The sequence below is a fragment of the Manis pentadactyla genome, chromosome X (assembly GCF_030020395.1).
Source record: "Manis pentadactyla isolate mManPen7 chromosome X, mManPen7.hap1, whole genome shotgun sequence".
Taxonomy (NCBI): Eukaryota; Metazoa; Chordata; class Mammalia; order Pholidota; family Manidae; genus Manis; species Manis pentadactyla.
In genome coordinates, this window is record NC_080038.1 from 48,945,714 (window position 1) to 49,234,071 (window position 288,358).

General features: G+C 40.9%; 2 protein-coding genes, 1 long non-coding RNA gene, 1 other non-coding gene and 1 pseudogene across 9 annotated transcripts; all 5 read right to left on the reverse strand.

The window, feature by feature from the left end:
- Positions 1–8,823: 8,823 nt before the first annotated feature.
- On the reverse strand, positions 8,824–98,276 carry LOC130681907 (uncharacterized). Its single transcript, XR_008995185.1, has 3 exons — positions 97,956–98,276; positions 9,668–9,847; positions 8,824–9,161 (listed from the first exon to the last, which is right to left on the reverse strand). It is a non-coding gene; the product is annotated as an uncharacterized LOC130681907 (long non-coding RNA).
- A 1,289-nt stretch (positions 98,277–99,565) lies between these two features.
- On the reverse strand, positions 99,566–101,466 carry LOC118934911 (translation machinery-associated protein 16-like; annotated as a pseudogene).
- Positions 101,467–101,833: 367 nt separating this feature from the next.
- ITIH6 (inter-alpha-trypsin inhibitor heavy chain family member 6) lies at positions 101,834–128,886 on the reverse strand. Its single transcript, XM_057495352.1, is given in 18 exon segments — positions 101,834–102,394; positions 103,212–103,289; positions 103,292–103,342; positions 103,345–103,587; positions 104,557–104,670; positions 104,857–104,892; positions 112,865–112,957; positions 114,806–114,919; positions 114,922–115,327; positions 115,329–115,468; positions 115,471–116,503; positions 116,505–116,682; positions 116,684–116,867; positions 117,600–117,771; positions 122,656–122,765; positions 126,799–126,934; positions 126,937–126,977; positions 128,850–128,886. Coding segments are annotated over 18 exon segments (3,378 nt in total). The 3' UTR covers positions 101,834–102,182.
- Positions 128,887–137,332: 8,446 nt separating this feature from the next.
- On the reverse strand, positions 137,333–145,546 carry MAGED2 (MAGE family member D2). 6 transcript variants are annotated; one of them, XM_036930849.2, is made up of 13 exons: positions 145,427–145,542; positions 143,865–143,938; positions 143,029–143,520; positions 142,098–142,406; positions 141,915–141,978; positions 141,583–141,662; positions 140,964–141,058; positions 140,199–140,278; positions 140,063–140,105; positions 139,682–139,744; positions 138,463–138,577; positions 137,651–138,069; positions 137,333–137,463 (listed from the first exon to the last, which is right to left on the reverse strand). In XM_036930849.2, exons 2-12 carry the CDS (start codon positions 143,907–143,909, stop codon positions 137,659–137,661), a joined length of 1,797 nt encoding a protein of 598 aa, XP_036786744.1. In that variant the 5' UTR covers positions 143,910–143,938; positions 145,427–145,542; the 3' UTR covers positions 137,333–137,463; positions 137,651–137,658. The 6 variants fall into 6 exon arrangements, with proteins under 6 accessions (XP_036786744.1, XP_036786746.1, XP_036786747.1 ...); XM_036930851.2 differs by lacking the exon at positions 145,427–145,542 and adding an exon at positions 144,808–144,905; XM_036930852.2 differs by lacking the exon at positions 145,427–145,542 and adding an exon at positions 144,730–144,874.
- On the reverse strand, positions 138,753–138,882 carry LOC118934927 (small nucleolar RNA SNORA11). The gene has a single exon (XR_005033637.2). It is a non-coding gene; the product is annotated as a small nucleolar RNA SNORA11 (small nucleolar RNA).
- Positions 145,547–288,358: the final 142,812 nt, after the last annotated feature.

Consider the following 288,358-nt stretch of genomic DNA (forward strand, 5'->3'; position numbering starts at 1 on the left):
GTATTACCACACTTCATGGCTGGAGCAATTGAGCAACTCCTGTTTGATTCCACTGGGAGAAGAATCTTGAAAACTTGTGCCTGGTTTCCTTCAGACTTTGCCTCATTTGCATTTTTCCCTTTGTTGATTTTTTATATGCTTTTGCTGTAACAAATTTCATCCATGATTGTGACAAATGGTAAGTCTCATGAGCCCTCCTAGTGAGTCACTGAACTTGGAGAAGGTCTTGGGGACTCTGAACATAATGACACATATAGAAACAAATGGTGATTGAAGTCATCAGTAGTAATGAGATTACTAAGAAAGGAATGAGGCTAGGAGAAAAACTAGAACCTTGAGGAACCACAGCTTGTAGTGGCTAATTTGAGGAAGATGATCTCATGAAGGTAAAAGGGAACAGGCAGCAGGATCAGAAAAACTTGATGATTTTTGTATCACAGAAACCAAAAGCAGAGAAGGTTGTAAGCACTATGGGGAGTGGCCAATAGTGTCAAGTGATGCTGAAGTATCAAGTAATATGAAGACTGAGAAGAGTTTCTTGGATTCAACAACACATAAGTCATTATGTGTTTTGGCAGAGTGATGGATGGAGGCTGGTTGGGATTGGGTAGCTGTATAATGAATAGGAAATGAATGTTCACTAATTATTTTGGTGTCTTCATGATGGCTTTTGGTCTTAGAAAAGCTTAAGAAGATTACTTCTTTTTTAAATTGAAGTATAATTGACATACAACATTATATTAATTTCATATGTACAGCTTAATTTGATATTTGTATATATTGCAAAATGATCACCACAATAAGTCTAGTTAATATCCATCACTATAAATAGTTACAGAAATTTTTTCTTATGATAAGAACTTTAAAGATCTAATTTCTTAGCAACTTTCAAATATGCAATATGATATTATTAACTATAATCACAATGATGTCTATTAAATCCCCATGACTTATTTATTTTATAACTGGAAGTTTGTACTATTCGACCTCCTTGACCCATTTTGCCCACCCTTCCATCCACTGCCTCTGGCAACCACCAATCAGTTCTCTGTATCTATATATTTTTTTTGTTTGGGGGGAGATTCTACATGTAAGTGAGATCATACAGTATTTATCTTTCTCTGTCTGACTTATTTCACTTAAAATAAGACTACTTTTTAAAATTAATACTTAATTATTAAAGTTTCAAATCCACAAACTTAGTTCTCCCTTAAGCTTTTAAATTCAGTCTACACATCTTATTATATGATATATATGTTTAGCAAATTTTAGCAATTAATTATTATGGACCCTTTGACTAATATTTGGTCCCACTTACAAATGTAACTAAACTCCTTAGCCCCATTGCACAAATGAAACTGAGGATCACAGAGGTTCAGTTACATGTTCATGGTCACAAGGTCCTAGATCTGTCTGATTCCTCAGTCCCATGCTTTCCATCAAACAAAGCTCTTTCATAATAACATTGTGCATTTAATTTCAGAGGCTCCCACCTTCTTTTCTCATGGCTTTACTTGCCCTTGTATTCTTACAGTCTGTGAAATACTATATAGACTATGATCAAGAGATGGTTTCTAGGGAAAGATTACTAGAAGTCTTTTAGTATTTTCTCCTCCACAGGGGGACTCTGTAGATGAAAAGTACAGGACTATGAAGTAGGCCTTTAACTTCCTCTTTCTCAGGTAAGAGCAGTTTCTGGGGAGCTAGACTGTTTTAGGAATAGATCCCACTTTAAGGATATCAATAGTAAGGTTAAGCCTTCATGCTGTAAAAGATCCCATCTTCCTTGAATGTCACTTTCCAAGCCACCTGTCTTTGCAGATTCATAAATGGTCAGAAAGCAGGACACCAGTTCCATTGGTTTTAGCACATATCTGAGATCTGACCCAATGCTCTGACTGAGCATTTCACAGGGATGCTCTACCCTGCTGAGTGCCTGGATTGTCTTGCTGTGAACCATGTTGGGAGGGGGTGGCTGTGTGATCAGGAATGACATCTAAAATCAGCATCTATAAAAAGAAGTGAAATGTAGTCATGATGAATGGGAAAAGGGCTGCTCTGGATGCAGACAGACCTGAGTGTGTATTCTAAGGTATATCACTTACTAGATGAATTACCAAACCACCATCAGCCATGTCTGCATCTGCACAAAGGAGTTTGACCTTTTGGGGTCTTTATGGAGTGATAAATGTAAAGGTTCTGTTATGGAAAATACTGGAAAAACCTGGACTGGATCACTGATAGAAGAACTAAGTGGCACTCAGAAGTCTTGGAGTGTTGAGGGTTTATTTTACACTGGTGGGCTCAGAGGGGAGTAGTCTCCCAAGGTCTGAGCCCCAAACAAAGGCAAAGGGAGCAATATATATCTTTCTGCTTCTCTATCTATAATATCCCTAAGTGCACAGCAAACAAGCAAGCAGGGGGGAGTTAAGTTTAGGGATTAAGTGCCTAGCAGAGCGGGGAGTGAAGGGGTTGGAGAAGTTAAGGGAATTTCTGTTGTCTTTGCTAAGAAGAGCAGCAGAAGGGAGCCACCTGGACTAGACTGCTGTCCTTGTAAGTTATTCCCTATCACTCCCCCTCTGATGCCCCTTTAAACACTTTTTTTTAGGAGGCATCATCTCCTTGGTTTATGATAGGGTCATAAGGGCTCTGCATATACATGAGCTGTACGGAGGAAATATGTTCCCTGATAAAGTTAATGAGCCAGTTGAAGATGCAGGGTCCCACTAATAGTTCAAGGAGCAACAGAACTCCTGGCCCAGCAAGGCCAGTTAAAAGAGTTGTTAGCCATGGATTCTATTTTAACATTTGCAGCTTGGAAGACGCAAATGTCAGAGGGGGTTTGCGCAATAGGAGGGGATGGGCACCTTTTTCAAGGGCCAATTAAAATTAGAAAGGAGTGGGAGGGGCACGTGACCCCCACCCCCTGCCCCAGTCCTCCTTGATGCACTTCTTTAGCACAGCTCTCTACCAACTTTGTGCAGTGGGAGCTGAGGACACTCAAGGGACTGAAGGCAGACCCCGTAGTAATACTAAACTGCTTAATCTGTGATACGGAAAAACTTGAGAGGTCAATATTTTGCAGTAAACTGGCTCTTTAGTTAGTGCCTTTAGGGACTGCTTGACCTTTTCATCCCTGTCCCTTCCTGCTTGGCTCTGGACTCCCCCCCCCATCAGACATTACAATGTGGGTGAGGTAGGTCCAGCAGACAGTGTATCTCTTTCTTCCCCTAATTGCACAGTTTGAGTCTCATTTATTTATTGTTTTAGTCCAGTGCCTTTCCCCATGTTTAAGGTAAAGAGTGGCGCTGTTCTTATATAACATTTAGCAGGCATGTAGAAGTAGGCAATGAACCTGGTCCCCCATTTGTCTGACTATGCAACCACACCGAGGTTCCCCAGGAGTGAGGGGGAGGAAGGGAAGGGAAAGAAGGTATAAAAATAACATTACAGAGGTAGTGGGGAGATGCAGGCTGAGGCTTGAGTATAGTTTAGGAGAAACAGGTAAGCACAGCAAAATAACCTACAATTACCCAATAGACAATAAAAAGGGCAACTTTTTGAGGAATAGTCCAGTTCGGTGGGGGGCAACAGCAGAGAGTTCGATGCCCAGGTTGAAAGATACAATTCCAGCGAGGGCCAGGATCCACGGCCTGCAGGCGTTCATTAGCCAGAGGGTAATCGTTGGATGAGGAGGCAAAGAAGATTCTGGAGGTCTGGCTGTGCCCTCCACTGATGTATTTTTTCATCTGGATTATGGGCCTTTTTCACTCTGGAATGATGGACCCACGGAGTGATGCCTGTAACTTTGAGGGCAGTAGGAGTGGTTAGAACAACAATGTGGGGGCCAGTCCACTGAGGTTTGAGGGGGTCCCTTTTTAAATCTTTGACCCAGACTGAGTCCCCAGCCTGGAAGGAATGTACTGGGGTCCCTAAGGAGATCAGGGCTCTTTCTTTGGTATATTGCTGCAGCTTATTTAGGGTGGCTGCAAAGGCTTGGAGCTGTTCTCTTACTCCCTTATTTCCTATCTGGTGTAGGTTCCCTGGGAGGCTTCCTAGACATGGGGGAGGGTGTCCATACACTAATTCAAAAGGGGAAAAGCCTTGAGTCCCAGGTGTGCAGTGAGCACGCAGGAGAGCTAGGGGCAGTAGGTCCAGCCATGGGAGGCCAGTTTCTTGGCAAAACCTAGCTAGGGTTCCCTTGAGGGGAATTAATTAATTTGCTTTTAGGTGGTGCAATTAATTTGCTTTACTTTCCCTGAACTTTGTGGCCTGTAAGCAGTGTGGAGTTTTCAGGTAATGTTACTGCATCTGCTACAAAGGCAGGTCCATTGTCACTGTGAATTGTAGATGGTAGGCTAAACTGGGGAATAATTTTTCTCAGGAGGACTTTGGCTACCTCCCGGCTTTGTTCTTTCCTGGTTGGGAAGGCTTTGACTCACCCAGCGTATGTACAGTCTATTACTAGGAGGTATCTGAGCCCTCTGCTTGGCTGGACATCTGTGAAATCTATCTTAAGGTCTTCAAAGGGGGCAACTTCCGCTCTTTGGACACTGGGGGGGGGTCGTGGTGCAGATAGAATATTATTTCTGGCACAAGTCATGCACTGCTCACTTACTGCTTGGCATATTGCTGGCAACTGGCTGATGTTGTATTGCCTTTTTTTTTTTAAGTTAGGGTGGCTCCTTCGGCTATGGCTCAGTCTTTTTCTTTTTTAGTGTGCTTGGGTGGAGGGGCCTCCACTGGGGGTGTTAGGGCCATAGTGAGGGAAGGAGCTTTATCTGTTTTTTTATTGGCCACTGCTTTAATTGCTTTATCTGCTAGCTGGTTCTCCTGTGTTATAGGGTTGTTTTCCTTTTGATGTTCTTTGCAATGCAGAATTCCTACTTTTTTATGTATGAAGAGATTGAAGGGCCTTTTTATATTTGGCAGGCCTAGGCCTGGTGCCTGTTCTGAAGCAACTTTTATTTCCAGGAAGGTGGCTCTTGCCTCTTTTGTCCAGACAGGGGCTTTCAGTCTGGCCCCCCCAGGAGGCTGTAGAGGGGTCTTGCCATTGCTGAGAATCCAGGAATCCAGATTCTGCAGAACCTGGCCATCTCCAGGAATTCTTGTATGCCCTTATTTGTCTGGGGCTGGGGTAAGGAGTTAATGACCTTTTTCCTCTCTGGCCCTAGTGCCCTTTCTCCCTGGGTGAGCAGGAAGCCCAAGTACCAGACTTGCTACTGGTAGACTTGTGCTTTTTCCTATGAAGTTTGGTATCCTGAGTCTGACAGGAGTTGCAGGAGGGCCTTTGTGTCTTTTGCACAATTTTTCTGGGTGTCGCTGGCAAGGAGGAGGTCATCTACATACCACAGGAGGGCGCAGCGCATGGCTTCTCTCAGAAAGCTGGCAAGGTCTGCAGCCAATGCTTCTCCAAAGAGAGTGGGTGAGTTCTTGAACTCTTGTGGAAGCCACGTCCATGTTAACTGCATCTGCCGCCCCGTATCCAGTTCAGTCCATTCAAAGACAAACAAGAGCTGGCTTTGGGGGGCCATCCAGAGGCAGAAAAGGCATCTTTTAAGTCTAGGCAAGTGAAACATTTGTCAGACCCTGGGATCTGGCTGAGGAGGGTGTATGGGTTTGGGACCACTGGGTGTAAAGAAACAGCCACTTTGTTAATGGCTCGCAGGTCTTGAACAGGCCGGTACCCTCCTCCTGGCCTTTTGACTGGTAGAAGCGGGGTGTTCCAGGGCGACTGACACTCGATTAGAATGCCTGCCTCTCTCAGTCTGATCAGGTGTTCCTGGATGCCTGCTCTCGCCTCTTGTGAGAGTGATACTGCTGCTGTCTTTGTGGCTCCGAGAATAGTTGCAGTCTTTCACTGAAGGGGGCTACAGGGAGGGTGACCACAGAGTGTTCTGCCCCTGTGTCAACCATAAAAGTCATGTTTTGGCCCCCCACTTTCATTCTGACCATGGGCTCATAGGGGCCAAGAGTGAGAGAGCCTGGTCCTTGTCAATCTGAGTCTGTTCCTGCCAGGCCAGTGAGCCTTTCCTTGTGGGGGTACTCATGGTAGCGACTGGGCTTCAGGGCTTTGCCTCGGTTGGGGCATTCATTCTTCTAATGCCCCTTCTCTTTACCATAAGCACACTGGTCCCTGGCTGGGGGTGTCCTAGGCCTCCCCCCTCTTGGTGGCCAGCTTTTCTCTGCCTTTTGGTCATCTCTCTTTGTTTTAGGGTGGCAGCCAGGAGGCTGGCCTTTTTCTTCATTTCTCTTTCAGCCTCTCTGTCAGCCTGAACTTCTCTGTTTAGATATACTTTGTTGGCAGTTTTAATTGGCTGAATGATATTCATCCAGGCAAAGCCTTCAAGTTTTTGGAGCTTTCCTCTGATGTCTGGGGCCGCTTGGGCCACAAATGAGGTGTTGACCATTTATTGGCTCTCTGGTCACTCAGGATTGAAGGGGGTGTAGATGCGATAAGCTGCACACAGTCTTTCATAATAGTCCCCAGGAGACTCTCCTGGTTGTTGAGCGACTGAAGAAACTTTGGTCATGTTCATAGGCTTTTTGGACCAGGCTTTGATCTCCTGGAGGAGGGCATCCTGATATCAGCAGATCTGGTGTTGTCCCTCAGGGGTGGTGAAATCCCATTTGGGGTGCTCCTCAGGGACAGCAATTTCAGCCCATGCACCCTGACCAAGGACCCCGGCTGCCTCCTCTCTTCTGTTGTGAACAGGGTGCAGAGAAGCTGTTGACAGTTTTTTTAGGTCGACTGATGGATTTGCAAGAGGGATTCCATGAGATCAACCAGGGCTTGTGGCTTTTCTGACAGGGTGTCAGTTGTGGAGAAGGGTTGATAGTAAAACATGGACTGGCTGGGCTGGATGGTCCCATATTGATTATGTCTTTCAGGCTCCTGTATCTCTTGCACTGGCATCGGAAGGGCGCCTGCTCCCGGCCAAGTGTACAGTCTGGCTGCTGGTCCAGGGGAGAGTGGATTCACTGGTTCTGGAGTTGGCAGGGAGGCTGATGGTGGCGGAGTATTAGGGACCGGGGGCTGGGTGCTGACGGCCTTGGAGGCATATAAGGTGGAGGTGATATTAACTCTTCCTCTAGGTCACCAGCAAGAATCCGTGGAAGCTCAGGCTTCTGTTGATTCTTTGTAGGCTTCTTTGTTGAGGCGACTAAGACCCTACCCTGTCCCTGCCTGTTGCAAGTGAATTGCACCCAAGGGAGAAGGGTCTGGGCTATTCCTAACCATTAATATAGGAGAACTGGTCAGGATGACCTGGATCTCCAGTGATGACCTGCCAGACCTGGCAGACTGTTGGGACATCTAGGGCCCCTTCCAGAGGCCATCCTGCACTAAAGGTGGGCTATTCAGATTCACACAGGGTTTTTAACCTGCTGGGAGTTAATTTTACTCCTTAGTCTTTTGAAAATCCCTTCCTCAAATTTTTGATCATGGTGTCAAGAACTGTGTGTTTGCTGTGTCCTGACCCCTGAAGTGTCTGTGTAACAGTGCTACAACAACAGACAAGGAAGGGGTGCCTCCTCTAGAGAGGAGACCAATCAGATGCCCATCTGTTTGCGCTCCTCTCTGAGACTTTGATCAGCCTGGACTAAGGGGCACCCGTATAAGCCCTGGACCAGGTCAGCTGAACCTGAGTCACCGTTATGTCATGGCAGCCAACTGCAAATGCAGATGAGGGCCCACTCAGATTCTGTAGCACAGGCCGTGGAATCACAGACTCAGTGCAGACTGAATGGCTTCAGCTGCCCTTCACACTCACTCACACACTCAGTCCAGAGTTTAAACATTCCCCCTTGGGAATGTCTACCTATGAGACTTCTAATAAGTCTCTGGGAGGTGATCAGGCTCCCCTTCCACCCCAACAGGTGAGAATTGGCTGGGTCAGGGGCCCTAGGGCCTTACCGGATTCAGCGTTGGAACCAGGTCCTCACCTGCCAAGCCTCCTTGAGTCCAGCGGGAACAGTGGAGCAGGGCCGGTCCAGGGTGACCGGGTGGGAGACTGCTGTAAGATCAGGCAGGGAGTGCCTTCTCGCCTTCTCGGTTGTGATCTCCTGTTCCATCACCACCCCGCTGTTGCCCCAAACTGGTGGCAACAAAGGGCCAGCGCAGTTGGGTTTCCTGGTCACGGAACCAAATGTTACAGAAAATATTGGAAAAACCTGGACTGGATTACTGATGGAAGAACCAAGCAGCACTCGGAAGTCTTGGAGTGTTGAGGGTTTATTTTATACCGGTGGGCTCAGGGGGTAGTAATCTCCCAAGGTCTGAGCCCCAATCAAAGGCAAGGGGAGCAATATATATCTTTCTACCTCTGTATCTGTAACATTTCCTTTGTGCACAGCAAATGAGCAAGCAAGGGGGAGTAAGTGCCTGGCAGAGCAGGGAGTGAAGGGGAGGAGGAAGTTAAGGGAGTTTCTGTTGTCTTTGCTAAGAAGAGCAGAAAAAGGGAGCCACCTGGACTAGACTGCTGTCCTTGTAAGTTTTTCTCTATCAGTTCCAGTACCAATTCAATCACGGCTACAATTCGGACTATCTTTATTTACTTGTCAAGCTGTGAGCTGCTCAAGGGCAGGGAACCTGTCTGCATCATCTGCATACATCCAGAACACTACCCAGAGCACAGTAGGTGTCAATAAATGATTGCAAAGCTGAATCAGGCATGACTCTTCAAATGAAAACTGAGGGGTTCAGCTTGGTGGTTCTTTGCAATTCTGACATCCTTTATTTCTGCAAAAACTGATTTTGGCTATGTTGGTATCAAACTCCTTTATGCAGAAAGTTAAATTTGCTGTATTGTGATTATTGCCATGTTTTAAATATGTGCCTTTGAGCTGCATGTGAGTAGGGCTGGGACAGTTATGGATCTTTACTCTCTACCAAGTTGGATGATAAAGACACAGAATTGTTTCACACACAATAAATTTAGTACCATAGTAATATGATTACTTATAATAACAACATTTAATCATTTATAACAACACTGCTTGCATAAAAATACTTATAGTCTTGGCAGAATATTACATAATATTTGCTAAGTCCTTTCACAAAGAGTCCTTTATTTAAGATGTTTGGCTTACAAGAGTTCAGCCCTTCAGGTAGTAAGAAAGCTCTCTCTGTTAGGCCAGGAATTTCAGTAGAGTAGGGCACTCTATGGAGAGAAAAACACACATTTATTAGTGCAGGTAAAATCTGATGGAGATTAATTTCTTGATTTTGGTTACTGCTTGGGCTCACACCATATCACTACCCACAGAGATTTTTGAAAAATCACCAATTCAGACAGTAGAAGTTTGAAATAATCCTTTCCCATGACAAGACCCTTCTTCTTACCCTTCAGTCCTTGAGCCAGTTCTTAGTAATACAAACCTGGCCCTGAAGTGCTCCCCACATACATTAGGGCAGCCATTTCTCATTATCAGGAGCCCCTCACTTCTGCTTTGCTCATTTCTCTGTTTATCCCAGTCACACCTAGAGATACACACTCCTTACTGAGGCCTACCACACACCAAGGACCTTACTCAACCCAGTACATGTGAGGACAACCCTCATACTGACCCTGTTTGGTGCACACCAGGCCGCACCAGGCATAACTTGCGATTCCCAATTTATTTAAGCAGATGCCCTTATATATTCCCCCAAGGTCTTTCTCATTACCTTTAAACTTCTTGTCAGCTATTCTCTGGCCCAGATACTTCTGTCCCACACAGGTTGAATGGACACAAATCGAGTTACCACATTGGGATACTTTCCATTCTTCAAAGCCAGCTGGGAATCTGCTATGTCCAGGTTAGTATCCTTCCCAGCATATAGGCAGTTACATAATAATACCTGGAACTGTTAGGCAGAAAGACAGAAATGAGCGGGATGAAAAGGAAAAAGGACCCTCAAAGATGACTCAGGGAGTTGATCAGATGAAGCCACAGGTTCCAAGAGTGACTCAGGAAATGTCCAGGGTCTCCCCAGATAAGAAACATCAGAAGCACAGGCACAGCACAGCCCCTGTCCTCATTTCACCAATCAGAGAAAAACCTAGAGAGCTAACAGCTGTCAATCAAGGATCTCTCTGCCCTGCCAAAATCACATAAAAGAAGCCTCAGAATGAGAATCCAGGCCTGCCTGTCTTATTTTAGGCAGGCCTGCTCTGTTACTCTATGCAGTGTATTAAAACTTACTTTGCTTTCTTGACATTGGTCTCTCATCTCACTGTATCTGACTTCCCTGCAACATAGAGCCGAGTCCTTTCCTTCCTAACAGAACAACAGAAGTGGGAGTCCTTCTAGTCTATACAGGCAGTTTTATATTCAGCTTTACCTATACAAGTGATCTTGTCCATTAAAACTAGTTAATACAGGGACCTTCACTTTAAGTAAGCCTCAAGCCAGACAGAGAGGTTTCTCACTTTGATATCCTCAGTATCATTTCCATTATGGACCTTCTCCTCTACAGACCTGTACCCTGCTGATTACCACCCATATCAGGGACCTTCTTGTCCTGATAGGCTTATCTAAGTAGGCCTACCCACACCTGCATCTCTGTTGTGCCCATTCTGTTAGTGTAGTGTTCTCTGTAGACTGCCTTCTGCTCAGTCCCTTCCACAACTGGCTTCTTCCCTCTTCTACATGTTCCATCCTCCTCAGTTCCTTCTTATTACAGGAATTCCAATTTACATTATTTTTCTGCAGCTTCATTCAACAACAGCCTTGAAATCTAATCTTGTCAGTATGTGTAGATCAATATTATTCTGTTTAATTCTTACATAGTACAGTATTCCATCATGTGAAAACGTTTTCCTATTTTGGTATCCATTCTTGTACTCAACAAATATATACTGAGCATTTACTATGTGTCAAACTGTCCTCTGAGTGCTAGGGTGATGCCAGAATTCTTGTTCACAAAGCTGAAGAATGAGCTTCACAAACAATCAAGGTAGGAGAGCAAGGTACAGGCTTTTATTTAGAGATAAAGTGAAGGGACAGAGCTCCTGGCTCACGTCAGGAGGGGACAAGAGAGTCCTTGGTAGGCTCATTGTCTAGGGGTTTAATGAGTGGTTGAGGATTTTCAGGAATGCGGATAAAGGGTTAGGGGTGCAGAATTGTTGAGTGGTCCCAGAATGCTCATTTTTGCTGAGTAATAGAAGAAATTTCCTGTTCTGATTCTTTCTCAAGATAGCAGATTCCCTCTGGGAGTATGTCAATTAAGACTGCCTACCCTGCTCCCAAGGTGGGCTGGGTTGTTGCCTGTTTGCTGAAGTGTGCTAAGAATCTTACTTCTTAACTTCTTGGGCTGTTTATAGTTGGGCTTATTTACTAAATTATTCTTTTTCCTAGGTTGCAGATTACTTGGTTAGGATTAGAGAAGGAAATACAGCACATAGGTATGGTTAAATAAGCAGGGCCTTTTAGCAGGCTAAGGTAAATTTTACAGTGTCATGATCTAAATTGATACAGTGAAGACACAGGTTATGCTGAGACACTTGTCTGCAGAACACTCAAACATTCCAGGCCAAGTTGCTCCTGACCTTTTGAGCTTTAACTGATCTCACTGAAGATGTTTATATTCCTAGTCCCCTATCTTTACCCTAGAGAATTAGTGTGACTCTGACTTTGCATTATGATTAACACAGAGTTCCAATAGGGACTTCTTTGCACATTGCTACATTGTTCTGATGGTAATTATCTTGCTCTGCTTTTTCTCCTGAGGCCCTCACCCTACTCTGCCTAAACCCAGGGTCCCTGTCTCAGGGGAATTAGCAATTGAAAAAAATTCCTGCTTTCAGGGTTGTTGCAAATAGCAAAATGTCATTCTTTTTTTGGCTGAATAATCAAGCTGATACTCTGCTGTGGAAAGCCAATAATGAACAGATGAATGTGCATTTCAGTGCAACAGATATCCTCTTTCATTCCTCCAGCCACATAACTCTCATTTTGTTCTCTTCTTCACAGTTGACCTTGAAGAACAGGTTGTGTTTTCCCATGGCCTTTTCTACCAGCCATTCCATACCCCACTCAAGCTTCTGACTCAGATATCTCACTAAAACAACACTGGGCACCAACAATGACATCCTTCATAAAATTCCCTTATGATATTTATCATTCCACATTTTAGTTAAATTCTCTGCAATCTCTTGCACTTTATTAAATTCTCCACGCTCTTTCTTTTTCCCTTTTCTGGCTACCACTCTTCAGTTTTCCTAAATTATCATCTACATCCTTAAGAATTATATTATATATCTTCAGTCCAAATCTTTTCCTCCAGCTCCAAACCCACATATGCAAATGCCTGCTACATATTTTTGCTTGAATGTCCCACAGATATCTTTAATTTAGTAGGAGTAAAACAACTCATCATTTAAACCCTGCTTCTCTTTGCCTCTGTTCCATATACTCCCTTGCCTGAGCACAAAGCCATTTCCTTCTCAGATCTCCCAACCGTTTTGTTTTTTCCTTGAGAACTAGTTTTCTCATCACTTCATTCAGGCCTCTCCACATATCTCTGCTCAAACTCTTTTCAATTCAAATAGGCTTCCTACTGCCTTAAGGTTGAGACTTCTACATTAGTACAGGAGGCCCATTTAGACACTTATTCACTTTCATTATACCAAGATAGTCATTGAATGGGATCTTTAAAGCTACATTTATGCCAAAGCTTTCCAAACGTGTGTGTGTGTTCTAGAGTTTCAATTGTTAGATCTGGGACACATTTTCCTTATGAGTAAGGTTGCTAGGTGAAGAAAATAAAAATACAGGCTAACGAAAAAGTTGGTGGCATGAGAGGAGAGACAGAGGCTTCCTCCTAAAATGGTATACAATTAGAAAATGTAGTTGGTGCAATTAATCCTGAGAGAGTAACAGGAAAAAGGATGGTGCCAGACTGCACACACCTGGGGAAAAGAGTAGACCTCACTGAATGGGGTAATGTACCAGAGCTGTGACTCAGTGGGACCTGAGCCCTTCCCCCACCCCAGCTCACGGCGGGAGGAAGAGAAACTGAGCAGGTAGGGAGTGGAAGGCTTGGGACTGCTGAATACCTAGCTCTGGAGATCTGCGCTGGGAGCACAGGCCTACATTTCATGGTGCTTTCATCATACTCTTCTGATTACAGGGATGGAAAGCAGGGACAGGTGGAGTTCCTGGGGAGACTGGTATTCCAGCTGCTTGTGGAAAGCAGGGATCCATATTCGGCTGCTCTGGGACAAAAGCTTATACCTGGGTGCTTGGTCCACTAGTTCAGGCAGTGGAGACAGGAATAGCAGCCAGGAAGGAGGGATCAGCTCTTTCCTCCCCCAAGGCACCAATACTGCTCCCCTGCGACCCCTAACAATGCTACAGGGGCTGAGCAGCTCCAGAATATGGATTATGAACACTAGAGGGCACCATATACAAATATGAAATGCCAAAGAAACCTGGTCCAGAGTAAAATTATTAATACAACTCCCAAGAAAGATTTAAATGATATGGATGTCGTGACTATTCCTGAAAGGGAGTTAAAAATAACAATCATCAACATGCTAATGGAGGTACAGGAAGACATCCAAGAACTCAGGAATGAATTCAAGTCGGAGATCCAATCATCGAAGAGCATGATGCAGGGTATCAAAAGCAGGTTGGATATGGTAGAAGAGAAGATAAATGAAATAGAAACCAGAGGAGAGGAATACAAAGAAGCTGAGGCACAGAGAGAAAAAAGGCTCTCTAAGAATGAAAGAATATTGAGAGAACTGTTTGACCAATCCAAAAGGAACAATATTCGAATTATAGGGATACCAGAAGAAGAAGAGAGAGAGAAAGGGATAGAAAGTGTCTTTGAGGAGGTAGTTGCTGAAAACTTCCCCAATCTGGGGAAGGACATAGTCTCTCAGGCCATGGAGATCCACCGATCTCCCAACACAAGGGAACCAAGGAAGACAACACCAAGACACATAGTAATTAAAATGAAAAAGATCAAGGATAAGGACAGACTGTTACAAGCAGCCAGAGGCAGAAATAAGATCATATACAAAGGAAAGCCCATCAGGCTAACATCAGACTTCTCAGCAGAAACCTTACAGACCAGAAGGGAGTGGCATGATGTGTTTAATGCCATGAAGCAGAAGGACCTGGAACCAAGATTACTTTATCTGGCAAGACCATCATTTAAATTTGAAGGATGGATTAAACAAATTCCAGATAAGCAAAAGCTGAGAGAAATTACCTCCCACAAACCATCTCTACAGTCTATTTTGGAGGGACTGCTATAGATGGAAGTGTTCCTAAGGCTGAATAGCTGTCACCAGAGGAAATAAAACCACAGTAAAGAAAGTAGAACAGCTAGTTACTAAGCAAGTGGAAAATTAAACTATCCCCAAAGTCAATCAAGGGATAGACAAAAAGTACAGAATATGATATCTAATATATAAAGAATGGAGGAGGAAGAAAAAGGAGGAGAAACAGAAAAGAACCTTTAGATTGTGTTTATAACAGCATACTAAGTGAGTTAAGTTAGACTCTTAGATAGTAAGGAAATTAACCTTGAACCTTTGGTAACCACGAATCTAAAGGCTGCAATGGCAATAAGTACATACCTATCGATAATCACCATAAATGTAAATGGGCTGAATGCACCAATCAAAAGGCAGAGTCATGGAATAGATAAAAAAAAACAAGACCCATCTATATGCTGCTTACAAGAGACTCACCTCAAACCCAAAGACATGCACAGAATAAAAGTCAAGGGATGGAAAAAGATATTTCATGTGAGCAACAGGGAGAAAAAAGCAGGTGTTGCAGTACTAGTATCAGACAAAATAAACTCCAAAACAAAGAAAGTAACAAGAGAGGCGGAGCCAACATGGCGGCGTGAGTAGGACAGTGGGAATCTCCTCCCAAAAACATATATACTTTTGAAAATACAACAAACACAACTAGCCCTAAAAGAGAGACCAGAAGACGCAGGACAGTGGCCAGACTGCAGCTACACCAGCGAGAACCCAGCGACTGGTGAAAGGGGTAAGATACAAGCCCCGGCCCGGCGGGACCCGAGCGCCCCTCCCCCCAGCTCCCGGCGGGAGAAGAATAGGCAGAGCGGGAGGGAGACGGAGCCCAGGACTGCCGAACACCCAGCCCCAGCCATCCGGGCCAGAGCGCAGACACAGTACATGCCCAGGGGGCCCTGGATACTGGGGGAACAGGGAGTAAGAACTCTGAGTGGGTGCTGAAGCTGATGCCCCTGTGACAAAGAAAAGCGGGGGCTTTTTGAAAGTCTTAAAGGGACAGGGACTTAACAGCTTGACGGAAACAACCCAGGTCACAGTACAGCAGCTGGAAATTACAGGGAAAACCGGGTGCACTAACCCCCTGGGCAACAGCTCTGAGACCCCGCACGGAGGCAAACAGTCAAGCAGCACCCCCATCCATCACCCCACCGGGCGCTGCGAAAGCAGAGAAGCAGCCTGAGACAAATTCCGCCCACAGAAAGGGAAATTTCTCCCTTCCGGCCAGGCAAGACACAAAGACCCACTCTACACGCAATTACCCAACACAAGCCACTAGGGGTCGCAGTTGCCCCAGTAAAGAAAGGCCAGTAGTAAGTGAAAATTTTGGCCCTCCCAGCTGACAGTCAATAGCACCTGTCAACATGAAAAGGCAAAAAAATATGATCCAGACAAGACTAACCCAGACAGCTTCAGCATCAGCTACATCTTCCCCTGAGAAGGAATCTGGGGAGATAGATTTAGCCAGTCTACCTGAAAAAGAATTCAAAACAAAAGTCATAACCATGCTGATGGACTTGCAGAGAAATATGCAAGAACTAAGGAAGGAGAATTCAGAAATAAAACAAGCTCTGGAAGGACTTCAAAACAGAATGGACGAGATGCAAGAGACCATTAATGGACTAGAAAACAGAGAACAGGAACGCAGAGAAGCTGATGCAGAGAGAGATAAAAGGATCTCCAGGAATGAAAGAATTTTAAGAGAGCTGAGTGATCAATATAAAAGGAATAATATAAGAATCATAGGCATTCCAGAAGAAGTAGAGAGAGAAAAGGGGATAGAAAATGTCTTTGAAGAAATAATTGCTGAAAATTTCCCCAAACTAGGGGAAGAAATGGCCTCTCAGACCACAGAGGTACACAGAACTCCCATGACAAGGGATCCAAGGAGGACAACACCAAGACACATAATAATTAAAATGGCAAAGATCAAAGACAAGGACAAAGTATTACAAGCAGCCAGAGAGAAAAAAAAGGTTACCTACAAAGGAAAACCCATCAGTCTATCATCAGACTTCTCAACAGAAACCCTACAGGCCAGAAGAGAATGGCATGATATACTTAATGCAATGAAACAGAAGGGCCTCGAACCAAGACTACTGTATCCAGCACGAATATCATTTAAATATGAAGGAGGGATTAAACAATTCCCAGACAAGCAAAAGTTGAGGGAATTTGCCTCCCACAAACCACCTCTACAGGGCATCCTACAGGGACTGCTCTAGATGGGAGCACTCCTAAAAAGAGCACACAACAAAACACCCAACATATGAAGAAGGGAGGAGGAGGAATAAGAAGGGAGAGAAATAAAGAATCATCAGATTGTGTTTATAATAGCTCAACAAGCGAGTTAAGTTAGACAGTAAGACAGTAAAGAAGCTAACCCTAAACCTTTGGTAACCACAAACTTAAAGCCTGCAATGGCAATAAATTCATACCTTTCAATAATCACCCTAAATGTAAATGGACTGAATGCACCAATCAAAAGACACAGAGTAATAGAATGGATAAAAAAGCAAGATCCATCCATATGCTGCTTACAAGAGACTCACCTCAAACCCAAAGACGCGCACAGACTTAAAGTCAAGGGATGGAAAAAGATATTTCAAGCAAACAACAGAGAGAAGAAAGCAGGTGTTGCAATTCTGGTATCAGACAAAACAGACTTCAAAATAAAGAAAGTAACAAAAGACAAAGAAGGACATTACATAATGATAAAGGGCTCAGTCCATCAAGAGGATATAACCATTATAAATATATATGCACCCAACACAGGAGCACCAACATACCTGAAACAAATATTAACAGAACTAAAGGAGGAAATAGAATGAAATGCATTCATTCTAGGAGACTTCAACACACCACTCACTCCAAAGGACAGATCCACCAGACAGAAAATAAGTAAGGACACAGAGGCACTGAACAACACACTAGAACAGATGGACCTAATAGACATCTACAGAACTCTACATCCAAAAGCAACAGGATACACGTTCTTCTCAAGTGCACATGGAACATTCTCCAGAATAGACCACATACTAGGACACAAAAAGAGCCTCAGTAAATTCCAAAAGATTGAAATCCTACCAACCAACTTTTCAGACCACAAAGGCATTAAACTAGAAATAAACTGTTCAAAGAAAGCAAAAAGGCTCACAAACACATGGAGGCTAAACAACACGCTCCTAAATAATCAATGGATCAATGACCAAATCAAAATGGAGATCCAGCAATATATGGAAACAAATGACAACAACAACACTAAGCCCCAACTTCTGTGGGACGCAGCAAAAGCAGTCTTAAGAGGAAAGTATATAGCACTCCAAGCATATTTAAAAAAGGAAGAGCAATCCCAAATGAACGGTCTAATGTCACAACTATCAAAATTGGAAAAAGAAGAACAAATGAGGCCTAAGGTCAGCAGAAGGAGGGACATAATAAAGATCAGAGAAGAAATCAATAAAATTGAGAAGAATAAAACAATAGCAAAAATCAATGAAACCAAGAGCTGGTTCTTCGAGAAAATAAACAAAATAGATAAGCCTCTAGCCAGACTTATTAAGAGGAAAAGAGAGTCAACACAAATCAACAGTGTCAGAAATGAGAAAGGAAAAATCATAACAGATCCCGCAGAAATACAAAGAATTATTAGAGACTACTATGAAAACCTATATGCTAACAAGCTGGGAAACCTAGGAGAAATGGACAACTTCCTAGAAAAATACAACCTCCCAAGACTGACCCAAAAAGAAACAGAAAATCTAAACAGACCAATTACCAGCAACGAAATTGAAGCGGTAATCAAAAAAACTACCAAAGAACAAAACCCCCGGGCCAGATGGATTTACCTCGGAATTTTATCAGACATACAGGGAAGACATAATACCCATTCTCCTTAAAGTTTTCCAAGAAATAGAAGAGGAGGGGATACTCCCAAACTCATTCTATGAAGCTAACATCACCCTAATACCAAAACCAGGCAAAGACACCACCAAAAAAGAAAACTACAGACCAATATCCCTGATGAACGTAGACGCAAAAATACTCAACAAAATTTTAGCAAACCGAATTCAAAAATACATCAAAACCATCGTACACCATGACCAAGTGGGATTCATCCCAGGGATGCAAGGATGGCACAACATTCGAAAGTCCATCAATATCATCCACCACATCAACAAAAAGAAAGACAAAAACCACATGATCATCTCCATAGATGCTGAAAAAGCATTTGACAAAGTTCAACATCCATTCATGATAAAAACTCTCAGCAAAATGGGAATAGAGGGCAAGTACCTCAACATAATAAAGGCCATCTATGAAAAACCCACAGCCAACATTATATTGAATAGCGAGAAGCTGAAAGCATTTCCGCTGAGATCGGGAACTAGACAGGGATGCCCACTCTCCCCACTGTTATTTAACATTGTACTAGAGGTCCTAGCCACGGCAATCAGACAAAAGAAAAAAATACAAGGAATCCAGATTGGCAAAGAAGAAGTCAAACTGTGACTATTTGCAGATGACATGATACTGTACATAAAAAACCCTAAAGACTCCACCCCAGAACTACTAGAACTGATATCGGAATACAGCAAAGTTGCAGGATACAAAATCAACACACAGAAATCTGTGGCTTTCCTATATACCAACAATGAACCAACAGAAAGAGAAATCAGGAAAACAACTCCATTCACAATTGCATCAAAAAAAATAAAATACCTAGGAATAAACCTAACCAAAGAAGTGAAAGACTTATATTCTGAAAACTACAAGTCACTCTTAAAAGAAATTAAAGGGGACACTAACAGATGGAAACGCATCCCATGCTCATGGCTAGGAAGAATTAATATCGTCAAAATGGCCATCCTGCCCAAAGCAATATACAGATTTGATGCAATCCCTATGAAACTACAAGCAACATTCTTCAATGAACTGGAACAAATAATTCAAAAATTCATATGGAACCACCAAAGACCCCGAATAGCCAAAGCAATCCTGAGAAAGAAGAATAAAGTAGGGGGGATCTCACTCCCCAACTTCAAGCTCTATTATAAAGCCATAGTAATCAAGACAATTTGGTACTGGCACAAGAACAGAGCCACAGACCAATGGAACAGACTAGAGAATCCAGACATTAACTCAGACATATATGGTCAATTAATATTTGATAAAGGAGCCATGGACATACAATGGCGAAATGACAGTCTCTTCAACAGATGGTGCTGGCAAAACTGGACAGCTACATGTAGGAGAATGAAACTGGACCATCGTCTAACCCCATATACAAAAGTAAACTCAAAATGGATCAAAGACCTGAATGTAAGTCATGAAACCATTAAACTCTTGGAAGAAAACATAGGCACAAACCTCTTAGACATAAACATGAGTGACCTCTTCTTGAACATATCTCCCCGGGCAAGGAAAACAACAGCAAAAATGAACAAGTGGGACTATATTAAGCTGAAAAGCTTCTGTACAGCAAAAGACACCATCAATAGAACCAAAAGGAACCCTACAGTATGGGAGAATATCTTTGAAAATGACACATCCGATAAAGGCTTGACGTCCAGAATATATAAAGAGCTCTCACGCCTCAACAAACAAAAAACAAATAACCCAATTAAAAAATGGGCAAAGGAACTGAACAGACGGTTCTCCAAAAAAGAAATACAGATGGCCAACAGACACATGAAAAGATGCTCCACATCGCTAATTATCAGAGAAATGCAAATTAAAACTACAATGAGGTGTCACCTCACACCAGTAAGGATGGCTGCCATCCAAAAGACAAACAACAACAAATGTTGGAGAGGCTGTGGAGAAAGGGGAACCCTCCTACACTGCTGGTGGGAATGTAAACTTGTTCAACCATTGTGGAAAGCAGTATGGAGGTACATCAAAATGCTCAAAACAGACTTACCATTTGACCCAGGAATTGCACTCCTAGGAATTTACCCTAAGAATGCAGCAATCAAGTATGAGAAAGATCAGTGCACCCCTATGTTTATGGCAGCACTATTTACAATAGCCAAGAATTGGAAGCAACCTAAATGTCCATCGATAGATGAATGGATAAAGAAGACGTGGTACATATACACAATGGAATACTACTCAGCCATAAGAAAAGGGCAAATCCAACCATTTGCAGCAACATGGATGGAGCTGGAGGGTATTTTGCTCAGTGAAACAAGCCAAGCAGAGAAAGAGAAATACCAAATGATTTCACTCATCTGTGGAATATAAGAACAAAGGAAAAACTGAAGGAACAAAACAGCAGCAGAATCACAGAACTCAAGAATGGACTAACAGGTACCAAAGGGAAAGGGACTGGGGAGGACGGGTGGGTAGGGAGGGATAAGGGGGGGAGAAGTAGGGGGGTATTAAGATTAGCATCCATAGCGGGGTGGGAGAAAGGGGAGGGCTGTACAACACAGAGAAGACAAGTAGTGATTCTACAACAGGTTGCTACGCTGATGGACGGAGACTGTAAAGGAGTATATAGGGGGGACCTGGTATAGGGGAGAGCCTAGTAAACAAAGTATTCGTCATGTAAGTGTAGATTAATGATTAAAAAAAAAAATGCAGTTCCTATGTGGTGACCTCTAATGAGTTCTACACAATGATATAAAGGACATATAAAAGTGTAGGCAAAGGGTCTGTTTGTGTTTATACAGAGGATCAAAGCCTAATTTGGCTACCCCGAAAATGAACTAAGATACGATATGAAAGAGAACTTCCAACATCAGCACTCTCGGGAAGACTCATGCCAGAAGATGATCATCAAAAAACCCCAACAAAGATCCACGCACTGCTACAGCTGTAGATGCACTCATCCCACCAGCTCCTAGACTTGACATGGGAATGAAGGAGATATCTAAGCTGGCCTGTGCATACAGTAAAACAACAAATTTGACTGGATCTATACTGTTGGAACTCAACCAAGAATTAGGAGAAGTGCAAATTGTAGCGCTCCAAAATCTTACAACTACAGACTATTTACTGTTAAAAGAACATATGGGATGTGAACAGTGCCCAGGAATGGGTTGTTTTAATTTGTCTGATTTTTCTCAAACTATTCAAATTCAGTTAGATAATAACCATCATATCATTGATAAGTTTTCACAAATGCCTAAGGTGCCTAACTGGTTTTCTTGGTTTCACTGGAGATGGCTGGTAATTACAGGTATGCTTTGGTTATGTAACTATACTCCTATTATGTTAATGTGTGTGCGCAATTTAAGTAGTAGCTTAAAATCTATACATGCTGAAGTTACTCTACAAGAAGATATGTCAAAGAAATAATCAATCTTCCCATGTTTTCTTCCGCCTGCTACTTCTATAGCTTTTCTTCTTCCTTCCTAATTACAACGAATTCTTAAATAGAATTCTTGCCTCATATCAAATTTACCGAGTATCATAACTCCTCCAAGTGGTAAAGATACCTCAAGACAAATGCTGGTCATAGAAGCCACAGGGCATAAATATGCAAAGAAATAAAAAGCTAACCATTTCAAACAATAAGGCTTCTCTCTCACTTACCAACTTAACATTTCCCTGTATGGCCCCAGAAGATGACTGGTTAGCCAGAGACGGGTAAGATTCCTCAAGGGAGGAACAACCTAAGACAGGCACAGTCGCAGGGGGGTCATCAGGTGAGAAATTGGGGATCAACAGAGGTGAGGCTTAGAACCTCACCCTCCCTGTTCTGAGAGAAATCTTCTGCATATGTGGATGTTTTATTGCCCTTGTCTAGCTTGGATTAACACATAGTCTACAGGCACACACCTGATCATCTACATTTGCTCTCTTACAACACTAAACTATGTTTTCTACCTTTATGTTGTATCTACCTACCACTTCAGCATTTTATTAAAAATAATAAAGAGAGAAATGTGGTATCCACATATAAATCAAGTATAAAAATCAAATGTGTATTCATATTTGAACTGACTGTTTATAGTTCATAATGCATGAGCAAAACCAAAAGTTTCTGTGATGACTGCCCTTGTACTGTTCACCATGTAACTTATTCACTATGTAAGAATTTGTTCTCCATGTAAAAAAAAAAAAAAAAAAAAAAAGAAAGTAACAAGAGATAAAGAAGGACATTACATAATGATAAAGGGGTCAGTCCAACAAGAGGATATAACCATTTTAAATATATATGCACCCAAAACAGGAGTACCAGCATATGTGAAACAAATACAAACAGAACTAAACGAGGAAATAGAATGCAGTGCATTCATTTTAAGAGATTTCAACACACCATTCACTCCAAAGTATAGATCCACCAGGCAGAAAATAAGTAGGGACACAGAGGCACTGAACAACACACTAGAACTGATGGACCTAATAGACATCTACAGAACTCTACATCCAAAAGCAACAGGATACACATTCTTCTCAAGTGCACATGGAACATTCTCCAGAATAGACCACATACTAGGCCACAAAAAGAACCTCAGTAAATTCCAAAAGATTGAAATTCTACCAACCAACTTTTCAGACCACAAAGGTATAAAACTAGAATGAAATTGTATAAAGAAAGCAAAAAGGTACACAAACACTTGGAGGCTTAACAACATGCTCCTAAATAATCAATGGATCAACGACCAAATTAAAATAGAGATCAAACAATATATGGAAATAAATGACAACAACACAAAGCCCCAACTTCTGTGGGACGCAGTGAAAGCAGTCTTAAGAGGAAAGTGTATACCAATCCAGGCATATTTAAAGAAGGAAGAACAATCCCAAATGAATAGTCTAATGTCATAATTACCAAAATTGGAAAAAGAAAAACAAATGAGGTCTAAAGGCAGCAGAAGGAGGGACATAATAAACATCAGAGAAGAAATAAACAAAATTGAGAAAAATGAAACAATAGAAAAAATCAATTAAACCAAGAGCTGGTTCTTTGAGAAAATAAACAGAATAGATAAGCCTGTAGCCAGAATTATTAAGAGAAAAAGAGAATCTACACACATCAGTGGAAACAGAAACAAGAAAGGAAACATCACAATGGACCCCACAGAAATACAAAGAATTATTAGAAACTACCAAGAAGATCTATATGCTAACAAGCTGGAAAACCTAGAAGAAATGGACAACTTCCTAGAAAAATACAACCTTCCAAGACTGACCAACGAAGAAACACAAAATCTAAACAAACCAATTACCAGCAAAGAAATTGAAGCAGTAAACAAAAAACTACCCAAGAACAAAACCCCCAGGCCAGACGGATTTACTTCAGAATTTTATCAGACACACAGAGAAGATATAATACCCATTCTCCTCAACGTTTTCCAAAAAATAGAAGAGGAGGGAATACCCCCAAACTCATTCTATGAAGCCAATATCACCCTAATACCAAAACCAGGCAAAGACCACACCAAAAAAAGAAAATTGCAGACCAATATCCCTGATGGACGTAGATGCAAAAATACTCAATAAAATATTAGCAAACCAAATTCAAAAATACATCAAAAGGATCATTCACCACGACCAAGTGGGATTCATCCCAGGTATGCAAGGATGATAGAACATTCAAAAATTTATCAACATCATTCACCACATAAGCAAAAAGAAGGAAAAAAACCACATGATCATCTCCATAGATACTGAAAAAGCATTCGACAAAATTCAACATCCATTCGTGATAAAAACTCTAAACAAAATGGGTATAGAAGGCAAGTACCTCAACATAATAAAGGCCATATATGATAAACCCATAGCCAACATCATACTGAACAACGAGAAGCTGAAAGCTTTTTTGTGAGATCAGGAACAAGACAGGGATGCCCACTCTCCCCACTGTTACTCAACATAGTACTGGAGGTCCTAGCCATGGCAATTAGACAAAACAAAGAAAAGAAGGAATCCAGATTGGTAAGGAAGAAGTCAAACTGTCACTATTTGCAGATGACATGATAATGTACATAAAAAATCCTAAAGACTCCACTCAAAAATGACTAGAACTAATATCGGAATACAGCAAAGTTGCATGATACAAAATTAACACACAGAAATCTGTGGCTTTCCTAGACACGAACAATGAACTAATGGAAAGAGAAATTAGGAAAACAATTCCATTCACAATTGCATCAAAAAGAATAAAATACTTAGGAATAAACCTAACCAAGGAAATGAAAGACCTATACCCTGGATAGTATAAGACACTCTTAAGAGAAGATAAAGTGGACTCTAACAAATGGAAACTCATCCCATGCTCTTGGCTAGGAAGAAGTAATATCATCAAAATGGCCATCCTTCCCAAAGCAATATACAGATTTGATGCAATCCCTATCAAATTACCAACAACATTCTTCAACGAACTGGAACAAATAGTTCAAAAATTCATATGGAAACACCAAAGATCCCGAATAGCCAAAGCAATCCTGAGAAGGAAGAATAAAGTGGGGGAGTTCTCACTCCCCAACTTCAAGGTCTACTACAAAGCCACAGTAATCAAGACATTTTGGTACTGGCACAAGAACAGAGCCAGTGACCATTGGAACAGAACAGGGACTCGAGACATTAACCCAAACATATATGGTCAATTAATGTACGATAAAGGAGCCATGGACATACAATGGGGAAATGACAGTGTCCTCAACAGATGGTGATGGCAAAACTGGACAGCTACATGTAAGAGAATGGAACTGGATCACTGTCTAACCCCATACACAAAAGTAAATTCAAAATGGATCAAAGACCTGAATGTAAGTCGTAAAACCATAAAACTCTTAGAAAAAAACATAGGCAAAAAATCTTTTGGACATAAACATGAGCGACTTCTTCATGAACATATCTCCCCGGGCTAGGGAAACAAAACCAAAAATGAACAAGTGGGACTATATCAAACTAAAAAGCTTCTGTACAGCAAAGGACTCCATCAGTAGAACAAAAATATCCTACAGTATGGGAGAATATATTCATAAATGACAGATCCGATAAAGGGTTGACATCCAAAATATATAAAGAGCTCACACACCTCAACAAACAAAAAGCAAATAATCCAATTAAAAAATGGGTAGAGGGGCTGAACAGACAGTTCTCCAAAGAAGAAATTTGGATGTCCAACAGACACATGAAAAGTTGGTCCACATTGCTAGTCATCAGAGAAATGCAAATTAAAACCACAATGAGATATCACCTCACACCAGTACGGGTCACCACCATCCAAAAGACAAACAACAACAAATGTTGGTTGTAAGATAAATTCTAGCAGAAATAAGCAGGAGACGAGAGGCAACAAAGGGCCGGACTGTTTATTTGAGTGCAATTCCCGGGTGATGTTCCCCGGTCTGGGTATTACAGGCCGGGGAAGTCACACCCAGTCAGGGAGGTGGGGGCTTATAAGGGGTTAGGAGGAGTGGGAGGAGTGGGCAAGCTATCATAGGGGGCGTGGAGAGGTGTGATTGGCTAAAGGTGACATAATAGACAACTAGAAACTTTTTTTCCTTCCAAGAGGGAGGAGGCTGACATCTGGATCTTAGTTGGCACATCAGAAGGATGGAATTCAGGAGGAGCTGTCCCCTTACCATATAAGGCACAGACCTTGGGATCTGGTCTGTTCTCCTTTTATGGTATCTCTCTGTTCTGTTGGCATGTCCTTGTTTTTCCTTCCTCCTTCCTAACATTGGCAAGGTTGTGGAGAAAGAGGAACCCTCCTACACTGTTTGTGGGAATGTAAATTAGTTCAACCATTGTGAAAAGCAGTATGGAGGTTCCTCAAAAAGCTCAAAATAGAAATACCATTTGACCCAGTAATTCCACTTCTAGGAATTTACCCTAAGAATGCAGCAGCCCAGTTTGGAAAAGACAGATGCACCCCTATGTTTATCACAGCACAATTTACAATAGCCAAGAAATGGAAGCAACGTAAGTGACCATTAGTAGATGAATGGATAAAGAAGATGTGGTACATATACACAATGGAATATTATTCAGCCATAAGAAGAAAATAAATCCTACCATTTGCTCCATGGATGGAGCTAGAGGTTATTATGCTCAGTGAAATAAGCCAGGCATAGAAAGACAAGTACCAAATCATTTCACTCATATGTGGAGTATAAGAACAGAGGAAAACTGAAGGAACAAAACAGCAGCAGAATCACAGAACCCAAGAATGGACTAACAGTTATCAAAGGGAAAGGGACTGGGGAGGATGGGTGGGAAGGGAGGGATAAGGGTGGGGAAAAAGAAAGGGGGTATTACGATTAGCATGTATAATGTGGGCGGGGCATGGGAGGGATATGCAACACAGAGAAGACAAGTAGTGATTCTACAGCATCTTACTACACTGATGGACAGTGACTGTAACCGGGTATGTGGGGGGGACTTGATGAAGGGGGGAGTCTAGTAAACTTAATGTTCTTCATGTAATTGTAGATAAATGATAAAATGAATTTAAAATTTTTCAAAAAAAAATACAAGCTAACCAGCTAAATTTGACTTCTAATTGACTATGTATATCTACACTGAGATAAAAGAAAAATATTGTATAGTACATATAATACTAAAAACCTATTTGTTGTTTATCTGAAGTAAGTTATAAGTATCTGTTGCATATCCTTTTCTTTAATTTAATTTCTGTGATGAGTTGGCTTTCCTTAACAGTTTCTCGTTTTGAAGAATTTGTTTATAAAATTATGTGCAGTTGTGGTCTATGTTCTATTTTACAGTGTTACATAGTTTCTTCACTGATCACATCTAATTTATTTTGTTCACTGAACATTGTTTAATGAAAAAACATGCTAGCACTGATTTTACGAGCCTGTATACTTGTTAGGCAGGAAAATAGATAAGAGCGGGGTAGAAAAGAGAAAAAGACCCAAAATTAATCAATTAAATCTCAAAAAGCCAAGCGCAACTTGGCCTGGAATTTTTGAATATTCCCCAGAAAAAGGAAGGTACCTCATCATAGCCCATGTCTTTATTGTGTTAATCATGCAGGCCCAGCTTACTTTTTTACCTTTACTTACATGCTGTTTTTTTCTCCTTCAGGCCCTAATTAGGCAGTTTGTAACCTAGGCACCTAATTTAGCGTGCAGGCCCAGCATAAATCAGATAGTGAAAGGCAGGAAGGATTCCATCTTAAAGATTGTATTTTAATACTGAGGAAGTTAAAAATGTAAGATTCTTAATTTACTCTTTAGCAAACAGACAATAACTCAGCCCATCTTGGGGGCTTGGCAGGCAAGCTGTTTTATATGCTCCCAGTCCAAGATGCTGGTGTCCCAGGGAGAAATCAGGGCAGGTAGTTCCTTGTTTTAAGTAAGTATTCAAACACCACTTAACAAGTCTGCACCCCCAGCCCTTAGTCACATTCCTAAAGAATCCTTAAAAGGGGGAACCCCCAGCCTTTTGGGGTGCTCCACTCTCTGAGGTTGCCCACACTTTCTAAGTGCATAACCTCTTAACTTTAAACTCTCTCTTTTTAACCTTTCAGGGAGCATTCCTCTCCCTGGGGTTACCCACACTTCCTAGGTGTGTATCCTTTTAATCTTTTCCCAACCTTTCAGGAGCGCCTCTTCTCCAGGGCAGCCCACACCCCTCTTTCTCCAAGTGTACTCCTTTTGCCTTAAATAAACTTAAACGCATTGTCTCACTTAAACGCATTGTCTCTGCACCTCTCCAGTAGTGTTTTATTACTTTGCTTTGTCATTCTAATCCTCTGAATTCTGGCTTTAACCTTCACTCTATCCTATCTCAGACCAGTAAGGAGGGGCTTAGACCTGGGTTTGCAAATTACCGTCACCTGGGTGACCGGGAACTGCAGTTTACAGTCACACTCTTTAGTAACCTACCTGAAAGTCTCCCTTCTTCACCTATAGGTAGTTCGCACAACAAAATCTCACTCCATCCAGTGCTCTGTGGCTCCCCCAAAGCCTGGGGTGGTAGGGACTCAGTTCCCATGCCTTGCAGATCCAAGCAGACACTGGACACCAGGTGACCCTGGCTTAAGGAGTTAGCAGGGGTCATGCCCCATGCTGAGTGGCTGTTCAATGAACTTCCTTTATTATTCTATTCTGTCATTCCCTAACACTCTTACTTTAATGAATTCCTTTCTCACTTTGTCCACTGACTTCCCTGAGTCACTGAACTGAACTCTCCCTAATATATTGAACATGTGCCTGCATAACAAATATAGGAATTGCTTTTCAAATTTCATTTGTTGAAGCATATGAAAAGCATCTTTCATAACTTTCTTTTCCATTCTTCATCATTACATTGCATTTCTTTCTTTTAATTCCAGTGTAGTTGATATATAATCTTGTATTGGTTTCAAGTATACAGCACAGTAGATCAACAGTTACCCATATTATTAAATACCCATATTATTAATCCATATTAGTAAACCACTAGTGCAGTGACTGTCAACATAGGAAGATGCTACAGTCACTGACTATATTCTTCGTGCTCTACTATCATCCCCGTGAACAACTTTATATTATGATTGAGAATGTTTCTGCCCCTTTATCCCCCTCATCCTCCCTGCCCACCCACTACAGCCCCTCTCCCATGGTAACGACCAGTCACTTCTCAGTGTCTGTGATGCTACTGCTATTGTGTTCATTTTGTTTTTATATTCCACAAATAAGTGAAATCATATGGTATTTGTCTTTCTCTGCCCAGCTTATTTCACTGAGCATAATACCTTCTAGATCCATCACTGTTATCATAAATGGCAGGATTTCTTTCTTTTTTATGGCTGAATAATATTCCATGGTGTATATGTAACAGATCTTTATCCAGTCATCTATTGAGGGTTGCTTCCATATCTGGGCTATTGCAAATAATGCAGCAAAAAAACAAACAAAAAAAAACCCCATAGGGGTGCATATATATTTTTGAATCAGAGATTTTGTTTTCTTCAGGTAAATTCCTACAAGTGGAATTACTGGGTTGAATGGTATTTCTAGTTTTAGTTTTCTGAGGAACCTCCATACTGCTGTCCACAGTGGCTGGGCCAATTTACATTCCCACTAACAGTGTAGCTTCCCATTTCTCTGCATCCTCACCAGCACTTATTTCTTGCCTTTTGTGTGGTGCCCATTCCAACTAGTGTGAGGGGATATCTATTGTGGTTTTGATTTGTATTTCCCTGATGATTAGCAATGAAGAGCATATTTTCATGTGCATGTTGGCCATCTGAATTTCTTCTTTGGAAAAATGTTCAGGTCCTCCACCCATGTTTTAGTTGGGTTTTGGTGTTGAGTCATATGTGTTCTTTATATATTTTGGATGTTAATCCCTTGTCATATAAATTGTTTATGAATATACCCTCCCATACCATAGGTTGCTTTTTTGTTCTGCTGATGGTGTCCTTTGCTATACAGAAGTTTTTTGGTTTGGTAGTCCCACTTGCTCACTTTGATTTTGTCTCCATTTCCTGAGAAGATGTCTACAGGAAAAAAATGCTCATGACTATGTTCAAGAGATTTTTGTCTATGGTTTCTTCTAAGAGTTTTATGGTTTCATGTCTTACATTTAGGTGCTTAATCTATTTTGAGTTTACTTTTTTGTATGCAGTTAGACAGTAATCCAGTTTTATCCTCCTACATGTAACTGTCCATTTTTCCCAATACCAGTTATTGAAGAGGCTGTCTTTTCCCCTTTGTATATTCATGGCTTCTTTATCATGTATTAACTGACCATATATGCATAGCTTTATACCTGAGTCTCTATTCTGTTCTATTTATCTATGGATCTGATCTTGTGCCAGAAACATACTGTTTTGATTACTGTGGCTTTGTAGTATAGCTTGAAGACAGGGAGCTTAATACCTCCAGTTTTGTTCTTTTTTCTCAGGATTGCTTTGACTGTTCAGGGTCTTTTGTGGTTCCACATGAATTTTAGGATTATTTGCTCTAGTTCACTGAAAAATGCCATTGGTATTTTGATAGGAATTGCACTGTATCTGTAAATTGCCTTGGGAAGGATGGTCATTTTGACAATATTAGTTCTTCATATCTATGAGCTTGGGATAGATTTTCATTTATTTCTGTCTTCTTTAATTTTTCTCATAAGCATTGCATTTCTGGACAAATGATTTTTATAAACTGTCCACTGACAAAAAATAACCCATTATCATCAATTTTCATTCCCACTTCAAAACTGAACATGGTGTACCCACTTGTTCCCATGCTAGAATATTTGGTAACATCCATGTATAAGAATCAGATTATTCAAGGGGTGAAATCCATTTCAAAAGATAATCATGTTAAATGCCGTAATTATCCACTCCAAGTCAGTATTTTTTCCCTCATTATCAATAATGTCTCTTTTAAGAATAACCTTGATGTTTAAAGGGATTTTCCCATCATTTCAAAGCAATGGAGTCCCTTTAAACAGTGTTTATAACAATAATATAGCTCTTCTTTTAATTTGCAACCCCATTGCTAATGACAACCATGAATGAGAAATAAGTATGATTCACTCAATGGGTTATTAAAATAGTCTTCAAGAATTTGGATGTTCTTTTCTTCAGAATTAAAGTGTGATTTAAGTGTTTCAATTAAACTGAAGTTTCTATCAACTACATGTGCTAAAGAGAGCCACAGAATTTTTTAATTCATGAAAATTGAAGAATACTTGATGCCAGCAAAGTTTTAAAAATCCTTTAATTGCTCTGTTTGAATAGTATAGATGCCAAATTAAGATATCAATTTCATAATTACTTCAGTGTCGATAGAAATGACATCAGATGTTACTTAGCATCATTATGCAGAATATGAGCAGGGAAGCTTTCCTAGAACCACTCATGCTTTGCTCCAACTTTGAATATTGTCTGCACCTTTATGCAACACTCACCAAAGTTTATATTTATATTTTCTCCATCAAAAGAAGTACATTTTTTTTCTCATTAACTTCTAACTCAGTAAGAGTCTCTGCAAATATTTGCTCTTGTTTCTGAAATTTGATCTGGAAGGGATTTTACTCTCAAGCCTTTATCCCAGGAAAAATATTGCACAAGCAAAGCAAAGTTTTTCTGCATTGTGATTCCATGCATCAGTGGTTTTGCTGTAAAACATGAGGAATTTAAATATTTGATAATCTCTGTAATATTAAATGGCGCTATTACATTTTAGATTATTGCAGTATATTTCATACTGGCTCTTGACATTTTTTTTTCAATTTTGGAATCAGAAAATACTTCTGGTAGGAGTATGTTCAAACCATCATTAGGGTTGGAAGACTGATGGTGATATACACAGTAGAAGGCCATGACAACTTCTGTGATGACTTATCTTCATTTGAGTTTTAAAACTCAAAACTTTAAAATACCTGTTATTTTATCACTTTCTTTGGTATTAGTTGAAGAAGTCATGCATCTCTTTTGCTTAGCTATTATATGCTAGTTTATATCTGACATTTCACCATTTCTCATATTGAGCATACTACAAAAGTATCTTCAAGAGAACTTTTTCCTCATTTAATAAATGTCCACTGTTCACCAAATTTATCACGAAATTTATACTTGTGTTTTGACATTTGGGGATTTCAACATTTGGTATTCAAATATACACAAATTAAAAAAATACCAACCGCCACAAGAATTGAAATGTGCCACTCTAATCCAAACTCATAACTAACTGTAAATAGAAGTTGAGCTGTTGAAAGAGTTGTGAACTTGTGAACTAACAATAAATTAAGCTTGAATCTGGTGAAAAAATAGATGAGCTTCTTGTTTGCCTGCCTTGGAAAGTTACACTTGTAAGGTGTAGTTTTCCAGAAGGAAGCCAGACGTTTGGGAAGGTGTTGGGGAGCCTGGTGTGCAGGGATTGGCAGATGTAGAGAAGCACAAGTGTGGAGGCACTGAAGGACTTTCTGAGTGTTCCTGCTCTCACTCAAGTAAGGCTGCTGTGGCCCTTTGACTTTCAATACAGGTGCTTGCTGATTAGTTGTTGCCTAGGAGCATGGGGTTCTCACCAATTGGCTGACTGAAAGGGTTTATCACTGATTGGCTGAGTTTCCGGACTAGGTGCTTCTGGGATTAACTTTCAGAAGTTTAGGCCTGTTGTTGATTTGCTACTGACTCTCAGAAGTGCGGTCACTCAAATGGGGCTATTGCTGATTGGCTGATTTTTAGAACATGTGTAAGGATTCAAAATTATCACTAATGGTAGTTACTAGTTCACAACTTGGGACTTTGGCCAAAGAACAGTCTTTTCCTTTCTTGAATATGTAATATAAGTACTTTCAATACCCAGTCACCCCTTTTGGTCTTCTCTCAGCCAATCCAGCATAGGAGACCATAAGGGATTATCTGGACAATCTTTAGATTGTCTCTATTTATAGAAGTAGGATTTTTCATAGTGTTACCATTTAAGTGATTTAGGAGCCACTCTAATTGCTGAATATTTATAATTTATTGAGAAAAGCTGAGTATAGCACATTTAGGGTACCTTGATAAAGTCAGTATGGGATGAAAGATATGAAATCATTGAGGTGCAGGACATATATTTGATGTCTTGTGTCTGCAGCCATTTCTCTGGTTTCAGAAGGTGGCAACTGGGCTTTATCTCCAGCTAGACTGTTTGTCCCATGCTCCTGACTTACACTTGCCACAGGAATTTCCTGCTCATCTCCTATGGGCGTCTCCTCTACCAAGGCAGAGATAAAAATGGCAAGACCTCTCTCAGGGTATTTGGAGAGGGAGAAGTCAGGGCCCTGAGAATGCTAATATTTAAGGGGAAAACAGAGGCAGAGGAATATGCTAGCAGTAAACCTGAGAGGGTGTTGTCAGAGAAGTTGGAGAATGTAGGAGTCAGTGATGTTCTGGCAGCCACAGGAAGACAGGGTTTCAGAGGAAGAGCTCACAAAGTGCTTCTGTGGCCATGGACAGGCATTCAAGGCTCATGATTCCCTCAAATTGTGAGGAGAAAGTCCTGTGGTGTGTATTTTTCAGACTGTAGCTTCCTCACATTCTGAAGGAGTGAGAATATGTCTGGGGCTGGTGGTTGAAACAGGGTAAATGAGTTTATCCAGGGTGATTGTGCAGAGTAAGGAGAGGAGAGAAGAAAAGGAGGTTCTGGCCTGGTCTTGAGAAATTTTATCAGGGGGTTCAGGACAGATGTTGGGGGCTGGGGAGACAGTTAAGAGGTATAAGTAAAAGGGGGAAGGGTAAAGAGAGGGAAAGAGGGAGAAAGGAGAAAAGAGGTAGGAAGAGAGGGTCACTCAGGAAGAACTACTGGGGATGAGAGCAAGGAGCCCTTGAGTATGAACAGAGAGATCAGGTGAGGTTACATGCAGTGGGATGAGGGTTGAAGGGTATATGATATGAGAAGGCCAAGCCCCAGAGTACACATTCCTCTTGTGAGAAGTGTGGCTGTGCTATGGGTTGAGGTTGGGTGAGATGAAGATGCTGGTGAGGTATGCATAGTACAGAGAGAGGTATTTTCTTTTTAAAAATAGGGGGGCCATGTGTGGGTTTGGAGCCTGTAAGGAAGGAATCACAAAAGCAGAAACAGAGTTACAGAAAGACACAGAGAGAAGGGAAAGAGCAACAGAGATATAAAGAGTGATAAAAAGATTGAAAAAATAAAAATACAGAAAATAACAGTACAGAGAATAAAGAGATAATAGAAAGAAAACAAAGAGACTGAAAATAAAGATAATGATAGAGAATTAGAGAAAAACAGGGAGGGGGTCCTGTCTCATTTGGGCTGCCCAGGGCAGGGGGCTGGTGGGAATTTAGTGGAGAGGAGAAGGGTGTCAAAAAAATCAGTGGGAGGATGTGCCTTGGGGCCTAGGCTGTACAGAGGAGGAGATGTAGCATAGATATACTATTATTTTTTGTTATTCTTCTGGTTACCATTATAACTATGAATTCCATACCACTATTTCTTAATTTTTCAACAAATTAATTTATGTTGTGATATTTTTTACTGATCTGTCCATCTACTTCCTTATTTATTTTTTTGTTCTGTTTTCTAACTTCTTGAGTTAAAAGACTAATTCAATTATGTTTGTTCCATCACTGTAATCAGTATTTCAACTCCCTCTACACAAGATGAAGATATTTAGTTTTGCTTTCCACTTCTCACCTTTTGAAAGTCATTCTTTTGCTGTTACATTTTCAATTTGATAACATTTCTATTCTGTTCCGTAAGCATAACTAAGACTACCAGCCTTTGCATATAGGTTGATTCTAAAACTGAAAATCATTACACATTGTTTACATAACTGTGACAGAGTGAATCAGCAGAAACAGAACATTACCAGGATATTTGGTAGCCCATAGGATACCCTTGTATACATAAGAGAAAGGTGATCTGTTCAACTAGATGAATTAAGAAGGGGTCTTCTTTCTGGGTGGCTGCAACCCTGCAAGGGTGGGACTTGACAAGTGGAGCATATCCTGGATTTCAGGCCCCACTTGTCCTTTTGACTTGGCAACTTTGTACTGTGTACAAATTTCACAGCCTTGTGTGGCCGCTTTGAACATTTCCGCCTTGGGTCAGCTGGGGCTCAGACACAGGTTGAATATGAAACTGTGCTTTCTGTTTCCAACTCAGAATGACATACACAGTGAGATCTGGGGCCTGAGACTGAATATCTCAAGACAAAAGGTTTGAATAGGGGTAATACATGGAATTGCCAAAATTAGAGAACAAAAGCAGAGTAGAATACACTACCTAGCCTTGGTATGGTGTTTTGTAATTTCTACTTCAGTGTAGTGAAAAATAAAAATATTATCTCACCTAGGATTGACAGGAAGCCCCAGTTTTAAGGCCAGACCCTTAAAACAGTGTAAAAACAATACCTACCCCATTATGGTTTTGTGGTGATTAAATGAGATACACTATATAAAGAACTGACAATGAATGCTCAGTAAGTGTCAGCAAATTAACTTTGGGGGAGTTAGATGACTAGAGTGAAAGGTTTTGTGGAAAAGGAAAGGACAGAGGATAGGGCTGCTTGGAATGATGTTGATCACCCAATAAGTTTTTAATAAGTACTTGCTGATGCCTAATTAGGACAGGAGCTTGAGAGGGAATGTGGAGCGGCCCCAAAAGTTATGACAATAGAGATAGGAGATTGAAATCACTGGCTGTGCCTTTTTGGACAAATAACTCTTCTACCTTTGGGCCACAGATTTGTTATTTCCCACAGTTGTTCATAATCCTTCCAGCCATCAGTATCTCCCTGGGCAGTGGCAAGGAGCAAATCCATGAGAGAATGCTTTGGAAAACCAAATGCATTTTCCTTAACAGTGTATTGATCATCTGGAAGTTACATTGATTACATTAGGTTAATACCCTTCAAATTGGGGTGTGGTTACTCCTGGTGGCACACAAAGACCTTACAAGGGGTTCATGGGAGCAGTTTTAAAAGAATTAATTTCCAGATCCTAAACTTTGATATTTATTCTTTTCTAAAATTGATCTGCCTGAATATTAATCTTTCCTTCTCCATCTTCCCTTTCACAATCCTCTTTCTCTCTCTTTACAAAAGAAGGGCAGACCTCACACCAATCTAAAATGTTACTCTAGTGCTCTTCCCCTGAAGTGTCAAAAACCTTTTGTTGGGGAAATTCCCAATACTGGTTTTAATGTTGAGAAACTGAGTGATTGCATTACTAGGAAATAAATCCTCTCGTGAACCAGATGCTTCCTTATTCTTTGCTTTTAACAAAATGGAAAAAAAGGACCTAATGGAGTTGGCAGCTGGAAAATCCTTATGTATAATTTTGATGATGGATCAATATGTGATTTTTAGCATATAATTTATAAGGAGTTCAAAAGAATTGAGTGACATTATTACAACAAAACCTTCTTTAATTCCCATCTACTTGTTTACATCTTAGTGCTTAAATCCATATACATTTAGAGATACATTTCCAATAAAATTATACATTTTATCCTATTTTTTTCAAATTTGTAATTTATATTATTTTTATAAATTACATACTACTAATTGTTATAATAATAACAATCTTGAAAAAAAAACTTAATACTTATGCGACAGGGATTGTGGGGTTAGGCAGAGTAGGGTTAGGGCCTCAGGAGAAAAAGCAGAGCAAGATAATTACCATCAGAACAATGTAGCAATGTGCAAAGAAGTCCCTATTGAAACTCTGTGTTAGGCATTATGCAAAGTCAGAGTCACACTAATTCTCTAGGGTAAAGATATGAGACTAGGAATATAGACATCTTCAGTGAGATCAATTAAAGCTCAAAAGGCCAGCAGCAACTTAGCCTGGAATGTTTGAGTGTTCTGCAGATAAAGAAAAGTGTCTCAGCATAACCCTTGACTTCACTGTATCAATATAAATCATGACACTGTAAAATTTACCTTAGCCTGCTAAAAGGCCCAGCTTATTTTAACTGTACCTATGTGCTATATTTTCTTCTCTGATCCTAACCAAGGAAACTGAAACCTAGGAAAAAGACTAATTTAGTAAGCAAGCCCTACTATAAACAGCCCAAGAAGTTAAGAAGTAAGATTCTTAACTTACTTCAGCAAACAGGCAACAACCCAGCCCAGCTTGGGGGCAGGGTAGACGGCCTTAATTGACATACTCCCAGAGGGAAACTGCTATCTTGAGAAAGAATCAGAGCAGAAAATTTCTTCTGTTACTCATCAAGAATGAGCATTCTGGGACCACTCAACAATTCTGCACCCCTAACCCTTTACCCTCATTCCTGAAAATCCTCAACCGTGCATAAAACCCCTAGACAATGAGCCAACCATGGGCTCTCTTGTCCCCTACTGGCATAAGTCAGGAGTTCTGTCTTCTCACTTTATCTCTAAATAAAAGCCTGTACCTTGCTCTCCTACCTTGAGTGTTTGTGAAGCTCATTCTTCAGCTTCGTGAACAAGAACCCCGGCATCACTTAGAGACTTATGGTACGGGGAGTTTAAAAAATTATTTTCACTTTATATATATATTTTTTGTTGATCAGAAGTATGATGGGGGTGATCAAGAAATTATGTCAAACATAAAAAGTATTTCATTAAGATAAATTTCTGTGGGAGAAGTGGAATGTAAATCCAGATCAAGGAGAAATGTCATAAAATCTATGGTGGCCAAATATCTATGGTATTTAGATACCATTGGGTAGATTTATAAGAATGGTGTGACAGTTGAATTGAAATGTTTACAGTGTGCTGAAAGTGACACCCTTTGAAACTATTTAAACATGATAAAAAACTTCAGAAGTCAACTTAAAAATACACAAGGCAGTATATCCGTTTTCAAGATCTTTTTTAGAGGGTTGAAACAAACTGTTAGAAAGCCATCAGGCTTGCCTGAGGCCCATGAGTCTCTTGAAGGTTAGAGCCAAGTCTACACTAAGATATCTCTGCAGGACTCTCTGCTTTCTTACTTTTAGAGACTCCACAACTTTTTTTTTTTCATGTTGCCTAAGCATTTTTCTTTTCATTTTGTTATCATTAATCTACAATTACGTGAAGAACATTATGTTTACTAGACTCCCCTGTTCACCAAGTCCCCCCCAGAAACCCCACTACAGTCACTGTACATCAGTGCACCAAGATGCCATAGAATCACCACTCGTCTTCTCTGTGTTGCACATCCCTCCCTCTGCTCCCCCCGACATTATACATGCCAATCGTAAGGCCCCCTCTCTTTTTCGCCACCCTTATCCATCCCTTCCTGCCCACCCTCCCCAGTACCTTTCCCTTTGGAAACCTTTAGTCCATTCTTGGGTTCTGTGATTCTGCTGCTGTTTTGTTCCTTCACTTTTTCTTTGTTCTTATACTCCACATATGAGTGAAATTATTTGATACTTGTCTTTCTGTGCCTGGCTTATTTCATACCCTCTAGCTCCATCCATGTTGTTGCAAATGGTAGGAGTTGTTTTCTTCTTATGGCTGAATAATATTCCATTATGCATATGGACAAATCTTCTTTATCCATTCATCTATTGATGGACACTTAGGTTGCTTCCATATATTGACTATTGTAAATAGTGCAGAGATAAACATAGGGGTGCATCTGTCTTTTTCAAACTGGGCTGCTGCATTCTTAGGGTAAATTCTAGGAGTGGAATTCCTGGGTCAAATGGTATTTCTATTTTGAGCTTTTTGAGGAACCTCCATACTGCTTTCCACAATGGTTGAACTAATTTACATTCCCACCGACAGTGTAGGAGGGTTCCCCTTTCTCCACAACCACACCAACATTTGTTGTTGTTTGTCTTTTGGGAGGTGACAATCCTTACTGGTGTGAGGTGATATCTCATGGTTTTAATTTGAATTTCTCTGATATCTAGTGATGTGGAGCATCTTTTCATGTGTCTGTTGGCCATCTGAATTTCTTCTTTGGAGAAGTGTCTGTTCAGCTCCTCTGCCCATTTTTAAATTGGATTATTTGCTTTTTGTTTCTTGAGGTGCGTGAGCTCTTTATATATTTTGGATGTCAACCCTTTATTGGATCTGTCATTTATTAATATATTCTCAGATACTGTATGATGCCTTTTTGTTCTATTGATGGTGTCCTTTGCTGTACAGAAGATTTTCAGCTTGATATAGTCACACTTGTCCATTTTTGGTTTTGTTTCCCTTGCCCGGGGAGATATGTTCATGAAGAAGTCACTCATGTTTATGTCCAAGAGATTTTTACCTATGTTTTTTTCTAAGAGTTTTATGGTTTCATGACTTACATTCAGGTCTTTGATCCATTTTGAATTTACTTTTGTGTATGGGGTTAGACAGTGATCCAGTTTCATTCTCTTACATGTAGCTGTCCAGTTTTGCCCGCACCATCTGTTGAAGAGACTATTTCCCCATTGTATGTCCATGGCTCCTTTATCATATTTTAATTGACCATATATGTTTGGGTTAATGTCTGTAGTCTCTATTCCTTTCCACTGGTCTGTGGCTATTTTCTTGTGCCAGTACCAAACTGTCTTGATTACTGTGGCTTTGTAGTAGAGCTTGAAGTTGGGGAGCAAGATCCCCCCCACTCTATTCTTCCTTCTCAGGATTACTTTGGCTATTTCGGGTCTTTGGTGTTTCCATATTAATTTTTGAACTATTTGTTCCAGTTCGTTGAAGAATGTTGTTGGTAATTTGATAGGGATTGTATAAAATCTGTACATTGCTTTGGGCAGGATGGCCATTTTGATGATGTTAATTCTTCCTAGCCAAGAGCATGGGATGAATTTCCATTTGTTAGTGTCCTCTTTAATTTCTCTTAAGAGTGTCTTATAGTTTTCAGGGTATAGGTCTTTCACTTCCTTGGTTAGGTTTATTCCTAAGTATTTTATTCTTTTTGATACAATTGTGAATGGAATTGTTTTCCTGATTTCTCTTTCCATGAGTTCATTGTTAGTGTATAGGAAAGCCACAGATTTCTGTGTGTTAATTTTGTATCGTGCAACTTTGCTGTATTCCAATATTAGTTATAGTAGTTTTGGAGTGGAGTCTTTAGAGTTTTTTATGTACAATATAATGTCATCTGCAAATAGTGACAGTTTGACTTCTTCTTTACCAATCTGGATTCCTTGTATTTCTTTGTTTTGTCTAATTGCTGTGGCTAGGACCTCCAGTGCTATGTTGAATAACAGTGGGGAGGGTGGGCATCCCTGTCTTGTTCCCAATCTCAGAGGAAAAGCTTTCAGCTTCTCACTGTTCAGCATGATGCTGGCTGTGGGTTTATCATATATGGCCTTTATTATGTTGAGGTACTTGCCGTCTATATGCATATTGTTGAGAGTTTTTATCATGAATGGATGTTGAATTTTGTCGAATGCTTTTTCAGCATCTATGGGGATGATCGTGTGGTTTTTGTCTTTCTTTTTGTTCATGTGGTGGATGATGTTGATGGATTTTCGAATGTTGTACCATCCTTGCATTCCTGGGATGAATCCCACTTGGTCATGGTGTATGACCCTCTTGATGTATTTTTGAATTCGGTTTGCTATTATTTTATTGAGTTTTTTTGTATCTACGTTCATCAGGGATATTGGTCTGTAGTTTTCTTTTTTGGTGTGGTCTTTGCCTGGTTTTGGTATTAGGGTGATGTTGGCTTCATAGGAAGTGTTTGGGAGTATTCCCTCCTCTTCTATTTCTTGGAAAACTTTAAGGAGAATGGGTATTATATCTTCTCTGTATGTCTGATAAAATTCCGAGGTAAATCCATCTGGTCTGGGGGTTTTGTTCTTGGGTAGTTTTTTGGATTACCGCTTCAATTTCTTTGCTGGTAATTGGTCTGTTTAGATTTTGTGTTTCTTCCTTGGCCAGTCTTGGAAGTTTGTATTTATCTAGGAATTTGTCCATTTCTTCTAGGTTTTCCAGCTTGTAAGCATAGAGGTTTTCATAGTAGTCTCTAATAATTCTTTGTATTTCTGTGGAGTCCGTCGTGATGTTTTCTTTCTCGATTCTGATTCTATGATGTCTGTTGATTCTCTTTTTCTCTTAATAAGTCTGGCTAGAGGTTTATGTATTTTGTTTATTTTCTCGAAGAACCAGCTCTTGGTTTCATTGATTTTTGCTATTGTTCTATTCTTCTCAATTTTACTTATTTCTTCTCTGATCTTTATTATGTCTTTCCTTCTGCTGACTTTAGGCCTCATTTGTTCTTCTTTTTCCAATTTTGATAATTGTGATGTTAGACTATTCATTTGGGATTGTTCTTCCTTCTTTAAATATGTGTGCATTGCTTTATACTTTCCTCTTAAGACTGCTTTTGCTGCGTCCCACAGAATTTGGGGCTTTGTGTTGTTGTCATTTGTTTACATATATTGCTTGATCTCTATTTTAATTTGGTCATTGATCCATTGATTATTTAGGAGCATCTTGTTAAGCCTCCATGTGTTTGTGGGCCTTTTTGCTCTCTTTGTACAATTTGTTTCTAGTTTTATACCTTTGTAGTCTGAAAAGTTGGTTGGTAGAATTTCAATCTTTTGGAATTTACTGAGGCTCTTTTCATGGCCTAGTATATGGTCTATTCTGGAGAATGTTCCATGTGCACTTGAGAGGAATGTGTATCCTGTTGCTTTTGGATGTATAGTTCTGTAGATGTCTATTAGGTCCATCAGTTCTAGTGTGCTGTTCAGTTCCTCTGTGTCCTTACTTATTTTCTGCCTGCTGGATCTGTCCTTTGGAGTGAATCATGTGTTGAAGTCTCCTAAAATGAATGCATTGCATTCTATTTCCTCGTTTAGTTCTGTTAGTGTTTGTTTCACATATGCTGATGCTCTTGTGTTGGGTGCATATATATTTATAATGGTTATATCCTCTTGTTGGACTGAGCCGTTTATCATTATGTAATGCCCTTCTTTATCTCTTATTACTTTCTTTGTTTTGGAGCCTATTTTGTCTGATTCTAGAACTGCAACACCTACTTTTTTCTCCTTGTTGTTTGCATGAAATATCTTTTTCCACCCCTTGACTTTTAGTCTGTGCATGTCTTTGTGTTTGAGATGAGTCTCTTGTAAGCAGCATATAGATGGGTCTTGTTTTTTTTATCCATTCAGTGACTGTATATCTTTTGATTGGTGCATTCAGTCCATTTACATTAAGGGTGATTATCAATAGGTATGTACTTAATGCCATTGCAGGCTTTTGATTCATGGTTACCAAAGGTTCAAGATTAATTTCTTACTATCTAAGAGTCTAACTTAACTCACTTAGTATGCTGTGGCAAACACAATCTGAAGGTTCTTTACTGTTTGTCCTCCTTTTTCTTCCTCCTCCATTCTTTATATATTAGGTATCATATTCTGTACTTTTTGTCTATCCCTTGATTGACTTTGGGGATAGTTAATTTAATTTTGCATTTGCTTAGTAACTAGCTGTTCGACTTCCTTTACTGTGGATTTATTACCTCTGGTGACAGCTATTCAACCTTAGGAACACTTCCATCTATAGTAGTCCCTCCAAAGTAGACTGTAGAGATGGTTTGTGGGAGGTAAATTCTCTCAACTTTTGCTTATCTGGAAATTGTTTAATCCCTCCTTCAAATTTAAGTGATAGTCTTGCTGGATAAAGTTATCTTGGTTCCAAGTCCTTCTCCTTCATGGCATTAAATACATCATGCCATGCCCTTCTGGCCTGTAAGGTTTCTGCTGAGAAGTCTGATGTTAGCCTGATGGGCTTTCCTTTGTATGTGATCTTATTTCTGTCTCTGGCTGCTTTTAACAGTTTGTCCTTATCCTTGATCTTTTCCATTTTAATTACTATGTGTCTTGGTGTTGTCTTCCTTGGGTCCCTTGTGTTGGGAGACCTGTGGATCTCCATGGCCTGAGAAACTATCTCCTTTCCCATATTGGGGATGTTTTCAGCAACTACCTCCTCAAAGACACTTTCTATCCCTTTCTCTCTCTCTTCTTCTTCTGGTATCCCCTATAATGTGAATATTGTTCCTTTTGGGTTGGTCACACAGTTCTCTCAATATTCTTTCATTTTTAGAGATCCTTTTTTCTCTCTGTGCCTCAGCTTCTTTGTGTTCCTCTTCTCTAGTTTCTGTTTCATTTATCGACTCCTCCACCGTATCCAACTTGCTTTTAATACCCTCCTTCGTGGTCTTCAGTGATTGGATCTCTGACCTGAATTTATTCCTGAGTTCTTGTATATCTTTCTGTACCTCCATTAGCATGTTGATGATTTTTATTTTGAACTCCCTTTCCATGAGAGTCTTAAGGTCCATGTCATTTAAGTCTTTCTCCGGAGTTATATTAATTTTGCTCTGGACCAGGTTCCTTTGGCGTTTCATATTTGTATATGGCGCCCTCTAGTGTCCAGAATCTCCATTCTGGAGCTGCTCAACCCCTGAAGCAATGTCAGGGGTCGCAGAGGAGCAGTATTGGTGCGTGGGGGGAGGAAAGAGGTGTTCCCCGCTTCCCGGTTGCTGTGCCAGTCTTCAGTGCCTGAACCAGTGGGCCGAGCACACAGTTATAAGCTTTTGTCTTGGGGCTGCAGGATATAGGTCCCTGCTTTCCACAAGTGGCCAGAATCCCAGTCTCCCCAGGAACTCCGCTTGTCACAGCTTTCCAACCCCGTAATCAGAAGAGTATGAAGAAAGCACCATGAAATGTAGGTTTGTGCTCCCAGCGCAGATCTCCAGAGCTAGGTATTTAGCAGTCCCAAGCCTTCCACTTCCTCCTTGCCCCATTTCTCTTCCTCCCACCAGTGAGCTGGGGTGGGAGAAGGGTTCGGGTCCCAGCGAGCCACAGCTCTGGTACGTTACCCCGTTTGGTGTGGTCTGCTCTTTTCTCCAGGTGTGTGCAGTCTGGCGCCATCCTCTTTCCTGTTGCTCTCTCAGGATTAGTTGCGCCAGCTATATTTTCTAATTGTATCCAGTTTTAGGAGGAAGCCTCTGTCTCTCCTCTCACACTGCCATCTTTAATCTCCTACTCCACAACTTTTGTAACAAACTAAAATGCTTCAACACCTCTTATTGAATATATTCTTCCTGCTATAAAACATTTAGAGGGGATTTTTATAATTTTCCTTTTTGAAAATATTTGGCTACAAGTACCTTATTCAATTTAAAATTGGCTTAGATTTCTCACCAATAAGAAATGGTGGTTACTTGGGAACTTTCGTAATGTGAGAAAATCTAATCTACAATGTGTCTTCAAATGTAACAGATAGTCCAATTTTTATTGTTTATGAAACTAAACAATAAAATTGACATAATGCTACAGTTTTGTAGACATTTGAGTTCACATTTATTATTTCCAGTTTTGCAGTTTTGTTTTTCCTGTGTTGCAACCAATACATTTCTTTTCAGGTCTTAAACACTTTTAAGGGCCATTTGAAGAGCTCAGTGGTCCTGGTCATGATGTTTGTCACATCCAGTGGGCAAGTTGACGCAGGTAAGAAGTAGGTCCAATCAACCTCTGAAACTTCACTGCATAGAAGAGTGCCTGGCAAGGATAAGTGACTAAGGTTTGTTGAGTCAAGTAATGAAGCTAATGCTCAAAAAATCACAGAAGTGTTGGGAAAATAGAATAACAGTCATGGTGGGGAGAAAGCTGAATTGGGAATATGTTGTTTCTCTGAATTTAGCAGTTATTAGGTACTCTATTTTGTAAGTTCTATCTGAATTTGCATTCTCACATCTAGTTGGTGTGAGCATGATAAAACCAAAAGTCAGTCTATAAATCAAACTCACTAAAAAATTACATAAAGTTTTATTGTTCAGGTTTGAGTTCAGCTTTATTTACTGGGAGCTTGTCTTGGAGTACTCTTCTATGCAAATTTTATTTATTGTGCAAGCAAATGTCTGTGGGATAGTATGTGGAGAGTCTTGAACATGCGGTACATATGGGTATTTTGTTTAACTGTAAAACAGTTTGGATGATATCACCAATACTTGTGATTAACAGGAAGAGTTTTGTTATATTGAGACATATTAATGTTAAACAACTACATGCTATGTAGGCTATATTTTGTCTCTTAAGCCAGTCAATTGGGCCCTTTGCTCTGATTTTATGTGGAAATGGGCTATGTTCAGCATTTTTAAACAGTCCGAACCTTTCTACATTATCCAGTATGCAGCTGTAAGAAGGATGGACAAAAAGCAAAAAGGATCCAACCAAAAAGGCAGAATTTCAGGCTTCATTCAACAGCTCTAGAAGATCCTCCCTCAGTTACCTCTGATGCTATTAATTACATTAAAAAATGTCTATACTGGGTTTACCAATTGGCCACAGGGGAGAAGTGGACACAGGCATAGAAGCTAAAAGTCACAAATAGGGAACATTATAGATACAGAAGTACAAACTCAAGATGAACAGTCAGTTATAAAGAAGACAAAGATCCATGAATGGAGACCTTCTAGAACTAACACTGTTCAAACTTGTCCTTGGTAAGATACACTTTGCTCTACCAAGAACACAACTAATTTATAATAGTCACTCCAAAAAACATAGGTCTTAAGAGATAATCCAGGGTTTGCCTTCTATAATTGTGTTGATGCACATTATGTGGAAAATGATAATGTTAACCTAAAAAAGTGAAAGTTTCTGTTATTCAGTCAATGGGGTGGTGCTTCATGAGACATTGGATGAAAATCTAAACCTATCAGATGATAAAAAAGACACAGGGTAGAAACTGCACTGGTTCTACTATTCTAAATATAGTGGATCCCAGTAAGATGTTTAAAATAGAGAAGTTAAATTCAAAAGCCATGAAAATGTAGATGCACTGGCTCAGATATAGATGCATAAACTAGGAAATTTGGTAAGGCATAATATTAATTAGAAACATTGGAAACAATTATAAGTTGGCATTTAAGTAGACATCTTTCTCAAGCTTTGTGCTGTGGTATCATTCACCATGGGCTTGTGTTGTTAATGTAGGCTTATAATGAGCATTGTAGCTAAGATTTTCAGGTCTCAGATGATAGTAAAAGAAAAGTGAAACCTCCACTGAAACGCCTGTAACACACCTTTATTTCTTAGCTTTGCATTGAGATCTTCTCTCATGAGCCATGTATTATGAAATAGTTTCAGACCATTCTGGTATGGGTCAGTTTGGGTGATGGCAGTACATAATATATGTCTGATCTCATTGGTGGACTTATGTTGGAAGAAAAGAGGAATTCAGGATGACCAGAGCATAACATCAAAGGATATAAATAACCAATATAGACTGATCCTCCACCTCTAAGGAAAATTTTGAGATTTGTCACTACAAAAGACAAATTTATCCCAGTCTAATGTGAGTTTGTCGGTACTAAAAAATTTTAAGGACAAATGTGACACGCATGTTCATTAAAATATATATTGGAAAGTGGAGATAAAGCTGTTGGGCATGTGAGATGCTGCCAAGGAAGGAGCACAGCATTTCCAGTATGCAGCTTTGTGATAGCTGAAAGGCAGTTAGCAAAAGGGAGTAGTGTTAAATAGACTTCTGAGTAAGGCAAACGTTAAATGAAAAGATCAATGAAAAGTTTTGGGCATAATCTTGTATATGAGTATGTGAGACCAGTGTGACTATGGATTATTTGTTGTGAAGCAGTGATCTGGGAACTAGCATCTTCTGGGAGCAGTGTTTTTTAGCCATCACCTGACAGTGGCCTAGTGGTGGTCAGTAGGAAAGAAAGGGCTCACTGCTACTCTCACAAAGGGTTAAGCTCAAAGCCAAATGAGTCCAGTAATTGTGTGAGCTTGTGCTGACCTGTGATTGAAGAAAGAGCAACCTGCTAAATGGTCTGAGAAAATGAAAATTTCATGGGAAAGACAGAGAAAGAAGAAATACTGACTCTTAGAGAAGGTGAAGCTTCCAATAGCAGAATCTCTTTCTTTCATCTCCTTGTTCATGTTTTTGTTGTTGTTCAAGGAAATATTTCAAGCACACAAAAAGGCATACAGAATAATACTACACTTAACCAGTCAGATTGATCAATTCTTAGCACCTGTTAAATTTACTTCAGATTTCAGATTTCTTCAGATTTCTAAGAAATAATATAGAGGGAGCAGCAAAACCATGCTGGAGTAGGATGGCAAGGTGAAAACCTCCACCCATGTACAAACCAAAGAAGCAACTACAGAAAATATAACTAACCCTGAAAACAACCTGAAGAGACTTCAGAACATATACACCTGCTGAAGAAGAGGAGGCCACATTAGAATGGTAAAGGGGAAGACACATAATTGATTGGTACCCAAGCCCTTCTGCCAACCAGGAGGGAGAGGAATGGAGTAGGGAGGGGATAAACACTCAGGATCTCAGCACACCTGGTCCTGGAGATCTGCTATGGGAATACAAGTCCACATTGTATTGAGATTTGGTAATTAATGGGGCTGGACACCAGGAAGAATTGGAGCAATGTGGGAGGCCAAGACTCCTGCCACTTGTGGAAGAGAGGTATATTCTGTCAGTCCCACTGAGACCTAACACAGAGGTGGCAGTTTTTAAGATTTACCAGCAGCAGGAAATGTGCCAGAGGGGCAGGAGTCAGAGGAAACTCTCCACAGAGGAGAAAGGGTAGGTGAAGTCACTTTCACAGCCCTCCTTAAACAAAACTGTTTGGGCACTTGTGTAAAACAGATCCAAACTGCTTCATCTTCCTTGCTGGTGGTTCAACTCCATGGAGGTGCTCCCATATGTACCCATCCAGCCCAGCACATTCAGCCCAGCAGTAATCCAATTCTGGTGACTAACAGGCAGAGGGCAGACTAAACTTCCCAACTTTTCTGGCCCTCCTCCAAATCAATTGACCAGATGCTCATGGGACCCAGCTCTGAACTCTCCACCTGCCCCAATGGCATAACCCCAGTACCCTACAGTGTGCCTGTCCCACCCAACATCCTTGCCCCAGCAGTGGTTGACCATTGCTGACCAACAGGCAGAGGATGGGCCCACCCACAGTGAATCATAGCAGAAGTGCCTCATGTTACACAGAAGTGAGCTGTGAGGATCAGCCACTGCTGGCAGACAGGCAGAAAGGTGGGCCGCACTGAGAGCCCACCAGCAGTGACTACAGCTTGGTTACAATAAAACCAGGCATTGGTGAGCAATGAGTCTTGAGCTTCTGGTCACCACAAGGTGCCCACTTCATAAAACTATTACTTTAAAGACCAGGAGGTATAGCTAATCTATCTAATACAAAAAGGAAACAGAGAGACAGAGACAAAATGAAGAGGCAGAGAAATATGTTCCAAAAGAAAGAACAAGATAAAACACCAGAAAAAGGACTAAATGAAATAGAGGTTAGCAATCCTCTTGATAAAGAACTGAAAGTAACAGTCATAAAGATGTTCACTGAACTGAGGAAAAGAATTGATCTCAGTGAGAACTATAACAAAGAGACAGAAAATATGAAAAAGAGCCATTCAGAGCTAAAGAATACAATAACTGAAATGAAAAACACAATGGAAGGAATGAATAGCAGATGACTAGAAGCAAAGTGACCATCAAGTTAATATAGACTGTTCTATATTTAGAAAGCTATGAACTTTATGGTAACCATAAACCTAAGACTATAATAGGTACACAAAAGATAAAAATAGGAATCCAGGAATAACATTAAAGAAAACCATCAAGTCACTAGAAAACCAATTACTTGCAAAGCAAGTATGAAATTCAAAAAACAAAACTAGTAAAATCAACTATATGCAAAATCAGTCAAGGGATACAAAAAAGATGAAGATTGTGACATTTTATACATAGAGTGCAGAGGAGGAAGAAGACAAAAGAAGTACTTTTAGAATGTGTTCAAAATCGAGTGACCATCAACTTAATATACACTGTTATATATTTAGGAAACTTATCTATGAACATATGAAATCTAAAGCCTATAATAGATACACAAAAAATAAAATACAAAAGGAATTCAAACATAACACTAAAGAAAACCGTCAAATCACAAGAATATAAGAAAGTAAGAAAGGAACAGAGAGCAACTAAATAAACAACCAGAAAACAACAAAATGGCAAGAAGTACATACCTATCAATAACCACCTGAAATGTAAATGGACTACATGCACCAATCAGAAGGCATAGGGTGGCAAAATGCATGAAGAAACAAGATCCATCTACATGCTGCCAACAAGAGACTCATTTCAGACCTAAAGATATACATAGACTGAGAGAGAAGGGATGGAAGAAGATATGCAATAAACGGGAGAAAAAAGAAGAAGTAGTGGTACTCATATCAGACAAAATAGACTTCAAAACAAAGAAAGTAACAAGAAACAAAGACATTACATAACGATGAAGGGATCATTCCAACAAGAGGATGTAACAGTCGTAAATATCTATGCACCCATATAGCAGCACCTAAATATAAAAAACAAATACTAACAGACCTAAAAGGAGAAACAGACAGCAACACAATCATATTAGGGGATTTAACACCCTGCTTACATCAAAGGATAGGTCATCCAGACAGAAAATAAATGATGAAATAGAGGCATTGAATGACACATTAGATCAGATGAACTTAACAGATATATACAGAACAACCCACCCAAATGCAGCAGGATACAAATCTTTTTCAAGTGCACCAGGAATATTCTCCAGAATAGATCACAATTCAGGACAAAAAAGAGCTCAATAAATTAAAAAAGATTGAAATTGTATCAAGCATCTTTTCAGACCACAATGGTATGAATTACAAATTAATTAAATGAAGAAAACCAAAAAATCTCAAACATATAATATAACTGGAATAACATAATATAACTGGAATATAACATAATATAACACATAATATAACTGGAATAATATAAGCTGAATAACATGCTTCCAAATAATTCAAATGAACAAATCAATGAGGAAAATTAAATACATGGAGACAAGTGAAAACGGAAACATTACAGTCGGAAATATGTGGGATGCAGCAAAAATGGTTCTAAGAGGAAAGTACATAACAATATAGGCCTATCTGAAGAAACAAGAATAATTCCAAATAAACAATATACACAAAGAAATGAAACTCAAGGTCAGTAAAAGGAGGGGCATAATAAAGATTAGAACAGAAATAATTAAAATAGAGAATAAAAAACAATAGAAAAAAATCAATGAAACCAAGAGCTGGGTCTTCAAAAAGATTAACAAAATATGCAAACCCCTAGCCAGACTTATCAAGAAAAACAGACAGAGGACACAAAAACAAACTGAGAAATGAAAAAGAAGTTACAACTGACACCACAGAAATTGAAGGACTTACAGGAGAAGTCTATGAAAAATTTATCCTAAAAAGTTGGATAACCTAGAAAAAATGGACAAATTCCTAGGAAAGTACAACCTTCCAGAACTGACCTAGTTAGGAGCAAAAAATCTGAACAGACTAACAATCAGTAATGAAAATGAATTGGTAATCTAAAAGCTCCCAATAAACAAAAGTCAGGACCAGATGGCTTCACAGGTAAATTCTAGCAAACATTTAAAGAGCTAATACCCATTCTTCTTTAAGTATTCCAAAAAATAAAAGAGAAGAGAAAACTTCCAAATGAATTCTATGAGGCCAGCATCATTCTAATAACAAAACCAAAGATAATACAAAAAAATAAAATTACAGACCAATATCCCTGAAGAACATAGATGGTAAAATCCTCAAAAGAAATAATAGCAAAACAAATAAAGAATACATAAAAAAGATCATCCATCTCATGAGTAAGTGAGATTTATTCCAGGGATCCAAGGATGGTACAATACCCATGAATCAATCAATGTGATATACTACATTAACAAAAAGAGAGATAAAAACCACATGATCATCTGAACAGATGCTGAAAAAGCATTCGACAAAATTCAACATCCATTCATGATAAAAACTCAACAAAAGGGATTATAAAGGGAACATATCAACATATATCTCAACATAATAAAGGCTGTATACAACAAACCACAGCTAATATACTCAATGGTGAAAACCTGAAAGCTTGTCCTCTAAGATCAGGAATCAGACAGGGAAACCCACTCTCACCACTTTTATTCAACAGTAATAGAAGTCCTGGCCATGGCAATCAGAAAAGAAAAAGAAATAAAAAGCATCCAAACTGGTAAGCAAGAAGTAAATATGTCATTAATTGTAGATGAAATGACATTATATTTATAGAAAACCCTACAGACTCCACCACAAAACTATTAAAACTAATAACTGGATTCAGCAAAGTTGTAGGATACAAAATCAGTAAACAGAAATGTGTTGCATTCCTATATACTAACAATGAACTAACAGAAAGAGAAATCAGGAAAAAAATTCAATTTACAATTACATTAAAAAGAATAAAATACTTAGGAATAAATCTAACCAATGACATGAAAAACTTGTACTCTGAAACTATAAGACACTGATGAGAGAAATTAAAAGACACAAATCAATGGAAATCTAGTACATGATCATGGATAGGAAGACAATATTGTCAAAATGGCCATCAGCTTCAATGCAATCCCTACCAAAACACCAAAGCATTTTTCAATGAATTAGAGCAAATAATCCTAAAAGTCATATGGAACCACAAAAATCCTCAAATAGCTAAAGCAATCCTGAGAAAGAAGAACAAAGCATAATACCCCCTAACTTCAAGCAATACTACAAAGCTGTATTAATCAAAACAGTATTGCACAGGCACAACAGATCCATAGATCAATGGAACAGAATAGAGATCCCAGAAATAAACCCATGCATATATGGTCAATTAATATATGATAAAGGAGGTAAGAATATAAAATGGGGGAAAGACAGTTTCTTCAGTAAATGGCGGGAAATTTGTACAAGTACAACAAGCAAGATAATGAAATTGGATTCTATTTGACTCCAGACACAAAAGTAAACTCTAAATGGATTAATGGCCTAAATGTAAGACATGAATCCATAAACCTTTTAGGAGAAAACAGGCAAAAACCTCATGAACAAAAGCATGAGCAATTCTTTTTCTGGACATGTCTCCCTGGGCAAGGGAAACAAAAGCAAAAATATACAAGTGGGACTACATCAAACTGAAAAGATGTACAGCAACAGAAACCATCAACAAAACTAAAAGGCAACCTACAGTGTGGGAGAATATACTTGTAAATGATACATGTAATAAGGTGTTAACATTGAAAATAGAGAATTCATACAATCCAACACTTAAAAAACAAATAACCTGATTAAAAATTGGGCATAGGACCTGAATAGACATTTTTCCAGGAAAGACACAAAGATGGCCAACAGGCACTGAAAAGATGCTCCCTATCACCAATCCTCAGGGAAATGCAAATCAAAACCACAGTGAGATATCATCTCATACCAGTCAGAATGGCCACTATCCAAAACTCAGAAATAACAAGTGTGGTGAGGCTGTAGAGAAATGGGAACTCTCCTACCCTGCTTGTGGAAATGTAAATTGGTACAGCCACTATAGTAAGTCGTATGGAGGTTCCTCAATAAACTAAAAATAAAAATACCATACAATCCAGTAAGACTTTTTAATAATTTACCCAAAGAAAACAAATCTGATTCAAAAAGATATATGCATCCCTATTTTTACTGTGCCTTACTTACCATAGCCAAGATATGGAAACAACCAAAGTTCCATCAGTAGATGAATGGATAAAGAAGAAGTGGTACATATACACAATGGAATATTATTCAGCCATAAAAAGAAGGAAATGTTGCCATTTGCCACAACATGGATAGACTTAGAGGGTAGTATGCTATGTGAAATAAGCCAGGTGGAGAAAGACAAATACCATATGACTTCACTCATATGTGGAATCGAAAAACAAAACAAAGCTAAATAAACAAAACATCAATAGATTCAAAGGCACTGAGAAGAGATTGGTGGTTACCATGATGGTGGGGTTGGTGTGGGTGGATGACATAAGTGAAGGGAATGAAGAGTCATAATATAAATTAGTCATGGGGATGAAAGTACAGAATAGAGAATATCGTCAATAGTTCTCTAATATCTTTCTGTGTTGACAGATAGTAACTACACCAGTTGGGGTGAGCATTTAATTATGTATATAACTGTCAAATCATTATTTTATATACCTGAAACCATCATAATATTGTATACCAAATATACCTCAATAAAAAATGTATCAAAACAAGAAATAATATATGCAGATAAAATCCCTGTGTGTTCTTCTCAATCCATTTCCTACTCTCCCTTCCTCTCTCCCTATCAGTCACCACTATTCTAAATCTGGTGTTTATTTCCTTGCAAATTTCTATACTTCTACTTCATATTAATATATCCATAAAAAAACATAGAGTATTGTTTTACAAGTTAGTAAATGCATTATTCTGTAACTTGCTTTTTTCACTCAAGATCATAGTTTTGGGCTTTATTTATAATCATTCCTGTAGCTCTCATTCATTACTCTTCACTGTTGTTTAGTGTTCCACTGAATGAATAGATTACATTTGATTTATCCATGCTTTGACGTACTTGGGTTATTTTCAATTTTCGCCATGCCAACCCCATACCAACTGCAATGAGTATTCCTTTACCTTACTTCTTGTGCGTATGAGCAAGACTTTTTTTTAGGAAATGTACTTCAGGATGGACTTGCATGAAGGAACATTTTAATAAACATGGGTGATGTTATATGTGTCACTAATTTATTTCAAAGCCACTTACCAAGCATTGATGTGCCTGTTGGCTATGCACTGTGGATGTGACACTGAATGAGATTCAGTACTGATGTTGGTGCTTCTCAATGTTAAAATTCATATGACTCTCTCAGGAATATTGTTAATATGCAGATTTTAATTAATCAGATAAGGATAAGGCCTGAGATTCTGAATTTCTTACATTCCTCCAGGTAATGCCAGTGATGCTAGTCCAGGGACCACATTTTGAATAGCAAGGGATTCATAGATGTCTGGATTAGTGTACATGATATATGGTTAAGCATAGATAGCATCTGCATTTGGCCCCATCTGAGTATTGTGTAGCATCTGAATAAGTGTGTTTGTGAGACATTTAAGTGATCATGGGTGATTACTGGGTGAAAGGGAAATAACATTTGATTAAGCATAACTAATTCTGAATATTTGTGACATGTGAATAGGTGTGGATAACATCTAAAAAATGTGTGCATGTGTGACATCTGAAGGAGCATGTATAACACCTGTGTGAAATCTTAGTGAGTATATTACACTTGAGTAACTATAGATCCTGTGAGTAAATGTATGTAGTTTATTGGGGTCCCTAACACTTGGGTTGGCCTATGGTATGTTTTATAATTTATATTAACTCTACCTTTTACAATTGAGAATAATTTTATAATTTTTAGCATCCATATTCATCATCCACAACTTTCTCTCCTTTTCTCTGCCTAGCCTTAGGTATATCCTATAATTTCTTTAGGCCCCAGTTGTTCCATATCTTGAGTGGGGATGGTAAGACTGTTCACTTACATTTGGGGTCCTTTTCAATTTAGATGCCAGGGAAAGACAGCTCCAAATATATCAATCCTCTACTCCCTGAGATGCCCCACCCCAGCCCCAATGATAGAGTCATGCCTCATGGGGGGTTTTTGGGGTGTCCAGCTGTCATACAGTTGTATTCTCCTCTTATTCTCCAGGCTCTCTTCCAGGCAGCCCTAGATTGGACTGGTAGTATATGCTGTAATAAGATGAATCCAGGGCCCAAATACGGTATGGCCCAGTGGGACTAACCACTCAAAACCTGGACCAGATTCTGCAGCTTAACAAATTCCATCAAGACCAAGAGTAAAGCTTCCAATTGTTTTTTGGAGGTAGACAGGAAGACTCATTGCTAACATTAGCCAGCATCTCATCACTGGAGGACTTTGGAATTTTTCTGAAAACAACTGTCCATCCAAAGGACTGACCTCAATTCTCCCTTCTGGTACCTGCCACAGAACAAGTCACACCTTAGATAGCTCCACAGTTTGAAAACTCATTCAAGAAACTATGACTTCCCTTGATGTCAATTTGAGATAGACTAGAACTAATTTGGGTGAGCTGGCAAGAAGTTCTCTCTCTTCCTCTCAACCAAAAATAAATCTCTTCCATTTTCCTTTTCTCCTGATGCCTGAAATGTCACCATTTGTGAGAGGCAATTCTTTGGAAATAAGGCTGGTTAAGGGACTAATCTCCCAGGAAGACAATCTCCATTGACTTGTCAGCTTCCTTGGGAATGACCTTCCCAAATATCTTTCCAAGATGAGGATTGATTTACAGGAGGAGAAGGCAAGAGAGCACTATGTCAGACTGGGGGCAGGAGGCACCGATTCAAATAAAACTTGATCGGTTTCCTCTGTGGATTCTCTACTCTAGCATCCATTATTCCAGGGACCAGGGCCCCAGCCTGACAAGAAACTGGCTTCCATATTTATCCTTAGTAATATTCTGTCTACTTTAAGCCTTAATGGCCATCATTCTGTCCTCTATAATACCACCTAGTTCCCTTGAAACCCTCCTCTGCCATCATAATCTCCCATGTTAAGAACAATTCAGTGGAGACTCATTGCTGATGGAGTAAGAGCCACATTCTTGAGCCTGATATTCATTCAAGGGCGTAGTAAAGGAGGGACACAAATCCCCTGGGTGCAAACTTATGCCACAAACAGGCCAGGCAAAAATTTACTTCAACATTGCACTGAGTAGCTATCTTTAGATTTGCTAAACATCAAATGCATAAACACACCCTAGTTTTGCTATGTATCTAATCCGTTTGAGGTATTTTTGTGCCTATGTAAGGAGAAAAGACATAAACACATTACATTGAGCCCAGTAAACCACTTCCTTCCTCAGTGTTTCCAGACCCACTCACTTCTTCCAATTTCCTTCCCTTCTGGCTAGGCTGTGTGTAGGTGGAGGTGGTATGAGGGAAAAGACACTTTCTCATCCTGCTGTAGTGGAAGAGGGAAAATGAGTCAGGTGGCGTGAGGCTGTCCCCTTTATCTGAACTACTTTTCTTCCAGATAACTGCATGGATTCTCTTTAACCTCCTTCCATTCTTAGGGTGACTAAATGCCCTGATTTGAATACAACTGAAGGGTTTCCCAGGATGTAGGGTTTTCAGTGCTAAAACCAAGACAGTGCTGGGAAAGCCAGATGGTTGATTACCCTAGTTTCTCACATGTTATCTTCTCAGCAAGGCCTTCCATGAAAACCAAACTGTCTAAAATTATATGTGCTCCCTTCCCCACCATCTCTATTGCTTTATTCTGCTGTATTTTTCATTTCAGCTGTGTTATTTATTTATTTTTCAGTCTTCTCCCACTGCAGCATAAGCTCCATGAATCAAGGGGTTTTGTTTTGTCACAGCTGCATTTCTAACACATAGAACAATACCTGACATGAAGTAATCAATATTCAGTGTTGCATGAAATTCATCAGGTTTGCCTCTAGAAACCTTGATATATTTTTGTTTTAAAAAAGTCACTGGAGGCAGAGAAGCCAAGATGGTGGCATGAGTAGGGCAGCAGAAATCTCCTCCCAAAACCATATATATTTTTGAATATACAACAAATACAACTATTCCTAAAAGAGAGGACAGAAGATACAGTACAACAGTCAGGCTACATCTAAATCAGCAAGAACTCAGCACCTCATGAAGGGGGAAAGATACAAGCTGTGGCCCAGCAGGACCCAAGCGCTCCCTCCACCCCAGCCCACTGGCGGGAGGAGAGGAGTCAGAGCGGGGAGGCAGTGGGAGCCCAGGACTGCTAAATACCCAGCCCTAGTCATCTGCACTGGGAGCACAGACACACATTGCATGGTGTGCTGGATATTAGGGAAACAGAACAGTAAAAACTGCAAGCAGGTCCACACAGCTGGCGCCCCTGGGACAAAAGAAAAGTGAGTGCTTTTTGAAAGTCTGAAAGGGACAGGGGACTTACAGCTGGATGGAATCATCCTAGCACACTCAGCCCAGCAGCTGGGAATCCCAGGGAATTTTGGGTGCCCTAAACCCCTGGATGGCAACGCAGCTTTGAAGCCCCTCACAGTGATAAGCAGCCTGCCAGTAGTTCCCTCCAGATGGTGATGCTCCACCACAGTGGCAGAGCAGCTGGAGAGGGGCCCTGCCCAGAGCAACAACCCAGAGTCTCTGCTCAGTGCACATCTACCTGGGCCAGACTCTGAGGCTTCTGCTGGCAAACAGGTGCCTGGCACAGACATAGGATGCCAGGGCAAGGTGCAAAGGGGCACCTTTCCCACAGGAGAACACACCTGGGGCTCCTGCCATTCCCCGCAGGGCTCTTGGCTACCCTGAGGGCTGAATCACCCATGGCAGGTCAGGGGATTAACCTGGAGGCTGCTCCCAGTATGTGGGTAACTGACTCAGGCAGCAAAGAAGGGCAAGGTGAACAGCAAGCAGGAAGGGACTTTGTTCTCCCAGCTGACACATGCACCACCCGCTTAGGACCACCTCTATCACCATGAAAAGGCAGAAGAATCTGGTCCAGGTTAGAATCCCCCAGACAACCCCTGAGATAGGACCTGGGGAGATAGATATAACCAATCTTCCTGAAAAAGAATTCAAAATAAAGGGAAAAACCATACTGATAGACCTGCAGAGAAATATTCAAGAGTTAAGGGATGAAGTCAGGAGGGAGATTACAGAAATGAAACAATCTCTGGAAGGACTTAAGAGCAGACTGGATGAGGTGCAAGAGACTGTTAATGGAACAGAAGTCAGAGATCAGGAATACAGAGAAGCTGAGGCAGAGAGAGAGAAAAAAGGTTCTCCAGGAATGAAAGAATATTAAGAAAACTGTGTGACCAATTCAAATGTAACAATGTTTTCATTATAGGGGTACCAGAAGAAGAACACAGAGAAAAAGGGATAGAAAGCATCTTTGAAGAAATAATTGCTGAAAACTTCCTCAAATTGCAGGAGGAAATAGTCTCTCAGACCATGGAGGCCCACAGACCTCCCAACACAAGGGACCCAAAGAGGACAACACCAAGACATATAATAATTAAAATGAGAAAGACCAAAGACAAGGACAGAGTATTAAAGGCAGCCAGAGAGAGACAAAAGATCACCTACAAAGGAAAACCTATGAGGCTATCATCAGACTTCTCAACAGAAACCTTACAGGCCAGAAGAGAATGGCATGATATATTTAATGCAATGAAACAGAAGAGACTTGAAACAAGAATACTGCATCCAACATGATTATCACTTAAATATGAAGGAGGGATTAAACAATTCCCAGACAAGCAAGAGTTGAAGAATTCCTTTGCCTCCCACAAACCACCTCTACAGGGTATTTTAGAGGGGCTGCTCTAGATGGAAGCACTCCTAAGGCTAAATAGATGTCACCAGAGAAAATAAAATCACACCAAAGAAAGACTAAACAAATACTAACTAAAGTCAAAAAAATAAAATCAACTACTCAGAAAAGCAGTCAAAAGAAACACAAAAGAGTACAGAATAAAACACCTAACACATAAAGAATGGAGGAGGAGGAATTAGAAGTGAGAGAAATAAAGAATCATTACACTGTGTTTATAAGAGCTTAATAAGCAAGTTAAGTTAGACAGTTAGATAGTAAAGAAGCTACCCTTGAACATTTGGTAACCACGAATCTAAAGCCTGCAATAGCAATAAGTACATATCTTTCAATAATCACCCTAAATATAAATGGACTGAATACACCAATCAAAAGACACAGAGTAATAGAATGGATAAAAAAGGAAGACCCATCTATATGCTGCTTACAAGAAACTCACCTCGAACCCAAAGACATACACAGACTAAAACTGAAGGGATGGAAAAAGATATTTCATGCAAACAATAGGGAGAAAAAAGCAGGTATTGCAGGACTTGTATCAGAGAAAACAGACTTCAAAACAAAGAAAGTGACAAGAGATAAAGAAGGACATTACATAATGATAAAGGGGTCAGACCAAGAAGAGGATATAACCATTATAAACATATATGCACCCAACACAGGAGCACCAAAATATTTGAAACAAATACCAACAGAATTAAAGGAGGAAATAGAATGCAATGTATTCATTTTAGGAGACTTCAACACACCACTCACTCCAAAGGACAGATCCACCAGACAGAAAATAAGTAAGGACACAGAGGCACTGAAGAACACACTAGAACATATGGACCTAACAGACATCTACAGAACTTTACACCCAAAAGCAGCAGGATACATATTCTTCTCAAGTGCACATGGAACATTTTCCAGAATAGACCACATACTAGACCATAAAAAGAGCCTCAGTAAACTAAAAAATATTGAAATTCTACCAACAAACTTCTTGGATGACAGAGGTATAAAACAAGAAATAAATTGTACAAAGAAAACAAAAAGGCTCACAAAGACATGGAGGCTTAACAACATGCTCCTAAATAATTAATGAACACATGACCAAATTAAAACAGAGATCAAGCAATATATGGAGACGTATGACAACAACAGCACAGAGCCCTAACTTCTGTGGTACGCAGGGAAGGCAGTTGAAAGAGGAACGTATATAGCAATCCAGGCCTATTTAAAGAAGGAAGAACAATCCCAAATGAATAGTCTAAATTCACAATATCAGAAACTGGCAAAAGAAGAACAAATGAGGCCCAAAGTCAGGAGAAGGAGGGACATAATAAAGATCAGAGAAGAAATGAATAAAATTGAGAAGAATAAAAGAGCAGAAAAAAATCAATGAAATCAAGAGCTGGTTCTTTGAGGAAAAAAAACAAAATAGATAAGGCCCTAGCCAGACTTATTAAGAGAAAAAGAGATTCTACACACATCAATAGAATCAGAAATGAGAAAGGAAAAATCATGATGGACCCCACAGAAATAGGAAGAATTATAAGAGAATACTATGAAAATCTATATGCTAACAAGCTGGAAAACCTAGGAGAAATGGACAACTTCCTAGAAAAATAAAACCTTCCAAGACTGACCAAGGAAGAAACACAAAATCTAAACAAACCAATTACTAGCAACAAATTGAATCAGTAATAAAAAAACTACCAAACAACAAAACCACTGGGCCAGATGGATTCCCCGCTCAATTTTATCAGACATATAGAGAAGACATAACACCCATTCTCCTTAAAGTTTTCCAAAAAATAGAAGAGGAGGGAATACTTCCAAACTCATTCTATGAAGCCAGCATCACTCTAATACCAAAACCAGGCAAAGACCCCACCAAAAAAGAAAATTACAGACCAATATCCCTGAGGAAGAGAGGTGCAAAAATACTCAACAAAATATTAGCAAACTGAATTCAAAAATACATCAAGAGGATCATAGACCATCATCAAGTGTGATTCATCTCAGGGATGCAGGATGGTACAACATCTGGAAATCCATCAACATCATGAACCACATCAACAAAAAGAAGGACAAAAACCACATGATCATCTCCATAGATGCTGAAAAAGCATTTGACAAAATTCAACATCCATTCATGATAAAAACTCTCAAAAAAATGGGTATAGAGGGCAGATACCACAATATAATAAAGGCCATATATGACAAACCCACACTGATATCATACTGAACAGCGAGAAGCTGAAAGCTATTCCTCTATGATCAGGAACAAGACAGGGATGCATGCCCACTCTCCCCACTGTTACACAACATAGTGCTGGAGGTCCCAGCCACGGCAATCAGACAAAACAAAGAAATACAAGGTATCCAGATTGGTAAAGAAGAAGTCAAACTGTCACTATTTGTAGATGACATAAAAAACCCTAAAGACTCCACTCCAAAACTACTAGAACTAATATCTGAATTCAGCAAAGTTGCAGGATACAAAATCAATACACAGAAATCTGTTGCTTTCCTATACACTAATGATGAACTAGTAGTAAGAGAAATCAGGAAAACAATTCCATTCATAATTGCATCAAAAAGAATAAAATACTTAGGAATAAACCTAACAAAGGAAGTGAAAGACCTTTACCCTGAAAACTACAAGACACTCTTAAGAGAAATTAAAGAGGACACTAACAAATGGGAACTCATCCCATGCTCTTAGCTAGGAAGAATTAATATTGTCAAAATGGCCATCCTGCCTAAAGCAATCTACAGATACAATGTAATCCCTTTCAAAATACCAACAGCATTCTTCAGTGAAATGGAACAAATAGTTTTACAATTCATATGGATACACAAAAGACCTCGAATAGCCAAAGCAATCCTGAGAAGGAAGAATAAAGCAGGGGGATCTCACTTTCCAACTTCAAGCTCTACTACAAAGCCACAGTAATCAAGACAATTTGATACTGGCACAAGAACAGACCTACAGACCAGTGGAACAGAATAGAGAGTCTAGATATTAACCCAAACATACATGGTCAGTTAGTATATGACAAAGGAGCCATGGAAATACAATGGGGAAATGACAGCCTCTTCAACAGTTGGTCTTGGGAAAACTGTAAGAGAATGGAACAGGATCATTGTCTAAATCTATACACAAAAGTAAACTAGAAATTGATCAAAGACCTGAATATAAGTCATAAAACCATAAAACTCTTAGAAAAAAACTTACGCAAAAATCTCTTTGACTTAAACATGAGCAAATTCGTCATGAACATCTCTCTCTGGGCAAGGGAAAGAAAACCAAAAATGAACAGGTGGGACTACATCAACCTGGAAAGCTTCAGTACAGCAAAGGACCACATCCACAGAACAGAAAGACATCCTACAATATGGGAGAATATATTCTTAAATGACATATCTGATAAAGGGTTGACACCCAAAATATATAAAGAGCTCACGTACCTCAACAAACAAAAAGCAAATACACCAATTGAAAAATGGGCAGAGTATCTGAATAGACACTTCTCCAAAGAAGAAATTCAGATGGACAACAGGCACATGAAAAGATGCTCCACATCACTAATCATCAGAATAACGTAAATTAAAACCTCAATGAGATATCACCTCACACGAGTAAGGATGGACAGCATGCAAAAGACAAACAGCAACAAATGTTGGCACAGATGTGGAGAAAGTGGAACCCTCCTACATTGCTGGTGGGAATGTCCATTAGTGCAACCATTGTGCAAAGCAGTATGGAGGTTCCTCAAAAAACTGAAAATAGAAATAATGTTTGACCCAGGAATTTCACTCCTAAGCCAGTTTTTTTTTCCCCTTATCCCTCCCTTCCCATCCATCCTCCCCAGTCCTTTTCCATTTGGTAACTGTTAGTCCATTCTTGGGTTCTGTGAGTCTGCTGATGTTTTGTTCCTTCAGTTTTTTCCTTGTTCTTGTACTCCACAGATGAGTGAAATCATTTGATACTTGTCTTTCTCTGCCTGGCTTATTTCACTGAGCATAATATCCTCTAGCTCCATCCATGTTGTTCCAAATGGTAGGATTTGTTTTCTTCTTATGGCTGAATAATATTCCATTGTGTATATGTACCACACCTTCTTTATCCTTTAATCTACTGATGGACACTTAGGTTGCTTCCATTTCTTGGCTAATGTAAATAGTGCTGCGATAAACATAGGGGTACATATGTCTTTTTCAAACTGGGCTGCTGCATTCTTAGGGTAAATTCCTAGAAGTGGAATTCCTGGGTCAAATGGTATTTCTATTTTGAACTTTTTGAGGAATCTCCATACTGCTTTCCACAATAGTTGAACTAATTTGCATTCCCACCAGCAGTGTAGGAGGGTTCCCCTTTCTCTGCAACCTCGCCAAGTTTTGTTGTTGTTTGTCTTTTGGATCGTCGTGATCCTTACTGGTGTGAGGGGATATCTCATTGTGGTTTTAATTTGTATTTCTCTGATGACTAGTGATGTGGAGCATCTATTCATGTGTCTGTTGGTCATCTGAATTTCCTCTTTGGAGAAGAGTCTGTTCAGATCCTCTGCCCATTTTTTAATTGGATTATTTGATTTTTGTTTGTTGAGGTGCATGAGCTCTTTATATATTTTGGATGTCAACCGTTTATCAGATCTGTGATTTGTGAATATATTCTCCCATATTGTAGCATGCCTTTTTGTTCTATTGGTCGTGTCTTTTGCTGTACAGAAGCTTTTCAGCTTGATATAGTCCCACTTGTTCATTTTTGGTTTTGTTTCCCTTGCCCGGGGAGATATGTTCATGAAGAAGTCGCTCATGTTTATGTCCAAGAGAGTTTTGCCTATGTTTTTCTCTATGAATTTTATGGTTTCATGACATACATTTAGGTCTTTGATCCATTTTGAATTTTCTTTTTATATATGGGGTTAGACAATGATCCAGTTTCATTCACTTACATGTAGCTGTCCAGTTTTGCCAACACCAGCTGTTGAAGGAGCTGTAATTTCCCCATTGTATGTCCATGGCCCCTTAATGGTATATCTATTGACCATATATGTTTGGGTTAATGTCTGGAGACTCTTTTCTGTTCCACTGTTTTGTGGGCCTGTTCTGCCGGTATGAGATTATCTTGATTACTGTAGCTTTGTAGGAGAGTTTGAAGTTGGGGAGTGATATCCTTCCCCACTTTATTCTTCCTTCTCAGGATTGCTTTGGCTATTCGGGGTCTTTGGTGTTTCCATATGAATTTTTGAACTGTTTGTTCCATTTCATTGAAGAATGCTGTTGGTAATTTGATAGGGATTGCATAGAATCTGTATATTGCTTTGGGCAGGATGGCCATTTTGACAATATTAATTCTTCCTAGCCAAGAGCATGGGATGAGTTTCCATTTGTTAGTGTCCTCTTTAATTTCTCTTAAGAGTGTCTTGTAGTTTTCAGGCTACAGGCCTACTTCCTTGGTTAGGTTTATTCCTAGGTATTTATTCTTTTTGATGCAATTGTGAATGGAATTGTTTTCCTGATTTCTCTTTCTATTAGTTCATTGTTAGTGTATGGGAAAGGAACAGATTTCTTTGTGTTAATTTTGTATCCTGCAACTTTGCTGAATTCTGATATTAGTTCTAGTAGTTTTGGAGTGGAGTCTTTAGGGTCTTTTATGTATAAAATCATGTCATCTGCAAATAGTGACAGTTTGACTTCATCTTTACCAATCTGGATTCCTTGTATTTCTTGGTTTTGTCTAATTGCCATGGCTGGGACCTCCAGTACTATGTTGAATAACAGTGGCAAGGGTGGGCATCCCTGTCTTGTTCCCGATCTTAGAGGAAAAGCTTTCAGCTTCTTGCTGTTCAGTATGATGTTGCCATGGGTTTATCATATATGGCCTTTATTATGTTGAGGTACTTGCCCTCTATACCCATTTTGTTGAGAGTTTTTATCATAAATGGATGTTGAATTTTGTCAAATGCTTTTTCAGCATCTGTGGAAATGATCATGTGGTTTTTGTCCTTTTTGTTGATGTGGTGGATGATGTTGATGGATTTTCAAATGTTGTAACATCCTTGCATTCCTGAGATCAATCCCACTTCGTCGTGGTATGTGATCTTTTGATGTATTTTTGAATTCAGTTTGCTAATATTTTGTTGAGTATTTTTGCATCTACGTTAATCAGGGATATTGGTCTGTAGTTTTCTTTTTTGTTGTGGTCTTTGCCTGGTTTTGGTATTAGGGTTATGCTGGCTTCTTAAAATAAGTTTGGGAGTTTTTCCTCATCTTCTATTTTTTGGAAATCTTCAAGGAAAATGGGTATTATGTCTTCTCTGTATGTCTGATAAAATTCTGCGGTAAATCCATCTGGGTCGGGGATTTTGCTCTTGGGTATTTTTTTGATTACCAATTCAATTTCATTGCTGGCAATTGGTCTGTTTAGGTTTTGTGTTTCTTCCTTGGTCAGTCTTGGAGGGTTGTATTTTTCTAGGAAGTTGTCCTCTTCTTCTAGGTTTTCCAGCTTTTTAGCATATAGATTTTCATAGTATTCTCTAATAATTCTTTGTATTTCTGTGGGGTCTGTAGTGATTTTTCCTTTCTCATTTTTGATTCTGTTGATATGTGTTGATTCTCTTTTTCTCTTAATAAGTCTGGCTAGGGCCTTATCTATTTAGTTTATTTTCTGAAAGTACCTATTATTGATTTCATTGATTTTTTCTATGGTTTTATCTTTCTGAATTTTATTTATTTCTTCTCTGATCTTTATTATGTCCCTCCTTCTGCTGACATTGGGCCTCATTTGTTCTTCTTTTTCCAGTTTCAATAATTGTGACTTTACACTATTCAGTTGGGGTTCTTTTCCTTCCTTAAATAGGCCTGGATTGCTATATACTTCCTCTTTGAACTGCCTTTACTGCATACCACAGAAGTTGGAGCTTTGTGCTGTTGTCATTTGTCTCCATATATTGCTTGATCTCTGTTTTAATTTGGTTATGGAGCCATTAATTATTTAGGAGCATGTTGTTAAGCCTCCATGTGTTTGCGAGCCTTTTTATTTTCTTTGCACAATTTATTTCTAGTTTTATACCTTTTTGGTTTGAGAAGTTGGTTGGTAGAATTTCAATCTTTTTTAGTTTACTGAGGCTCTTTTTGAGGCCTAGTATGTGGTCTATTCTGGAAAATGTTCCATGTGCACTTGAGAAGAATATGTATCATGCTGTTTTTGGTTGTAGAGTTCTGTAGATGTCTGTTAGGTCCATGTGTTCTAGTGTGTTCTTCAGTGCCTCTGTGTCCTTACTTATTTTCTGTCTGGTGGATCTGTCCTTTGGAGTGAGTGGTGTGTTGAAGTCTCCTACAATGAATACATTGCATTCTATTTCCTCCTTTAATTCTGTTGGTATTTGTTTCACATATATCGGTGCTCCTGTGTTGGGTCCATATATATTTATAATGGTTATATCCTCTTGTTGGACTTCACCCTGTATCATTCTGTAATGTACTTCTTTATCTCTTGTTACTTTCCTTGTTTTGAAGTCTATTTTGCCTTATACAATTACTGTAACCCCTGCTTTTTTCTCCCTACTGTTTGCATGAAATATCTTTTTCCATCCCTTCACTTTTAGTCTGTGGATATCTTTGGGTTTGTGGTGTGTCTCTTGTAAGCAGCATATAGATGGGTCTTGCTTTTTTATCCATTCTATTACTCTTTGTCTTTTTGCTGGTGCATTCAGTCCATTTATGTTTAGGGAGATTTTCAATATATATGTACTTATTGCTATTGCAGGCTTTAGATTCATGGTTACCAAAGGTTCGAGGGTAGCTTGTTTATTATCTAACTGTCTAACTTAACTCTCTTATTAAGCTATTATGAAGACAGTATGATGATTCTTTATTTCTCTCACTTCTTATTCTTCCTCCTCCATTCTTTACATGTTAGGTGTTTTATTCTCTATTCTTTTGTGTTTCCTCTGACTGCTTTTGTGGATAGTTGATTTTGTTTTTTGACTTTAATTAGTATTTGGTTGGTCTTCTTTCTTTGGTGTGATTTTATTTTCTCTGGTGACTTCTATTTAGCCCTAGCGTGCTTCCATCTAGAGAAGTTCCTTTAAAATATCCTGTAGAGGTGGTTTGTGGGATTCAAATTCCCTCAAATTGTGGTTGTCTGGGAATTGTTTAATCTCTCCTTCAAATTTAAGTGATAATCATGCTGGGTACAGTACTCTTGGTTCAAGTCCCTTCTGTTTCATTGCTTTAAATATGTCATGCCATTCCCTTCTGTCCTGTAAGGTTTGTGTTGAAAAGTCTCATGATTGCGTGAAGGGTTTTCCTTTGTAGGTGATCTATTTTCTCTCTCTGGCTGCCTTTAATACTCTGTCCTTGTCTTTTACCTTTGCCATTTTAATTATTAGGTATCTTGGTGTTCTCCTCCTTGGGTCCCTTGTATTGGGAGATCTGTGGGCTTCCATGATCTGAGAGACTATTTCCTTCCCAGGCTAAGGAAGTTTTCAGCAATTATTTCTTCAAAGACACTTTCTATCCCTTTTTCTCTCTCTTCTCCTTCTGGTACCCCTGTAATGTGAATATTTTTACATTTGGGTTGGTCACACAATTCCCATAATATTATTTAATTCCTAGAGATCCTTTTATCTCTGTTTGCCTCAACTTCTCTGTATTCCTGTTCACTGATTTCTATTCCATTAACAGTCTCTTGCACCTCATCCTGCCTGCTCTTAAGACCTTCTATTGATTTTTTACTTTCTGTTATCTCTGTCCAGACTTCATCCCTTAGCTCTTGCATATTCCTCTGCAGTTCTATCAGCATGTTTAGGAATTTTATTTTGAATTGTTTTACAGGAAGATTTGTTATATCTATCTCATCAGGCCCTCTCTCTGGTGTTGTCTGGGTGATTTTTGACTGGACCAGATTCTTCTTTCTTTTCATGTTGATAGAAGTGATCGCATTTAAGTGGCGTGTGTGTCAGCTTTAAGAACAAACTCCCTTCCTGCTTGTTGGTTGCCTTGCCCTTCTCTGTGCCTGTGCCATCTGCCCACTCACCAGGAGCAGTCTCTGGGATAATCTCCTGAGCAACCATGGGACAGAGTTGCCTTCAGGATAGCCTAGCTCACTGCAGGTGCTTACTGCCACTCTGGGTGTGTTCTCCTGTGAGAACAGCACCCCTCATGCCTTCTGGACCTTGCTCTGGCTTCCTCTGCCTTTACCATCTGCCCACACACCAGGAGCAGTCTCTGGGATAATCTCCTGAGTTGCCATGGGTAGGGTGGCCCTTGTGATAGCCTACTGCAGTGTGTGGTGTGGCAGACGCACCGGCTGTGTTCTCTTGCGAGAATGGCGCCCCTTTCTGCCTTCCAGTCCTTGCTCCAGCTTCTGCTGCCTGTGCTGGTTACCCGCACACCCGGAGCAATCTCTGGGATCATCTTCTGAGCTGCCGTGGGTGCAGTGTCCCTTGGGGTAGAATAGTGCACTGCAGGGGTTGGCAGACATGTTGGGTGTGTTCTCCTGTGACAATGGTGCCCCTTCAAGCCTTCTGGACTTTGGTCTGGCTTCCTGTGTCTGTCCTGGTTAGCTGTGTGCTGGTAGGAGACACTATGTGGTTGCTGTGGGCAGGGCTGTTATCCGGCAGCCCTGCAGCTGTGGTAGGTCAGTCGGTTTGCTTGTAGCGCTGGCTGGGGTGAATGAATGGCAGGCTGCTTATCCCCATGAGGGGCTTTGGGGCTGTGTTACCCCCTAGGGGTTAGGGAGCCTGAAGTTCCTGAAGATTCCCAGCCTGCTGGGCTTAGTATGCTGGGACAATTTTGTCCACTTGTTGAGCCCTTGTCCTTTTAAGACTTTTAAAAAGTGCCTGCTTTTCTTTTGCCCCAGGGGAGCTGGCTGTGGTGATCCACTCACAGTCTCCATCTCGGATTTTACTTTTCCGTTTCTCTAATATCCAGTACACCATGGAATGTGTGTCTGTGCTCCTGGTCAAGATTACTAAGGCTCTTTATTTAGCAGTCCTGTGCTTCCACTCCCTCCCCACTCTGATTCTTTTCCTCCCAGCAGTGAACTGGGGTGGGGGGAGTGCTTGGTACCTCCAGGTCACAGCTTTGTATCTTACCCTTTTCGTGAGATGCTGAGTTCTTGCAGATGTAGATGTAGCTTGGCTGTTGTACTGTATCTTCTGTTCTATCTTTTAGGAATAGTTGCATTTGTTGTATTTTCAAAAATATATATGGTTTTGGGAGGAGATTTCTGCCTCCCTACTCAAACCACCATCTTGAGCCCACTCCTGATTAATTAAAACAAAATAATTTTATCTATTATAGGCTTTAAGTTTGTGGTTACTATAACATTCACTGATAGTTTCCTAAATATACAACAGTGTATATTAAATTGATGGTTGCTTGATTTCAAATACATTGTAAAAGCATTACTTTTTTATTCTTATTCCTCCTCCACACTTTATTTAAGATGTCTAATCTACATCTTTTGTGTATACCTTGACTAATTTTGTGTATAGTTGATTTTACTACTGTAATACCAGCAGAAAATCCTGGGGCAAAATACTTTTGAACCTGAAATCAGTCAATGGGAGAAATAAATTTTTTTTTCTTATAAGCAATCATCCACTTTTGCTCTGCTGTTTCTCTCACAACTGGGCTGCAGAAGAAGAGCCCCCAACCCCACCCCTCTGGTCCAGAAAAGCCCTCCCTCGCCTTTATAATTACCTATTGATGTGGATGTGGACTACTCCTCTCCACACCCTGGAAACACCAATTGTATGGAGATGAACTAAAGCCAGGCAAGAGATTCTGGCAATACTGTAATTTTACCTATAACTACTTTTGTTCTTTAAACTTCATACTTGCTTTGTAACTGATCTACTACCTTTACTGTAGGTTTGTTTTCAATGATGAAAAGTATTTAGACAAGAATATTTCCATCTAAAGAAGCCCTTTTAACATATCCTGTAAGGCCAACTTTATGGTGGTGAATTCTTTTAACATTCATTTATCTTGGAAACTTTTTATCTGTCCTTCATTTCTGAGAGATAATCTTGCTGGGTAGAGAATTCTTGTTTGCATGTTCTTCCCTTTTAATACTTTGAATATTTCTTGTCTGTAAAGCTTCTGTTGAGAAATCTGCTGATAGCCTTATAGAGTTTCCATTATAGTTAATTGTGCCTCTCTCTTGCTGCTTTTAAGATTCTCTCTTTATCTTTAATCATGGCCATTTTAATTTCTATATGATGTCTTGGTGTTGTTTTCCCATGGTTCATCTTGTTAGGGGCTCTCTGTGTATCCAGAACCTCCATTTCTATTTTTTTCCCTAGATTATGGGAGTTTTCAGCTATTATTTCTTCAAACAGACTTTCAACTCCTTTGCCTCTCTCTTCTACTTCTGGAACTCCTGTATTGAAAATGTTGCTTCATTTGGAGTTGTCACTTAGCTCTCAGCATCTTCTTGTTTTAAAAAATTCTTTCTTCTCTCTGTTCCTCAGCTTGGTTTCTCTGCAGATCTCTATCTTTCATCAGGCTAATTCATTCCTCTGCCTTCTGTCATCTGCTATTCATTCCCTTTATTGTATTTTTCATCTTTTACTGTATTCTTTAACTCTGCCTACAATATTTTTCATATTTTTTTCTCTGTTGAACTTGATTTTCTCATTTCAGTGAGCATCTTTATGACTGTTACTTCAAATATTTTTTATCAGGAAGATTGCTAATTTCTGGTTCATTTAATCCATTTTTTGGTTTAATCTGGTTCTTTTGTTTGGAACCTACTCATTTTGTCTGGTTTTCTGTCTTTATTCCTTTGTATTAAGTAGATCAATAATGCCTCCTGGTCTTGAAAGTAATAGCTTTGTGAAGTGGTCATCCTTTGGTGTTCAGAAACTCAAAACCCTCTGCTCACCAGAGCCTGATTCTCTGTTTTGGCTGAGCTACAGTTACTATTGTTGTGTTGTGGGCGGGGCCTACCTTTCCACTTGTCTGCCAGCAATGGCTGATCCCCACAGCTTACCTCTGTTTGCCCTTTGTGTGATGTGAAGTAATTCTGCTGGGATTCATTGTGGTGCGGTCAGTCAGCAATGTCAGACTATTGCTAGGTGGACCTTGCTGGGTGGGGTGAGTATAGAGGGGTAGCTATGGCTGAGGCAGTGGAGCAGGTGGAGAGTTTCATAGCTGGCTTCACTAAGTATCTGGCCAGTTGTGCTGAGGGAAGTTGGGGAAGTCTGTGAAAGTGTCATTGGCCCTCTGCCTGCTGCTCAACAAAGCTGGACTACTGATGGGCTGATTTCGCCAGGTGGTGCAGGTACACAGGGGAGTGTTGCTTCTGGGGTTGAGCCACCAATGAGGCAGATGGAGAGTTTTAGGGCTTGCTCCTATAAGGGCCTAACCAGGGCTGAGCAAGAGCTGGGAAATTCATCTGCTTGCTCTTTCTTCTGCTGACCCCTCCCTCTCTGGCACTCTTCCTGCTACTAGCAAATATTTCAAACTGTCACCTCTGCATTGGGTCTCAGAAGGACTGACAAAGTACACCAGTTCTCCACAAATCACAGGAATCTTGTCCCCCCCCCCACAGCTTTCCAACTCTTTCTTGTGTTCAGCCCCATTAGTCCTCAAAGCCTAATACAATGTGTAGTTGCATTCTCAATGTAGATCTGCAGGATCAGGTGTTCTGGACTGAGCAGTAATCCCCTCCTTACTGTATTCCTCTCCCTCCCATTTGTGGGCTGGTATTGGGGAAGGGCTTGGGCCTGATTGATCACAACTCTGCCCATTTACCTTTCTCAATGTTCTCCTTTCTTCTTCACCAGGTGTAGATAATCTTTTCTGTAGTCTTCAAGTCATTTTTAGGGTTAGTTGTATTTGCTGTAGTTGCTTTTTCACTGTGTATGTGGAAAGAGGTTTTTACTTTGCCATCCTACTCTGCCATCTTCCTCCCAGGCTCTCCTAGGCTGATTTTTAAAAAACAGTTATATTCACATTTTTCAAAAAAAGAAAACAGTTATACTGAGATATATTTTACATGCTATAAATTTCACCCATAATAAATGTACAATTCAAAAATGTTAGTAAATTTGCAGGGTTATTTATGTAATCGTAACTGTGATTCAATTTGGGAATCTTCCCATCACTTCTACCAAATTCTCTTCTGCCTGTTTCAAATTATTCTGAACTCCCACCCCCAAGTCCTTCTCTAGATATTTCATAATAGTGTCATTATATAATATGTAATCTTTCATATTTGTCTTTTCACTTATGTTTTTGAGGTTCTTCTATTTTATAGTATATATCAGTACATTTATGTTTATTGCTGAATAGTATTTCACTGTATGTACACACCACATTTCATTAATCTATTCATTCAACAGTGGACATTTGGGTTGCTTTCATCTTTTGGCTATTGTAAATAATGCAGTTATGAACATAGGTGTACATATTTCTCTCTGAGACTCTGCTTTCAATTATTTTGGGAATATCCAGAAGTGGATTTGCTGGATCATGTGGTAATTCTATTTTTAATTTTTTGAGGAACTATCATACTCTATTCCCTATCATCTATACCATTTTACATTCCCACCAACACTACACAAGAGTTACAAATTCTTCACATCCTTGCCAACACTTTTTTCTTTTTCAAATAGAAGCCATCCTAACAGATGTGAGGCAGTATCTCATTGTGGTTTGGATTTGCATTTCCCTAATGATTAGTGATGTTATTCATCTTCTCATTTTCTTATTGGTTATTTGTATATCTTCTTTAGATAAATGTCTGTTCAAGTCTTTTGCCCATTTTTAACTTGGACTGTTTGTTTCAAAATGTTCATTTAAAAAAATTTTCCATGTATGTGGAGATGTCCCATATTTATTTTTATTGTTGATTCCTAAGTTAATTTCACTGTGGTCAGAGAACATATCATTTAAAATTTACTGAGACTTGTTTCATGACCTAGAATATGGCCTATCTTGAAGAACATTCTACATGTGCATGAAAGAATGTGTATTTTGCAATAATTTAGGATAATTAGATAGGTATCTACATGTGAATAGATATGGACAAGTAGTAGCTATCTAGATACCTATTTATATCAAACACATGTTTATGTATAAATTCCTCCTCTTTGCTATTATTTTCCTTTTATTCCATTACATATGTTATAAACCCAATAATATAGTGTCACCATTATTGTTTTCATCAGTCTTAAGATTTTAAAAAGAAGTTAATAGAAGGAAGACATGAGAAAAAACAATATTATAGAGTCATATATTTACCTATGCATTTGTCATTCTTTTTGTGGATTTGAGTTATCATCTAGTGTCATTCCTTTTAGTCTGAAACACTTCGTTTAATATTTTTGGAAAGGTTGTTTATCTAGTCACAAGTTCTCTCAGTCTTTATCTGGGAGCATCTTTATTTCACCATCATTGAAAATAATTCTAGTTTTATTACAGCATTTTGAATATGTCATTCTACTGTATTCAGTCCTTTACTGTTTCCGATGAGACATCAGTTGTTGATATTCTCTCCTGTACATGCTGTTTCTTTTTTTTAATTACTGCTTTCATGATTTTCTTTCTATCTTTGCTTTTATAAGTTTGGCTATGATGTATTTGTGGAACTCTTTGTACTTATCCTACTTAGAGTTTGTTGAACTTCTTGGACTATAGATTAAAGATTTTTATTGCATTTTGGATTATTTCATTATTTCTTCAAGTGTTTTTCTGCCACTTTCATTACCTTCTATTCTTCCAGTACTCTCATTATGTGTGTCTTAGCTATTGGCCCACGGCTTTGTTATTCAAGTTGTATATCTATTGCTCTATTATCAGGCTCACTGATTCTTTCTTCCATCCTGAATCTACTGTGGAATTCCTCTAGTGAAATTTTCATTATAGTTATTTTGCACTTTGATGCCAATTTACATATGATTCTTTAAAAAATTTCTGCAAAAGTGTTGGTTTATATTTTTGCCCTGAAGATACAAGAGGAAAACTGGAAAATTCATGACACATGGAAATTAAATAACACTCTCTTGAACAACCAATGGAACAAAGAAAAAATTTAAAGGAGAAATAAAATTTCTTGAGACAAATAAAAATGAAACCACAACATACCAGAATTTAGGGGGTGCAACAAAAGCAGTTCTAAGAGGGAAATTCAGAGCATTAAATGCCTACATTAAGAGGCAAGAAAGACCCCATGTTAACCAACTACCTCTATTCTTTAAGGAACTAGGAAAAAAAAAGAATAAGGTGAACCTGAAGTTAATAGAAGAAAGGATCTAATACATATTAGAGCAGAAATAAATGAAATAGCAGAAAAATCATTGAAAAAGGTTAACCAAACTAAGATTCATTTCTTTGAAAAGATAAAATCTATCTTTCTAATATAAACCCTTAGCCTGGATAACTACGGGGAAAAGACAAATGACCCAAATCAACAAAATTACTAATGAAAAAGGAGATAGTACAACTGATACCACAGAAATTCAAAGAATCATAAGACTCAACTTTGAACAACTATATGTCAACAAACTTCAACCTAGCAGAAATGGGAAAATTATAATAAACATACAACTTACTAAGAATAAATCAGAAAGAAACAGAAAATTGGAATAGACTAATTACTTTGTAAGGAAATGGAATCAGTAAATAAAATCTCCCACTGAAAAAAATCCAGGACCAGATGGCTTCACTGGTGAAATTTACCAACCATTTAAAGATGAATTAACACCAGTAGTATTCAAACTCTTCCAGAAAGTCAAAGATAAGGGAAAATTCTCAAACTCATTTTATGGGTCCAGGATTATACTGATATCAAAACCAGAAAATTATAGTACTAGAAAAGAAAACTACTGGCCAATATCCTAATGAATATAGATACAAATATTTTCAATAAAATACTAGCAAGCTGAATTCAGCAGCTCATTAAAAAGATCATCCAAAATGATCAAGTGGGATTTATCCTTGGGATGCAAGGATGGTTCAACATACACAAATCAAACAGTGTGCTACATCACATTAATTGAATGAAAGAAAAGAATCATATGATCTTCTCAAAAGAAACAGAAAAATCATTTGACAAAATTCAACATCCATTCATGATAAAAACTCTAACAAATTAGACATAGCAGGAACATATTTCAACATAATAAAGGCCATATATGACAAGCCCACAGTTAACACTCAATGATGAAAGGATGAAAACTTTTCCTGTAAGATCAGGGACAAGACAAGGGTGCACACTCTCACTACTTCTATTCAACATAGTACTAGATGTCCTAACTAAAGCAATCAGACAAGAAAAAGAAATAAAAGGGTATCAGAACTGGAAAGGAAGAACTAAAATTGTCTCTCTTTGCAGATGACATGATTTTATATATAGAAAATTCTTAAGGGGAATCACAGGAAGTTGGCAGCAAGAGTAGTTCAGTGGAAATTTCCTCCCCAAAATACATATATTTATGAAAATACAATAAATACAACTATTCCTAAAAGAGACACCAGTGGATGCAGTACAACAGCCAGGATACATCTACATCTGTGAGAAATCAACTTCACACGAAGGGGGTAACATACAAGCCATGGCTAGGTGGGACATGAACGCTCCCCCACCCCAGAACCCAGTGTGAAGAAAGGAGTCAGAACAGGGAGGGAGTGAAAGCCCAGGACTGCTAAACAACCAGCTCTAGAAATCCGCACCCAGAGTGCAGACACAAGGTGCAGGGAGTGCTGGATATTAGAGAAATGGAAAAGCAAAACCTGTGGGCAGGTCCCCTCAACTGGCGCCCCTGAGACAAAAGAAAAGCGAGTGCTTTTGGCAAGTCTTAAAGAGACAGGGACCTCACAGCTGGACGAAGTCATCCCGGCACACTTAGCCACCAGCTGGGAATCCTGGGGAACTTTAGGCGCCCTAAACCCCTGGGCAGCAGCACAGCTCTGAAGCCCCTCATGGCACTAAGCAGCCTTCCAGTCGTTCCCCCAATTGGCACGGACTCCGACACACCGGCCCAGTAGTGGGAGAGTGGCAGTGCATGCTGGGGGATGCGGCACCAGAGGGGATCGGGAGCAGGCCACGTGTGCCAGTGGTGCCAGAGGGGACCGGAAGCGGCTCATGTGAGCCGGCTGTGGCAGTGACCGAACAGCCCGGGAGCAGCCCACGCACACCGGCAGCAGTGGCACCAGAGGAGCCCTGCAGCGGTGCCAAAGGGAGCAGCCACATTCCCAGCAGCCGATCAGAATCCCAACCTGATGCACAGCGTCCCGGGCCAGACCCAAAGGCTGCTGCTGGCACACAGCTGTCTGGCAGAGGCGCCGCTATTGTGAAAGAGCGCACCTGGCATGCCTGCAACTCCCCGCAGGGATACGCACTGCACTGACAGAGACCCCGCCCACACCAGGATAGGGGATTAACCCAGTGGCTGCTTCAGGAGTGCAGGTAACCAACACAGGCAGCGGACAAAGGCAAGGCATCCAGAAAGCAGGAAGGATTTCTTCTCCCAGCTGACAGACCCGCAACCTGCCTACAGCCACCACTATCACCAAGAAAAGGCAAAAAAATTTAGTCCAGTCCAAAATAGTTCAGACAACCCCTGAGAGAGGATGTGCAGAGACAGACCTAACCAGTCTCCCTGAAAAAGAATTCAAAATAAAAATCATAAACATGCTGACAGATCTGCAGCTAAGGGATGATGTCCGGAGGGAGATTTCAGAAATGAAACAATCTCTGGAAGGATTTATAAGCAGAATGGATAAGATGCAAGAGGCCATTGATGGAATAGAAAACAGAGAACAGGAATGCATAGAAGCTGATGCAGAGAGATATAAAAGGATCTACAGGAATGAAAGAATATTAAGAGAACTGTGTGACCAATCCAAAAGGAACAATAGCCACATTATAGGGGTACCAGAAGAAGAAGAGAGCGAAAAATGGATAGAAAGTGTCTTTGAAGAAATAATTGCTGAGAACTTCCCCAAACTGGGGGAAGAAATAGTTCCTCAGACTACAGAAGCACACAGAACTCCCAACAGAAGGGACCCAAAGAGGACAACACCAAGACATTATAATTAAAATGGCAAAGATCAAGGACAAGGACAGAGTATTAAAGACAGACAGAGAGAGAAAAAAGGTCACCTACAAAGGAAAACCCATCAGGCTATCATCAGACATCTCAACAGAAACCTTACAAGCCAGAGGAGAATGGCATGATATATTTAATGCAATGAAACAGAATGGCCTTGAACCAAGGATACTGGATCCAGCACGATTATCATTTAAATATGAAGGAGGGATTAAACAATTCCCAGACAAGCAAAAGTTGAGGGAATTTGCCTCCCACAAACCACCTCTACAGGGTATCTTAGAGGGACTGCTCTAGATGGGAGCACTCCTAAAAAGAGCACAGAACAAAACACCCAATATATGAAGAATGCGGGAGGAGGAATAAGAAGGGAGAGAAATAATCATCAGACTGTGTTTATAATAGCTCAATAAGCGAGTTAAGTTACACAGTAAGGTAGTAAAGAAGCGAACCTTGAACCTTTGGTAACCACGAATCTAAAGTCTGCAATGGCAATAAGTACATATCTTTCAATAATCACCCTAAATATAAATGGACTGAATGCACAAATCAAAAGACACAGTGTAATAGAATGGATAAAAAAGCAAGACCCATCTATATGCTGCTTACAAGAGACTCACCTCAAACCCAAAGACATGCACAGATTAAAAGTCAAGGGATGGAGAAAGATATTTCATGCAAACAAGAGGGAGAAAAAAGCAGTTGTTGCAATACTAGTATCAGACAAAATAGACTTCAAAACAAAGAAAGTAACAAGAGATAAAGAAGGACATTACATAATGATAAAGGGGTCAGTCCAAAAGAGGATATAACCATTGTAAATATATATGCACCCAATACAGGAGCACCAATATATGTGAAACAAATGCTAACAGAATTAAAGGAGGAAATAGAATGCAATGCATTCATTTTGGGAGACTTTAACACACCACTCACTCCAAAGGACAGATCCACCAGACAGAAAATAAGTAAGGACACAGAGGCATTGAACAACACACTAGAACAGATGGACCTAATAGACATCAATAGAACTCTACACCCAAAAGCAACAGGATACATATTCTTCTCAAGTGCACGTGGAACATTCTTCAGAATAGACCACATACTAGGCCACAAAAAGAGCCTTAGTAAATTCCAAAAGATTGAAATTCTACCAACCACCTTTTCAGACCACAAAGGTATAACACTATAAATAAATTGTACAAAGAAAGCAAAAAGGCTCACAAACACATGGAGGCTTAAAAACATGCTCCTAAATAATCAATGGATCAACGACCAAATTAAAACGGAGATCCAGCAATACATGGAAACAAATGACAACAACAACCCAAAGCCCGAACTTCTGTGGGACGTAGCAAAAGCAGTCTTAAGAGGAAAGTATGTAGCAATCCAGGCATATTTAAAGAAGGAAGAAAAACCCCAAATCAATAGTCTAATGTCACAATTATCGAAATTGGAAAAAGGAGAACAAATGAGGCCTAAAGTCAGCAGAAGGAGGGACATAATAAAGATCAGAGAATAAATAAATAAAATTGAGAAGAATAAAGCAACAGAAAAAATTAATGAAACCAAGAGCTGGTTCTTTGAGAAAATAAACAAAATAGATAAGCCTCTAGACAGACTTATTAAGAGGAAAAGAGTCAACACACATCAACAGAATCAGAAATGAGAAAGGGAAAATCATGATGGACCCCGCAGAAATACAAAGAATTATTAGAGAATACTATGAAAACCTATATGCTAACAAGCTGGAAAACCTAGGAGAAATGGACAACTTCCTGGAAAAATACAACTTTCCAAGACTGACCCAGAAAGAAACAGAAGATCTAAAGAGACCAATTACCAGCAATGAAATTGAAGCGGTAATCAAAAAACTACCAAAAAGCAAAACCCCCGGGCCAGATGGATTTACCTCAGAATTTTATCAGACATACAGAGAAGATATAATACCCATTCTCCTTAAAGTTTTCCAAAAAATAGAAGAGGAGGGATTACTTCCAAACTCATTCTATGAAGCCAACATCACCCTAATACCAAAACCAGGCAAAGACCCCACCAAAAAAGAAAACTACAGACCAATAGACCTGATGAACATAGATGCAAAAATACTCAACAACATATTAGCAAACTGAATTCAAAAATACATCAAAAGGATCATACACCATAAGCAAGTGGGATTCATCCCAGGGATGCAAGGATGGTACAACATTCGAAAATCCATCAACATTATCCACCACATCAAAAAAAAGAAGGACAAAAACCACATTATCAACTACATAGATGCTGAAAATCATTCAACAAAATTCAACATCCATTCATGATAAAAACTCTCAACAAAATGGTCACAGAGAGCAAGTACCTCAACATAATAAAGGCCATGTATGATAAACCCACAGCTAACATCATACTGAACAGTGAGAGGTTGAAAGCTTTTCCTCTGAAATCAGGAACAAGAGAGGGATACCCACTCTCCCCACTATTATTCAACATAGTACTGGAGGTCCTAGCCACGGCAATGAGACAAAACAAAGAAATACAAGGAATCCAGATTGGTAAAGGAGAAGTCAAACTGTCACTATTTTCAGATGACATGATATTGTACATAAAAAACCCTAAAGACTCCACTCCAAAACTACTAGAACTAATATCGAAATTCAGCAAAGTTGCAGGATACAAAATTAACACACAGCTATCTGTGGCTTTCCTATGCACTAACAATGAACCAATAGAAATAGAAATCAGGAAAACAATTCCTTTCACAATAGCATCAAAAATAATAAAATACCTAGGAATAAACTTAACCAAGGAAGTGAAAGATCTCTACCCTGAAAACTACGAGATACTCTTAAGAGAAATTAAAGAGGACACTAACAAATGGAAACTCATCCCATGCTCTTGGCTAGGAAGAATTAATATTGTCAAAATGGCCATCCTGCCCAAAGCAATATACAGATTCGATGCAATCCCTATCAAGTTACCAACAACATTCTTCAATGAACTGGAACAAACAGTTGAAAAATTCATATGGAACCACCAAAGACCCCGAATGGCCAAAGCATTCCTGAGAAGGAAGAATAAAGTTGGGGTGGATCTCGCTACCCAACTTCAAGCTCAACTACAAAGCCACAGTAATCAAGACAATTTGGTACTGGCACAAGAACAGAACCACAGACCAGTGGAACAGAATAGAGACTCCAAACATTGACCCAAACATATATGGCCGATTAATATACAATAAAGGAGCCATCGACATACAATGATGAAATGACCGTCTCTTCAACAGATGGTGCTGGCAAAACTGGAAAGCTACATGTGAGAGAGTGAAACTGGATCACTGTCTAACCCAATACACAAAAGTAAATTCGAAATGTATCAAAGACCTGAATGTAAGTCATGAAACCATAAAACTCTTAGAAAAAACATAGGCAAAAATCTCATGGATATAAACATGAGTGACTTCTTTATGAATATATCTCCCCGGGCAAGGGAAACAAAAGCAAAAATGAACAAGTGGGACTATATCAAGCTAAAAACCTTCTGTACAGCAAAGGACACCATCAATAGAACAAAAAGGTATCCTACAGTATGGGAGAATATATTCATAAATGACAGATTTGATAAAGGGTTGACATCCAAAATATATAAAGAGCTCACACACCTCAACAAACAAAAGACAAATAATCCAATTAAAAAATGGCCCGAGGAGCTGAATAGACAGTTCTCTAAAGAAGAAATTCAGATGGCCAACAGGCACATGAAAAGATGCTCCACATCGCTTGTCGTCAGAGTAATGCAAATTAAACCCACAATGAGATATCACCTCACACCAGTAAGCATGGCCACCATCCAAAAGACAAAGAACAACAAATGTTGGTGAGGTTGTGGAGAAAGGGGAACCCTCCTACTCTGCTGGTGGGAATGTAAATTAGTTCAACCATTGTGGAAAGCAATATGGAGGTTCCTCAAAATGATCAAAACAGATTTACCATTTGACCCAGGAATTCTACTTCTAGGAATTTACCCTAAGAATGCAGCACTCCAGTTTGAAAAAGACAGATGTATCCCTATGTTTATCATTGCACTATTTACAATAGCCAAGATATGGAAGCAACCTAAATGTCCATCAGTAGATGAATGGATAAAGAAGGTGTGTTACACATACACAATGGAATATTACTCAGCCATAAGAAAAAAGCAGCTCCTACCATTTGCAACAACATGGATGGAGCTAGAGGGTATTATGTTCAGTGAAATAAGCCAGGTGCAGAAAGACAAGTACCAAATGATTTCACTCATCTGTGGAGTATAAGAACAAAGGAAAGCTGAAGGAACAAAACAGCAGCAGAATCACAGAACCCAAGAATGGACTAACAGTTACCAAAGGGAAAGGTACTGGGGAGGATGGGTGGGAAGGGAGGGATAAGGGCAGAGAAAAAGAAAGGGGGCATTACGATTAACATGTATAGTGTGGGGGGGCACAGGGAGGGCTGTGTAACACAGAGAAGACAAGTAGTGATTTTACACCACCTTACTACGCTGATGGACAGTGATTGTTAAGGGGTATGTGGGGAGGACTTGGTGAAGGGGGGGCCTAGTAATCATAATGTTCTTCATGTAATTGTAAATTAATGATACCAAAAAAAATTTTTTTAAGAACCAAAAAAACTGTTAGATCTAATAATGAATTCAGAAAATTTGCATGATACAAAATTAACATACAACAATTAGTTGTATTTCTATATACTAACAATATTTCTGAAAAAGAAATAAAGATATCCATCTCATTTACAGATGGCATCAAAAACAATAGGAATAAATTTAACTAAGGGACTGAAAGATTTTTCTCTGAAAACTAAAAGACATTGATCAAACTAATTGGAAAAGACACAAGTAAATGGAAAGGTTATATGTAGAATCTTAAAAACAAAGCATAACAAATGAATAAAACAGAAATAGACTTATAGGCACTGGAAAGGACTGGTGGTTACCATGGTGGAGGTGTGGGGGTGGGTAGGTCAAATAGGTGAAGGGAATGAAAAGGCACAAAATCTCAATCGTAATATAAATTAGTCATGGAAATGAAAGTACAGCATAGAGAACATAGTTAATAATTCTGTAACATCATTTTATGTTGAGAGATAGTAACTACACTAGTTAGTGTAAGCATTTAATAGTGTAGTCAACTGATGAATCATTATGTTGTATACTTGAAACTGATATAATATTGTTTATCAACTGTACTTCAATAAAATATAATAGTAAAAAATCAGAATGCCAAAACAAACAAAAATGAAATAAATGGAAAGGTATCCTGTGTTCATGGATTAAAAGCATAATGTTAAAGTGCCAATTTAATGGAAGTTAGCTAAAGATTCAATGCAAATCTTATCAATATTTCAATGGAATTTTTTACAGAAGTAGAAGAAAAGTCTTGAAATATATATGGAACCACAAAAGACCCTGAATAGTCAAGGAAATTCTGAGAAAAAACAAAGCAGGAGTCTTCTTGATTTCAAGTTGTATTATAATGCTAGAGTCATCACAAGAGTATGGTACTGGCATAAAAACAGAGAGCCCAGTGGAACAGAATAGAGATCCCAGAAATAAACCCAAGCATATATGGTAAACTAATATTTGACAAGCCAGCCAAGAATACTCAATGGAGAAAAGATAGTCTCTTCAATAAATGGATGTTGGGATAATTGCATCATCACATGTAAAAGAATGGAAGTGGACTTATATCTTATACCACTCAGAAAAACTAACTTGAAATGCATTAAAGACTTAAATGTAAGACCTAAAAGCATAAAACACCTAGAAGAAAACATAAGAGCAAAGCTCCCTGATATGGGTCTTGATAAATAGTTTTTAGGTACAAAACCTAAAGTACAAATAACAAAGTGAAAAAATAAATAAGTGGTACTACATCAAACTAAAAAGCTTCTGCACAGCAAAAGAAGCCATTAACAAAGTGAAAAGACAACCTATGGAATGGACAAAAACATTTGCAAACCACATATCTGCTACAGGGTTAATATCCAAATCATATAAAGAACTCATACAATTAAATAGCAAAAAATCAAATAACTCAATTGACAAATGAGCAAAGGACCTGCATAGTCATGTTTCAGAGAAGAGATACAAAAAAGCCAACAGATACATGTAAAGATGCTCATCACTAATCATTAGAGAATTGCAAATTCAAACCACAGTGAGGTATTACCTTGTGCCTGTTAGAATGGCCATCATCTAACAAATGCTGGCATGGATCTAGTCAATTAATTGGAGAAAAGGGTTCCCTGTGCACTCACTCTCGGTGGGTTTGTAAATTGATACAGCCACTATGGAAAATATTAAGGAGGATGCTTAGAAAATTAAAAATAGAACTGCCATATCATCCAGCAATTTCACTTCTTGGAATACATCCAAAAGTAGCAAGAATGCTAATGGAAAGATATCTGCATCCCCATGTTCATAGCACCATTATTTCCAATAGCTAAGACATGGTAACGACCTAAGTGTCCATTGATGGACGGATGGATGAATAGATAACAGGTTATTACACACACACACACACACACACACACACACACACACACACACACACGAATATTATTCAGCAATAAAAAATGAGGCAAGCTGCCATTTGTGACAGCATGGGTGGACTTTGAAGGTATGCTGTGTGAAATAAATCTCAGGATTATTTTAGTCACACTTCACGTAAGACTGAGAAATGGAAGTTATCCATATCAAGGAACATCATTGTCATTCAATTTATTTGGGTTAGATGTGGAGGGGGTGGCAGAGTTTATAGGGGGAAAGTTTAATATCCCCCACAGCCACCCTTTAGTCCCCTCACTACATGGCACATACCACACAAACCTACATTTTTTGTTTGTTTGCAGTGGTCTGTGTTTATAATCATTTCCTCTCAGGTCTTGGAATACCTCAGGGGCAGGGACTAGGCCCAAGTGTTCTCTAGTCCCTAAGTTTGTTCAGCAATAACCTGGAATAAATCAATTTTCTATAAATCATAGATGAATGAATCCTCCATCGGCTGAAGACAGGCCAACACCTCTTGGAGGGGTTACCCATTGACTTTACCACACATTGTGGATTGTCACCAACATGGCTCAGCTAGACAAGGTAAAAATTGCCTTAGAAAAGTAGTAGGGAAGAACAGGTTGTAGTTCTTTCTCTGCCACTAACTTGCTGTGTGGTCCAAGGCAAAATATTTCCCTCTCTGTGTGCCAACTACTCTACCTGAGAAATGAGTGTTGGAGTGGATAATTTTTAAAGTTCCTTCTACTTCTGACTTTCTATGAGGGAATAATAACATCAAGTACCATTTATGGTGTCAGGCCTGGATCTAGGCACTATAAATGTGTGTTTATGTGCATGTAAATATATACACGCATACATATATATACTTTTATTTTAACCTTATAGCCCTGCAAACAGAATTAATTGTCTCCACTTTACAGAGAAGACTGAGACTTAGAGGGAAGAATTGACTGACTTGAGGTCACATAGTAAGGGAGAAGGAAATGGTATGCATGATCACCCACCTGAGTGAGGGCAAACACCATTGCTGGACCTCATTTGGTCTGTATCATCCAGACATTTGTACTATGAATCCGTTTGCTGCCGACCCCAGATTGGCCCTCAAGCTCTAGCTTTGGGACTTAGAGGCACCAGTGATGTTCAACCATTCTCTAGGCATCCTAAGTGTTTTGTGTTTCCAATGTGAACTGGTACTCAAACAGCTAATGAGCATCTGGGCCCAGATAATGAAGAAGAGGGTTAAGAGTGGAAACTAGATGCAATGTTCTCTTCTTTTGCTCTCTGAAATCTACCTGTCTTTGAAGGTACAGACCAAGTCTCACTTCCTTTGGAAGCCCTCCCAGTCCTAAACATCTTTCCAGAGAATTTGGTGCTGTTTGCCAAAGGGCTTCTGTATAGGTGGAGCACTCCAATCAGCCTGAGAGGAGGATAGAGAGACATCTCTCTTCTACTCCCTACATTTTTCTCCTATTGTTGCTAGCTTACCATACTTGGGAAATGCTTACTGAGCAACTGGTTGCAGAGTAGGTAGCTCCATTGTAGAAGCCCTGGGTAGGGTGGCAGGAAGACAAGTATAGTGAGCATTTACCACAATCTCTGGTTGCCCGTTCCTTTCCTGTGCTTGATAATTCCCTGTGTTATGAGGCAGAGCCCACCTGCCACCAAGAAGCTGAAAAGGCCACTAATCACTTACCCAGCCTCTTTTGCAACTAGGGCTTGGGTACATACTAGACTCTACCAATTAAATTAACTTATCATAGACTTGTCATCAGGGATTAATACTTAAGGAAGCAGGGACTGCATGGAATCCATTCTGGTGGTGGGTGAATGTAGTTGTAACAGCTACATCTGGTTTCCAGAGGCAGTGCAAGAGTTGGTGGGGTGGGAACTGCAAATGGTGGTATCCAGTTTCCAGTGGCATCATGAGCAGTGTCTCCTGTGAGAAAATTCTAAGTGGGATTCTGGGCATCATTCCTGGCTATGTTGTCTTTGTGCCTGGTTTTCCAGCTCTTTCAGACTCTGTGAGTTATCTAGTAACTTGTTTAATAAATTCCTTTTTGTTTAAATCAGCTAGAGTTTATTACTATTGGGGTTTCTAGTCCTGGCCATTGACTTGCTTTGTCTCCCAAAGTAAATATTGCACACTTTCTCTCTTTTATCCTTTGTTAATAGAAGCATTACCAAATTTAAATTCTATCCAACTTGTATAAAGGATAGAGGGGATTGTGACTTATGACATCAGTCATTTGCTACTTACTATGAAGAATAGCTATTTCAGAGATCATCACTGTGTTGTCATTTTGTGTCGTGGCTTCTAGGAAGCCCAAGCTTTTTGGCTGCATTGCAGTGGTTTTATTCTGCTTGGGTTTTCTGGTACAATTACTATCCATCATTACTAGGTACTTATTCCTTTGAACTGATTTACAGTGTTTATTATTACCAAACCATTTATTCTAATGTAGCAACATGCTTGGTAGTTTATCCAGTATCCATTTCACCCCTCACCCAATATATAGCAGCCATGTAGTTGAGTGGAGCTGACCCAAACCTTACATCCAAGAATGGGCCCAGATTTGGCCCAAGCCAGTTAGCACATCCCTATATCCTGGGACATGGCAATTGGTTCTAAAGTAGGCATGTACCCAAGTTAGAGTGAAGCTCAGGTCTTTTGTTCGGTGGCTGTTGCTGGTGGCAGTCACACTGAGATTAAATGAGGGCAACTCTGTAGAAGGTAGAATGGAGACATAGAAAGAAGATGGATGTCACCTTGGTGACATCATTGAGTAACATTATTATTAGCCAAAAAATTCGCTTTATTAAAATAATTTGAGTTTGCATTTTCTATAACTTGCAACCAAAGTAATCCTAACAAAGAGATCTATGGAATATCAAGATGTTTGGAGAAAGAGGTGAGATTAATTAATAAATGTTTGAAAGACCCACAGACACCTTAAACTAATGTAGGCTCCCTACCAAGGCCTACCTCTTCTCTTATCTACTCCATCTTAGGGAATGGCTCCATCATTTATGCAGTTGCCCAAGATAGAAATAAACATGGAAGTCATGCTAGACTCCTTTCTCTCTCTCACCTTCAATCAAATCAGTCATTATATTTTCTCCCTTCTACCTCATTATCTCTGTAATCTTCCATTTCTCTGACCCATTGCCATTGTCCTAGTCCAAATACCATGGACCACAAGAACCTCCATCATCTGGCTCTTGCTTCCCTCTCACATTTTATCTGATGCTCCTTCCCCCTCTCACCTTGATCTCTCTAATCTTGCTATGCTGAACTGTTCCTTGTACAAATTTGGCAGTTTCTTCTTTTCTCTTGTAGGGTAAGCTCTATGAGTACATAGACCATGTCTAGTTTACTACTGAATTCCCAGCACCTAGCACAGTGCTTGGTATATAGTAGGTGATCAATACTGTTAGTGGAATGAATGAGTGAATAAATAAGTCTTTTAGCTTTTGGTGAAGATAACCCCTCTGTCTGAAATGTTCTTCCCTGATACAGCCTCATATTTGACTAATTTTTCTTTGTATTTCTATACTAGACCTGGGTATTGCCTCCCCCAAAAAGCCTGCCTTGACATCCAGGCTGGATTTCCTGGGCTTCTGGGGCTCCCACAGTTCCCTGTGCTCACCTCTGTCCCAACGGCTTCAACATCTGTAACCCCAAGCAGGCTCAATATTACTGAAAGCAAAGTGTAAGTCACATTATGTTTTCCTAGGGCCCAGAACAAGGTCTGGTACAGAGGAAGCTTGTGATAAATGTTTGTTGAATGAATGAAGAATGTAAATGTGTGCCTTTGTGTTTGTTCATTCCCACCCAATAACACCTCAGCAAGGCCCCTTATTCTCTCCTTTCCTCTTCTCCCATCCTATCAGACCAAGCTCCTCAAGTCTAGGTCTAAACATCTCCACACTTTGCCTCAGATTGCACTGGTTCTATACTGACCCTAGGAGAATATGCACATTTATCATACATACTCCCTCTTTCCACTTCACTTGTTTTACCCAGCCATCTACCTTCCTCTCCAGTTAGCACTCTCCTCACATAGAGCACTCTATGCTTACCCCTGTCTCAAGACTCAGGATAAGACCCCTCCCTCCAATATTTTTTCCTTTTAACTCTTTGCCAGTGGTAAAGTACTCTTGTCCTGCAAGGCCTTGCATCAAGGGCACCTCAGATGCTTTGTGTCCCATTGTGTATTTTACTGTCTATATGTACCATTTTTTGTGTACCCCAGTGTCTTTGTGTCTCAATGTCTGAGTTATGTATAGCTCAGTAACAGTATATCCATGTGTCAATGTGCTTCAGCTTCTGTGTGTCCCAATATCGTTATGTGTGCCTTTGTGTTTGTGTTCCAATCTTTGACTCTTCCAATGACTCTGTCCTAGCTTTTCTTTATGCCCAAGTGTCTATGTATCTTAGAGTCAGTGTTTTTATATCCCAGCATCAGCATTCCATGGTGTTGGTATTTGCCCCTATTTGTAGGTGTCCAAAAAGACTATATTGAACAGTGTTTGTGTCTGAGTATCTGTATATATCTCGGTGTCTTTGTTTTTCCAGTTTCAATATGTCCCTGTGGCTATATATTTCAATATCTGTGTTTCTTAGTGTCCGTGCAATGCAGGGTCTGGATGTGTTTCAATGACAGCTTGTCCCAGTCTCTGTGCACCAGTGTCTGTGTGACCCAGTGTCTGTGTGTGTTACAATGTCTCTGTGTCTCATTGACCGAATATGCCTGTATTTGTGCATCTCAGTCAATGCGACTTGTCTTATTGTCTATACACACTAATGCCTGTTTCCCAGTATCTGTGCCTCCTATTAACTATATGTTCCAATGTTATACATTTCCTGACAACTATGTATCCCAGTGTCTGTGTGTCTTGGTGTCTCTGTAAGTCACAATGTATGTGTGTTTCTTTGTCCTAGTGCCTGTGTATCCTAGTGTCTATACCTCCAAGTGTTTTTGTGTCTTACTGTCTATGCATCTCGATGTCTATATGCCCCAGTGTTTGTTCATCCCAATGCCTGTTTCCTAGTGTCTGTATATTAGAGAATCTATGAACGTCCCAGTGTTGGTATGTCCCAATGTCTGTGTTCCCCGCGTTTGTGCACCAATATCTATGTGTTGTAGTGGCTGTGACCAGTGTCTATGTGTCCCAGTATCTGAGTGTCTCCATGACTGTGTGTCCCGTGTCTCTGTATATCCAAATGTTTATGTGTCTTTAAGGTCTATGTGTCTCAGTGTCTATGTATCTGTGTATACCAATTTCTCTTTATCTCTGTAAATGAGTGTATTAGGGTCTTTGTGCTCACAGTGTCTGTGTGTCACATTGTCAGCATGTTAGTTGTATATCTCAGTTTCAGGATTTCTGTGTGCCTCGCTGTCTGTATCCCAGTCTGTGTGCCTAAGTGTTTTTGTACTAGAGTCTGTGAGTCTCAGTATCTGTGGAAAGTGTCTATATGTCCCAATGTCCAAGTATCCCCATGTCTGTAAGTTCTAGTGTCTATGTGTCCTCATGTTTGTGAATATCCCAATGATTGTATGTTCCAGTATCTGTGTCAATCTGTATCTCCCAGTGTTTTTGTGTTCCAGAGTGGGCATGTTGCAGTATGTCTATGTGTTTCAGTATTTTGTATGGCTTAATGTCTATACCCCAATTTCTGTGTTTTGGCCTGTGTATAGCAGTAATTGTATGTTTCAGTGACTGTGTCCCTGTGTCAGAATGATGTAGTGTGTCTGAGTTTCAGAGTTTCTCTGTGTCTTACAGACTATATCCCAGTGTCTATATGTCCTAGTATTTGTGTGTCCCAGAATCCGTAGGTTTAAGTGTTTTCTACCCGTGATCATTTATCCCAGTATTTACAAATTTTCCAGTGTCTGTATGTCCCAGTTTTTGAGAAAACTTATGTTTGTGTGTTGCATTAATTTTGTATTGCAACATCTATATGTGTCAGTGTCTGTATGTCCCAAATGTTTTGTCTCAGTGTCTGTGCACCCTGTTTCCAAGTGTTTAAGTGTCCCAGTGATTGTACCTCCTAGTGTCTCTGTACATCCAAGTGTCTATGTGTTTCAATGTTTATGTACCAGTGTCTGTGAAACTCAGTGTCTGTAGTTCCCAGTTTCTGTTTCTACCCGAGTGTACACCAGTGTCTGTGTGTCAAAATGACTGTGCGTCACAGTGTCTATATATTTCCCAGTGTCTGTAGATCACAGCTTCTCTGTATTCTAATGCCTGGGTGTCCCAATATCTGTTTATTTTCTAATGACTATATGTTCTAGTGTCTGTGTGTCTTGGTGTCTACGTAAGTCCCAGTATCTGTGGTTCCTCAGTTTCTATATGCACCAACATTTGTGTACTCCACTGACCGTTTGCATATTGCATGTGTTACAGTGTTTGTGTATCTCAATATCTATAGCCCAGTGTCTGTGTGCCACAATGTCTGTTTGACCCAGTGTCTGTATGAGCCATTTCTGTGTAGTCCCATATCTCTGTGTGCCACTGCCTGTGTAAGTCCCAATAACTTTATGTCCTTGGGTGTGTCCTAGTTTCTGTGTCCCAATGCCAGTGCACCTCAGTGTATGTTTATTCCAGCGTTTGCTTGTTTTATTGTTTGAGTCAAAGTTTCTGTGTGTCTCAGTATTTTTGTATGTTTTGTCTCTGTGTTCCTCAAAGTCTGGGTATCCTATCTTCTGTGTGCACCAGTGTCAACATGCTACTCTGTGTCTCTGACTAGCTTTTGTGTGCTTTAGTCCCTGTACCCTAGTTTTCCTGTGTCTCAGTGGTGTATGTATGCCCCAGGTTCTATGTGTCCCTCTGTATCTGTATCCCAGAGTCTGTGTGTACCAGTACCTGTGTGGCAGTGTCTGGTCCCATTGTCTCTGTATGCCAGCAACCCTGTGTATTCTGACATCTGTTCTAGTGTCTGTGTGTTAATGTTTGTATATGCCAATGTCTCTGTTCGTGTTAGTGGTTGCCTATGTTTCCTAGTTGCTTTGTGTATTTTATTTATCTGTATGGGCAAGTGTCTGGCTGTGTTCCAGTGTCTGCATATTTCAGTTTTCCCAAGGTTTCTTTGTCCTACTGTCTCTGTGTTCTGATGTTTGCAGTTTCCATTTTATGTAGTGGTCCAATATCTGCATGTCTTGGTCCCCTGTAAATTTGTCAGTTTCTGTGTCCCATTTTTTAGGCATCCCTGTATTATACATCCTATTAGTCTCTGTATTTTGGTGTCTATATATACCCATTTCTGGGTGCCCCTTAATCTTTGTCTATATTCCCCTACTTCTATGTCCTTGTCTCTGTGTGTCCCTGATTCTTGTGTTTTAGTGACTGCATACTTACTGTAGAATGTAATTGAGTTTTTGCATATCCTCAGCCTGTTACCTAGTGTCTGGGTCTCCCTCTTTCTGTGTGCCTATGGATTTCCATGTCTAGTGTGTGGGCATCTAATGAGTTTCTGTGTTTGAATGTTTGTGCATCCCTTTTTCTGTGCGTCCCTGAGTTTTTGGGTGTTCCTGATTCTTTGCATGTCTCTGAACCTTTGCTTATTCCTGAGTCTTTATAATGTCTTTGAGTCACTGTGCACTCCTGAGTCTGCATGTCCCTGAGTCTTTGCATGTGATCTAGTGCCTGTGCATCTCTGTCTGGGCACCCATGAGCCTCTGTGTTGCAGTGTCTGTGTGTTCCTGTCTCTGTGTTTCCCCAAGTCTTTGCATATCCCTGGCCCTTTGTCCTCTGGTGTAAGTGTGTCTTGGAGTCTGTTTCTTTTCTGGGTGTCTCTCCCTAAGCCTCTGTGTTTCAGTGTTCGTGCCCATGAATCTGCCTATGACTTCTTCTGTGTGTCCTTTGTTGGTGAGTCCCTGAGTCTGTGCACCTCTGGGACTCTGCTCCCCATATTTATTTTATTTCTCCATTTATTTTCCCCAGCTTTTACCAACATCTCTATAGTATTGTTTCTAAGTGTTGCTGTGGCTGTGTCTTAAGTTGTTTTGTGATTCAGTATCTCTCTTTATCAGTTGTTGGGTCTTTTTCTCTGGATCTCCATGACTGTGTTTTGGTTTCTATTGTTCTGCTTGTCAGGGTGTCTCTCTACATCTGTTTCTTTGTCCATCTTGCTCCATCCCTGGTTTTGTTTTGATCTGATTCACCACCACTGTATCACTGTCTCTGTGTTTGTATCTATTGTCTGGATCCATGCCTTTGATTTTTTTATATTTTTTTATGGAAATCAATTTTATTTTTAATTTTCAGAAGTAAAAGATTTGTAACATTTTAAACAAATTGTTAACAAGACTTAGTCGATATTTAACCTCATAACTGTTAGGGTCCGGAGTCGACCACCTCTCAAATAGACAGAAGACACTCACGATAATGCAAGTCACACAGCGAGGTTTATTTCCAGCTAGCTGGGATCCAAGTGTCTGCCCGACGCAGCGGGTTTCAACAAGGACCCAGAGCACTCAAAGCCAGGGGTTTATATGGCATTTTCAAAAAGCACTTACTCACAGTAATTTTCCATAATTTTTGGCTTGTGCCACATCCTGGGGGTTAAGCAAAAGCAAGATAAGACCACTCCTCAAATGTTAGGGTGGTTCAGCAAGATAAGCTGACCAGAGTCGCAACCGCCCACAACTCGGTATGCATGATTAGCTGACCAAGGGTCGCAGCCGCCCACAACCCCGTGTCTATGATTAACTTGTTCTTCAACACCTGTTTATCAAGCCTTACCCAGTTCCTCCTTTCCTGAGTCACATACTCAGAAAATGGCTTTTCGGCCCTTAAGATGGCCATTCTCATGCTAATTCATTCTTACAATAACTAAATACAATTATAAATTAAAAACATTGTTTTATATTTTCTTTTCTCAAAAATACTCAAATACATTTGAATTGCATCCTTTAGAAAATAGACTAAAAGACACTTGCACTTAACAACTATGAAGAACAGTATTCTAACACATCCATGTTTTCAATGACACTTGAAATATTGAGTTATGTGTCATTTAACTGTGGGTAAAATTGAAACATTTCCAGAATTTCTCGCCTGACTTTGGTGCATCTGCATATCAACAGGTGTTCAGAGGTGTAAACAAGTAGGCTTTAGAGCATTTGCATCTTTCCTCAGGGGTGGAGAAGTTCATCTCCATATCAGTGGATGATTACCTGGGCAACAGAGGGCTTATCTGTACCTGAGAGGTGAGGGGAAGGTGTTGTGGCTGCTTGAGAGCCCAAGAGAGAGTGAGATGGGCCAGACTGCAGTTTTGTAAGCAATAAACGGGTTTTAAACTTTATTTCTCCCTTTCACTTCAGTTTTTAGAGGTATTTTGCCCCGGGATTTCCTTTCCCTGGACTTATATGACCTATGTCACAGAATACAAAATAACAAAACTAAAATAATTGGTTCTCTAATCTTCAGTTCTGTTCCCACAAAATATCACTTCTCACAATGAGAAAACAGGAAATAACATACAAACAAAAGAGCTAACCTGAAATCATTTATCCACTCTATCAAAAGATAAAGGTGTGGGAGATCAGCATAACAAGAATAATTTAGTTTTTACCATTTAACTTTAAAGATAATAAATAAAAATAATGTACAATCCCACCAGTATATTTGAATTCCACATTATATTTTTCCTGTTTCTTGAGGAAAGAAAATAGCCTGAATGATTAAGAGGAAGATGAGTAAAATATCAGTACTGAAAGACAATTTTGCTATCACTTCCCTAGAAGTATCCATAGGACCCTTATTAGAAAACAGGTTGCTGTCCATGCCACAAAATGTGAGATTAGATTATCCTAACTAAATACAAGGAAAAAAACTAAAATCATTTTTTGTACTTATTCACGTTGCTCCCCCGACCCAGAAATTCAGATTAAATGTACCTTAAAGATCACAATTTTATTTTGCTGTATCTATTTTAGCAACTTAAACGGAAAGCAACATTTTAAAATAAAAATCATAACAGTGTTTTTGAAACTGCAACTAGAATTCTCACTGAAAGGGTATCTCGCCGTGACCCTCCTTACCCAGAATGACTCAGGAGACAGGGGCCCATGCAAGAGATTTTATTATCTGAAAGACAGTGGCTGCCCCCAGAAGAGGGTGGAGAGAGAGAGAGAGACGGAGGGAGCAGGGGGACAGAGAGACAGAGACAGGGAGAGAGAGGGAAGCAGCATGGTGCAGAGCGTTGTGCCTTCTATTGTGGCGGATCTGCCTGGCCTGTTGCTTTGGGGGAGGGTCAGGGTGTTTAGAGATAAGGCGGGGGTAAACCTAGGCAAGCCCAGGCATAATTCTCACTGGCTTCTGTGCTTGGGACCATGGGGTAAATGGAGGATAAATTACTAAATTCTTACATTCCTCCCTTTTCTGTTTTATAAGTGGTAGAGGATTTAGGAAGGGGTGAAGGTCAGTCTTCAGTAACTGCTTCCTGCTGATTAGGGGCGATGAAGTTCATTTTTGTATTGATGGGGGGCGCTCTTCAGATGAGCCCTTGGTCTGCAGTGGTGATGGCATTTTCCAGGTTCAGTAAAGATCATCGTCTTTGGAGAGGGGTTAAAGGTTTGGTTAGAATTTTTTTGCATTTGGGCTGATTTCTATGTTTACATAGGGTGGCTGAATTAATAGCATTTTGGGGGGACATATGTGTAGGCAGAAAAGCGACCTGTAGGGCAAAGGGAATCCTTGATGGTGCAATCTTTTGGACAGTCTGAAAGAGAAGAAAGGGCTGGCATTGGGAAGATAGGTCTGGTGAGAGAGTTAAGTGTTGAGACCAGGATTAACAATCCTGAGGCATGATGCATGGCGGTTGTAAGGGAGGTCTTAGGACTCTGTGCTGGCAGAAAGTTCAGTGATGAGTGGAAGTGGAGATGAGCAGCGTGAAATGAGGAGAGTAAGAGGTCTGGTCAGGGTGGAGTAGGAACCTGTGGGAGATTTGGTGGGAGGGGAATAAGCTGAGACAAACGGCTTAAGGTGGGAGTTGTGTATCTAGTGGGGAAGACCCTGGAGTTTAACTGCAGTTGGCGTGGAAAGGATTACTGTGTATGGTCCTTTGCCATTTGGGAGTTAGGGATGGTGTCTTTGTTGTTTGAAACGGGCATGGTTTGGAGTTTTTTCCTGTCTATGGCAATGGCCTTGTAGCGCGGGGAAAGCTTAACTCCCAGGTATGTGATCTGAGGGGCAGACAGCTGAACTTTAGAGGGTGAGACCCGATAGCTGTGTTCGGAGAGAAAGTTTAAGAGAATAATATCCTGTTGAGAGGTTTGTAGGGAGGGGTGGCACAGAAGATCATCTACATATTGAAGGAGGGTGGAGCTCGAGAGAGTAAGGAATTTGAGGTCTTGTGCTAGAGCCTATCCAAAAAGGTGGGGAAGGACTTAAGTGTTCTCTGAATATTAAAAATTAACTTAACATAAGGAATTTCCTGCGTTGATTTTTCTCTGGGATACCAGCATCTTGGTCTGGGAGCATATCAAAAGGCTGCCTACTCAGCTCCCAAAGTGGACTGAGGTATTGTCTATTTGCTAAAGAATCCTGCCTTTTACTATGCCGTCTACATCTGGGTCTGCAGTTAGTTGCTCAGTTTGCAAAATTACCTCGTCAGATCTTAAAGGAGGAAAGACAGCACGTAGGCTTGGGCCTTTTAGTATGCTAAAGTGAATCTTACACACGATTACAAATGATTAGCATAATAAAACATGTGCTACTCTTTTTTATCTGGGGAACATTAACTGATCTCACTGAAGAATGATTCTAGAGCTTAATGTTCATCAGTTTTAGTAGGGGGGGGCGGTTCCTAGCATGTAGTTTTACATTGCTCTGACTGCAAATATCCTGCCTTGCTTTCTCCAGAGGCTCTCACCTTATTCTAAGCCTATGGTTCCTGTCTCATTCTCCCCTTTACAGATAGAGACCTTAGCTGCTGCTAGGAAAAGGGGGCGATGACCGCACTGGCTGCTTCATGCTGAGCGGGGGTGCAGTACGGGGTGCAGTTAGGTCTCCATCACTGGTCAGTTGAGAGGGCCTCAGAAGGTTGGCGCTTCTATTCTGGGTTTCATTTCTATTACTATTTGCAGTTTTGTGGCTTCCAGGCGAGATAGAACAAATCATGTTATTAAGTTAAGTAGCAACATCTGGAGTTGTATTTTCTATTCTGGAAGGACAAACTTGACAAGATTAAGAATGCATGGCTGACTAGGAGACTAACACAGCACCCTCCAATAATATTTGTTGAATTGTTTTTGAATAAAACAGATTTTAAGTATCATATTTAATGTCTTCCTAACACTTCATTATAAAGACATCTCATGTTTTATTAAAAAAAAGAATGCATGGCTGAATATGAGAACTAAAAATATGAAGATTCTAATTGAGAATCATAGCCAGGTATCAGGGGAAATTAGAATTCTGGATCAAGTTTACATCTCAATGACTAGTATTTGGATTTAGTATAGATAAGACTGCATTATTGAAACAATACTTTTCTCTAAAATCACCCTCATTTTTTTATTAGAAGTAACCAGGTTAAGAAAATAATTAACAGTTGGCTTGATTATTTGCATAAGTGCATCAAGAAGAGCAATTGATTACACAGGCTCTTTTAAGTGTGCTTTGCTAGAACTTTTTGTAAGGAATTTCAGATTGAACTTTTAAGGCCTCTTTGAGGCCAGAAAGCCCTGCCAGACTTGCCATCAGGTTTTGCCTGCAGTACCTGTAGATTTGTATGAATTCCTCTCTTCTCGAGGTCCCCAAGACATCCTGAGGTTCCTGCACTTGCCAGGAAGTGACCTTCCTTACTCACCTGGTAAGGCTGCTGGGAACCCTGTAAGCAAGGTACCAGGCCAGTTCTTCCAAGGGGCTTTGTTGGCTATATAAAGTCAACCTTAGTTCCTTAAAGCTGTTCATATCTGAGCTTTATGCATGTGTCTCTCAGGTATGACATTCCAGTCAAAGCCTTGGTAGTATAACCTGTGTTTTTAATTGGTCCTCTTACAAGGAAAGCAGGTTCTTATTGAACTTATGCAAATAAACATACTGCCATGAAATATAAATATAGTCACTGAGAGTTTTTAAATTCTGGAGGGATCAGGTAGAGGGAAAGATAAAGTTTCAATTCTGCTTATAAAGATAGTCATTTAATAAGCTGTTGTCAGCTTAAGAGAAAAAGCTTAAAGCACTTTATCAGCAACATTTGAAACAAAAAGCCACAAAATCATCTTCCTTAGTCTATTAAATCTTATGTAACCAATGTCTGTTCTGCTGAAATCTAGTTCTTTACTAGTAGTTTAGGAGTAATAAAACAGTGAGTATAAATGACAAAAGACAAATGACAATGGCTAAAGATCTGATGAGAGCTTACTATAAGACAGTTGACATAAGGAAATTTGGATATTTCTGTAACAAAACATTCAGTAACAAAGTTTAGCATCATTCCCTTTGACAGTGCTTTCTGTGTAATTAAGCAGGTAATTATATATATCAGATAAATAAGCCAAATTAGCCAAATACTTTCCCCAATGAGAAAAAAAATTCCTCTGACATGTTCCAGGGGCCCTCTGGAAAATATCAGTTAACTAGAGGTAAAAGCACCTATTTGAATTTGATTTTGGGAAATTGTCAGAAGAAAGTTTCTTTGGCACTTGCTTAAATAGGATTATAGGTTGCTATGAAACAATACTTATCCATTTAACCAGAATGACAAAAATACCTCAAAGGCAAATAAAGAAGTTTACACAGTTGTTAGCATAGTTTAGCTTTTAGTCCTTTTAATATTAAGATCTCATTTTCTTAAATACTCCGACAACTCTTTGAGATGTTAAGCATGAGAAATTGCTTTGATAAAACAGAGAACCCTTTGCAATCTTTCAATATTAAGAGCAGACTAATAGTTAAGAAATCTTTGTCTTTTTAACTGAAAACAAAATTCTAATTTTGCTGTGTACTTGATACCGAGACTCATTTGCTTTAATTTTATATAGCATGACCATATTAAATTCTTCTACAAACTTTCTACAACCTTCTTACATTTAGAGTTCTCCCTCCAAATAAACAGCTGTACTTTAGAACAAAGTTACTTTCTTTTATCAAGAAACATTCTTTAGCATGCAGAAATGTTTTCCTTATTTCTTTAAGTAGTAACTGAAAACCATTAGGTACCTTAATTTTTAGTGAACACTGAGAAGCAGGCTATTGTAAACTGTTACACTAGCATTCTTTGACAAATTTATGAACACATTTTATAATTTCTGTAACCATGAGCTTTACAGCACAATCTCTCACTAAGCACAAAAGTTTATCTTCAACTTAGCAAAACTTTAAGGCTTTAGGTTACCACAAAAATTCTCAGGCTATAGGTTGGTATACACACTGTAACACAATTATTAAGGTGTTCAGTTGCCACACATTTTAGTTTATTCATTCCTAACAACTATGCTAGATTACTTACAAAACCTTTACTGAATATTAGACAAAGTCAAGCCTCTAAGCATTTTATTCTTGAAAGATTTAGCGGATAACATCAACTTAAATGACTTTAGGTAAACTTAGGCAGCTGATAACCATAAGGACATGTCTGTTTCAATTCAACTTAAATTAGCATTAATGCTTAATATTTTCTATTAGAATTTTCTGGAAGTTTTAGATTGCCCAATTTTCACAAGTGCCTGTCTTTAAATGAATTTCATTAATACCATCCGGAGGTAGAAAGATATTTTCATTTACACACTTAGACACACAAACATACAGACTGAGACATAATGATAAGGTTCCCTCTGGCAGCCATCCAACATTGAAAGCTGGCTACTCGCTAGAACAAAAAGTTTACCACCAACCCTACTGGACTTCCACACTGAGTTTGTTAGCTCTTCCCCTCTTGTCTTTAACCTGTAAAAGAGTGGTTAGATTAAATGTTCCCTCCAGCGGCTGGCCAACGTTAAAGGACGGCCACTCGGAGGTGCAGAAAACACAAAATTTTACTGACGTCCATGCTCAAATTGTGAGCTCTCTCACTAACATCTGAAAAATGGTCTGTCATGAGAGACAAGGGAGTCATCTGCATCTGTTCCATTTCTTCTGTCAACAACAAGACTAAGACAAACACGACAAACAAACAGATGCCTACAGAGAAGAATCTGCTGCGGCCGCAGAGGCAAAATGAAAGTAAGTTGAGGGGCTGTCAGACTGCAGTGGCAGCTGACTTTCCTCACAGATAAGGACTTCATCTTCCAGACGGGGACAAGGGACATCTCCCAAGACCCCTGGTCGATGACCCGCCAGCGTATCTGCCTAAGTCAATGCCAACCCTGACAGGGATTGGAGCTCCTACAGGCTTATACAGGCTTGTTCACGAACAAAAACAGTGAGACACAGATAGACAAAGACAGACAGATAACTGAGTGCACTCACCAGCCGTCACTGGGTCCTCCGGGTCAGGAGTTCTGGGAGTCTCTGGGATCCCGGACGAGCCCCCAAATGTTGTGCCCAAAGTCGCAAATCCCAGAAGACCACCAAGGAGCCAACACTGATGCAAAAGCAAAGAGCCTTTATTCAAGCTAGCTCGAGCTCAATCTCTCATCTGCACCAACACAGTGGCAAGATGCCAGAGAAAGAGAGTGAGTTTCAAAAACACAAAGGTTTTATGGGGTTCTAGGACGGTTGGTGGGGTGATGGTCGTGGCTCTGGTCAATTGGCAGGGTCTAAGGTGGTGGGTGGGCTCCTTGCTGACTGGAGAGGAGAGAGAGACCAAGCTCCAATTGGCTGAAATAGGATCTGAGTCCCGATTGGCTGAGGTAGGATCTGGTTCCCGATTGGCTGAAATAGAGTCTGGGAGCTTGCCCTTTCAGTTCAAGGGATACTGTGGCCAGATCTCATTACAGTAGCTAACAGGTTTGAGGTCTGGAGTGAGGTGGAGGGGCTTTAGATTATTGAGTAAGCACCCCAGTGGTGAATCTGTGGGAATGGAGGGGCCAGATCCCATGGTGAGAACGAGACCATTCGGAAGTTACTGAGGCGTCCCTGAGCGATTGAGAAGGTCGTGGAGAAGACCAGTCACAGTTAGGGGGTCATCACCACCTCTAACTGCGGGGTCAAGGCGAAAACGCCAAGGATGCTTGGTACCTGGTACCAGGAGTTTACAAGTAGCATAGATACATAGATAAATTAAGGGAGACGGGGCCTCAGTGGATGAGGATTCTCACCATGGGGAGGCAAAGAAGGGTTGACTATGGGGATCAACTGTGACTCTGAAAGTTGTGGTTGGGGGTGCCCCTGTCCCAGAGGATCCCTTTAGGGTGCCAGACACTCAACGGTCACTTCACAGGTTCCAAAGGGACATTTAAGTTGACCATGAAGGGGAGACTCACCAAATCGAAGGCCGGTGTTGGGTGAGAAGATGAGCGACTGGGGAAGTGGACGATGAGCCCGTGGAGGAGGATTGGGCAGTGAGGGTTCCCAAAGCAGCCCAGGTTCCCGGAGGAAGAGTAAAGTCAATGGGAGAGCCTCATCCGAAGTCACGGCACCAATGGAAGGGTATCTCGCCGCGACCCTCCTTACCCAGAATGACTCAGGAGACACGGGCCCACGCAAGAGATTTTATTATCTGAAAGAGAGAGTGGCTGCCCCAGAGGGGGTGGGGGAGAGAGAGAGAGGGAGCAGGGAGAGCAGAGAGGACAGAGAGAGAGGGAGCAGGGAGAGAGAGAGAGAGCGAGCAGGGAGAGCAGGGGGGCAGGGAGACAGAGACAAAGAGAGAGAGAGAGAGCAGCAGCGTGGTGCAGAGCATTGTGCCTTTTACTGTGGCAGAGCATTGTGCCTTCTACTGTGGCAGATCCCCCCGGCCTGTTGCTTTGGGGGAGGGTCGGGATGTTTAGAGATAAGGCGGGGCAAACCCAGGCAAGCCCAGGCATAATTCTCACTGACTTCTGTGCTTGGGACCATGGGGTAAATGGAGGCTAAATTACTATATTCTTACACTCACCACATAAGAGAGTAAGTTAACTAGCAAATTTTTGGATCTAGACAATTATTTACCATCATCAATTCAAGTGTAACTTGAGGCACTCAAATTAATTATTTTCAACTCAAATAAGGGACAATTAGGCCACTGCAGTCATCTCCTCATCTGAGTCACTTGACTCATCTTTTATTTCCAATTCCCCTAAATCTTTGTCTACAGTTGTAACAGTTTACTTCTTGCTCTTTTTGGTAACTGCATCATTAGCACAAATTTTTCTCATTTTAATGTTTGGCAATTTCTTCAGATCCAAATCCCATTCCCTAAAATTTTTCAGATTATCTGCATTTACAATGTCTGGAATCTCAAGGCCATATCCTTCTTAGTGCTGTTGCTCACACTCCATTGCCTGCTTGATGACTGTCTCCCTGGAACAATGCCACCTTCCTTGCCTGTCTTTGATGCTATTATGTAATTCAATCTGCTCCAGCTCACTGCTGAATCGATTTAAATACCTTTCAATTAATTCACAAGGACCTTTCTTTTGAATATCCTACTTTTGGGGGATCAAGATGATTTTGAAACCACTGGAGTTTTTCACCAATAAGGTTGAAACACAACAGCTTTTCATTCTTCAACTTTTCCTTTTTTTTTCTTGTTTGTGGGCCTCTCTTGTCATTTGAGCTGCTTTTCTACTATACGGATAGATGACTTTTTTTTTTCCTGTCCTACACTTTTTACCTTTAGTGCTTTAGGCATGGCGCTCCTCGCTGCCCCAAGGGACCTCCACACTCTCCATGCCTTTTACTTTTGAGACACTATCTCTGTCCCTGAGTTTAATTCAGTGTCTATATCCCTTCATTTGTGGCTTGGTCGCCTGACTGTGTATCTCTGTTTCTGGGTGTTCCCACGTATACCTTGATTCTGTGTCTTTGCATCCAGGCCTCTGTGGGTAGATTTCCTTGTCACTGTGTCTCTGCCTATTTGCTTATGTTCTGTGTGTCTGTTTCTATGTGTCTAGGTTTCTGTGTTCTATCTTGATCCTTCTAGACATGTCTCTTTGTTTCTCTCCCTATGTCTATACTATAACCATATGACTGTATTTGTGAGTGCACAACCCCATGTCTACTTGTTCCAGTATCTCTGTCTCTGATTTCCTGGGTCCCTGGCACTGTGTCACAATGTCTTCATACCTGGGCCTCCACCTTGTCTCTGTTATCTGACCTGACCCCCTAGTCTCTTTGCTGGAATTTGTCACTGTTCAGGTATCTGTATCCTCATGTCTTTGTCACTGGATATGTGAATATATGTCTGTTCCCGACTCACTCTTAATATGTTTCTCTGCATGTGCTTGTGTCTTTGGGTTTTTATCGCCAAGTCTGTGTCTGTGTCACACCTCTGTTTCTGTATCCTTATAGGTCTCTGGTCCTATGTCTCTGTGTTTTCCTCTCACCTCCTACCCCATGTCTACAAGTCAGCATGTCTGTGTGTCTCTGTGTTTCTACCTCTCTGTTTTTGTGTCTTGGACTGTGATCTTGACCAGTGTCTCCCTGGTTACCTCTGTGTCACTGTGTGTCTCAACCCTTCTGTTCCTGTGCCTGGATCTTCTTCATGTATGTCTATCTTTTAATTTGTATGTTGTTATGCTTCACTGTTTTCACATTAGTTATTGTGTGTCTGTCCCCAGGTGACCTTGTTTTCGTCTTCCTAATTCTTTCTTTGTGACAGGGGTAGTAACTCAAAAGTGGATAAAGAAGCCCAGGTTTGTTTCTCTGATGCTATCACTCTGGCTCCCTGTCCCCCTCTTTGTATGTCTAATGTCTCCCTATGTCTGTTATTTTTGGTTTGAGATCCCTGTGACTTGTGTTTACATATGTCTCAATTGTTGTATTTCCCTATTCATGTTTGTATCCTTGTTGCTGTGTTTCTGTGTATGATCCTCTGTCTTTGGTTGTGAGTATGTGTACATTTGTATCTACTGCTGTGTCATGGGATCCTTCTCTGTTCATTCAGTCATTCAGCAAATATTTACTAAGCATCTACTATGTGCTAGGCAAGGCAGGTACATAGATGATTCAGAAAAGATCCTTGCCCTCAAAGAGCTCACAGTCTAAGTCAGGTATCCAGACAAGTAAATAGATGATCAACTACAGTAATAAGTGTGCGTGGATGGAATAGTAGTGGGCCATGGGAACATAGAAGGGAACTGAACTCAATTTAGTGGAGGGGCCAGGGAAGGCCTCCTAGAGAGGGTGACAAATAAGTCTTGAAGAATGTGTAAGGGAGTCCCATGCAAAAGGAAAAGCACATGCAAAGGCCCAGTGGTGGGAGAGAGAGCATGGTTTGTTAGGGGTACTCTGAGAGCCTTAAATATATCATGGGAGCCAGAGAAGGTTGGAGCAGGCTTTTCATTAAAAAAAAAATCACTGCTAAAGTTGCTGTGGAGTATAGATAGAAGAGAGTGGAGACTGCAGACAAGAAAGACTGTGAGGAAGCAGGAGTCCCCGGGCCTCTAGGTCCATGTTTCCACATGTCTGTGTTTGGGTGTCCTTGTATATGTGTCACTTAGGTGTGTCCCTGTGTCTCCACATCCTGGATTTTTGATCGTTTTTCCTGGTTCATCCTATGCCCTGGTCTCTAAATCTCCCAAATTCAGGACTCCTGGATCTGAGGTTCAGGAGCTATCACAGGACATAAACAAGACAGGGGTGGCCCAGCAGCTTCTGTACATGAGAGCGTTTCACCAGCCAGCAGGAAGCCCAGTGAGGCTGTAGTCTTGGGGAGTGCTTCAGCAGTCTCTTGCCTAGAACCACAGCCATATCTGGGCCTTGGTGCCTCTGCAAGCTTGGTCCCTCAGGGCCTGTCACCAGTCGGATGTTGGTGTGCTGGAACTACCCTAAGATAGAAAGATGCGGCGGCAGTCAAGGCAGTGGCTTGAGTCCTCAATGAGAGCTCTGATAAGATCCTAAAGCAGGAAAAGTGGGAGGGGAAACAAAGGCCTGGAGGAGAGAAGAGAAAGGGTGTCATAGGAAATGAAGCCAGATGGGACAGGAGTCAGGCTTGGAGGAGATGACAGGGCAGATTGGAGGGAAGGAGAGGAGAGGAGTGAGGAGGCTCAGAGAAAGTAAAATTTCTATTTTGTCATCACTGCCCAAACTCTTTGGTATGGCCTCAGCCTCAGGTTCTGCCAGTGTCTCCTGACCTACAGTCTGATTTCCTGCAATTCCCCTTTAAAGCAACCTCCAGGGATCTTTGTAGTACCAATATCTGATTGATTATAATCTTTCATGGTTCCCCATTGTCTTCAGGATAAAACAAATTCCTCATCCTGGTATTTTACTCTGACTACTCCAGCTCCATCTCCTCCAACCTCCATTCCTTTCCTCTACATTTTTGCTCAGCATTCCAGACTCAGCATGGGTCTATCTCCTCCAGAAGATTTTCCTTGAGCTCCAAGGCTGGGAGAGGTGCCCAACCCTGGCTTCTTCCAGCTCCCTGGGCTGCTTTCTGTCTAACACTTTAAACTCCCTATGATCACTCTCCATGTTTGGGTCTTTCCACTCCCCAGACCAGAAGATCCCCAGGCACAGTTTGGTTTTGATTCCTCTGTGGTTTGTGAGTCAAGGTCCTGGGGGCTCACTAGCACTTCACCCTGGCAGGATCTCTCCTAGAACTGGTGCTCCCTGGCCTCTCTTAGCTTCAGAAGCACTTACCCAGCAGGCCATGGGCCAAGGGGCTGAGGCCTGAACCATCGACTACATAGAACCCCAGGTGGGGTAGTTCCAGGGTGTGGGGTGCCTATAGTGGAGCCAGGGGACTAGGAACTCAAGGTGGGGCCCAAGGCACAGGTAAGGTGGGCTGTGGCAGCCACATGGACCTTCAGCTGGGGTTTCATCAGCAGGGCAGGCTGGTCCCAGGACAGGAACAAGGTACCCTCACCTTGCACAGATATGGAATTGTGGGTGATGGTGACAGTGTAGGCCTGGGATTTGTCTGTAGTAACTGTGATGATCTGGAAGTAGGTATGGGTCTGGTCCTTGTAGCCTGGCCTTGGTGGTACTCCAATCAGCTGTCCTTGCACATGCAGCCCTGGAAGGAAGAGAGTGTGGGCTTAGAGCAAGGGCTTTCACATGGACATTTGCATGGTCACCCACAGTACAGACAAGGGGTGAGGCATCAGGACTTGAGGGCCAAATGAATTAGTGCAGATTTGTAGTTAGAGAGTGAATTCCTGAAGAAAGTGCTTCTATCACAGCCTGTCCAGTGACTCCTTACTATGCAGTATGTGTGTCTGTGCATACTCAGCCCAAGGGGGCTGTCTGCCTGTATGTGTTTGCCTCTGCATTTGTAAATGTGTGTGTTTCATTATATTCATATGACTATCTTTGGGCATATCAATATATCTGTATATTTGGGAAGGTGCTATGTTAGAATGTGTACTTTTTTTGGTTGTATGTTTATATGTGTTTCTGGATATGTTGGTATTATATGTCTTTGTGAATGGTTTATGTTGTGTGTGTGTATCTGCTGTGTGTTGGTACATATCGACACATACCTGAAGGCATCAGTGTACATGTATCTTGATGCATGTCATGGTGAGTATTTGTGTGCATCAATGTGTTTCATATGTCTGGAGTAGCAGAGTATGTGTGCCTGTATGTGTTGAATTCCTAGGATTGGGATGAATCTGGTGGTATCAGTGCACATGTATTTGAGTGTGTTGTGTATGTGTCATTGTGTATATCTGGGCATGTATTGTGAGTCACTGTGTATCTGGGTGCATATTTATATGTCACTGGGTGCTGATGTAGAGAGTGTTAAAACATGTGTACCTGGGCATGTATTTGCGAGTTTACTGTAATGTGCAGGTGTGTGTGTATGTGAATGTGTACCTGGCAGTATCTTAGTGTTAGAGAGTATTCATGTGTCTGGGTGTGTACATATGTGTTAGTAAGGCACACTGCTGTGTGTTGGTATTATTCCACAAGTTTTTGATGGTGTTGACATGAATGTAACCAACTGTGGTGCCATATGGGGTGGAGTCCATGGGGTTCTCACCTGCTTCTGGGTCATCTATGAGCTGTAGCAAGTCCCCTGGGCTCCTGTCCAGTGTGAAGAAGATCCTTTCTTCTGAGTGTGGGATGTGGACCACAAAGTGTGGGTCCCCATCCACTGCAAGGCAGGAGACACAACACTTAAGTTATGGCTCTAGAAGGAATGGGAGGGGAGGAGAAAGAAAAAGAGTAGAGATGAAGGTAGGAGTTCATGCCTATTTCCCCACAAAGAGAGAGCCCAATACAGGTCTCAGTGCAGAAGCTTCCCTTTATTCAAACAGGACAGTGAGGGTGGATGGCTTACCTGAGGATGAGAAGGTGAAGATGCTTGGGAATATGCCTGCAAAGGAGAGGGGGACCGTGCTGGTAAGGGAGTGATCTAACACATTCCTAGGAACTCTGAGACTCCTGGCCTCTGAGTCACCTCTTCCCAGATGAGGGCTAAATTCCATTGCTCAGCATTTACGTCTTTTCTGAAATCTAGTCCTTGCCTAGTTCTCCAGTCTTCTCTTTATGCTGCAGCCCAACTGAACTAACTGTTCTTATGAGTGATGCCTTCTCTTGTTAGTGACCCTTTGCTTCTGTTTTTTTCTTACATCAAGAATATTTTTCCTTCCTTTAGTTACCAAGGTTCAATTTCTAGTTATCCTTTCAGGCCAACTGAAGTATTATTTTATCTTGCTCTCTACTGTGCTAGGTAGAATTGTATGATAGCCTCCAAGATTCCCTGGTGTATATACCCTGTAAAATCCTCAGGACTGGGATATGATATCACTCCTATAAAAAGTTTATGTTGAGAAAGAGATTAAAGATGGCGGCGTGAGAGGAGAGACAGAGGCTTCCTCCTAAAACTGGATACAATTAGAAAATTTAATTGGCGCAACTAATCCTGAGAGAGCAACAGGAAAGAGGACGGCATCAGACTGCACACACCTGGAGAAAAGAGCAAACCTCAGCAAACGGGGTAACGTACCAGAGCCCCTCCCCCACCCCAGCTGACTGGCGGGAGGAAGACAAACAGAGCAGGGAGGGAGTGGAAGGCTTGCGAATGCTGAATACCTTGCTCCGGAGATGTGCTCTGGGAGCACAAACCTACATTTCATGGTGCTTTCTTGAGACTAGCATGACTACTGGGTTGGAAAGTTAATACAGGCAGAGTTCCTGGGGAGACTGGGATTCTGGCTGCTTGTGGAAAGCAGGGATCCATATCTGGCTGCTCTGGGACAAAAACTTATACCTGTGTAACTGGCGCACTGGCTCAGGCAGTGGAGACAGGCACAGCAGCCGAGAGCCAGGGAACAGCTCTTTCCTACCCCAAGTACCGCTCCCCTGCGACCACTGACATTGCTTCAGGGGCTCAGCCGCTCCAGAATAGAGTTTCTGGACACTAGAAGGTGCCATATACAAACATGAAACGCCAAAGGAACCTTGTCCAGAGTAAAATTGTTAATACAACTCCCAAGAAAGATTTAAATGATATGGACCTTGTGACTCTTCCTGAAAGGGAGTTAAAATTATCAACATCCTAATGGAGGTATGGAAAGACATCCAAGAACTCAGGAATGAATTCAGGTCAGAGATCCAATCATTAAAGAACACGATGCAGGGTATTAAAAGCAGGGTGGATATGGTGGAGGAGACAATAAATGAAATAGAAACTAGAGAAGAGGAATACAAAGAAGCTGAGGCACAGAGAGAAAAAAGGATCTCTAAAAATGAAAGAATATTGAGAGAATGGTGTGACCAATCCAAGCGGAACAGTATTCGCATTATAGGGATACCAGAAAAAGAAGAGAGAGAGAAAGGGATAGAAAGTGTCTTTGAGGAGGTAGTTGCTATAAACTTTCCCAATCTGGGGAAAGAGATAGTCTCTCAGGCCATGGAGATCCACAGATCCCCCTACACAAGGGACCCAAGGAACACAACACCAAGACGCATAGTAATTAAAATGGGAAAGATCAAGGATAAGGACAGACTGTTAAATGCAGCCAGAGGCAGAAATAAGATCATATACAAAGGAAAGCCCATCAGACTAACATCAGACTTCTCAGAAGAAACCTTACAGGCCAGAAGGGAGTGGCATGATGTACTTAATGCCACGAAGCAGAAGGGCCTGGAACCAAGATTACTTTATCTGGCAATACTATCATTTAAATTTGAAGGAGGGATTAAACAATTTCCAGATAAGCAAAAGCTGAGAGAGTTTACCTCCCACAAACCATCTCTGCAGTCTATTTTGGAGGGACTGCTATAGATGGAAGTGTTCCTAGGGTTGGATAGCTGTCACCAGAGGTAGTAAAATCACGGTAGGGAGGTCGGAGCAGCTGATTGCGAGGCAAATGCAAAATTAAATTGACTATCCCCAAAGTCAATCAAGGGATAGACAAAAAGTACAGAATTTGATATCTAATATATAAAGAATGAAGGAGGAAGCAAAACAAGGAGAAATAGAAAAGAACCTTTAGATTGTGTTTGTAACAGCAACTAAGTGAGTTAAGTTAGACACTTAGAAAGTAAGGAAAGTAAACTGGAACCATTGGTAACCACGAATCTAAAGCCTGAAATGGCAATAAGTACATATCTATCGATAATCACCTTAAATGTAAATGGATTGAATGCACCAATCAAAGGACATAGAGTCAATGAATGGATAAAAAAACAAGACCCATTTATATGCTGCTTACAAGAGACTCACCTCAAACGCAAAGACATGCACAAATTAAAAGTCAAGGGATGTAAAAAGATATTTCATGCAAACAATAGGGATAAAAAAGCAGGTGTTGCAGTACTAGTATCAGACAAAATAGACTTCAAAACAAAGAAAGTAACAAGCGATAAAGAAGGACATTACAGAATGATAAACGGGTCAGTACAAAAGAGGATATAACCATTGTAAATATATATGCACCCAATACAGGAGCACCAATATATGTGAAACAAATACTAACAGAACTAAAGGAGGAAATAGACTGCAATGCATTCATATTAGGAGACTTCAACACACCATTCACTCCAAAGGACAGATCCACCAGACAGAAAATAAGTAAGGACACAGAGGCATTGAACAACACACTAGAACAGATGGACCTAATAGACATCAATAGAGCTCTACACCCAAAAGCAACAGGATACACATTCTTCTCAAGTGCACATGGAACATTCTCCAGAATAGACCACATACTAGGCCACAAAAAGAGCCTCAGTAAATTCAAAAAGACTGAAATCCTACCAACCAACTTTTCAGACCACAAAGGTATAAAACTAGAAATAAATTGTACCAAGAAAGCAAAAAGGCTCACAAACACATGGAGGCTTAACAACACGCTTCTAAATAATCAATGGATCAACAACCACATTAAAATGGAGATCCAGCAATATATGGAAATTAATGACAACAACAACACAAAGTCCCAACTTCTGTGGGACACAGCAAAAGCAGTCTTAAGAGGAGAGTATATAGCAATCCAGGCATATTTAAAGAAGGAAGAACAATCCCAAATGAATAGTCTAATGTCACAATTATCAAAATTGGAAAAAGAAGAACAAATGAGGCCTAAAGTCAGCAGAAGGAGGGACATAATAAAGATCAGAGAAGAAATAAATAAAATTGAGAAGAATAAAACAATAGAAAATATCAATGAAACCAAGACCTGGTTCTTTGAGAAAATAAACAAAATAGATAAGCCTCTAGCCAGACTTATTAAGAGAAAAAGAGAATCAACACACATCAACAGAATCAGAAATGAGAAAGGAAATATCACGATGGACCCAACAGAAGTACAAAGAATTATTAGAGACTACTATGAAAACCTATATGCTAAGAAGCTGGAAAACCTAGAAGAAATGGACAACTTCCTAGAAAAATACAACCTTCCAAGACTGGCCAAGGAAGAAACACAAAATCAAAACAAACCAATTACGAGCAAAGAAACTGAAGTAGTAATCAAAAAACTACTCAAGAAAAAAACACCTGGGCCAGATGGATTTACCTCGGAATTTTATCAGACGTACAGAGAAGATATAATACCCATTGTCCTTAAAGTTTTCCAAAAAATAGAAGAGGAGGGAATACTCCCAAACTCATTCCATGAAGCCAACATCACCCTAATAACAAAACCAGTTAAAGAAGCAATCAAAAAAGAAAATTACAGACCAATATCCCTGGTGAACATAGATGCAAAAATACTCAATAAAATATTAGCAAACTGAATTCAAAAATATATCAAAAGTATCATACACCACGACCAAGTGGGATTCATCCCAGGGATGCAAGGATGGTACAACATTTGAAAATCCACCAACATCATCCACCACATAAACAAAAAGAAGGACAAATACCACATGATCATCTCCATAGATGCTGAAAAAGCATTCAACAAAATTCAACATCCATTCATGATAAAAACTCTAAGCAAAATGGGTATAGAGGGCAAGTATCTCAACATAATAAAGGCCATATATGATAAACCCACAGCCAACATCATACTGAACAGTGAGAAGCTGAAAGCTTTTCCTCTGAGATCGGGAACAAGACAGGGATGCCCACTCTCCCCACTGTTATTTAACATAGTACTGGAGCTCCTAGCCACGGCAATTAGACAAAACAAAGAAATACAAGGAATCCAGATTGATAAAGAAGAAATTAAACTGTCACTATTTGCAGATGACATGATATTGTACATAAAAAACCCTAAAGATTCCACTTCAAAACTACTAGAACTGATATAGGAATACAGGAAATTTGCAGGATACAAAATTAACACACAGAAATCTGTGGCTTTCCTATACACTAACAATGAGCCAATAGAAAGAGAAATCAGGAAAACAATTCCTTTCACAATTGCATCAAAAAGAATAAAATACCTAGGAATAAACCTAACCAAAGAAGTGAAAGACTTATACTCTGAAAACTACAAGACACTCTTAAGAGAAATTAAAGAGGTCACTAACAAATGGAAACTTATCCCATGCTCTTGGCTAGGAAGAATTAATATCATCAAAATGGCCATTCTGCCCAAAGCAACATAGAGATTCGATGCAATCCCTATCAAGTTACCAACAACATTCTTCAACAAACTGGAACAGATAGTTCAAAAATTCATACGGAAGCACCAAAGACCCCGAATAGCCAAAGCAATCCTGAGAAAGAAGAATAAAGTGGTGGGGATCTCACTCCCCAACTTCAACCTCTAGTACAAAGCCATAGTAATCAAGACAATTTGGTACTGGCACAAGAACAGAGCCACCGACCAGTGGAACAGAATAGAGACTCCAGACATTAACCCAAACATATATGGTCAATTGATATTCGATAAAGGAACCATGGACATACAATGGGGAAATGACAGTCTCTTCAACAGATGGTACTGGCAAAACTGGACAGCTACATGTAAGAGAATGAAACTGGACCACTGTCTAACCCCATACACAAAAGTAAATTCGAAATGGATCAAAGACCTGAATGTAAGTCATGAAACCATAAAACACTTAGAAAAAAACATAGGCAAAAATCTCTTGGACATGAACATTAGCGACTTCTTCGTGAATATATCTCCCCGTGCAAGGAAAACAAAAGCAAAAATGAACAAGTGGGACTATATCAAGCTGTAAATCTTCTGTACAGCAAAGGACACCATCAATAGAACAAAAAGGTACCCTACAGTATGGGAGAATATTTTCGTAAATGACAGATCCGATAAAGGCTTGACCTCCAAAATATATAAGGAGCCCATGCACTTCAACAAACAAAAAGCAAATAATCCAATTAAAAAATGGGCAGAGCTGCTACTTCTATAGCTTTTCTTCTTCCTTCCTAATTACAACCCTTAAATAGAATTCGTGCCTCATATAGAATTTATCGAGTATCATAATTCTTCCAAGTGGTAAAGATACCTCAAGACAAATGCTGGGCATAGAAGCCACAGGGCATAAATATGCAAAGAAGTAAAAAGCTAACCTTTTTAACCAATAAGGCTTCTCAGTCACTTACCAACTTTACATTTCCCTGTATGGCCCTGGAAGATGACTGGTTAGCCAGAGACGGGTAAGATTCCTCAAGGGAGGAACAACCTAAGACAGGCACGGTCACAGGGGGGCCATCAGGTGAGAAATTGGGGATCAACAGAGGTGAGGCTTAGAACCTCACCCCCCCCTGTTCTGAGAGAAATCTTCTGCATCCATGGATGTTTTATTGCCCTTGTCTAGCTTGGATTAACACATAGTCTACAGGCACACACCTGATCATCTACATTTGCTCTCTTACAACACTAAACTATGTTTTCTACCTTTATCTTGCATCTACCTACCACTTCAGCATTTTATTAAAAATAATAATAATAAAGAGAGAAATGTGGTATCCATATATAAATCAAGTATAAACATCAAACGAATATTCATATTTGAACTGATTATTTATATTTCATAATGCATGAGCAAAACCGAAAGTTTCTGTGATGACTGCCCTTGTACTGTTCACCATGTAACTTATTCACAATGTAAGAATTTGTTCTCCATGTAAGAACTTGTTCGTTATGCTTCAGAAGATTAGTGACTGATGAAAATTAGGCTTGGGGTGGATCAATGATTGTACATTGAGCATTGACCCCCCTATACAGAATTTTATTTTTATTGTTGTTAACAACCATTTGATCAATAAATATGAGAGATGCCCTCTCAAAAAAAAAAAAAGTAATGAATAAGTACAAAAAAAAAATGGGCAGAGGAGCTGAACAGACAGTTTTCCAAAGAAGAAATTCAGATGGCCAATAGACACATGAAAAGATGCTCCACTTCGCTAGTTATCAGAGAAATGCAAATTAAAATCACAATGAGATATCACCTCACACCAGTAAGGATGGTTACTATCCAAAAGACAAACAACAACAAATGTTGGCGAGGTTGTGGAGAAAGGGGATCCCTCCTACTCTGCTGGTGGGAATGTAAATTAGTTCAACCATTGTGGAAAGCAATATGGAGGTTCCTCAAAATGATCAAAACAGATTTACCATTTGACCCAGGAATTCTACTTCTAGGAATTTACCCTAAGGATGCAGCACTCCAGTTTGAAAAAGACAGATGCACCCCTATGTTTATCACAGCACTATTTACAATCGCCAAGAAATGGAAGCAACCTAAGTGTCCATCAGTAGATGAATGGATAAAGAAGATGTGGTACATATACACAATGGAATATTATTCAGCCATAAGAAGAAAACAAATCCTACCATTTGCAACAACATGGATGGAGCTAGAGGGTATTATGCTCAGTGAAATAAGCCAAGTGGAGAAAGACAAATACCAAATGATTTCACTCATCTGTGGAGTATAAGAACAAAGGAAAAACTGAAGGAACAAAACAGCAGCATAATCACAGAACCCAAGAATGGACTAACAGTTACCAAAGGGAAAGAGACTGGGAAGAATGGGAGGGTAGGGAGGGATAAGGGCGGGGAAGAAGAAAGGGGGTATAATGATTAGCATGTATAATGTGGGGGGTGGGGGAAAGGGGAGGGCTTTGCAACATAGAGAAGAAAAGTAGTGATTCTACACCATCTTACTATGCTGATGGACAGTGACTGTAATGGGGTATGTGTGGGGTACTTGGGGTAGGGGAGAGCCTAGTAAACATAATGTTCTTCATGTAATTGTAGATTAATCACAAAAAAATAAAAAAAATTAAAAAATTAAAAGTTTATGTTGTGCAGTTGACCTTAAAATAGGAAGATTGGATTATTCAGGTGGGCTTGGCCTAATCACATGAGCCCTTTAAATCTGGGTCTAGAGGTCAGAGACAGAGAGGTCAGAGAGATTTGAAGTATGAGAAGGATTTGACCTGAAGGAGATTCTCCATAGCTGTCTCTGAAGATGGAAGGAGTGATGTGACAAGGAATGCAGGAAACCTCTAGGACTTGAACGCAGCTCAGGTGGCCTCTAGACTAAGCTGAAAGTGAGTACCAGTCAACAGCCAGCAGGGAAGGAGAGATCCCAGTCCTACAAATACCCAGAACTGAATTCTGCCAACAATGTGAATGACCATGGAAAAGGACAAGAAGTTGGTCTTACAAATACCTTGATTTTAATCTTTCGAAACCCTAAGCAGATAATCTAACTAAACCCTGCCTAAACTTCTGACCTATAGAACTGTGAGATAATTAATGGGTGCTGTTTTAATCTACTAAGTTTGTGATAATTTGTTAAGTAACAATGGTAAGCTCATGCACTGCCCCTCCTCTGTGTTCACATATGTCTATGAGAATTCTAATTGAATGGAAGTGAAAGCTTAGGGATCTTTGTTAGGGGAGCTCCTTGTTTACCTTTGGCTAGCCACGCAGAACTTCCCTGAGATTCCATGTGGCCTCCAGGTCCTTCTAGGATCTCTTCAGAATTGCCATCCCAATGTGGATTTCCTGCCAAGCAAAAAAGAAGTAAGAGTAATCCTTTACATTCCCAGGGCAAAGATGCCTTGGGCCTACCCAAGGGCTCACCTTTCTTCTGACCAAGACAGCCCTCATTGACTTCCCTATCTGACTTGCACATTGCCAAGACTTGGACCTTCTGCTCTCCATAGCAGCTTAGTCTTACAAGCTCAGTTATGTTCAAAATTCTTCCTCATACCATTTATGCAAATATTCATTTGTTCATTCATTCATTCATTCATTCAGGCACTTTTTAAGCATCAGGGTATTGTGGTAAAAAAGGCAGGATTTATGCCTAGTGAAGCTCATATTTTAGTAGGAAAGGAAGACCTGAATGAAATCATAATTACCAATTGTGATAAATGCTGTAAGAAAAAAATAATAGAGTGATTGAGGGAATTATAGATACAAGATGTAGTCTAAGGTGGTGGCGGTAGGAGGGTGGGAAGGACATTTGAGCTAAGATCTAAGGCATAACTTGAAGTGTGGGTGTTAATGGAATAAATGAGGGTGATAGGAAGGAGGCAAGGGAAGTCAGAGCAATATTCAAGAAGAAGGAACAGCTTGAAAGAGGTCCCTTAGTGGAGTTGGGGGTAGGGGCAGGGCCCATTGGAGTAACAGAGAGAAGGCCAATGAGGCTGGAGTTCAGAGGATAAGTGGGAGAAGGTGAGGCCAGAGGGGTATGGGATAGAGGGCAGATTATGCAGGGATTCATAGGCAATAAAGAGGAGTTTGGATTTCATTCTAGGTGTGATGGGAAGCCCTTGAAAGGGGTTAAGTAGGGCAGGGATATGAAATGATCTATGTTTTAAGCCATCCCTTTGGCTGCTTGGGGAGAATGGCAAAGAGAATCTCTCAAGAGATGAAGCAAGGAGACCAGTGAGCAGGCTGGGACAGTTTTCCAGGGCAGATATAATGGTAGTATTCCCTGGGACCATGACGATTGGGATGGTTAGAAATGGGTATATTTGGCAAATATATTAGAGGTAACATTGTCTGGAATTGAAGATGGATGGGATAATAGGAGAGGTGTGGTGAGGGAGAGGGGCATATTGAAGATATCATGCCCAAATTTGTATCCCTATGACTTACTGCAACTGCCAACTACCCTAATCTTGCCCTCTACGGTCACCCAGAAAATGCCACTCCTCTCTGGAAGACAAAATAGTGGAGTGGTGAAGGATATTCACTCTGGGACCAGATTATGTTGGTTCAAGTCTCTTACTAGCTGTGTGACATGGAACCAGTTACTTTACCTCTCTGTGCTTCAGTTTATCCATGTGTAGAATGCAGATATTAACAGTTTCTTGTTACAAGCATAATATATAGAGCAGCATATAGGGAGGTTTCAAAAATGTTAACTGTTATTATTTCACAGTCTTTGGGAAATTTAAAGATAATTATCATCTTCCCCAATTTAAAAAAAAAATGATTTTTAGAAGTTACCAAAATTTTTGTACCCTTCTTATTAAGCAGGGCTGTTTGCAGAGTACAGAAGAATCAGTCAGACCTGCTTTGCCTAGTGATGTTACCATTTTATAATCCTACACTCCTCCCCTGCATGAGCTATTCTCTTGTTCAATAAATGTCAATGCCACAGCTTGACCAGTTTGTTTCTGTTGAGCCTTCCCACTCTTAACCTACCTTCTCAACAAGGGCCTCTAATTCTGTGCCTCTGTACAGAGGCCCAGAGAAGTTAAGGGGCTGGTTCAAAGTCTGAAAGTGAGCAAGCAGTTATACCACCACTAGATTCTATGCAAGCCTAGTACACTCCCAGTTTCTGGTGCTATCTAATCATACCTCCTCTTCATGGCTTGACCTCTTGCCCATGACACTCACCATCTTCATCAGGAGTGAGGAAGGTATAGAAAGCTGGTGGGTTCAAGGACTCCATGAACTTGGACTCCACGATTGACTCAGATAGCAGCTGTAGCTCCTCTGGGAGAAGGAGAGGTTGATCACCTCAGGGAGGGTGTTAGAAGGCAGCAAGACTGACAGGTTTGGGGAGCTACCTTCTGGCATAGGCCTGGATCTGCTTGGTAGACCCATTGTTGGGACTGCTGACACAGATGGTCCCAGCATTTGCCTGGTGACTTGGGGCCCTGGCAGCTGGTCATGCTGATGCCAGAGCCTTCCAGGGTGCAGCAGAGAGCACAGGTTGTGGTGAAAGGGAGTAGGGAAGAGTTCTCCAAGGATAGAAGTGTTCATGGCACTGCTGGGGCTTGTGAAACTTGAGATTATATTTGGGAATGTGCTTAGGTTCTAAGAAAGTGGAGTCCTGAGCCTGGCAGTTTGGGTGGGTAATGGGGTTTTTGGTTTATTGGGGATTGGGGTCTTAGTTTTGGAAAGTGATAAGCTTGGGGGAAGTTTGGTGAGGAAGGTCACTAGGTTTAAGAAGTTATGATATTTTAGGGGTTTCGGGTAAAAGGATCTCAGGTTTAGGGTATGGTAGGTTGTTTGGGGTCTGGGGAGCAGGAACCTTTGGTCTTGTGTATGGTGAGTTTGGGGTATCTGAAGTGTAGAGACTTTAGGCCTGAACTGCAGTAGACTTTAAGGTGACTGTGATGTGAGTACACCAGGTTGAGGGAGAGATGGGGCATACAGTTTAAGTTGTGATGGAGCACCAGGTTTGGAATGCAGTGGAGTAACTTGTTTCATAGGGCCAGTTTTGCACTGTGCTGGGGTGCCAGGATTCAGAGGTGGGAATTGTGGCTTGGAATTCATAGGTAATAGGGTACCAGGTTTCTGGCATGATGGCATCCTGGGCTTCAGAAACAATAGGTCACCAGAACTTGAGGGCATCAGGGCAGCAGATTTTTTCCTGAGAGTTGGCTGAGCCAAGGTGCCAGAATCCTGTTGTCCTGGAATTTGGGGCCTTGGCTGTGCTGGGGTGGATAGAGTACTAGGGCTCTGATTCAGTGGCTCTAACTCATTGGAACTGGGTATCATTTTTGTAGAGGAAAGAACAGTTGAGGGTAAGTAGAACTTTGCCTTTACAAGCTTTGATTTGAGAGGCATCTTGAGCACCAAGGCTGGCCAGGCTGTGCTTGCCCCTAGGAGATGCCTGTTGCTGAATGAGGGTATGATGGTATCCGGTCCAGCTATCATGGAAATCTGTCTCCTGGCATCCTCATTGGCCTCCTTGGACTGCACCATGACCAATGAAGTCAGAGGTGTGACAAAGTTGTATTCAGGAGACAAATTGAGGACTTTGGCAGCCAGCAGGTGGCAAGTGGTGCTGTCACAGGCTTGGAAGCATGCCTCCAGCAGCTCTCCAACGGTGATATAGGCCCAGAGGCAGTGAATGAAGTGGATTACATTGGGAGCTGCCTCTCCTGGGCAACCAATGCTCTTTTGGCTATTGTTGCTGGCTACCTCACTGTGGCAGGCCACGAGAAGCTGACCCTTTGGGCCATGGGCTGCCAGATGGATGCCCAGTTCCTGCTTGCCTGGCTGCACCTGGCCTGCCACCACCAGCTATAAGCCAACAAAGTAGATGGGGAAAAAGGCCCAAGGGAAGGCCCCAACCAAGCCCCCCCAAGTAGTCCAGATGCACATCGGCCAGCAGAGGCATGGACATTTCCTCATAGATGCCCTCCAGCTGTAGGGCTGCATCAGTGTCCTCATATATGTGCCAGACTGCTCCCCAGTTCTCCAGGGACAGGCGACGCAGCAGTGAGAAGTCAGTGTCATCCCCAAAGGCCAAGCTGAAAAGCAAAGCCCAGCACCTGACAGACACTGGAGAGGATCACACTGGGGAGTATCACTTCTGCTGTGGGCTCCCCATCTGTCAGGAAGATGATGAGAGGGATCCTCCCCACATTGGGGCTACTTCCTGGCTCCTGGTTCCTATGGTTCAGCGCTGAAGCAGCTGCCAGCAGAGCTGCATTGATGTCAGTCCCTAATTGGGGAGCAGACTGTGATGCCATCTTTTCTGGTTACTTCTACCCCTGTTGCAGATATGCTGGGCACCTCAACAACCTCCTAAGCTCAGTCATAGGACCTCATTTGTGCTAAGATTGCTTCCATTGCTTATCCTTCCCAACTCCCTCATCCCCACACGAGCTCCCTGATATCTGATAGTGGGGCCTGCATGTCCTTGGCTTTTATCATTCCCTGTTTCAGACTGTGCTTTGCCTGTTTCCAGCGGGGATGTCCCATTGTCTACTCAGATTGGCAGCTCCCCAATGATAGCACCCCCATCTCCATGCTACAGAGGAAGAAAGAGCTGAGTTGACAGGAGGTAGTGGGTGGGGGAGACTTCAGTAACTGTGTGAGAGAGGATTGTTCAAAAGCCAGAATCAGGGCAACGGCTTGCTCAAATGCTTGGAAATAAATATCTAGATTATTGTAATAAATAAAAGTCTTAGCAAATTCTTCTGAGTGTGTATTTTAAAGAGGAGGAAACTCAAGCCCAAAGAGGAATGTGCCCTAAAATACATGGAGATTCAGCTGTGCTTTTTGCACTAACAAAAGGAACACATAAGAATGAAGAGACATATTTGTGTAAAATATAATAGTGATATTTCAGGCATTGTGAGAGGTGAGGTGAATGGGAGAATGAAACGAGCATTTCGAGAATTTCCCATGTCATCATAGCCTACCCATTTGGGTTGGTAGGTCTAACACTCACAACCATCAGCTTCCATGTGGCCCAGGTAGTCCTTGGCACTGTGGACATTCTGGATGGTGGCCTGGATGGAGCCTTCAGCTTTCCAGACACTAACTGTGTCACAAAAGGAGATGATGTTGAAGTAGTCATTGGGCTGTTGGTCACCAAGGATCACATTCATGGCCTTTTTTGTCTGTGGGAAATGAATGAAGTAAAGGAGATGGACCAAGACTTGGGGTTTTGCACAAGACTAAAAGTTTTTTCTGCAAAAAGCACTAAGGTTTAAGTGTTGTATGGTTTTAAGACTTTTGGAGTCTAGCACTCTGTAACTAGGATTCTCAGGTCAAAATGCTCAATAGGCTCTATGGCCCAAAGCCTAGAACTGCACTGTCCAATGGATGCTAGCCACATGTAGATATTTAAATACAAATGTAAGTTAGTTAACATTAAAGAAAAACATTTTTTAATTCTGTATCTTTACTTGCAGTAGCCACATTTCAAGTGTTCAATAACCACATGTGGCCAGTGGCTACTGTATTGGACACTTCAGAATTTTAGAACATTTCTATCATCAAGAAACTTGGACAGTGGTAGTCCAGAAGTTCTATGTTCTATGCTTTCAAAATGCTGGGATCCATATGTTCTAAGGTTCCTGGACCTCATGACCCAGGATTCAGTGATTCCAAGACTCTAAGGCTTAAGAGCTTTATGATTCCAGGTCTTTACAGCTGCTTTTCAATTACTTTGCATGCTTTGGTTCTGTTCTATCTAATCTGTTTTTCTATATCACCCTCCATTTCTTCCATTCTGGTCTTCTTGCTGGTCTCCAGATAACCCAGAGTCCATTTTGTCTCCAAAACTTTGCTCTTGTTGTGCCCTTTAGTCAGATCTTCCCACTTCACCTTTACTTATCCATATCTTCACAGTTCCTTTAGCTGCTCCTTCTCTGTGCAGCTCTTCCCAGATTGTCTACTCTGACCCCATGACTTTGCACCCAGACATTCTCAGTCCCAGATTGTTCACTGACTATCTTATGTAGAATATTTTCATTCCTCATACAGATATTGAGCCCTTTGAGAACAGGGCTCAAAATGCTTCTTTCTCTTGCCTCCCTTCTCCATGACAATACTTAGCATAGACCTAGGCACATAGGAGGTTCAGAGAATAGGGTATGTAGGTTCTAGGATTACATACCATTTATAGGATATTTGCTATGCTCCAGGCACTGTGCCAAATACTTCAGATACATCAACTCATTTAATTCTCACAGCAACACAATGAAGTAGGTACTAATATCCCCATTTTACAGGTAATTACACTGAAGCTCAGAGAGCTGAGTGACTTACTCAAGGTCACACAGCTAATCATTGATGACCAGGGACTGAAATTCATATTTTGGAGATATTAAACCCAGTGATTTTAAGTGCAATACTATTCCTTCAACCCTTTATATCAGTATGGATTCCAGAGACCACAAGGGTGGTCTTGTGGCCCACCTTTCTCTACATCTTAAACTGACAGAAGATGTCTTGAATGCTTCTATAAGCATATCAGAGCCTTTCCTGCTATAGGATGAACTCAGGGGATAGGTCACACATTCTGGGATAGGAAGCTGAGCATCATGTTCTTGTTTCCTTTGACAGGGCTGAGATATAGAGGATGGCCTTTCCTGAGAACCTCCTGTTAACTAGGACATATTATGTTTTTAGAAGTATATTGTTTAATCTCCTATCATTTTGGGTTTTCCACCTATCTTTCTGCTATTGATTTCTGGTTTAATTCTATTTGGTCTGAGAGCAAATTTTGTACTATTTATATTCTTTTAAATTTGTTAAGGTATGTTTTATGGTGCACAATGTAGTCTATCTTGGCAAATGTCCCAGGTGAGCTTGAGAAAGTGTATTGTGCTGTTGTTGGATGAATTATTATGTACATATCAATTAGATGCAATTGATTGATGGTGCTATTCAGTTCAACTATGTCCTTACTAATTTTCTGCTTGCTGATCTATTTCTTACAGAGAGGAGTTGAAGTCTTTAGCTACAATAGTGGATTTTTCTATTTCTCCTTGCAGTTCTATCAGTTTTTGACTAATTAATTTTGGTACTGTATTGTTCGGTACATACACATTAAGGATTCTTATGAATTATTTGAGGATCAACCCTTTTACTATTATATTATGTACCTTTTGATCCCTGATAATTTACTTGCTCTAAAGTCTACTTTGTCAGAAGTTAATGTAGTTGCTCCAGCTTTCTTTTGAGTAGTGTTAGCATCGTATATCTTTTTCTCCATCCCATTACTTTAAATCTATCTGTGTCTCTATATTTAAAATGGGTTTCTTGTAGACAACATATAGTTAGGTCTTGTTTTTTGTTTTCTTTTTCTTTGTTTTCTTTTGAATCAACACTGAGAGTCTCTGTCTTTTAACTGGTATATTTAAGTCATTCATTGTTACAGTGACTATTGATATAGTTAGATTAATATTTGCCATTTTAAAAACAGTTTTTTTATTTATTGACTTGGTACTTTTTTTTTCCTTTTTGGTCTTCCACTCTTTTTCTTCCTTCTCTGGTTTCAATTTAGTATTTTGTATGATTCCATTTTTTTCTTGTCTCTTAACATATCCATTATGTTTTAAAAATTTTCTTAGTGGTTGCCCCATAGTTTATAATATGCTTTTACAACTAACCCAAGTCAACTTTCATATAACACTATATGATTCATGTGTAGTTAAAAAACCTTGTAACAGAGTATTCCAAATTCCTCCATTCTGTCCCTTATATAACATTGCTGTCATTAATTTCACTTGTCAATAAGCTATAGTCACTGTACACAGCATTGCTATTATTTTAAACAAACTGTTATCTATTAGATCAATTAATTAAGAAATAAAATATTATATTTTACCTTCATTGCTTTCTTCTCTAACACTCTTCCTTTCTCTACATAGATCCAAGTATCTGAGCTATACCATTTTCCTTCTCTCTGAAGCAGTTCTTTTAATGTTTACCTGTTCAAGGCAATTCTATTCACAAAATTTCCCTCAATTAATGTTTGGCTGATGAGGTCTTTATTTCTCTTTCATTTTGTAAGGACAATTTTTCTGTATATAGCATTCTAGGCTACCTTTTGTTTCCTTCAACACTTTAAATATTTCACTTTACTCTCTTTTTTGCTTGGATGTTTTCTCAACAGAAGTCTGATATAATTCTTCTTAATGTGTTGTTTTCTATGGGCTCTTTTTGGGATTTTTTTTCTTTGTCTTTGATTTTCTGCAGTTTTAATAGCATATGCTTTATGTGTAGATTCTTTTTGGTTTTTATTCTGCTTAGTATTTCCTGAATTTCTAGGACCTGTGGTTTAGTGGCTGCTATTTAGTTTGGAAAATGTGTATCCAGTATTCTTTCAAATATTTCTTCTGTTAATTCTTTCTTTCTTTTCCTTATGGTATTTCCATTATACATATGTTACCCTATTGTAATTGTACACAGTTCTTAGCTAGTCTTTCAGTTAAAAAAATTTTTTCCCTTTGCATTTAGGTTTGGGACGTTATCAAGCCCACTGATTCTTGGGCCATGTTCAGTCTCATAATGAGTCCACCAAAGGCATTCTTTACTTCTGTTATGGCATTTTATATTTCTAGAATTTCCTTTTGATTTTCATAGTGTATCCATTTCCACTTACGTGACTCATCTGTTCTTGCATATTGTGCACTTTTCCCATTAGAGCCCTAAGCATAGTAGTCATAGCTATTTTAAATTCCTAATAATTCCAACATCTCTGCCTTATCAGACTGATGGTTGATTTATCTCATTAGATGTTGTGTTTTACTTCTAGCATACATTGTAAGCTTTTGTTAAAAGCTAGATATAATGTACCAGGTAAAAAGAATGACGGTAAAAAGGTCTTAGTTTGAGGTTTTATTTTTATTTGGCTAGGAGTTAGGTTGTGTTTGCTGGTTGCTGTAGTGGCAGGTGTCAGAAGCTAATATTTCTTTTAGGTCCATGTTTTTGTCTCCTCTGTTGTCTCAGGTTTCCTTAGAGATTCTTTCTTAAATTGAGTCTATGCTTCCAGTTCTTTCAGCTGTAACTTCCTGTTGTTATACAGGAGCCAAGTGGATGTGGTGGCAATATATGCAAGAAGCAGAAGGTTTCCATAGTTCTGTGAGATTAGTCTTTTATGGCATCTGTGCCCTTGGAATATGACCTTCACATGTGCTTCTCAGTATTTTTCCCACCTCAGATGAGAAAGAAATGCTATAAAGGTTTTGAGTTTGGTATATCATTTCCCTGACACAGAAAGCTACAGGGAGATAGTTTTTGATATTTCTCTTCCCCTTGTTTGGTTACATTCTGGTAAAAAAAACAAGTCAGTTAGCTTTAGGTTCTATGGGCTCTGTGGTTCAGAACTTCTAAGTACAAAGATTGTACAGTCAGAGGAAACTTGAACCTGACAATCCTAGAACTTCAGAGTACTACTATTAAAATGTTGCTTCCAGAACTTTATGGGTTAAGGCTCAAAGTCAAAATCTCTTTGGCCCATGGCTCCAATACACCATTTGAAAAGTGCTCTTACAGAAGGGCTACAAAATTTAACCTAGATGGACCAAGGACTCTGTGGTTTCTAAGCACTATAATGTCAGTGTGATATATTTTTCCAGTTTCAAAGTAAACAAAAAAGAAACAAACACCTGTAGCCTCAGGAAGGTTTACGATCTGAAGGGACTAAGGTTTTGCTTTGTTTTGTTGTCTCAGATCTTATCATACCAGAATACTCTAGCTCAAGGGTTTTTATGACTCTTGGCCCTTTTGAGACCTGGAGTTTGGTGGTTGAGGATCTTGATAGTTTCAGACCCCATTGACCAATGTTTCAATGTTCCTAGAATTCTATGCCTCCAGGTCTACATAGCTCCTCATGTGTAAGGTGCAAGGACCCTAGGTAGGCCCAGGCCTATAAGATCCAAGAGTGATGGGATACAAGGGTCTCTGTTCCAAGGGAACCACGGTTCCAACACTCTCTGCTTTCTGAGCCTTCTAAAACAAGAGCTATGAAAGGTTCTCAGGGTCCTTGTTACCTGCATCATCTTGGTACCAAACATGGAGCCTCTCACGTCAATAATGAACACCACGTTTTTCTCAACAGATGGGAGGCCTCTGGGAGCAAAGTAATGAATAAAATAGCCATAAATAAAATAAAATAACCATAAATCTGGACCAAAAAAAAGAAAAGAGAGAGAAACCAACAAGAATTGTGAAAGCCAGTCTAGATCAGGTCCCTACTTATCTCCAAACACCCTGCTCTTCTCCTTCCTAAGCCTTGTCACTGTTTCTAGCTAAACAGGCATTTGTGCGATTGCTTGTTCAATGTCCATCTCCTCCACCACAACTGCGTCTCTGCTGTTCAGATTGTCAGCCCAAGGCCTGCCCCAGTGCTGCGGAGTGAATGAGACTGGCTTGTGGCCCAAGGTTCCAAGGATCAGGATCTCTGTAATGTGAGAGTTCCTGTCCATGAGAGCCGGGCTTGCACAGTCTTGAGGGCCCCTAGGGACATTTTGCCTGGGCTCCAGGAACTGTAAGTATTGTTTTAACCTCCCTCTGTAGAGTGAGCCTGGGGGCCAGCTCCATTGCTGCCAGGGGCTTGGAGTTAGCAGGGCCTCCCTCTCCTCCTTAAGCCTCCTTTCTGCTGTTGCTGGGCAGAGTAGGGAGGGAAGGAGGAAGCAGAGGCTGAGTGAGCTGTTTGTTCAAATGGGGTTGGTTGGACCAGGTGCAGAGGCCTTGGGCTGTTAAGGATGTGATTGGATGCTGACCTCCTTCCCCCACTCCATCTCCCACTCTGCAGAGCCTGGGGGCTGGGACAGCTGAGGGAAGGGGAAGGGGCTGCTGGGAGGAACCCCAGGACCAGTGTCAGCGCAGCCAAGAGAAGTACAGGCTTGCTAAGGATCTGTGCTGGCCAGTAGCCCTGGACCTGCTCTGGGATAACCAGCTTATTCTCCTCTCTGCCATTTAGGCACTCTCTGATCAAATGGCTGGCCACACTATTCCCTCCTCTCTGGGTGGGGGAGTGGAAGGAGATGGAAGGATATCTTGCTCTACCCTCCCACCCCAGCCTTTGAATTAATTCACAAGTGCATGTGGAGGCTCTATCTTTACTTTCTCCTGAACTCTATCACAGTCCAAAAGGCCTGGGTCGACCATCCTGCAACTGCCCAAGGCAAAGGCAGAGTCCAGGTGTCATCCTGTTCCTCCCATACCCTAGTAGATGAGAGCTTCTGGGAAAATGACACTCCTGCTTATCCGTGGTCTCAGGCTCACTGGTGACCCCACAACTCACATCCTGTAAGCCAGAGTCATGACCCAGGTCACCAAGCTCTTGCACTCCCCTCAGTTGTCGTGTCACCCCACTCTCAAGAAATGTCTCCCCTCCTTCCCCGTGAAGAAAATTAAGGGCACCAGGCCATATCCCTCAGACTACCCACCCTACCCTTGCATAGGGTCCTCATACCCATACACCTCTTCCTCTACTTAAGGACAAAATAGTCCTGTCCCAGACCCCACGCACTGCCAGCCTCCAGCACCTCCTCCACCAATCAGGATCCTTCTACTTCTCTCCAATCCACCCCACAAGCCCTACCGGGTCTTCCTAAGAATATAAAAATTTTTGTCTTTTCCATCTACTAAGACAACCCCCACTGATCCCAGTTCCACTAAACTCCAAACCAGCTTCCCTCCCACTGCAGCATCCACAATAATGAAACCATCATCTGCAATGGTCTTCTCACCTCCAGTTCACTCATCCACACACCCCAGACTGGCTCCAGCCCCAACCACGCACTGACCCTTCTCTCACTTATGGCAACAACGAGTAGCTGGTTTCCAAACCCAATGGGTTTATTTCGATTCTCATTGGACTGCACCTCCCTGAGGTATTCCACAATTGGTGATAACTTATGGTCCCCAGAAGAATCTTTTCCCCTGGCATTCTGAGGTGGTGAACTCTCCCTAGTGTCCTACCAGCTCCCTGGCCCATCTGATTCAGTCCCTTTCGTGGGCTCCAACTTTCCCCCCTCTTCCTTAAACAGTGCTTCCCAATGTTTTTCAATCATGGCGTGTAAAGAAAATTATCATGTTTGTGTAGCAACAATGGAGGGAAGAGGTGGGAATACAGAGCTCTGAGCAGGCTGCTGGCAGTTGTCAGGGCTGTACACTCCAAGGGCTGAGGAGACCAGTAGCTCCTGACTGGGAAGCACTGCCTTAGCAACTGCCATCCTGGATCTGCTCTTACAGCTCTATACATTCTTCCTGAGTCACCTCCTTAGCTCTCTTGGGTTCAACCCCTGAATCTGCATTCTTGTCCCCACATCTCTTTCCTCAGTCCAATTCTTTCCACTCTTCCCTTTCCACAGATGCATACCCATTCACTGTTGCACCTGTTCCCTTGGATGTCTGAAGATGCCTCCAATATATCCTGCCCAAACAATAAATTCGTATCTTGCCCTCAGCCTGCCCTTGTGTGTCATCGTCATTTAGAGTCACCGTCATCCACATGGTCACTCCGTACGCAAACCTGAGTGTCACACCTGAACCTTCCCGTGCCTCTCACTCCCCACATACAAACCACCAACAACTCCTGCTGGCTTTATCTGCTGGATATGTCTCAGGTGAACCCCTCCTTTACATCCCAAATTAACAAAGCCCAAATTCAGGACTTCTCTCTCTCTGGTTTCCTTGCTTCTGTTATGGCTCTTTTCATCTATGTGTCTTTTCTACAGCTGCTCACTCTGAGTCTTTCCAAACTCAAACCCTCTCATGATTCCCTGGTCACCTTCAAGAAAAATTCCATGTTTTTTATCATGCCCCTGCAGCACTTGTGGCCTTCAGTCTCATCTCTTATCACTTCTTATGCCTCAAATGAATGTTCCAGGAACACCAACCCACTTGTAGTTCCCTACACACCCCTGCATATTTCCAGCCTCCATTCCTTGCATCATGCAGCCCCAGTTGGCTAGAATGACTTTCTCTTCTCACAGCCTTGCCCTCAACTTGGTAATTTCTTTGCATTCTTTGAGATCCAGGTCAGTCTTTACTTCCTTCAGGGAGTCTTCCCTGCCTACCTTCTCCCCTCATGATGGCTTCCATCATACCTTATGTTGTCACAGAAAGGGCACTTCTCATCTTGTGACTGTGTAGTGCCTCTCTCTGTTTCACTTGGAGACAGTGAATAGGATCTATGTGATTCACTTTGGGGTTCCCAACATCAGCCAGCAGTGCTGCTCGGCTGGGGAGCAGCCTGCTGGGTGGAGAGGAGTTCACATATGAATGAAAGAATAAATAAGTGCCTGAGGAGAGGTGTGGCCAAAGTACTATTTTAGCCCAGAGCAGAGAGAGGAATTGTGAGTGGGGTGAGGTCACCAGGGAGGTGGTGTTTGAGCAAGGTTTAAGGATGAGGAGGGCACTGACCAGTGGAGAAAGGAGAGAGAAGACATTCCCGGGGCAGTGGATAATAAGAGCAAATGCTCAGGCAGAAATGAGTGGCAGGCTCAGGTGTTATTGGAGAATGGTGTGAGGTGTGGTATAGTGCAGGGCAGCTGGAGGGTGATTTGTGTGCTGGAGGTGGCGAGAGGTGTGGCGGCAAAGGCAGGCTGGGACCAGACATCTCAGGCTGCCGTGCAATCCTTGTCGTCGAGCCAAGGGTCTTGGATCAGTGTTCTACCCCTCTGGTAGAGCATGGGACCTCTGCATGCTCTTCATGAGTCTGTGAACTCAGAATTTAAGGGCTCTCTGTGCAGGAAGATGACTCAGGTGAAGCAAAACGAATTTTTAAAACTTAGACACAGCGAGTGAGCAAGTCCAAGCGAACCTGAGAGTATCAGAGCTGCAGAAAGTGTGAGAGCCCATGAGTGAGAGACCGATTACTGGCCTGTGGTTCACTTTCCAAAAGGTTCACTTAACCACACTGTTAAGAGTGGGCTATGGCCTGATTCAATTAGGAATGGATTCATTTAGAGCTTGATTCCGTGTATGCAGTTTCAGGGCTTCAACCTTTTGGGGGAGCACATGTGCCCCTCAGCGTGTGAAGTCATGTGTTGCTGCACATCATCCTGTCCGCATTCCCTAGTCCTCACTGATCCATAGAGAGAACCAAATGAGCAACTTAGGACACCAGATCATTGTCCAGGCCTGTCTTACTCCAGAGTCCATGCTCTTTCCATTCCCCAGCTCCCTTACCTGCACATCTCCAATGATGTCCTCCATGACTACATCATACTGTACCACGAAGTCAGCCATAATGCCTGAGCTGGAGAAGGCAGTTTGGTCTTGCAGTGTTGGGCAGAAGGTGATTTGGACACAGGTCTCTCTCCCTTCTCAATCTTGGTGGATGAGGATGAGTCAGCCTCACCTGTATGGGTGGGGAGGGGAGGGGTAGGTTGGCATGGGGAGCTCACCAGGCAGAAATCCAGGTAAAGTGATGCCAAAAGGGGCAATATCTGGGCACAGTGAGAGGTAGCCCTGCACCACCTGCTGCTCCTCCTACCTGCAATGCCCTGCCACCTGCTCAAATGCCACACTCCTCCAAATCCTACAACCAGCTCCTCCTGCTCTGCCCCTTCCAGCAAGCCCAGCCCGACAGACCCAACTGTCTCCTCAGCTCCCAGGCTCTGGCAATCTGGCTCACTTGTATCCCTCCTGGGGCCCAGTCTGGAGGAATGTCATGTCCCCAGGTAGACCAGGGTCCTGGGTCTCCTCCCAGAGAGGCCATGTGGTGTGTATTGTGGAGAGAGACAGACATGCAGACAGGGCCTACCTAGGTCTCCTCCCATGCCCTTTAGTGCTGTAGGAAATTGCACTCTAGCAAGTTTCTTCTCTGGGATAGAATTTCACATGTTTTCTTCCCGATCTGCCTTCTGAATCTCGGAATCACTTGTGTGAATAGGCCTTTTAGCACCTCATGAAATCACACATGAATTACTGATCCCGGATGTTTGCTGAGCTGGCTGCAAGATCAACTTTTCTGGAATTTCAGTCCAAGACAAATATTCATTTAGGCATGTCTCCGTGCCTCTTCCCCGCCCCCACCCCCTGAAAATGGAAACTTGGGAATTCTGCTCCCCTCCTCTTCCCTGCTGCAGCTGTCAGGAAGCTTAGGGGCAACCTGAGCCCCCATACTCTCTGAGGCGCCTTCTTACATACATTCCCTTGGCTTCCTTCCTTTCAGAGGTCTTTGTTCTGTTTATCCCCACAGGATTGGCTCTACCCTCTGTTTTAACCTTTAAGGAGAAGGGGGAGGGAGCTGCCATTTTTAGCTCAGGGCTTAAGAGCACAGGCTCCAAGGACTCCGATGCTGCCTGTGGGCCCCTGGACAAGTTATTCACACTCTCTAAGCCTGAGCCTCCTCATCTGTAGCAATGGAATGATAATAGACCCTATTTCACAGACAGGGTTTGTGGGGATTAAATGGCACCATTTACGTAAAGCATTTGGAACCACACCTGGGTCTTAGTAAGTACTCGATAATACTAACGGTTACAGTTGTCATCACATCTTCGTTACTCTGTACCGCTACCGCTGATTCTCAAGGAGGAATTTTCTCAAATTCTCAGAATGGTCCTGGGCCGTAGGTGGCTTCTCCCCATTGTACAGGTGGGAAAAGTGAAGCAGAGCAACCGAGTGATTTGCCTGTGGTCCCACCTTAGGGGAGGTCAAAGCTGGGATTTGAACCCACGTCTGTGAGTCTGTCTCTCTCCTCTATGTCCACCACACTGTCTGTCTGGGTCAGCAGGGTCAAATTAGGCAGGACCTCCAAGCTAAATAGTTTGGTGAGGGTGGCCACATGAGGTGGGCCGTTTCTCCATGCCTGTCCCCTCTTCTTGCAGAGCAAGAGTGGCTTCTGCACTGCTTAGCTGGATAAATAAAGTTTACAGACCAACTTATTCAGTCATTCCCTCTTTCACACGTATTTACTGAATCATTCAAGCATTTACTTACATACTTTTACCCACTGTTTCCTTTACTCACACTCACTCAGTCCATTTTTCACTCATATTCACTCTATGTCAGTCAGAAGTTTGTTTAAAAACAGAAGGCACACCCAGTGGGTAAACTGAAGGTGGATTAATGAAGACATAATTTTCAGAGGTGTGGGCAGGATTAAGAAAACCCACAAAGGATGGCCAGATACCCAAGGAATGCATTGGCTGAGAGTCATTATCACCACTAGAATTGAAGGATTGCAGGGGAAGGAGCGGTTATAGAGGATGGCAAGATTTATAACCTTGGGAGAGGGACTGTGCAGAGGAGCTTATCGCCATGGTTGTTAGGGAAACTTAGACATGGAATAGCACTACCCAGTAGATAGGGAGACATGGGAATAAATACCCAAAAATCTCCCTCTGGCCACCCTCCCTTTCAGGAAAGCACCCTGTTTGCAGAACAGATGAGCCCAGAGGATGCAATCAACAAAAATCAGTTTCCTGTGGCCCAGAGCAGGATGAACATGGCGGGAGAACGGGTCCACAGGAGCAAAAGGGGAATAACAAAATGAGCTGCCCATGCTCCTGCTTGGGGTGGTGCAGCCACCATCCCTACATCAAGATCTTCGACGTGGGCACACGCTACATGGTGAACCGAGTGCAGGACCACATCCAGAGCCGAACGGTCTACTACCTCATGAATATCAATGTCACATCCCACTCCATCTATCTCTGCCAGCACAGTGAGAGTGAACTCAACCTCAGGGGCCACATCGGAGGTGACTCTGGCCTCTCAGCTTGGGGCAAGCAGGAAGGAAGGGCCCCCTGAATCCAGAGGCTTTGGCTGAGTGGGCCCAGGTGGGCCACAGTGGGTGGAGTGGCTACTGCCTGGATCCTGGGATGGGGTGACTCAGTGACAGGTAAAAGCAGGTTCTGGTCATTCCCTGTCTTCCATCCTGGTAGCCACTGGGTCTTGACCCATCCTTAAATGGCTCCCATGTGTCAACCGCATTGGCAAGTCTGGTAGCTTGGGCCTGGCACTCCAGGCCTGCCCAGATCCAGCTTCTCCTCCAGCCCCATTACAGTGAGCACCCTTGATCTCTGCCTGAGTGGTCCCTCGTCTATCTCACAGGCTTGTGTCTTTACCTGTGTCTTCAGCTTCCCCACCTAGGCTGCCTCCTCTGTCAGCTAGTGACTGTCACTTGCACACACAGCTGCCCTGCAGCACCCATCCTTGAATCCATCTTCTGCTTCCTGACACAGGGCTGATGCCACCCTCACACCCCCACTGCAGGTTACCACACTGTCAGCACTTGTGCCCCACCAGTGACTGCTTCTTCCCTGCCCTCCCTCCGCCACCTCCATCCCAGGCCCAGCTCCTGCTCTGTGGTTTGGTCCCTGAAGCCCTCACAGTCCTCTCCTGCCCTCTCAGGCAGGTTACCATGCCCTGGACACCATCTCTCCCAGTCCTGGCCCATCTCCGACTCCATGGTGTGAGTCTCTTCCTTCTAACCAAGCACAGTGGCCTGCACATTATGGGTGCTGGCTAAGTAAAGGCACATAATTCCCCCAGCATTTGGCCCTGGGCCTGGGCTTGTTAGCACAGGTATTGTTCTTGCTGGGAGGATGGCTTGGGGTGGGACAGGTGGCAAGGGGCATGCAGAGGGGAAGGAGCACCCTCTTTCATTGGACAGCTGTACACAGTCATGGCGCCATCTGCTTCCATATGTGTGGCCTCATTTAATCTTCACAGCAGCTCTGTGGAGTAGTTGTTACTGTCACCAGTTTATGGATGAGGAAGCTGAGGCCAAAACAGGAGCAGAGAGCAGATCCAGGTCACACAGCTGGTAAAAGAGAGCCAGGACTGAAAACCAGGCCTTCCTGCCTGCCCCTCAGCGTTCCCCACTGCAGAGGAGCCTGTGTCCCAGGCAAGCACCACACCAGAAGGCCTGGACCTCCTAGCTCCCTTTCTGTTACCTTCATTCTGGCAGCCTCACCTGGAGGTGGACTCTCACCTCTGACTCCCACCTCTCTCACTCCTCAGAACTGGGTCAGAGGCCACTGGAGGTGTCACCCTAGCCTATGGCATCACCTGCAGTGGCTACAGCCACCTGCAATGGCTACAGCCCTGCCCACACAGCTCACAGCCCAATTTGGACAGGTGGCTATCTCCATATAGTGTGCTTCCCTCCCACACAAATGTGCACATGTACACGCACATGCCTAGCCCCAGCCTTCATGCTCATGGGCACAGTGCCCCATGCACAGTTTACAGAGTACTTTCCCATCAACTGTCACCCACAATCAATCACAGTAGCTCCCACTTACTATGCAGCACCTACTGTGTGCCAGGGAATGCACTGGGCGCTCCCTGCCCACTAATGTGTTGCTCACCGAGACGAGGCTGGGTGAGCTAATGCTGTTTGCATCTCACAGGCAGGAGATAGGAGCCCAGAGAGGCACAGGGACCTGTCCCAGGGCACACGGGGACCATGTAAGGGAGCTGGGGCAGTTTAACCCCTGTGCTTATCTCCCAGTCAAGGGCTCCTTCCAACAGAGCACACTGACTGCTGACTCACAATCCGTAATCAGAATGTGTGTGCCTGTAGGCCTATATCCATACATATCAGTGTGTGCCTGTACCTGCATTTGTGCAGATGTTCCTCACACATAGTCTGTGATTAACAACATGCCTGTACATAGAAGAAGAGCGAGTCACTTGCTCATCTGGGCTCCCACAGTCCTTTGTGGTTCCTCTTGGTGCTGTCATTATTTCCTTCACTGAACAGGCCACCTCGGTGCCCAGCACAGTGTCATGGACAATGTAGTCACTAATACATGTTCGTTGAGTAAAGAAGTAAATGAGTGTGTTGAGTGTCTGTGACAGTTTAGGATGTTGCATGGAGGGAGCTCTTATAAGCCCCAAGTGGAGAACCAAAGCACGAGTCTCTCGAATTTTGGAGCTAAAACCACATTCTTTGTCAAAGAACTGCCCTCCTTTTGAGAAACAGGTTCTGGCACGTGATGATTAATTTAACAAAGTTATATTCCTGGCCTTGGTAGAGTTTGAATGCCTAACCTTGTGACTCCAAGCGACCACACAAACTAAGCTGCCCATCCTCGGCTTGGTGCCATCTGATCCACCAAGTCGTAAAGCTGGGCCGGCAATAAGAACACCATCACCAAAGGGCAGTGGTATAAGCAAAACCAGTCTGGAGCAGGTCCTGAAAACACAGGTGGGTTACAGGAGGCTCACACTCTTACAGCACCTACTCCTGCTGCATTGCTTGTTCTCCCTCAGATCACATGTAGGTCCTTGAGGGGAGTTCCCAATAACCAGCTTACTGAAGAAGAATCTGCATGGAAACAGGAGCTAGCTGGAAGTTGACAGCTGTGGTGATAACAGCCCCACTTGGGTGTTTCCATGATGGGAAGTAAGGGAAGGGAAATTCTCCTAGGAGGCAGAACTCAGAGCCATGCATCTGGTCAGTCTCTTTATCCAGAAGGTGACCTGGCCAGGGGAACTGATCAAACCAATTTACTGTCTGACCAGATGGTCAGAGACTGGGAAGGAATAAGATTGGAAAACCAAAAGCAGTAACAATAATGCAGCAAAATACTTAGAGAGAGCTTATTACATACAAGGCAGTCTAATCGCCTTGCCTGCATATATATGAGTAAGTCAACAGCTCTCTCAGAATGGGTTGAGTGTGAGGATATTTGTGTCCCATGTGAATGTTCACCAAAAGGAGCCTGATGGTTCAGCCTGTGGAAATCTGTCAGCTTTTTTTCCTTAACATCCCAGTGCTTCCTTAATGAGCCAATGAATAAAACTGCCATAGTAAAGGGATGGACTTAACTTCAGTTAGGTTGACTTGGCTACCAACGCTGTTGAGTGCCCAGTTTCTCAACAGCAGAAACCCCAATGTGTTACCGTTCCCTGGGGACCAACAAGTCCTTGGGTGACAGAGGAATTACATTGGACCTCTTCCATCATAGAGTGAGCATCAATTTATCCTTACTGAAATCACATATTTTGGAAAGGATTTGCCTTCCCTGGTGCTTTTATCAGCACCATCATCCTTGGATTTTCTAATTACTTTATACACCATTGAAATATCCCATTGGGATATCCCAAGGAACACATTTCACATTGAAAGACAATGGTCTAGAGACTATGGGCTTCCCTGTTTTTTTCACATACACCATCACCCACAAACAACTGCCCTTACAGAACAGTGGGATGGCCTATGGAAGGTCTAGTTATGGTGACAGTGAGGAAACAGCATTTTCTGAGGTCTGAGGCCATACTACAGAATTCAGTATATTCTTTGACTCACCAGCTAATGTATGATGCTTTTTCTCCCATAAACAGAATACATAGGTCTAGGAATCAAAGGGTAGAAATGAGAATGACACTTCTTATCACTTCACTTAGTGAAACTTGCAACAGTTGATTCATAGGAAGTTGAAACTTCTGCCTAGCTGTTTGGAGCTCCTCATGACATTGAGCCAATAGGCAAAGAAGGGGTGTTTACTATGTGGCTGGGGTAAGTGATCCTAATTACCAAGGGGAATCAGGGAGTCTGCTACACAGTGCGGCAGGGAAGAGCATGCCTGGAATCCTGGCGATTTCCTGCATGACCGTAGCACTACCACATCCAGTGGCAAGAGTTCAAGGCAGATTGCAGCAACCCAATAAAGGCAGGACCTTCGAGAGCTCAGATTCCACACAGTCATTGTGGAGGCAACCTCCAGGGTCCTTTAGGAATACAATGCACAACTTACTCCTACAAGGCTTGCTCAGCACTGCTGGACCCACTGGAGGAGGGCTTAATCTGCTTTCTATATGAGTCCTAGGAAATCTCTTGGATGCTTTCATCCATATCATGTCCACTGATAGCGTTTGACCAAAGAATACAGTAGCCATACACACATAGGACTACCAAGGGCCTCACAGTACCAAGCAAATAACCATGAGCAGCTAAAGTGCTTGTTAAAGGCAGGCACACATGAATTCAAGAGAGAGGTCAGAAACACCAGCTATGGCCTCTGGACTAGTTTCAGGAACAAGGTCTGGAATCATTCTTATTTCCTTCCTTGCTGCATGTATGTGGGTGACTACAAGTGCATGCATGTGTGTGTGTGTGACTTTTTTTCCATCCTCCTTCATCTTAGCCCCATTGTAGAATATAATGTATGAGTGGTGGCTCAGTGTACAACTTAGCTCATACCTTGTAGTGTATCTAGAAGGGACTGCAAGGTAACAAGAGGAAAGGGTATAACCCACACATTACTGGACATGGAGCTGGAGATAGGTGATAAGATTTGGGGTAATCTTCTTTTGGCAAAAGGGTAAGTGGTGATTATACATGGATTGGTAGCATTATGTTGGACCTCAGCATTTTTGGAAGTCTGGGGTTCCGTTAGCTATCCATTTTGTTCTCACAAACGGTTGGTCTCTAGTACATATTTCTTGTGCTCTCTCTCCCTCCCTTCCTCCCTGTCTCCCTCCTCTCTCTCCTGGCTACCCAGCATTCATTCTACCTTGTTTAATTCAGTCACAGTGAAATATTACTCTAGGGCTTACACTCTCAGCATGGGGATGGGAAGTGGGTGGGATGGTGGGTAATCACCCCCAAGGGGGTGAAAATTGATCCTCCTGAAGCAATATAAACCAGCTCTTAGGATAGTTTGTGGCCCCCAAGGCTCAAACCTACTGGACAAAATCGGATTCCTTAGTTTTTAATTTCTACTACCAGGTTTTCTTGGGTATCACATGAGCAGCAAATATACACATGAAAAGATACACAAAACGTGCTGCAAAACCCTCACGAATAGATGGCTGTGAATGGAGGAATTTCAATCCTTTGGTCAGTGCAGCCGTCATATCATGATAAGTGGTCTGCGTCTGCCTATTGGCTGTCACTGGCTGCCTTTATGTTTGATCCTCAGTGCCTTTGCGCCTAATTTGAGTTTTGAGAATTAAAAATGCCTTCAATTTAATTCTACAGACGTTATTCAATCTGTCATTATAATTAAGTGCTGAAACAAAAAAAATGTTGACAATACCTGAATGAATACCTAGCAGCTATTTTTTCCTATCAAGCAACACTTAAAAGCTCACTAAAAGTAATTTTTAAGAAATTAAAATTGTTTTACTTTTGCTAGAAAAATAAGATTTGAGTACTTTTAAAAAATTTGATTACACTATTATCATCAGTAATATAGACTAATTTTCATATGTAGTTTGACACATTATAATGAAATACTCAGCAAATAGTTAAAATTAAATGTTAATAGCTTTAAAATTTTAATTTTGAACTTTTTTGTTTAGTCATTATGAACCTTGTACTGAATTTTAAAATCCCTTTTATGTATGAAACACAAATGTATGTCATTTTGAGATGTACAATATGTCCATGTTAGCCAAATTTCATGGGGGAAAGCAATTAGGACAAAAATATTTTAAAAGTCTTCTTAGGGGGTAAAAATAGGTAGATAAATTGTTCCAGGGCCTTTTTCCACTCCCAGCCAATGGGAAAATAGATGTTACAATCTAGAATTATGTGGAATTTAATTAATGATATACCAAAGGGAAGACTGAAAATTGTGGGAGTTCATTCATTATAGAAGTGGCCTCAAGGCTGATTAAGGTGGCAAAAATATGAGCCAGAGTCTGTCCCCATTTCCCAACATTCCCTCTTCCCAGGTCTGGCCACCCTCCACTTGTGGAGAACCAGACTTGATCTCTTCCTTCTGGTCCCACATACCTTCAGTCCTTCCACTTGGGGAGTGTGGGAAAGCCAACCCCTTGTCCTCTCAAATTCTAGGCCTCATAGGAAGGGAGAATAGGTAAGGAACCCTGCAAGTCCAGTGGTCTGCAGAGAGAAGATAAGTTGGAAGGACAGAGCTCTTCATCACTATGAATTCACCTGTATGCCTAGCAAGCACTTTTAACTCTTTTTTTGTTAGAATCACAGTCCCCAAGTTCCTTGCCACCCTCCTGTTGCTCCCTACTCTATTCATTTTCCGATGGACATCACCTGGTAATCTGAGAGGGGTTCGAACATGGTACCCACCCACTAGAGTCTTCCCTATGGCTAAGCTGCCTCTAACCTTGTCTACCTTTCCCAGATACTACTCAGCCTCTGAGGAAACCATGGCCTATGGAATCAACAGAAGAACCTCTGCTTCCAGTGAAAACCACCTCAGCAGGGAAAGCAGGTCTCAATTCATGGCCACAGGTAAGGAGCTGCCTTGCTCTGGATGGAACTTTTTTAGATCCTGTTCCCTAAACAATAAACGTTATTCCTTTAGTGCTTAGTCTACAGGAGTGGAGAGGCAGTAGAGCCTCATTGTCCTTAAGTCTGTAAGACTCTGTCCCAGTGATAGAGTTTGGTAATATGAGGATTAAATGGTGAGGGCTTCCTGGAGAGAGGTCTAGAGAAATACTCCACAAAACAGGGCAAAGGTAGATCTCTGATTGCCGAGGGCCCTGTGCCTGAGTGGGCAGTGCAGTGTAGCTGGGAGGATACCACCAACCATGAGGACTTTGGCACCTGGCTCATAGTGCTCCTTTCTACTTCAACTCCTACAACCATCCCAGGGGATTTCATTGTCTACATGGATAATCCAACCAACACCCTAGCCTCCCACACCATCGACCCCTCATTTCCAGGAACCATCATCTTCTCGCCCCTTTCACCACCCACTGCTTGGACTTACCATCACCCAGAGCTCTCTGCTCTCTCTTCTTAAACATAATCATCTCACTGTCTAACCATCTGACTGGTCCCTCAATTCATCCTTCCATCTCTCTCAACACCCCTTCCCAGACACCTAGAACACTGCCAGACATAGAGGTTCTTGGTATGTTCACTTAACATTCTGTCCTGTTCACGGACTTCATGGAGACTCCTGTCTACAAACCCCTGCACTGTCTCCCAACCCATCACACAATCTCAGCTTCCTCCCCATGCCTACCTGGGTCCCATGGTCCATCTCTTCCACCACCAGGTACCTACTACATGTCAGATGCTATGAAAACAGTAATGAAGATACAGTCTCATACACTCACTGCCCTTGGTCTTACATCCTTATTCCAGAACCAAACCCTTGGAATAAACATTTTTCTTCTTGTTACCTGCAAGATTACTGAGCACCTTGCCATGGGGAGGGGGTCTCCCAAAACTTATGTGGTCCATCCTCTATTGGGGCCTCCCCGCTGCCAGACACTCTTCCATACAATCCCCTTTCCACGTCCTTTCTGGACAGGCCCTTCTCCCAGGCCTTCCCCTCCTGCCTCCTCAGGGACTGGGGCAGCATGAGTCAAGTCTCTGATATTTTCCTATTAGCTCCTGCCTGCTCAGGCCCCTCTCTCCTTTCCCACAAAAATCCTACTTGTCCCTGTGTCTCCCCCTACCTACCTACCTACCTCTCTCTTTGTCTCACCCAACTATCTCAAAATGAGAGCCTACACCTGATGTCCAGTCTCCTCTACCTCTGCTTTCTGCTGTGGCCTTGCCTACCTAAGGTTCTTGTTCAAAGTGTTTCCTCTGTACCTACAATCCCCAATACTCCCCCATCACACTGTAATCCTACCTGACCTGCAGGCTAGAGATAGGGCCCAAGCTATCCCAGAGACGCATGCTAATCTAGTTGTCCTGAATTCAACAATGTCACTTCACCTCAGACTAGGCATAGCCTAAGGTAGAAACTTTCCCAATGCACTTTTAAACGTGATATCAAAATGTAACAGCCCACCAAAAAAAAAGCAATAAACTCAGAAATGGCAAATAGATTTAATATAGAGTGTCAACTTCGATTGATAGTGGCTGCTTAGAGTGCTGTGTTGAGTAGGGTTCTGAGGATGCACCCTGGCTTGAAGAGAAAGACTGCTGGGATTAGCAGTATCTGAAACACAAGTAAAAGTAAATCAGAAAGTCAATTGATGACCACCAAAAAAGCAAAGAATAAAATGACAAAATCAGTGTTTCCCCATGTTCTCCATATGGTCCTCCAAATTTGGCCTTCTAAAACCACCCAGTTCCTCATCACATCCCCATGAGCCCCAGCTGCCTCACCAAGTCTAAGAAGATACCTGAAATCTCACTTGTAGGAGAAACCACAGGCACCAGAGCTGCCACTGGTACTGGCACCAGCTCCACTGAGGCCCGCAAAGAGCCCAAAGGTGAGAGTGGCAGTCAGGCTGGTACTGGTACTGAAGCTGCCGCTGGTGCTAGCACTAGCACTGGCACCAGTGCTGGCACCACCGCTCTCTTGGGCTTTGGCTTTAGCTTCAGCTCCTGCCTGGATCCGGGCTTTGGCCCAGGGTCCAATGTCAGCTTCATCCCAGTTGCAGGGTCCAGCAGCATTCTCAGAGCCGATCCCAATGCCCATTCGAGCTCTAATCTCCACCCTAACCTTGGCTTCAGCTGCAGCCTCAGCCGCAGCCTTCATATCTGCTTCCATTGCCTCTCGGTACTGAGCTGCCCATTCCTTGGGATCCTTCTTTTGTACCTGAAGTGGAAATAACAACCACTAGAAGGATCAGAATCTGAGGAATGAGCACCTACTATATGCTAGGCACCAAGCTATGTGCTGTATACAACAGTAATAATATAACAAATACTACTAGTAATTATGCACTGAATAGTCCATTCCTGCTCTGACACTACCTCCATGACCTTGGACATGGCACCTAATAACCTCACTGAGCCTGAGTTTTCCATCTGCAATAGGGCAATGACATGTTAATTTTAAGGACTAAATGACACAGATTAAAGTATTTGGCACATAACAAAGGCTTCAGAATGTTCACTTATGAGTTGCAAGCTGCTCTGTACACAGCCTACCACAGCTAGTGGCACCCCATGCTCTTGATATCCCAAGCTTGGGCAGCTCTCCAATTACCTTGCAGGCAAACTTGAGGACTTTCATCTTGCTGGTCTCATAGTAGGAGCGCAGGCCCCAGAAGAACTCATACTCAGGGGGATTGCTATTAGGGACTCTGGCATAGTCCAGGTACCTTGAAAAAGAGGTTCAAAAGCCTTTATGTCTGAAATCACCCACAGCATGATCATACAGGGACTGGACAGTCTCTAGGTGGCAATCTCACCAATAAATACTACAGATTTTTTTCCAATGTTGAGCCCTGTTGCACTGGTCCTGCCCAGAAACCACGTGAAAGTGCAGGGTGGGACATATGTAGGGTATTTGTTCACAGGAAGGCCACAAGTTTTGTGTCCCTTGCCACAAAAAAACCAGATTCCTATTGGGTGTGTTGTAAACAGAGGAGCCATTTCTTCAGACCCCCTGCTCTGAGTACACTCCCACCACAGGGTCTCATCCATGGTCTGGCTGAGCCCTGGGACAGTCTACTAGAGAAAACCACTGTAAAGAGAAAAAACAGTCAACCAAAACCAGCATCTTCTGTGCAGGCTTCAAGCTATGTATATGTGTGTGTGCATGCCAGTATGTGTTAGTGTGCCCAGTTAAGTACATGTGTTCTCCAAGGACCAAGGATAAGGGTGGGCCCTGGCCAGAAAGTCAGGAGGACTGGGCCCCTGGCCCAAATGGACTGCTTATTAGCTGAGGCCATGCTCCGATGTCTACTCTCTGAGCCGAAGTTCCTCAACTAAAAATGGGGATGGGATGATACCACCTATCTGCAGCATAATTATGAAAATGAAGTGAGGTGAAGAAGTCCCCAGTACAGCACTGGGCTACCTAAAACCACCATTCTACGGAATTTTTCCTGTAAATTAATTTCTCTGAGGCCCTGGTTAGCACAGTAAAAAGAACCAAGGCATTGAGACCAGGACCTAATCACTACTCTTTCATTTACTACCTGTGTAACTCTAAGCAAATGACTTCACTTCTCTGAGCCTCAGTTTTCTCACATGTATACAATGCTGGTGATGTCACTCCCTCCTTTGAAGAACTGTTCTGAAGGCATCCGTGAGAGTACACGTAGGTCAGGAAATACATGCTCCTGTCCCCTATTACTGCCTAAGGAATAAGCTACCACCTGCATACAAACACATATACAAATTTGCAGACACACCATAGCTTTATCATTCAGTTCTGAAACAAGAAAAATGCATGGTACACACTAACACTAGACACTTACTTTTGCTTCACAAACTCATCAGTAATGAGCTTCTTCACATCCCCAAAAAGTGAGTGATGTATCCTGACAGCAGAGAAAGAAAAATAGATAAATAAATACAAGCAGGGCCGTATCACTTCCAGATGTAAGCAGAGGCATTTCTGACATGGAAAACAGGTTTCCAAAAAGAGGGAAGCTCAGTAGGGAAGCCCAAGATATAGTGAGACAGGGAGCAGAGAGTTTAGGACCATTTCCCCATCCACCCAGGTGAGAACCTTGGACCCTCTACCCAGTCCAGCACTCCCACCCACTCCACCAGACCACCAGGCTGATGCAATCCTGGGACCATCCTCTCTTGCCAAAGGACAGCATGGACAGCAAGCACTGAGAGCCCAATCATACCCAGGGCGCAGCCCCAGCTTGCGCAGCACCTCCCAGATGACAGCTACAAGGGGAGGCGAGAGGAGACAGGGACAGAAAATGAACACGTGAAGTTCCAACTGTGGCCACCCATTCAGCTGCAAGACCAGCCACTCACCCTCACTAGACCGATTTCCATTCATGAAGATGATGCTAAGAAGCACCATGAGGAGACCCAGCTTTGGTGAGTCCTTGGTCCTAGGGGAATAACAGAAGGCTTATGTCCAGCAGCCATCTGCAAAAACACACCAGCCAGCTCACTAAGCTAACCTCTCCCCGGTCCCTCTGACATGGGAGAATTCTGCCCAGTCTATGCTTCACACTCTATGTGACCCTTACACTGTTGAGCCTCAGTCTCCTATTCAGTAAAATGGGAAAACCACTCCTCCCCTTCCTGGGTTGCTGAGGAGGGAAAAATGCTCATCAACCTGGTACAACACAAGCACCCAGTCAGTGTGAGTCCCTGCTTTCTCTCCCGGACCCCTCAGTCCAAAGAGAATTCTAGGCAGAGCCCCACTCATGCTCCTACCCTTCGAGCGTCAGGATCCACCCACACCAGGAAGCCATCCCTTGAGAACCACTCTAGCAAGACAAGGAGGAAGAGACAAGTAAAACAGGTCTACTCTCTGGGGAAGCTTCTGGAGAAACAGAAAACCTGACAGTAGGAATGCCCTGCCCCAGGCTCTACACCCTTCAGTCAATCATAATCAGGCACCACTACTGTGAGCAGGGCTCCAAATACATGTGGAAGCTGGAACAGGGGCTTAATAGGCCTTGTCTTTCCTGACTCTCTAAAGGGATGTGGGGAGAGAGGACAGGGATGGGGTAGTACCAGGGCCAAAAGCAGAAGCCTCCCTCCCACCCCAGCCCTTTCCCTGCTTACGTTCCCAGTATACCAGCATCAGTGGGCTCTAAGGTGCTGAGAAGAATGTACAAGTGGTCATTCTTATCAATTTCCTTCAATTGGATCCCAAATACCTGTGGATGGGAGAACAGCTAGTGAGATCACAAAATTTAGTTTCCTGGGCATCCCATAGATCCCCACACACCTAAGGTCTATGTGTGTATATGTGTGTGTGTGTTTGAGTGTATGTGAAAAAATCAGGGATAATGATTGTAAAACACATAGCTAAGTGGCTGACACACAGCAAACAGATACTATTCTTATCAGCATCATCTTTACAATTAGTGGGAATCCAAGGAGACAGAATGGGGAATGGAAGGGAGATGTGGGCATTTGAAATACATTACAGGACGTGTCTAGCAGTGGATAAAAGGCAGGACTAAGTTGGGTGGCTTGGGTCCTAGCTGTGCTTTTACCACTGACTTGCTTTGTGACCCCAGGCTAGTCTATGCCCCTCCTTAAGCCACTATCTGCCCATCTCCACAGCAATGAGGGCTGGATTAGCAAGTTTCTGTGGTCTCCCTAAGAAGGTACATGTACACCTTTGTTCGATTCAAAGCTTCCCCATTGTGCCCATCCCCCAGGGCTGCCCCTTCACCTTCTCCAAAGAATAGCCTGCTCGTTCAATGATTTCAGGGTACACATCAGTGTATTCTTTGATGATGTCCTTCAGCATGTCTGCAAGGGGAGAGTGTTACAAGCACCTGGGCTAAAGTGAAGCCAGGTGACCTCCATACCCAAACTACAGACCCTTTGCCTACCCTGCTGTGGATGGCACAAATAGGTTTTAAACTAATAAAGAGAGATGCTAGCACGGTCAAATTAGAACTTTGGGAGGACAGAGGCAGAAGCATGGGAATGGCCCCAGCACATGGGGAAGAGGGCAATGGAGGGCAGAGCTGGGGGACAAGAGTGCTAGTAGGAGTCTACCTGAGCGCTTGATAGGAATTTTTGTCTGGTCTTTAACCAACAGATACTTCACCAAATCATTTGCCTGGGAGAGGAGAAAAGATGGAAAAATCAAAATGCATTTGCAGAAGACTTGAGAGGATGGCAGAGAAGAGGGTAGGCAAGGCAATAGATAAGGCAGAGTGGAGAGGATCAGGTTCTTACCCTCCCTTGCAATAGGGCCACATCCCGAGGTGGTGTTGCTTCTGGCTCTTGGGATGACTGCAGCTTTGCAGCTCTGCGGCGAGCCTTGCCCCTATGGGCCTTAGGTGACCTCAGGGAGAGCAAAGCTCTCCGGGCCCAAGCAGCCAACCGAGTCCTTGATGCCCTGCGGGCCCAAAAGGCTATGGGGCCCCTAGAAGCCCTACGAGCCATTGAGGCCATTAGGGCCTTTGAGACCCTTCGGCCACCTGTAGTTCCAGAAGCCTGACTCTGATCACTGCTGCCATCCTCTTCCCCATTCAGATGCTTTACCTGCATCAACAGGGAGGAAGTACAACATTGCTAACTGAAGCAGATGGTTCTTTTTCCTCATCTTAGCTCTTCCAGAAGCCCCTTCTAATCTCATCCCTATTTTAACAACTTGATTCAACAGATGTTGGCCTTGATGAGTCTTGGGTTTGTCTTTCTCTGGTTTCTAAGCAGGAGTTTCATCTCCCCAACAGGCCAGAAGCAACCTGAGGGTGGAGCCTGAGGAATCTCCCCTTCCTTTGTCCACCATTGGCTCTGCATATACAAGTCACCCTGGACAAGTCACTCCACCTCGCTGGGACTCAACTTCCTTCTCTATAAAACTGGATTACTTTCAGGATTTAATGAGATAACCTGTGTGAATGTCTCTAGCTCAAGGCCTAACACACAATTAACTACTATGTAAACATAACTGCATTACATGCAGATTGCAGCTATGCATATTCTTGCCTCATCCCCCCACCAGTCTGTGAGCTCTCTGAAGAAAAGAATATATCACATTCCTCTTAGTGCTCCACAGCCTTGATGAGCACAGGGAACATCCTAAATGTTTGCAGAATAAATGAACCCACTGAGAAGAAAGGTGTAGAAATGCAAGGATGGTGATTGCAGACAGAGATCTTACCTTTCGGGCTTTTTTGGCCTTAACCTTGGGCCCAGCATCCTGATTCTCCTCAACCTGGGCAACTGCACCGTCAGGCTCAGGTTCATCTGCCAGACCCTGAGAGGCAGCAGCCTCAGTCTCCAGGCCCTTTGTATTGACCTTTGCATCAGCCATACAGCTGACCTTTTTGGTCTCAGTGGCAGGCACTGTCACAGCCTGAGGGTCAGCATTCTGCATCTTGGTGTCAGCTGCTGGACTCTTCTTTTCAGATGCTAGAACCTGAGTATCAGTCAGCTTAGTGGTAGGTGAGACCTGAGTGGCAGCTGCCTCCTGAGCCTCTGGGGCCTTTGAGAACTTTGTGGCCTTTGAGACTCCTTCAGAGTTTGAGACCTTCATGGCCTCTGAGCTCTCTGGCACCTTAGAGGCCTTCAGTGTCTCTGAGACCTCCAAGTTCTGGGTAACTCTCAATATGGTCTGTATCTTCAAGCCACTGTCCTTTTCTGAAGCTTCAGCCTGCAAGATGAAGCAGGGAAATTCACAGACCTTCTCCCCACCCACAACTAGGCAAATAGCTCCAAAAACTCTAGGGTCTCACTACTCTGATCTATACTAACTCCTAGCTGCAGTGTGCTCTGACCACCTCAGCCCAACAAGGCCTCCCCTACCTCTAAGCAGGAACTGATGGAATAAGAGGGATGGGCCTGTCCTTTCTCCCTCTCTCCAATGAGTGGGTGGGGGCACCCAGGCAGGGAAGTGGGTGGAGAAGGACTAGGTTGGGCGGGAAGATGCCAAGGAATTTGAGGCAGCAACTGGAGCTGGAGAAGAAATGCAGCTAGGGTGAAGACAGGAAGCCTTACCTGGAAGCGGACTGGACCTGTACCATTCTTGGTTGTGTCGGACATGTCTCAAGTTGGCCTGGCAAGAGCTGAGCCTGAAGGAGAGAAGGCCTGGGTCAAGGGGAGAGCCCACTGAATGTCCTCTTTCACGTTCTGCCAGAAGACTAATCCTCACCTGCCCTAGGGCAGCAATCCCAAAACCCTCCCCAAACCCCAGCGACTCTGTACTCAGATTCAGTAATCCTGAGCAACTAGGTCTCAATTCTCTGCAGCTGCACTCCTCCCCTTTTCCAGGAAGATGCGCCAGCGCGGCAGCTGTAGGGACCCCGCCTCTTTTGGGAGGGCGTGCCCCCTCGGAAGTAGACAGTGCGCATGCGCGAACACTGCACAGCCCATCTCAGCCCGACCCAGTTTCCCAAGCTCAAGCCCTTTCTCGGAGTCCACCGTGCACATGCGCATTCGGCGCTGGCCTATTCGGCCCCAGCCCTTCTCTACACGCCCACTTTTAGCGATTCATAATGCTCATGCGCAATGGTCACGGATTCAGTCAAGCACCCTTGCCCAGCACACGTCCTTCCAAGTCCGCAGTACCATTCGGTCCCGCCTCCTCCCCAAAACCAAGCCTCCTTCTCAAATTAGCGCAGTTGTCTAGTTGTCCTGGACCCTCCCCTACTCAGCCACCCAAAGTACACAGTACCACCCGGTACCGCCCTTTTTCATAACCCGCCCCCCTCCAAAACGGGCAAAGCACATCTTAATTCCGCCGTTTCCTTAATACATCCCCCCTCCTCAAACGAGTACTGGGAAGTGATTCCATCTTGGGCCCAAACTGGGTCCAGTCCCCTCCCTTCCCAGCCGGATGGATCCGGTACGATCCGGTCCTTACAGCAGGTTTTCTTCAGTTCCCAGAGGGTGGGGCCGACCCCTACCGGGCCCTGATCCAGAGTTGGGCCTCGCTGCTCACCTCGTCCTCCAACTGTTCCCGAAGGCGTCCACTCTCTCTGAGCCCCTCCGAAACTGGGAGACTGCCCTCCCTACTCCAAGCCGGAAGTGGTCCCGCCCCTTTCCGCCTGCCTAGGGGGCCTCCGTCCCAGCCAGGCTGCCCATACCCCGCTCCTTGCCCTCATTATATCCCCTCCAATCCCTCTACCTTGCTCTCTTTTCCCTGTTACCTCATCGCATTTCCTATTTACTCCACAGAATTCCTCATTCCCCCTCCTCACATCCTCCTCTGTGTTACTTATGCACTCCCTCCCCCAGTGTTCCTTAACCCGTTTCTGCATCTCCTATTTTCTTCTCTAGATTTCCACTTCCCCTCAATATTCCCCTTACCCCTCATATTCCCAGTCCACCACCCAGCATGACCGGTTCCCCGTTTTTCTTCCCCTCCTCCACTAGTTTCTGCTCCCCAGTCCATATAGCCTACTACTCTCAGTCGTTCTGGTTGCCTACTTTCCACTCCTGATCACCTCTTCCCCAGCTGCAGAGTTGCAGTAAGAATTGCCCACCTGCCTGGCTATAGGTTGTAGAGGGCTGGAACCATTGTCTGGCTGCTAGGAAACCCCAATCTCAATGCCCCTCACCTTGTTCTCGAGCGAATTCGGGATGCGTCTGCCCTTCTTCAGTCCCTCTCGAAGTCTCAGCCTCCAGTTCTAGAGCTGCAGCCGGCCCAACCCAGCCCAACCCCTTTCCGCAGCCCCCTGCCACCCCGCCTCCTTCATCGGGGGTGGGGCAATGGGGCCCCACTCAGGGCTCTTTGACGCCAAAGCGCGTGTTTATGTCACTGTACCAGGTTCGGTCTGAAGCCTTTCCAACCAAAACCACCCCCTCAAAGCGATTCATTCGTTGAATGTATTTATTTTTATATCTGTATGTTTTCTTATTACAAAAGTAATGTGAAAATTCAAGTAATACAGAAATATATAAGATACCAATGGAAGGCCACCCTTATCACATCCCCCAGAAATAACCACTATTAACATTTTGATATACATTCCCCCAGATTTTTCTATTCATATACTCATTATTTGGGTTTTCTGCCCACAAATGGTACACAATACCTACTGTTCTGTGATCTCATTTTTTTCCAGTTACATATTCTAAACAACTTTCCATAGTGTACATTTTACTTAACAGTTGCATAATCTTTTCTTGTATAGATGTCCCATAATTTATTTAGCCAGTCCAGTATACATGAGCATTTGGATTGTTTCCCTTTTTTTAAAAAACGATTACAAGCAATGCTACAAGGAACCCCCTTATATCTGTAGTGGGCTTTTTCTGTTATTTATGGTAATTTTTGCTGACTCAAATGTTACAATAAAAGTCTTCCATTTTGATCCAAATTTGCCAACTTACTCTCAAAAGGTACATGGGATAACATCCCCACCAACAATATCTCTCGTAAGTATGTGTCACATATAATACAAATACTTTCATGTTATTTAGGATAATCTTTGCTATACAAAGGGCCAGGTTTTCCTTTATCTGACTAGATTCTGCCTCATGCTTCTTTGTCCACTTCTTTATTATAACAGTCCTTGTTTTTTCTAAGCAGTTTTATGGCTTTATTACTTGCATTTAAATATTTAATCATTCCAAAATTTGTTTTGTATAAGGATTCAGTTTAACCGTTTTCCAAAATCATAGCCTCTTATCCTCACACTATGTGCAAATTAATCCATCTTTTCCACCACTGATTTGAAATTGCACCTTTATCACTTAATAAATTCACATAACTAATTGGGTCTATTCAAGAGAATGAAATAAGATGTATAAATGATGGAAAGTAAACAAAATTATCATTAATTAAAGAGTATGTGAATGCAGACCTGGACAATCTGAGACCATAAACTAAAAAGTTATTATAAACCAATATAAAATACAGCACAATGGTCAGTTACAGAAGTTTTATTCAATACCTCTCTTATATCCACAAGCAATTCAAACAGTTATAGGTCTTCTGCTTTATGAGGCCAACTTTTCCTTTTCTAAGCAAATCAAATATATCATGAATCCCTGTGTTCTATGGATAATTCAACACACACATGCACAGGCAAAATCCCCGCACTTTCCGGATATTCAGGGTGGGATTCTGTTCCCACTCTTCTCTTTCTCTGAATTGCTGCTTTCTCCAAGTTTGTGGTATCAGCTCAGCACTTTCTTGCCTCCTGTGTTCTCTCCACCATCCACAGGGCTTTTACTTTACATTAGACATAGCTCCTCCTTTTCTTCTAGTTCTAGTGCCCCAAATTCCCACTCCTTCCAAATCATGGCAAGCCTTGATACCAAGATAAGGACTTTGGTCTTGATCCTGAGATCCCTGAAAGGTTATTGAAGGGTTCTAAGCTTGGATACAACATAGATTTGTGTTTTGGAAAGAACACCCTAGCGGCCTAATCCATAAGGAGTATGAATTACATGTCTTCCTAGAAAGGGAGAGTAGGCATCCAGGTAAGCTAATGACTGTGGTTTGGCCTAGAGTGGTAACAGTGGAGGTGGTGAGAAGTGATTGAATTAATAAAATATTAAATAAATAAAAAGCAACAAGGCTTTATGAATAATTGGATATAGAGAAAGGGGTGATGAGGAGGAAAGTGTCCAAGAGAACTCTTGGGGATCTGATTTGAGAAATCAAATTTGTGGATGGTAATCCGTTTCACTGAGAAATGGAATACTAACAGAAGGGAACTGAGCACTGATTTAAAAGTACTTGTGGGATATGTAAGTGGAAATTTCTCACAGGCAGTGGAATATACATGTCTGAACTCAAGAAAGAGGTCTGGGCTGAGGTTATAGATCTAGCAGTCAGCAGTATATAAATGGTTCTTTAATCCCTGGTAAAGGGCAATAGCACCTGGGAAGAATGTGCAGCTTTAGAAGATATGGGCCAGCCTGGGAAGAGCCCTTTAGGCTCTTTTTTTTTTTCAGCTTGAACAACAGGAATTTATTTTCCCATAGCTCTGAAGGCTGGAGGTCCAAGATTAACTGTTGGAAGATTTGGATTCTCCTGAGGCCTTCCTCCTTAGCTTGCAGATGGCCGCCTTCTTGTGGTGTCTTCATGTGGCCTTTTCTCTGCACATCCCTGGTGTTCCTTCCTCTTATAAGGACTCCAGTCATATGGGATTAGGTCCCCACCCTTATGACTTCATTTAACCTTAATCACCTCTTTAAAGGTCTGACCTCCAAATACAGCCACATTGGGGTTTAGGGCTTCAACATTTGAATTGGGGGGGTGGGTACAATTCATAGCAGGTACCCTATATTCTATTTCTTCTCTCTCCCTACCTGCCATTCTGTCTCTGTTCCCAGGCAGGAGTAATACAGACCCATTTCCATTACTTGTAAACCTAAATATTTGTGGAAGGGTTAGACACATGTAAGTTTGGCATAAAGCTCCAGGCCAATGGAGGAAATTTAGCCTCCAGCAACAGACAGTCATAGAGCTAAGGACAGTATTGGAGTTAGAATCCCCAAGTTATAAGGATCAGAAAGTAAGCAGCAGGCTGTGTGATGAGAGACTATCATTTTAAGCCCAGAGTTGGAAAAGTAAAGGAGACCAACAGCAATTATAGCACAGGTGGGGGCAAAGGAGCCCATGAGAGAGATGGGTAAATAGTAACCAAGGAGACCGGGAAAAAAGCAGGACAAAGTAGTGTCACAACAGGAGGGAAAAAGAAAGTTTTAAAAAGGAGAAGAGGTCAATCATGTTGAATGCTAGCAAGGTCAAGAAAAGGCTTCATAAAAAAGTATAGAGATTTTCACAATCAGGGGGTGATCTGGTCTCTAATGACCTTGGAGGGAATAGTTTCAGTACAGACATTTGTACATGGATTGCTACATGCTTGCCCTTGTATCTATTCTCCTATTTTTTCTTAATAATAGAACACCTGACTTTTAGGTGGACACATAGCCTCCTGAAATAAAGGCCCAGAGGACAAGAGCCACACCCTAAGGATAGTGGAGCAGTAAACTAAAAAGAACCTGGATCTCTGACAATTTCATAGAGCCACCATACCAGCTTTGGACTGCCTACCTGTGGATTTTTCTTAGGTGAGATAAATACATGTATGTCTCATTTAAGCCATTGTTATTTGTGTTAGGCTGGAGAAAGGAAAAACAAGGACATGCAAACAGAACAGAGAGATGCCATAGGAGGAGAACAGACCAGACCCCAAAGTCGATGCCATATATGGAAAGGGGACAGCTCTCCCTGAATTCCATCCTGATGTGCCGACTAAGACCTGGATGTCAGCCTCCTCCCTCTTGGAAGGAAAAAAAGTTTCTAGTTGTCTATTATGTCACCTTTAGCCGATCATACCTCTACACACCCCCTAGGATAGCTTGCCCACTCCTCCCCCTCCTAATCCCTTATAAACCCCCCACCTCCCTAACCGGGTGTGACTTCTCTGGCCTGTGACAAGAAGGCCACAGAACCTCACCTGGGGGTATTTAAATAAATTACCTGGCCCTTTGTTGCCTCTCTTTGCCTGCTTATTTCAGCTAGAATTTATCTTACAATTTGGAGGTCTATGCCATGCAGCACTTTCATGATTGCAGTGAGTTGATAAGTGCACAGCAGGTAAGTTATTCATGACAGTGAGTACAGACTACTCTTTCAAGAAACACCTGAGTCTGACTTTAAAGCTCCCCCAAAGTCTATCCCTGACTAGTTTTTGAGCCTTTTTCTGAGCACTGCTATATTCCAAAACACTTCACTATTACCAGATGCTTTGGTCATATGATTTCTTCCCCATGGAACACTCTCTGATACAACCTCCACCATTTTAAATTTCACAATGTTTTAAGTCCTAGTTGAGGCCTTTGGGATCCTGGGCTAACTTTAAAGGAATATAGAGTCAGAATCTTATACAATATTGGATTCAAGGGACTCAGGCAAAATCTCAGTCTAAGTCCATCATAGAGGTATTCCCAAAGATTTTCAGACAAATTTCCCAAGTCCCTTCTCTATATTACCACTGTTCTAACACAATATCACATTTATCTTATGATCTGGATATCAGAGGACAGGAGGAAACTTATCAAGAGAAAAAATACGAATTAATTCACAATCTTCATATTTGGACCAGAGAGATTTCCTCCCACCTTCTCCTTGTGAAGTCTTGGAATCTTTTAATCTTCAACATCTACCCATAAACTCTTACGAACCAAATCACTGGGTCCCAGACCATTTTCCAGCATCCATAAATCAACAAACAAATACCTGAGAGCATATAGATCCTAAATATCAACTAAGGGGCAAAGATGGAAGCTGAGTTATCACCAGGCAGCTCTGTTCAGGAGATAAGGAAAGGTGACTAAAGATTGCTTAGTACAGAATGTTAGGGGATAAAACTGCCTAATGCCAGAGCATCCAAAATTTCAGACTCCTGAAGCTTAAATGGCAAATCTAGTATATCTTCATCATCAGTACTCTCCTAACATGTTTCCCTTTCCTCAAACTATACAAAATCAGTGCCTCTGAATTCAAAGGTAGGGCTTGTTAAGAGTGACAGTTTTCCTTCCAAGGCTACCTATCACTTCTTTAGTCCTTTAAGTTGCACAGCGCAGCATAGCAATCAACTTAAAACTGGACATCAGACTTTCCTGTTCTTCATATTTCCTCAGCTACTCAGACCACTGGGATGGACCTACTAACTGTCCCTTCTCCTGGGCCCACTCCCCATCTCTGCTGGGCCCTTTCTGTCTGCATTTTCCATTTTCAGGCTCCTATGTCCTTTCTCTCGAGCCGCTGGTGGAATCTCATTTTTTTTACTTCCTTTTAAGTGCAGGGCAATTTAATTCATTTTGTATCACTCTAAGCTATCCTTCCACAAAGAAAATAACTATATTTTGTTAAACCAAAGGCAAATTTCATATAGATGAAGAAATCAGTTACCCACTTTTAGATTAACCCTCCTCCCCTGCTCTTTGCACATTGAGTCTTTCCTCAGCACATGCCGGTGAGGAAGATTTGGGCTATCATAGTCACTGAGCATCAACTATGTATTAGACACCTCTATAGAGGTGGTCCATGCTCTTGAGGGGCTTATATTTCTACTGTATGAGCATTAGCCTCATTTTACAGAGTACAAAGTTGGGGGTGAAGGAATTAATTTGCCCATGGCAAAGCAACTAACAAATGACAGAGAAATGATTTGACCCCAGGCCAGTGCAATGCCAAATACTAGAGCCTTCACCACTCTGCTCTACTACCTTCAATGTTTTAAGTTGCAGGACATCCTTTCCAACCCTCTTCATAAACATATGCTAGGCACGAAACAGTATTATTTTCTTCTGTGGAGACAAACCTAACTGGATTCCATATACCCATTTTGATATTGTCACAAAGTGTTATAGGATATACAATTATTTCCTCTTTGTGAGATCAACAAAGTTTTTAGGATTTTATTTCTTCAAGTAATGCATGTACATTGTAACAAACCAAAAAGTACGGAAAGAGCACATGAAAAAAACAGTAATTCCCTGCCTCTCCATCTATATCCCACCCCATTGAAGTAAACTTCTAACTATTTTTAGTTTTAGTTTGGCTGGTGGTTCCCTTCACAACTCTAGATAACATGTATATACTTTGTTTCTTGGTTTGCCATTTTAGACAGTATCCTCTTGACTCCCCATTTTGGCAATGGGATTTTGTTTATGCACAGTGTCTCACTTTTCCCTCTGTTCCTCTGCAATGTTTAACACTGATATTGTATTTTGTTCTTGGTTTTGTAACTTGAAAAACATGTACTCAAACCTCCATTCCCTATCCCATCCATTTTTTACATAATTTCGACCGCCTACTTCTTAAGACATGGCTGTTAAGGCCACTACCCTCCCCCTTACCATTCAATAACCAGCATTGTCAATTTCAGCTTTCCTTTACATTATCCAAGTTGTTAACATTTACATTCTCTTCTGCAGCCACAACCAGGTCTTCCTTGCTTTGTCCCCAGGTTGACTCTAAATTCTGAAAACCAATAAGCAGCAATTACATTACCATGGCTATGTAAATATTTTTCAAAATCCAGCCAAGTAGTGAGCCAGGAATACACTTTCTTCTCTACAAGTCCAATGTCACAGTCATTGGGCATCTCAAAGGAGAATGTTTCCACCATAAAGGTCAAAGGCAGTCTCTCTTTTTTTGTGTGTGTGCCATTTGTTTATTTTTCTTATTTTTTTTATTAAGGTATGATTGATATACACTCTTATGAAGGTTTCACATGAAAAAACAATGAGGTTACTACATTTACCTGTATTATCAACTCCCCACCCATACACCAATGCAATCACTGCCCATCAGTGTAGTAAGATGTCACAGATCCACTATGTGCCATCTCTGTGCTACACTGTTCTCCCTGTGAACCCCCACACCATGTGTACTAAACATACTACCCCTCAATTGCCTTCTCCCTTCCTCCCCATGCGCTCTCCCACACCCCTCCCCTTTGGTAACCACTAGTTCATTCTTGGAGTCTCTGAGTCTGCTGCTATTTTGTTCCTTCAGTTTTGCTTCATTGTTATACTCCACAAATGAGGGAAATCATTTGGCATTTCTCTTTCTCCGCCTGGCTTATTTCACTGAACATAATGTCCTCCAGCTCCATCCATGTTGTTGCAAATGGTAGGATTTGTTTATTTCTTATGGCCAAATAGTATTTCATTGTTTATATGTACCACATCTTCTTTAACCATTCATCTACTGATGGATACTTAGGTTGCTTCCATATCTTGGCTACTGGAAAAAGTGCTGTGATAAACGTAGGGGTGCATATGTCTTTTTGAATCTGAGAAGTTGAATTCTTTGGGTAAATTCCAAGGAGTGAGATTCCCGGGTCAAATGATATTTCTATTTTTAGTTTTTTGAGGAACCTCCATGTTGCTTTCCACAATGGTTGGACTAGCTTACATTCCCAACAGGAGTGTAGGAGGTTTTCCCTTTCTCTGCATCCTCACCAGCATTTGTTGTTCTTAGTCTTTTCAATGCTGGCCATCTTTACTGGTGTGAGGTGATATCTCATTGTGGTTTTAATTTGCATTTCCCTCATGATTAGTGATGTGGAGCATCCTTTCATGTGTCTGTTGGCCATCTGAATATCTTCTTTGGAGAACTGTCTCTTCATATCCTCTGCCCATTTGTTAATCATATTATTTGCTTTTAGGGTGTTGAGGCGTGTACGTTCTTTATATATTTTGGGTGTTAACCCTTTTTGGACTTATCATTTACAAATATATTCTCCCATACTGTAGGGCGCCTTTTTGTTCTGTTGATGGTGTCCTTTGCCATACAGAAACTTTTTAGTTTGATGTAGTCCAATGAGTTCATTTTTGCTTTTGTTTCCCTTTCTCGAGGAGATGCGTTCAGGAAAAAGTTGCTCATGCTTATATTCAGGAGATGTTTGCCTATGTTGTCTTCTAAGAGTGTTATGGTTTCATGACTTACATTCAAGTCTTTAATCCATTTCAAGTTTACTTTTGTGTACAGGGTTAAACAATAATCCAGTTTCATTCTCTTGCATGTAGCTGTCCAGTTTTGCCAACACCAGTTGTTGAAGAGGCTGTCATTTCCCCATTGTATATCCATGGCTCCTTTATTGCATATTAATTGACCATGTATGGTTGGGTTTATATCAGGGCTCTCTAGTCTGTTCCATTGGGCTATGGGTCTGATCTTCTGCCAGTATCAAATCATCTTGCTTACTGTGGCTTTGTAGTAGAGCTTGAAGTAGGGGAGTGTAATGCCCCCAGCTTTATTCTTCCTTCTCAGAATTGCTTTGGCTATTCGAGGTCTTTTGTGGTTCCACATGAATTTTAGAACGATTTTCTCTAGTTCGTTAAAGAATGCTGTTGGTATATTGACAGGAATTGCATTGAATGTACAGATTGCTTTAGGCAGGATGGCCACTTTGACAATATTAATTCTTCCTACCATGAGCATGGGATGAGTTTCCATTTATTGGTATCTTCTTTAATTTCTCTTAAGAGTGTCTTGTAGTTTTCAGAGTATAGGTCTTTCACTTCCATGGTTAGGTTTATTCCTAGGTATTTTATTCTTTTTGATGCAACTGTGAATGGAATTGTTTTCCTGATTTTCTCTCTGCTAGTTCATTGTTAGTGCATAGGAATGCCACATATTTCTGTGTATTAATTTTGTATCCTGCAACTTTGCTGAATTCAGATATTAGATCTAGTAGTTTGGGAGTGGATTCTTTAGGGTTTTCCATGTACAATATCATGTCATCTGCAAACAGGGACAGTTTAACTTCTTCCTTACCAATCTGGATGCATTTTATTTCTTTGTGTTTTCTGACTGCTGTGGCAAGGACCCCCAGTATATGTTGCATAGAAGTGAGGGAAAGTGGGCATCCTTGTCTTGTTCCCAATCTTCAAGGAAAAGCTTTCAGCTTCTCACTGTTAAGTATGATGTTGGCTGTGGGTTTGTCATATATGGCCTTTATTATGTTGAAGTACTTGCCCTCTATACCCATGTTGTTGAGAGTTTTTATCATGAATGAATGTTGAATTTTGTCAAATGCTTTTTCAGCATCTGTGGAGATGATCATGTGGTTTTTGTCATTCTTTTTGTTGATGTGTTGGATAATGTTGATGGATTTTGGAATGTTGTGCCATCCTTGCATCCCTGGAATAAATTCTACTTGATCACGGTGTATGATCCTCTTGATGTATTTTTGAATTTGGTTTGCTAGTATTTTGTTATTTTTGCATCTATGTTCATCAGGGATATTGGTCTGTAATTTTCTTTTTTTGGGGTGTCTTTACCTGCTTTTGGTCTTAGAGTGATGCTGGCCTCTTAGAATGAGTTTGGAAGTATTCCCTCTTCTTCTACTCTTTGGAAAACTTTAAGGAGGATGGGTATTAGGTCTTCACTAAATGTTTGATAAATTTCAGTGGTGAAGCCATCTGGTCCAGAGTTTTTGCTCTTAGGTAGTTTTCTGATTACCAGTTCAATTTCATTGCTAGTAATTGGTCTGTTCAGATTTTCTGTTTCTTCCTTGGTCAGCCTTGGAAGGTTGTATTTTTCTAAGAATTTGTCCATTTCTTCTAGGTTATCCAGTTTGTTACATATAATTTTTCATAGTATTCTGTAATAATTCTTTGTATTTCTGTGGTGTCTGTAGATTTTTCCTTTCTCATTTCTGATTCTGTTTATGTATGTAGACTCTCTTTTTTTCTTGATAAGTCTGGCCAGGGGGTTATCTATTTTGTTTATTTTTTTGAAGAACCAGCTCTTGCTTTCATTGATTCTTTCTATTGTTTTATTCTTCTCGATTTTATTTCTGCTCTAATCTTTATTATGTCTCTCCTTCTACTGACTTTGGGCCTCATTTGTTCTTCTTTTTCTAGTTTCATTAATTGTGAGTTTAGACTGCTTATATGGGATTTTTCTTCTTTCCTGAGGTAGTCCTGTATTGCAATATACTTTCCTCTTAGCATGGCCTTGGCTGCGTCCCACAGATTTTGTGGTGTTGAATTATTGTTTTCATTTGTCTCCATATATTGCTTGATCTCTGTTTTTATTTGGTCATTGATCCATTAGTTATATAGGAGCATGTTGTTAAGCCTCCATGTGTTTCTGGGAATTTTCATTTTCTTTGCATAATTTATTTCTGGTTTCAAAACTTTGTGGTCTGAGAAACTGGTTAGTACAATTTCAATCTTTTTGAATTTACTGAGGCTCTTTTTGTGGCCTAGTATATGATCTATTCTTGAAAATGTTCCATGTGCACTTGAGAAAAATGTGTATTCTGCTGCTTTTGGATGTAGAATTCTGCAAATGTCTGTTAGGTCCATCTGTTCTAATGTGTTGTTCAGTGCCTCTATCTCCTTACTTATTTTCTGTTTGGTTGGTCTGTCCTTCAGAGTGAGTGGAGTGTTGATGTCTCCTAGAATGAATGCATGGCATTTTATTTCCCCTTTTAATTCAGTTAGTATTTGTTTCACATATGTATGTGCTCCTGTGTTGGGAGCATAGATATTTATAATGGTTATATATTCTTGTTGGATTGGCCCCTTTATCATTACATAATGTACTTCTTTGTCTCTTGTGACTTTCTTTGTTTTGAAGTCTATTTTGTCTGATACAAGTACATCAACACCTGCTTTTTTCTCTTTATTAGTTGTATGAAATATCTTTTTCCATCCCTTCACTTTTATTCTGTGTGTGTCTTTGGGTTTAAGTGAGTCTCTTGTAGGCAGCATATAGATGGGTCTTGTTTTTTTATCCATTCAGTGACTCCATGTCTTTTGATTTGTGCATTCAGTCCATTTACATTTAGGGTGATTATCGATAGGTATGTACTTATTTCCATTGCAGACTTTAGATTCGTGGTTACCAAAGGTTCAAGGTTAACTTCCTTACTATCTAAGAGTCTAACTTATCTCACTTAATATGCTATTACAAACACAGTGTAAGGGTTCTTTTCTTTTTCTCCTCCTTTTTTTCTTCCTCCTCTGTTCTTTATATATTAGGTATCATATTCTGTACTCTTTGTCTATCCCTTGATTGACTTTGCAGATAGTTAATTTAATTTTGCATTTGCTTAGTAATTAGCTTTTCTACTTTCTTTACTGTGGTTTTATTACCTCTGGTGATAGCTATTCAACCTTAGGAACACTTCCATCTATAGCAGTCCCTCCAAAATAGACTGTAGAGATGGTTTGTGGGAAGTAAATTCTCTCAGCTTTTGCTAATGTGGAAATTGTTTAATTCCTCCTTCAAATTTAATTGATAATCTTACCAGATAAAGTAATCTTGGTTCCAGGCCCTTCTGCTTCATTGCATTAAATACATCATGCCACTCCCTTCTGGCCTGTAAGGTTTCTGCTGGAAGTCTGATGTTAGCCTGATGGGCTTTTCTTTGTATGTGATCTTAATCCTCTCTCTGGCTGCTTCTAACAGTTTGTCCTTATCCTTGATCTTTGCCATTTTAATTACTATATGTGTTGGTATTGTCTTCCTTGGGTCCCTTGTTTTGGGAAATCTGTGGCTCTCCATGGCCTGAGAGACTATGTCCTTCCCCATATTGGAGAATTTTTTAGCAATTACCTCCTGAAAGACACTTTCTATCCCTTTCTCTCTCTCTTCTTCTGGTAGCCCTATAATACAAATATTGTTCCATTTGGATTGATCACACAGTTCTCTCAATATTGTTTCATTCTTAGAGATCCTTTTTTCTCTCTGTGCTTCAGCTTCTTTGTATTCCTCTTCTCTAGTTTCTATTTCATTTATCGTCTCCTCCACCATATCCAACCTGCTTTTAATACCCTCCATTGTGCTCTTCAATGATTGGATCTCTGACCGGAATTGATTCCTGAGTTCATGAATATCTTTCCTTACCTCCATTAGCATTTTAATGATTTTTATTTTGAACTCCCTTTCAGGAAGCATCATGAGGTCCATATCATCTTTTCAGGGGTTATGTTAATTTTACTCTGTACCAGGTTCTTTGGCATTTCATATTTGTGTGTGGTACCCTCTAGTGTCCAGGAGCTCTACTGTCTGGAGCTGCTCAGCCCCTGATGCAATGTCGGGGGTCACAGGGGAGTGTGATTGGTGCCTTGGTAGAGGAAAGAGCTGTTTCCTGCTTCCCAGCTGCTATGTCTGTCTCCACTGCCTGAACCAGTAGGCTGAGCACACAGGTATAAGCTTTTGTCCCAGAGCAGTTGGATATGGATCCCCGCTTTCCACAGGTGGCTGGAATCTCAGTCTCTACAGGAATTCTGCCTCTGTTAGCTTTCCAACCCCATAATCATGAGAGTATCATGAACGCACCATGAAATGTATATTTGTGCTCCCAGAGCAGATGTCCGGACTTAGGTATTCAGCAGTCCCAGGCCTTCACTCCCTCCCTGTTCAGTTTCTTTTCATCCTGCCAGTGAGATGAGGTAGGGGAAGGGCTTGTGTCCCACTGGGCCACAGCTTTGGTACGTTACCCTGTTCCGTAAGGTCTGCTCTTTTCTCCAGGTGTTTGCAGTCTGGCGCAGTCCTCTTTCCTGTTGCTCCCTCAGGATTAGTTGTATTAATTATATTTTTGTATTATATGCAGTTTTAGGAAGAAGCCTCTGTCTCACCTCTCATGCCGCCATCTTTAATCCCCCTTTCTCAAAGGCAGTCTCTCTTATATTCCATCAACTGCTTATAATCATGTTATATTTTATTTTGCTTTATATTTGGACAGTTATTTTCTTGAACAGTTACTCACACACATGGAGTTTCCAATGGCCTGTCTTTTTTCTTTGAATCATTTACATTTATTGTATTCATTCAACATATATTTATTGAGTGTCTATTGTGTGCCAGTCACTGTTCTAGAAGCTGAGGATATAACAGTGAAGAGGACAGATATCTTTGCCCCCAATGGAGCTGATATTCTAGTGAGGGAGAGAGAGACAATAATCAAATAAGAAAGTAAAATGTATAACAAGGGAAAATGTGATAAGTGCTATGGGGAAAAATAAATCAGGGTAAAAGGGATGGAGAATACCAGTGAGGGTGGGAGGTTGTTGGAGTGTTAAATCAACTGGTCACAGAAAGATTCTCTGGTGAGCAAAGACTTACATGAATGAGAGAGCTAGCCAACTGGATACCTGGGGAAAGAATATTCCAAACAGAAAGAGCAGTCAGTGTAAAGTGCCTGGTATTTTCCTCTCATGCCTGACATTTTTGAAGAACATAAAGTTCAATGTTGCAAGAATGGTGGAGGAAGGTGAGGACGGAAGTAATAGGAAATGAGGTCACATAGGTAGTGGGGGCCTGATCTTACAGGGTCCTGAAAGACACAGTGGGATCCACAGGAGGGTTTTGAGGAGAGTTGGGAGAGGACCTGGCTTGGGTTTTTAAATGATACCTTCAGCTACTGTGAAAATAAATGGTGGAGAGTAGAAATGGGGAGCCAAAGGGGGAAGCCAGAGGACCAGTGTGGATGCTGCCAGTAATCTGTGGATTGGGTCCGCTGTTTCCTGGGTTCACTGTTCTGGGTACTAGTACTGAAGTTAATTGGAAAATTAACTGCCAATATGTTTTTGACAAATTTTCTTTCTTTTTATTTGTTCTCTCTGTCTAGAAATTCTATTATTCCATTGTTGAGACTGCTAGGTTAATCTCCGCTACTTAAATTCTCTCTCATACTTTGTGTTTCTTTGTTGTTGTTTTTTTGCCCTACATTCTGGGAAATTTCCTTAGTTTTATTTTGCAGTCTTCCTGTTTATTTTTTTTTTAATTTCACCAACTTTATCTTAGAGAGCAACTTCTAAGGATTCTTTCTTTTCTCTGAATGTTCCTGCTTTGTGGTATTGAGTTCTTGTTTTATCCATATTATATCTTCTTGAATTTAGCTGAGAATATACTTTTTTTTTCTGAAATTCTCTTTTGTCTCCAAAGTTCCCAAATTGCTCTGGGGCCAGTTCTATTTGTTTATTTTAGCCTTTTGCTTTCATGCTGCAATTTCCCTTAATTTACTTGAGGGTTCTTGGTTATCTATTCTTAGTTGAGGGGAAAACACTGGTAGCTGATGTGGGTTTCTCTGTTGTTGTATAAGCAGGGCTGTTTTTCTAGCAAGCGGTCTCCTCCACAAGGAAATTATGACAGAAAACTGTGTGGACTTGGGAGAGGTGGCAACTAACAGGCTACAGGTCTCCCAAATAACAGAATATGGAGGCTTTGCTCTGTGGTACCAAATGCCCCAGGACAAGTCTGAGTGTTCGCTACACAATTTGTAAAACATTGTTAGAGATTTTGCCTATATAGGTAAGTGCTGGAGAAGTCTGTGCTTTAGGTGAGTGGAAAGGGAAGAGAGAGAGGGGTTCTAACTGGTACTGATGTCCATTGTGCAGACTTCCGAGTTATTTCCTTTTTATCAGCTCCACTCTTCACTCTGGTCCTCCACAATACCTGTAGACACAGTCCAGAGTATCTTCTGAGTCCCACAGACAGACTGATTCCCATCAACTCAGCGTCTCCCCACCCCTCCCCCACCTAGGTCTCTGGAAGGACAGGGAGCTTCCCATACTTTGATCTCAGTCAGGCTTCATCCCCCTTTAGTCCTAGTAGCTAATATTTACTGAAAACATGTGCCAAGCATTCCAAAAGTATACCTTCACCTACTTTATGAAGTAGATGTTATTATATCCTCATTTTTTAAAATTTATTTTTATTTATGTTTACTAGGCTCACCACTACCCCAAGAACCCCCCAACAAACCCCATTACAGTCACTGTCCATCAGTGTAGTAAGATGTTGTAGAATCACTACTTGTCTTCTCTGTGTTGCAAAGCCCTCCCCTTTCCCCCACCCCCCACATTATACATGCTAATCATAATACCCCCTTTCTTCTTCCCCACCCTTATCCCTCCCTACCCTCCCATTCTCCCCAGTCTCTTTCCTTTTGGTAACTGTTAGTCCATTCTTCGGTTCTGTGATTCTGCTGCTGTTTTGTTCCTTCAGTTTTTCTTTTGTTCTTATACTCCACAGATGAGAGAAATCATTTGGTATTTGTCTTTCTCCACTTGGCTTATTTCACTGAGCATAATACCCTTTAGCTCCATCCATGTTGTTGCAAATGGTAGGATTTGTTTTCTTCTTATGGCTGAATAATATTCCATTGTGTATATGTACCACATCTTCTTTATCCATTCATCTACTGATGGACACTTAAGTTGCTTCCATTTCTTGGCTACTGTAAATAGTGCTGCAATAACCATAGGGGTGCATCTGTCTTTCTCAAACTGGAGTGCTGCATCATTAGGGTAAATTCCAAGAAGTGGAATTCCTGGGTCAAATGGTAAGTCTATTTTGATCATTTTGAGGAACCTCCATATTGCTTTCCACAATGGTTGAACTAATTTACATTCCCACCAGCAGTGTAGGAGGGTTCCCCTTTCTCCACAACCTCGCCAACATTTGTTGTTCTTTGTCTTTTGGATAGTGGCCATGCTTACTGGTGTGAGGTGATATCTCATTGTGGTTTTAATTTGCATTTCTCTGATAACTAGCGATGTGGAGCATCTTTTCATGTGTCTGTTGGCCGTCTGAATTTCTTCTTTGGAGAACTGTCTGTTCAGCTCCTCTGACCATTTTTTAACTGGATTATTTGCTTTTTGTTTGTTGAGGAGCGTGAGCTCTTTATATATTTTGGATGTCAAGCCTTTATCATTATATCCTCACTTTATAGATGAGGAAACTGAAGCTACAGAACTGTTAATTAACTGGCTTAACATTACACTGTCAGTAAGTAGCAGAAGTGAGATCCAAACCCAGATGGTCTATTTTGAACCACTGTTATATTCTTAGTCCTGCCCTAGCCTGTCTTGGCCTCTGACTATTCTGGAGATTGTAAATCCCATGCCTATGGGACCCATAATTAGTTATGGGACCATAGGTAAGTCTCTCTTGTCTCAAGGTTAAAGTCAGTGCCAAAGAGGACCAAAGTTGGGGTCTTGCCCCACCAATCCCTCTCATATCTGCTACCTTTTAAAGATGATCAATGCTAAGCAACCTTTCTCTGGCAGCAGTTACTGGGCTTCTGTGGATGTTTATAGGAAAGTAAAACCATATGCTAAGCCAACACAGCAAACAGACAGACTCAGCTTTCTAGTTTGTTTAGTTTCCATTCATCTTACAGCTGGATGAGGAGGGAAAGGGAGGTATGGAACTGGCCCTTCTCCAGACAAAATGCCAGCCCCTGCTCTCGAACAACCCTGGCTTCTGTGAGACTCAATGCTACATTCAGGGCCTTCTCCATCCTCAGCATAGTCCCTCCCTTTCAAGAGAAGGGATACCTGAGGGTATAAAAGAGCAAGAGTTTGGAGATTGGGATCAGACCTTCTAGATGTGAACAATAGATCCAGGCTACAGGTGGCATCATGTCTGGGTGGAGGTACCTCACCTGTGTCAGCTTTTTACTGATCATTCTCCTTGAACTGACATACCAAGGACCTCTTGGCCTTCACTCACCAAGCACAAAGGTCAATTCTGGGATGAGGGCACAAAGCTCTGGGATTTGTAAGAAAATCATCTTCTTGTGGGGAACAGGGGAAGGTTATTTAGTCTGTTTTCTCAGTCCAATGACTCAGTAGCTAAGGTCAGAGAAAAGACTTAATTTGCTGAGAGCATACCAGGTGCTGTACCAGGGGTTTTAGAGTTACTTAAATTAGTCCTCACAGCATGTCGATGAGCTCCACTCTATTATTATCCCCATCACATAGAGGAAGAAGCAGAGGCTCAGAAGTTAAGATACAATTAGGAAGTAGAAGAACAAGAATTGACCCTAGGTCCATCTGATCTCAAATGCTCTCATTTCCCACAGCCTCACACTGAGCATAAATTAGATGTATGTTACTGCATGGGTAGATGGAGAGATCACAGCTTTGGGAAAGTTGAGGAAGAAGATGAATATCCTACTTTCTGTGTGACCTCATTCTCTGGGCCCAGTCAGCACACCCATAATATGTGGACAGTAATAGTATCCAGCTCATAGAGTCAATGTGAGGATTAAATAAGGTCATGGATGCCAAATGCTTTATTGTACTTTCAGTGCATGATTGAATTTATCAGGTGTGATCCTTACACCTGAGATCCTAAAGAAGAAGAAGTATATATACTTATCACAGTGCCTTCCACAGAGTAGAGCTTGATGAATGACAGCTTCTCCGTCATATTTTAAAGCCTTGTTACTCAAGGTAAAATCCATGAACCAGGGGCATCAGCATACTTGTTAGGTAGAATCTCAAGCCCCACCCTAGACTTGCAGAAAGAGAATCTGGGAGGGGGCGGAAGATGGCGGCATGAGTAGAGCAGCGGAAATCTCCTCCCAAAACAACATATATCTATGAAAATATAACAAAGACAACCCTTCCTAGAATAAAGACCAGAGGACACAGGACAATATCCAGACCACATCCGCACCTGAGAGAACCCAGCGCCTCGCGAAGGGGGTAAGATACAAGCCCTGGCCCGGCGGGAGCCCCTCCCCCCAGCTCCCGGTGGGAGAAGAATAGGCAGAGCGGGAGGGAGACGGAGCCCAGGACTGCCGAACACCCAGCCCCCGCCATTCGGGCCCAGACACAGTAAGTGCGCAGGGGGCCCTGGATGCTAGGAAAACAGGGCAGCAAGAACAGTGAGCGGGCACTGGAGGCTGGGTGCCGGAGGACATAAGAAAAGGGCGTGACCATTTTTTTTTTTTTTTTTGCTTTTTTGCTGTTTTGATTTGGCAAGCGCTTTTTGGAAGTCTTAAAGGGATAGGGACAACAATACTAGGGAAACAGGGCAGCAAGAACAGTGAGCGGGCACCGGTGGCCTGGCGCAGGAGGACACCAGAAAAGTGAGGGACCATTTTTTTTTTTTGCAAGCACTTTTTGGTAGTCTTAAAGGGATAGGGACCCCAATACTAGGGAAACAGGGCAGCAAGACCAGTGAGCAGAGGCCTGAGGCTGGCACTGGAGAATAAAGAAAAACGAGCGATCACCTTTTCTTTAATTAAAAAAAATTTTTTTTTTTAATTTAAAATTTTTTTTCTTGTTTTTCTTTGGTGGTCGTTGTTTTGTTTTGGCAGGTGCTTTTTGGAAGTCTTAAAGGGGCAGGGCGGGACACTTAACCCAGAGATAGGGAATCCGGGGATCTCTGGGCACCCTAACCCCTAGGCTGCAGGGAGCAGGGTGGCCCCTTACAGAGATAAATAGCCTTCCAGCCCCTCCTGCTCCAACGCGACTCCACCACTTTGGAGTAGCTGCCCAAGCCAGGCCACGCCCACAGCAATAGCGGAGATTAACTCCATAGCAGCCAGGCAGGAAGCAGAAGCCCTGTCTGCGTGCAGCTGCCCAGCACAAGCCACTAGAGGTCGCTGTTCTCCCAGGAGAGGAGGGCCACAAACCAACAAGAAGGGAAGTTCTTCCAGCCGTCAATCGTCCCAGCTCTGCAAACTATTCCTATCACCATGAAAAGGCAAAACTACAGGCAGACAAAGATCACAGAGACAACACCAGAGAAGGAGACAGACCTAACCAGTCTTCCTGAAAAAGAATTCAAAATAAGAATCATAAACATGCTGACAGAGATGCAGAGAAATACGCAAGAGAAATGGGATGAAGTCCGGAAGGAGATCACAGATGCCAGAAAGGAGATCACAGAAATGAAACAAACTCTGGAAGGGTTTATAAGCAGAATGGATAGAATGCAAGAGGCCTTGATGGAATTGAAATCAGAGAACAGGAACGCATAGAAGCTGAGATAGAGAGAGACAAAAGGATCTCCAGGAATGAAACAATATTAAGAGAACTGTGTGACCAATCCAAAAGGAACAATATCCGTATTATAGAGGTCCCAGAAGAAGAAGAGAGAGGAAAAGAGATGGAAAGTATCTTAGAAAAAATAATTGCTGAAAACTTCCCCAAACTGGGGGAGGAAATAATCCAACAGACCACGGAAATACACAGAACCCCCAACAGAAAGGATCCAAGAAGGACAACACCAAGACACATAATAATTAAAATGGTAAAGATCAAGTACAAGGAAAGAGTTTTAAAGGCAGCTAGAGAGAAAAAGGTCACCTATAAAGGTAAATCCATCAGGCTAACATCAGATTTCTCAACAGAAACCCTACAGGCCAGAAGAGAATGGCATGATATATTTAATACAATGAAACAGAAGGGCCTTGAACCAAGGATACTGTATCCAGCACGACTATCATTCAAATATGACGGTGGGATTAAACAATTCCCAGACAAACAAAAGCTGAGGGAATTTGCTTTCCACAAACCACCTCTACAGAACATCTTACAGGGACTGCTCTAGATGGGAGCACTCCTAGAAAGAGCACAGCACAAAACACCCAACATATGAAGAATCGAGGAGGAGGAACAAGAAGGGAGAGAAGAAAAGAATCTCCAGACAGTGTATATAACAGCTCAATAAGCGAGCTAAGTTAGGCAGTAAGATAATAAAGAGGCTAACCTTGAACCTTTGGTAACCACGAATCTAAAGCCTGCAATGGCAATAAGTACATATCTTTCAATAGTCACCCTAAATGCTAATGGGTTGAATGCACCAATCAAAACACACAGAGTAACAGAATGGATAAAAAAGCAAGACCCATCTATATGCTGCATACAAGAAACTCACCTCAAACCCAAAGACATGTACAGACTAAAAGTCAAGGGATGGAAAAACATATTCTAAGCAAACAACAGTGAGAAGAAAGCAGGGGTTGCAGTACTAATATCAGACAAAATAGACTTCAAAACAAAGAAAGTAACAAGAGATAGAGAAGGACACTACATAATGATAAAGGGCTCAGTCAAACAAGAGGATATAACCATTCTAAATATATATGCACCCAACACAGGAGTACCAGCATATGTGAAACAAATACTAACAGAACTAAAGGGGGATATAGACTGCAATGCATTCATTCTAGGAGACTTCAACACACCACTCACCCCAAAGGATAGATCCACCGGGCAGAAAATAAGTAAGGACAGGGAAGCACTGAACAACACAGTAGAGCAGATAGACATAATAGACATCTATAGAACACTACATCCAAAAGCAACAGGATATACATTCTTCTCAAGTGCACATGGAACATTCTCCAGAATAGACCACATACTAGGCCACAAAAAGAGCCTCAGAAAATTTCAAAAGATTGAAATCCTACCAACCAACTTTTCAGACCACAAAGGCATAAAACTAGAAATAAACTGTACAAAGAAAGCAAAGAGGCTCACAAACACATGGAGGCTTAATAAACACGCTCCTAAATAATCAATGGATCAATGACCAAATCAAAATGGAGATCCAGCAATATACGGAAACAAATGACAACAACAACACTAAGCCCCAACTTCTGTGGGACACAGCAAAAGCAGTCTTAAGAGGAAAGTATATAGCAATCCAAGCATATTTAAAAAGGAAGAGCAATCCCAAATGAACGGTCTAATGTCACAATTATCAATTGGAAAAAGAAGAACAGATGAGGCCTAAGGTCAGCAGAAGGAGGGACATAATAAAGATCAGAGAAGAAATAAATAAAATTGAGAAGAATAAAACAATAGCAAAAATCAATGAAACCAAGAGCTGGTTCTTCGAGAAAATAAACAAAATAGATAAGCCTCTAGGCAGACTTATTAAGAAGAAAAGAGAGTCAACACAAATCAACAGTATCAGAAACGAGAAAGGAAAAATCACGACGGACCCCACAGAAATACAGAGAATTATTAGAGAATACTATGAAAACCTATATGCTAACAAGCTGGGAAACCTAGGAGAAATGGACAACTTCCAAGAAAAATACAACCTTCCAAGATTGACCCAGAAAGAAACAGAAAATATAAACAGACCAATTACCAGCAACGAAATTGAAGCAGTAATCAAAAACTACCAAAGAAAAAACCCCCGGGCCAGATGGATTTACCTCGGAATTTTATCAGACATACAGGGAAAACATAATACCCATTCTCCTTAAAGTTTTCCAAAAAATAGAGGGGGAGGGGATACTCCCAAACTCATTCAATGAAGCTAACATCACCCGAATAACAAAACCAGGCAAAGACCCCACTAAAAAAGAAAACTACAGACCAATATCCCTGATGAACGTAGATGCAAAAATACTCAACAAAATATTAGCAAACCGAATTCAAAAATACATCAAAAGGATCGTACACCATGACCAAGTGGGATTCATCCCAGGGATGCAAGGATGGTACAACATTCGAAAGTCTATCAACAACATCCACCACATCAACAAAAAGAAAGACAAAAACCACATGATCATCTCCATAGATGCTGAAAAAGCATTTGACAAAGTTCAACATCCATTCATGGTAAAAACTCTCAGCAAAATGGGAATAGAGGGCAAGTACCTCAACATAATAAAGGTTGTCTATGATAAACCCACAGCCAACATTATATTGAACAGCGAGAAGCTGAAAGCATTTCCTCTGAGATCGGGAACTAGACAGGGATGCCCACTCTCTCCACTGTTATTTAACATAGTACTGGAGGTCCTAGCCACGGCAATCAGACAAAACAAAGAAATACAAGGAATCCAGATTGGTAAAGGAGAAGTTAAACTGTCACTATTTTCAGATGACAAGATACTGTACATAAAAACCCCTAAAGACTCCACCCCAAAACTGCTAGAACTGATATCGGAATACAGCAAAGTTGCAGGATACAAAATCAATACACAGAAATCTGTGGCTTTTCTATATACTAACAATGAACCAACAGAAAGAGAAATCAGGAAAACAACTCCATTCACAATTGCATCAAAAAAAATAAAATACCTAGGAATAAACCTAACCAAAGAAGTGAAAGACTTATACTCTGAAAACTACAAGTCACTCTTAAGAGAAATTAAAGGGGACACTAACAGATGGAAACTCATCCCATGCTCGTGGCTAGGAAGAATTAATATCGTCAAAATGGCCATCCTGCCCAAAGCAATATACAGATTTGATGCAATCCCTATGAAACTAATAGCAACATTCTTTAATGAACTGGAACAAATAATTCAAAAATTCATATGGAAACACCAAAGACCCCGAATAGCCAAAGCAATCCTGAGAAAGAAGAATAAAGTAGGGGGGATCTCACTCCCCAACTTCAAGCTCTACTATAAAGCCGTAGTAATCAAGACAATTTGGTACTGGCACAAGAACAGAGCCACAGACCAATGGAACAGACTAGAGAATCCAGACATTAACCCAGACATATATGGTCAATTAATATTTGATAAAGGAGCCATGGACATACAATGGCGAAATGACAGTCTCTTCAACAGATGGTGCTGGCAAAACTGGACAGCTACATGTAGGAGAATGAAACTGGACCATTGTCTAACCCCATATACAAAAGTAAACTCCAAATGGATCAAAGACCTGAATGTAAGTCATGAAACCATTAAACTCTTGGAAGAATACATAGGCAAACCTCCTAGACATAAACATGAGTGACCTCTTCTTGAACATATCTCCCCGGGCAAGGAAAACAACAGCAAAAATGAGTAAGTGGGACTATATTAAGCTGAAAAGCTTCTGTACAGCAAATGACACCATCAATAGAACAAAAAGGATCCCTACAGTATGGGAGAATATATTTGAAAATGACACATCCGATAAAGGCTTGACGTCCAGAATGTATAAAGAGCTCACATGCCTCAATAAACAAAAAACAAATAACCCAATTAAAAAATGGTCAGAGGTACTGAACAGACAGTTCTCCAAAAAAGAAATACAGATGGCCAACAGACACATGAAAAGATGCTCCACATCACTAATTATCAGAGAAATGCAAATTAAAACTACAATGAGGTATCACCTCACACCAGTAAGGATGGCTGCCATCCAAAAGACAAACAACAACAAATGTTGGCGAGGCTGTGGAGAAAGGGGAACCCTCCTACACTGCTGGTGGGAATGTAAGTTAGTTCAACCATTGTGGAAAGCAGTATGGAGGTACATCAAAATGCTCAAAACAGACTTACCATTTGACCCAGGAATTGCACTCCTAGGAATTTACCCTAAGAATGCAGCAATCAAGTATGAGAAAGATCAGTGCACCCTTATGTTTATTGCAGCACTATTTACAATAGCCAAGAATTGGAAGCAACCTAAATGTCCATCGATAGAAGAATGGATAAAGAAGAGGTGGTACATATAAACAATGGAATACTACTCAGCCATAAGAAAAGGGCAAATCCAACCATTTGCAGCAAGGTGGATGGAGCTGGAGGGTATTATGCTCAGAGAAACAAGCCAAGCGGGGAAAGAGAAATACCAAATGATTTCATTTATCTGTGGAATATAAGAACAAAGGAAAAACTGAAGGAACAAAACAGCACCAGAATCACAGAACTCAAGAATGGACTAACAGGTACCAAAGTGAAAGGGACTGGGGAGGATGGGTGGGTAGGGAGGGATAAGGGGTGGGGGAGAAGTAGGGGGATATTAAGATTAGCATGCATGGGGGGGGTAGGAAAAAAGGGAGGGCTCTACAACACAGAGAAATCAAGTGGTGATTCTACAACATTTTGCTATGCTGATGGACAGTGACTGTAAAGGGGTTTATAGGGGAGACCTGGTATAGGGGAGAGCCTAGTAAACATAATATTCGTCATGTAAGTGTAGATTAGTGATACCAAAAACAAAACAAAACAAAACAAAAAGGGCAGTTCCTGTGTGGTATCCTCCAATGAGTTCTACACAAGGGTATAAAGGGCATATAAAAGTGTAGGCAAAGGGTCTGTTTGCGTTTATACAGAAGATCAAAGGCTAATTGGGCTACCCCGAAAATGAACTAAGATATGATATGAAAGAGAACTTCCAACATCAGCACTCTCTGGAAGACTCATGCCAGAAGATGATCATCAAAAAACCCCAACAAAGATCCACGCACTGCTACAGCTGTAGATGCACTCATCCCACCAGCTCCTGGACTTGCCATGGGAATGAAGGAGATATCTAAGCTGGCCTGTGCATACAGTAAAACAACAAATTTGACTGGATCTATACTGTTGGAACTCAACCCAGAATTAGGAGAAGTGCAAATTGTAGCGCTCCAAAATCTTACAACTACAGACTATTTACTGTTAAAAGAACATAAGGGATGTGAACATTCCCCAGGAATGGTTTGTTTTAATTTGTCTGATTTCTCTCAGACTGTTCAAGTTCAGTTGGACAATATCCACTATATCAGATAAGTTTTCACAAATGCCTAAGGTGCCTAACTGGTTTTCTTGGTTTCACTGGAGATGGCTGGTAATTACAGGTATGCTTTGGTTATGTAACTATACTCCTATTATGTTAATGTGTGTGCGCAATTTAAGTAGTAGCTTAAAACCTACACATGCTGAAGTTACTCTACAAGAAGATATGTCAAAGAAATAATCAATCTTCCCATGTTTTCTTCCGCCTGCTACTTCTATAGCTTTTCTTCTTCCTTCCTAATTACAACCCTTAAATAGAATTCGTGCCTCATATAGAATTTATCGAGTATCATAATTCTTCCAAGTGGTAAAGATACCTCAAGACAAATGCTGGGCATAGAAGCTACAGGGCATAAATATGCAAAGAAATAAAAAGCTAACCATTTCAAACAATAAGGCTTCTCTCTCACTTACCAACTTTACATTTCCCTGTATGGCCCCGGAAGATGACTGGTTAGCCAGAGACGGGTAAGATTCCTCAAGGGAGGAACAACCTAAGACAGGCACAGTCGCAGGGGGGTCATCAGGTGAGAAATTGGGGATCAACAGAGGTGAGGCTTAGAACCTCACCTCCCCGTTCTGAGAGAAATCTTCTGCATACGTGGATGTTTTATTGCCCTTGTCTAGCTTGGATTAACACATAGTCTACAGGCACACACCTGATCATCTACATTTGCTCTCTTACAACACTAAACTATGTTTTCTACCTTTATCTTGTATCTACCTACCACTTCAGCATTTTATTAAAAATAATAATAATAAAGAGAGAAATGTGGTATCCACATATAAATCAAGTATAAAAACCAAATGAGTATTCATATTTGAACTGACTGTTTATAGTTCATAATGCATGAGCAAAACCGAAAGTTTCTGTGATGACTGCCCTTGTACTGTTCACTATGTAACTTATTCATTATGTAAGAATTTGTTCTCCATGTAAGAACTTGTTTGTTATGCCTCAGAAGATTGGAGACTGACGAAAATTAGGCTTGGGGTGGATTAATGATTGTACGTTGAGCATTGACTCCCCTATACAGAATTTTATTGTCGTTAACAACCATTTGATCAATAAATATGAGAGATGCCCTCACACACACAACAAAAGGACAGACTTCCAATTGTAAAATAAATAAGTAACTGGGATGTAATGTATAGCATAAGGAATATAGTCAAGATATTGTAACAGCTTGGTAGGGTGATAGCTGGAACCTAGAATTATGTATATAAATGTTTTATCACTGTGTTGTACACTTGAAACTAATGTAATGTAATACTGTGCGTCAACTACCCTTCAATAAAAAATAATTATCTGAAAAAAAAAAAAGAAAGAGAATCTGCGTTTTAAGAAAGATTTCCAGGAAATTCATGTGCACATTAAAGTTAGAGAAACACTTATCCAGTGGCCCCTTGATTTTTGCTCTTCTGTGAATCTTTGGCTCTGAGATTCAATAAGCTATAGCTTATTGAAATATGAGGCAGACGCAGGAAATGAATGACAGAGGCCGTTTTCCCTCTCTGGGCCTCAGTTTCTCCATTTGTACCCTGTGGCTTGTCCAGGAGTACTGGGTTCCCAAGTACTAGTACATGTAGGCCAAGGATAGAGTCCACCTATCCTATGTCAGTATCTTCTCTCCTAGCTGTTGATGACAAGCTATTCCATGCAATCTACTGTTGTTTCCCACTATGCCCATATCTTGGTCACCTCTGTCCTGTTCAATCCACATGCTGTGGCACATAAAGCCATCTTTGACTTATATCTGCCTCGCCTTGCCTTTTTCTCCAATTTTCCTATGTAAGTCTGCTTCCAAACTCACTATTTTATTCATCTGTGTATACATTCATTCATTCTTATGTTGTTCTTGTAGCAAAGCATAATGATAAAGAGCATGCATTCTGAGATCAGACTTCTTGAGTTTGAATCCTGGCTAAACCAAGCTATGGGACTGACAGGTCACTTCACTTCTCAGAGTTTCATTTTACACATCTGTAAATTGGGGATAAAATTAGAACCCACCTGCAGGAATTAGATTAGTTAATATATGTGAAAATATATGCCAAAATCAGTGCCAGACACATAAGTCCTTGATAATATTAGCTTGATCATGTTTTTAGCAAACACTTCCTGATGCGGACTCTGTGACTAGCACTGCGCTTGGTAGCACAGAGAGAAGATGAATTGCCCACATTCCCTGCTCCCACAGAGGTCACAGACTAATGGGAACATGAAAAAGGAAGGAGATAATTTTAATAAAGCATGCTGGGAAGAAAGAGAAGTATGAATGTGGGATAGTAGGAATGGTGAAGTCTACCAGGGGACATGGTCATTTCCTTACCCCAGGCAGTTGGAGAAAACGCCAGAGATGATACCTAAACTGAAGCTTGAAATACGCGATGTTCACCAGGCCATCAAGGTGAGGGCAGAGGTGGGGAATCCAGGCAGAAGGAGTACAGGAGCAAATGTTCCCTCATTGGGGGTCTGCAAGTACTTCAGCATCACTGGAATGTAGGACACTAGCAGGGGTAGAGAATGGTCAGAAATGAGACTGAAGAGGTAAGGAAAAACTAGGTGGTGGCAGGTTGCCAGTGCCAGACCAAGTACCTGGCCTTTATTTGATGGTGTCCAAAGTATCTTATGTGTTTGTACACCCACAGGAAAAAGTTGATCATGTACTCCCCAAATATGTGTACTTATTAATTTATATATAAATCACATAAATATACTACTGAGCACATTATGAAGCATATGCAAAAGTATAAATAAAGAATAAGGAAAAGCCCCATGTATGCAGTGTTAATATTCTTTTCTTACTCTTTCATGATTTGTCTCCAGCACTCCCCAAAGCATGTGCACCCCAATTTAGAAATAACTGTGGCCCATAATGAGGCAACATGGCATGGTTTTAAGCAAGGAGTGAAGTGGGGGTCGGCTGGAGCAGGGAGCTGGGAAGCAGGGAGCTCAGTAAAGAAACTGGGGCAGCATTCACAAGAGGGATGCTGATGGCTGGAGCAGTGCAGTGGCAGTGGGATTTGTAAGACCATCAGGAAGGAGAAAGAAGCTGATGTGCACAGACAGTTAAATAAATACAGAGGGTGACAACCTGATTTCGGCTTGTCTGATCTGGTATGGCAGATGACAGTGCTTTCTTTGAGATGATAAATGTGGGAGGAGCAGCAGATATGGGAAAACTTAGTGGGGCCTCATTACCCCATATAACACCTTAATGTGAATTTGAAAAAGGCCCCTGGCTTTCGGGAGAGGGACTTGGATTTGGCACATGAGTGAAGCCAGCACAGACTGAGTTTCAGCCTTTGCTCAGACCCCACCACCTGTGGGAGCCTTTGTAATCTGGAAGCCTCAGTAGCAGCCCTGGAGCCTGGGCTTTGTCATCAGGAACCCCCTGGTCTTGATGGACAGATGGCACTCCCCTAGGGAGAGACAAGTTTGGAAAAGGTGAAAGGTGTGTGACCTTAGCCAGGCAGTTCAGGAGATAGGTGCTGAGGTAGTCAAAGAGGGGTTCCTGGAAGCAGGATTTCCATATGGGTAAGATTTGAAGGGATCAGGATCACTGCATGTGGGGGACCCAGGGGAACCAAAGGCAAAAAATTCCACCATAGATTTGGAGTGCAGGGTCTAACCAGAGAGGTTGTTAGTCAAATGAAACAAAGTCCAAGCAGTCGGGCAGAATTTGGATTTTTGCTTCAGTAGAAAAAGGAAAACAAAAGATTTTCTTTTAATTAGGTGAAGCATGCTGAAGGAAATGTTCCTGGGCAGACTCTGTGGAAAGTATGCTTGCTGGAGGCAGCACACACACAGAGGCCCTGGTGTGCTGCTGCCAGACAAGCTCCACCCTACACCCTCACACCCCTTCAGGACACTTGGAGCAGTAGCAGCTCAGCCCACTCCTATACTAGCCCAGTCACAACCACAGTCTGTTTCAGCTGCCTAGAAACACTTCTCTACCCTGACTGGTCTCTTGTGCAGACTGCATATCCTTCTCAAGTGATCCTGAAAGTTGCTGCTTTGGTCAAGTAACTTCACCCTCCCCTCAACCCCTAATATCTGTGCTTCACTTTCTCCATTTGTAAAATGGAGACTGTTGTTTCTGCTTCTCACCAAGTTGCACTAATGCTCTCTAGGACACCAAACTATTACTCCTCAAAAGCCAGATCTGACCCATCTCTCCTCTTTTTAATATTTATCCATGACTTCCCATTCTCCATAGCAAGTCTTCACTGCCATATGATCTCACTGAGTCTGGTGTTCAAAGCCTTCTATTCTCTAGTCCTAGCCAACCACTCCAAACTTCTCTCCCTACTACCTTTCCCTGTGCTTTTGCTCCAGCCAACTCTAACTAAATATTTGTTGTTCTCTGAAACACATCCTGTGTTTTCCTGCTGTCTGTCCAGAATGCCTATCCCACAAAAAATTGTTGAGTGCTTTCTGTGTGTCAGGCCATATTCCAGGCAGCAGCAAGTAAGACAGACAAAATCTCTGCCCTCAAGTAGCTCATGGCCAAGTGGAGAAGACAGACAAGGAAAAAATAAACCAGGAAGTATATGTCAGTTTGTGAATGGGCAGTGCTACAAAGATATGGAAAGTAGAGCAGGGGAGATGGACAGTGAGGAAGAGCGTGCTATTTTAGAGTGGTCAACGATGTTTCTTTGAGGAAATGACATTTGAACAAACACTTGACAGAAGAGAATAAGACTTGCAAAGATCTGGAGGAAGAGCATTCCAGGCAAAGGGAACAGTCATTGAAAAGGCTCTGAGACAAGAGTGTGCTGAATAAATTCAAGAAACAGCAGGTAGGACTGTGGGTGGAACAGAATGAATGAAGGGAAGAGTAGGAGGAGATAGGGCTAAAGAGGTCACAGTGAGTGGCCCTGGTGAGGATTTTGCTTTTACTCTGAGTTGAGACAGGAGCCACAGAGTTTTGAGCAAAGAAGGCACATGACCTGACTTAGGATATAACAGGTTCTCTCTGAATGCTGTGTGGAGAACAAATAATATAGATACAAGGCCTTAAAGAGGGAGGTCTGTGAGTAGGTTATTGTGTTTCTCCAAGCAAGAGATGTTGGTTGTTTGAACCAGGATAGTAATTGCAGGAGTGATAAGAAATAGTCAGACTGTGAAACTATCTAAAGATAGAGCCAAAATTCCCTGATGGATTAGATATGGAGTATGAGAGGAAGAGGGTAGTCAAGCATGACTCTTAAGATTTTCAGCTGAATAACTATTTCCTGAGATAAGAAAGACCGGTGGGGGGGGAGTACATTTGGGAGGTAGGGGAGATACCAGGAATTCAGTTTGGGATATGTTAGAATTTGGGTGCCTACTGGATATTCTAGTGAAATGTCAAGTGAACAATTAGTTACATAGGTCTGGAGTTCAGGGGACAGGTTCACACTGGAAATACAATTTGGGAGTCATCCGTGTATAAATATTTAAAGCCATGGGGCTAGATAACCTCACCTAGAGAGTGACTGTAGAAAGAATAGAGGAAGGGAATGGGAGGATTGAGAACAGAGCCTTGGAGTGTCCCAAAGATTTAGAGGTCAGAAAGAGAAGGAGCCAGCAAAAGGAGACTGAGAAGACACTACGGTTGAGGAACATCTACCCTCCATCTTTCAAGCCTAGCACCAAATCTATCTCCTCTAGGATTCTTTCCTGAAGACCTGGGCAAAAATGATCCCTTCTCTCTTTGAACTCCTTAATACCTTATTACATCCCTTAGAGCAATGGGGAAAAACAGGGGTAAGTCAGTCTGAGTTAGTATCCCACCAGTTTCTGAGTCCCTGAGGTCAAGGCCCCCTCCCCAGTTAGGCCTAGATGCCTTTGCAGCAATTTTCATTCTGCTTTCACAATTTTTAGGGACTTTACCTCCCCTCATATTACTTACTTAATATACTTTCTTTACATATATATATGATTACCTAAATTAATCTTATAAGCAATAATATCTGTGAGCTCATGTGTTCAATGTGCTAGTTATATTTTTAATGCATATTATATACATATGTAACAATTATAATAAAAATTTTCAGTTGTGTCCCACCCAAAATTATTTTATGTGTCCAAACAAGGAATTCATTCAACACTTTAGGAAACATAAAACTCTGAACACCAGGTCTACCATATGCCAACTGTGTGGTCTCTATTTCCCCATCTGACAAATAGAGATCATGAAAATTGCTTCATCTGGTTTTATCTGCCTGTTCTGTCCTCTCTTTTCTTGTTCCTTTTCTTATTTTGGCTTTATGGTACTATTTTGCTTTTTCTCTCTCACCGTCCCCCTTCCTCCTCCTCCGTCATCTTTGTATGTCTCTTTCTATGTCTCTGACCATCTCTTTTTTTCTCCTCCCTTTGTCTTTGTCTGTCTTTCCTCTTTCCTGCTTCATCAAGACAATCCACAATAAAGTCTATGTTACAGGAGTCAAAGAGAAGCACCAGGCAAAGAAAATCTATGAGGAAGCCCATTAGCAGGGAAAGACAGCTGCTCATGTAGGCATCAGGTAAGGCTCCCTTCAGTCTGCAACATGACAGGTTCATCTTAGCTCAGTGGTCAGGGGCTTACACATATTCTCTCTGGGCCTCAGACTCTACCTCTGTAAAGTGGGGACAATGATCTCTACTTCATAGGATTACATGAAGAAGATGTGATTTAATGAATGTCAAAACCTGCTAGACAGTAGGAATTCAATAAACTGGAGTTTACTTCACCATTTCCATTTTCTTCCTGCCAACAAGATGTGGCTTATCTAAGAACTGGCACTTTCCAGTAAGGTCATGTTCAAGTGAGATTTTTCTACACTGAATCCTGTTTTCTAACTGAGATCCATTCTGTGGCAGAAATGTATTGTCTTCCTTCACTGTTTTCTCCCAGCTTCCAAAAAAAGTTTCATAAAGCTCGTAAACTTTACATTTGGTTAATACACACTAAGCAATTAATGCCATATAAATAAATTTAGCCCAAAGCATGGGGGAGGGGTGGGTATGAGAGGTTATTTGAAAGGGAAGAGGTATTGTGTGTACAGGAAAAACTCTTTTTATAAAACAAATCATTAGCCCCTTATTGTACAACTCTACTTTCAGATTTTTACCTATAGAGTTTCCTTTTGGGTAAACTGCATGTGACAGAATTTTTTAAGCAGAATATTTAGAAAGGTGAATGAGTAAAGAGACAGATTATGAGTGAAAGAGTGGATGACAAACTGTGGATGACAGGCTCAGCTGAACTAGAAACCTGGTCAGATCTTCTGGGGCCACAGTGCGGGTGGACAGACTGGGTCATCTAATAACCCTGCTCCCCACTCATGAAATCCTATTCACTTTCCACCCTTCTCTTTTTTATGCCCAGGGACTAGGAATCAGAGAAGTTCTGCATCTCCATCAGCCTGGAAGCAGGCACAGAGGTGACCTTTTTCCCTGGCCTTTGAGGAGCTTTTGCAGTGGCACCAGGACCAGTACAAGCTGGTGGTGAGCCTGAAGCCTGCCCACTTGGTCAGAAGGCTGAGTGTAGAGGTCACAGTGTCAGAAAGGATGGGCATTGGCTATGTTCACATACCACATCTAAGGACCAGCTGCGTGCACAGCAACACACACACAGGTATGTGGGCACACCACAGGTCAACCGTCAGACTGGTCTTCCTGGAATAAAACCTGCCCATTTACCCTGGACTCTCTAGTACCACTTCTACCTGGTGGACACTGCGAAGACCCTTCTGCAATCACAAGAAGAGAGCATGTTTGGAAGTGAAGATATTTGGGTTACAAACATGATCTGATACTTTGAAAGCTTTTTGAAACCAGGAAGAACAATAACTTTCCAGAGTTGGGATTTCCCTAATGAAAAAACAAATATTGGGGTAGGGATTGCTGGGTGGGCATCAAGAAACCATGTGTTGACAATGTTCAGGGTGCCAAAGCCACACTGGCCAAATCTTGCTTTCCACTAGAATCATCACAGAATGGAAGGGCAATGGGAGGACACTGTGAAGTGCAGGCTGCCCTTGAGGATACCGTCTCAGGTCCTGTAAGCCACAGAGATGTCTTGGTTGCCAGCCATGCTTCAAAATTCATCTACAGGTGTTTGAAGGCCAGACCAGCTAAAACAGGATCACTATGATGGCTGTTAGAAATACAGATTCCTGGGCCCCAACCTTCTATTTTCCACTTCAGTAGATTGAGGAAGGGTCAAAGAATCTGTAATGAGTTACAATTTGAATTTGAGATCCATCTGCCCAAGCATGGAAATAACCACTGAGCGGGCCTACACACCTCCTATCCAAGATGAGGGGACAGGCATAGAGAAATGGCCCACCTCATGTGGCCACCCTCACCAAACTATTTAGCTTGGAGGTCCTGCCTAATTTGACCCTGCTGACCCAGACAGACAGTGTGGTGGACATAGAGGAGAGAGACAGACTCACAGACGTGGGTTCAAATCCCAGCTTTGACCTCCCCTAAGGTGGGACCACAGGCAAATCACTCGGTTGCTCTGCTTCACTTTTCCCACCTGTACAATGGGGAGAAGCCACCTACGGCCCAGGACCATTCTGAGAATTTGAGAAAATTCCTCCTTGAGAATCAGCGGTAGCGGTACAGAGTAACGAAGATGTGATGACAACTGTAACCGTTAGTATTATCGAGTACTTACTAAGACCCAGGTGTGGTTCCAAATGCTTTACGTAAATGGTGCCATTTAATCCCCACAAACCCTGTCTGTGAAATAGGGTCTATTATCATTCCATTGCTACAGATGAGGAGGCTCAGGCTTAGAGAGTGTGAATAACTTGTCCAGGGGCCCACAGGCAGCATCGGAGTCCTTGGAGCCTGTGCTCTTAAGCCCTGAGCTAAAAATGGCAGCTCCCTCCCCCTTCTCCTTAAAGGTTAAAACAGAGGGTAGAGCCAATCCTGTGGGGATAAACAGAACAAAGACCTCTGAAAGGAAGGAAGCCAAGGGAATGTATGTAAGAAGGCGCCTCAGAGAGTATGGGGGCTCAGGTTGCCCCTAAGCTTCCTGACAGCTGCAGCAGGGAAGAGGAGGGGAGCAGAATTCCCAAGTTTCCATTTTCAGGGGGTGGAGGCGGGGAAGAGGCACGGAGACATGCCTAAATGAATATTTGTCTTGGACTGAAATTCCAGAAAAGTTGATCTTGCAGCCAGCTCAGCAAACATCCGGGATCAGTAATTCATGTGTGATTTCATGAGGTGCTAAAAGGCCTATTCACACAAGTGATTCCGAGATTCAGAAGGCAGATCGGGAAGAAAACATGTGAAATTCTATCCCAGAGAAGAAACTTGCTAGAGTGCAATTTCCTACAGCACTAAAGGGCATGGGAGGAGACCTAGGTAGGCCCTGTCTGCATGTCTGTCTCTCTCCACAATACACACCACATGGCCTCTCTGGGAGGAGACCCAGGACCCTGGTCTACCTGGGGACATGACATTCCTCCAGACTGGGCCCCAGGAGGGATACAAGTGAGCCAGATTGCCAGAGCCTGGGAGCTGAGGAGACAGTTGGGTCTGTCGGGCTGGGCTTGCTGGAAGGGGCAGAGCAGGAGGAGCTGGTTGTAGGATTTGGAGGAGTGTGGCATTTGAGCAGGTGGCAGGGCATTGCAGGTAGGAGGAGCAGCAGGTGGTGCAGGGCTACCTCTCACTGTGCCCAGATATTGCCCCTTTTGGCATCACTTTACCTGGATTTCTGCCTGGTGAGCTCCCCATGCCAACCTACCCCTCCCCTCCCCACCCATACAGGTGAGGCTGACTCATCCTCATCCACCAAGATTGAGAAGGGAGAGAGACCTGTGTCCAAATCACCTTTTGCCCAACACTGCAAGACCAAACTGCCTTCTCCAGCTCAGGCATTATGGCTGACTTCGTGGTACAGTATGATGTAGTCATGGAGGACATCATTGGAGATGTGCAGGTAAGGGAGCTGGGGAATGGAAAGAGCATGGACTCTGGAGTAAGACAGGCCTGGACAATGATCTGGTGTCCTAAGTTGCTCATTTGGTTCTCTCTATGGATCAGTGAGGACTAGGGAATGCGGACAGGATGATGTGCAGCAACACATGACTTCACACGCTGAGGGGCACATGTGCTCCCCCAAAAGGTTGAAGCCCTGAAACTGCATACACGGAATCAAGCTCTAAATGAATCCATTCCTAATTGAATCAGGCCATAGCCCACTCTTAACAGTGTGGTTAAGTGAACCTTTTGGAAAGTGAACCACAGGCCAGTAATCGGTCTCTCACTCATGGGCTCTCACACTTTCTGCAGCTCTGATACTCTCAGGTTCGCTTGGACTTGCTCACTCGCTGTGTCTAAGTTTTAAAAATTCGTTTTGCTTCACCTGAGTCATCTTCCTGCACAGAGAGCCCTTAAATTCTGAGTTCACAGACTCATGAAGAGCATGCAGAGGTCCCATGCTCTACCAGAGGGGTAGAACACTGATCCAAGACCCTTGGCTCGACGACAAGGATTGCACGGCAGCCTGAGATGTCTGGTCCCAGCCTGCCTTTGCCGCCACACCTCTCGCCACCTCCAGCACACAAATCACCCTCCAGCTGCCCTGCACTATACCACACCTCACACCATTCTCCAATAACACCTGAGCCTGCCACTCATTTCTGCCTGAGCATTTGCTCTTATTATCCACTGCCCCGGGAATGTCTTCTCTCTCCTTTCTCCACTGGTCAGTGCCCTCCTCATCCTTAAACCTTGCTCAAACACCACCTCCCTGGTGACCTCACCCCACTCACAATTCCTCTCTCTGCTCTGGGCTAAAATAGTACTTTGGCCACACCTCTCCTCAGGCACTTATTTATTCTTTCATTCATATGTGAACTCCTCTCCACCCAGCAGGCTGCTCCCCAGCCGAGCAGCACTGCTGGCTGATGTTGGGAACCCCAAAGTGAATCACATAGATCCTATTCACTGTCTCCAAGTGAAACAGAGAGAGGCACTACACAGTCACAAGATGAGAAGTGCCCTTTCTGTGACAACATAAGGTATGATGGAAGCCATCATGAGGGGAGAAGGTAGGCAGGGAAGACTCCCTGAAGGAAGTAAAGACTGACCTGGATCTCAAAGAATGCAAAGAAATTACCAAGTTGAGGGCAAGGCTGTGAGAAGAGAAAGTCATTCTAGCCAACTGGGGCTGCATGATGCAAGGAATGGAGGCTGGAAATATGCAGGGGTGTGTAGGGAACTACAAGTGGGTTGGTGTTCCTGGAACATTCATTTGAGGCATAAGAAGTGATAAGAGATGAGACTGAAGGCCACAAGTGCTGCAGGGGCATGATAAAAAACATGGAATTTTTCTTGAAGGTGACCAGGGAATCATGAGAGGGTTTGAGTTTGGAAAGACTCAGAGTGAGCAGCTGTAGAAAAGACACATAGATGAAAAGAGCCATAACAGAAGCAAGGAAACCAGAGAGAGAGAAGTCCTGAATTTGGGCTTTGTTAATTTGGGATGTAAAGGAGGGGTTCACCTGAGACATATCCAGCAGATAAAGCCAGCAGGAGTTGTTGGTGGTTTGTATGTGGGGAGTGAGAGGCACGGGAAGGTTCAGGTGTGACACTCAGGTTTGCGTACGGAGTGACCATGTGGATGACGGTGACTCTAAATGACGATGACACACAAGGGCAGGCTGAGGGCAAGATACGAATTTATTGTTTGGGCAGGATATATTGGAGGCATCTTCAGACATCCAAGGGAACAGGTGCAACAGTGAATGGGTATGCATCTGTGGAAAGGGAAGAGTGGAAAGAATTGGACTGAGGAAAGAGATGTGGGGACAAGAATGCAGATTCAGGGGTTGAACCCAAGAGAGCTAAGGAGGTGACTCAGGAAGAATGTATAGAGCTGTAAGAGCAGATCCAGGATGGCAGTTGCTAAGGCAGTGCTTCCCAGTCAGGAGCTACTGGTCTCCTCAGCCCTTGGAGTGTACAGCCCTGACAACTGCCAGCAGCCTGCTCAGAGCTCTGTATTCCCACCTCTTCCCTCCATTGTTGCTACACAAACATGATAATTTTCTTTACACGCCATGATTGAAAAACATTGGGAAGCACTGTTTAAGGAAGAGGGGGGAAAGTTGGAGCCCACGAAAGGGACTGAATCAGATGGGCCAGGGAGCTGGTAGGACACTAGGGAGAGTTCACCACCTCAGAATGCCAGGGGAAAAGATTCTTCTGGGGACCATAAGTTATCACCAATTGTGGAATACCTCAGGGAGGTGCAGTCCAATGAGAATCGAAATAAACCCATTGGGTTTGGAAACCAGCTACTCGTTGTTGCCATAAGTGAGAGAAGGGTCAGTGCGTGGTTGGGGCTGGAGCCAGTCTGGGGTGTGTGGATGAGTGAACTGGAGGTGAGAAGACCATTGCAGATGATGGTTTCATTATTGTGGATGCTGCAGTGGGAGGGAAGCTGGTTTGGAGTTTAGTGGAACTGGGATCAGTGGGGGTTGTCTTAGTAGATGGAAAAGACAAAAATTTTTATATTCTTAGGAAGACCCGGTAGGGCTTGTGGGGTGGATTGGAGAGAAGTAGAAGGATCCTGATTGGTGGAGGAGGTGCTGGAGGCTGGCAGTGCGTGGGGTCTGGGACAGGACTATTTTGTCCTTAAGTAGAGGAAGAGGTGTATGGGTATGAGGACCCTATGCAAGGGTAGGGTGGGTAGTCTGAGGGATATGGCCTGGTGCCCTTAATTTTCTTCACGGGGAAGGAGGGGAGACATTTCTTGAGAGTGGGGTGACACGACAACTGAGGGGAGTGCAAGAGCTTGGTGACCTGGGTCATGACTCTGGCTTACAGGATGTGAGTTGTGGGGTCACCAGTGAGCCTGAGACCACGGATAAGCAGGAGTGTCATTTTCCCAGAAGCTCTCATCTACTAGGGTATGGGAGGAACAGGATGACACCTGGACTCTGCCTTTGCCTTGGGCAGTTGCAGGATGGTCGACCCAGGCCTTTTGGACTGTGATAGAGTTCAGGAGAAAGTAAAGATAGAGCCTCCACATGCACTTGTGAATTAATTCAAAGGCTGGGGTGGGAGGGTAGAGCAAGATATCCTTCCATCTCCTTCCACTCCCCCACCCAGAGAGGAGGGAATAGTGTGGCCAGCCATTTGATCAGAGAGTGCCTAAATGGCAGAGAGGAGAATAAGCTGGTTATCCCAGAGCAGGTCCAGGGCTACTGGCCAGCACAGATCCTTAGCAAGCCTGTACTTCTCTTGGCTGCGCTGACACTGGTCCTGGGGTTCCTCCCAGCAGCCCCTTCCCCTTCCCTCAGCTGTCCCAGCCCCCAGGCTCTGCAGAGTGGGAGATGGAGTGGGGGAAGGAGGTCAGCATCCAATCACATCCTTAACAGCCCAAGGCCTCTGCACCTGGTCCAACCAACCCCATTTGAACAAACAGCTCACTCAGCCTCTGCTTCCTCCTTCCCTCCCTACTCTGCCCAGCAACAGCAGAAAGGAGGCTTAAGGAGGAGAGGGAGGCCCTGCTAACTCCAAGCCCCTGGCAGCAATGGAGCTGGCCCCCAGGCTCACTCTACAGAGGGAGGTTAAAACAATACTTACAGTTCCTGGAGCCCAGGCAAAATGTCCCTAGGGGCCCTCAAGACTGTGCAAGCCCGGCTCTCATGGACAGGAACTCTCACATTACAGAGATCCTGATCCTTGGAACCTTGGGCCACAAGCCAGTCTCATTCACTCCGCAGCACTGGGGCAGGCCTTGGGCTGACAATCTGAACAGCAGAGACGCAGTTGTGGTGGAGGAGATGGACATTGAACAAGCAATCGCACAAATGCCTGTTTAGCTAGAAACAGTGACAAGGCTTAGGAAGGAGAAGAGCAGGGTGTTTGGAGATAAGTAGGGACCTGATCTAGACTGGCTTTCACAATTCTTGTTGGTTTCTCTCTCTTTTCTTTTTTTTGGTCCAGATTTATGGTTATTTTATTTTATTTATGGCTATTTTATTCATTACTTTGCTCCCAGAGGCCTCCCATCTGTTGAGAAAAACGTGGTGTTCATTATTGACGTGAGAGGCTCCATGTTTGGTACCAAGATGATGCAGGTAACAAGGACCCTGAGAACCTTTCATAGCTCTTGTTTTAGAAGGCTCAGAAAGCAGAGAGTGTTGGAACCGTGGTTCCCTTGGAACAGAGACCCTTGTATCCCATCACTCTTGGATCTTATAGGCCTGGGCCTACCTAGGGTCCTTGCACCTTACACATGAGGAGCTATGTAGACCTGGAGGCATAGAATTCTAGGAACATTGAAACATTGGTCAATGGGGTCTGAAACTATCAAGATCCTCAACCACCAAACTCCAGGTCTCAAAAGGGCCAAGAGTCATAAAAACCCTTGAGCTAGAGTATTCTGGTATGATAAGATCTGAGACAACAAAACAAAGCAAAACCTTAGTCCCTTCAGATCGTAAACCTTCCTGAGGCTACAGGTGTTTGTTTCTTTTTTGTTTACTTTGAAACTGGAAAAATATATCACACTGACATTATAGTGCTTAGAAACCACAGAGTCCTTGGTCCATCTAGGTTAAATTTTGTAGCCCTTCTACCGGTTTGTATTACTATCAGCGGTGTGTGTGTGGGGTTCCCATTTCTCTGCATCCTAGCCAGCACTTGTTGAAACTTGTCTTTTGGATAGTTACCATTCTGACTGGTGTTATGCCTTACTGTGGTTTTGATTTGTGTTTCTCTGATGATTGGCAACGTGGAGCATCTTTTCATTTGTCTGTTATGCAGTCATCAATACCATCCATCTCCAGAACGTTTTCAGCTTCTTAACCTGAAACCCTGTAACCATTAAACAATAAATCCCCACTGTCCTTGTCCCCTAGATCCTGACAGCCACTATTCTACTCCTTGTCTCTATACATCTTATGCCTCATATAAGTGGAATCATACAATATTTGTCCTGTTGTGACTGGCTAATAACTTTCTATAATGTATTCAAGATATATCCATGTTGTGGTATGTGTCAGAATTTTCTTCCTTTTTAAGACTGAATCATACTCCCATTCTATGTGTTCATGTGTTTACCACATTTGTTTTGTCTTTTTTATTTATCCATTAATCTGTTGTTGAATTCTTGGGCTGCTTCCACTTTCACTTAAATTTTGATTTAAAAATACACTAATGTGATTAAGCTCTTAGGGGAAAAACAGTGAAAGATGAACTGTCCTTGCTTTCTGTCATATCAGGACATTTATTTAAGTGTCAACAGTTTGGTTTTAAAATAAAAGAGAGTCCTTTCATTTGCTTGTGAGTTTAAACCACTTTTCTTAAAAGTGTGGAGTAACAACACCATTTACCAAACAGTTTGCCAACCAAATTGTAATATAAACGTGTAAGTAACTTTTAATTTGACTTTTCTGATATTTCCTTCATTTGAATTCGTTTACACACACAAAATGTTTACAGAGCTTTGTCCCTGGGTGTTGGATTTCCTGGAACCCAACGAAGTTCCTCTAGCATTTTGTAGTTCAAATTCAGTTTGTCAAAGCAAGAACATTTCTCTGTTATTTCATGTGACAGATGTTCTTCAGCAGTTAGAGTAAATGAATGTAAAGGGAATCATGGAAAAGGCTCTATTTTAAAATCTGTGTAAAATATTAAAATAATTAAAGTATTAATTTAAGCTTTTAATGTAATGACGTGTTACCTTTACAACCTGAATTAACAAAAAAGTCTTCATAGAAAAATCTAGGGGCTGGCTTTGTGCTGACAGGAAAATATGCTATGAAAGACTTTATCACAGAACACATTTTCTTAGATTCATATTCACCCTTTAATCAAATATATGAGGTGGTTTGCAGTTTTAGCTTTCTGGAAAATTTGCTGCTTTCTCTAGTGATAACCAGAAGAAATTATCAATAAGTGATAGGTTTCTATAAATGCTGTCATATTCAATTTGTTTCAAAAAATTTTTTGTATCCGTTCTATCAGAGCACCTTTGAAATTATATATTGGAGCCATGGGCTGAAGAGAGTTTGACTTGGAACCTGATTTCATAACATTCTGGCAGCAACATTTTCAAAGAATATTACTCTGGGGCTCTAAAATTATGACTCAAGGGTCCTGGGACAATATAGTGTTTGTACCTCAAATTTATGAACCACAGAGCTTTTAGGAGTTAAGGTATGGGATACAAGATCAATTGACTTTTAGTATCATAGTTACCTGGATGCTTAAGACCTCAGGAAGTCACTGGCCATTCAAGCTTTGGAAAATTAGGATTCTTAAACCTTATAAAGTCCAAAAGCTCATAGCCTAGCTTTCTTAGTGTTACAGTGATTTTTCAGCTTCTTAGTCACATTATTTTTTGCTTACCCCGTCTTCTGGTATTTCCACATTACTGCTAAATTGATATAGTGAGTACCTAATTTCAGGTATTGTATTTTTAAGATTTGGAAAACAGCATTAGTGATTTCATGGGCAGGTCTCTAGAAAATATCCTGAGGCAAAGAGATCAAAATTAATGAAAAAAGAGACTTGAGAAAAAGATGGGACGTGAGAAGTGAGGCAGAAACCTCATTTCAAAAAGATGTACAGGATCATGGGAAGATGGTGGCATGAGTAGTTCAGTGGAAATCTCCTCCCGAAAACATATATATTTATGAAAATACAATAAATACAACTATTCCTAAAAGAGACACCAGTGGATACAGTACAACAGCCAGGATACATCTACATCTGCAAGAACTCAACATCACAAAAAGGGGGTAAGATACAAGCCGTGGCCAGGCGGGACACGAACACCCCCTCACCCCAGAACCCGGCAGGAAGAAAGGAATCAGAATGGGGAGGGAGTGAACGCCCAGGACTGCTAAACAACCAGCTATAGAAATCCACACACGGAGCACAGACACAAGGTGCATGGGGTGCTGGATATTAGAGAAATGGAAAAGCAAAACCTGTGGGCAGGTCCCCGCAATTGGTGCCCCTGAGACAAAAGAAAAGCGAGTGCTTTTTGCAAGTCTTAAAGAGACAGGGACCCCACCGCTGGATGAAGTCATCCCAGCACACTTAGCCAGCAGCTAAGAATCTCGGGGAACTTTAGGTGCCCTAAACCCCTTGGTGGCAGCACGGATCTGAAGGCCCTCACTACATTAAGCAGCCTGCCAGTCATTCCCCCAACTGGTGTGGACCCTGACACACTGGCCCAATAGTGGGAGAGTGGCAGTGTGTGCCAGGGCAGCAGCGCCCAAGGGGACCGGGAGCAGCCTGCATGAGCAGGCAGTGCCAGAGGGGACCGGGAGTGGCTCATGTGAGCCCACCATGGTGGCGACTGAGCAGCCTGGGAGCGGCCCACGCGCTCCGGCAGCAGTGGCACCAGAGGGGCCTGGGAGAGGTGTGTGTGAGCTCACGGCGGTGGGGACTGAGTGGCCCAGGAGTGGCCCACATATGCCAGCAGCAGCAGCACCAGAGGAGCATGGGAGAAGTCCGCGTGCACCTGCAGTGGTGCCAGAGGGAGCAGCCGTGAACCTAGGAGCTGATCGGAATCCCAGCCCAACGCACAGCCACCCAGGCCAGACCCAAAGGCCGCTGCTGGCACAGAGCTGACCAGCAGGGGCGGCATTATTGCGGAGGAGTGCATCTGGCATGCCTGCCACTCCCCGCAGGGCTCTGAACTGCTGACAGAGACCCCGCTCACAGCAGCTTAGGGGATTAACCCGGTGGCTGCTCCAGGAGTGCGGGTAACTGACACAGGCAGTGGAGAAGGGCAAGGCATCCAGCAAGCAGGAACGGACTTTTTCTCCCAGCTGACACACCCACAACCTGCCTACAGCCACCGCTATCACCATGAAAAGGCAGAAAAATTTAGTCCTGTCCAAAATAGTCCAGACAACCTCTGAGAGAGGATCTGAAGAGACAGACCTAACCAGTGTCCCTGAAAAAGAATTCAAAATAAAAATCATAAACATGCTAAAAGATCTGCAGAGAAATATACAAGAGCTAAGGGATGACATCCAGAGGGAGATTACAGAAATGAAACAATCTCTGGAAAGATTTATAACCAGAATGGATTAGATGAAAGAGGCCATTGATGGAATAGAAACCAGAGAACAAGAACACATAGAAGCTGATGCAGAGAGAGATAAAAGGGTCTCCAGGAATGAAACAATATTAAGAGAACTGTGTGATCAATCCAAAAGGAACAATATCTGCATTATAAGAGTAACAGAAGAAGAAGAAGAGGGAAAAAGGGATAGAAAGTGTCTTCGAAGAAATTATGGCTGAGAACTTCCCCAAACTGGGGGAGGAAATGGCCGCTCAGACCACAGAAGCACACAGAACTCCAATGACAAGGGACCCAAGAAGGGCAACACCAAGACACGTAATTAAAATGGCAAAAATCAAAGACAAGGAAAGAGTACAAAAGGCAGCCAGAGAGAAAAAAAGGTCACCTACAAAGGAAAACCCATCAGGCTATCATCAGACCTCTCAACAGAAACCTTACAGGCCAGAAGAGAATGGCATGATATATTTAATGCAATGAAACAGAAGGGACTTGAACCAAGAATACTGTATCCAGCATGATTATCATTTAAATATGAAGGAGGGATTAAACAATTCCCAGACAAGCAAGAGTTGAGGGAATTTGCCTGCCACAAACCACCACTACAGGGTATCTTAGAGGAACTGCTCTAGATGGGAGCACTCCTAAAAAGAGCACAGAAAAAACACCCAACATATGAAGAATGGAGGAGGAGAAATAAGAAGGGAAAGAAATAAAGAATCATCAGACAGTGTTTATAATAGCTCAATAAGCAAGTTAAATTAGACAGAAAGATAGTAAAGAAGCTGACCCTGAACCTTTGGTAACCACAAACTTAAAGCCTGCAATGGCAATAAGTACATATCTTTCAATAATCACCCTGAATGTAAATGGACTGAATGCACCAATCAAGAGACACAGAGTAATAGAATGGATAAAAAAGCAAGACCCATCTATATGCTGCTTATAAGAGACTCACCTCAAATGCAAAGATATGCACAGATAAAAAATCAAGGGATGGAAAAAGATATTTCATGAAAACAGGGAGAAAAAAGCAGGTGTTGCAACACTAGTATCAGACAAAATAGACTTCAAAACAAAGAAAGTAACAAGAGATAAAGAAGGACATTACATAATGATAAAGGGCTCAGTCCAACAAGAGGATATAACCATTATAAATATATATGCACCCAATACAGGAGCACTAACATATGTGAAACAAATACTAACAGAATTAAAGGAGGAAATAGAATGCAATGCATTCATTCTGGGAGAATTCAACACACCACTCACTCCAAAGGACAGATCCACCAGACATAAAATAAATAAGGACACATAGGCACTGAACCACACACTAGAACAGATGGACCTAATAGACATCTATAGAACTCTATATCCAAAAGCAACAGCATACACATTCTTCTCAAGTGCACATGGAACATTCTCCAGAATAGATCACATACTAGGCCACAAAAAGAACCTTAGTAAATTCCAAAAGATTGAAATCCTACCAACCAACTTTTCAGACCACAAAGGTGTAAAACTAGAAATAAATTGTAAAAAGAAAGCAAAAAGGCTCACAAACACAAGGAAGCTTAACAACATGCTCCTAAATAATCAATGGATCAATGACCAAATTAAAATGGAGATCCAGCAATATATGGAAACAAATGACAGCAACAACACAAAGCCCCAACTACTGTGGGATACAGCAAAATCAGTTTAAAGAGGAGAGCATATAGCAATCCAGGCATATTTAAAGAAGGAAGAACAATCGCAAATGAATGGTCTAATGTCACAATTATTGAATTTGGAAAAAGAAGAACAAATGAGGCCTAAGGTCAGCCGACGGAGGGACATAATAAGGATCAGAGAAGAAATAAATAAAACTGAGAAGACTAAAACAATAGAAAAAATCAAGGAAACCAAAAGCTGGTTCTTCGAGAAAATAAAAATAGATAAGCCTCTAGCCAGACTTATTAAGAGAAAAAGAGAATCAATACACTTCAACAGAATCAGAAAGGAGAAAGGAAAAATCGCGACGGACCCCACAGAAATACAAAGAATTATTAGAGAATACTATGAAAACCTATATGCGAACAAGCTGGAAAACCTAGGAGAAATGGACAACTTCCTGGAAAAATACAACCTTCCAAGGTGGACCCAGAAAGAAACAGAAAATCTAAACAGACCAATTACCAGCAATGAAATTGAAGTGGTAATCAAAAAACCACCCAAGAACAAAACCCCCGGGCCAGATGGATTTAACTTGGAATTTTATCAGACACACAGAGACAACATAATACCCATTCTCCTTAAAGTTTTCCAAAAAGTAGAAGAGGAGGGAATACTCCCAAACTCATTCTATGAAGCCAATATCACCCTAATATCAAAATCAGGGAAAGACCCCACCAAAAAAGAAAACTACAGATCAATATCCCTGATGAACATAGATGCAAAAATACTCAATAAAATATTAGCAAACAGAATTCAAAAATATATCAAAAGGATCATACGCCATGACCAAGTGGGATTCACCTCAGGGACTCAAGGATGGTACAACATTCTAAAATCCATCAACATCATCCACCACATCAACAAAAAGAAGGACAGAAACCACATGACATCTCCATAGATGCTGAAAAAGCACTCGACAAAATTCAACATCCATTCATGATAAAAACTCTCAAGAAAATAGGTATAGAGGGCAAGTACCTCAACATAATAAAGGCCATATATAATAAACCCACAGCCAACATCATACTAACAGTGAGAAGCTGAGTGCTTTTCCTCTGAGATCGGGAACAAGACAGGGATGCCCACTCTCCCCACTGTTATTCAACATAGTACTGGAGGTCCCAGCCATGGCAATTAGACAAAACAAAGAAATACAAGGAATCCAGATTGGTAAAGAAGAAGTCAAACTGTCACTATTTGCAGATGACATGATATTGTGCATAAAAACCCTAAGGACTCCACTGAAAAACTACTAGAACTAATATCGGAATTCAGCAAAGTTGCAGGATACAAAATTAACACACAGCTACCTGTGGCTCTCCTATACACTAACAATGAACTAATAGAAAGCAAAATCAGGAAAACAATTCCATTCACAATAGCATCAAAAAGAATAAAATACCTGGGAATAATCCTAACCAAGGAAGTGAAAGACCTATACCCTGAAACCTACAAGATACTCTTAAGAGAAATTAAAGAGGACACTAACAAATGGAAACTCATCCCATACTCCTGGCTAGGAAGAATTAATATAGTCAAAATGGCCATCCTGCCCAAAGCAATATACAGATTCAATGCAATCCCTATTAAGTTACCAACAGCATTCTTCAATGAACTGGGACAAACAGTTCAAAAATTCATTTGGAACCACCAAAGACCCCGAAGAGCCAAAGCGATCCTGAGAAGGAAGAATAAAGTGGGGGGGGATCTCGCTCCCCAACTTCAAGCTCTACTACAAAGCCACAGTAATCAAGACAATTTGGTACTGGCACAAGAACAGAGCCACAGACCAATGGAACAGAATAGAGACTCCCAACATTAACCCAAACATATATGGTCAAGTAATATTCAATAAAGGGGCCATGGACATACAATGGGGAAATGACAGTCTCTTCAACAGGTGGTGCTGGCAAAACTGGACAGCTACATGTAAGAGAATGAAACTAGATCACTGTCTAACCCCATACACAAATGTAAACTCGAAATGGATCAAAGACCTGAATGTAAGTCATGAAACCATAAAACTCTTAGAAAAACCATAGGCAAAAATCTCATGGACATAAAGATGGGTGACTTCTTCATGAATATATCTCCCCGGGCAAGGGAAACAGAGGCAAAAATGAACAAGTGGGACTATATTAAGCTAAAAACCTTCTGTAACAGCAAAGGACACCATGAATAGAACAAAAAGGTATCCTACAGTATGGGAGAATATATTCATATATGACAGATCCAATAAAGGGTTGACATATAAAATATATAAAGAGCTCACACACCTCAACAAACAAAAAACAAATAATCCAATTAAAAATGGTCAGAGGAGCTGAATAGACACTTCTCTAAAGAAGAAATTCAGATGGCCAACAGACACATGAAAAGACGCTCCACATTGCTTGTCATCAGAGAAATGCAAATTAAACCACAATGAGATATCACCTCACACCAGTAAGGATCGCCATCATCGAAAAGGCAAACAACAACAAATGTTGGCGAGGTTGTGGAGATAGGGGAACCCTCCTACACTGCTGGTGGGAATGTAAACTAGTTCAACCGTTGTGGAAAGCAGTATGGAGGTTTCTCAGATTGCTCAAAATAGAAATACCATTTGACCCAGGAATTCCACTTCTAGGAATTTACCCTAAGAATGCAGCACTCCAGTTTGAAAAAGACAGATGCACCCCTATGTTTATCACTGCACTGTTTACAATAGCCAAGATATGGAAGCAACCTAAATGTCCATCAGTAGATGAATGGATAAAGAAGATATGGTACATATACACAATGGAATATTATTCAGCCATAAGAAAAAAACAGATCCTACCATTCGCAACAACATGGATGGAGCTAGAGGGTATTATGCTCAGTGAAATAAGCCAAGTGGAGAAGGACAAGTACCAAAGGATTTTACTCATCTGTGGAGTATAAGAACAAAGGAAAACTGAAGGAACAACACAGCAGCAGAATCACAGAACCCACGAGTGGACTCACAGTTACCAAAGGGAAAGGGACTGGGGAGGTTGGGTGGGAAGGAAGGGATAGGGGCGGAAAAGTAAAGGGGCATTACAAGTAGCATGTATAATGTGGAGGGGTTACAGGGCAGGCTCTACCACACAGAGAAGTCAATTAGTGATTCTACAGCATCTTACTATGCTGATGGACAGTGACTGTAAGGGGTATGTGGGGTGGGACTTGGTGTAGGGGGTAGCCTAGTAAACATAATGTTCTTCATGTAATTATAGATTAATGGTACCAAAATATGGATATATAAAATAAAATAAAATTGACTACTAAAAAAAAAAAGAAAGACATATAACAAGAAAATACAGCAAATACAATCAATTCTGAAAAAGGAACCCAAAGACTGCAACAGACTTGTTACAGCTGGGGAAAAGAACAGGTCTCACCCAAAAGTGTAAAGTAGCAGAGCTGCGATGTGGCAAGGCCCATGCCCTTACCCCACCCAAGCTCACAGCCTGGAGGATGTGAAACAGAGCTGTGAGGGAGTAGAAGCCCAGGACTGCTAGACACCCAACATGGAGATCTGCTTCGGGAGCATGAACCCACATTACATTGTGCTCTGGAGATTAGAGGGGTTGGAAAGCAAAGATAGGCAGAACACTTGGAGAGAATGAGATTCCAGCTGCTTGTGGAGAACAGGTAGCCACAACCGGCTGCTTGGGGACAAAAGAATGGCAGCCATTTTGAAAGACTTCCCCACAGTGTGAGGGGTGCTAATGGGGCAATGATTACACAGACCTTCCTCCTCAGTTGAAAGGACAGGTGAAAAAATTCATCTTGGCACAGTCAGTGCAAGGTTGGAACTTTCAGGACCTTCAGATGTTCCATCTCCCTGGCTCTCGATGCAGCCCCAAGGCCCCCCACCACAATGTGCAGCCTGTGGCTCCTTACTCCTGGCAGTCACTCGTCCACACACTTGCTGGCCCCCCCACCACACCAGGCCAGCTGGAGAGTGACTCTGCCTATGGCAACTAAAGGAGTAGAATGAAGAGGTTCCTCCCACTGGCCTTGCAGTGGAGCCATGCACTGCAGCTGGGAAGCAGGAATGAGTTATTTACTCCTAGCAGGTCCTGGTGATCTGAGCCTGCAACCGCCACCATTGCTCCAGGTGCTGGGCAGCCCGAGAGAGTAGAGCTTCTGGACAGTGGAGGGCACTGACTACACAAAGTTATTATTAGAAATATGAAATGGCAAAAGACTTTAGTCCAAAGAAAATTTTCAGAAAAAAACACCAGAAAGACGGCTCAGTGAAACTGAAATCACCAATCTTCTTAATAAAATTTCAGAATAGAAATCTCAAAAATGCTCATGGAGCTACAGAAAAATATTCAAGATCTCAGGGAGGACTTCAAGAAAGAAAGAAATTTTGAAAAATACAGTTTCTGAAATGAAAGATAAAATGGAGGGATTTAAAAGGAGATTAGATGAGGTAGAGGAGATGGTAAGTGAAACAGAAATTGGAGAACAGGAATACAAGGAAGCTGAGGCAGAGAGAGAAAAAAGGATCTCTAGAAATGAAAGAATAATAAGAGAACTGTGCAACCAATCCAAATGGAACAATATTCACATTATAGGGGTACCAGAAGAAGAAGAGAGAAAAAGGAATAGAAAGTGTCTTTGAGGAGGTAATTGCTGAAAACTTCCCCAATCTGGGGAAGGAGATATTCTCTCAGGCTATGGAGTTACACAGGTCTCCCAATGGTAGGGACCCAAGGAAGACAACAAGACATATAATAATTAAAATGGCAAAGATCAAGGACAAGGACAGAGTATTAAAAGCAGCCAGAGAGAGAAAAAACATAATGTACAAATGGCCGTCTTGCCTAAAGTAATCTGCATATCAATGCAATCCCTATCAAAATACCAACAGCATTCTTCAATGAACTAGAACAAGTAGTTTTAAAATTCATATGGTACCACAAAAGACTCCAAAAAGCAGTCCTGAGAAGGAAGAATAAAGCAGGGGGGATTATGCTCCCCAACTTTAAGCTCTACTACAAAGCCACAGTAATCAAAGCAATTGGTACTGGCACAAGAACAGACCCATAGATCAATAGAACAGAATAGAGAGCCAAGATATAAACCCACACATATATGGTCAATTAATATACAATAAAGGAGCCATGTATGTACAATGGGGAAAAGATACCCTCTTCAACACCCGGTGCTGGCAAAACTGGACAGCTATATGTATGTAAGAGAATGAAATTTGATTATTGTCTAACTCCATATACAAAAGCAAACTTGAAATGGATCAAAGACCTGAATGTAAGTCATGAAACCATAAAACTCTTAGAAGTAAACATAGGCAAAAATCTCAAATATAACATGAGCATCTTTTTCCTGAACACATCTCCTTCAGCAAGGGAAGCAAAAGCAAAAACGAACAAATGGGGCTACATCAAACAAAAAAGCTTCTGTACAGCAAAGGATACCATCAATAGAACAAAAAGGCATCCTACAGTATGGAGAATATATTTCTAAATGACATATCCAATAAGGGGGTAACATCCAAAGTAAAGACCTCACATTCCTCAACACCCAAAATCAAACAACTCAATAAAAAATGGGAGAAGGATCTGAACATACACTTCTCCAAAGAAGAAATTCAGATGGCCAACAGGCACATGAAAAGATTCGCTCCACATTGCTAATAATCAGGGAAATGCAAATTAAAACTATAATGAGATATCATGTCATACCACTGAGGATGGCCAACATTCAAAAGACAAGCAACAACAAATGCTGGTGAGGATGTGGAGAAAGGGGAACCCTCCTACACTGTTGGTGGGAATGTAAACTAGTTCAACCACTGTGGAAAGCAATATGCAGGTTTCTCAACAAACTACAAATAAAAGTACCATTTGACCCAGGAATTCTACTCCTAGATATTTACCCTAACGAAACAGGATCCCAGATTCAAAAAGACATATGCACCCCTATGTTTATTGCAGCACTATTTACAATAGCCAAGATATGGAACCAACCTAAGTGTCCATCAGTAGCTGAATGGATAAAGAGGAGGTGGTACATATACACAATGGAATATTATTCAGCCAGAAGAAGAAAACAAATCCTACCATTTGCAACAACATGGATGGAGCTAGAGGGTATTGTGCTCAGTGAAATAAGCCAAGTGGAGAAAGACAAATACCAAATGATTTCACTAATTTGTGGAGTATAACAACAAAGAAAAACTGAAGGAACAAAGTAGCAGCAGATTCACAGACTCCAAGAAGGGACTGTGGTTACCAAAGGGAAGGGGTTGGGGAAGGTGGGCAGGAAGGGAGGAAGAAGGGGATTAAGAGTCATTATAATTAGCACACATATAGGCAGGTCATGAGGAGTGCAATACAGCATGGAGAAGACAAGGAATGACTCTATTGCGTCTTACTACACTGATGGACAGTGACTGTAATGGGGTGTGTGGGGGACTGGATAATATGGGTGAATGTTGTAACCACAATGCTGCTCATGTGAAACCTTCATAAGGTTGTATATCAATGATACCTTAATAAAAATAATTAATGAATATAAATAAGGTATTAGAAATATATGGCTAAAAGTCCAATGATGGAATATATTAACCTGCAGATTCTAATAGCTCAGAGAAAAGAAATTTGAGAAAGCAACAAGAAAACTACCCCTAAATATATCATGGACAAACTATTGAGACATGAAATGAAAAATTATCAAGTGCATCAAGGGAACAATACGTTTTATAAATGAATTTGTAAAGAAACTATGGAAGCTAGTAGGTAATGGAATGAACTTTTTGAGGAGTTAGAAAAAAACAATTAACAATTACCAATGCTTGTGTTCTGTACTAAGCAAAAATATTACTAAAAAATGAAGGTAAAATGATATTTTCAGACAAGAACTGATAGAACTTATTGCCAATAAACTCACAGCATAAAAAGCAGTATGGGATATTTTTAGGCTCATGTAAAATGAACCTGTATGGATGAAAATAATTGTAAAAGGAATGGAGATTTCTTGGAAAAGATACATATATGTGTAAATGTAAAGGAATAGTCATACAGATGGCCAACAGGTACATGAGAAGATGCTTTATATTGCTAATTATCAAGGTAATTCAAATCAAAACCACAACGTGAGGTCAACTCATGCCAGTCAGAATGGCTAGTATCTAAAAGACAAGAAATAACAAGTGTTGGCAAGGATGTGGAGAAAAGGGACCTTTCCACACTGTTAGTGGGAATGTAAATTGATGCAGCCACTATGGAAAGAAATATAGAGGATCCTCAAAAAACTAAAAATGGAAATACCATATGGCTGAATAATTCCACTTCTAGAAATGTATCATAAGACAACAAAATCTCTGATTTAAAAAGATATATGTGCCCCTATGTTTATTGCTGCATTGTTTGCAAAAGCCAAGGTATGGAGGCAATTCAAGTGCCCTTCAATAGACGAATGGATAAAAAAGATATGTTACAGGAAGATGTCGGAGTAGAGACAGCCTGTATCCACTTTCTTCTACCTACACCCTGAGTCCACCTACTTACAGAGAATCTTACCCTGAAGAGGAATGAAGACTGAAGTGAATACCTTCTATATCAGGGACAGGAAGATCATATTTATAAAATAGCCCAAAACAGCAGGAGAGATAGAAACATGGTAAACATGGGAGCCCCACCTCCAGCACACTGACCATTAGATGGCATGGAATTGGGAGGGATATTGCTGGGGTAGCTAAGCATGGACTCCCTGCCCTGGCATATAGGAAAAAAGCTTTGTGGTTTAGAGTGCAACAAGACTGGAAGTGAAAAAACCTGTTTCAGAACTAAACATCCACCACTTCGCAAGTAAAACCATTGGAAGCAATTCAGGATCAGAGAAGCCAACCAGCACCATTGTTTGCACTTCTTGATGTGGCTGATAGCAGGGTCTGGGCATAGTTCAAGCTGTCCTGCCTTGTTGTCAGCTGTTATCAACCAGCCCAACTTGCATTAACATGACTGTAAGATTCCCCAGGTCACAAGGAAGGTACATGAATCTTTGGGCTGCTGCCACTAAAGCAAATCCCCAGAGAAAGTGAGGAATGAATGTGTCGGGTGACACCAGGTCGAGTGAGACATGGCAGGCACTGATGGAGGAATTCCCTGGAGCATCTCAGAGCACACAGGGGCTATGGGGACGTGTCCCCAGACGGACCAGCAGGCACCAACTTGGGAGTTCCCTAGAGAAGAACAGAGGGAACAGGAGCCATAGGGAAGCACACACATGGACGGAACTGGGTCTGTGGGTGCCTATGGGGTAATTTTCAGCAATAGCCCATAATACTCAGGCAGAGAGGAAACGTGCATGGAGCCTGACTCCATGCTGCAAGAAGGACCTGTGGGCACTCAGTGCAGAAATACTGAGTGTTCCCAAGTGGCCTAGATCATGCATGGGCATTTGAGGAGGAAGAGGAGGCACAGGGGATTCATCAGGTATCACTGAGGGTTACCTGGAGTGGGTTCCTGACCTGCCATTGGCCCACCACCCTCCCACCACCAGTGAATTACCAGCAGGTGTTAACCCAGGAGCCCAAAAGTCCCTGAAGTTTGCACTGCTGGGACCATACCTTGGGAGTCCCAGCACCAGGAAAACCCTGTCTCATGCTTCCTTGGCCTCCAGCTTGTCAAAACCATGAGGCACACACAGTCTACACAAGGGACTCTCCTACAAAAGGCAAGTTCTTCAAGACTGGGAGAGTGAGCCCTTTTGACTACTTCATAGAACCAAGCATAGAAAGTCTTACAAAATGAGGAGACAAAGGAATATGCTCCAAATGACAGAAGAAAAAAACCCCAGAAAATAGCTAAATGAGAAAGAGAGAGAGTTAACCAATCTACCTAGTAAAGAATTTTTTTTTTTTTTAATAATTATTTTTTGTTGAAGGGTAGTTGACACACAGTATTACATTACATGAGTTTCAAGTGTACAACACAGTGGTAGAACATTTATATACATAATTCTAGGTTCCAGCTATCACCCTACCAGGCTGTTACAATATCTTGACTATATTCCTTATGCTCTACATTACATCCCAGTTACTAATTTATTTTACCATTGGAAGTCTGTCCTTTTTTTTTTTTTTTTTTTTTGTGAGGGCATCTCTCATATTTATTGATCAAATGGTTGTTAACGACAATAAAATTCTGTATAGGGGAGTCAATTCTCAATGCACAATCATTATTCCACCCCAAGCCTAATTTTTGTCAGTCTCCAATCTTCTGAGGCATAACGAACAAGTTCTTACATGTAGAACAAATTCTTACATAATGAATAAGTTACATAGTGAACAGTACAAGGGCAGTCATCACAGAAACTTTCGGTTTTGCTCATGCATTATGAACTATAAACAGTCAGTTCAAATATGAATACTCATTTGGTTTTTATACTTGATTTATATGTGGATACCACATTTCTCTCTTTATTATTATTATTTTTAATAAAATGCTGAAGTGGTAGGTAGATACAAGATAAAGGTAGAAAACATAGTTTAGTGTTGTAAGAGAGCACATGTAGATGATCAGGTGTGTGCCTGTAGACTATGTGTTAATCCAAGCTAGACCAGGGCAATAAAACATCCACGTATGCAGAAGATTTCTCTCAGAGCGGGGGGGTGAGGTTCTAAGCCTCACCTCTGTTGATCCCCAATTTCTCACCTGATGACCCCCCTGCGACTGTGCCTGTCTTAGGTTGTTCCTCCCTTGAGGAATCTTACCCGTCTCTGGCTAACCAGTCATTTTCCGGGGCCATACAGGGAAATGTGAAGTTGGTAAGTGAGAGAGAAGCCTTATTGTTTGAAAAAGTTAGCTTTTTACTTCTTTGCATATTTATGCCCTGTGGCTTCTATGCCCAGCATTTGTCTTGAGGTATCTTTACCACTTGGAAGAATTATGATACTCGGTAAATTTGATATGAGGCACGAATTCTATTTAAGGGTTGTAATTAGGAAGGAAGAAGAAAAGCTATAGAAGTAGCAGGCGGAAGGAAACATGGGAAGATTGATTATTTCTTTGATATATCTTCTTGTAGAGTAACTTCAGCATGTATAGGTTTTAAGCTACTACTTAAATTGCACACACACATTAACATAATAGGAGTATAGTTACATAACCAAAGCATATCTGTAATTACCAGCCATCTGCAGTGAAACCAAGAAAACCAGTTAGGCACCTTAGGCATTTGTGAAAACTTATCTATGATATGGTGGATATTGTCCAACTGAACTAGAACAGTCTGAGAGAAATCAGACAAATTAAAACAACCCATTCCTGGGGACTGTTCACATGCCATATGTTCTTTTAACAGTAAATAGATTTTAGTTGTAAGACTTTGGAGCGCTACAATTTGCACTTCTCCAAATTCTTGGTTGAGTTCCAACAGTATAGATCCAGTCCAATTTTGTTGTTTTACTGTATGCACAGGCCAGCTTAGATATCTCCTTCCTCATTCCCATGGCAAGTCCAGGAACTGGTGGGATGAGTGCATCTACAGCTGTAGCAGTGCGTGGATCTTTGTTGGGGTTTTTTGATGATCATCTTCTGGCATGAGTCTTCCAGAGAGTGCAGATGTTGGAAGTTCTTTTTCATATCGTATCTTAGTTCATTTTCGGGGTAGCCCAATTAGGCTTTGATCCTCTGTATAAACACAAACAGACCCTTTGCCTACACTTTTATATGCCCTTTATACCCTTGTGTAGAACTCGTTGGAGGTTACCACACAGGAACTGCCCTTTTTTTTTTTTTTTGCTATCACTAATCTACACTTACATGACGAATATTATGTTTACTAGGCTCTCCCCTATACCAGGTCTCCCCTATAAACCCCTTTACAGTCACTGTCCATCAGCATAGCAAAATGTTGTAGAATCACTACTTGCCTTCTCTGTGTTGCACAGCCCTCCCTTTTCTCCTACCCCCCCATGCATGTTAATCTTAATACCCCCCTACTTCTCCCCCCCTTATCCCTCCCTACCCACCCATCCTCCCCAGTCCCTTTCCCTTTGGTACCTGTTAGTCCATTCTTGAGTTCTGTGATTCTGCTGCTGTTTTGTTCCTTCAGTTTTTCCTTTGTTCTTATATTCCACAGATAAGTGAAATCATTTGGTATTTCTCTTTCTCCGCTTGGCTTGTTTCACTGAGCATAATACCCTCCAGCTCCATCCATGTTGCTGCAAATGATTGGATTTGCCCTTTTCTTATAGCTGAGTAGTATTCCATTGTGTATATGTACCACATCTTCTTTATCCATTCATCTATTGATGGACATTTAGATTGCTTCCAATTCTTGGCTATTGTAAATAGTGCTGCGATAAACATAGGGGTGCATCTGTCTTTCTCAAACTTGATTGCTGCATTCTTAGGGTAAATTCCTAGGAGTGCAATTCCTGGGTCAAATGGTAAGTCTGTTTTGAGCATTTTGATGTACCTCCATACTGCTTTCCACAATGGTTGAACTAACTTACATTCCCACCAGCAGTGTAGGAGGGTTCCCCTTTCTCCACAGCCTCGCCAACATTTGTTGTTGTTTGTCTTTTGGATGGCAGCCATCCTTACTGGTGTGAGGTGATACCTCATTGTAGTTTTAATTTGCATTTCTCTGATAATTAGCGATGTGGAGCATCTTTTCATGTGTCTGTTGGCCATCTGTATTTCTTTTTTGGAGAACTGTCTGTTCAGTTCCTCTGCCCATTTTTTAATTGGGTTATTTGTTTTTTGTTTGTTGAGGCGTGAGAGCTCCTTATATATTCTGGACGTCAAGCCTTTATCGGATGTGTCATTTTCAAATATATTCTCCCATACTGTAGGTATACTTCTTGTTCTATTGATGGTGTCTTTTGCTGTACAGAAGCTTTTCAGCTTAATATAGTCCCACTTACTCATTTTTGCTGTTGTTTTCCTTGCCCGGGGAGATATGTTCAAGAAGAGGTCACTCATGTTTATGTCTAAGAGGTTTTCGCCTATGTTTTCTTCCAAGAGATTAATGGTTTCATGGCTTACATTCAGGTCTTTGATCCATTTTGAGTTTACTTTTGTATATGGGGTTAGACAATGGTCCAGTTTCATTCTCCTACATGTAGCTGTCCAGTTTTGCCAGCACCACCTGTTGAAGAGACTGTCATTTCGCCATTGTATGTCCATGGCTCCTTTATCAAATATTAATTGACCATATATGTCTGGGTTAATGTCTGGATTCTCTAGTCTGTTCCATTGGTCTGTGGCTCTGCTCTTGTGCCAGTACCAAATTGTCTTGATTACTATGGCTTTATAGTAGAGCTTGAAGTTGGGGAGTGAGATCCCCCCTACTTTATTCTTCTTTCTCAGGATTGCTTTCGCTATTCGGGGTCTTTGGTGTTTCCATATGAATTTTTGAATTATTTGTTCCAGTTCATTGAAGAATGTTGCTGGTAGTTTCATAGGGATTGCATCAAATCTGTATATTGCTTTGGGCAGGATGGCCATTTTAACGATATTAATTCTTCCTAGCCACGAGCATGGGATGAGTTTCCATCTGTTAGTGTCCCCTTTAATTTCTCTTAAGAGTGACTTGTAGTTTTCAGAGTATAAGTCTTTCACTTCTTTGGTTAGGTTTATTCCTAGGTATTTTATTTTTTTTGATGCAATTGTGAATGGAGTTGTTTTCCTGATTTCTCTCTCTGTTGGTTCATTGTTAGTATATAGGAAAGCCACAGATTTCTGTGTGTTGATTTTGTATCCTGCAACTTTGCTGTATTCCGATATCAGTTCTAGTAATTTTGGGGTGGAGTCTTTAGGGTTTTTTATGTACAGTATCATGTCATCTGCAAATAGTGACAGTTTAACTTCTTCTTTACCAATCTGGATTCCTTGTATTTCTTTATTTTGTCTGATTGCCGTGGCTAGGACCTCCAGTACTATGTTAAATAACAGTGGAGAGAGTGGGCATCCCTGTCTAGTTCCCGATCTCAGAGGAAATGCTTTCAGCTTCTCGCTGTTCAATATAATGTTGGCTGTGGGTTTATCATAGATGGCCTTTATTATGTTGAGGTACTTGCCCTCTATTCCCATTTTGCTGAGAGTTTTTAACATGAATGGATGTTGAACTTTGTCAAATGCTTTTTCAGCATCTATGGAGATGATCATGTGGTTTTTGTCTTTCTTTTTGTTGATGTGGTGGATGATGTTGATGGACTTTCGAATGTTGTACCATCCTTGCATCCCTGGGATGAATCCCACTTGGTCATGGTGTATGATCCTTTTGATGTATTTTTGAATTCGGTTTGCTAATATTTTGTTGAGTATTTTTGCATCTACGTTCATCAGGGATATTGGTCTGTAGTTTTCTTTTTTGGTGGGGTCTTTGCCTGGTTTTGGTATTAGGGTGATGTTAGCTTCATAGAATGAGTTTGGGAGTATCCCCTCCTCCTCTATTTTTTGGAAAACTTTAAGGAGAATGGGTATTATGTCTTCCCTGTATGTCTGATAAAATTCCGAGGTAAATCCATCTGGCCCGGGGGTTTTGTTCTTTGGTAGTTTTTTGATTACCTCTTCAATTTCGTTGCTGGTAATTGGTCTGTTTAGATTTTCTGTTTCTTCCTGGGTCAATCTTGGAAGGTTATATTTTTCTAGGAAGTTGTCCATTTCTCCTAGGTTTCCCAGCTTGTTAGCATATAGGTTTTCATAGTATTCTCCAATAATTCTTTGCATTTACGTGGGGTCCGTCGTGATTTTTCCTTTCTCGTTTCTGATACTGTTGATTTGTGTTGATTCTCTTTTCTTCTTAATAAGTCTGGCTAGAGGCTTATCTATTTTGTTTATTTTCTCGAAGAACCAGCTCTTGGTTTCATTGATTTTTGCTATTGTTTTATTCTTCTCAATTTTATTGATTTCTTCTCTGATCTTTATTATGTCCCTCCTTCTGCTGACCTTAGGCCTCATTTGTTCTTCTTTTTCCAATTTTGATAGTTGTGACATTAGACCGTTCATTTGGGATTGCTCTTCCTTTTTTAAATATGCTTGGAGTGCTATATACTTTCCTCTTAAGACTGCTTTTGCTGTGTCCCACAGAAGTTGGGGCTTAGTGTTGTTGTTGTCATTTGTTTCCATATATTGCTGGATCTCCATTTTGATTTGGTCATTGATCCATTGATTATTTAGGAGCGTGTTGTTAAGCCTCCATGTGTTTGTGAGCCTCTTTGCTTTCTTTGTACAGTTTATTTCTAGTTTTATGCCTTTATGGTCTGAAAAGTTGGTTGGTAGGATTTCAATCTTTTGGAATTTTCTGAGGCTCTTTTTGTGGCCTAGTATGTGGTCTATTCTGGAGAATGTTCCATGTGCACTTGAGAAGAATGTATATCCCGCTGCTTTTGGATGTAGAGTTCTATAGATGTCTATTAGGTCCATCTGCTCTACTGTGTTGTTCAGTGCTTCCGTGTCCTTACTTATTTTCTGCCCAGTGGATCTATCCTTTGGGGTGAGTGGTGTGTTGAAGTCTCCTAGAATGAATGCATTGCAGTCTATATCCCCCTTTAGTTCTGTTAGTATTTGTTTCACATATGCTGGTGCTCCTGTGTTGGGTGCATATATATTTAGAATGGTTATATCCTCTTGTTTGACTGAGCCCTTTATCATTATGTAGTGTCCTTCTTTATCTCTTGTTACTTTCTTTGTTTTGAAGTCTATTTTGTCTGATATTAGTACTGCAACCCCTGCTTTCTTCTCACTGTTGTTTGCTTGAAATATGTTTTTCCATCCCTTGACTTTTAGTCTGTACATGTCTTTGGGTTTGAGGTGAGTTTCTTGTAAGCAGCATATAGATGGGTCTTGCTTTTTTATCCATTCTGTTACTCTGTGTCTTTTGATTGGTGCATTCAACCCATTAACATTTAGGGTGACTATTGAAAGATATGTACTTATTGCCATTGCAGGCTTTAAATTCGTGGTTACCAAAGGTTCAAGGTTAGCCTCTTTAGTATCTTACTGCCTAACTTAGCTCGCTTATTGAGCTGTTATATACACTGTCTGGAGATTCTTTTCTTCTCTCCCTTCTTGTTCCTCCTCCTCGATTCTTCATATGTTGGGTGTTTTGTGCTGTGCTCTTTCTAGGAGTGCTCCCATCTAGAGCAGTCCCTGTAAGATGTTCTGTAGAGGTGGTTTGTGGAAAGCAAATTCCCTCAGCTTTTGTTTGTCTGGGAATTGTTTAATCCCACCGTCATATTTGAATGATAGTCGTGCTGGATACAGTATCCTTGGTTCAAGGCCCTTCTGTTTCATTGTATTAAATATATCATGCCATTCTCTTCTGGCCTGTAGGGTTTCTGTTGAGAAATCTGACGTTAGCCTGATGGGTTTCCCTTTATAGGTGACCTTTTTCTCTCTAGCTGCCTTTAACACTCTTTCCTTGTCCTTGATCTTTGCCATTTTAATTATTATGTGTCTTGGTGTTGCCCTTCTTGGATCCTTTCTGTTGGGGGTTCTGTGTATTTCCGTGGTCTGTTTGATTACTTCCTCCCCCAGTGTGGGGAAGTTTTCAGCAATTATTTCTTCTAAGATACTTTCCATCTCTTTGCCTCTCTCTTCTTCTTCTGGGACCCCTATAATACGGATATTGCTCCTTTTAGATTGGTCACACAGTTCTCTTAATATTGTTTCATTCCTGGAGATCCTTTTGTCTCTCTCTATGTCAGCTTCTATGCATTCCTGTTCTCTGATTTCAATTCCATCAATGGCCTCTTGCATTCTATCCATTCTGCTTATAAACCCTTCCAGAGTTTGTTTCATTTCTGCGATCTCCTTTCTGGCATCTGTGATCTCTTTCCGGACTTCATCCCATTTTTCTTGCGTATTTCTCTGCATCTCTGTCAGCATGTTTATGATTCTTATTTTGAATTCTTTGTCAGGAAGAATGGTTAGGTCTGTCTCCTTCTCTGGTGTTGTCTCTGTGATCTTTGTCTGCCTGTAGCTTTGCCTTTTCATGGTGATAGGAATAGTCTGCAGAACTAGGACGAGTGACGGCTGGAAGGACTTCCTTTCTTGTTGGTTTGTGGCCCTCCTCTCCTGGGAGAACAGCGGCCTCTAGTGGCTTGTGCTGCGCAGCTGCGCGCAGACAGGGTTTCTGCTTCCTGCCCGGCTGCTATGGAGTTAATCTCCGCTGTTGCTGTGGGCGTGGCCTGGCTCGGGCAACTACTCCAAAATGGTGGAGTCGCGTTGGAGCAGGAGCTGCTGGGAGGCTATTTATCTCCGTAAGGGGCCTCCCTGCTCCCTGCAGCCCAGGGGTTAGGGTGCCCTGAGATCCCGGGTTCCCTACCTCTGGATTAAGTGACCCGCCCTGCCCCTTTAAGACTTCCAAAAAGCACCCGCCAAAACAAAACAACGACCACAAAAAAAAACAAGAAAAAAAATTTTTTTAATTAAAAAAAAAAAATTTTTTTAATTAAAAAAAAAAGGTGGTCGTTCGTTTTTCTTTATTCTCCGGTGCCAGCCTCAGGCCTCTGCTCACCGGTCTTTCTGCCCTGTTTCCCTAATATTGGGGTCCCTGTCCCTTTAAGACTTCCAAAAAGCGCTCGCCAAAACAAAGCAGCAAAAAAGCAAAAAAAAAAAAAAATGGTTGCGTGCTTTTCTTATGTCCTCTGGCGCCCAGCCTCCAGTGCCTGCTCACTGTTCTTGCTGCCCTGTTTTCCCAGTATCGAGGGCCCTGCACTCTGGCCCGGATGGCTGGGGCTGGGTGTTCGGCAGCCCTGGGCTCCGTCTCCCTCCCGCTCTGCCTGCTCTTCTCCCGCCGGGAGCTGGGGGGAGGGGCGCTCGGCTCCCGCGGGGCTGGGGCTTGTATCTCACCCACTTCGCGAGGCGCTGGGTTCTCTCAGGTGCGGATGTGGTCTGGATATTGTCCTGTGTCCTCTGGTCTTTATTCTAGGAAGGGTTGTCTTTGTTATATTTTCATAGATATATGTTGTTTTGGGAGGAGATTTCCGCTGCTCTACTCACGCCGCCATCTTCCGCCCCCTCCTCCACTATCATTCCCTAGTAAAGAATTTTAAGTGTTTATAAAGATACTCACTGGAATTGAGGAAACAATGGCAGAAATCAAGGTGGACCTCAATAAAAGAGATAAAAATATCAAAAAGAACCAATCAGAGGTGAAGAATTCAATAGATGAAGTAAAAAATACACTGGAGAGAATGAACAGCAGACTTGAGAATGCAGAAGAACAGATCAGTGACTTAGAAGGTAGAGTAATGGAAAGCACTCAAACTGAACAGCAGAAGGAAGAAAGACTTAAATGAGGATAGGGAAGAGAGCTCTTGGACAATACAAAACATCCTAAAATCTCCATTATAGGAGTCCCAGAAGGAGAGGAGAGAGAGAAAGTAGAAAATTTATTTGAAGAAATAATAGCTGAAAATGTCCCTAATCTGAGGAAGGAAACAGTCAACCAGGTCCAGGAAGCACAGAGAGTTCCAAACAAGATGAACTGAAGGAGGTCCACACTGGGACACATAGTAAGCAAAATGTCAAAGGTCAAAGACATGGAGAGAATCTTAAAAGCAGCAAGAGAAAAGCATCAGATTAGGTATAAAGGAACCCCCAGAATGATATCATATGATTTTTCTACATAAACTCTACAAGCCAGAAAGGAATGGCATGATATAGTTAAAGTGTTGAACAGAAGAGAAAAAAAACCCTCCAACCAAGAAAACTCTACCCAGAAAAGTTATCATTCAGAATTGAAGGAGACATAAGGAGCTTCACAGATAAACAAAAATTAAAAGAGTTCACCAGTATTTAACCAGCATTACAAGAAATGTTAATGTGACTTCTTTAAGAGGAAAAGAAAAGACTCTAACTAGAAGCCAGAAATTTAAGAAAGGGGACAATTTCAACTTGAAAGCAAACATATAGAAAAGGAAGTAGATCAGTTACCTGAAAACTATCACAAAGGTCAAAAAGACAAAACAAATGCAGTTGCATCTAAAAGTTAGTTAAGGGAATCAATAAAAATGTGTAAAAGGTGGTATTATATGCATCAAATAGGGAGGAGGAGGATAAGAAATGTAGTTCTGTTAGAATGTGTTGGAATGTAAGTGACCATCAGCTTATTACAGATTGTTGTATTTACAGGATGTCATTTAAGTACCCCATGGTAACCACAAAGTAAGAACTTATAATAGATACACAAAAAAAGTAAAGAGAAAGGAATTCAACCATATCACTAAAGAAAGTCATAAAACACAAGAGAAGAGAGCAAGACAGGAAGAAAGGATCAGAAAAGAACAAAAACAACCAGGAAACATTTAACAAAGTGGAAATAAATTCATACATATAGATAATTACTTTAAATGTAAAAGTACTTTTGGCCATCTGTATGCCTTCTTTGGAAAAATGTCTATTCAGCTCCTTTGCCCATTTTTATAACTGGATTATTTGTTTGCTATTGAGTTATATGACTTCTTTGTACATTTTAGATATTAGCGTCTTATCAGACAGATGGCAGATATTTCCTCCCACCCCATAGATTGCTTTTCCATTTTGATGATTGTTTCCTTTGCTATACAGAAGCTTTTCTGTTTGATATTTTATACTTGTTTATTTTTACTTTTGTTGCTTGTTCTTTTTGTGGTCATATCTGAAATGTCATTGCCAAGACCGGTGTGAAGGAACTTTTTTCCTATGTTTTTTTCTAGGAGTTTAATAGCTTTAGGTCTTACAGTTAAGTCTTAAATCCAATTTGAGTTAACTTCTGTGACCGGTGTAAAATAGGGGTCCAGTATGATTCTTCTTCATGTGAATATCCAGTATACCTAACACCATTTATTGAAGAGACTATTCTTTCCATATCGTGTGCTTTTGGTGCCTTTGTCAAAGAATAGTTAACTATTTCTAGGCTCTCTATTCTGTTCCATTTGTCAATGTGTCTACTTTTACATCAGTACCATAGTGTTTTGATTACTATAGCTTTATAATATAGTCTGAAATCAGGAATTGCGATGCCTCCAGTTCTTTCTCAAGATTGCTTTGGTTCTTCAGGTTCATTTGTTGTTCCATACAAATTTTAGCATTGTTTTCCCTTTATCTGTAAAAAATGCCATTGGACTTTTGATAGAGATTGCATTGGATATGTACATCACTTTGGGTAGTATAAACATTTTAACAATATTAATTCCTCTAATCTATGAACATTGGATATCTTCCTATTTGTCCTTTTATTTAATTTTTAAAAATAAATGTCTTATAGTTTTCAGTGTACAGTTCTTTCACCTCCTTGGATAAATTTATTCCAGTATTTTTTTAAATGATGTAAATGTAATTGATTTCTTATTACTCTTTTGGATAGTTCATCTTTAATATACACAAATGCAACTGCTTTTTTTTATGAGCAACTTGTAGATAACTTCTACTCTGTCATCATGCTAAAATGACTCTCCCAAGAATTCTATATCTGGCAACACTATCCTTTAAAAACAAAGGAAAAATTAAGACATTCCCAGATAAACAATGTCTGAGGGAATTCATTTCCACAGACATGCCTTACAAGAAATGCTACAAGGAGTCCTTCAGACTGAAATGAAAGGATGCCACACAGTAACTCAAAGTTATATGCAGATATAGTGATCTCATTTAAGGGTAAATACATGGGCAAATAAAAAACCAGTAGTAATGTAACTTTTATTTGTAACTATACTTTTTTATTTTCTTCAAATATATAAAAGTCATTATAAAGCTATATTAATGGATACACATTATTAATGATTTATTTGTGACATCAAGAACATAAGTAGAACAGAGATATAAAGAAGTGGCATTTTTGTATATGACTGAAGTTAAGTTGTATCAATTTAAACATATTGTTATAACTCTAAGATGTTATATACAATCCCCAAGGTAATCAGAAAGATATCTATAGAATATAATGAAATACACTACAATAGAACAGAATATATAAGTATAATATAAGGGAATGAATAGGTAATCAAAGTGTCTCTACAAAAATATCAACTAAACGCAAGGGAAAACAGTAATGAGAAAATTAGGGACAAAAAGCTGTGAGACATATGGTAAACAGATAACAATGTGGAAGAAGCAAGTGCTCCCTTATAGGCAATGACCTTAAGTGTAAATTGATTAAGTTCTCCAATCAAAAGCCATAGATTGGCAAAATGGAAAAACATAATCCAGCTATATGCTTCATACAAGAGAATCATGTTATATCTGTGGACACACACAGTATGAGAGTGAAAGATATTCCATGCAAATTGCAACCAAAAGAGATCTGGAATGGTTATACAAATATCAGGCAAAATAGACTTTAAGTGATAAACTTGTATAAGAGACATGAATGGCACTATATGTTGATGAGTTTATTCACTAAAAAGAAATAACAAGTTATAAATATATATGCACCAAACATCTGAGCTGTAAAATATATGAAGCAAACATTGTTAGAATTGAATGGAGACATAAATAGTAGAAGAAGACTTCAATAACGCACATTCAATAATGAAGAGAATAATCTGACAGAAGACCAATTAGTAAATAGAGGACCTGAATAATATTATAGACCAACTGGACCTAACAGGCATATACAGAACATCCTACCCAACAGTAGAATATACATTTTGTACAAGTGCACATGGAACATTCTCTCAGATAGTCCATATATTATACCATTGTGACAAGTCAATACATTTTAAAAGATTGAAACCATACAAAACATCTTATATGAATATAATGTCATGAAACTATACATCAAGAGAAGGAAACTGGAAATCACAAAGATCTGAAAATAAAACACTAAACAACTGATGATTCAGAGAACAAATCACAAAGGAAGTCAGACACAAATGAAATGAAAATACAGCATACTAAATGTTATGGGATAAATTGAAAACAGCACCAAGAGGGAAATTTATACTTGTAGATGTTTACATACAAAAAGAAGAAAACTGAAATCAACAACTCAACCTTACACTTTATGGAACCACATAAAGAACAAACTAAACCCAAATCAAGCAGATGGAAGGAAATAATAAAAATCTGAGTCAAGATAAAACAGAGAATGGAAAAACAGTGGAGAAAATTGATGAAACCAAAAGTTGGTTCCTTGAAAATATCAACAAAATTGACAAATATTTAGCTAAAACTGACAAAGAGGGAAGACTCAAAATTACTAAAATCAGAAATGAAAGTGGGAATATTAACTGCCAATTCTATGGAAATAAAGAAGATTATAAGAGTTCTATGAGCAATTGTATGCCAAAAAATTGGATAACTTAGATGAAATGGATAAACTCATAGAAACACAAACTTACCAAGACCAGTCAGGAAGAAATAGAAAATATAAGTAGAGCTATAATTTGTAAGGAGATTGAATCTGTAATCAAAGCCCTCTTCTAGACTGATACATTGAAAACTACAAAACATTGCTGAAAGAATTAAGGACATGAATAAATGGAAAGATTCACTGTGTTCATGCATTGGAGAACATGGTATGCTAAGATGTCAATACTACACAAAGTGATCTACAGATTCAATCCAATCCCTATAAAAGTTCCAATGACATTTTTGGCAGAAAGAGAAAAATTCATCCTAAAATTCATGTAGAAACTCAAGGAACCCTAAATAGCCAAAACAATCTTGAAAAAGAACAATTTTGAAAGGCTCATTCTTACTGATTTTAAACTTCCTGCAAAGTTACAGTAGACAATAGTGTGGAACTTGATTATAAAGACAGGCATATAGAACAATTAAAAAGAATATGAAGCTGAGAAAAACACACTTGTATGTGCAGACAAATGATTTTGACTGAATTCATTTTGACTATTCAATGCAGAAATGCTAGGAAAACTGGATAACCACATTTGGAAGAATGAAGTTGGACCTTTACCTCACACAGTATACAAAAATTAACTAAAATGGATCAATAACCTAAATTTAAGAGCTAAAAAAGAAGACATAGGGGAAAATCTTGATGACGTTGAACTTGGCCATAATGTTTTTGCTATGACACCAAACGCCCAGACAGCGAAAAGGAAAACAAATAAATCATGCATAATCAAAACTAAAAACTTATTGTACATGAGAGGAAACCATACAGAGAAAAAAGTATATCATAGAATGGAATAAGATATTTGTAAATCATATATCTGATGAAGGATTAATATCCATAATATGTAAAGAACCTCTAAAACTCAACAACAGAAAGTAAACAACCCAACTTAAAAATTGGGCAATTGAATTGAATAGATATTTCTCCAAAGATATACAAGTGGACAATAAGTACATCCGAAGATGCCCAACACCACTAATCACTAGGGAAATGCAAATTGAAACCACAGTGGGATACTACTTCACTACTACTAACATGGTATTGTAAAAAAGCAAAACAAAATTAAACAAGCCACCCAGAAAACAATACTCAGTTTTCTGAGTGAATATTGTTGAGTATTTGGAGAAACTGGAATCATTGTGAATTGCTGGAGGGAATGTAAAATGGTGCTGCTGCTGTGGAAAACAGTTATAGTAGTTTCTCAAACAATTTTGTAGAATTACTATATGATCTAACTATTCTAATTCTGGGATTATACTCAAAAGAATTGAAAGCAGGGAGTTGAACAGATATCTGTACACCAACATTCATAGCACTACTCACAAAATGGTGAAAACAACCCACTTGTCCATTGACAGATGATGTATAAATGAAGTGTGGCATATTTATGCAATGGAATATTATTCAGCCTTAAAAAGCCATGAAATTCTGATACATACTGCAACATGGATGAAACTTGAAGACATTAAGCTAAGTGAAATAAATCAGACACAAAAGGATAAATATTGTATTATTCCACCTATATGGTCTATTTAGAGTATTAAAATTCAGAGACAGGAAGCAGAAAAGTAGTTGCCAGAGGCTAGAAGTGAATAATAGAGAGTTATTGTTTAATGGTACATAGTTTCAGTCTGTGCTTAGGAAAAATTTCTTGTGATGGATAGTCATGATGGTTACACAAAAATTGGAATTCACTTAAAGTGACTGAACTATAAATTTAAAAATGGCTAAAATGGTAAATTTTAAGCTATGTATATTTGGCAATAAAAATAGATAAAGGCCTATGCAGGTGATATGCTTTTGTGAGTTTTGGTAATTAGGGTTTTTCAAGGAATTGGTCCATTTTATTAAGATTATCAAATATGTGGGCATAGAGTTGTTATTAATATTTTTATTATCCTTTAATGTCATGGATCAGAAATGACAGTTCCTTTTGTTTCTTTGTTCTTTTTTTTCCCCAGTGGATAAAGACAATCGCATGAGATTGATGCCGGGGTTCTTATTTGTGGAGTCAAAGAATGAACTTAGCAAACATTCAAGATAGGAGAGCCAGGAAGAGGCTTTTAATTAGAGATACAGTGAGAGGACAGAGCTCCTGGCTAACACCAGGAGGGTATAAGAGAGCCCATGGTGGTGCATTGCCTAGGGGATTTATAGGTAGTTGAGGATTTTGGGGAATGTGAAAAAAGGCTTAGGGACTTGTTCAGTGGTCCATGAGTATTTAGAATTAACTTAACACAAGGAACTTCCTGCTCTGATTTCTCCCTGAGGATACCGGTGTCTTGGTCTGGGAGCATAACAAACACTGCCTGCCCAGCCTCCAAGGTGGATTTTTCCTAAGCACAGACTGAAACTATGTACCATTAAACAATAACTCTCTATTATTCACTTCTAGCCTCTGGCAACTACCTTTATGCTTCCTGTCTCTGAATTTTAATACTCTAAATAGATCATATAGGTGGAATAATACAATTTTTATCCTTTTGTGTCTGACTTATTTCACTTAGCTTAATGCCTTCAAGTTTCATCCATGTTGCAGTATGTATCAGAATTTCATGGCTTTTTAAGGCTGAATAATATTCTTTGCTTAAGAGTAAGTTAAGAATCTTACTTCTTAACAGGATATTAAAATGCAATCTTATCTTTAAGGTGGAATCCTTCCTGCCTTTTACTATGCTATTTATGGCTGGGTCTGCATGCTAAATTAGTTGTCCAGTTTGCAAATCACCTCATCAGTTCTCAAGGAGGAAAGACAGCACATAGGCCTGGGCCTTTCAGCAAGCTAAAGTGAATCTTACACATGGTTACAAATGATTAGCATAATAAAACATGTGCTACTCTTCTTTATCTGGGGAATATTAACTGATATCACTGAAGAATGACTCTAGAGCTTAATATTTAATACAGAGTTTTGGTAGGGGGTTTACTTGCATGTAATTATGTTGCTCTGACTGTAAATATACTGTCTTGCTTTTTCTGGAGGCCCTTACCCTACTCTGACTACACCCAGGGTCCCTGTCTGAAGATAACAAAAGCACTAACTAGCTGTCAACAAATGTTCCCTTATAGAGATAATCTTACAAACCTCCATAATAATGTGGGAATCCAGACTCAATGTCTGCAAAATAGACTTAAACATGGTAGAATTCCAAATAGTGGGATATTTGAGTTGAAAGGAAAGAAAATGGAGTATTTATTGGATATCTTCTCTCTGCTGATCGTTGTACTAAATACAAAAAGTCTGTTAGTTGATCTGTATCTTTTATTGAGGTAAAATTGACACACATTATACTAACTTCAAGTGTACAACATAATGATTCAATATTTATATATATATTGCAAAATGATCACCACAAAAAGTCTAGGTAACATCTACCATCATAGTTACAGAATTTTTTTCTTGTGATGCAAACTTTTAAAATTTTCTCTCAGCAAATTTCAAATATACAGTATATAGTCACCATACTGTACATTACATCACCATGACTTATTTTATAACTGGAAGTTTCTACATTTTGACTCCCTTCACCCCTTTCCCCACATCCCACCCCATCCTATTCTCTGTATCTATTCTCTATATCAATGACATTGTTGTTTAAAATTTCACTTACAAGTGAGATCAGATGATATTTGTCTTTCTGTCTGACTTATTTCACTTTGCATAATGTTCTCAAGGTCCATTCACGCTGTTGCAAATGGCAAGATTTCCTTCATTTTTATAGTTGAATAATAGTCCATTGTGTGTGTGTATGTCTGTGTGTGTATCTATCTACTATCTATCATCTGTCTATTTCTATCACATTTTCTTTATCCATTCATCCATCAATGGACACTAGTTGTTTCCATATTTTGGCTATTGTAAATAATGCTACAGTGAACATTTAAGTGGTCTCTGAATATTTAGAATTAACTTAATACAAAGAACTTCCTACTCTGATTTCTCCCTGGGATACTGCCATTCTTGGTCTGGGAGCATATCAAACAAGACTGCCCAGTCCCCCAGGTGGGCTGAGTTATTGTCTGTTTGCTAAACAGTAAGTTAAGAATCTTACTTCTTAACTTCCTTGGTGTTAAAATACAATCTTTAAGATGGAATTCTTCCTGCCTTTTACTATGGTGTTTACAGACAGGCCAGCAAGCGAAATTAGTTGCCTAGGTTGCAAACTACTTGATTAGGGCCAGAAGGAGGAAAAAAACAGCATTCAGGTAAAGTTAAAAAATAAGCTGAGCCTGTATGATTAACATAATAAAGACATGGGCCATGCTGAGGTACCCTCCTTTATCTGGGGAATATTCAAACATTCCAGACCAAGTTGCTCCTGGCTTTTTGGGCTTTAATTGATTAACTCTGGATCTTTTTAGTGGACTTTCCTGGCCTTTTTCTCTTTCCACCCACTCATATCTATTTTCCTGCCTGGCAAGTGCAGAGGATAAGATACTTAGATATTTTAATATAAACTACTTAGTAATAAGAAAATTGACACTGCATTCTTCCATTGCCACAAGAAAAAAAATGACCATGTGAAGGGGGCTTAGTTTCTTCCCACAGAAGTTAATTTTATTTTTAGACACCCCCCCCTTGGCATATGGGCTGCCATTTCAAGGATCCTACCTCAGCCAATCAGGACCCGGGTCCTATTCCAGCCAATTGGGACCTGGATCCTACCTCAGCCAATTGGAGCTTGGGCTCTCTCCTCACCAGTCAGCAAGAAGCCCACCAACCACCCTTAGACACTGCCAATCAACCAGAGCCATGACCTCTCACCCCACCAACTACCCCTAGACCCAGCCAATCGGCCAAGGCCACACCTCTCACCCCACCAACTGCCCCTAGATCCCCAATAAAACCTTTGTACTTTTGAAACTCGGGCTCTTTGTCTGCCATCTTGCCACTGTGTTGGTGCAGATGAGAGATTGAGCTCGAGATAGCTCGAATAAAGGCTCTTTGTTTTTGCATTGGTGTTGGCTCCTTGGTGGTCTTCTGGGGTTCACAACTTTAGGCACAACATTTGGGGGCTCGTCCGGGATCCCAGAGACCCCCAGGACCCCAACTCGGAGGGCCCTATACCAGCTGGTGAGTGCACTCAGTTATCTGTCTGTCTTTGTCTGTCTGTGTCTCACTGTTTTTATTCACGAACAAGCCTGAAGCCTGTAGGAGCTCCAATCTGTATCAGGGTTGGCATTGACTTAGGTGGACACGCTGGCAGGTCGTCGACTGGGGGGGGGGGTCTTGGGAGACGTCCCTTGCCCCTGTCTGGAGGATGAAGTCCTCATCTGTGAGGAAAGTTGGCTGCCGCTACAATCTGACAGGCCCTCAACTTACTTTCAGTTTTGCTTCCACGGCTGTGGCAGATTCTTCTCTGTAGGCGCGTTTGTTGTTTGTCGTGTTTGTCTTAGTCTTGTTGTTGACAGAAGAAATGGGACAGACGCAGATGACCCCCTTGTCTCTCATGACAGACCATTTTCCAGACGTTAGAGAGAGAGCTCACAATCTGAGCACAGACATCAGGAAGGGAAAATTTCATTTTCTGCACTTCCGAGTGGCCATCCTTTAACATTGGCTGGCCGCTGGAGGGAACATTTGATCTAACCAGTCTTTTACAAGTTAAAGATATCAGGGGAAGAGCTAACAACCTCAGTGTGGAAGTCTGGAAAGGTCGGTGGCAGAGTTTTTGTTCTAGCGAGTAGCCAGCTTTCAATGTCGGATGGCTGCCAGAGGGAACCTTATTACGTCTCAGTCTGTATGTTTGTGTGTCTAAGTATATAAATGAAAATATCTTTCTACCTCCGGATGGTATTAATGAAATTGATTTAAAGACAAGCACTTGTGAAAATTGAGCATTCTAAAACTCCCAGAAAATTCTAATGGAAAATATTAAGCATTAATGCTAATTTAAGTTTAATTGAAACAGACATGTCCTTATGGTTATCAGCTGTCTAAGTTTACCTAAAGTCATTTAAGTTGATGTTATCTGCTAAATCTTTCAAGAATAAAATGCTTAGAGGCTTGACTGTCTAATGTTCAGTAAAGGTTTTGTAAGTAACCTAGCATAGTTGTTAGGAATGAGTGAACTAAATAAGTGTGGCAAATAAACACCTTAATAATTGTGTGTTACACTGTGTATATATACCTACCTACAGCCTGAGAATCTTTGTGGTAACCTAAAACCTTAAAGTTTAGCTAAGTTAAGAAGACATACTTTGTGCTTAGTGAGAGATTGTGCTGTAAAGCACATGGTTACAGAAATTATAAAATGTGTTAATAATTTTGTCAATCTAAAAAAATGTTAGCTTAACAGTTTACAATAGCCTACGTCTCAGTGTTCACTGAAATTTAATTCCTAATGGTTTAAGTTCTAATTAAAACTACTTAAAGTAATAAGGAAAACATTTCTCTATGCTAAAAGATGTATGTTTTAATAAGAGAAGGTATAAAAAATGGAAATTCGTTCTGCATGCTAAAGAATGTGTCTTTTGATAAAAGAAAGTAACTTTGTTCTAAAGCACAGGTGTTTATTTAGAGGGAGAAATCTAAATGTAAAAAGAAAGTTGTAGAAAGTTTTAGAAGAATTTAATATAGTCATGCTATATAAAATTAAAGCAAATAAGTCTCAGTATCAAGTACACAGCAAAATTAAAATTTTGTTTTCAGTTAAAAAGACAGTTTTCTTAACTTAGTCTTCTCTTGTTACTGAAAGATTGCAAAGGGTTCTCTAATTGTTTTATCAAAGCAGTTTCTCATGCTTAAAGTCTCACTAAGTTGTCAGAGTATTTAAAAAATGAGATCTTAATATTAAAAAGACTAAAAGCTAAAGTTTGTTAACAACTGTGTAACCCTCTTTATTTGCCTTTAAAGTATTTTATTGTCATTCTGGTTACATAGATAAAAATTGCTTCATAGCAACCTATAATCAATCCTATTTAAGCAAGTGCCAAAAAAAAAAAAATCAAATGCAAAAAGGTGCTTTTATCTCTAGTTAACTCTGATATTTTCCAGAGGGCCCCTGGAACATGTCAGAGGAATTTTTTTCTCATGGGAGAAAGTATTTGGCTAATTTGGCTTATTTATCTGATATATATTTACCTGGAAGGCACTGTCAAAGGGAATGATGCTAAACTTTGTTACTGAATGTTTTGTATTACAGAAATATCCGAATTTTCTTATATCAACTGTCTTATAGTAAGTTCTCATCAAGTCTTTAACCATTGTCATTTGTAAGTCTTTTGTCATTTATACTCACTGTTTTATTACTCCTAAACTAGTAAAGAACTAGATTTCAGCAGAACAGGTATTAGTTACAAAAGATTAAGTAAAGTAAAGAAGATGATTTTGTGACTTTTTGTTTCAAATGTTGCTGATAAAGTGTTTTAAGCTTTTTCTCTTAAGCTGACAACAGTTTAGTAAATGACTATCTTTATAAGCAGAATTGAAACAGTTATCTTTCTCTCTACCTGATCCCTCCAGAATTTAAAAACTTTCAGTGACTATTTTTGTATTTCATGGCAGTATGTTTATTTGCATAAGTTCAATAAGAATCTGCTTTCCTTGTAAGAAGACCAATTAAAAACACAGGTTATACTACCAAGGCTTTGACTGGAATGTCATACCTGAGAGACACGTGCATAAAGCTCAGATATGAACAGCTTTAAGGAACTAAGGTTGACTTTATAAAGCCAACAAAGCCTCTTAGAAGAACTGTCCTGGTACATTGCTTACAGGGTTCCCAGCAGCCTTACCAGGTGAGTAAGGAAGGCCACTTCCTGGCAGGTGCAGGAACCTCAGGAAGTTTTGGAGACCTTGAGAAGAGAAGAATTCACCCAAATCTACAGGTACTGCAGGCACAACCTGATGGCAAGTCTCGCTTGGCTTTCTGGCCTCAAGAAGCCTTTAAAAGTTCAATCTGAAATTCCTTATAAAAAGCTCCAGCAAAGCATATTTAAAAGAGCCTATGTAATCAATTGCTCTTCTTGCTGCACTGATGCAAATAATTAAGCCAAGTGTTAATTATTAACCTGGTTACTTCTAATAAAAATGAGGGTTATTTTAGAGAGAAGTATTGTTTCAATAATGCAGTCTTACCTCTACTAAATCCTAATACTAGTCATTGAGATGTAAACTTGATCCAGAATTCTAGTTTCCCCATGATACCTGGCTATGATTCTCAATTAGAATATTCATATTTCTAGTTCTCATATTCAGCCATGCATTCTTAATCTTGTCAAGTTTGTCCTTCCAGAATAGAAAATCCAACTCCAGATGTTGCTACTTAACTTAATAACATGATTTGTTCTATCTCGCCTAGAAGCCACAAAACTGCAAATAGTAATAGAAATGAAACCCAGAATAGAAGCGCCAACCTTTTGAGGCCCTCTCAACTGACCAGTGATGGAGACCTAACTGCACCCCATACTGCATCCCCTCTCAGCATGAAGCAGCCAGAGCGGTCGTCACCCCCTTTCCCTAGCAGCAGCTAAGGTCTCTATCTGTAGAGGGCCGAATGAGACAGGGACCATAGGCTTAGACAGAATAAAGTGAGAGGCTCTGGGAAAAAAAAAGCAAAGCAAGATATTTGCAGTCAGAGCAATGTAACTACATGCTAAGAACCCCCCCTACTAAAACTATGTTGAACATTAAGCTCTAGAATCATTCTTCAGTGAAATCAGTTAATGTTCCCCAGATAAAGAAGAGTAGCACATGTTTTATTATGCTAATCATTTGTAATCGTGTATAAGATTACTTTAGCAGACTAAAGGCCCAAGCCTGTGTGCTGTCTTTCCTCCTTCAGATCTGGTGAAGTAATTTTGCAAACTGAGCAACTAACTTAGCATGCAGACCCAGCTCTAGACAACATGGTGAAAGGCAGGAAGAATTCCATTTTAAAGATAAGATTGCATTTTAACACCCAGGAAGTTCAAGAGGCAGGATTCTTTAGCAAATAGGCAATACTTCACCCCACCTTGGAGGCTGGACAGGCAGTCTTTTGATGTGCTCCCGGACCAAGGCGCCAGTGTCCCAGAGAGAAATCAAGGCAGGAAATTAATCTTTAATATTCAAGGACTCCTTGCCATCCTACTCCTGTTACTAACCCTCGAGCCCTGTATTATCAACAGGCTGGTCCAGTTTGTCAGAGACTGCGTAGGGGCTGTCCGTGCTCAATACAAGCCCCTAGTAATCTTGTTACTCCTGCTTACCTTTAAACCATGTATCCTCAATAAACTGATAACTTCTATTAAAAATAGAGTTAATACAGTTCAGCTTATGGTACTAAGACAACAATATCAGCCTTTGTCTCCTTACAGCTGTAAAACCTCATTAGACCCATGATTGTGTCCCCTCTTATGATCCAGAGAGAGGGGGGAATGAAGGGGACTTAGTTTTTTCCCCCAGAAGTTAATCTTATTTTTAGACCCCCACTTGGCATAAGTGCTGCCATTTTAAGGATCCTACCTCAGCCACTCAGGACCCGGGTCCTACTCCAGCCAATTGGGACCCTGATCCTACCTCAGCCAATCAGAGCTTGGGCTCTCTCCTCACCAGTCAGCAAGAAGCCCACCAACCACCCTTAGACACTGCCAATCGACCAGAGCCATGACCTCTCACCCCACCAACTACCCCTAGACCCAGCCAATCGGCCAAGGCCACACCTCTCACCCCACCAACCACCCCTAGATCCCCAATAAAACCTTTGTACTTTTGAAACTCGGGCTCTTTGTCTGCCATCTTGCCACTGTGTTGGTGCAGATGAGAGATTGAGCTCAAGCTAGCTCGAATAAAGGCTCTTTGCTTTTGCATCGGTGTTGGCTCCTTGGTGGTATTCTGGGATTCACAACTTTAGGCACAACACCATGGAACTATTTTAAAAGAAAGGTTGAACTCTGAAAAGGGTGGAAGTGACTCTTTCCACTATGGAATAACATCCTGCTTTCCCATACAATTAACAGTGCGAAACTTCCATGATACATATCCATTGGGAGAAACTTCTGAGGGGCTTCTGCTGGAGTGAGGAGATGATAAATAGAGCTTGTCCTAATTATCTAATTGTAAGCTCAGTTGACATCTTTAGAATGGAATCATACAATTTGGCCATTGATTTGTTAAAAATTTGCAAACAGTAAAATTCCTTAGCCCTTAGCCATAGTTGCTACTTAGTGTCATAAGCTAGGCTCAGTCCCATTTGTGACTTGCCTCCTCAGGGTTACGGTGGGTATTAGTCATCCAGGTTTGGAATGCCTGCATAGGAATAACTCTGGTAGCCTTTGGATGCATAGTAGATTATGCACAAATGGTAAAATCCCAGTAGGAACATCAGGATATCAATAATCAGGACTGCAACAGCCTGGCCTGCTTCCCACCACATTTGCTAATATAGCCTAGAGGGCAGGAGGGGGCATATGATAATGAGAAAGGTGTGACTCAAACAAGCATATGCCATAGCAAGCACAATGGACTTAAAAGTATTCATAGGCAGGCTTTTCTTACACTGAAGGTCAATGTGCTACATAGCCTTGACCCTCACTTTACTATTGGGGAATCCAGTAGCCATATTACTACAAGATGGGATCATAACACACTAACACAAGGTACAGTCAGCAGTGTTTCAGGCTTCCCACATGTGAATAACTAGCTCACAGTTTGCAACAGAGAGTCTGAGGCCTCATGGCACACCTCACCAGGTTCAAGTTTTTAATTAATTTTAGTTGATTTTTTATGTATGGTGTAAACTAGTGGTCTGGTTTCATTATTTTGCATGTGGCTGCCCAGTTTTCCCAACACCATTTTTTGAAGAGTCTCTCCTTTATCCATTTTCTATTCTTGGCTCCTTTGTCCTAAATTAATTGACCATATATACGTCACTTTATTTTTGGGCTCTGGATTCTGCTCCATTGTTTTGTGTGTCTGTTTTTATGCCAATACCATACTGTTTTGATTATTATAGCTTTGTAGTGTAGTTTAAAATAAGGAAGCACAATGTCTCCAGCTTTGTTCTTTCTGAAGATTACTTTGGATTTTCAGGGTATTTTGTGGTTCCATACACATTTTAGGATTTTTTTTTGTTCTATTTCTGTGAAAAATGCCATTCGAATTTTGATAGGGATTGCATTGAATCTGTAGATTGCTTTGGGTAGTATAGATATCTTGAGAGTATTAATTCTTCCAATCCATGAACATGGAATTTCTTTCCATTTATTTGCATCTTTTTCAATTTCTTTCATCAATCTTTTAATTTTTGGTGTACAGATATTTCACCTGTTTGGTTAAGTTTATTCCCAGGCATATCATTCTTTTTCATGCAATTGTAGATAGGATTGTTTTCGTTTTGATCATTCCTTATTGATGTACAGAAATGCAACTGATTTTGTATCCTGAAATTTTACTGAATTCGTTTATTACTTCGGAGTTTTTTTTTTGGTAAATCTTTAGGGTTTTCTATATGCAATATGTCATCTGCAATAAACAATGTTACATCTTTCTTTTCAATTTGGATGTCTTTTATTTATTTTTCTTGCCTGATTGCTGTGGTTAGGAATTCCAGTCCTATGCTGAATAAAAGTGGCAAGAGTGAGTATCCTTGCCTTGTTCTTGATCTTAGAGGAAAAGCTTTCAGCTTTGTGCCATTGAATATGATGTTAGCTGTGGATTTGTTATATATGGCCTTTATTATGGTGAGGTATGTTCCCTCTATACCCAGTTTTTTGAGAGTTTTCATTTGAATGGATGTTGAGCTTTGTCAAATGCTTTCTCTGCAACCATTGAGACAATCACATGATTTTTATCCTTTGTTTTTAAAATATTGATTTATGGACTTTGAACCATCTTTGCATCCATAAAATAAATCTCACTTGTTCATGATATAGTGTTGAATTCAGTTTGCTAATATTTCATTGAGGATTTTTGCACTATATCATTTGGTGTATTGGCCTGTAATTTTCTTTTTTTGTAGTGTCTCTCTGGTTTTGGTATCAGGGCCTCATAAAATATGTTTGGTAATATTCCTTCCTCTTCTATTTTTTGGAGGAGTTTGACAAGGACTGGTATTAATTCTTTGAATGTTTGGTAGAATTCACAGTGAAGCCATCTGATCCTAGAGCTCTTTTTTGGGAGATTTTAAATTACTGATCAAATCTCCTTACTAGTAATCAATGTGTTCGGATTTTCTATTTGTTCTTGATTCAGCCATTGTAGGTTGTATGTTTCTAGGAATTTATCCATTTCTTCTAAGTTGTGCATTTGTTGGCATTTAGTTTTTCATAGTTCTTATGATCTTTGTATTTGTGAGGTATCGGTTGTAAATTTCTTTTAGAACTGCTTTTGCAGCATCTCATAAATATTGCATTTTCAAGTTCATTGTCTCAAGATGTTTTTTGATTTCTTCGACTACAGGTTGTTCAGTAGCATGGTATTTAATCTCCACAATACTTGTGAATTTTATGGTTTTCTTCTTAAAATTGATTTCTAGGTTTATACCATTGTGGTTGGAAAAGATGCCTGGTATGATTTTGTTGGGGGAGCGTTGTGTATTTTCGTCTGTCCGTGTCCCTGCCGCAACAAAGAACTGAAGGGCAGAGACACAATAGTAAAGCAGAGTAAGTTTTATTTAAAGTTACTTAAAGAGAGACAAAGTACAGGCCACCTCAGCAAGGAGAAGCACCCTGAAAGGTTTGACAAGAGAGAGTTTAAAGTTAAAAGGTTATGCACTTAGAATGTGTGGGCAACCTCAGAGAGAGGAGCACTCCAAAAGGTTGGGGGTTCCCCCTTTTAAGGATTCTTTAGGAATGTGACTAAGGTCTGGGGGTGCAGACTTGTTAAGTGGTGTTTGAATACTTAGAATTGACTTAATGCAAGGAACTTCCTGCTCTGATTTCTCCCTGGGATACCCTTGTCTTGGTCTGGGAGCATATCAGACTCCCTGCCCAACCCCCAAGGTGGGCTGAGTTACTGTCTGTTTGCTAAAGAGTAAGTCAAGAATCTTACAATTTTAACTTCCTGGGTATTAAAATACAATCTTTAAGATGAAATCCTTCTGCCTTTTGCTATGTTATTTATGGCTGGGTCTGCATAATTAACACAGTAAAGATGTGGGCTATGCTGAGGTACCTTCCTTTATCTGGGGAATATTCAAACATTCCAGACCAAGTTGCTCCTGGCTTTCTGAGTTTTAATTGATTAACTTTGGGTTTTTTAGTGGACTTCCTGGCCTTTTTCTCTTTTCAACCCTCTCATATCTATTTTTCTGCTTAACAATTTCAACATTCTCAATTCCTTAAGACTTGTCTTGTGGCCTAACATATGATATATCCTGGAGAATGTTCCATATGCACTTGAGAAGAAAATTTATTCTGGTGATGTTGGACAGAATTTTCTGGAAATATCTGTTAAGTCATTTGACCTAATGTGTAGCTTAAATCGGGTGTTTTCTTACTGATTTTCTCTCTCAAAGATCACATTGTTGAATGTGGGGTGTTGAAGTCCCTTACTATTTTTGTATTGCTGTCTGTTTCTCCCTTCAGGTCTGTTAATATTTGCTTTATGTATTTAGGTACTCCTACATCCTCTTGTTGGGTTGACCCCTTTATCATTATATAAAGGTCTTTAATTCTTATAATTTTTGGCATAGCATCTATTTTGTCACATATAAGCACAGCTACCCTTGCTTTCATTTGGTTTCCATTTGCATGCAATATCTTTTCCATCCCTTTGCTTTCAGTGTGTGTGTCCTTAAAGCTGAAATGGGTCTCCTGTAGTCAGCATATAGTGGGGTCTTGTTTTTTTATCCTTCAGTCACTCTGTGTTTTTTGGTAAATGAGTTCAGTCTATTTACATTTATAATAATTATTGATAGGTATGACTTACTATTGCCATTTTGTTCACTGTTTTCTGGGTGTTTTGTAATTCATTTGCTCCTTTCTTCTTTTTGTCTCTTTCTTTATGATTTGATGCTTTTCTGTAATAGTATGCTCAGATTCCTTTCTCTTTTTCTTTTTGTATCTATTATAGGCTTTTGCTTTGTGATACCATGAGGCTTATGAAAAACATCTTACATTAATAACAGTCTATTTTAAGCAGATAACAACTTAATTTCAAGTGCATACTAAAGCTCTATGTTTTTACTCCTCTTCCATATTTTGTTTTCAATGTCACAATTTACTTCTTTGCCTTGTGTATCCATTAACAAATTATTGTAGTGATGTTATTTTAACTACTTTTGTCTTTAACCTTCCTACTAGCTTTATATGTAATTTACCCACCACCTTTACAACATTAGGGTATTCTGAATTTAACTATATACTTACTTTTACCAGTGAGATTTATACTTTCACATGTTCTCCTGTTACCAATTAATATCTTTTCATTTCAGCTTGAAGAAGTACCTTTAACAATTCTTGTAAGGCCAGTCTAGTGGTGATGCACTCCTTTAGCTTTTGTTTCTCTTGGAAATTCTTAATATCTCCTTCTATTCCAAAGGACAACTCTGCCCAGTAAATATTCTGGTTGGTAGTTTCTTTTTTTAGCACTTACAATATATCATGTTTCTTTCTGGCCTTCAAAGTTTCTGCTGATTGCCTTATGGTAGTTCATTTGTATGTAACAGGTTTTTTCTGTTGATGCTTATAATATTATCTCCTTGATTTTAACTTTTAACTAATTATAATGTGTCTTTGTCTGAGTCTCTTTGAATTCATCTTTTTGGAACTCTATGGGCTTCTTGGAAATGGATGTATGCTTCCTTCTCCATGTTAAGAAAGTTTTCACCTTTATTTCATTGAATATGCTTTCTGCCCCTTTCTCTCTCTTCTCCTTCAGGGACCTCAATAATGTGAATATTGGCATGCAATCTTCTAATTGTAAAGTTATATAAGCACTTTAAACTACCTACACTCTTTTTTCTCTTTCCTTCTCTGGATGAATCCCATTGCCCTTTCTCCAATTTTGCTGATCCTTTCGTCTGCTTGATAGGGTCTGTTGTTGAACCCTGCTATTGAATTTTTCATTCAGTTATTGTATTCTTCAGTTTTGCAATTTCTGTTTGATCCTTTATTATATTTTCTTTCTGTTGAGATTCTTTGTTCATGCATTGTTTTCCTGACCTCAGTAAAAATCTTTATCACCATTATTTTTAACTCTTTACCAGGTAAATCACTTACCTCTATTTCATTGTTTTGTCTCTGGAGTTTTATCTTTTTCTTTTGTTGGAATATATTCTTCTGTTTCTCCATTTTCTTTTACTTTCTGTTTTGGTTTCTGCACATTAGATAAAACATATACCTTTCTCTGCCTTGATGGAGTGGTCTTGTATAGGGGATAAACCTTATTGTTCACCTGGCCTGAACTCTTGGTTGTCTTTCAAACCTTTGTGATTGTCCAAAATGCCTTCTTTGTTTTTAGTGGCTTCCAGTGGTTGAAGGGATGCTATTACCTGTCAGTGCCCCAAAGAGGAGAATCTCAGTCAGCATTTATATTTAGTCTTATTACAAGCCAGACTCTCAAACAACAGCTTTTAAATTGTACAAATAGACATTTTTTAGGGAAAGGGTAGGAGAGGGACATTTCTATCTTCTCTTTCTGAGTTGAGTCCTGTGTCAATAGCTGGTTAAGAACTGTTTATTTGTTTTCTGCAGTGCTGTGGGACATGCAAATGCAAGCCCTCCCGGCCACCAAAGCCAGGTAAAAAAGGGGTGCTTCCTCTAGGTGGCAGCCACGAAAGCTGGGGTGTCTGACATGTGTGAAAGCTCCTTCCAGGTAGATACTGGAGATTTAGTCTGGGTTACAAGGAGAATGTAGAGATAGTATCTGCTGGCTTCCCTGGTCTCTGGAAGATCAGTTTGTCCCCAGATGTGTGCTAAATTGAAAGCTAGATCCTCAGGCATCAGTTTTTAAAACATGCAAATAGGTCTTTTTCAGGGAAAAACTAGACATGTGTTTCTCTCTGCTCCTTTTGCACTGAGCTCTGGGATGGTAGCTTGTTAAGAAGTGTTTATTTATTTTCTATAGCACTGTGAGACCTGGAACTAAAGCCCTGCTGGCCACCATAGCCAGCTGATTAAGGGGTTGCATCACCTTGATGGTAGCTGTAAAAAACTAGGCACCAAACATGGGCACAAGCTTTTTTCAGGGAGATACCAGTGGCCTGGAGCTGGTCAGATGGAAACTTGGAGACAGCACCCACAGGCTTCCCCAGTCTCCAGAAAGGATTGGAGTCAGCCCCAAGGTGTGTGTAAGGTCAGAAGCCTGACCTTCCATCTGCAGTTTGTAAGATGCAAATAGGCCTCTTCTATGGAAAGACAGGGAGATGTCTGTTTCTGACTGCTGGCTCTGTTCTGAGCCCTGGGAGGACACCTGGTTAAGAACTGTTTGTTTGCTATTTTCCCATGGCAATCACAAGTGAGTGTAAACCCCACTGGGCACCAGAGTCATGCAAGCAAGTTGTGTGTTCTCTGAATGGCAGCTGTAGAACCCAGGGTACCAGATTGTGCACAAGTTCCTTTCAAGGAGATACCAGCCACCTGGAGTAGGACAGAGGGAAATTGCAGAGGTGGCTCTCACCAGGCTCTCTGATCTCTAAGGAGGATCACAGTCAACCCCTAGATATGTGCTAAATTAGGAGACTTACCCTGTCTGCAGCCTTTAAGATGTGCAATTAGATCTCTTTCAGTGAAAGACTGAGAGATGGTAATTTCTGTCTGATACCTCTTTGCTGAGCCTTGGGTGAATAGTCACAGCAAATCCTCACAAGGCCATTATGAACTGTTTCTTTTCTATAGGCTTGTGGATCTTATGGACACAGGCCCTGTTGGCTTTTGGAGCTAGATGTTTTGGGGCCCCAACCCGCAGGCAGAAGTTTTAGAAGCTGGGATGCTAGATGTTTTGTCCAAACCTTTTGCTCCTCAGGGTGAATCTGGGAGTTTCAAGTTCCCTTCTGATTGTATGCTGATGTGCTAAGAGTGAGGTTCATGGAAAGGGTGCATCTCAACCTTTCCTACCCATTTTAGTGTTGGTTTTTTCCCATTTGCCTAATGTATAGAGGCACAAAGCTAGTTTCTGGATTTCTCTCACAAGGAATTGTTCCACGTGTAACTGTAGATTTGATGTATCAGTGGGAAGAGGTGAGTTCAGGAGACTTCTATGTTACCATCTTGGGCTAGAATGCTGGTTTAATTCCATTTGCCCTAAAAGTTTACTTTGTATGATATCTCTTATTTTAAATTTGTTGACGTATATTTTATGGCCCACAGTGTGGTTTATCTTGGTGAATGTTCCAAGTGAGCTTGAGAAGAATGTGTATTCTGCTATTACTGGATAAAGTATTTTAGAAATGTGAATGAGACCCAGTTGATTGATGATGCTATTCAATTCAACTATGTCATTACTGATTTTCTGCCCACTGGACCTCTCAATTCCTGTCAGAAGAGTGTTACAGTCTCACTATAATAATGGATCCATATATTTCTCCTTGCAGTTCTATCAGTTTTTGCCTTATATATTTTAATGCTCTATTAGGCACATACACAATTAAGTGTTGTCATGTATTCATCTTTTTATCATTATGTAATTCCCCTTGTTATCCCTGATAATATTCCTTGCTCTGAAATCTTCTTTGTCTGAAACTAAATAGTAACTCCAGCTTTCTATTGCTAAGCCTTAGCAGGGTATATCTTTTCTCATTCCATTATTTTTAATATATCTGTCTTTACATTTAAAGTGTGTTTCTTTTAGACAACATATGCTAGGGTTTTATTTTTTTTCATCCACTCTGACAATCTCTACATTTTAATTACTTAATTTAGGCCATTGATATTTATGATGATTATTGATACAGGTTTATTATTAGCATCCACCCTATTTGTACTTATTTCCTTTTGTAGCCCTTATTATTTGTTTCTTTTCTGTCTTCCACTTTTTCTATCTTCTTTGTTTTAATTGACAATTTCATACGATTCCATTTTCTCAGATTTCATGGCATATCAATTCTATATCTTAAAAAAAATTAAATCAGAGGGTGGAGCCAAGATGGTGGCATGAGTAGGACAGTGGGAATCTCCTCCCAAAAACATACATATTTTTGAAAATACAACAAATACAACTATCCTTAAAAGAGAGACCAGAAGACACAGGACAACAGCCAGACTACATCCACACCTGCGAGAACCCAGTGCCTGGTGAAAGGGGTAAGATACAAGCCCCAGCCCTGTGGGACCTGAGGCCCCTCACCCCAGCTCCTGGCGGGAGGAGAGGAGTCGGAGCAGGGAGGGAGAGTGAGCCCAGGACTGCTAAACACCCAGCCCTAGCCATCCACACCAGAGCGCAGACACACAGTGCATGCGTGGGGTGCTGGAAATGAGGGAAGCAGGACAGTAAGAACTGTGAGTGGGTCCCAAAACTGGCGCCCCTGGGACAAAGAAAAGCGAGTGCTTTTTGAAAGTCCTAAAGGGACAGGGACCCCACACCTGGACAGAAGCATCCCAGGTCACAGTCCAGCAGCTGGAAATTCCATGGAACTCTGGGCACACTAACCACCTGGGCAACAGCTCTGAGACCCCCCACGGAGGTAAACAGCCAAACAGCCCCCCGTCTATTACCCCTCCAGGGCCCCGCCATAGCAGAGCAGCAGCCTGAGGCTGGCCATGCCCACAGCAAGGGAGCTTCCTCCATACGGGGGCAAGATACACAGACCCAGTGTACATGCATTTGCCCAACACAAGCCACTAGGGGTCTCAGTTGTCCCAGTAAAGAAAGGCCAGGAGCAAGTGGAAAGAATCTTGGCTCTTCCAGCTGACAGATGAGTTAATAGCAAACCACTGCGCCTATCAACATGAAGAGGCAAAAAAATTTGATCCAGACAAGACTAACCCAGACATCTTCGACATCTTCTACATCTTCCCCTGAGAAGGAATCTGGGGAGATAGATTTAACCAATCTTCCTGAAAAAGAATTCAAAACGAAAGTCATAACCATGCTGATGGACTTGCAGATAAATAAGCAAGAACTAAGGAGGGAGAATACAGAAATCAAACAATCTCTGGAAGGACTTCAAAGCAGAATGGATGAGATGCAAGAGACCAGTAATGGACTACAAAACAGAGAACAGAAATGCAGAGAAGCTGATGCAGAAAGAGATAAAAGGATCTCCAGGAATGAAAGAATTTTAAGAGAACTGTGTGACCAATCAAAATGGAACAGTATCTGCATTATAGGGGTACCAGAAGAAGAAGAAGAGAGAAAAAGGGATAGAAAGTGTCTTTGAAGAAATAATTGCTGGAAACTTCCCCAAACTAGGGGAAGAAATGGCCTCTCAGACCACAGAGGTACACAGAACTCCCATGACAAGGGATCCAAGGAGGGCAACACCAAGACACATAATAATTAAAATGGCAAAGATCAAAGACAAGGACAAAGTATTACAGGAAGCTGGAGAGAAAAAAAAGGTCACCTACAAGGGAAATCCCATCAGGCTATCATCAAACTTATCAACAGAAACCCTACAGGCCAGAAGAGAATGGCATGATATACTTAATGCAATGAAACAGAAGGGCCTCGAACCAAGAATACTGTATCCAGCACGACTATCATTTAAGTATGAAGGAGGGATTAAACAATTCCCAGGCAAGCAAAAGTTGAGGGAATTTGCCTTCCACAAACCACCTCTACAGGGCATCTTAGAGGGACTGCTCTAGATGGGAGCACTCCTAAAAAGAGCACAGAACAAAACACCCAACATATGAAGAATGGAGGAGGAGGAATAAGAAGGGAGAGAAATAAAGAATCATCAGACTGTGTTTATAATAGCTCAATAAGCGAGTTAAGTTAGACAGTAAGATAGTAAAGAAGCTAAACTTGAACCTTTGGTAACCATAAACTTAAAGCCTGCAATGGCAATAAGTACATACCTTTCAATAATCACCCTAAATGTAAATGGACTGAATGCACCAATCAAAAGACACAGAGTAATAGAATGGATAAAAAAGCAAGACCCAGCCATATGCTGCTTGCAAGAGACTCACCTCAAACCCAAGGACATGCACAGACTTAAGTCAAGGGATGGAAAAAGATATTTCATGCAAACAACAGAGAGAAAAAAGCAGTTGTTGCAGTACTAGTATCAGACAAAATAAACTTCAAAATAAAGAAAGTAATAAAAGATAAAGAAGGACGTTACATAAAGATAAAGGGCACAGTCCAACAAGAGGATATAACCATTATAAATATATATGCACCCAATAAAGGAGCACCAACATATGTGAAATAAGTACTAACAGATTTAAAGGAGGAAATAGAATGCAATGCATTCATTCTGGGAGACTTCAACACACCACTCACTCCAAAGGACAGATCTACCAGACAGAACATAAGGACAGAGGCACTGAACACCACACTAGAACAGATGGACAAAACTACTGGAACTGGTACCCGGAATACAGGAAACTTGCAGGATACAAAATTAACACACAGAAATCTGTGGCTTTCCTATCCACTAACAATGAACCAATGAAAAGAGAAATCAGGAAAACAATTCCATTCACAATTGCATCAAAAAGAATAAAATACCTAGGAATAAACCTAACCAAAGAAGTGAAAGACCTATACCCCAAAAACTACAAGACACTCTTAAGAGAAATTAAAGAGCACACTAACAAATGGAAACTCATCCCATGCTCTTGGCTAGGAAGAATTCATATAGTGAAAATGACCATCCTGCCCAAAGCAATATACAGATTTGATGCAATCCCTATCAAATTACGAACAACATTCTTCAACGAACTGGAACAAATAGTTCAAAAATTCATATGGAAACACCAAAGACCCTGAATAGCCAAAGCAATCCTGAGAAAGAAGAATAAAATGGGGGGGATCTCACTCCCCAACTTCAAGCTCTACTACAAAGCCACTTTAATCAAGACAATTTGGTACTGGCACAACAACAGAGCCACAGAGCAGAGGAACAGATTAGAGACTCCAGACATTAACCCAAACATATATGGTCAATTAATATTTGATAAAGGAGCCATGGGCATACAATGGGGAAATGACAGTCCCTTCAACAGATGGTGCTGGCAAAACTGTACAGCTACATGTAAGAGAATGAAACTGGATCAGTGTCTAACCCCATACACAAATGTATATTCAAAATGGATCAAAGACCTGAATGTAAGTCATGAAACTGTAAAAATCTTAGAAAAAACATAGGCAAAAATCTCATGGACATAAACATTAGTGACTTCTTCGTCAACATATCTCCCCGGGCAAGGAAAACAAAAGCAAAAATGAACAAGTGGGACTATATCAAGCTGAAAAGCTTCTGTACAGCAAAGGACACCATCAATAGAACAAAAAGGTACCCTACAGTATGGGAGAATATATTCATAAATGACAGATCCGATAAATGATTGACATCCAAAATATATAAAGAGCTCACACACCTCAACAAACAAAAAGCAAATAATCCAATTAAAAAATGAGCAGAGGAGCTGAACAGACAGTTCTCCAAAGAAGAAATTCATATGGCCAACAGATACATGAAAAGACGCTCCACATCACTAGTTATCAGAGAAATGCAAATTAAAACCACAATGAGATATCACCTCACACCAGTAAGTATGGGTACCATCATCCAAAAGACAAACAACAACAAATGTTGGTGAGGTTGTGGAGAAAGGGGAACCCTCCTACACTGTTGGTGTTAATGTAAATTAGTTCAACCATTGTGGAAAGCAGTATGGATGTTCCTCAAAATGCTCAAAATAGACTTACCATTTGACCCAGGAATTCCACTTCTAGGAATTTACCCTAAGAATGCAGCACTCCAGTTTGAAAAAGACAGATGCAGCCCTATGTTTATCACAGCACTATTTACAATAGTGCAGAAATGGAAGCAACCTAAGTGTCCATCAGTAGATGAATGGATAAAGATGTGTTACATATACACAATGGAATATTACTCAGCCATAAGAAGAAAACACATCCTACCATTTGCAACAACATGGATGGAGCTAGAAGGTATTATGCTCAGTGAAATAAGCCAAGCGGAGAATCACAAATACCAAATGATTTCACTCATCTGTGGAGTATAAGAACAAAGGAAAAACTGAAGGAACAAAACAGCAGCATAATCACAGAACCCAAGAATGGACTAACAGTTACCAACGGGAAAGAGACTGGGGAGAATGGGAGGGTAGGGAGGGATAAGGGCGGGGAAGAAGAAAGGGGGTATTATGATTAGCATGTATAATGTGGGAGATGGGGGAAAGGGGAGGGCTGTACAACACAGAGAAGACAAGTAGTGATTCTACAGCATCTTACTATGCTGATGGACAGTGACTGTAATGGGGTTTGGGGGGGACTTGGGGTAGGGGAGAGCCTATTAAACATAATGTTCTTTATGTAATTGTAGATTAATGATAACAAAATAAAAAAAGTAAAAAATGTAAAAAAAAATGTTTGCATACCATCTAGGCAAATAGATCTGCCCATAATTTCCTGTAGTCAAGAATAGTACATAAGCAATGAAACACTTCCCAGTCAAGGAAAGTGAAGTGAATCTATGATCAAAATAAGGAAGATGTATCAGTGATTGACATAGACAAATGACCAAAGTCCACACAAGAATGGAGCTCAGTGAAAAAAAAAAAAAGAACATATATCTCTGTGATGCCAGCATGAATATATAAGAGCACAGAATAGTATATGTCTAACTGTGTATCCTCTCTCCATAATATAAATACAACCTGTGTAAAAAGTGGAGGATCAAAGGGGAAAGAGTCCTTAAATAACTGAAATTAAGTTTCCACCACTCTAGTGTGATGGAGATGAAATAAGAAAAAAATCAATGTAAGAAAAAAGAATAAATCAACATTTATTACACCATTAAGTTGGTGAATTTGGTTTTGTATTATTAATGTAGGTAAGTTGAGAAACAGTCATAAAACTAACAAATTTATAACTACACCTATGCCTCAGAACACAAGAATAAAGCTCCTACTGCCACCTAGTGTCAATGACCTCTAAAGTGGAGATTCCTTTCAGTTATGAGTGAATGAAATGCTTTCTGCCTACATGCCATGCTGTTTCATAACTCTGTATTTCTACACATACCATCCTTTCTGGCTAGAAACATCTTTCCCTGAACTTTGCTGATGAATATGAGGTCCCATTTATGTTGTATGCAATTCAAGAATTTCTTTCTCTATGAAGACTTTTCTGTTTTCCCATCTCTGATCCCTCACCCTCAGCACAGGTAAAAATAACCTCTCCTTTCTTTGTGTTCCAGTAAGCTGGCACATATGTCCACAGGTCATCTAGGCCAATTTCTTACTATTATTTTTTTCCGTATGTACTTTCTAAAAGACTATTAGCTAATTCAAGACATGATCTTGGGGTCCCCACATTACAAAGCAGAATGTATGAAAACACAGAGTATGAAAGCTCAGGGACTGTTTGGTGACATGTTTCATGGATATGTCAGGAAAAAAATCAATATCCTCTATCTAAAAGGCTATATATATATAATATATATGCACTCAATTTTAATGCTTTTATTTATGTAATAACTACATGTCTTTTAACTGTTTTCCTATTGGTCATGCTCCATTTTGAAAAGGGAATCGAAATCTCTAGTATACATATGTTTCCATTTCCCACTCTAATACTTTTGTGGTAGATATTTAGCTCCTATGTTCTTATGACTCCTTCAGAGAATATGACTTGCCTTATTATTGGTGACCCTTCTTTATCTCATTTAGTGAATTTAAGCTTAAATTTCACTTTGTCCAATAGTAATATACCTATTTCTGCTTTATTTTTATGTTATATGTTCATTCACTTGTGAGCAGGAAAATATCCAGAGTTTTTCACAGAAGTATGCGAAGTCGGGAGAAAGAAGTACCCCACATCAGTTCAGTCAAATGTCTTAATAAAAAGTCAATTATCAGTAAATTGAGGCTTAAACAGATAAGGGAACTTAGCTACTCTTACACACCTAGGAAGCAGAGCAAGCATCAACTCTTCTGCTTTTTCTACTTCTGCCCCCCTATCTATATATCTCCAATGATGTACCCCATGGCCACATCATACTGGACCATGAAGTCAGCCATGATACCTGAACTGGAGAGGACAAACTATCCTTGTTATTATGGATAATAGATGATACAGGTACAGCCTTCTCCCTTATCCATCCTGATAGATAGCAGCAAGTCAGCCTCACCTCTATGGGTGAGCTAGAGTAGCAGGGAGGGTACTATGATCTGAATGTTTGTGTCTTTCCAAAATTTATATGTTGAGCTCCCAACACCAAAGATGATATACTAAGAGATGGAGCCTTTAGGAGATTCTTATTCATGAGGGTAGCACCTTCATGAATGGGATTGGTACCTTATATAAGAAGACCCCACAGAGATCCCTAACTCCTCTGACCATATGAAGACATGGTAAGAAGGTAACAACTATGAACTAGGAAGAGAGCCTCTGCGATAAGGCAACCAGGCCAGCACTTTGATTTTGGACCTCTATCCTCCAGAACCATGAGAAATAAATCTCAGTTGTTTATAAACTACCCAGTCTGTGGTATTTTATTATAGCGATTCAAATGGACTAAGATAGAGGCCTTACCAGACAGAAAGCCAGATAAAGGGACATCTAAAGGGGCAATATCTAGGCAGGCTGAGAAGTAATCTCTGTACTATCTGCTGATCCACCTGCATACAATGCCCTTCCACCTGCTCGAATGCCACACTCTTCCAAATCCTACAACCAGCTCCTCCTGCTCTGCCTCTTCCAGCAAGCCCAGCCTGACAGACCCAACCCTCCCACAAGCTCCCAGGCTCTGGCAATCTGACCCTCACTTATAACCTTACACTGGCTCACTTGCATTATCCTGGGGCCCAGTCTCTGGAGGAATATCATGTCCCCAAGGAGACCAAGGGCCTGGATCTCCTCCCAGACAGGCCATGTGGTGTGTGTGTGGAGAAAGACAGACATGCAGACAGGGCCTAGGTCTCTTTCCATGCCCCTTAGTGCTGTGGGAAATTGCAGTCCAACAGGTTTCTCCTCTGGTATAGAATTTCATGTTTTCTTCCCCCTTTGCCTTCTGAATATTAGAATCACATGTGTTAATTAGCCATTTAGTTCCTCATTAAATCACAGGTGAATTACTGATCCCAGATGTTTACTGATCTGGCCACAATATCAATTCCTCTGGAATTTTAGTCCAAGACAAATGTCCATTTAGACATGTCTCCATGCCTTCTTTTTTCCAGAAAATGGAAACTTTGGAATTCTGTCCCCTACCCTTCCTAATACATCTGTCAGGAAGTTTAGGGGAAATCTAAGCCCTCATTCTCTCTGAGGTACCTGCCTACAAATATTTCCTTGGATTCTTTCTTTACCAAGGCCTTTGTTCTGTTTTACCCCCACAGGATTGTTTTATTCTGTTTTTAACTTTTAATGAGAAAGAGCCAGAGGAAATTCCCACTTATTACTTATAAGAGTACATGCTCACAATTATTGCTTCTGGGAAAGAAGAAAGAACAAGAACTAGATTTATGGTCTCACATGAAAGAAACAAAAAAAATAACAAAATTTATGAAACAACTGATCTGAAGACACTGGACACCAGCTAGCAAAGGACAATAATCCCTGAGAAATGGGAAACAAAAGGTGAAATCTACAATTGTCCCCAACCTACTACCTTGAGGCATAGGGAGATAAAATGCAGGTGGAGCCCACAGGAATTCAGAAGATGGAGCTGAAAGTTGAGGATCAAGCCATATACAGCCTACAGGACAAAGTGAAAAGATGAGAGAGCTGCACAGAGTTAAGAACTCCAGAGATATTCAGATGGTTCTTCTCAAGTATTAAGTTGACTGTTCATCAGTGCATGGCATGTGATGAAACTACCATAGGCCAGAAAAAGAACCTCAAAGTATTAAAGGGAAGAAAAACCCAAAGTGGAGAAGAGCATCTCTCCCCATTAAGCAGTCTGGAAAAGCTAATGACCCAGAGGCATGAGAGTACATAGAAGGGACTTTCCTCAGTATCAGGGAATAATTAGCCTGAGATGGACTGAAAATGTCTCCAGTTCTGCCTATCAAAACATAAAAGCAAGACCTGAAAGGATTTGTTTTCTAGTAACTTACCTATATTCCAGAAGAAAGATGAAAGGTACTTATAGGAATACAAAAAATAATCAGCACTCAGCAAAATAAAATGAACAATGTCTCACAACTGAGTAAAAGAAATACCATGCATGCATGCAAAGAAGCATATAAGGAATAATGAGGGGGAAAATCAGTTAATGAAAACTGAACCCTAATTGAAACATATGTTACAATTACTAGATAAGGGCATTAAAATAGTTATTATAACTATTTTCCATGTGTTCAAAATTTAACTAAACACATGGAAGGTACAGAAAATACCCAAAATGAACTTTAAGAGATGATAACTATTATGTAACAGAATTTAAACTGAATGGGATTGCTGGCAGATTAAGTGTTGAAATGAGATCAGTGAAGTTAAGACAAAATGAAGCACAAAGAAAAAATATTTTTCAATAAATAAAGAAAGAATGGTTATTAAACTTTGGGACAACTCTAAATGGCCTAATATGCAAGTAATCTAAGTCCTTGTGGATGGGAGGGAGGCCACAGGGAAAACATTTGAGGATGTAACATACCAAAAATTTCCAAATTTGATGAAAAATATAAAGCTACAGATCCAAGAATCTCACAAACCTCAGACATAAGAAACATGTAGAAACTATGGTAACATGTAAAACTACAGGTAATCATGATCAAATTGTTCAAAACCAGTATAAAGAGAAAATCTTTAAAGCAGCCAGAGGAAAAAAATGACATATACAGAGAAGCAAAGATAAAGACGACAGCATATTTCTCATGAGAAAAATTCAAAGCAATAAAATTGTGGAGCAACATATTTTCAGTACTGTAAGAAAAACACCATCAATCTAGAATTCTATAGTCTAAAAATATTTTTCAAAAATGAAGGTGAATCAAGACATTTTCTGACACACGATACCTGAAATAATTGAACACCAACAGTCATTCACTACAAGAAATGTCAAAGATCATTCTTTGTGCACAGGAAAATGATACCATATGGAATTACAGATGTATTCAAAGTGAGGGACTTCTGAGTTCCATTTCTGCTTATAAGGACCTTGGAAGTTGCCATTCCATCATAAAAACAAATAAAACATGAAACAGAATGAAAATGAACAACTCTTCTTGGCTCCATAAGACAGAGAAGGACATAGGGAAAACCCCTGCCCCTAAGATTGGAGAGAGAGTCGGATAAACACAGGGTGTCACAGCTCACCATAACAGAGACTTTCAAGTGTAAACTGGAGTGGGAACCAGTGCCAGAGTAAGAAAATTTGAACTGTAATTGAGGAATTTCTGGAGGTTCAGTGTGGACAAGTCTGAGTTTTAAAAACTCCATAGGGACCCAGTCATAGGGAAGAACCCATATATATATATATTTTTAGAATTTCCTACAGAAACTTGTCTAGCTTCTCATAGTAAATACCAAATAAAAGGTCCCTTATGTTTCAGGCAAGGGAAGAGAAAGGAACCATTTTGAAGTATGCAAAAGCACTTTCACCTTCCTATTCTTTCCTCCTCCTCCCCCTCCCCCTCCCTCTCTCCTCCTCCTGTTCCTCCTCCTTCTCCTTCTCCTCCTTATTCCTTCTCCTCCTCCTCCTTTCTTTGTTTTCTTCTTTACATATTACTCCTTTTTAAAAATATTTTCCAGAGTTATAGAGAAATAACTGACATACATTGCTGTATAAGTTTTAGGTGTAAAGCTTGATGGTTTAATTTACATATATTGTGAAATGATTACAATAGGGTCAGCTAACATCCACCATCTTAAATAAATACAATAAAAAGAAAAGAAAGAATAAAAGAATAGAGGGAAAAAATTTTTCTCTTCTCTGGTACCTATTTGGTTGCTGGCTGTCTGAGTACCTGTTCACATTGGAGCCAGAAAATACTTAGGATGCCCAGAGGATATCTGAACACTGCCCAATGCCTTTGGAGTCCCAAGGCTAAACTCAATGGTTGCACTGGGCCCAGCAGCAAAATGGTACAAGTGGCTGGATGGTGCAGACCAAATGAAGTCCAGCAATAGTCTCCTCCGCTGTTCCTCACTTGGGTGGGTGATCACACACACCATCTCCTCCCCTGCTATGTGACCTTAAATCAGTCAGTTATTCCCTCTAAGTCTCAGTCTCTGCTCTATAAAATGGGCAGAATCAATCTTATTTTGCAGAGCTTTGAGGTTGAAATAAAAGAACACATATGAATGCATGTATACATTTACATACACATATACATATATTTATAGTGCTCTGCTCAAAGCCTGACAAATCAATGGTCCTTGATGTTATTATTCTTCATAGAAAGCTAGAAGTAGAAGGAACTTAAAAAATCACCCATTCCAGCACTCATTTCTCAGATGGAGTAAATGGGACCCAAATGGAGAGAAAACTTTGCCTGGGACCACATGGCAATTTAGTGGCAAAGAAAGAACCTGTTCTTTCCAACTCCTTCCCAGAGGCAGTTTTTACCTTGTCTAGCTGAGTCATGTTGGTGACAATGCACACTGTGGGGTAAAGTCAATGGATCACCCCTCCACTGGGTGTTGACCTGTCTTCTGCACTTGGAAGATTCATTCAGTTAAGATTTATAGAAAACTTATCTATTCCACGTTAACACTGGACAAGCTTAGGGACTAGAGAGCACTCAGTCCTGGTATCTGTCCTTGAGATATTCAAATATTTGAAGACTTGAGAGGAGATGGTTATAAGCAGAGACAACTGCAAACAGCAAAAAATAGATATTTGTGTGTGTGTGTGTGTGTGTGTGTGTGTGTGTGTGTGTGTGTGTGTGTGTGTGCACGCCAGATACTGAGAGGACTAAATTGTGACTGCGGCTTTGGGGGATAATAATTAGCCTTTTCTCCTATAAACTCCACCAACTCCTCCACATCTAGCCCAAATAAATTGAATTACCATGATGTTCTTTGATATGGATAACTGCAGTTTCTGAATCTTATGTAAAGTGTGACCAAAATAATCTTGAGAGACTTTCAGCTATAGCTGAATGAGGAAATAATCAAATTCTCCCCTCAAAAAGTAATCATAAAGCAGACAAAATTGATAAAAACATCAGAGCCCCACTGTTAAGTATTGCTGTTTATTTTTCCTCTTGGCTCTGTTAGTTTTACTTTATATATTTAGGTACTCTGATATTGGGTGAATAAATATTTACAATTGTTATATTTTCTTCATGAGTTGACCCCTTTGTCATTATATAATGACCTTCTTTGTCTCTTTTACCATTTTTAGTTTAAAGTCTATTTTGTATGATATGAGTATAGCTAGCCCAGCTTTTTTTTGGTTACCATTTTCTTGATGGACCTTTCACTCTTAGTCTATGTGTGTCTTTAAGACTAAAATGAGTCTCTTGTAAGTAGCATATTGTTGGATTGTCTTTTTTATCCATTCAGCCATTCTATGTCTTGGATAATTTAATCAATTTACATTTAAAATAATTATTGATAGGTAAGAACTTACTATTGCCATTTTGTTGTTTCCTGTTTTTTTGTAGAATTATTGTTCCTTATTTCTTATCCTGTTGTATCTTTTTGTGTTTGTGTTTTGATGCTTTTTGGTGCCAGTATGCTTTGACTTTTTATTTTGTTCTTTTGTATAATTACAGTAAGATTTTCCCTTGTGGTTACGTGGCTTATGAGGCTTTAAAAAATTTTTTAAACTTATAAAACCCTATTGTAAACTGACAACTTACCTTCAATGAAATTCATGTACTTTACATTTTTACTTCTCCCCTTCACATTTTAGTTTATTGCTGTTACAATTTACATGTCTTTTATGTTGTATGACTAATAAGATTATTGTATTTATGGTTATATTTGCTACTTTTATTAACTTCTGAATTTGAGTTGTGCATTATGCACTATTACCATATTGCATAATCTAGCTAAGACTATATATTTGTCATTACCAGTGAGATTTACTCTACCTTTTTGTGTTTTTGTGATGCAATTAGTGTTCTTTTATTTCCACTCAAAGAGCTCCCTTCAGCATTTCTGGTAAGGCAGGTCTGGTGTTGATGAACTTGCTCAGCTTCTGTTTGTCTGGGAGTCTTTATCCCTCCTATGTTTCCAAAGGAAAGATTTGCCAGGTATAGAATTCTTGGTTGGCAGTTATTTTTTTCATTATTTTGAATAAGTAGTCCCATTCTCTCCTGGCCTGAAAAGTTACTGTTGAATAATCCACTGCTTGTCATTTTGGGGGATTCCTTGTATGTAACCTATTTTCTCTTGCTGTTGTTAAAATTCTTTGTCTTTGATTTATAACAATTAAACTATAATGTGTCTCAGGGTAGCACCATTCAGATTCAACCAATTTGGCATCCTCTAGGCCTCATAGATCTGGAGGGTCATTTTGGATGTCCATTTCTTTTCCCATGTTCAGTAAGTTTTCAGCTGTTATTCCTTTAAACATACTTTCTGTCCCTTTCTCTTTTTCTTCTCTGGAATTCCAATAATGTGAATATTGTTTCTTTTCATTGTGTCCTATAATTCTCATAGGCTTTCTTCATTCTTTTTCATTGTCAGTCCTCTGACTGTGAATTCCCAAAATCCTATTCTCCAGGTCACTGATTCTTTTTTTTACAAGATCAAATCTATTTTGAAACTGTCTATTAAATTCTTCAGTTCAGTTATTGTGTTTGTCAACTAGAATTTCTGTTTGGGCTTTTTTCCCTTTTTTTCTTTTTTGATGGTTGCTTTTCCTTGTCAAATTTATCTTTCTTTTAGTGCACTGTTTTTCTGATTTTGTTTAGTTGTCTGTGTTTTCTTGTAGTTCACTAAACTTCTTTAAGAGGATTATTCTGAAACATTTTCCCCATAGCTCATAAATCTCCATTTCTTTTGGGTCAGTTATTGACTCTTTATTAGTTTCCTTTGGGGGTGTCATATTTGCCTGATCTTTCATGATCCTTGATTCCTTACATTGGTATATGTACATTTGAGTAACGGAGCTCCTCTTCCAGACTTATAGGTTTGCTCTGGCAGAGACACTTCACCAGTTATTTCAGTTTGCGTTTTCTGGGTGTAATCTGCTAGTAATGTTTTTGTGAAAGTGGAGCCTGCTATTATGTCTATTTTGGGGTGAGGCAACTGTCCAAGCTCTGATGATAGGGATGTGCCACTGGCTGAGAACAGTTGGATAGGACTGCTGGCTTAGTTCCTTATTAAATGAGGCTGTAGGATGGGTTCTGTGGTTGCCTAAATTCTCTGGTCAGGCTTACTAAATGATCAGGATTGGGTACTATATTCAGTACAAGTTGGGGCAAAAAATAAGCTTCCCTGTCCTGGAAGAATAGCAGGCCAGGACTCAGGGCCTGTATAGATCATTGCTTGGGGACCTGAATTAGGCCTGAGTGTGAATTCCCTGGTCAGGTGAGGTCACTGGTTTTGCTCTGAAGGTGGAGGAAGCTACACTCTGGGCTCTCTTTTCAAACGCCATGATAGTATGGTTGTCGAATGGGGTTATACAACTTCCTATATGTTCTGGTTAGGTTCCCTGGCTGGACAAGATGAAGGCTGTGTTCAGTGACGAATAGGCTACAAGTTAGGTTCGCTGCTCAGGCACAGTGAGAGAAGCAGGTCTAAAACCAATAAAGCTCTTCATTTGTTGTCTTAACTCAAGCCAACCCATCCCCCCAATTCCCTGGTTGATTAGGGTCACTGACTTTGCTCTGCAAACTGTAGGCTTTGTCTGCCCTTATTTCAGCTCAAATGCCCCTGGTCTGCTTATTTTCCAGTAGTTATTATCAGGCCTTCTGATGAGGCGGGGCTGGAAGACACTCTCCACAGCAGGTGGGACTGGGTCTCAGCCACCTATCCTGGGCATGAAAGGGAGGGGATGCTCCAGGATACTCTCAATTTCCCACAGAGGCTCTCTGCTTGGGAGAGAACAGAAGCTTCTCTCAGCCCTGACTATGAATTATACCCTCTGCCTGTGCATAGCACAGGAACCCTCTACACCTGGTACTAGCTTTGCTCTGGGGATGATCTCTACTTGCTCATCTCTCAGCTCAAGCAGCACTAGACCACAGAGCTTCCAGGAGTTGGTACTAGCTATTCTGGTTAAATGGGACCAAAAGACACTCTCCACAGCAGGTGGGGCTATGTCCCAACTCTCTTGCCAGGGTACAATTTAAGAAACAGGTTGGAGGGGCCAGGAGCTACCCTCCTCACCCTTGGCTATGAATTAATACCCCTGACTATGCACAGTACAGGAACCCTCCATGCCTGGTACTGGCTTTGCTCTGAGGGTGATTAGCTCTGCCCACCTGCTTCTCAGCTTGAGTGCTGCTGGGTCACACAGCTTCCAAGAGTTGCCACCAGCCTCTTAACTGGTTTCCCCTGAAGGCAAGTCTTGTTAAGAAGAGAGTGGGATAGTGATGTCCCCAAGAGAGTGACAGAAGTCACTCCTGACTTTGTTCCTCCTCAAAAGAAGAATAGCTAACAACTCTTCAAGAACTAGATACCACTGAGAGAATCCTAGATTAGAAGGGTGAGGCTAAAGCACACTCCTGTATCTCAGAGACCAACACAGACTGCATTAGAAGAGTGAGAGAAGCAACTACATGTTGACTGCATTGCCCCACCCACAGGACAGTATGGCACAATGTGGAGAGGTCTATGCTGAGACTCTGGTTCCTCTAGTGGGAAAAGAGAACCCAGGGGGACAACCAGCACCCTCAACATTATGGGTCACTTTGTGAGAGCCCTTATTCGGATTTCACACCATGAGGACTGCAGGAGTATCTGTGGGACCCAGACATTGGGAATCTCACTGTGATGGTGAAGGGGAACTGGAAAGGGGATTGATCAAATGGGACTGGAAAGTACACTCCACAGCAGATAGGGCTGTGACTCAGCTCCTTCTCTGGGCATGGGCAAACCTAGCTCTAGAGCCAGTAAAACCCTTCTTTTGAGGATCTGAATCAGACATATCTGCAACCCACCAAGTTCCCTGATGAGAGTGTGCTCACAACTTGGTTTTCCAGATGAGCAAAACCACGGGTTGAAATTGCTACTTGGGCATGAATATAATCTGTCAAGATCCATGTGCTGGTTGCAAGCCCATCTCCCTTCACCTTCAGTGAGCCTGAAGATATGTCAATAGAAACTTCCCAAACTGAAAAACAAAAAATATAGTAACTTCCCAAACTGAAAAGCAAAGACAAAAAAGAATGAAAATAAATGGAATAGACTATGTAAGATCTATGAGATAATGACAACATTTTAACACACACACAATGACAATACCAGAAGAAGAAAAAGGAACAAGACAAATACTAAGTAATAATGACTGAGAACTTTCCAAAATTAATGATAGACACCAAACCAAAGATTCAGGAAAACCAGAGGATAACAAGCAGAATAAATAAGAACAACAACAAAATTACACCTATGCATATCATATTCAAGCTGTAGAAAATCAAAGACAAAGAGAAAATCTTGAAAAAAAAAACAGAGGAAAATAACATCTTACTTGTAAAAAAAAAGGATAATAATCACATTGGAATTCTCTTCAGAAACCATGCAAGCAAGAAGAAGAAAGTAGAGTGAAATATTTAGTGTTTAAGGGAAAAAAAAAACCCCCACTGACCTAGAATTCTATATCCAGAAATATCCTTCAAAAGTGGAGAAAAATAAATACTTTTACATACAAATAAAAACTGAGGCTTTCTTGTCAGTAGAGCTCCCTTGCAAGAATGTTAAAAGGTCTTTAGAGAAAAAGGAAATGATAGAGCAAAAATACTTTAACCCACAAAAAGGAAAGAAGAGCATTAAAGAAAAAATAAAAGAAAATAAAATATTTTATTTTTCTTATTCTTAACAGATCTAATGGATAACAGTGTGTTCAAAACAATATTAGCTAAAATGTATTTGGTGATTATAGTATATGGAAAAGTGAAGTGAATGACAACAGTGCTGTAGGGGATGGAAGGAGGAACTGAGAATACTCTGAGGTACTTGCATTAACTGTGAAGCAGTATAGTCTTATTTGAAAGTGAACTTAAACTAGTTGTTAATGTATGTTGCAAACTCTAGAGCAACTGATTTAATTTTTTAAAATTTTATTTTGGTATCATTAATCTACAATTACATGAAGGACATTATGTTTACTAGGCTCCCCCCTTCACCAAGCCCCCCCACATTCCCGTTCACAGTCACTGTCCATCAACATGGTAAGATGCTGTAAAATCACTACTTCTTTTCTCTATGTTGCACAGCCCTCCATGTGCCCCCCCACACACTATACATGTTAATTGTAATGCCCCCTTTCTTTTTTTACTGCCCTTGTCCCTCCCTTCCCACCCATCCTCCCCAGTCCCTTTCCCTTTGGTAACTGTTAGTCCATTCTTGGGTTCTGTGCTTCTGCTGCTGTTTTGTTCCTTCAGTTCTCTTTTGTTCTTATACTCCACATATGAGTGAAATCATTTGGTACTTGTCTTTCTCCGACTGGCTTATTTCACTGAGCATAATACCCTCTAGCTCCATCCATGTTGTTGCGAATGGTAGGATCTGTTTTTTTCTTATGGCTGAGTAATATTCCATTGTGTATATGTAACACATCTTCTTTATCCATTCATCTACTGACGGACATTTAGGTTGCTTCCATATCTTGGCTATTGTAAATAATGCAGCGATAAACATAGGGGTGCATCTGTCTTTTTCAAACTGGAGTGCTACATTCTTGGGGTAAATTCCTAGAAGTGGAATTCCTGGGTCAAATGGTATTTCTATTTTGAGCATTTTGAGGAACCTCCGTACTGTTTTCCACAATGGTTGAACTAATTTACATTCTCACCAGCAGTGTAGGAGGGTTCCCCTTTCTCCACAACCTCGCCAACATTTGTTGTTGTTTGTCTTTTGGATGGTAGCCATACTTACTGGTGTGAGATGATATCTCATTGTGGTTTTAATTTGCATTTCTCTGATGACAAGCGATGTGGAGTATCTTTTCATGTGTCTGTTGGCCATCTGAATTTCTTCTTTAGAGAACTGTCTATTCAGCTCCTCTGCCCATTTTTAAATTGGATTATTTGCTTTTTGTTGGTTGAGGTGTGTGAGCTTTTTATATTTTGGATGTCAACCCTTTATTGGATCTGTCATTTACGAATATATTCTCCCATACTATAGGATACCTTTTTGTTCTACTGATGGTGTCCTTTGCTGTACAGAAGATTTTCAGCTTGATATAGTTCCACTTCTTCATTTTTGCTTTTGTTTCCCTTGCCTGGGGAGATATGTTCAAGAAGAGGTCACTCATGTTTATGTCTAAGAGATTTTTGCCTAAGTTTTTTTCTGAGAGTTTTATGGATTCATGACTTACATTCAAGTCTTTGATCCATTTCGAATTTACTTTTGCGTATGGGGTTAGACAGTGATCCAGTTTCAATCTCTTACATGTAGCTGTCCAGTTTTGCCAGCACCATCTGTTGAAGAGACTGTCATTTCCCCATTGTATGTCCATGGCCCCTTTATTGAATATTACTTGACCATATATGTTTGGGTTAATGTTTGGAGTCTCTATTCTGTTCCATTGGTCTGTGGCTCTGTTCTTGTGCCAGTACCAAATTGTCTTGATTACTGTGGCTTTGTAGTAGAGCTTGAAGTTGGGGAGCGAGATCCCCCCCCACTTTATTCTTCCTTCTCAGGATTGCTTTAGCTATTCAGGGTCTTTGGTGTTTCCATATGAATTTTTGAACTATTTGTTCCAGTTCATTGAAGACTGCTGTTGGTAGTTTGATAGGGATTGCATCAAATCTGTATATTGCTCTGGGCAGGATGGCCATTTTGACGATATTAATTCTTCCTAGCCAGGAGCATGGGATGAATTTCCATTTGTTAGTGACCTGTTATATTTCTCTTAAGAGTGTCTTATACTTTTCAGGGTGTAGGTCTTTCACTTCCTTAGTTAGGTTTATTCCAAGGTATTTTATTCTTTTTGATGCTATTGTGAATGGAATTTTCTTCCTGATTTCTCTTTCTATTAGTTTATTGTTAGTGTATAGGAAAGTCACAGATTTCTGTGTGTTAATTTTGTATCCTGCAACTTTGCTGAATTCCGATATTAGCTCTAGTAGTTCCGGAGTGGAGTCTTTAGGGTTTTTTATGTACAATATCATGTCATCTTCAAATAGTGACAGTTTAACTTCTTCTTTACTAATCTGGACTCTTTGTATTTCTTTGTTTTGTCTAATAGCTGTGGCTAGGACATCCAGTACTATGTTAAATAACAGTGGGGAGAGTGGGCATCCCTGTCTTGCTCCCAATTGCAGAGGAAAAGCTTTCAGCTTCTCGCTGTTCAGTATGATGTTGGCTGTGGGTTTATCATATATGGCCTTTATTATGTTGAGGTACTTGCCCTCTATACCCATTTTGTTGAGAGTTTTTATCATGAATGGATGTTGAATTTTGTCGAATGCTTTTTCAGCATCTATGGAGATGATCATGTGGTTTTTGTCTTTCTTTTTGTTGATGTGGTGGATGATGCTGATGGATTTTCGAATGTTGTACCATCCTTGCATCCCTGGGATGAATCCCACTTGGTCATGGTGTATGATCCCTTTTTTGTATTTTTGTATTCGGTTTGCTAATATTTTGTTGAGTATTTTTCATCTACATTCATCGGGGATATTGGTCTGTAGTTTTCTTTTTTGGTGGGGTCTTTGCCTGGTTTTGGTATTAGGGTGATGTTGGCTTCATAGAATGAGTTTGGGAGTATTCCCTCCTCTTCTATTTTTTGGAAAACTTTAAGGAGAATGGGTATTATGTCTTCTCTGTATGTCTGATAAAATTCCGAGGTAAATCCATCCGGCCCGGGGGTTTTGTTCTTTGGTAGTTTTTTGATTACTGCTTCAATTTCATTGCTGGTAATTGGTCTGTTTAGATTTTCTGTTTCTTTCTGGGTCCATCTTGGAAGGTTGTATTTTTCTAGGAAGTTGTCCATTTCTCCTAGGTTTCCCAGCTTGTTAGCATATAGGTTTTCATAGTACTCTCTAATAACTCCTTCTATTTCTGGGGGCTGCATCATGATTTTTCCTTTCTTGTTTCTGATTCTGTTGATGTGTGTTGACTCTCTTTTCCTTTTAATAAGTCTGGCTAGAGGCTTATCTATTTTGTTTATTTTCTTGAAGAACCAGCTCTTGGTTTCATTGATTTTTGCTATTGTTTTATTCTTCTCAATTTTATTTATTTCTTCTCTGATCTTTATTATGTCCCTCCTTCTGCTGACCTTAGGCCTCATTTGTTCTTCTTTTTTCAATTTCGATAATTGTGACATTAGACCATTCATTTGGGATTGTTCTTCCTTCTTTAAATATGCATGGATTGTTACATACTTTCCTCTTAAGACTGCTTTTGCTGTATCCCACAGTAGTTGGGACTTTGTGTTGTTGTTATCATTTGTTTCCATATATTGTTGGATCTCCATTTTAATTTGGTCATTGATCCATTGATTATTTAGGAACATGTTGTTAAGCCTCCATGTGTTTGTGAGCCCTTTTGCTTTCTTTGTACAGTTTATTTCTAGTTTTATACCTTTGTGGTCTAAAAAGTTGGTTGGTAGGATTTCAATCTTTTTGAATTTACTGAGGCTCTTTTTGTGTCCTAGTATGTCTTCTATTCTGGAGAATGTCCCATGTACACATGAGAAGAATGTGTATCCTGTTGCTTTTGGATGCAGAGTTCTGTAGATGTCAATTAGGTCCATCTGTTCTAGTGTGTTGTTCAGTGCCTCTGTGTCCTTACTTATTTTCTGTCTGGTGTGGATGTAGTCTGGCTGTTATCCTGTGTCTTCTGGTCTCTCTTTTAGGGATAGTTGTATTTTCAAAAATATATATGTTTTTGGGAGGAGATTCCCACTGCCCTACTCACCCCAACATCTTGGCTCTGCCCCAGTTCCAGTAGTTTTGGAGTGGAGTCTTTATGGTTTTTTATGCACAATATCATGTCATCTGCAAATAGTGACAGTTTAACTTCTTCTTTACCAATATGGATTTCTTGTATTTCTTTTTGTCTAATTGCTGTGGCTAGGACCTCCAGTACTATGTTAAATAACAGTGGGGAGAGTGGGCATCCCTGTCTTTTTCCCGATCGCAGAGGAAAAGCTTTCAGCTTCTCGCTGTTCAATGTGATCTTGGCTGTGGGTTTATCATATATGGCCTTTATTATGTTGAGGTACTTGCCCTCTATACCCATTTTGCTGAGAGTTTTTATCATGAATGGATGTTGAAATTTGGTGGGGTCTTTGCCTGGTTTTGGTATTACGGTGATGTTGGCTTCATAGAATGAGTTTGGGAGTAATCCCTCATCTTCTATTTTTTGGAAAACTTTAAGGAGAATGCGTATTATGTCTTCTCTGTATGTCTGATAAAATTCCGAGATAAATCCATCTGGCCCATTTTTTTTTTTTGGTAGTTTTCTGATTACCGCTTCAATTTCTTTGATGGTAATTGGTTTGTTTAGATTTTGTGTTTCTTCTTTGGTCAGTCTTGGATGGTTGTATTTTTCTAGGAAGTTGTCCATTTCTTCTAGGTTTACCAGCTTCTTAGCATATAGGTTTTCATAGTAGTCTCTAATAATTCTTTATATTTCCATTGGGTCTGTCGTGATGTTTCCTTTCTCATTTATGATTCTGTCGATGTGTGTTGATTCTCTTTTTCTCTTAATAAGTCTGGCTAGAGGCTTATCAATTTTGTTTATTTTCTCAAAGAACCAGCTCTTGTTTTCATTGATTTTTTTTCTATTTTTCTGTTCTTTTCAATTTTGGTTACTTCTTCTCTGATCTTTATTATGTTCCTCCTTCTGCTAACTTTAGGCCTCATTTGTTCTTCTTTTTTGAATTTTGATAATTGTGACTTAGACTATTCATATGGTTTTGTTCTTTCTTCTTTAAATATGCCTGGATTTCTATATACTTTCCTCTTAAGACTGCTTTTGCTGCATCACACAGAAGTTGGGGCTTTGTGTTGTTGTTGTCATTTATTTCCATATATTGCTGGATCTCCATTTTAATTTGGTCGTTGATCCACTGACTATTTAGAAGCATGTTGTTAAGCTCCATGTATTTGTGAGCCTTTTTGCTTTCTTGGTACAATTTATTTCTAGTTTTATACCTTTGTGGTCTGAAAAGTTGGTTGTTAGAATTTCAACCTTTTGGAATTTACTGAGGCTCCTTTTGTGGCCTAGTATGTGGTCTATTCTGGAGAATGTTCCATGTGCACTTGAGAAGAATGTGTATCCTGTTGCTTTTGGGTGTATAGTTCTATAGATGTCTATAAGGTCCATATGTTCAAGTGGGTTGTTCAGTGTGTCTGTGTCCTTATTTATTTTCTGCCTGGTGGATCTGTTCTTTGTAGTGAATGGTGTGTTGAAGTCTCCCAAAATGAATGCATTGCATTCTATTTCCTCCTTTAGTTCTGTTAGTATTTGTTTCACATATGCTGGTGCTCCTGTGTTGGGTGCATATATATTTATAATGGTTATATCCTCTTGTTGGACTGAGCCCTTTATCATTCTGTAATGTCCTTCTTTATCTCTTGTTACTTTCGTTGGTTTGAGTCTATTTTCTCTGATACTAGTACTGCAACACCTGCTTTTTTCTCCTTGTTGTTTGCATGAGATGTCTTTTTCCATCCCTTGACTTTGAGTCTGTGCATGTCTTTGGGTTTGAGGGGAGTCTCTTGTAAGCAGCATATAGATGTGTCTTGTTTTTTAATCCATTCAGTGACTCTATGTCTTTTGATTGGTGCATTCAGTTCATTTACATTTAGGGTGATTATCAATAGGTATGTACTTATTGCCATTTCAGGCTTTAAATTCTTGGTTACCAAAGGTTCCAGGTTACTTTCCTTACTTTCTAAGAGTCTAACTTAACTCACTTAGTATGCTGTTACAAACACAATCTAAAGGTTCTTTTCTATTTCTCTTCCTTTTTCTTCCTCCTTCATTCTTTATATATTAGGTATCACATTCTGTTCTTTTTGTCTATCCCTTGATTGACTTTGGGGATAGTCAATTTAATTTTGCATTTGCCTCACAATCAGCTGCTCCACCCTCCCTACCGTGGTTTTACTCTCTCTGGTGACAGCTATCCAACTCTAGGAACACTTCCATCTACAGCAGTCCCTCCAAAATAGACTGAAGAGATGGTTTGTGGGAGGTAAACTCTCTCAGCTTTTGCTTATCTGGAAATTGTTTAATCCCTCCTTCAAATTTAAATGATAATCTTGCTGGATAAAGTAATCTTGGTTCCTAGTACTTCTGCTTCATGGCATTAAATACATCATGCCACACCCTTCTGGCCTGTAATGTTTCTGCTGAGAAGTCTGATGTTAGTCTGATGGGTTTTCCTTTGTATGTGATCTTATTTCTGCCTCTGTCTTCATTTAACAGTCTGTCCTTATCCTTGATCTTTCCCATTTTAATTACTATGTGTCTTGGTGTTATCTTCCTTGGGTCCCTTGTGTTGGGAGATCTGTGGATCTCCATGTCCTGAGAGACTATGTCCTTCCCCAGATTGGGGAAGTTTTCAGCAACTACCTCCTCAAAGACACTTTCTATCCCTTTTTCTCTCTCTTCTTCTTCTTTTATACCTATAATGTGAATATTATTCTGATTGGATCTCACACAGTTCTCTCAATATTCTTTCATTTTTAGAGATCCTTTTTTTTCTCTGTGCCTCAGCTTCTTTACATTCTTCTTCTCTAGTTTCTATTTCATTTATTGTCTCCTCCACCATATCCAACCTGCTTTTAATACCCTCCACCGTGCTCTTCAATGATTGGATCTCTGACCTGAATTCATTTCTGAGTTCTTGGATGTCTTTCTGTACCTCCATTAGAATGTTGATGATTTTTATGTTGAACTCCCTTTCAGGAAGAGTCACGAGGTCCATATCATTTAAATCTTTCTCGGGAGTTGTATTAATAATTTTACTCTGGACAAGTTTCCTTTGGCATTTCATGTTTGTATATATCGCCCTCTAGTGTCCAGAAACTCTATTCTGGAGCTGCTCAGTCCCTGAAGCAATGTCTGGGGAATGCAGGGGAGCGGTACTGTTGCCTGGGGGGAGGAAAGAGCTGTTCCCCGCCTCCTGGCTCCTGTGCCTGTTTCCACTGCCTGAGCCATTGGGCCGGTCACACAGGTATGTTTTTGTCCCAGAGCAGCCAGATATGGATCCCTGCTTTCCACAAGCAGCTGGAATCCCAGTCTCCCCAGGAACTCTGCCTGTATTAACTTTCCAACCCGGTAGTCATGTGAGTCTCATGAATGCACCATGAAATTTAGGTTTGTGCTCCCAGAGCAGATCTCCGGAGCTAGGTATTCAGCATTCCCAAGCCTTCCACTCCCTTCCTGCTCCGTTTCTCTTCCTCCTGCCAGTGAGCTGGGGTGGGGGAGGGGCTCAGGTCCCATGGAGCCACAGCTCTGGTACGTTACCCCGTTTGGTGAGGTCTGCTCTTTTCTCCAGGTGTATGCAGTCTGAAGCCATCCTCTTTCCTGTTGCTCTCTCAGGATTAGTTGCGCCAATTAAATTTTCTAATTGTATCCAATTTTAGGAGGAAGCCTCTGTCTCTCCTCTCATGCTGCCATCTTTAATCCCATTCCAAACATTTTTTCTTTATTCTTGCAAACTGTGATACACCAGAGGACTCTGGGACCTTACAAGGTACCTGTCCTCTACACCAAGGAAGTAAAACACCATTTCATTCTCCTTTCTGATGTTTAACTAATCTCGGACTTCTGGGGTCTCATCCTGAGTTTTAGCAGACTATAGGCTCCCTTCTCAGACTCTATAGTGGTTTCTAAGCTTTCTTTTTTTGCCCTCAAGAATTTCCCCCTCTTCTCAGAAAGGGAACATTTAATCTAGTCTCAAAGTAGATACTGACTTTGTTCACTTAGGCTTCTGTAAAAGTTTCCCTTATGGCCAGATCAAGGATTTTCAAATTCAAATGCCAAGAATTGACTTTGCTATTTTCTTACTTGAGCTATGACATCATGTTCCAGATACAGTAAAGGTAGAATGTCTTCTGAATGGAGTGTATCTAGATAGGAGTATGTATGTATTTGGGTCAGACACAGATGGGTGGAGGAAAGAGGTAAAGGTTTAGAATGGCCATTGAAGGGACTATGTGAGGTTGCTGAGCAGCGACTTGCCTTTACGTTATGGAGCATGACTGTGAGACCTTTGGGAAGGCTGGGACCATGGTATTGGAGTCACTCCGAGCAGGTGACTGATTTTCCTAGAATTTTCCCTTACTTGCCCAGGCATGGGATCAGAGGTGGCTAGCTGGGAAACTAGACTATGCTTCGCTTGCTGGGAATTTCCCAGGCCCATGGACTGTGTTGCTAAAATTATCGGACTGGGGTCAGAGAAGAATGTATTTATCTTCAGAACAATAAGCCACTTTTAGATTCAGACTATTTATTACTTATATAGACAACAAAATGAAGAATAGCCAAAGTTGCTATTTTCCGGTGTTATTATCCCACACACTAAAAAGTATGACACCAAACTAAAAGAGGCAGATGACTGCCATGTGAGTTGTGGATACTCCAGTGCTAAGGAGCCAACTTTAGACTACAGCTATGTGGGCTTATATTCTTCTGTTCTATTCTTAAGGAGATGACACAGGAAACCCCATGCTTCAACAGAACCCAGGAGACAATGATAGCCTCTGAGGGAAAACAGGGAGGCAAGTGGGAGAGGGCCTTGTGGAAATTCCTCACAGGCCTCCCATCAGCTCAGGTTCTGAGAGAATCAAAGGCATTCAGCCAAGATTCAGATTAACTGTGGTTCTAGCCTTTGCTAGAATGGCCAATGTGAATTTATGTAACGTTTTCAGGGTGCTATGACTGAGACTTTTCCCTATTGTATTCCCATGTTCCCTTTCCCCTCGAGAAGGGAGGAGACAATATGTCCAGCCTTGTGACTAGAGAGTGCTTCAAGAGCAGAGAGAGGGATAAGGTGATTACCTTAGGAAAGAACATGCTTTAGGCTTCAGGGGAGTGCAGGCCCTCAGCAAACCCATACATCTCTGGGCTGAGGTGACACGGGTCCTGGGTGCCCTCTTTGCTCCCCCTCTCCTTCCTTCAGCTGTTCCTGCCCCCACTCAGACTTGTATACTTGGAATAAATCCCCACTTCATTATTGTGTATAATTCTTTTTTATACATTGTTAGAACAATTTATTAATATTTTCCTGGGGATCATTAAATCCATGTTCATGAAAGATATTTGTCTGCAGGTTGCTTTTTGTCTGGTTTTGCTAGCAGGGTAATACTAGCTTTATAAAATGAAGGGATGTGCTCCTTTATAATTTCTAGAGGAGATGTATAAGATTAGTGTGATCTCTGCTGTGAATATTTGGTAGAATTTTCCAACAAAATCATCCTGGCCTAGCAAATTCTTTTTTGGAGATTTTCAATGATGAATTCAGTTTCTTTAATGGCTATGGGACTATTCATATTGCCTATTTCATCTTAGTTGAGTTGTGGTAGCTTGTGGTTTTAACAGTTTGTCAATTTCTTTTAGATTGTTGAATATTTTGAGTGGAAGTCGTTCATAGTATTGTTTTGTTATCCTTTTAATGGCTTCAAGATCTGTAATTACATCACTTCTTTTATTCCTAGTACCAGTAATTCCTATCTACTCTCTTTTATCTTTACTACTCTTGCTAGAGGTTCGTCTTATTTTATTTTTGAAGGAGCAGATTTCTGTTTCATTGAATTTCTTTACTGTTTTCAAGCATCATTTATTTCTGCTCTTATCTATTTTAATTTCTTTTCCTGTGCATTTTCATCTTATCTGGTTCTTCTTTTTTTAGTTTATCAGGTAAGAACTTAAATTATTGACTTGAAACCATGCCCATTTTCTAATATCTTCCGTGTCATAAATTTTCCCCTTATCACAGCTTCAGCTGTATTTCACTTACTTAGATATATTTAATTTTCATTTTCTTTCAGTTCTATGTATACATTTTTTCCTTGTGAGACTTCCTCCTTGGTTCGTGGATTACTTAGAAGTCTGTTGTTTAATTTCCAAGAGTTTGGAGATGTCCTGGTTTCTTTCTGTACTTAGTTTCTAGTTTAATTCGATTTTGTCTGAAATATATTTTCTGTTTGATTTCAATTTTTTATGTTTGCTAGAGTTTTTGCTTGTTTGTTTTGTGGATCAAGATATGGTCAATCTTAGTGAATTTTCCATTGACTCTTGAAAAAAGTGCATTCTGTTGTTGACAGATGGAGTGTTCTATGTAAATCAGATCTCATGAGTTCATTGTGTTAAGTTTTTCTATAACCTTGTTGAATTTCTCTCTAGTAATTTTATTACTCGCTGTGAGTGAGTGTTGAATCCTCTAAATTTAATTGTGAATTTGTATCTTCTTTCTGCTCTATGAGTTTTTGTTTCATATATTTTGAGATTATGTTGTTTGGTGTATATACATTTTAGACTAGTCTTCCTGGTGAATTTGATATATATACATTTTAGATTAGTTGTCTTCCTGGTGGATTGATCATTTTATCATATATGTTTATCTTTGTAGTAATCTTCTTCACTCAGTTACATTTTTTGATATAAATATAGTCATTACTTCTTTTTGAAATTAATGATTGCATTGTATATCTTATCCCATCATTTTACTTCCAGCCTGCCTTTGTGTTGTATTTGAAGTTCCTTCCAAACAGTATATATTTTTATTTTTGATTAAAAATTTTATTGAAATATAATTGATATACAATATTTCATTATTTTCAAATGTATAAAATAGTGATTCAGCAAACATATACATTACTAACTGCTCATAATAATAAGTGTAGTTGCCATTTGTTAACATGCAAAGAAATTACAGTATTGTTGGCTATATTCTTATGCTGTACTTGCATTCACATAACTAATTTATTTTATAATTGGAAGTTTGTACCTCTTTATTCCCTTCAACTATTATGCCCATCCTCTGACCCTTTCTCCTGTATAATAATAAGTCCATTCCCTGTGTTCATGAGTCTGTTTGTTTTATTTGCTTGTTCATTTGTTTTGTTTTTTATATTCCACATACAAGTGAAATCATATGGTATTTGTACTACTCTGTCTGACTTACTTCACTTAATATAATACCCTCTAAGTCTATCTGTGTTGTCACAAATAACAGCATTCTTTATTTGTATATAAAAATGAAACCATTTCTGTATATTGACTTTGTATCATGTGACATTACTGAGTTCATTTATTAATTCTAATAGTGCTTTGGTGGAGATTTTTAAGGTTTTATATATATATCATGTCATCAGCAAACAGTGACGATTTTACTACTTCCTTACCAATTTGGTTGCTTTTTTTCTTTTTCTTCTCTAATTGAGATGGCTAGAACTTCCAATACTATGTTGAATAAAATCGGTGAGACTGGGCATCCTTGCCTTATTCCTGATCTTAGAGGAAAAGCATTCAGATTCTCACCATTGAGTATGATGTTAGCTGTGGGTTTATTATGCTGAAGTATGGTCACTCTATACCCACATTGTTGAGAGTTTTTATCATGAAAGGATGTTGAATTTTATCAAATGTTTTTACAGCATCTATTAAGATGATCACATGGTTTTTATCCTTCCTTTTGTTAATGTGGTGTATCACACTGATTGATTTGTGGATACTGAAACATCCTTGCATCCCTAGAATAAATACCACTTGATTTTGGTGAGTGATCCTTTTAATATATTTTAAAATTCAATTTGCTATATTTTGTTGAGGTTTTTTCCATCTATGTGCATTGGGAATATTGGTCCATAATTTTCTTTTTTTATAGTGTCTTTGTCTGGTTTTGGTATTAGGTGATGCTGGCCGTATAGAATGAGTCTGGAAGTTTCCCTCCCTCTTCAATTTTTTGGAGTAGTTTGAGTAGGAAAGGTGTTAACTCTTTAAACATTTGGTAGAATTCACTTGTAAAGCCATCTCGTACTGGACTTCTGTTCATTGAGAGATTTTTTAAATTACTGATTCAATTTTATTACTAGTAATCAGTCTGTACAGATTTTCTATTTCTCCCTTGGTTAAGTCTTGGGATATTGTGTATTTTAGGAATTTATCCACTTCTTCTGTGTTGTCCAATTTGTTGCATGTAATTTTTTCATAGTAGTCTCTTACATATTTCTGTGGTGCTGGGTATAAATTCTACTCTTTCATTTCTGATTTTGAGTCCTGCCCCTTTTCTTACTGGTGAGTCTAGCTAAATGTTTATCAATTTTGTTTATCCTTTCAAAGAACCAGCTGTAAGTTTTATTGATCTTTTGTACTGTATTTTTTTGGTGTATATTTAATTTATTTCTGGTCTAATCTTTATTATTTCCTTCCTTCTCCAAACTTTTTGCTTTGTCCTCCACTTGTTTCTTTATTTTTCCCGTTTTTCTCTTGTAATTGATTTCCAGTTTAAAACCATATGGTCAGAAAATATATTTTGTATGAATCAAATCTTCTTAAATTTATTGAGACTTGCTTTGTGGCCTAACATGATCTATTCTGGAGAATGTTCCCGTGTGCACTTGAAAAGAATGTGTGTTCCACTATTTTGGATGTAGTGTTCTGTATATATCTGTTAGGTCCATTTGATGTACTGTGTCATTCGAAGTCACAGTTTCCTTGTTGATTTTCTGCCTGGATAATCTATCCATAAATGTAAGTGGGGTGTTATAGTCCCCTTCTATTATTGTATTATTGTCAGTATTTGCTTTTATATATTTTGGTGCTTGTCTGCTAGGTGTGTAGACATTTGCAATTGTTATATCTTCTTGCTTGATTGAGTCATTTATCATTATGTAATGCCCTTCCATGTCTCTTGTTAGGGTATTTGTTTTAAAGTCTTGGTCTGATGTAAGTTCTGCTCCCTCAGGTTTCTTTTTTTTCATTTCCATTTGAATGAAACATTTTTTCCCATCCTTTCATTTTCAGTCTGTGTATGTGTTTAGGTTTGAAGTGAATCTCTTATAGACAGCGTATAGATGGATCTTGTTTTTTTTATCCATTCACTCACCTTATGTCTTTTGATTGGAGCACGTAGTCTATTTACATTCAAATAGTTATTGATATGTATGTACATATTGCCATTTTGTTAAATGTGTTCTGGTTGTTTTTCTTTTATCTCTGATTCTTTCTTCTTTCACTCTTTTCCCTTGTGCATAATGACTGTCTGTTATGGTTCAAATCTTTTCTCTTTGTTTTTGTGTATCTATTATAGATTTTGGTTTGTGGTTACCATGGGGTTCATATATGACATCCTACATATATAAGCAATCCATTTAAGTTGATGCTCACTTACGTTTGAATGTATTCTAATAGCACCACATTTTTTTACTGCCCTCTTCCACATTTTTGTATGTCATTTCTACACCTTTTAATTTAGTGATTCCCTTAACTGATTTTTAGAAGTGATTGATTTACTATTTTTGTCTTTTAATCTTCATTCTACCTTTTAAAATGATTCATCTATCATCTTAGCTGTATGTTATTTTTACCAGTGATTTTTTTTCATAATTTTCTTGCTTTTAATGATGATCTTTTCCTTTTCTCTTAAAAATGTCCTCACATTTCTTGTAAGGCTGGTTTCTTGGTGGTGAACTCCTTTAACTTCTACTTATCTGGAAAATTCTTTATTTATTCTTTAATTCTAAATAATAATCCTGCTGGGTAGAGTATTCTTGGTTGTAGGTTTTTTTTTTCCTTTCAGTACTTTGAATATATCATTCCACTCACTTCTGGCCTGTAGAGTTTATGCTGAAGAATCAGCTGATAGTCTTATGGGGTTTTCCTTGTACATAACTCTTTGCTTTTCTCACTACTTTCAAGAGTTTCTCTTTAATCTTTGACATTTTATTTATTATGTTTCTTGGTGTGAACATCCTTGGGTTTATTTTGTTTGGTCCTGTCTGTAATTCCTGGACTTGGATGTTTGTTTCCTTCAGACAGGTTAGTGAACTCTTGTTATATCTCCAAGTACATCTTCTACCCCTTTCTTTCTCTTCTCCTTCTGGGACTCCTATAATGTGAATGTTAGTATGTTTGATATTGTCCCAGATATCCCTTAAACTATCCTATTTCTTTTTATTTATTTTTATTCCTGCTGTTCAGCTTGCATGCTTTGCATTACCATCTTGCAGATCACGGATCTGTCTTCTGTATCCTCTAATCTGCTGCTGATTCCCTCTGATGAGTGTATTTTTCATCTCATTTATTGTATTCTTCAACACTGTTTTTTTAAAAAAATTTTCTTTTTGTTCAAGTCCTCCTTGAGTTCATCTATCTTTCTCCAAGTCTGGTGGACTTCTATATAACTATTACTTTGAATACTTTATCAGGTAGATTGGTGGACTCCACATATCCTTTAGTTCTTTTTCTGTACTTTTGTCTGTTCTTTTGTTTGGAGTGTATTTATCTTCATTTTATTTGTGTGTTTATTTTTATACGTTAGACAAAAGGACTACCTCTTCCAGTCTTAAACATATGGCCTTGTGTAGAAACATCACCTTGGTAGATTGCATTTGTCTACTGGTTTCGTCTGGCTGGCTGGAAGACAGTTGAGCACAAGCCAGTTGTGTCCCAGTGCTGGAGTCATGGGTGGGTGCAGCGTCAGAGGTATATGACCCAGGGGGTCCCTGGGTGGGTGCTGGGATGGGGCCACATTGGCAGTGTAGCCAGTGGTGTGGGGGTGATATTTGATATCCCGTTATGTGATGTTTATGTCCCTTGTAGTTTGGTGGGCTCCTGGGTGGGTGCTGGCTGGGCCCATGCTAGTGGGGTGGCCAGGGGTTGGGGGTCACTCTCCCAAGGTCTCCTAATGAACACTTGGTCAGGGATGCACTGGTGGAGTACCTGAGAGATGGGTAGTAAGGGGCAGAGGGGTACAGATGGGGAGAATCTGGTGAATTCTGACAGATTGCCACACAAACAGCATGACTACCAGAGGCAGAAGGGGTGCAAATCAGGGTACCTGGATGATTGCCTCAGGTTATACCTGGAACTGGTGAATGCATCCAGACCCTTAACCCATCTGTGCTATCCATGTGCAGGGACAACATAAACAATGGCACTGACCAGCACCTCCAATCTCAGAGAGAAGTCTAACAGTTTCCCTGTCATTGAGCAGGTGTTTTATTTCAGAAAATTGACTTTCTTCACTTATATTATAGTTGCACTTTAAACAGTGTTTCTTTTTTCCTATTCCCCAAGACAGGCAAATCTGCACTTGGGTTCCCCAGTGAAATCCCTTTATACTTCAGGCGACTGCATTGGGAGTGTAGTTCCAGCCATTACCATGTTTCTCGTCATTCTTTTATGTGATATTTATGTCCCTTCTAGAGCAGGTGTTCAGTTTGCCCTGAGTTCTTCCTGAGGAGGAATTTCTCTGTGCATAGGTGTAGATTTGGTGTGCATGTGGGAGGAAGTGTGGTTAGGCTCTTTTTATGCCACCACCTTAGACCTCCCTCCCTCACTGGTGTATTTGGACATTTTACATATAAGGTCAGTATTAACATGTTAGGGCTTAAGTCTGCCACTGTATTGCTTGTTTTCAGTTTGTTTTCTATTTCTCTTTCATTGTTTTCCTATAGGATACATAAACATTTTCTTAGGATTCCATATTGATTTACTTATTCTCTTATGAGTATGTTGATTAGTGTAGTTTATTTTTAATGATTTATGTAGGTATTACAATATAATGCATAAATTATCAGTCTACTAGCATTGATGTTTTACCATTCCAAACTACTTATCTCCATTTAAGTCCATTTATCCCTCCAACGTTTTAAATATAAGTGTCTTGAGGATTAAAGATGGCAGCATGAGAGGTGAGACAGAAATCTCCTCCCAAAACCACATATAATATGAAAATATAGCAAGTACAACTAATCCTGAAAGAGCAACAGAAAAGAAGGATGCACCAGACTGTATACACCTGGAGAAAAGAACAGACCTCATGGCAAATGGTAAAGTACCAAAGCTGTGATCTGGTGGGATCCAAGACGTTCCCTCACCCCAGTTCACTGCAGGAGGAAAAGAAATGGGGCAGGGAGTGGGTGAAAGACTAGGACTGCTGAACACCCAGCCCTGGAGATCTTCTCTGGGAGCATGAACCTACATTACATGATGTTCTTGAGATTAGTGGGGTTGGAAAGCTAAGACAGGTGGAAAAGTTGGAGAGAATGAGATTCCAGTCACTTGTGGAAAACAGGGATCCACATCTGGCCACTCTGGGATAAAAGAAAGGTGGGCAGTCTGAGAGACTTTATAACAGAGAGAGGGCTGCTAAAGGAGCTAGGATTGTACAGAGCTTCCTGCTCAGAAGAAAGGACAGGTGGACAAAATTGTCTGGGGGCACTCTGCCCAGCGGGTTGGGAACATTAAAGAGCTTCAGGTGCTCCATCCAGCTGGCTGACTATGGTGCTCTGAGGGCCCCCCACCATGATATGCAGCCTGCTGTGCATAAACTCCTGGCCAGAAGCCTGTTGTGCCTTCCTTCTGGCTGCCACTGGCTCAAGGCTTCCACTCTTGGGCCAGGCCAGACAGAGGGAGGCCCTGCCTATGGCAGCTATAAATGCAAAGCATAGAGGCTTCTACCTGCATGCTCAGCCCACTGTCCCTGGCAGTGGAGACAAGCACTGTAGCCAGGAATCAAGTAACAGTTCTTTCCTCCCAACAGGAAAATATGCTGCTGCCTTGCAATCCCCACCATTGATCCAGGGGCTGAGCAGCTCCAGAGAGTAGAGCTTCTGGGCACTAGAGGATGCCACATACAAATATGAAATGTCAAAGGAACCTGGTTCAAACCCAAATCCCACAACCACCACAATAAGGATCAAGTGAAACTGAACTCATCAATCTTTCTGAAAGATATTTCAAAATAGAAATCATAAACATGCTCATGGAGGGACAGAAAAATATTCAAGAACTCAGGGAAGAATTCAGGAATGAGATGCAATCATTAAAGAATACAATATCTGAAGTGAAACATACAATAGAGGGATTTAAAAGCAGATTAGAAAAAGTAGAGGGGATGGTAAATGAAATAGAAGTTAGAGAAGAGAAATACAAAGAAGCTGAGGCACAGAGAGAAAAAAGGATCTCTAGGAATGAAAATATTGGGAGAACTGTGTGACCAATCCAAATGGAACCATATATTCAATATAGGGGTAACAGAAGAAGAGAGAGAGAAAGGGATAGAAAGTGTCTCTGAGGAGGTAATTGCTGAGAACTTCCCCAATCTGGGGAAGGAGATAGTCTCTCAGGCCATGGAGGTGCACAGATCTCCCAATACAAGGGACCTAAGGAAGACAGCAACAAGACATATAATAATTAAAATGGCAAAGATCAAGGACAAGGACAGAGTATTAAAAGCAGCAGGAGAGAGAAAAAAGATCACATAGAATGGAACACCCATCAGGCTATCATCAAATGTCTCAACAGACATGTTACAGACCAGAGGGGAGAGACATGATGTACTTAATTCAATGAAGCAGAAAGCCTTCAACCAAGAATGCTATACCCAGCAAGATTATCATTTAAATTTGAAGGAGGATTAAACAATTTCCAGATAAGCAAAAGCTGAGAGAATTTACATACCACAAAACATCTCTACAGTGTATTTTAGAGGGACTGCTATATATGGAAGTGTTCCCGAGGCTAAATAGCTATCACCGGAAGAAATACACCAGAGTAAAGAAAGTAGACCATTTACTTATTAAGGTGATGCAAATTCAAATCAACCACCCCAAAAGTCACTCAAGGGATAGACAAACAGTACAAAATATGATACCTAATATATGAAGAATGGAGGAGGAAGAAAAAGGAGGGAAAAAGAAAAAAGAACCCTTATATTGTGTTTATAATAGCATACTAAGTGAGCTAAGTTAACTGATAGTAAAGAAGTTACCCTTGAATTTTAGTAACCACAAATCTAAAGCCTGAAATGGCAATAAGTATATACCTATCGATAATCACCCTAAATGTAAATGGTCTGAATGTACCAGTCAAAATATGCAGAGACACTGAATGGATAAAAAAACAAGAACCATCTATATGCTGCCTACAAGAGACTCACTTTAATCCCAAAGACATACACAGACTTAAAGTGAAGGGATGGAAAAAGATATTTCATGCAGCTAATAGGGAGAAAAAAGTAGGAGTTGCAACACTTGTATTAGACAAAAGAGACTTCCAAACAAAGAAAGTACAAGAGACAAAGAAGGACATTGCATAATGATAAAGGGTTCAGTCCAGGAGGATATAACCGTTATAAATATCTGTGCACCCAACACAAGAGCACCTACATATGTGAAACAAATAATAAAAGAATTGAAGGAGGGGCGGAGCCAACATGGCGGCGTGAGTAGGACAGTGGGAATCTCCTCCCAAAAACATATATACTTTTGAAAATACAACAAACACAACTAGACCTAAAAGAGAGACCAGAAGATGCAGGACAGTGGCCAGACTGCAGCTACACCAGCGAGAACCCAGCGCCTGGTGAAAGGGCTAAGATACAAGCCCCGGCCCTGCGGGACCCGAGCACCCATCCCCCCAGCTCCTGGCGGGAGAAGAATAGGCAGAGCGGGAGGGAGACGGAGCACAGGACTGCCGAACACCCAGCCCCAGCCATCCGGGCCAGAGCGCAGACACAGTACGTGCCCAGGGGGCCCTGGATACTGGGGGAAAAGGGAGTAAGACCTATGAGCGGGTGCCAAAGCTGATGCCCCTGTGACAAAGAAAAGCAGGGGCTTTTTGGAAGTCTTAAAGGGACAGGGACTTAACAGCTTGACGGAAACAACCCAGGTCACAGTACAGCAGCTGGAAATTACAGGGAAAACCGGATGCACTAACCCCCGGGGCAACAGCTCTGAGACCCCTCATGGAGGCAAACAGTCAAGCAGCACCCCCATCCATTACCCCACCGGGCGCTGCGAAAGCAGAGAAGCAGCCTGAGACAAATTCCGCCCACAGAAAGGGAAATTTCTCCCTTCCGGCCAGGCAAGACACAAAGACCCACTCTACATGCAATTACGCAATACAAGCCACTAGGGGTCGCAGTTGTCCCAGTAAAGAAAGGCCAGTAGCAAGTGAAAATTTTGGCCCTCCCAGCTGACAGTCAATAGCACCTGTCAACATGAAAAGGCAAAAAAATATGATCCAGACAAGACTAACCCAGACAGCTTCAGCATCTGCTACATCTTCCCCTGAGAAGGAATCTGGGGAGATAGATTTAGCCAGTCTTCCTGAAAAAGAATTCAAAACAAAAGTCATAACCATACTGATGGACTTGCAGAGAAATATGCAAGAACTAAGGAAGGAGAATTCAGAAATAAAACAAGCTCTGGAAGGACTTCAAAACAGAATGGACGAGATGCAAGAGACCATTAATGGACTAGAAAACAGAGAACAGGAACGCAGAGAAGCTGATGCAGAGAGAGATAAAAGGATCTCCAGGAATGAAAGAATTTTAAGAGAGCTGAGTGACCAAATGACAAGGAACAATATAAGAATTATAGGTATTCCAGAAGAAGTAGAGAAAGAAAAGGGGATAGAAAATGTCTTTGAAGAAATAATTGCTGAAAATTTCCCAAAACTAGGGGAAGAAATGGCCTCTCAGACAACAGAGGTACACAGAACTCCCATGACAAGGGATCCAAGGAGGGCAACACCAAAACACATAATAATTAAAATGGCAAAGATCAAAGACAAGGACAAAGTATTACAGGCAGACAGAGAGAAAAAAAAGGTTACCTACAAAGGAAAACCCATCAGGCTATCATCAGACTTCTCAACAGAAACCCTACAGGCCAGAAGAGAATGGCATGATATACTTAATGCAACGAAACAGAAGGGCCTCGAATCAAGACTACTGTATCCAGCATGAATATCATTTAAATATGAAGGAGGGATTAAACAATTCCCAGACAAACAAAAGTTGAGGGAATTTGCCTCCCACAAACCACCTCTACAGGGCATCCTACAGGGACTGCTCTAGATGGGAGCACTCCTAAAAAGAGCACACAACAAAACACCCAACATATGAAGAATGGAGGAGAAGGAATAAGAAGGGAGAGAAATAAAGAATCATCAGACTGTATTTATAATAGCTCAACAAGCGAGTTAAGTTAGACAGTAAGATAGTAAAGAAGCTAACCCTAAACCTTTGGTAACCACAAACTTAAAGCCTGCAATGGCAATAAATTCATACCTTTCAATAATCACCCTAAATGTAAATGGACTGAATGCACCAATCAAAAGACACAGAGTAATAGAATGGATAAAAAAAGCAAGATCCATCCATATGCTGCTTACAAGAGACTCACCTCAAATGCAAAGACGCGCACAGACTTAAAGTCAAGGGATGGAAAAAGATATTTCAAGCAAACAACAGAGAGAAGAAAGCAGGTGTTGCAATTCTGGTATCAGACAAAACAGACTTCAAAATAAAGAAAGTAACAAAAGACAAAGAAGGACATTACATAATGATAAAGGGCTCAGTCCATCAAGAGGATATAACCATTATAAATATATATGCACCCAATACAGAAGCACCAACATACCTGAAACAAATATTAATAGAACTAAAGGAGGAAATAGAACGCAATGCATTCATTCCAGGAGACTTCAACACACCACTCACTCCAAAGGACAGATCCACCAGACAGAAAATAAGTAAGGACACAGAGGCACAGAACAACACACTAGAACAGATGGACCTAATAGACATCTACAGAACTCTACATCCAAAAGCAACAGGATACACATTCTTCTCAAGTGCACATGGAATATTCTCCAGAATAGACCACATACTAGGACACAAAAAGAGACTCAGTAAATTCCAAAAGATTGAAATCCTACCAACCAACTTTTCAGAATACAAAGGCATTAAACTAGAAATAAACTGTTCAAAGAAAGCAAAAAGGCTCACAAACACATGGAGGCTAAACAACACGCTTCTAAATAATCAATGGATCACTGACCAAATCAAAATGGAGATCCAGCAATATATAGAAACAAATGACAACAACAACACTAAACTCCAACTTTTGTGGGACACAGCAAAAGCAGTCTTAAGAGGAAAGTATATAGCAATCCAAGCATATTTAAAAAAGGAAGAGCAATCCCAAATGAACAGTCTAATGTCATAATTATCGAAATTGGAAAAAGAAGAACAAATGAGGCCTAAGGTCAGCAGAAGGAGGGACATAATAAAGATCAGAGAAGAAATAAATAAAATTGAGAAGAATAAAACGATAGCAAAAATCAATGAAACCAAGAGCTGGTTCTTCGAGAAAATAAACAAAATAGATAAGCCTCTAGCCAGACTTATTAAGAGGAAAAGAGAGTCAACACAAATCAACAGCATCAGAAACGAGAAAGGAAAAATCACGACGGACCCCGCAGAAATACAAAGAATTATAAGAGAATACTATGAAAACCTATATGCTAACAAGCTGGGAAACCTAGGAGAAATGGACAACTTCCTAGAAAAATACAACCTTCCACGACTGACCCAGAAAGAAGCAGAAAATCTAAACAGACCAATTACCAGCAAAGAAATTGAAGCGGTAATAAAAAAACTACCAAAGAACAAAACCCCCGGGCCAGATGGATTTACCTCGGAATTTTATGAGACATACAGGGAAGACATAATACCCATTCTCCTTAAAGTTTTCCAAGAAATAGAAGAGGAGGGAATACTCCCAAACTCATTCTATGAAGGCAACATCACCCTAATACCAAAACCAGGCAAAGACACCACCAAAAAAGAAAACTACAGACCAATATCCCTGATGAACATAGACGCAAAAATACTCAACAAAATTTTAGCAAACCGAATTCAAAAATACATCAAAAGGATCATACACCATGACCAAGTGGGATTCATCCCAGGGATGCAAGGATGGCACAACATTCGAAAGTCCATCAACATCATCCACCACATCAACAAAAAGAAAGACAAAAACCACATGATCATCTGCATAGATGCTGAAAAAGCATTTGACAAAGTTCAACATCCATTCATGAAAAAAACTCTCAGCAAAATGGGAATAGAGGGCAAGTACCTCAACATAATAAAGGCCATCTATGAAAAACCCACAGCCAACATTATATTGAATAGTGAGAAGCTGAAAGCATTTCCGCTGAGATCGGGAACTAGACAGGGATGCCCACTCTCCCCACTGTTATTTAACATAGTACTGGAGGTCCTAGCCATGGCAATCAGACAAAACAAAAAAATACAAGGAATCCAGATTGGCAAAGAAGAAGTCAAACTGTCACTATTTGCAGATGACATGATACTGTACATAAAAAACCCTAAAGACTCCACCCCAGAACTACTAGAACAGATATCGGAATACAGCAAAGTTGCAGGATACAAAATCAACACACAGAAATCTGTGGCTTTCCTATATACCAACAATGAACCAACAGAAAGAGAAATCAGGAAAACAACTCCATTCACGATTGCATAAAAAAAAATAAAATACCTAGGAATAAACCTAACCAAAGAAGTGAAAGACTTATATTCTGAAAACTACAAGTCACTCTTAAAAGAAATTAAAGGGGACACTAACAGATGGAAACGCATCCCATGCTCATGGCTAGGAAGAATTAATATCGTCAAAATGGCCATCCTGCCCAAAGCAATATACAGATTTGATGCAATCCCTATGAAACTACCAGCAACATTCTTCAATGAACTGGAACAAATAATTCAAAAATTCATATGGAACCACCAAAGACCCCAAATAGCCAAAGCAATCCTGAGAAAGAAGAATAAAGTAGGGGGGATCTCACTCCCCAACTTCAAGCTCTATTATAAAGCCATAGTAATCAATACAATTTGGTACTGGCACAAGAACAGAGCCACAGACCAATGGAACAGACTAGACAATCCAGACATTAAACCAGACAGATATGGTCAATTAATATTTGATAAAGGAGCCATGGACATACAATGGCGAAATGACAGTCTCTTCAACAGATGGTGCTGGCAAAACTGGACAGCTACATGTAGGAGAATGAAACTGGACCATCGTCTAACCCCATATACAAAAGTAAACTCAAAATGGATCAAAGACCTGAATGTAAGTCATGAAACCATTAAACTCTTGGAAGAAAACATAGGCACAAACCTCTTAGACATAAACATGAGTGACCTCTTCTTGAACATATCTCCCCGGGCAAGGAAAACAACAGCAAAAATGAACAAGTGGGACTATATTAAGCTGAAAAGCTTCTGTACAGCAAAAGACACCATCAATAGAACCAAAAGGAACCCTACAGTATGGGAGAATATCTTTGAAAATGACACATCCGATAAAGGCTTGACGTCCAGAATATATAAAGAGCTCACACGCCTCAACAAACAAAAAACAAATAACCCAATTAAAAAATGGGCAAAGGAACTGAACAGACGGTTCTCCAAAAAAGAAATACAGATGGCCAACAGACACATGAAAAGATGCTCCACATCGCTAATTATCAGAGAAATGCAAATTAAAACTACAATGAGGTATCACCTCACACCAGTAAGGATCGCTGCCATCCAAAAGACAAACAACAACAAATGTTGGCGATTCTGTGGAGAAAGGGGAACCCTCCTACACTGCTGGTGGGAATGTAAACTTGTTCAACCATTGTGGAAAGCAGTATGGAGGCACATCAAAATGCTCAAAACAGACATGCCATTTGACCCAGGAATTGCACTCCTAGGAATTTACCCTAAGAATGCAGCAATCAAGTATGAGAAAGACCAATGTACCCCTATGTTTATCCCAGCACTATTTACAATAGCCAAGAATTGGAAGCAACCTAAATGTCCATCGATAGATGAATGGATAAAGAAGATGTGGTACATATACACAATGGAATACTACTCAGCCATAAGAAAAGGGCAAATCCAACCATTTGCAGCAACATGGATGGAGCTGGAGGGTATTATGCTAAGTGAAACAAGCCAAGCAGAGAAAGAGAAATACCAAATGATTTCACTCATCTGTGGAATATAAGAACAGAGGAAAAACTTAAGGAACAAAACAGCAACAGAATCACAGAACTCAAGAATGGACTAACAGGTACCAAAGGGAAAGTGACTGGGGAGGATGGGTGTGTAGGGAGGGATAAGGGGGGGCAGAAAAAGAGGGGTATTAAGATTAGCATCCATAGCGGGGTGGGAGAAAGGGGAGGGCTGTACAACACAGAGAAGACAAGTAGTGATTCTACAACAGTTTGCTACGCTGATGGACAGTGACTGTAAAGGAGTATATAGGGGGGACCTGGTATAGGGGAGAGCCTAGTAAACAAAGTATTCGTCATGTAAGTGTAGATTAATGATTAAAAAAAAAAAAAGCAGTTCCTATGTGGTGACCTCTAATGAGTTCTACACAATGATATAAAGGGCGTATAAAAGTGTAGGCAAAGGGTCTGTTTGTGTTTATATAGAGGATCAAAGCCTAATTTGGCTACCCCGAAAATGAACTAAGATACGATATGAAAAAGAACTTCCAACATCAGCACTCTCGGGAAGACTCATGACAGAAGATGATCAGCAAAAAAAAAAAAACTCCAACAAAGATCCACGCACTGTCACAGGTATAGATGCACTCATCCCACCAGTTCCTGGACTTGCCATGGGAATGATGAAGGAGATATCTAAGCTGGCCTGTGCATACAGTAAAACAAAAAATTGGACTGGATCTATACTGTTGGAACTCAACCAAGAATTAGGAGAAGTGCAAATTGTAGCACTCCAAAATCTTACAACCACAGACTATTTATCGTTAAAAAACATATGGGATATGAACAGTCCCCAGGAATGTGTTGTTGTAGTTTATCTGAATTCTCTCAGACTGTTTAAGTTCAGTCGGACAATATCCACCATATCATAGATAAGTTTTCACAAATGCCTAAGGTGCCTAACTGGTTTTCTTGGTTTCACTGGAGATGGCTGGTAATTAAAGGTATGCTTTGTTTAGGTAACTATATTCCTATTATGTTAATGTGTGTGCACAATTTAATTAGTAGTTTAAAACCTATCCATGCTGAAGTTACTCTACAAGAAGATATGTCAAAGAAATAATCAATCTTCCCAGGTTTTCTTCTGCCTGCTACTTCTGTAGCTTTTCTTCTTCCTACCTAATCACAACCTTTAAATAGAACTCGTGCCACATGTCGAATTTACCAAGTATCATAATTCTTCCAAGTGGTAAAGACACCTCAAGACAAATGCTGGGCATAGAAGCCACACGGCATAAATATGCAAAGAAGTAAAAAGCTAACCTTTTCAAACAATAAGGCTTCTCTCTCACTTACCAACTTAACATTTCCCTGTATGGCCCCGGAAGATGACTGGTTAGCCAGAGACGGGTAAGATTCCTCAAGGGAGGAACAACCTAAGACAGGCACAGTCGCAGGGGGCCATCTGGTGAGAAAATGGGGAGCAGCAGAGGTGAGGCTTAGAACCTCCCCCCTCATGTTCTGAGAGAAATCTTCTGCATACATGGATGTTTATTGCCCTCGTCTAGCTCGGATTAACACATAGTCTACAGGCACACACCTGATCATCTACATTTGCTCTCTTACAACAATAAACTCTGTTTTCTACCTTTATCCCATATCTACCTACCACTTCAGCATTTTATTAAAAATAATAATAATAGAGAAATGTGGTATCCACATATAAATCAAGTTTAAAAATCAAATGAATATTCATATTTGAACTGACTGTGTATAGTTCATAATGCATGAACAAAACCGAAAGCTTCTGTGATGACTGCCCTTGCACTGTTCACCATGTAACTTATTCACTATGTAAGAATTTGTACTCCATGTAAGAATTTGTTCGTTATGCATCAGAAGATTGGAGACTGACGAAAATTAGGCTTGGGGTGGATTAATGATTGTGCATTGAGTATTGACCCCCCTATACAGAAATTTATTGTGGTTAACAACTATTTGATCAATAAATATGAGAGATGCCCTCACAAAAAAAAATATATATATATATAAACACACTTCCAATTGTAAAATAAATAAGTAACTGGGATGTAATGTATAGCATAAGGAATATAGTCAAAATATTGTAACAACTTGGTATGGTGATAGCTGGTACCTAGAATTATCATGTTGAATCACTGTGTTGTACACCTGAAACTAATGTAATGTAATACTGTTGTCAACTACCCTTCAATAAAAAAATTAAAAAATATATAAATAAATAAAAAAGAATTGAAGGGGGAAATAGAATACAATGCATTGATTTTAGGAGACTTCAATGCACCACTCACTCCAAAGGACAGATCAACCAGACAGAAAATAGGCAAGGAAACAGAGGCACTGAACAACACATTAGAACAGATGGACCTAACAGACATCTACAGAACACTCCAACGAAAATCAGCAGGATACACATTCTTCTCAAGTGCACATGGAACATTTTCAAGAAGTGTTCATATACTAGGCCACAAAAAGAGCCTCAGTAAATTCAAAAAGATTGAAATTGTACCAACCAGCTTCTCAGATCAAAAAGGCATGAAACTAGAAATAAATTATGCAAAGAAAACGAAAACCCCAGAAACACATGGAGGGATAACAACATGCTCCTAAATAATCAATCAATCAATGGCCAAATAAAAACAGAGATGAAGCAATATATGGAGACAAATGAAGAGTATAATTCAACACTGCAAATTCAGTGGGATGAAGCAAAGGCTGTGGTAGGAGGGAAATATTTTGCAATACAGGCCTACCTCAGGACAGAAGAACAATCCCATATGAGCAGTCTAAACTCACAATTAACAAAACTAGTAAAAGAAAAATAAATGAGGCCCAAAGTCAGTAGAAAGAGAGACATAATCAAGATCAGAGCAGAAATAAATAAATTGAGAAGAATAAAACAATAGAAAGATTCAAAGTAATGAGTAGCTGGTTCTTCAAGAAAATAAACAAAGTAGATAAACCCCTAGCCAGACTTATCAAGAAAAAAAGAGTCTACACACATAAACAGAATCAGAAATGAGAAAGGAAAAATCACTATGGACACCATAGAAATACAAAGAATTATTAGAGAATACTATGAAAAGTTATACGCTAACCAACTGGATAAACTAGGAAAAATGGACAAGTTTCTAGAAAAATACAACTTTCCAAGGCTGACCCAGGAAGAAACACAAAATCTGAATAGACCAATTACCAGAAATGATATTCAATTGGTTATCACAAAATTGCCTAAGAACAAATTCCCTGGACCAGATGGCTTCACCAATGAATTTTATCAAACATTTGGGGAAGACCTAATACCCATCCTCCTTAAAGTTTTCCAAAAAGTAGAAGAGCAGGGAATACTTCCAAACTCATTCTATGAGACAAGCATCACACTGATACTAATACCAAAACCAGGTGAAGCCACTAGAAAACAAGAAAATTACAGACCAATATCCCTGGTGAACATACATGCAAAAATACTCAACAAAATATCACCAAATGAAATTAAAAATTACATAAAAAAACACCATCCATCATGACTGAGTAGGATTTATTCTAGGGATGAAAGGATGGTACAATATTTGAAAATCCATCAACATCACACACCACATCTACAAAAAGAAGGACAAAAACCACATGAACATCTCCATATATGCAGAAAAAGCATTTGACAAAAGTCAACATCTATTCATGATAAAAACTCTCAACAAAATGGGTATAGAGGGCAAGTATCTCAACACAATAAAGGTCATATATGACAAACCCACAGCCAAAATCATTCTTAACAGTAAGAAGGTGAAAGCTTTTCCTTTAAGATCAGGAAAAAACACAAGGATGGCAACTCTTGCCACTTTTATTCAACATAGTTCTGGAGGTCCTAGCCACAGCAATTAGACAACACAAAGAAATAAAGGCATCCAGATTGGTAAGGAACAAGTTAAACTGTCACTGTTTGCAGATGACATGATATTGAACATAAATAACCCTAAAGAATCGACTTCAAAACTAATAGATGTAATATCTGAATTCAGCAAAATTGCAGGATACAAAATGAATACACAGAAATCTATTGCATTCCTATACACCAACAATGAACTAGCAGAAAGAGAAATCAGGAAAACAATTCCATTCACAATTGCACCAAAAAGAATAAAATACCTAAGAATAAACCTAACCAAGGAAGTGAAAGACCTATACCCTTAAAACTACAAGACACTCATGAGAGAAATTAACGAAGATACCAATAAATGGAAATATATCTCATGCTCATGGATAGAAAAAATTAATATTGTCAAGATGACCATCCTGCCTATAGCAATCTACAGATTCAATGCAATCCCTCTCAAAATACCAACAACATTCTTTTTTTAAATTAATTTTATTTTGGTATCATTAATCTACAATTACATGAAGGACATTATGTTTACTAGGTTCCCCCCTTCACCAAGTCCCCCCCACATACCCATTCAAAGTCACTGTCCATCACCAACAACATTCTTAAATGAACTATAGAAAATAGTTCTAAAATTCATATGGAACCATAAAAGACCCCGAATAGCCAAAGCAATCCTGAGAAGGAAGAATAAAGCTGGGGGGATTGTGCTCCCTGACTTCAGACTCTACTACAAAGCCACAGTAATCAAGACAATTTGGTACTGGCAAAAGAACAGAGCCATAGATCAATGGAACAGAATAGAGACCCCAGATATAAACCCAAGCATATATGGTCAATTAATATATGATGAAGGAGCCATGGACATACAATGGGGAAATGACAGCCCCTTCAACAGCTGGTGTTGGCAAAACTGGACAGCTATACGAAAGAGAATGAAACTGGATTATTGTCTAATCCCATACACAAAAGTAAACTTGAAATAGATCAAAGACCTGAGTGTAAGTCATGAAACCATAAAACTCTTAGAAGAAAACATCAGCAAAAATCTCTTGAATATAAACATGAGCAACTTTTTCCTGAACGCATCTCCTCGAGAAAGGGAAACAAAAGCAAAAATGAGCACGTAGGGCTTCATTAAGTTAAAAAGTTTCCATACAGCAAAGGACACCATCAGCAGAACAGAAAGGCATTCTACAATATGGGAGAATATATTTATAAACAACATATCTGACAAGGGTTTAACATCCAAAATATATTTAAAAAAATTCACATGCCTCAACACCCAGAAATCAAATAACCCAATTAAAAAGTGGGCAGAGGATGGAACAGACAATTTTCCAAAGAAGAAATTCACATGGCCAACAGGCACATGAAAAGATGCTCCACATCACTAATCATCAGGGAAATGCAAATTAAAACCACAATGAGATATCACCTCACACCACTTAGGATGGCCAGCATCGAAATGACTAAGAACAAAAAATGCTGATGGTGAGGATGCGGAGAAAGGGGAACCCTCCTACAGTGCTGGTGGGAATGTAAGCTAGTTCAACCATTGTGGAAAGCAATATGTAAGTTTCTCAAAAACTAAAAATAGAAATACCATTTGACAAGGAAATTCTACTCCTAGGAATTTACCCTAAGAAAACAGGATTCCAGATTCAAAAAGACATACGTACCCCTATGTTTATTGCAGCACTATTTACATTAGCCAAGATATGGAAGCAACCTAATTGTCCATCATTAGATGAATGGATAAAGAAGAGGTGGTACATATACACAATGGAATAATATTCAGCCATAAGAAAGAAACAAATCCTATCATTTGTAACAACATGGATGGAGCTAGAGGGTATTATGCTCAGTAAAATAAGCCAGGCAGAGAAAGACAAGTGCCAAATGATTTCCCTCATTTGTGGAGTATAACAACAAAGAAAACCGAAGGAACAAAACATCAGCAAACTCACAGAGTCCAAGAAGGGACTAGAAGTTACCAAAGGGGTTGGCTGGGGGAGGGCAGGTGGGGAGGGAGGGAGAAGGGGATTGAGGGATATTATGATTAGTAGGCATGGTATGTGGGGGGTCATGGGGAAGACAGTGTAGCATAGAGAAGACAAGTAGTGATTCTGTGGCATGTTAGTACACTGATGGACAATGACTTCAATGGATTATGGGGGTACTTGGTAATATGGGTGAATGTAGTTACCACATTGTTTTTCATGTGAAACTTTCATAGAGTGTATATCAATGATACCTTAAGAAAAATATTTAAAAACAAACAAAAAAATATAAGTGTCTTAAACATTTCTTCTACTTAATTTTAGCAGGAAGTATGTAGACTTTGAATAGAAAGTATAGAGAAGTTTGTACAAGTAATATAATTGAAGAAACTCATGAGTGTGGTCTATTACATTTGCCTCTAGCTTTACCCATTTTGATGTTATTTCCTTTTTGAGGTTTGTAGCCTTCTGTTATCTTTTTTTTTCTTGGTTTAGAGAACAGCCATTAGTCATATGTTAAGGGTAGTTTTGGTAGGGACAAATTCTCTTAGTTGCCCTCCTTTGAAAACATCTGTATTTCCTGAAAGATATTTTTGCTTGATATGGAAACTGCAGTCTAGAGTTCTTTTCTTTTTTACTTGTGTGATATCATACCACTTTGTTCTGTCATGCAAGGAATCCCTGTTGCTCTTCAGCAACAAAAAGGCGGGGGGACAAGCAGGACCAGCCTGTTATCCCCAGGGCTGAGCGAGAGGGCAAGTGTTGGCGGCTTGGACAACCTCCCCTGAGATCCGGGGAAAAACAAAACCACACCAAGCCGGGAGATGTGTCAGCCTCAAGGGCGCAGCAAAACTCAGCTTTATTCCATCAGAGGCTTAGTTATATAGGGGAAGATAAGGAAGTAACAGAAACCAATGGGAATTGATTATCTCATCTGTCACTAGGGTCTTAGGCAGGTTTCAGGTTAGGTGGGGAGGTGGAGTTAGGGATAAGAGAGTGCGCGCGGGAACTCAGTTGGGCCACGAATGCGGAAGTAATGAGGGAGGGTGGAAACCTCCAGCCTGAGGCCGCCTCATGGTCACAAGCCCAAAAGAGGCAAAAGGTCCCAACAAATGCCCAGTAGTTTAAATTAGTAATAATACATTCTTTCTCTCTCGTTGCTTTCAATATTATTTCTTTTTCATTAGCTTTCAGAAATTTAACTCTCATGTGTCTTGGCATAATTTCTTAATTTTCTTTGCTATTTTGGGTTCACTCAGCTTCTTGAATATGTAAATGTGTCTTCTGTCAAAATTGGGAACTTTTCAGTCATTATTTCTTTGAGTACCTTTTCAGTCCTCTGTTTCTTTCTTCACTCTCATTCTAGAGTTCTGATGGTATCAAATTAAGCTCTTTTGTTGTTGTCCAACATATCCCTGACTGTTATTTTCTGTCTATCTTCTCTCAGACTGAGTAAATGTCATTGACCTATCTCAAGCACACTGAACCTATCCTCGGTCATCTCCTCTCTACCATTGAGCCCATCCACCAAGTTTTAAAAAAATTGTTAATATTTTTCCTTTCTATCATTTCAATTTTGTTATTTTTTATAAGTTGCATGTCTTTGCTCCAATTGTCTATTTTTTCACAATTTATTTGGAGTGAACTCTTAATTGCTGTTGAAGCATTTTTCCAGTTATTACTTGAAAAGTCTTATCAGATAATGGCAGCATCTGATTGCTTTTGGTAGTGGCATCTGTTTCTTGTCGTTTGTTTTTTCTCATTCAAGCTGAGATTTCTTGGGTCTCATTATGCCAAGCGACTTTTAAGTGTAACCTGAATATTTTAATACGTTATAAAATTTCAGATCTCATTTAATATTATTAGCATTTAGTTCTTCTGCTGAGGTATAGCTTGAGAGCTGGGGAAGTGCATATTTAGCATCCCTTTAGGCCCTATTTACACCATCCTGACAAAAGTGGGTAATGGACTCATACAACTGAGACAAGGACCATAGATGTAGTCAAAATAGAGTGAAGGCCTCCGGAGGGGGCAGGGTGGGATATTTGCAGTCAGAGCAATGTAACTACATGCAAGGAAACCCCCCTGCTAAAACTCTATGTTAAACATTAAGCTCTAGAATCATTCTTCAGTGAGATCAGTTAATGTTCCCCAGATAAAGAAGAGTAGCACATGTTTTATTATGCTTATCATTTGTAGCCATGTGTAAGATTCACTTTAGCATACTAAAAGGCCCAGGCCTATGTGCTGTCTTTCCTCCTTCAAATCTGACGAGGTGATTTTGCAAACTGAGCAACTTACTTAGCATGCAGACCCAGCTGTAGACAACATGGTAAAAGGCAGGAAGAATTCCACCTTAAAGATAAGATTGCATTTTAACACCCAGGAAGTTCAAGAGGCAAGATTCTTTAGCAAGTAGACAATACCTCAGCCCACCTTGGCGGCTGGGCAAGCAGCCTTTTGATATGCTCCCGGACGCAAGCACCGGTGTCCCGGACAGAAATCAAGGCAGGAAATTCCTTATGTTCAGTTAATTTTTAATATTCAGAGACCACTTAACAAGTCCACACCCCTAAACTCTTTCTCACGTTCTCGAAAAATACTCAACTGCCTATAAAACCCCTAGACAACGCACCACCACAGACTCTCTTGTTCCCTCCTAGCATGAGCCGGTGAGACAGGGACTGTGGGTGCAGTCAGAGTAGGATGAGGGCCTCCAGAAAAAGACCCCTACCGAAACTCCATATTAAACAGTTAAACAAAGACAGAATCACACTAATTCTCTAAAGTAAACCAAGCTAAGAATATAAGCATTCTTCAGTGAAGATTAGTTAAAACTAAAAAGCCAGGAATAACCTGGCCTGAAATGTTTGAACATCCCCCAGATAAGAAAATACCTCAGCATAGCCCATGTCCTGTTTGTGTCAATTAAATGAGGCTATTGTAAAATTAACTTTAACCTGCTAAAAAGCCCAGTTTATCTTTAACTTTATCCAGATGCTGCTTTTCCTCTTGCAGCCCCTAATCAAGTAATATATAACGTGGGCAATTAATGTCACAGACAGGCCCAGCCATAAACAACATAGTGAAGGGCAGGAAGGATTCCATCCTAAAGATAAGAAATTAAGACTATTTAACAAACAGACAATAACTCAGCCCACCCTGAAAGAAAAACAAGCAGCCTTGATTAATACGCTCCCAAACCAAGAAACTGCTATTCTAAGAGAGAATCAAGGCAGTAAATTTCTTATATTAACTCCGCAAAATAGTCTGGAAAACTGATAAGAGACTTAGTGTCTCTTTTAAGGTAAACACTTAGAGACCATCTGGTAGACACGTGCCTAACTCTTAGTCTCCCAACTGCCTATAAATCCCCTAGACAATGCACCACCGCGGACTCTCTTGTCCCCTCCTGGCGTAAGCCGGGAGCTCTGTCCTTTCACTGTATATCTTAATAAAAGCCTGTACCTTGCTCTCCTACCTTGACTGTTTGTGAAGCTCATTCTTCAGCTTCGTGCACAAGAACCCCGGCATCATCTTTGGGGGCTCATCCGGGATAACTTCAGAGGTGCGTATTGGCATCCAAGCCTGCCTTTTCTTTCACTGTCCTTATAGAAGGAATCTGTCTATGGCACACAAAATCGGGCACTTGTCAGCCACTTAAATGAGACTAGCCTGGCTGCCAATCTCAAAGTCTCAAGCGACAGGTTCCCCTGTGTCTCCCTCAGTGGATCCCCCATCTCCCTTGGGAGCTGGGAATGTCACCTGAGTGGAGGCCAGGATTCCCTTTCAGAGGCATCTCCTCGGATGTGAGGAACTGAGGAAAGCCATGGGCAACTGTGAGAGTCTAGGCTGAGGCTACACTTCAGCAGCTTCTCAAAGGCCCGCGTGTCTGGAATCAGACCCCGACAGCCCAACTGGGTATCCATGAGGAGCATCTCTCTTTCTCTGTCTCTAACTTCCAGCCTGCTTCTTCAGGCCGCCCTGGCCTCAGTGTGGCAGGGGGCATTCCTAACTCCCTTCTAACTTCATCAGTTTCATGGAACCCGATGCTCACCCCCGCAAGATAGGAGACCTATGCTTCGCTCTTATTTCTGAGTAAATGCTGCACTTTTTATCTCATAAAAATGTGTCTGGGCACCCAATAGCCATTTAAAAGACGATTAGCTTTGGCTACCAGTCTTAAGTCTTGGGTGAAAAGTTTCTTGGTGTCTGCCACCCCTTGATACCCCGCCTACAGATGGACGGGAATGTCAGGGAGTGGCTGAGCCGATTTCCTACTTTCCTCTTCTAATCTGCGGACTCCAAGGGCAGACCGGACTAGTAGACAGTGGTCCTGAGATCTCAGCTCGGGCCGATTGATCCCATGGCACTGAGTGAACCTCCAGCTAGGCTGCTGCCTATGCGAGAGTTGCAGATGACACCTGACCTCTTGTCTCATAGATCAGATTTCTTGCAGTGGGTGACTAGCGGGATAATTCCCAAGCAGTGGCAGAAACTAGTGTTTGAGAGTATAGACCCCCCATAAGTGTCTATGGCAGCCCCTGAATTTTATTTCTGGCCTTAGCAAAAAGTTCCCTTGCTCCCCATTCAAAGCAGTCCTCTTAGGCCTGTGCCACTTTCTCCTGTGTAATGTAAATGTAGTCTGCAAAGTGATCAAGCTGAAACCTGAGACCAACATGTAAATGGCTATACTCTGCTGATCTCCTTTCCTTAGAGTCAGTCATCCTGCGGCTAAGCAATTCCTTTTCTGCAGCCCCAGGAAAGCAAAACAGGCTTGTGACTTAATCAGGGCTCTGGCAGCAAGAAGTCACACAGTCCCTGCACTTATCAGACAGGCAGGGAGCACTCAAGGAAAGCTCGTGCAGAGAAAACTAGAGAAACTCCCAAAAGGCGTAAAGTAGGAGTACACTGGTAAGGTCCCACTAAATCCAGAGCTCCGAAGTGACCCTTGCCTAGTGGGAAGGCAAGAGGGAAATCAAGGCAAAGTACAGGCCACACTGGTAAAGAGTGGTTAATTCCAGTAGGCTGGCAGAGGGGGTGACTAACCACTGTCACCTAAGCTCCAAAGTGAGGTGACACCCTCACAGAGAGAAAGTCTGATCAGGTGCTGGACACCCATCTTTCTCTCTCTCTCTTACAGATGGGAGCATCGTCTTCAAGTCTAAAGCCAGACACACCTCTGGCATGCATTCTGAAGAACTGGGAGCAATTCGATCCGCAGACCCTGAAGAAGAAGTGCCTTATCTTCTGCACACAAGCCTGGCCTGAATACAAACTTTCTGATGGGGAGGCCTGGTCCCCTGAGGGAAGTATACTGTATAATAAGGTCATGCAGCTAGAGTTATTTTGCCGCAAGGAAGGGAAATGGTCAGAAATCCTATATGTACAAGCTTTATTTGTCCTTAGGTAAAGTAAGGGACTCTGCCAGAAAGGTAGATTAATTCCTGACCCTACTCCAAACCCTAATTCAGCCCTACTGGCTCTGCCATGCCCAACTTATCCAAGTCCACTTGCTGAGAATCCTAAAAGTCAGACCATGAGAGAACTTCCACCCCAAGCATCATTAGCCCAATCACCCCTACAAGCTTCCCAGGGGGTGAAGAAAAGACAGTTACACCCGTCTTTATTGCCCTTACAGGAAGTAGCCAATGGAGAGTGGGGACCGGCTCGGGTCCATGTCCCCTTCTCACTCCAAGACCTGAGACAAATTAAACAGGACATGGGTAAATTTTCAGATGACCCAGACAAGTACATAGAAGCCTTTCAAGGGCTTACTTTAACTTTCAAACTAGCCTGTAAAGATGTTACGCTTATACTGAACCAGACCCTTACCGGAGGGGAGAAAGAGAAAGTAATCAGAAGAGCCTTAGAGTTTGGAGATGAATGGTATACTATAAATGCGAGTGGCAAATCTCCAGAGGAGCTAACCCAAGTCCCCACTGGCTGTCAGGCAGTGCCATTCACTGACCCAGAGTGGGGCCAAGATACAGACGATGCTGATAACTGGTACAGGAACCACTTTATAACTTGTATTTTAGAAGGGCTCAAAAAAGCACGAGTGAAACCTATAAATTACTCTAAATTATCAGCTGTGATTCAGGAAGAAAAAGAAATCCCCTCGGCCTTTCTGGAGCAGCTCAGGGAGGCACTGGTGAAGCACACTTATATGTCCCCAGAGTCCCCAGAGGGCCAAGTCATTCTCAAAGATTAATTCATCACCCAATCGGCCCCAGATATCAGGAGGAACTTACAAAAATTGGCATTTGGCCCAGAGCAGAATCTGGAGAGCCTCCTGAAGTTCACCTCCTCAGTTTTCTATAATAGAGACAAGGAGGAAAAGAGGGCCCGGGATAGGAGAGATAAGTGAAAGGCAGAGGCATTAGCCATGGCCTTGCAGAGAGTAAACTTTAGACCTCAAAGGTTGGAGAAAGGGAGGCCAGCCCCAGGGACCGGGCCCCAGGCAGCTTGTTTACTCTGTGGCAGAGAGGGATATTTTAAGAGAGAATGCCCTAAAGGTAGGCGCTCCAAGCCACCAACACCCTGTCCGCTCTGTCAAGGAGACCACTGGAAGCGAGACTGCCCTCAGAGGCGTAGGCAACTGGGGTCGGACTTACAACAAGGTGGTCAGGACTGAAGGGGCCCGGGACTACCCATGCTGGCTCCTGTCACCATCATAATTCCACAGGAGCCCTGGGTGATTTCCTTGTAGGAGGCCACACCATCAATTTCCTGCTCGATACAGGAGCCGCCTATTCGGTCCTCCTCCATAATCCTGGCCCTCCCTCCTCCCAGTCAACTACTGTTAGAGGCGTATCTGGGAAGCCCATGACCAAATATTTTACTCAGCCTTTAAGTTGTGAGTGGGACTCAGTGCTATTTTCACATGCCTTCCTAGTAGTCCCAGAAAGTCCGACGCCGTTTCTAGGCTGTGATATACTTTCTAAAGTACAAGCCTCTGTGCATATGAACATAGAAAGAGATGAGCGATGTCTTCCCCTAGTGGAAGTAGACATTAATCCTGAAGTCTGAGCAACTAATGGAATCATTGGAAAAGCGAAATCAGCCCAACCAGTGCAAGTTCATCTTAAAGACCCTAATTACTTCCCTCATAAAAGGCAGTATCCCTTAAAACCAGAAGTTCGTGAAGGTTTAAAGCCAATTATTAATAACCTAAAAACTCAAGGCCTCTTGATAGCCTGTAACAGTCCCTGCAACACTCCCATATTAGGAGTACAAAAGCCAGATGGAAGCTGGCGCCTTGTACAAGATCTACGAGCCATTAATGAGGCAGTTGTGCCCCTACATCCTGTAGTACCTAATCCCTATACCCTGTTATCCAGAATTCCTGAGGGAGCAGCATGGTTTACTGTGCTAGACCTAAAGGATGCTTTCTTTTGCATCCCGCTTGCACCTGAATCCCAATTTCTCTTCGCCTTTGAGGATCCTGTAAATCCCTCAGCTCAATTAACCTGGACAGTTTTGCCCCAGGGATTCAGAGATAGCCCACATCTATTTGGGCAGGTCTTAGCCAAGGACCTGGCCTCCTTTGATTCAAGAGAGGCAGAAATCATCCAATATGTGGATGATATACTTCTCTGCACTACCACAGAGATGGAGTGTCAAGAAAATACTCAGAGATTACTGAACTTTCTAGCTGACTGTGGCTATAAGGTCTCTCGTCAGAAAGCACAGATCTGTCAGCAGCAAGTGAAATATCTGGGCCTTAACCTCTCTCAGGGAACTAGAGCGCTTGGGGAAGAGAGAATCCAACCTATTCTCCACCACCCGTTGCCCTCTACTATCAGGCACCTGAGAGGATTCTTGGGCATCACTGGGTATTGCAGAATTTGGGTCCCTAGATATGGGGAGTTAGCCAAACCCCTCTACCAACTCCTGAAAGAAGCCCAAAAAGAAGGCACTGTAAAACTCCAGTGGGAACCTGATGCTATTAAAGCTTATGAGGCTTTGAAGAAAGCCCTGCTCCAGGCTCCCACCTTAGGCCTGCCCGCTGGAAGTCAATTTAACCTGTTTGTTACTGAGAGATCGGGAGTGGCACTGGGAGTACTAACTCAACCTCAAGGGGAAATGCAGCAGCCTGTAGCCTATCTAAGTAAGGAATTAGACCCAGTAGCTAGAGGCTGGCCACACTGTCTGAGGTCTGTGGCAGCCGTTGCCCTGTTAGTACCTGAAGCCACAAAATTGACCCTGGGAAGAAATTTGATAGTGCATGCACCCCATAGCATCACCAGCTTACTGAACACCCGGGGAGACCTGTGGCTGTCAGACAGCAGGCTACTAAAATATCAGTCGCTCATCCTTGAGGGCCCAGTCACCCAGCTGCGGACATGCTCCACCCTAAACCCAGCTACCTTCTACCTGAACCCATGAGCAAAAGACCTGAACATAACGGCCAACAGTTCCTTGCCCTAAACTATTCTGCCAGAGAAGACCTAAAAGACACCCCCTTAGAGAACCCAGAGCTTGTCCTCTTCACAGATGGCAGCTCCTTTATTGAGTAGGGCCAGCGGAAAGCTGGCTATGCAGTTGTCACTCTGTGGGATACTATCGAGTGCCAACCACTTCCACCAGGCACGAGTGCCCAGCTGGCAGAATTAATAGCCTTCACTAGATCCCTTAAAATAGGGAAAGGAAAGAGAGTCAATATATATACTGACTCTAAGTATGCCTACCTAGTACTGCATATCCATGCAGCCATATGGAAAGAGACTTTTTAAATTCTGAAGGTTCCCTCATCAAATACCATAATGAGATTAACCAGCTAAAACAAGCTGTGCATGAACCTAAAGAGGTAGCAGTTATTCACTGCAAAGGCCACCAAAAAGGAATAGATGAAGTAACAGAAGGAAACAGGCGAGCTGATACAAAAGCCAAAGAGGCAGCTCAAGAGACTTATAAGGCACCTATCCAAGCCCCTCTCTTATGGACAGGTGTGCCAGCCGATACTATCCCCAGCTATAGTAAAAAAGAGCTGCAAGATGGCCTCTCCAAAGGCGGTTCTCTCCTTCCCTCTGGTTGGCTTCAGACAGAAGATGAGAAAATTTATTTACCTCAAAGTACAGAACGGAAAGTTCTTAAAACTTTACACCAGACTTTCCATTTAGGTATAGAAAATACCTATCAGATTGCCAAAAGTATTTTTACAGGCAATAGCCTATTAAAGACCATAGAGCAAATCACTAAAACCTGTGAGATTTGTCAAAGAAATAACCCATTAAATAGAAAAGCCACTCCTCCTGGTTTACAGCAAACAGGCAAATACCCAGGATAAGACTGGCAAATAGATTTCACACATATGCCAAAGGCAAAAAGATTCCAGTATCTTCTTGTGTGGATAGATACATTCACAGGATGGGTTGAGGCCTTCCCCTGTAAAACTGAACAAGCAAAAGAAGTAGTAAAAATACTCCTACATGAAATTATTCCCTGATTTGGGATGCCCCAAAGATTGCAAAGTGACAATAACCTGGCATTTAAAGCAGCTGTGACTCAAGGAGTGTCCCGAGCTCTTGGTATACGGTATAATTTACATTGTGCTTGGAGGCCACAATCCTCAGGTAAAGTAGAAAAAACTAATGATATTATTAAAAGACACCTAAGAAAGCTGTCACAAGAAACTCACTCGCCCTGGCCTGACATGCTACCTTTAGCCATGATACGAGTAAGAAATACTCCCAAAATTTCGGGGTTAAGCCCCTTTGAAATGCTCTATGGAAGACCTTACTTAAAGAATGATTTAATCATGGACAGAGAAGTCACAGAGATAATCCGATATGTGATACACCTTGCTAAATTCCAGACACTCCTTCAAAACCTAACTGAAGGACAGAGCAGAAACTCTAGGGAAGCCCTCTTTGAACAAGGAGACAAAGTCCTAATTAAGTAATTCCTTCTAATTCTCCAACTCTTAATCAAGTCTGGGAAGGGCGCCACACTGTTATACTCTCTTCTCCTACGGCCGTCAAGGTCACAGGTATCGAAGCTTGGATTCACCATTCCAGAGTAAAGGCCTGGGAAGATTCCTCCCAAGACCTCCCAGACAACACAGATACAGAAAAACCTATTACACAGAACACCAAAGTTCGGGAACCCGAGTATGCCTGTGAACCTATAGAAGACCTGAAACTACTGTTCAAAAGAAAATCCTCAACTACCAATATTTGAGATAAGTATCCCATAACTTCTAAATACTACATATTTTTTTCTTTTCTTCCTCTTTTGAGTAATCAATATGAGATCAACATTGCTTTCTTATTTGCTACTCTCTAATGCTCCCTTCATAATAAATGAATCTAAGTCTTTCTTAAATTGGGCTAAAGACATAGCCAAGATAAATGGTAGTTCATCCTGTTGGATATGTGGATTACTTCCTGTTTCCAGTACCTCAGAAATCCCTTGGTGGGTGTCTCCTCTTCAGGGACATGATTAGTTGCAATTACAAATTCTTATAAATGATGAACGCAATGCCCAAAGCACACTTAGGGTTGGAATAACTAATTGGAATATAAAATTCTAGCCCATTAATAATAATTTAAAAGACAAGGGGGATCATGGGAAGATGGCGGCATGAGTAGTTCAGAGGAAATCTCCTCCCCAAAACATATATATTTATGAAAATACAATAAATATAACGATTCCTAAAACAGACACCAGTGGATGCAGTACAACAGCCAGGATACATCTACATCTGCGAGAGCTCAGCATCACACGAAGGGGGCAAGATACAAGCCCCGGCCAGGAGGGACCCGAACGCTCCCCCACCCCAAAACCCGGCGGGAAGAAAGGAGTCAGAACAGGGAGAGAGTGAAAGCCCAGGACTGCTAAACAACCAGCTCTAGAAATCAGCACCCGGAACGCAGACACAAGGGGCACTGGGTGCTGGATATTAGAGAAATGGAAAAGCAAAACCTGGGGGCAGGTCCCCGCAACCAGTGCCCCTGAGACAAAACAAAAGCGAGTGCTTTCTGCAAGTCTTAAAAGAGACAGGGACCCCATAGCTGGACGAAGTTGTCCCGGCAGTTGGGAGGACCGGGGAAACTTAGGCACCCTAAATGGAGGCAGTGCAGCTCTGAAGCCCCTGACAGGACTAGGCAGCCTGCCAGTCATTTCTCCAACTGGCGCGGACCACGACACAAGGGCCCAGTAGCAGGAGAGTGGGAGTGCGTGCCAGGGGTGGAAGTGCTAGAAGGAACCGAGAGCAGATCCGTGCGCTGCAGGGCTAGCCCGCAGCAGCGCGACTAAACAGCTCGGGCACGGCTCGCGTGCACCGGTGGCAGTGAAGCCAGAGCCCGGTAGAAGCCTGCACGGAAAAGCCCCATGGCACCAGCAGTGGAGCCAGAGGAAGCAGGCACGCTCCCAGGAGCCGACTGGAATCCCAGCCCAAGGCACAGCCACCCAGGCCAGACACAAAGGCCGCTGCTGCTACACAGCTGCCAGGCAGGGTTGCCGCTAGCACAGAGGAGCACACCTGGCGTGCCTGCGACTCCCCGCAGGGCTCCGTGCTGCTCTGACGGACACCCCGCACACAGTAGCTTAGGAGATTAACCCGGTGGCTGCTCCAGGAGTGCAGGTAGCCATCACAGGCAGCGGAGAAGGGCAAGGCATTTAGCAAGCAGGAAAGGACTTTCTTCTCCCAGCTGACACACCCGCAACCTGCCTACACCCACTGCAATCACCATGAAAAGGCAAAAAAATCTGGTCCAGACCAAGATAGTTACACCTGAGAAGGATCTTCAGAGGCAGACCAAAACAGTCTCCCTGAAAAAGAATTCAAAATAAAAATCATAAACATGCTGACAGAGCAGCAGATAAATATGCAAGAGCTAAGGGATGAAATCCGGAGGGAGATCACAGATGTCCGGAGGGAGATTACAGAAGTGAAACAAACTCTGGAAGGATTTATAAGCAGAATGGATAAGATGCAAGAGGCCATTGATGGAAAAGAAACCAGAGAACAGGAATGCATAGAAGCTGATGCAGAGAGAGATAAAAGGATCTCCAGGAATGAAAATATATTAAGAGAACTGTGTGACCAATCCAAAAGGAACAATATCCGCATTATAGGGGTACCAGAGGAAGAAGAGAGAGAAAAAGGGATAGAAAGTGTCTTTGAAGAAATAATTGCTGAGAACTTCCCCAAACTGGGGGAGGAAATAGTTGCTCAGACTACGGAGGCACACAGAACTCCCGAGACAAGGGATCCAAAGAGGTCAACATCAAGACACATAATAATTAAAATGGCAAAGATCAAGGACAAGGACAGAGTATTAAAGGTAGCCAGAGAGAGTAAAAAGGTCACCTACAAAGGAAAACTCATCAGGCTATCATCAGACTTCTCAACAGAAACCTTACCGGCCAGAAGAGAATGGCATGACATATTTAATGCAATGAAACAGAAGGGCCTTGAACCAAGGAAACTGTATCCAGCACGATTAACATTTAAATATGAAGGAGGGATTAAACAATTCCCACACAAGCAAAAGTTGAGGGAATTTGCCTCCCACAAACCACCTCTAAAGGGTATCTTAGAGGGACTGCTCTAGATGGGAGCACTCCTAAAAAGAGCACACAACAAAACACCCAAATTATGAAGAATGGACGAGGAGGAAAAAGAAGGGAAAGAAATAATCATCAGACTGTGTTTATAAAAGCTCAATAAGCCAGTGAGGTAAGACAGTAAGGTAGTAAACAAGCTAACCTTGAACCTTTGGTAACCACAAATCTAATGCCTGCAATGGCAATAAGTACATATCTTTCAATAATCACCCTAAATGTAAATGGACTGAATGCACCAATCAAAAGACACAGAGTAATAGAATGGATAAAAAAGCAAGACCCATCTATATGCTGCTTATAAGAGACTCACCTCAAACCCAAAGACATGCACAGATTAAAAGTCAAGGGTTGGAGAAAGATATTTCATGCAAACAACAGAGAGAAAAAAGCAGGTGTTGCAATAATAGTATCAGACAAAATAGACCTCAAAATAAAGAAAGTAACAAGAGATAAAGAAGGACATTACGTAATGATAAAGGGCTCAGTCCAAAAAGAGGATATAACCATTATAAACATAAATGCACCAAATACAGGAGCACCAATATATGTGAAACAAATACTAACAGAATTAAAGGAGGAAATAGAATGCAATGCATTCATTTTGGGAGATATTAACACACCACTCAGCCCAAAGGACAGATCCACTAGACAGAAAATAAGTGAGAACACAGAGGCACTGAAAAACACACTAGAACAGATCGACCTAATAGACATCTATAGAACTCTACATCCAAAAGCAACAGGATACACATTCTTCTCAAGTGCACATGGAATATTCTCCAGAATAGACCACATACTAGGCCACAAAAAACATCCTCAGTTAATTCCAAAAGACTGAAATCCTACCAGCCAACTTTTCAGACCACAAAGGTATAAAACTAGAAATTAATTGTACAAAGAAAGAAAAAAGGCTCACAAACACATGGAGGCTTAACAACGTGCTCCTAAATAATCACTGGATCAATGACCAAATTAAAATGGAGATACAGCAATATATGGAAACAAATGACAACAATAACAAAGAGCTCCAACTTCTGTGGGACGCAGCAAAAGCAGTCTTAAGAGGAAAGTATATAGCAATCCAGGCATATTTAAAGAAGGAAGAACAAA

What these genes read in the sequence shown, in the direction of transcription:
- MAGED2 (XM_036930849.2), bottom strand. Translation starts at nt 143,909, where the DNA reads ATGTCCGACACAACCAAGAATGGTACAGGTCCAGTCCGCTTCCAG. An exon ending in AATTCCTATCAAGCGCTCAG is followed by an intron (nt 141,663 to 141,914) that starts GTAGACTCCTAC and finishes CTCCCCTTGCAG; the next exon opens with ACATGCTGAAGGACATCATC. An exon ending in TGGAAATCGGTCTAGTGAGG is followed by an intron (nt 140,106 to 140,198) that starts GTGAGTGGCTGG and finishes CTCCCCTTGTAG; the next exon opens with CTGTCATCTGGGAGGTGCTG.